General features: G+C 46.9%; 1 protein-coding gene across 1 annotated transcript; it reads right to left on the reverse strand.

Moving 5' to 3' along the window:
* Nucleotides 1–113,258: 113,258 nt before the first annotated feature.
* Nucleotides 113,259–223,017, reverse strand: LOC138581893 (uncharacterized). The gene is made up of 2 exons (XM_069652856.1): nucleotides 222,366–223,017; nucleotides 113,259–113,633 (listed from the first exon to the last, which is right to left on the reverse strand). Exons 1-2 carry the CDS (start codon nucleotides 222,810–222,812, stop codon nucleotides 113,355–113,357), a joined length of 726 nt encoding a protein of 241 aa, XP_069508957.1. The 5' UTR covers nucleotides 222,813–223,017; the 3' UTR covers nucleotides 113,259–113,354.
* Between the last annotated feature and the right edge of the window lie 65,341 nt (nucleotides 223,018–288,358).

Below are 288,358 nucleotides of genomic sequence, written 5' to 3' on the forward strand. Positions count from 1 at the left end.
TGCCCCCAGGGTCCATCCTTGGGCCCTGGAGACTGCATAGGTCCTTTTAAACCCTTTTCTAACCTCAAGAAATATCCTTTTTGAAAGTTGTGTCTTTTAATTACCTTTTCTTCTCCTTCTCATTACCCAGAGCACTGCAACCGGTTTATCTTTACATATTCTGTGTTCCTTCTATAGGTGTGCGTTTGTGCAGTCTTTTCTAGTTAGTTATTGATTGAACATTCTTTTATTTTGGACTGTTATACTTCTCTGTTTTGGCTAAAGCCAAGAGCGTATAAAATAGATTGTTGGGGCACCCTTAGCGAGTTCGCTGTATGTACTGATATCAGAGCTTCTTGTCCTATGACACTTATAAGAAATGTTACATGAGCACCATACCAGTGTTTTGTATTGAGCATTTTCCTCTAAGAGCCCATGCCCTAAGTATAACAGTGGCCGGAAACTAGATGCAACAATAGGAATGGTTACCATAGAAACAGCAAGCCGCCTCTAAAGTAAGAAAATATATTGTGTTCGGCATGCAGCGCGTGCCCGCTGAATGTACTGACATCTATAAGAATCCCTACATGAGCATCCCTGTGGGGCACAATGAGCAGTTTCCTCTAAGAGGGATAGGGGAGAATCCAGCCTGCACCTCCTGTGCGAGGCTGTGCTGACACGTGTGCTTGTGCATTTGTTTTTCATCTGCCGGCCTAATACAAACTCTGCACGGCCTCCCTCTCGATCGTGGCCGCTGCTGTGGCCAGGCACCAGAGTGCCTCCTCAGATCCTCCTACCCACCAATGATTGGCCCTGTGCTCTTACTTGAACCAATTACCTTTTCCTGCAGGCGAACGCTGGCTCCATTCAAGGCCCACGACGAAGGCCCCTTTCTGCTCCCTGTCCACATCAAGTACACTTCACTCCTCCTGGTCGCCTGTGATGCTTTGTGTACCCCTACCCCCGGTCGCTTGTGATGCTGTGTGTACCCCTACCCCTCTGGTCACCTGTGATGCTGTGTGTACCCCTAACCCCCATCTCTCCCGTCGCCTGTGATCCTGTGTGTACCCCTACCCCCGCCCCACCCCTCTGGTTGCCTGTGATGCTGTGTGTACCCCTACCCCCCCTGGTCACCTGTGATGCTGTGTGTACCCCTACCCCCCCGGTCACCTGTGATGCTGTGTGTACCCCTACCCCCCCGGTCGCATGTGATGCTGTGTGTACCCCCAACCCCTACCCCTGGTCAGATGTGATGCTGTGTGTACCCCTACCGCCCCCTGGTCACATGTGATGCTGTGTGTACCCCTACCCCCCCTTGGTGGCCTGTGATGCTGTGTGTACCCTTACCCCCCCAGTCGCGTGTGATGCTGTGTGTACCCCTAACCCCCGGTCACCTGTGATGCTGTGTGTACCCCCACCCCCAACCCACGGTCGCCTGTGATGCGTGTGTACCGCTAACCCCCCACCTGGCCTCCTGTGATGCTGTGTGTACCCTTACCCCTCCTGGTCACCTGTGATGCTCTGTGTACCCCTGTCCCCCCTGGTTACCTGTGATGCTGTGTGTACCCCTACACCCCACAGGTCACCTGTGATGATGTGTGTACCCCTACCCCCTGGTCACCTGTGATGCTGTGTGTACCCCTACCCCCACTCCCGGTCGTCTGTGATGCTGTGTGTACCCCTACCCCTCTGGTCGCCTGTGATGCTGTGTGTACCCCTAACCCCCCTCTCTCCCGTCGCCTGTGATCCTGTGTGTACCCCTACCCCCGCCCCACCCCTCTGGTTGCCTGTGATGCTGTGTGTACTGTAGGGGAGGACAGGCCTTAAGGCCCCCTTCTCCTGCATTATTCTCCCCAGGTGAGGACCATGGCTCGCCGAGCGTCCCCTCATGCCACCCGGGCCCAGGTGGAGGAGGGCTTGCCCGCCGATGACATTGCCCCCACGTATCCATCATACACACACACTAACGTTTAGACAGGCCTAGAAGCCTTCTTGCCCAGCAAAGATGGCGTGAGTTCAGCGCGCTGTAGCGCGGCCCCCACCTTTGGAGGGCTTTCCAAGTATCCCTGCCGCCGTAGCCCTGGTAGATCCGCTGCGAGCGCGTTCCCATGAGAAAGTCGGATATGAGCTAACCCGAGATGCTAACACTGTAACATTTTATCGTTCACAATGTAATACTGCACCCCGCATGACCTGGTCCGCGAGGCCGGGGCGACGGGGAAAAAACTGAAGCATCACTATCTGAAGAAAGTAGAAAATAATTCAAGTATTGGTATTAATGAACTACCTCTGTTTAAACAGATTCTGTAAACTGTGAATCAACCATAAAGATGTAACGTTTATATGATGTCACCCCAGGTCTGGACTAATGCTGCTATAACCACAGAGAAAGATGTCGACGAAACATATAACCTTTATCTGTATAAGTGTTCTTTCAATTTTATGTAGAAACCTGAACTCGTATATGTTTTCTTAATCACCCATAGCGGCGAGTATCAATCTCTGTAGGCCATAACCTAGAACTACCTCATGTAACGTCTAATGTACATAAAATAATCAAACACTGTAGTGAATATAATGTTAGGTAACGAAAAGGTACTCAGACTGAATATATTAACGAAATGTTTAATGAACTCGAAGTATATATGTATGGTATAGTAGTTTAAAGAAGACAAATGATATAAAAGTTTTGTATTCAAAATTAGGCAACACACGAGGAAAATACCTTTTGTGAATATATGCAAGGCCATTCTCCCTCCCACCCTACGAAGCCTGCCAAGTAGAAAAAAGCTAAGGCCTGTGCCGTGCTCCCCCACCTCCCCCCAACCAAGCTGGAACCGCTTCAGAGAGTCAGAGGCCCCAACACAGCATTCAAGGCCACCGGCCGCCACCTGTGTTATTTACAGCACGGTAATAAACTTACGTTTGAATCCACTGATCTACCAGCACCCTCTCGTAAATCCCACAATCCCCCAGACCACCCCAAGAAGTCTGACCCCGCACAAAGACTACCCCCGACAATGGGACAAGACACAGAGCCCCCCTTCATAGTAGCCTCTAACGTAGTAATAAAACATGTACCACCCGGCACAAGCCCCCAGAGCCCAGCCCCTCGACCTGAAATACCAGACGTCAGAACACCGGTAAATCCAATAGATGACCACCAGACCCCTCACAAGGTGCATTCCTCCTGTGTTGTATTGATTGAAAGAGTTACTGTAGAAGTTAGATATGGGGTTTTAAGTAACTGCAATGTGCATGATCTAGGGCACCTAAGTCAGGGAAGGTATTCATCTTTGTCACAGGCTGCCCCAGCGTACCAACACCGCCCGGATGACCTCAAGCCGGCCTGCCAGGCCCAACCCAACCCACGAGGCTGACCAGTGACGTCCTCCCACCCGGACCAACCACGCTGCAGCAACACCTATAGTTAGTCGACGCCACCCAATCCCAATTAACTTGTGCCCCCTATAGTGTGTAGGTTCTGATGACGTTTTTTGTATTAGAAATACGCCTGCCTTTGCGATTGTCAGGCAGAGCGCTCTCGGAGGTTGCAGAGTTCTTTGCATGCCATATTCTTTTGATAAACTCCCACTTACGCTCACCCGCACTCTGTCTTGGCCTTATTCCCATCACGGGAGTGTCCATTATTGTCTCCCATTGCGGGGAGGATCGTGCTAACTTGGGGGCGCTTCCACTCAGTGGTGACCCCGATAGCGTGATATTTCCAAATTTATTTTTCCTGAACTCCTTTTAACGACCCCCTTTTGGCACGAGAATCTCCGGTCAGAAAGGGAAACGCACGGTGGGCCGGCTCCGGGAAGCTACCCGCCAACGGCGACCGGTACGCTTAGAAGTGCGCACTCAAACTAGAAGGGGTACGGGATCCCGGTTGCAAAATCCCCTTTGAGTACCGCTCGCCGGAGCCGGGGCTGACTGTTGAGCAGAAAGGCAACACCGCCTGGACGGACCCAGTTTCGGAGACTATCGGTTCAAGACGGGCACGTGAGTACTGAGTGCGAGCGATCATAAAGGGAGAGGGAGGGGAACTTGTGAACAGGAGAACGTGGGCAGATAGAGGAGAGAATCACGGGTGTCTACTAAAGACAGGTCTTAAAACTTTCTTTATCTTTTCTTTGCATATGGCCATTAGGAGTAAGAAGTAAGTGAAGAGGTAGAAGTGACGGAAACCTAGCTCCGAAAGGGGGTGGAAGGCGGCGCCGCATAGTGCTATCTAAACTAGTACTGGGAATATATGAAGAAGTAAAAAATACGTTATTGGTGTCTGGCAAAGGGAGGCACAGAGAATATTTTTAGTGATTGCTACTCTTTCTATTTCTTTTTTCCATTCCACGGGGCAAGGGGTGAAAGCGAAAATGGTATAAGGTAAATATACTTGTAGAAGAACTATAAACTAGGGAACACATTTGTAGGAGTGGGGATTAAGTAGTGGCACGTACAGACGTGAACACAGTAACCTTAGCAGAAAAACAGGGACAGCTGGCCAGGGAGGAAAGGGAGGAAAAAAGACGAGGTGTGAGTGGGAAAGTATTGTGAGGGGTGCGCGCACCGTGTGAGTATTGGAGACGAACGGTTGACCGCGAGGGGGTGCTAGAGAGTGTTGGCCATAACTAGTAATTGATTGGTTGTAAGTGAAATCACATGAGAGTGTATGGGAATGGGAAGGGGATGAGTTGTGGTGAGTAAGAAAGGATTTGCGCAGTGAATAACTTTGGGTGATATCGTTGAGACGTCCGCTCTTGTCTGTGCCATAAAGATATAGATACATATATCTACACCTAACTAAAAGTAAAGGAGGTGGACACGGTCGTTGCTAGTGATTTAGAATATGGGGGCAGAAACTCCCTTGTCACATATTTGTAAGAGCCTACCGGGGTACGCTGAACGAATAAACAAATATCACGATCAATGGGTAACAGAATTGAAAGGGGAGGGATTGCCCCAGATTTGGCCCGAGGGAGGGTCTTTTGACAAAAGCGTTCTTGATATGGTACGAACATGCATTAGCCTCAAGTATAAGGGAAAACAATGGCAAAACAGGAAGGAGATATTAGACCTCTGGAGACTGTTTGAGGAAGTACCCCCACCCAAAGATCCGGCACCAAATGTCGATCTGCCGTCCACAACAGACAACCCACTCATGATTCCAAGAGGGGAAAAGGACCAGTTAAATACAGAACAACCTACGGAGGTGATTAGCTTGTACCCAATATTGAACAAACCAGCCCCCGCAGCAGGATATAGCGACCCTACTTATGTGCCTCCCCCCACAACTGTTACACCACAAAGACCAACAGCCCCCCCGCCATACGAAAGCACTAGAGAGCGCGCCCAGGAAAGCACACAGAGAGTGGATATAGAAAAGCTAACGAGTGACTTAGAGTCGAGGCTTTCTGTGGCAAGGGATGAACTCTCAAGAATAAAAGACATATGTGAGCGCACAGCGTGCGCCCCTACACAATCAGGACGCACGTCTAGAGCGTCAAGCGAAAGTAGACAAATTGAGGAAGGATGGAAAAAGGGAGAAATACTGTTTAGAATTGAGGAAGAGCCGACACGAATAATAGAGGTAGGAGCAGTAGAAGGGAGCATTGGTGATGTATCACGAGAGAGAGGGATCAGAGAGGACTTGCTATGTGATGTCAGAGGAGGGATGGATGAGAGTGATAGGTTGAGTATGGCAGTAGGAGGGGAAAGCGAGGAGGTGGACGGTGCATGCTCGCTAGGGACTATAGATGATGAATGGATGGGACGACTAAGAAATAGAGTGGGGAAGATGGCGTCATTGGAGTCAGCAGCGACTAAGGTAGGGGAGGGTGCAACTGCAAAAGGGAAGTTACAACTTCCGTTGATACACAGGGGGGGGGGAGACCAAACTATATACCCTGGGCCCAGATGGACAAGGCTAATCTAATGAAATTATTGCCCCCGTTGTCAGGAGGGGCAAGCAAGTGGATATATGCATTTGAGAAACATACCGCCGGCATACCGTTGGCAGTAGGCGATGTGAAAAGCCTACTAGTATCTGCAGTAGGAGATCAAGCGGACAGAGTATGGGCTAAGGCTGGTTTCCCGGGCGTGACGTTGACTTGTGATCGCCATGACGGGGCTTCCTTTAATACAGTGCGAGCAAGGGTGTGGGACGCACTGCGGGAGACGTTCCCAGATACCCCTGATTTACAGTCAGTAATGCAATGTACAATGAATGACGGGGAAGATGCTATGGATTACATTCTCCGGGTGCAGGAGATGTGGAGAGCGGAAACGGGCACGCCCTGGCATCAGTCAACGTCTCTGTTTTACTTTATCATCAAGAGAGGGCTCCCAAAAGAGGTGCAGAAGGCACTCGACAAAATAGCAGGTGTTGAGGCGAAGGGGTGGCCAGAGATCCAAAGCATAATAGTGCACCATTGCAAAAGAATAAAAGAAAGAGAGAGGGAAGTAGCACAGAAAAGGTTGGCAGACGAAGCGAAGTTGGTACAATCAAAGCTAGTGAAGGTTGCAGCAGCGGTAGCCGGACTCCCACTCATGAGGGAGGGAGACGAAGGGGAGGAGGGGCAGATAGCAATACAAGGGAGAATAGCAGCTAATTGGGCCGGACAAGGCCAGCGACAGTGGAACGAACAAGAGCAGAACGGAGGTCTCGCGTGGCAAGAGTGGGCCCCAAGAGGGGGAAGAGGTGGGTACAGGGGCCGAAGAGGAGGACAAGGGTATGGAGGAATGGGAGGAAATGGGTGGCAGGGTCCCAGAGGTCCACAGGGGAGCTGCTGGAATTGTGGGAGATGGGGGCATTACTCAAGGGAGTGCAGAAGCAGACAAAACAACGGGTTCCAGGAGACAGAGCAGTACGGTCACCCCCACCCAGGCAGCCCATTCGGCCTCCCCATGGGACAATACCAACAACCAGAAAATGCAGGACAAAGAAGTAACGCACAACTACACGGACATCAGTACAGAACACAAAACCACCCACAGAATAATGACAATATGCAATACACGCCAGGTAACACTTTCGCCACAGTAGCTAATGGAGCGCCTGCCCCCGCACCTTATAGCGGGGTGTCAGTAGTTTCGGGGAACATTTTTGATCAAGGGGGGGCAATGAGACACCCCGCATAGGACAGCCCACAGAGAGCACTTGCGTGTCCAGTACTATCTACGACCCACAATGCATCAGAGGAACCATTGATAGGAGCGCAGATAGGAGACAAGCAATTCATATTCATGGTGGATTCGGGAGCGGAAAAATCATGTATTAAAGAGGGCCGGTTCCCGTTATCTAATAAAATGTTAGAGACGCAGGGGTTCTCTGGGGCTGTAATTGAAGTTCCTTACACAGAGGCATTGGATGTGACAGTGGGGGGTAAAACAGTGAAAGCACCCTTACTGTACTATGAACGCTCTCCCATTAATTTGCTGGGGAGGGATCTCTTAAGCAAACTAAATATGACAATATCATTCACAGAAAGCGGTATCGTATGTTCAACACCAGGCATATGTCCCCTCCGCATACTAGCAGTAATACACGGCCACACAATCATGCAAGAGATCAGAGGGTTACCAAGAAACGAGGAGATGTTTGTTGAGGGCATGAGAACATTGGCTCTCATAGTACCAGAACTAAAAAGGATGGATTGGAGGATCCCAGCCGAATTCCTTTTCCGCCCCATAGTGAGCCCCGACACTGCTCCCGGGTCAGTGCTATCGTTGGATTTACACGCAGTACACGTGTCAGCGAACGGAATATGTGTGATTGGCGTTGACATGGAAGGATGTGAGTGGCGGACAGTACTGTGTACAAATGCAAATATCCCACTGCGGGAGCTATCGGACGAGGAGCTATTTTCTGACACTGAGACAGATGGCGAAATAGTGATGGAACTAGCAATGCCGTGCGACATTGTAGTTACAGCCAGAAAAACTAAAGTTGAATTAATGGCAGTAGTAGGAGCACCACATACATTTTTTGATGATGACATGAGGTTAGTACCCACTAACATATGGACAAATGGCCCCCACGATGTGGGGTTACTACATAGGGTTCAGCCTGTGGTAATAAAACTGAAACAGGGAGCAATTCTACCCCGGGTAAAACAATATCCATTGTCACGCGAAGCAGAAGAAGGGATCAGAGAGACAATAGATGCACTGCTAGCGCAAGGAATAATAGTGCCCTCAAACTCCTCATGTAACACATGCATTTACCCGATTAAAAAGGCGAAGGGAGGTTCCTGGAGGATGATACAAGATTTACGCCCACTCAATGATGTGATTCAGAAGGAGTTCCCTCTAGTGCCGAACCCGGCGACAATACTATGCAATATTCCAAAAACGGCGTCCCACTTCACGGTCATTGACTTGAAAAATGCATTTTTCTCGATTCCCTTAGCAGAAGAGAGCAGGTACTTAACAGCGTTTACACTAGGGGGGAGGAGGTTCGAACATTGCAGACTACCGCAAGGATATTGCGAGAGCCCAAGCATATTCAACAGGATACTACATGAAGATCTGGGGAATTTGTCTGTAGAAAGCACGGTGATTCAGTACGTTGATGATTTATTGGTTTGTGCACAAACTGAGGAGGAGTGTAGAAAGGATTCAATAACACTCCTGATATTATTGGCCAATAAAGGGTACAAAGTGGACAAGGGTAAGTTACAATACTGCCTGACAGAGGTCCTATATTTGGGACAGCTGATATCAAAGGATGGCAAGCGGATCATACCAGACAGGGCACAGGCGATTAGAGCAGTTGGGGAGCCCAAAACAGTAAAAGAGATGCAGAAATTCCTGGGTATGTGCAACTACTGCCGAGCATGGATATTGGATTATGCAGCATACACAAGGCCCTTATTACAGGCACTAAAAGAAGCCCAGCAGGAAAACAAACACATAGAATGGACAGAAGAAAGGAACACATCATTTAACTCACTGAAAGAGCTGATATCAAGCGCTCCAGTACTGGCAAATCCAGATTATGGGCGCGAATTCTTCTTATTTTCACACTGCAAAGGAACACTGATGACAGCAGTGCTGACACAAAAGACATCGTTAGGGCACAAGCCACTGGCTTACTATAGTGGCACCCTAGACGCAGTAATGCAAGGTCATTTCGCGTGCGAGCAATCACTAGCTGCAGCTGCGTTCGCTATTGAAAAAAGTGCCACGATAGTAATGGGCTGTCCTGTGACACTATTTGTGGAACACTCACTCTTTGCAATATTAGAGCGATCAAAGAGCACATTGACAACACAACGCGCCACAGCATATGAAATAATATTGTCCAGCGCAAACATCCATATAGTAAGATGCAAAACAGTGAACCCGGCCACATTCATCACAGAGGCGTGCACCATAGAAGACATGCAGAACCACAACTGCGCAACGTACACAGGTGACGGAGGTCAGGACCAGGTGGTTTTTGAGAATGCCCTGAACGAGGGAGAGGTGTATTTCGTGGATGGGTCAGCATCAATAGACATGGAGACAGGAGAGAAACATGTGGGTATGGCAGTGGTACGATTAGAGGAAGATGAATACGAGACACTAGTGCAACACCGCCTCCCATCACACTATTCAGCCCAAGCAGCAGAACTAATAGCGCTAATAGAAGCATTGCATGCCGCCAAGGGGTGCGCAGTGACAATCTATACAGACTCAGCATACATGACAACAACAGTACACGGAGGGCTGGCACGGTGGGGGCGGAGAGGGTTTCGACGAGCAGATGGAACACCGGTTCAACATGCAGAATTATTGAAAGAACTGATTGAGGCCCTGCAAGACCCCACGGCAGTGGCCATCGTAAAATGCCAAGCCCACACTACAAATACAGATCTTATATCTTTGGGGAACGCGGCAGCAGACGCCGCTGCCAAAGAAGCTTCATATTTTCAGAAAGGTGAGGTAGGAGAGTACATGTTGCACCACACAACAAGCCAAGAGGTCCCCACAGGATACAACATGATGCCTACACAAGAAATAATAGAGCTGCAAGAGGGAGCAAGTGCAGAAGAGAAATTGCTGTGGAATAAGAGGGGATGCAGCAAATCGCCGACAGATTTATTGTGGCGACAAGAAAGCTCAGGAAAAGCCGTGATGCCAGTTACATTGTTAGAAATAGCATTTCAACAACTACACTTTCCCGCACACAATGCAAAACAACACATAATGGCGGAGATACAAGAAGATTGGTTTGCACCTTGCCTCCAGGAACACATCACAAGGCTGGCTTTGGAATGCACGACATGTCAAATTTACAACTCAGGTATGACATTGCGCACACTGAGAGGTACGATACCAAAACCAAATGGCCCATTCAGAGAGCTCCACATTGATTATGTAGACATGGGAGAAAGATGCAATGGGGCTCGTTACATGATTGTGGTTGTATGTCCCTTTTCGAGGTGGGTGGAGGCAGGTCCCTGTGCGCGCCCAGATGCGAAGGGCGCCGCAAAGTTCCTAGTGCGGGAAGTATTCCCGCGCTGGGGAATTTGCGAAGTCATTCGCTCTGACAACGGCACACATTTTGTTAATGAACTATTCAAAGAAGTGACTACGTTATTGGGAATAAAGCACAAATTATGCTCGATTTATCATCCTCAAAGTAATGGCGTAGTGGAAAAGATGAACGGCCTGTTAAAAAGCAGATTGTCAAAACTGTGTTTTTCCCTTAAAAAGACCTGGATGTACTGCCTGCCTTTGGCCCTGTTTGAATTGCGAAATCAGCCAAGTAAAGACCACCATTTGTCCCCGCATGAGATCCTCACGGGAAGGAGAATGAACACAACACATTCACCTCTCCGTGAACGTTCTGATGCACACAGAAGCGCAGCGGTATTGGGAGAGGAGTTCACAGAGTACTTGAAAAAACTGACACGGGCAGCGCGCATAATAGCGAAGCAACTAGCCCCCCCCTCTACAAGAGAGGAGGGGAATACAACAGAAACAGTGACACTGCCTGACAAACCATTACAGCTAATGCCCGGTGACTTTATATATGTCAGAAGTTTTGTGCGAAGGTGGAATGCGCCACGTTTCCATGGCCCTTATGAGGTAGTGTTTTGCACGCCCACGGCAGTAAAGGTGAAGGGCCTAAGATACTGGGTGCATTTGACAGACGTACGCAGAGCCTATAGCGCCGTGGAAGGTGAGGTGCAGGACGAGGCACAGGCAACAGCGGACAGTGGAGTTGTGCAGAATGAGTGAAGGTGATTTTGTGTATGTGCAGCGATTGACAATGAATGCAACTGATGACATGGCATTCGTACGAAAAAAAAAAAAAAAAATATATATATTTTGCTCTTTTAATTGAATGTTTTTGTTCTCTCATTTTTTGAAATTTTTTCTTTCTTTTGAAGAAGTTTTTTCTATATAATATACAATGATCTAAAAGTATTGATTGTAAATACCCGTGTCTGTGGAAACAAACCCTTCCCCTACCCACGTCCATGCTTTATTAACCAAAAAAAAAAAAAAAAAAAGAGAAGTTAATAACATTGGAAATGCTTACATGTCTGTACTTAATGCACTTTTGTATCTCAAACAGGAATTACCATGGCATCTAATGGGCAGCCTGCAACTAATAGATTTGTTAGGATTAGAGAAGTGTTGATAAATAGACTCGCATATTCATACGAATGTGGATTGTCAATTTGTGTTATTGTGTTTTTTCTATCAATATTTTGCCTGGTGACATATTGGTTTATAGCGTTCATCTCTATCGAGATGAACGAGGGGGGAGGGGGGAGTAACATCACCCGAGCTCCTGGGAGCAATGCAACCACAAGTGTAAATATTAAAGAAGGTGATTTTCTGGTATGGGATGGATCACACTTTGTATGGGGTTACTACACTGAACCACCCACTGTCGCCCTGTCAGATTCAAGAGGTACACAAACAGAAATGGAAAACAACACAATGTCCATACCTGAACTATATAGCAGCCCCAACACCCTCCCCACCCCATCAGAAGAAAGTGACTTGTTGTTTATTGAGGAAGATGGGAATATTATAACTATGAAAGAACATAAGGAAACATATCAGAAATTTGACAAGGGGGGTGGGAAGGAGGAAGGGGGGCCCATTTTTTCATCTATCAAAAACAGCAGACGTAGGAGAAGCAAGGATAGTAGGCGGAGAAGAGAGACAAGCAGGAGGGGGTATGATGAGTACTATGGGTTAGGCTTAGACAAAATGGAAGACCCTCGGCACCCCCACCAAGCAAATAAATGGTATGCTGATATGAGTGCCACAGCCAAACAAACGACAAATGAGAGCTGTTATGTCTGCTCGCTCATTCCCCATGCATCAGGCACACCTAAAGTGTTGTTGCCCAGAGAATTGCCCATTGTAGATGCCCAGTGTCTCCTTCATCTCACGCTATGCCGAATAAAAAACACCTTCCAGGCACACGACGTCACTTTCAAGATTATACAGACTGAAAAAACGTGCTACCCAAAAGCAGCTGGAGTGGTATGTCTCAAAGAACCATTTTTTGCGATACAAGGGACACTATTTTCTGAAAACAAATGGAAAGATGAAGAAGTACTGTGCAAAGCGGAAGCACTGAGAGGTGTCCAACCAGCCAGAATGCGATGGATGGAAGAAACATGCACACCAGTATGGAAGGAGCACATTTCCAAACTGACATGGGTAACAGCAATGGAGAAACCCTTCAAGCTACAAAGTGAGATCAAGAACGAACTATGTTTTAAGGGAGAAGGAAAAGTGGCAATAGGGACGAATAAAAACTGCAACAAAACTCTCACCATCCCAGACATGAGAAAAGGAACAGCCGCATTGATGGACACATACTGGGTATGTGGGAACCAGGCATACTTGCACCTTCCCCAGGCATGGAGCGTCAGCTGCTCGATGGCCACTCTGCACTCGGCCCTAATGGTGATTCCAGAGAGCCACGTTGATGAAAATAAAAGGACGCCAGGGAACATGCACCAGGGTGCGGTTCCTCCCACTGCAAAATCACACCTCTATGTCATGTCCTCCGGAGAGAAGGGAGAAGAGCTATCACGGAACAGACGGGCATCAAATTACATATCTCAAGCTTCGTCCGATTTATTGGCACAGATCCCAGACAGGTACCGACTGTTCAGCTCTGTAGAAACGTTCTTTGCCTCGCTAATTTCAAGTGTCCAAGCAAGGGCAAATGCAAAATGGCTCCAGATAACACGGTGGGAACTGATTCAGTTAGCCAATGACACTGAAGAAGGGTTCAACATAATAAAAGTAGAACTGCGAGCTCTACGCCTGATGACCATGCAGAACAGGTATGTTCTGGACCTACTGACAGCGATGGACGGAGGTGTTTGCCGAAAAATAGGAAGTGCCTGCTGCACTTTCGTACCTTCTGAAGACGCGGAAAATGGTTCCCTATCCCACGTGATCGAAGCAGTACATAATTTGGGAGAGAAGATGAAGATGGAAGGTGGAGCAGAAGCCAGCACGTGGTTCGACAATATCTTCTCCTGGGTTCCCTCCTGGCTTGGAATGACGATGAAATTTCTGGTACCAGCTGTGGTGTTCCTCCTCGTGGCGTTCTGCCTGTGCCAGTTGGGCCTCCGATGTTGTGCAAATGCGGTCCCTAACGGCGCAATGATGATGGTGACAATGGGCAACTCTGGTGGTACAATGAGGGCAACACAAGAAGTACATGTGCAGACAGGAATAGACAACACCCCCCAGTACCGGTTAGTGCCTATGTACCATGACAAGTACATAGTAGACAAGCTATGGCATACCACTATCAAGGAGCCCCGAGACGTGGAATTAGAATGGTACACAGAGGTCTGGGTAGATTTGGAGGAAAGTGGTGACTGTATATATTTAACGTGCACACCAGACGAATATGCTAGAAGAGGAGAGAGCTTAAGGGGGGTGTGTAGGGCATGGATGCCCATCAAGGGAACACCTGCATGGGATGACGCGGTAGTAGAGGAACAAGAGTGCAGAAGGTTGGAAGACCTGAAGAATTCGTTACTTTAGTAACGAAAGGGGGGAAATGTAGGGGAGGACAGGCCTTAAGGCCCCCTTCTCCTGCATTATTCTCCCCAGGTGAGGACCATGGCTCGCCGAGCGTCCCCTCATGCCACCCGGGCCCAGGTGGAGGAGGGCTTGCCCGCCGATGACATTGCCCCCACGTATCCATCATACACACACACTAACGTTTAGACAGGCCTAGAAGCCTTCTTGCCCAGCAAAGATGGCGTGAGTTCAGCGCGCTGTAGCGCGGCCCCCACCTTTGGAGGGCTTTCCAAGTATCCCTGCCGCCGTAGCCCTGGTAGATCCGCTGCGAGCGCGTTCCCATGAGAAAGTCGGGTATGAGCTAACCCGAGATGCTAACACTGTAACATTTTATCGTTCACAATGTAATACTGCACCCCGCATGACCTGGTCCGCGAGGCCGGGGCGACGGGGAAAAAACTGAAGCATCACTATCTGAAGAAAGTAGAAAATAATTCAAGTATTGGTATTAATGAACTACCTCTGTTTAAACAGATTCTGTAAACTGTGAATCAACCATAAAGATGTAACGTTTATATGATGTCACCCCAGGTCTGGACTAATGCTGCTATAACCACAGAGAAAGATGTCGACGAAACATATAACCTTTATCTGTATAAGTGTTCTTTCAATTTTATGTAGAAACCTGAACTCGTATATGTTTTCTTAATCACCCATAGCGGCGAGTATCAATCTCTGTAGGCCATAACCTAGAACTACCTCATGTAACGTCTAATGTACATAAAATAATCAAACACTGTAGTGAATATAATGTTAGGTAACGAAAAGGTACTCAGACTGAATATATTAACGAAATGTTTAATGAACTCGAAGTATATATGTATGGTATAGTAGTTTAAAGAAGACAAATGATATAAAAGTTTTGTATTCAAAATTAGGCAACACACGAGGAAAATACCTTTTGTGAATATATGCAAGGCCATTCTCCCTCCCACCCTACGAAGCCTGCCAAGTAGAAAAAAGCTAAGGCCTGTGCCGTGCTCCCCCACCTCCCCCCAACCAAGCTGGAACCGCTTCAGAGAGTCAGAGGCCCCAACACAGCATTCAAGGCCACCGGCCGCCACCTGTGTTATTTACAGCACGGTAATAAACTTACGTTTGAATCCACTGATCTACCAGCACCCTCTCATAAATCCCACAATCCCCCAGACCACCCCAAGAAGTCTGACCCCGCACAAAGACTACCCCCGACAATGGGACAAGACACAGAGCCCCCCTTCATAGTAGCCTCTAACGTAGTAATAAAACATGTACCACCCGGCACAAGCCCCCAGAGCCCAGCCCCTCGACCTGAAATACCAGACGTCAGAACACCGGTAAATCCAATAGATGACCACCAGACCCCTCACAAGGTGCATTCCTCCTGTGTTGTATTGATTGAAAGAGTTACTGTAGAAGTTAGATATGGGGTTTTAAGTAACTGCAATGTGCATGATCTAGGGCACCTAAGTCAGGGAAGGTATTCATCTTTGTCACAGGCTGCCCCAGCGTACCAACACCGCCCGGATGACCTCAAGCCGGCCTGCCAGGCCCAACCCAACCCACGAGGCTGACCAGTGACGTCCTCCCACCCGGACCAACCACGCTGCAGCAACACCTATAGTTAGTCGACGCCACCCAATCCCAATTAACTTGTGCCCCCTATAGTGTGTAGGTTCTGATGACGTTTTTTGTATTAGAAATACGCCTGCCTTTGCGATTGTCAGGCAGAGCGCTCTCGGAGGTTGCAGAGTTCTTTGCATGCCATATTCTTTTGATAAACTCCCACTTACGCTCACCCGCACTCTGTCTTGGCCTTATTCCCATCACGGGAGTGTCCATTATTGTCTCCCATTGCGGGGAGGATCGTGCTAACTTGGGGGCGCTTCCACTCAGTACCCCTACCCCCCTGGTCACCTGTGATGCTGTGTGTACCCCTACCCCCCCGGTCACCTGTGATGCTGTGTGTACCCCTACCCCCCCGGTCGCATGTGATGCTGTGTGTACCCCCAACCCCTACCCCTGGTCAGATGTGATGCTGTGTGTACCCCTACCGCCCCCTGGTCACATGTGATGCTGTGTGTACCCCTACCCCCCCTTGGTGGCCTGTGATGCTGTGTGTACCCTTACCCCCCCAGTCGCCTGTGATGCTGTGTGTACCCCTAACCCCCGGTCACCTGTGATGCTGTGTGTACCCCCACCCCCAACCCACGGCCGCCTGTGATGCGTGTGTACCGCTAACCCCCCACCTGGCCTCCTGTGATGCTGTGTGTACCCTTACCCCTCCTGGTCACCTGTGATGCTCTGTGTACCCCTGTCCCCCCTGGTTACCTGTGATGCTGTGTGTACCCCTACACCCCACAGGTCACCTGTGATGATGTGTGTACCCCTACCCCCTGGTCACCTGTGATGCTGTGTGTACCCCTACCCCCACTCCCGGTCGTCTGTGATGCTGTGTGTATCCCCGCCCCCCTTCCAGTCGCCTGTGATGCTGTGTGTGCCCCCACCTTGCCCATTGATTGATGTTCGCATTTGTGCTGCTGCCAACCCGAACATGGGGTAGGCACCATGTATTTGCCCATTAATTGACTTTCGCATATTTGTGCTGCTGCCGCCCTGCAACATGGGGTAGGCACCATGTATTTGCCCATTGATTGACTTTCACATCTGTGTGCTGCTGCCGCCCTGCAACATCAGGTAGGTACCATGTATTTGACCATTGATTGTCTTTCGCATCTGTGTGCTCTGGCTGCCCTGCTGCCACCCTGCAACATAGGATAGGCACCATGTATTTGTTCACTGGATGACTTTTGCATCTGTGTGCTACTGCCGCCCTGCAACATGGGGTCAGGCCCAATGGATGTGATCACCATGTACTTCTCCTTTGCACGTGTCGTATGATGTACTTTCCATGATGTAATTCACCTCTTACGCTTCCTTTCCTGTAACCTGAAACACTTACTGTAACTGTATTCTTAAAGTGAAAGCGCCTAGATACCTTTGGGTTTTGTGCGCTATACAAGTGTCAAATAAAATGAAATAAAAAATGAAAAATAAAAAATCAAATAAAGAGCCCATGCATCAAACATAACAGTGGCCGTACATATGACAATATGAGAGGTTACCATAGAAACGGCACACCGACAATGGCAGTAGTAGACTGCACAAATCGTTACACATTTTGAGAACCGCTGATCACAGGAATGAACACACCCTGCCCTGCAATATATAAAAATATATTAATACACATAGATGTGGGCAATCTACAAGTTTGACCAAAGTGAGGCGCTTGGAATCATATACGAATAAGAGAAAAATAAACAATATACATTGAGATCTAACATCTGCCGAACTCAAATCGCATGAAGGAGACCACTCTCAAAGATGCTTTTGCAATATTCTTCAGAGACTTGAAAGAAGCCATGATTATGATACACGGCAGCGATCCGCTGAGGAAGATATGCAGGTCCCCACACGCCTGAGGGATATGGTTACGAATGGGCAACGGGAGCATCGATTTAAGTGGGCGGGGCCAGCCGGGACCCGGCAGTCTCCAAAAGTGGGGCTGAGCCAGGGCCTTGCCAAGGGCCCCGGTCCCACCACAACATTGGCGGGACACATTATCCGGCCGCAGCGGCAACGGGAGATGCGCCCGCCATTAAGTCAGGCAAGCTGTCATCGCACGAGGAAGTTACTGTCCCTTTGTTTCCCCAGGTCGCCAATGCGTCTTTAACCGTCAGCGAACCTGGGGACTCCGTGCTGATTTCGGTGTTTATAAAAGAATAGAAATGTTTAAACAAGATGGCTTGAAAAATACGCAAAACATAAGGTACGCCCACAAATATATAAATGTTATATATTTGTGGGCGTACCTTACTATGGTTTGTGTACTTTTCAAGCCATCTTTTATAAACATAGAAATATGCTACATATTTCTATGTTTATGAAAAATGTTTCACATAGCACACAAACCATAGTAAAGTACGCATACCAATATATAAATGCTTACATGCATTTTTATATTTTACGTACCATATTGTTGTTTGTGTACTTTTTGGGCCACGCCTATCCCGCTAGCCATGCCCCCAAATGAGATCTCTTCCTCGAATTGTTACCCCACTTAAAGCCCTGACTGGGACACACACAGAGCAGACAATTTAATGAAAATAACTTCATTTTGCTGCAACGACCGCCATGAAAATAGTGTACTTTGCAACCCTCCACAAGTAGCCTGAAATAGGAATTTATGATTACATCTAGGGCGAACCAACACTGCTGAGCTCTGAGGCCACCCTGCTCCCCGTTGAACTAGGCATGAGGTGTGCCTGCACATTGGGTAAGCTTATAATTACTGCTAAAAAATAAATAAAAAACCTCTAAAATAATGCAGAGGGTGCCAGGGACCAAACCTAATAACAGATTCTATCTTGTCACCTCCCAACCATTCCCGTCTCTCTCCAGGTAATATACGTACTTGGAGATTGAAAGAATAACAACAATAAAAATATATATAGAAATTGAGATTTTTGGAGCCGACATAGCAACTCTCTTAGATAGAAAAAATTGAGGGTTGTAGGGCCTGAAGAAAGTGGCAACACAGACAAAAACTACGGAAACTGTTGGGCCAGGTATAAGAAAGGATTTTCAAGTAGGAATTGGAAACCCCATCCTAATACCATGGGCCTGATTACGAGTCTGGCGGTAGCCCTGCCAGTAAAACCAGCAGGCTGCCGCCGGACTCGTGCATTTTTCCGGAGCCTGGCTCCACAGAAAAACCGGCGGATTACGACCCTGGTGTTCCTGGAAGTCAGGCGCCAAAAAAATGTAAATCCCCATTCCCATTTGAGTCCCATAGGACTCAATGGCAATGGGGATGAGGGAAGCACCGGCACTGTTAATAATGGTGCCGGTGCTTCTCGGAAAGTCTGCGGGCGGGTGCTGTCCTGCCCGCCTGGTCAGGCCTGGCATGCAGGACGGCAGCCGGCAGCAGTCTTGGAGTGTGCCGGTCCGGTAACAACGGTGCCGGTAGGTTTACCGGCACCGTTGTTTCCGGATCAGCACACTCGTAATGAGGCCCTATGTGTACTGTATTGGTGCCCATTTTTATTATAATTTTTAAACTTTAAGTTCCACAAAGCAAAAACAATAAAGGAAAAGAGTTTTCATTTGAAGTGAAAAGATCTTTTTAAAAAGATCTTTTCACTAAAAGATCGATATAGAAAGACTGCTCTGTGACCGGACGGAGCGGTCTTTCTAAATGGAACTGTCATGCCCCTGCTGCACACGTGTGCGTGCAGGGGCTGACAGGTACATCGGTACCCGGAAGCACAGGACAAGGAGAACAGGTAAATGTGTGGGTGCATGTGTGTTTGTGTGTGTGTGTTGTGTGTATGTATGTGTTTTGGTTTGGGTGGGGGAGGGGCTGGGGCTGAAATCCCGCAGGAGGCGGGGTGGTACAATGGCTGGCTAGGGAGATGAAACCCCCCGATATTAAAAAAAAAAAACACATTTTAAAGGTCTCAAGAGGAAAAGACCTTTACAATGCTTCTTTTACGATCAAAAGAAAATTGGCCATTGTAAATCGGTCTTCTTCTCTTGAGACCTTTAAAATTCACATAAAACCAGTTTTCTTGCTTGAACTTGGAACATATCATTGTGTGTCTTTGTGTTCCTCTTAGATTAGAGTTGACAAATAGGGTCAGCCTCTTCCTGTGCCCTCACCTTAGATAGGCGATACACCACCAACACCTAGGGTCAGAAACAGCACTGAGGGCAGAGTTTGGTTTTGTTGGAGGACCTAATAGGTTATGAAGGGAACAGAATAATTAAATAAACCCAGTAAAATTTACCTGTACATGTTGTGTGTGAAAATGGGTTGTTACTGTACCACATTCACACCCTTCTTGAGAGTATAGCCTTCCCCGGCCCACGTTACAACAAAAGGCAAAGGAGGTATATCTCACAACTCTGCCTGTTTTACTTTTATGATTGTGTTGGCTCTTGGTTTTGTAGAAGTGTGAGGGCTGAGTGGGTGCTTTATCCTCTACTCATCCATGTACTCCTGAAGAGCAGAAGTCAATTCATCACAACCCTGGCGCACGGAACCTCACAATCACCCCGGCCCAGTTCAGCACAAGAACTCCCACTTTTCCAGGTCCCCAGATGGACAAATCTCTTATCCCCCATGACCCACCAGTCACTCCTTCCTCAGCTACCCTGCTGTGGCATGCAGAAGGAAGGAGTCGGACAAAGAGGTGGCATTTTGGCTACAAACATTTATTAAATAATAGGCAAAGATAACCTAACTCTCCCTATTCTAAAAGAGGGTTCCCCACCTAACTGAGGAAACTAAGGTGTTCGTCGTCAGGATGATTGTCCAACACAAATTAACCGCCCTCTGTCCCAAATTCTCCTCCACTCTAGCCCTGACACTAAAACATAACCAACAAAAGTTATCCAGGAGGATGGCACCCCTCCTCCTAGTATCAGCAGTCTTGAGCAGTGCCGATTGTTCCAGACAACAATGGTGGCCTTTCCTCAATTTAGTTACACTCTTGTGATTGAATCGGGAGAATGACTCCCCCTCTCCAGATATCTCAACTTTCACTAATATTGAAGATTCCAAATGATAATGTGTGCTTTCCCGGTTTCACCATGTTGATCTGAGGAATTAGAGTCTTATTTACCAACCAGGAGAATGGCTCCCTTCTCCTGATATTATGAACACTTTGCAAGTTCTTGGGACTTTCCCTAAGAGTTTCTACAACTCCTTCCAAGCTCTTCTCCAAGTACTTGGATTGCCAACCTTAGAGTCACTAGAGCCAAGGAGACTGCCCCCAAGGCTTTGCACACTTTTATTAGTTCTCTCTTAGTCAGTCTTGCTTTTCTGGCAGCCACTGCAATGAGGGAGAGCACCACCGATGCACACATCCTTACAAGCACTTTGATGAGAGAGATTACTCCCTATGCATTTTCCCTTGTAAATACTGTGACAAGTAAAATTACTTTTGATATACTCTTCAGGGTCAGTAGCTTTAGGGTGGGTACTGTGACAAGGGAGATTACCTCTGATGCACTCTTTAGGGTCGATAGCTTTAAAGGTGGCTACTGTGATGAGGGAGATTACTCCTGATGCACTCTTCAGGGTCAGTAGCATAATTGACCTAAAAACATTTGACCTAAAACATTTGACTGACTTTTTTAAACCTTTTTTTCAGTCAAATTTAACTAATATATATATATATATATATATATATATATATATATATATATATATATGGGGTGGGTAAGCGTATAGATTAGGTTGAGGCGAAGTGGAGGGGAGGTAAGGCGGGTCTCCCTCCACATTTTAGACTGAAAAAAAGGTCAAATAAATTTGATCAAATGTGATTAGTTCAAATGTTTTAGGTCAAATAGACCCAAACTACAGGCTTAGGATGACCGCTGTGAGCAGGGAGCTTACTCCCGATGATCTTGTTTTTCCCATTTTAATTTCTGCAATTCTGCATTTTTAAGTTTATCTGTGAGATGAGCAGTGATGGTCGAAAATCTTGGGATAAACCAGCCATAATATTCAACAAGTACCAAAAACACTCTGAGTTCCTTTTTTGTCTTTGAATGAGATGTTTCCTGAACAGCTCTAAACATTTCTAGTTTATGGCATTTCCTAGGATTTGCAGTCAGTCCCACCTTTCTGAGGGCCCTTACTATTTCATATGGAGGAAAAAGGTGTTCCTCACAAGTTTGACTGTGGATTACGATATCATCTAAGTACGTGCCGCTAAACTGACAAAGGGTTGCAGTACTTTTTCCATCAGTCTTTGAAATGTTCCCAAAAGGAATTGGAACAATACTCAAGGAGCAGAGAAAGATGTTTTTTCCTGGTTGGAGGAGTTCAAAGGGAATTGCCAACACCTGTTGGTAGATTGATCGTGCAGATGTATTTAACTGGCCCCACTCTGCCAATTAGATAGTCAACCCTAGGCATAGGATAATTGACAAATTGAGATATAGCATTCAACTTACAAAAATCAATGCAAAATATCCATGACTGGTCCGATTTTGGAACCAGGACTATTGGCGAAGACCAAGGGCTCCCGGATGGCTCAGTACCACCCACCTCCAACATATTCTCTATGTCTTGATCTCGAAAATATGGTAGGCTTTTGAATGTTCCACTTTTCCAGGTGGAGTTTGGATGTGGTGGAAAAACCCTTTTACTCTCCCAGGTTTTTCATTAAAAACATCTGGGAACTGGGATAACACATCCTTAATGCCTTCCCACGGTTGTGATGTTAACTCAGGTGAGACTAAGGTTGACTCTGAGCTATAAGTAGTGTGGGCATAGTTACAAAAGTGTTCTCTATTGAATCTACTCTTCACTCCTTTAGGAGATTTATGTGGTAGCTTGTGTTTTTAATTTCCGACCAGGCTGCGAAATAGGATAATTACATGTCCCTTTTCTTTCCAATACCTCATAAAACCCACACCACCTTGAAAGTATTTTCTACCCGGAAGTTGGTAATCAAACTAGGATTTTCTGTCCTACAGAAAAGGAATGATGGACGGACTTCGGGTCATAGTGGGATTTTTGTTTCTCTTGTACCTGCTTTAGATGTTTCGTAACTATCTCACGGATGACAGTCATAGGTTCCTTGAGGTGCTGAGCTGTCTGTGACATAGGAAGAACTGCCTTCTCTGTGTCCTCCCAAGTCTCATGGAGCATAACTAACATGTCCCTTAGCTTTCTTCCATACAAAAGTACAAACAGGGAAAACCCTAAAGCGGCATGGGGGGAATTTCTTATGGCAAACAAACTTCGGGGAATCATATTGTCCCAGTTAGGTCCATCTGCCTCCACCAGTTTTTTATAATATTCGTGAGGGTTTGGTGAAACTTCTCCACTACGCCATCTGTTTGTTGATGATATACAGAAGCATGGAAGGTCTTAATTTACAAAACATTCTTTATCTCAGCCTTTAGTTTCGACATGAAGGTACTACCTTGATCCGTTAGAATTTCCTGAGGAAACCCAACTCTAGACAAAAACGGGATCTGATGTTTTATGATCTGTCGAGAGGTAGTATTTCTGATGGGAAATGCTTCCTGATATCTGGTTGCATAATGGAGTTTAGCTAGGATACACGTGTTACCTTACTTTGAGGGTTCAAGGGGACATATTATGTCCATCCCGATTCGCGTGAAGGGTACCGCAATACTAGGCAATTGTTGTAATGGCATGGGAGGGACCCTAGTGGAGCTAGTCATTTGCCAAAGGGAGCATGTGGCCACAATATCCTTCACATATATATGGATTCCTGGCCAGTACAACCTTGGGATTACCTACCCCTGAGTCTTCACAACCTCTAGATGTCCTGCCGTAAAATGAGTGGGCCATTTCCAAAACTACTCTCCTATGGCTGCGTGGAATCACAAACTGAGTTCTGGTTATTTCCTCAGGAGATATATGCCAAATGATACATGCCCTCAGTACAGGAGGTCAAGTTTAAAAAAGAAAACAAGTGACCTCCTTGTGCCCTACCTTCAACATCTGGAATAACATTCAGAAAAGCTTCTGCCAGGACCGGGTCATTATGTTGGGCGAACATGATGTCTGGCATAGGCTCCATCTCTCCAGAGGGAGGTTTAACTTTTTTTGTAATCACTAGGTATGCTTCTCCAAAACCTTTATCACCTCTTTTGGTAAGATCATGTTCTTGGACTTCTACTAGTAAGGGAAAGACTGCATTCTCCAAAATCCCATGAGCAATCTTCTTCCCTACCTTAATGTGATAGGCTTGTTTTCCATGATTATGCAATAGCACCTTGATGTTAGCCTGGTAATCTGGGTCTGCTACTCCGGCCATGACTTCAAGGCCATGTTTCCATGCTAGTCCAGATTTGGAAAAAAGGTGAATATAGTTTCCTTCTGGAGGGAACAATATCAAGCCAGGAACTACTTCTCGTTCACCAACCACAATAGTGATCTCCCTACTGCTACAAAGGTCGAATCCAATTGAATGTAGCGTGGCAACTGCAGTATCTGAGGCATTAGCATTAAGTTTACTAAATGTAATTGTCCCCTGATTTTTATCAGTCAGACCTGATCCCCCTCTGACACTATATATGGCGTGCTGGAGCAAGGAGTCTGAGAAATAGGTGGCATTTTGGCTATGAATTTTTATTAAATAATAAGGAAAGACATCCTTACTCTCCCTATTCTAAAAGAGGGGTCTCTACCTAACTAAGGAAACTTGGGTTCTTGCTGTCAGGATGATTGTCCAACACAAAATAACTGTCCTCTATTATACATTCTCCTCCACTCCAGCCGTACCACTTAAACACAACCAACTAGAGTTATCCAGGGGGGTGGCTCCCTCCTCGGTATTAGCAGTCATCAACAGTAATGCCCTTTCTTAGATTTAGTTACAGTCTTGTGATTGAATCTTGAAAATGACTCCCCCTTCTCCAGATATCACAACTTTCACCAATATTGAAGATTCCAAATAACAATGGGTTCATTCCAGGCTTCACCCATTGGTCTGATGAATTAGAGTCTGATTTACCAACCATGAGAATGGCACCCTTCTCCTGGTATTATGAACACTTTATACAGTTCTTGTGACTTTCCCTGAGTCCCTGCAACTTCTTCCAAGCTCTTCGCCAAGTACTTGGATTACCAAAATTAGAGTCACTAGAGCCAGGAAGATTGCTTCCAGGGCTTTCCACACTTGTATTAGTTCTCTCTTGGTCAGTCTTGCTTTTCTGGCAGCAACTGCAATGAGGGAGAGCCTGTCCGATGCACTGTTCCTAATAAGCACTTTGACAAGGGAGATTACTCCTGATGCACATTTCCATGTAAGTACTGTGACGTGGAAGATTATTCTTGGTATACTCTTCTGGGTCAGTAGCTTTAGGGTGGCTACTGTGATGAGGTAGATGACTCCCAATGTGATCTTCAGGGTCAGTAGATTTAGGGTGGCTACTGTGATGAGGGAACTTAGTCCCAATGCACTGTTTAGGGTCAGTAGACTTAGGGTGGCTACTGTGATGAGGGAGATTGCTCCCAATGCACTCTTCAGGGTCAGTAGCTTTAGGGTGGCTGCTGTGAAGCGGGAGATTACTCCTGATGCACTCCTTAATCCACCCCAAACACCTACCGGGGCTACTGTGGACCCTGTTACCTTCGTCTTGGATCAACCATGTTGTTGGTTCTTCCTGAGGTCTTGGACTTGGCCAGTTCTTCTTCCCTGTCCTCCACTCCCGCCGCTCTGCACTGGTCCTGCGGGGTACCTAATATTTCAGTTCTGGTGCAGTTGTTGGACCAAGTGGTCCACTTCAGCGAGGTCACCCCACAGACGACCTTCTTCTAGCTGCTGGTTGCATTGACACTCCTGCCTTCTCCGGAGCGACCCTCCAACCCGGACTCTGTGTCCTCTCCATCGAGGACCTATCTCTGCAGCTTGTCACTCCACTGTCAGGTTTGAACTTCCCAGGGATTCCAGCATCCACGGCAGCTTATCTTCTTCTTTAGTCCTTCCTCTCTCTTTATATTCTGAACCTGATCCCTCCCGAGCGGACTCTCAAAGTCTCTCTCTGGTTCCCATGGTGTGATGTGTCTCTTCGGGGCCTCCTCTTCTCAGTACTATCCAGCTTTGACGAGGGAGTAATCGGCATCACTGCTTCGATGTTCTTCATCTCAGTACTTGAGGAAAAGGTAAGCAAATGCCCTTGTCTTTTCCTAGTCATATTTTGGTCAGTCTCTAAATGAGTACAGGAGCACAATATATCACAATACATGAAAGTAGTACTCGTAAGTTGGTTAGCTGGGGGTTTATGGAGATGTAAAGGCCTAAATCTCAAACGAGTTAGGGAGTTCCATCATGGAACTGGAGCCTACATACCCATGAGGGAAATCCCTGCCTGTGTGGTCTTCACACATTTTACCACCGTTAGAGGGAATAACAGGGAAGGGATACCCCATGCGGGAAAGTGACATGTTCCCATTTTTCATCACACTGCCGGGTGCAAACCCCAGCTCCACAAGGAATGGTCTTTCAGATTAGTTTTCCCTGAATGCTGAGGGCTTGATTCAGGCTGCCATTATGTGAATGTGATCCCCAGAGCTGCACAACCCTCCCCCCCCCACCACAATCATAGGTGGTGATCCTCGACCCACCAGAAGCCATGGGCAACCTCTACCATGGCCCACCAGAGGTCCAATGCGACTCTGCCCAACCCGCACCAAATAAAGGATTCTAAGTAGATCCAAAAAAGTGGAAAATGACCATGCAGATACAAATTTAAAAGTGGAACATCAACACAGTGATATGGGCTGTGTAAAATGAGTTGATGGCAACAGCAACAGGGAGCTTAAGGGGAAATTCTCACCATGGGTTGGAGCACTGCATAGAGCAACCTACCTGTTGGCCGTCAGTTGGCATATATCATGTATGCTTTAAAGTAGCAGTGCTGGAATAAACTGTGGACTGGGCACCATAATCGAAGTGTTTTACAGTGGCAATTCTGGCCTATATTTGGTCACAGGCAACATAAAAAAGGGTTTTATAGGGCAGTGCTAGCATGTGGCATATACTTAGGTCCATGGACATGTGCTTCACAGTGGCAATGCTGATATACATTGTGGGCACAGACATCATTACAATGTTTTCCAATCATCCTTTGTACTGTTTGTGAACAGACATCCAATGATTGGATTTTTCCCAGATCAAACTGCAAATTGCATGGCTTTTTACCCATTTGTTATAAAAATGTGCTCAATAATGATATGATATTTTATTTGTATCGTGCTCATGCACATGTGTTTCAGAGCGCGACGAGGTAAGGGAGGGGAACAAGGGAGGACAAACCAACAATCTTACTAGGCCCAGTGACATTGAGAACGTGCAAGTGCAGGTGGGAAGGAAGGGAGAAAGTGCACGGGAGAGGGGAGGGAAGGAAAGTGCTGGGCAAGGGATAAAAACAACAACAGCTGGTAGTGCAGCCAGTAGGGTGGCAAGTGCAAGGATTAAAGCCCAAAAATGGGATGTCTGATAAGTGCAGGAGCGGGGACTGTAGGGTTGCAGATACAGGCCGAATTGCAGGAGTTGCCGGGAGGCAGTGCAGGTGTGTGGCTGGGTGGGCATGGACCTGGGGCTGAAATCAGAGGGTAGCCAGGTGCACGGATTCGAAGCAGGCAGAAGCAAAGAGGAAGGTCTTGAGGTGCTTCCGGAACCGGAGATGGTTCTCCTCAAGTTTTAGAGTGACAGGGAGGCTGTTCCAGAGGGAGGCCCCAGCCGAGGAAAAAGATCTACCCCCAAATCGTTGCTTGGAGAAGCGACTGACCCTGAGGGAGTTTGAGGTGGAGGAGCAAAGAGCTCGAGTGGGAAGGTATTTACGGAGGGAAAGTTGGAGGCATTTTGGCCACAGGCCACAGAAATCCTTGTAGACAATACAGGGGGTCTTGAATTCAACCCTTGCAACCACTGGGAGCCAATGAAGAGATTTCATGGCTGGAGAAATACGATACCAGGGCTTGAGGCCAGGACAAGTCTCGTAGTCCTGTTCTGGATGAGTTGCAGAGGGCGGATAGTAGAAGCAGGCAGATTTAGAAAGAGGTTGTTGCAGTAGTCAAGCCCAGAGAGAACCAGAGCTCCAGAGACAGTAAGCTTCTGGGGGAAGGAGAGGAAAGGAAGAATACCTCTGAGGAGGTGCAATTGATAGTTTGACTTCTTAGAGACGTCAGAGATGTGAGGAGAGAAGGAGAGTGTGGAGTCGAAGATGACCCTGAGGTTCTTAGCCTTACAGGTGGGAGCAGGAAAAGGGCCAAGGGAGTCTGGCCAGAGAGTGACCGTGAAGGAGGGTAGAGGAGTGCTGATGAGGAGAATCTCTGTCTTACTGGCATTAAGGCAGAGATCCTTTGCGGCACACCATTACTGGATGGCAGAAAGACAGTCAGAGATGAGGGAAGGAGAAAAGGTGGCAGAGGCAAGCCTGAGGACAAGCTGAGTGTCATCCGCATAGCACTGAAAGTTGGAGCAGAGAGAAGCAAACCAGGGGGACGAGGCTCGGCAGGTATTGGTTGAAAACCCAGGGAGAGAGGTTTGACCCCTGGGGAACACCACAAATAGAGAGTGAGATGGAGAAAAGGAAGGACCCTAGTTGGACCTTAGAGGGTCGATCAGAATGGAAAGAGGTCAGCCAGGCCAGGGCCTGATCGGTGATACGCAGGTTATCACAGAGACGGTTGAGCAGGATGGCATGGTTGACCATGTCAAAGGCAGAGGAGAGATCGAGTAGGATGAGGACAGAAGGAATGTTAGGGTCAAGGTTAGAGAGGAGGTCTTCACGGATGTTCAGTAGAGTAGTTTCTGTGCTTCTGGCAGCTCTGGAGCCAGACTGATGGTCATGAAAACAACCAACAGAATCGGTGTGAAGATTAAACTCAGAGAAGGCCAGCTTTTCCAAGAGTTTGCCCAGAAAAAGAGTGATAGAGATCAGGCGATAGTTAGCCGGGCAGGAGGGGTCGGCTGTGGGTGTTTTGAGAAGTGGGTGCACAAGAGAGTGCTTGAGAGGAGAGGGGAAGACTCTAAAGGCGAAGGAATGATTACAGAAGTCAGCCAGAGTTGGGGCAACTGTGTCAATGTGGTCCTTGATGGTTTTGGATGAACAGGGAAGAACTTTTGACAGAGCTGGCCGTGAACCATGTCTCCATGAGACCAAGGCCATCGAGATCAAGTTCTTTCAGGAGGCGGCAGATGTCAGTCGAGTGTTTGACAGCTGAGTGAGAATTGAGAGTGGCAATATGGAGAAGGTTGCCATCCTTGAAGGACTTCCGGGGACGGGTACAAATCAGAGGTACGCCCTGCTGAGGTGTAGAAGGGGCCTGAGGGGGGCATAAGAGGAAGGGGCAGAGGGCAAGGTAGACAAGGAGGAGGCAGAGGGGGGAGGCAACGAAGCAGAAAAAGGGGGAGATGGGACAGCAGGAGAAGAAAGGAAATTGATGAGGCGTGGTAAGCGTCTGTTAAAGAGGAGAAGGTTGGCTTGGGGACCTTGGACCATGACGGTACCATTCAGGTAGACATTATTGATGACCTTAGAGGAGTGGAAGGGGTCCAGGTGTGCCTCCCAACGGGTGCCACCCTTAATGGGTTAGGAAGAGAAAGGAGAGAGCACAGAGACCATATGAAGTGTGAGAGTGAGGTGAGGGTCTGTCTGGAGGAAGCGCTGGAGTAAGTATTAGCGATAGGGAGACCAGAGTTAGGGGCCAAGATATACTTTTTGAATTTCCTCCTGCCAGACTTAGTGAGAAGGGTAGGATAGTCAATGGAGAAACAGTTAGAGAACATGGGAGAGACAGAGAGTCCCATAGGTGTCGAGGAGGAGGGGGAAGAAAGAGAGAGTAGCGAAGTGAGGGTGGGGGTTAGACAGGATGAGGGGAAAAGCAGGACGGGGTATCACAGGGTAGTCACTGGGCAAAGCTATGTTTAAAACAGCAGCAAGTCTTACCAACAGCTAGGTCTAAAGCAGCAGTATGTGTTACCAAAAACTAGCTCTAAGGCAGCAGCACGTGTTATCAACAGCTAGCTTTAAAACAGCAGCAAGTGTTACCAACAGCTAGGTCTAAAGCAGCAGTATGTGTTACCAACAGCTAGGTTTAAAACAGCAGCAAGTGTTACCAACAGCTAGGTCTAAAGCAGCAGTGCGTGTTACCAACAGCTAGGTTTAAAACAGCAGCAAGTGTTACCAACAGCTAAGTTCGAAGCAGTAGCAAATGTTGTAGATGCAGACCAGTCATAGGCCCTGATTGTGGCGAAAAGAGGGAAGTGAGATGGGGTGGGGATGGAAAAAGACAGGAGTAAAATTATGAGATAGGGGTGACTAACCCATGATTGCAGAGGTGACAGTGTCAAGTAAGTTCAGGGGTTCCAGAAAACAGCATGAGCCCCATACTCGAGGTTGCATAGGAAGGGTCCAGGGAGGCCTCACGTACTGAACCGGCAGCGGACAGGGAGCAGACAGGGGCCTTTGTTGCAGGCCTTAGGTGTCTTCTGCCTCCCGGTTGCTGGGATTGGTGGAAGAGCACCAGCCAACCAATTGGGAGGGGGGCCAGGCTCGGCAGCAACAGAGGACTGGTGAAGTCACTATTAAAGTCACGACTAAAGTCGTGGCCATCTTTGCAGGGCCACGAGGCCCGGGCAAAACACAGTGTGCAGGTGGCAAAGGGAGCAAACAGGCCACCTCGGGGCTAAGGCAGCGGTCCACTGAGGCAAAATTTCAAATGATATTTTTTAAAATATGCAATGGGAATCTTGCTCCCTCGCACCAAGATGCGCACAGCAATAGGCACAGCCAGTAAAATGCACACCGCATGTGAGGGGACAAAGGAGATCCCAAGCAGCAAGATGCAGGGGTGGAGAGGGAGCTCCACAGCAGGTCTTCTGTCTGGGCTTCAGGAAGTCCATGGAATACACACCACAGGGCCCCGTTGCAGGCCTTAGGTGTCTCAGGCCGCCTCACGCCTCCGAGTTGCTGGGATTGGTGGAAGAATACCAGCCAACCAATTGGGAGGGGGAGCAGGCTCAGCAGGAATGGAGGACTGGTAAAGTCACTGCAGGGCGGTCATCATTGCAGGGCCACGAGGCCCGGGCAAAACACAGTGTGCAGGTGGCAAATGAAGCAAACAGGCCACCTCAGGGCTAAGGCAGTGGTCCACCGAGGCACAATTTCAATTTCAAATAATATTTTCTTTTAAAAGCAATGGGAATCCTGCTCCCTCGCGCCGAGATACACACAGCACAATACACAGCCAGTAAAATGATCACTGCATGTGAGGGGACAAAGGAGGTCCCAGGCAGCAAGATGCAGGGATGGAGAGGGAGCTCTGCAGCAGGTCTTCTGTCGGGGCAGCAGGAAGTCTGTGGAATGCACAGCACAGGGCCACGGTGCGGCCCTTAGTTGTCTCAGGCCGCCTCCCGATTGCTGGGATTGGTGGAAGAGCACCAGTCAACCAATTGGGAGGTGCAGCAAGCTAAGCAGCAATGGAGGTCTGGTAAAGTCACTGCAGGGCGGCCATCTTTGTAGGGCCACGAGGCCCGGGCAAAGCACAGTGTGCAAGTGGCAAAGGAAGCAAAGAGGCCACCACAGGGCTAAGGCAGCGGACCACGGAGGCAACATTTCAATTTGCGCGAGATGCTTGCAGCTCAATGCACAGCCAGTAAAATGCTCACTGCTTGGGAGGGACAAAGGAGGTCCCAGGCAGCAAGATGCAGGGGTGCAGAGGGAGCTCCTCAACAGGTCTTCTGTCGGTGCTGTAGGAAGTCCCATTTCACCATTTGCAACATTTCAACCCATTTTTAAACACATTTTTCAAGGGGAGACTCTCCCACACCCAAACCCTCAAATAATGGTTTGCGCTCATTTACCATGCTCAATTGCGTTTTCATTAACAGTCCTCTAATACTACAAGTTCCAGCATGTAATGTGCAAAATCAAGACTGACTGCCTGAAAGTGTCATACATGGGGATATTTGGCAGCTATGCACCTTTTTATGCTACATACCTCATTTGAGGACCTCAACCATATGAGCAACGTACTCAAGCAACTGAGAAGCAATAGTAAGCGATTCCTAAACAAGATCTCCTAAACAAGATCTCCTGTGGTTCTCGAGCTGCAGCAAATGTAGAATGTGCAATCATTTCACTTTCTCTGTCATCCATTGGCATCCATTGGCATAGCGGGGCCCCAGTAGCCCCGCAGTGCGGGAGGCCCCGCTGCTACATGTCTGAGGGGGGCCCTTGGACTTAAAAAAATGTATTGTTTCTGTTACAGTTGGGTTTCGTAATGGAAATAATTCAGTTCAGCTGAATCAATAATAAAAAAATAAAAACAAATAAATGGAAATATTTTTTTCAGTCAGAGTGAATTCAAAAAGAAATTATTTCTGTTGTCAGTCCGAGGGGTCCCTCCCTCTCCCCTTACAGGACATGGAGCATCATTTCTGCTGCGTGGAGCAGGGAGCCGGAGGCCTGCCTGCAGAAGAGTTCCACAGAGCAACGGATTCAAAGAAGGAAAGAACATTTATTTTTCATAAATGTGTTTGTGTGCATGCATGCCTGCAAAGGTGTGTGTGTATATGTATACTATGCAATCTGTGTGAATGAGTGAGTGCATGATGTATGGGTGGCTGGTTGTGTGTGTGACTGCATGGTGAATGTGCTTATGTGTAAATGAGCGAGTGAATGTGTGAGTGATTGTGTTTAATGCCTGGATTACTCCTATCCCGACTTTTCCTCGTCACCATACTTACATATGAGGCAAGGTGCATAAGTACTGGTATGAGGAAGATGGACGTGGAGGTAATGCTGCGCCGAGGAGCAGATTTTGGGAGTTGGGGTTGCGGAGTGTTAGGTAGTGGGGTTGAATGGGGAGGGTGGGCTGGATTTGGTGCGCTAAATCGTAAAGGGCCTCCATGAAAAAGCAGGCATGATATGGGTGACTACCTGTCTAGACAGGCATTTGAGTGCAGCCAGTCCAGTTTTTTTCTTACTGTGGCATTGTGTAATTATCTGGGTATCTATGGTAAACTAAGCATGCTAAGTGTTATTACGTGCTGAGACTGGCATTTTGGTGCAACCATCTAGGTATGTCTTACTGTGGCACTGCATGTTTCACTGGGCATCATCAAGGCTAAGGCACACATGATAAGTGCTATCGCGTGTCTAGGATTGCTATGTTGTGCAGCTAGTTTGGACATGTTTTCTTATTGTGGAATGGTATTTTTAATAGCAAAGCATTACATTCATTAAAGCATTAATGCTCCTGTGTACTGTTGGTGACTTGCATGTATTGGATTTTTTTATTGGAGTTACGCTACAAAAACAATTGCAAAGACTCTGGCTTTTCAACCAATTTTTCTCAGAACGCGTGCAGTATAATGCACCATTTTAACCCATTATTCAAACATTTATCCTGGGTGGGGTAATACCCACAAATCCCCTTTGGATGGTTTAGGCTCCTCGCTATGCTCCGCTACTCTAATATATTTGTGGGAAATGTTTATGCCGGTTTATAGTGATAATACCGAATAAAAAAATCTCGAAACCAAAAATCTCGAAAACAAAAGGCCGAAAAAAAAAATATCGAATTGTTTTTTATGATGTTTTTTTCTCGAAATGGGGGGGTTCCCCCCAACCCCCCTTTTTTTCTATTTTTTTTTATTTTAACCCTTTTTTTACTTACCTGACCCCAAAAACACATATAAATAAATAAATAATTCGATATTTTTGTTTTTCGAGATTTTGTATTCGAGATTTTTGCAGTTCGAGATTTTATTTTCGGTATTTTGACCGACCACCATTTATGCCCCTTCAATTAAAACATCCACCAGCCGCCACTGGGTGAATGACTGGTGGGTGAATGGGTATGAATGTGTGCATTCAAGCTTGGGTACTGTGCAAGGGGGATTGGAACATGGATGTTTTCTTACATGATCGGGGTGGGAGGTTTATATCGCAAGGGAGCAGGCAGACTGTACTTAGTGTATTGTGGCATTTTTTACAAACATATGGGGGCAAGACCACTATGATATGTGTTTGTACATGGTGGGTGGAGGCATTTGTTCAGCCAAACAAAGAAATGCTTCCTGTTTTACTGGCATTGAGGGCACAGTCCACTTGAAGAGTATCCTTACATGGTGGTGCAGAGGTTGGGCAGGCATTTGTACAGCCAGCAGTAACATGCGTTCTTCTTGTGGCAGGAGCTTTTTACTGACATTAAGGGCAAAGCCAACAAGAGAATGTTTGTATATGGGGATACTGGCAGACTCAATACAAACATGTTTTCTTATTGTATCATTATGTTGTGTAATATTATTGCCAAAGATAGAGTTGGCTGGTACATTTGGGTGAACGATTTAAGGTTTCATTAAAACACATGTTTATATCTTTCTCTCAGTGCAGTGCGAGGTGTGCCCACGCAGCAGCAACATGATTATTGTGCGGATTGCGCACGCTTGGTGGTCCAGGCCTGCCCCGGAGTGTGGCACAACCCGTGCTTTGTTGTTGAGCTTGTGGGGCTCACAGTGGGTTCCCCACATATTGTGCTACTCCACTGTGGACATCCTTCGATCACTTTCTCCTCTCTATTTATCCAAACCCTCCAGACATGGATTTTGACATTTTGAGGCATGGAATTGGACATTTTGCAGCACACATTTGTGTTTTTTTGCAATAGTTTAATGAAACATTCTTTATTTAATGAAAGGTCTAAGAGTGCCAGGGTGAGAGAGATAGTTAGCTTAGGTACAAGAGAGAGAAAGGTTGCAAGATAGAGAGCCAGCGTCAAGACAGTGGGCCAGGCTGCATGTGTGTGAGAGACAAAGAGAATGTGTGAGAGAGAAGAGTGAGAGAGATGGCGTATGCAAGAGAGCACGGATATAAGGGGATGAGTGATGGTGCAAGGCGGGATGGGAGAGGGTGCAACAGGTAAAAAAGAGAAAGTTGTTTCATGAGAGATAGAGGAAGGGGAATGAGGGAGAGAGAGAGATGCAAGTGGGCAAACTGCTTTGTTAGAGTGTGTGAATGGGTGTGTGTTTGCACGTGTTTCTATGTGGGCATAAAGGTTTTTGTGTGTGAGAGGGAATGTGCATGCAGGAGTGTGTGTGTGGGGGAAACGTGAGTGGGTGAGAGAGTGAATACAAGAGTGGATGAGAAAGTGGTTGAGAATAGGAGAAAGAGCGGGTGACAGTCAGAGAAAGTGGGTCACAGAGAGAGTGGGTGGGTCAGAGAGAGGGTGTCAGCAAGAGAGATTGGGTTAGTGAAAGGAGAGAGCGTGGTACAGAGAGAAAACGTGGCAGAGAGAGAGTGAGTCAGAAAGGGAGAAAGTGGGCCATAGAGAGAGAGAGAGGGAGAGAGTGTGTGAGAGAGAGAGAGAGAGAGAGCATGTGAGTGACAGGGGCCAGAAAGAGTGAGAAGGTCGGAGATATGATATGATATTTGTAACACGCCTACAGAGAGTGCGAGTGGATCACAGAGAGTATGTGGGTGAGGGAGAGCAAGGTGACGGAGTGAGTGGGCTTATGAGGAAATGGGTGTGAGAGTGTGTGAGGGGGCAAGCAAGAAACTGTTGGGCACATGGGGAAGATGTGAGAGGATTCAGTAATGCGAATGGTGAATATATCCACATCAGAGTGGGGTGTAGGAGGCATGGAAGAGTGGGAAGAGGTACAATAGGGAAGAGGTATCATGAGCAAGGTAGACATTCATTTGGATACTGGGTAAATGAGAGGCGCGCCCATTTGTGGATGACTCACTGTGTTAATCAGACCTGTACTCTGCACCTAAGTCAGAGCAAGATCTACAGTTTGAGGCTTGGGGGTCCCTGTTATGTAGATTCATACAGTGTCATTGTATACAACTGCGTAATGTGTGGAATACATATGCAATATGGTTCTGGAGTGTAGCCATTCCAGAAGCATCTGTATCTGAACTTGCCCAGTGGCGTTAGGCTCCGGGGGCTCGTCGGAATAAACTTAATTTCATTAATATATATACTTTGTACATATTTTACTACAATTGGCGACGAGGTGCCTGCTAGTGCATTGAGCCCCCGGAGTTCCGCTTGGCACCACAGCCGAGCACGAAGAGATGCGCATTAGCTGCCAGTGATTCGGAGTTATACTGCGGCCACACCTAAAGGGAACAGTTTGCGTGACAGCCAAGTGTACTGAACTCTGACAGGTCTGAACAAGGAGGACCCACGTGAGCCGCGCACATTTTAGTTGAAAAGTATGCTATAATTATAAACTTGAGCGCCACGTGGGCATGTGGCATTTTTTATGAGTTCATCAATGGCAACCCTTCGTTAGAGGAAAGGACCCAAAGAACGTGATGCCACATGCCAGCCATTTTGCTGACAGCATTGTATCAAGGCAAGTAACGATAGCAACCAATTCACAGAGCATGAAACGGATAGTACACAAACAATCAAGTATCATTTATGTAATTACGCTTTGCAAGCATGCCATATGAATTGTGAAAGTGAAGGAGCATACAACAGCACACGCAATATTTATATTTTGAAACCTCATATGAAAGATGTGTGACTTGTGACCTGCAAATTCCTACAAAAAGAGTTAACCAAACTCAGAGACATCCTACACATATCCGTGAAAGACAATTTGATGAGTTATAAGGAGACATACACAAAATAAAATATCCAGGTTTTGAAGAAGAAAATAATTAAAAATAAACAGGAGAAAACTATGGGAGAGCCAATCTGAAACAAAGGTGCCCCAACTTCGTTTTGGAACAAGCAAATCAACATATTTACCATGCAGCACATCACAGCACCGATGCAATTTCTCCCACTTCCAGGTAATCCCACATGCTCATGGGAACAGTGGGTTGACGGATTCCAAGTCTACTTGAGGGCTGTTGGAGGCAGCAAATATAATGATGATCTAAAAGAGGCCACCTTGCTAAATTGCATCGGAGCAGAAGCCTGAAGGATTTTCAGGGCACTCCCTGATCTTGAGGGTACGGAGGGCGGCTCTGGTGACAACAATCGCAAGTTCGAGAATGCACTAGGAAAACTGGCTAGACATTTTGGTAACAAAACCAATATTGTGCTAAAAAGGTACACATTTTTTTCGAGACGTCAATTGAAAGGTGAATCAGTAGATGCTTATATTGCAGCTCTGAGGGGACTCATGTCCACATGGAAATTCACCGGTATCAATGAGGAGTCCCTCAGGGATCAGTTGGTGTTAAATGTGGCTGACTCACGAATACAACAAAGACTGTGGCAAACCAAAGTTCCTTCATTAGAACAAGCAGTGGATATTGCTAGGGCCATGGAACTTGGTGACCGATGCATGAAAGAAAGGCTTGACAAGATTGAGGATAAGGAAATCAAATTGGTTCAAGAAGAAATGAGGGAATACACAGAGGAATCTTTAGTTTCAATGGTAAGAAGAATGCCCACCAACAATGTGAGAGCCAGCTCCAGGAGAGGTAGAGATACTGGATACAAGAATCAGAGTCAGAACTGATGCCAAAAATGCGGCTGGTATAGGCACAATGACATTGAGAAAGAATGCCCTGCTGCAGCTGTTGAATGCTACAAATGCGGTCACATAGTCCATTTTGCCATTTTGCCAAAGTATGCAGGAATAACCGTGGAAGAGAAGGGAGATTCAGTAGATACTCCTTTAGCAGACCATCAAGAAACACAGTGAGAGCGATGGAAGAGAACCCCGGGCCTGACAACATGCTAACCATTGGCAGTGAGAGTGCACAGCACATACAGATACTCACAGTCACTTCAATAGAAGAAAACAAAGGTCCATGGGTAAACATGCAGATCAATGGAGTATCCTTGCCTATCATGGTAGATACGGGGTCTCCATATACGTTTATGTCAACGCATTTGTCGACGTATTGTCTGGCAACTTACAGAAGATACAATGCAAAGGAGTGAGAGCAACAGGGTATGGTAAAACCCCCATTTATATTATAGGATGTACCTGGGTGAAGTTACGTTTCCGTGAAAGGGAAACATATTGTAAACTGTACGTGGCAAGAAACGCTCGTCTGTAGTAGGATGGGAAGAACAAGCTGCTTGACGTGTCAGAATCCACCCAGGGGAGGAAATTCCCATACTGAGTGTTTTAAAGAACATTAATGACTTTAAAGCTACACTCGCAAGGCAGTTCCCCAAAGTGTTCAATGAGAAAATTGGACTTCTGGAAGGATTCCAACACAAGATAATTCTTAAGAAGGGGGCAATACCCATAGCACATAGAGTAAGAAGTGTTCCCATTGGTACAAAAGAAACACTTAAAAAAGAACTTTCTCGTTTGTGTGAGCAAAATATGGTTGGCCCCTATAGTATCAGTGAAGAAACTGGTTGGAAGCATAAGAATGTGTGTAGATCTGAGAGACCTTAACAAAAACATCTGGATAGACACCCCCTTCTGAATTGTTGACGACCATGAAAACTGGCCAAGTTTTTCAGCACACTAGACCTATCCTCGGCTTACCATCAGATAGCTTTAGAAAAGGATTCCAAGAGTCTAACGTCATTTGTCAGTCCACTTGGTGCATTCATGTTTAGGAGGATGCCTTTTGGCCTTGCCTCGGCCGTGGTGGTCTTTCAAAGATTGATGTCATTCTTGTTCGGGGGTCTTGAAGGCGTATATTGCTTCCGGGATGATATCTGCCGATACAGAAGAGGAACACAACGCGAAACTGATGGGAATGTTACATGTAATTCAAAAAAAGCAGACTCACTTTAAAACTTCATAAATGTAAGATTAAGTGCGATAAAGTGTCGTATTTGGGCCACTCTATTGATGTCAATGGAATCAGTTCCAAAAAGGAATTGATGAACACCATTTTGGGCATCTCCGAGCCAAAAAACAAGGACCAGTTGAGAAGTTTTTTGGGCATGATGGAAAACTATTCTAAGTTTGTAAACGATTACACAAACAAAACTAAAAACATGAGAGGACTCATGAAGAAATCTGATTTTTTTTATGGTCAAATGAATGTAAAAACGAATTTGAACAGATAAAACCACAATAAATGAAACGCCAACACTGGGGATGTTTGACTGCAAGGCCAAAACCATAATCTCAGTTGACGCTGGCAAAATTGGCTTAGGTGGTGTATTAGAACAACTTCAAGACAGAGGATTGATCACAAGTGCATTTGCATCAAGAGTCCTGAGAGGTGCAGAGTTGAATAATTTTAATATAGTGTCACAGTGCTTACCCCCAGACATCAGGAGCGGACCAGCCTGCCCCAGGTGTCGGCATCTATGGCGGCCTTTAAGGCCCCAAAAAGTTGCCTAAAGACTTCCTGGACTCTGCCCTGGCGCCGTTGGTGCCAGGCTCATAATGCTCTTTCAAGTAAGGCAGGTTGCAGGGGATGAGGAATCCCATTCAGCCTAGTCTGAGGCATGCTGGAGGGCTTACTTTATCTGGGACTACTTGTGTAGGGTGTGGTTGGAGGAACTACTTCACTTGGGACTACTTGTATGACGCTATATAAACCACACCCTAAGAACAGAACACGCTTCGCGTTATTCTGCACTCCTGCAGCATAACGCTCACTGTGTCTGTTAGCTTCAGTCAACCCGGTCTTCAACCACGCCCGTCCTGGTCTTCACGAACCATTGCCTGTGGAGAAAGAAAGGAAGACAGAGAGAAAACAAGAACAAGATAGCAGTTAAGTTCTTAGCTGATGCTCCACCTTCAGTCGTTCAGGAGCCGCCGCATCTGCCGAATAGTAAAGAAACATCAGGTTAGCCGCGCAGAGAAAGTGTCCACATTAAAGACATTTTAACGCTACACAGCGCTCACCCGAAAGCTGCTCACTCTTGCGATCCATCGAGACACCATCACGCGATCGCCGTTCCGGAGCTAACGCACCTGCTGAACAGAAAAGAAACATCAGGTTAGCCGCGCAGAGGAAAAAGCCCTCATTAAAGACATTTCAACATTACACAACGCTAATACTCACCCGAAGGCACACAATCTTGCGGCCCCTCGACACACCATCACACGATCGCCGCTCTGGAGTCATCATCACACCTGCAGAACAGAAAAGATCAGCAGGTTAGTCGTGCAGAGGGGACAAATACCGTATTTTAGACATTGTCAGTTCACGCTAGAGTTGAAACTCACCTCTGGAATTCTGCTCATCATTTGTGGAGAGGAGACACTCTTCATCGGGTGCATCGAAAAACGCATCTGCAAAGAAACAAGTACAGTAGTGAGCATTTGGGCAACTTGAACTCTAAGCAACCATACCAAGAATTATTGGCATAAGGACTTAACTACAGAGTCACAGTTGTTAAGGACTCTACAGTAACCCGCAGGATCAGTGAAGTAACTAGATCCTTGAACAGCAACGCACCCCTGCATACAGTCGCAGAATGGAGAGTCTGCCATTCATAACTCTAAGGTGAGACATAGTAGAGGGGTACACAAGGAGGTCACGGGAGGTGGGAGCCGGTCCTCCTCCTTATGGTTAGTTAATATTTTGTTTCAACATTTCAGACAAGTATTCATTTGTGACGGAAGGGTAAAACAGAGAGGGCATGTGCATCCATTCACCACTCCGCTTCGTGTGACGCTGGTGGAGACAGTCACCACCCAGCTTCGCTCGGCACTCCTGTGGAGACCAGGTGAGAATAACAGAACACAAAGCCTTCACACAAACCTCTACCTGGGTGCCATGGAAACCTCAGAGACCGACCAATTAGCCCAGCTTTTGGGGGAACTCAGAGCAGAGGTGCATTCAGCTCTGCAAGAAACCAACGCTCTAAGAAGAGAACTGATTGTGGCCAAGGAGCGGACAGATGACCTAGCCAGACAATTACTCCAATTCCAGGCTGTCCACACACCATTTCCTGGAATAGGGGCATCAGTCCCAACTCAGTCAAGCAACCCAGTGCAGGTGGTCCTTCCAAGAGCTATACCTTTGGCTCCACCAGAGCTCTTTGCGGGAGACCCAAAACGGTTTGCGGTTTTTTGAACCAGTGCCGCCTACACTTACTATACAGGCCTGGAGCCTTTCCGAACGATCAATCAAAAGTGGCCTTTGTACTTTCATACCTCAGTGGTAGTGCCGCGGACTGGTGTACCACTAGTTAATCAAGACGATCCTCTTCTCTGAGATTTCCAGGGGTTCCAGCAGAATAAGGAGAAGTTGTTCGCCCGACATTCCCAAGGCCAAGCTTTAGATAACAAACTTCTGTCCCTACGTCAAGGGAACCAGGATCTGTTAACATATATTGCAATCTTCAATAGACTGGTGGTGGAAACCAGTTGGCCTGAAGATAAAAGAACTATGTTGTTTCATCGTGGGTTGAGAGGCGAGTTAAAAGACGTTTTGGCTCAAGTGGCCAACCAACCAAGAGACTGTGCGGAATACATTGATTTGGTGGTACAGCTGGACCACAGACTACAGAACCGAAAAGTTGACCAAGCTAGATTGGAGAATCAGGTGTTTGTTCGTCCGAGAGACAACACCTCAAAAACCACCGACATGTCCGAACCCATGCAAGTTGGAGGAGTACGGGGACCGCTATCCAAAACAGAAAGGGACAAGAGAAGGCAACAACAATTGTGTTTATTTTGCGGGACAGCCGGCCACTTTCTTCAAGACTGTCCAGTGAAACCACCCAAAAAGGCAGTCGGGCCGTCGACAAGTTTAGCGCTGAACCAGAGCCGGAAAACTACCCCGCCCGACAAGCGTAGAGGTCCACTTGTCGAGCGAGAAGAAGGACTCTCAGACCTCGCACCTAGCCTTGCCAATGATCCTCATTAGTTACCAGCAACCGTCTCGTATGCATGCGGACAGAGTTTACATCGACAACAGAGCCATAGGCAACTACATCGATTGAGAATTGGCTTCAAGGATGAGTCTTCCTCTTTGCGAAAAGGCAGCAACTGATTTGGTCACCACTGTCGACGGAACGGAGATCTCTTCTGGTCCAGTAACACACTCGACGACAGAGATGACACTGTTGTGCCAAGACGGGCAATGAGAAACCATTATATTCCACTTAATCAAGGCTCCAGAATTCCAAATAATTCTGTGAATGCTGTGGTTAGAAACACACAATCCTTGCATAGACTGTCGTGATAAGAGGTTGACCTTCTCAGAATGTGCTCATACTTGTTATCGAGCAGAAGAATCCTAGACCAAAAAAATTGCAACAGTCATGAGTCTGACTAATCTGCTACCTCAGGAATACCAGGATTTCCAGGATGTCTTCCAGAAGGACCAAGCCAATACTTTGGCACCTCATAGACCATACGATTGCCAGATCGATCTTATACCTGGTGCCCAGATTCCATGCAGTTGAATCTACACCCTCACGGAACCCGAGAATCTTCATCTAAAACAATAATTAGATCAATACCTGTCTAACGGCTTCATTCGCCCGTCCAAGTCCCCGGCGGCCTCGCCCTTATTCTTCGTCCCTAAAAAGGAAGGAGATCTAAGAACTTGTATCGACTACCGTGCATTAAACCAAGTGATTGTAAAAAAACGGTACCCCTTGCCTCTAATCCCAGAACTGCTGGACCAAGTGAAGGACGCTCAAATTTACACTAAGTTGGATCTCAGAGGGGCCTACCACCTCGTACGAGTTGAAAAGGGGGACGAATGGAAGACCGCCTTCCGCACCAAGTATGGGCTATTCTATTCGAATATCAGGTGATGCTTTTGGGCTTTGTAACGCCCCAGCAGCGTTTCAATATTTTATGAACGACGTCCTTCGAAAGCTAATTGATGTCTGGGTTGTCGTATATATTGACAATATCCTGGTGTACCCCTCTTCCAAGCAGGACCATGTGAAATACATCCGTGCTGTACTTGAAAAGCTTCGGCAACATAAGCTGTATGCTAAATTTGAAAAATGCTTCTTCCATGTTAATGAGGTCGAGTTTCTTGGGTTTGTGCTGACCCCTCGTGGTGTTCATATGGATTTGCGGAAGGTAGACGCCATCCTCAAGTGGCCCTCTCCAACTTCAATCAAAGGAGTCCAGAGCATGCTTGGATTTGCAAACTTCTATCGCTGATTCATCCCAGGCCTTTCACAATTGGTGCATCCCATCACATCCCTATTACGAAAGAATAAGCGCTTTCAGTTGTCAGATGAAGCAGAAAAGGCCTTCCAAGACCTAACAAAGAAATTCACCTCCGCCCCAGTTCTAAAACATCCTTTCCCAGACCTCCCGTACGTGGTAGAAACTGATGCTTCCAGTCTGGCAATGGGGGGCGGTCCTTTCTTAAAAAGTTCCCTAGACAGGTCAACTTCACCCAGTGGCCTTTTGGTCACGAAAATTCACAGCACCTGCATTGAATTATGCTGTAACAGACAAGGAACTTCTAGCCATCAAGGCAGCATTCAAGGCTTGGCGACATTATCTCCTTGGAGCCAGACACCCCGTTACAGTGATCACTGATCATTGTAACTTACAATACCTAAAGACGGCCAAGGCCCAGTCCTCTCGCCAGCTCTGAGTGTTATTTTTTGCTGAATATGATTTTGTGATTACTTACCGACCTGGTTGCTGAAATGGAAAAGCGGATGCTCTGTCCCGGATGGAAGAAGGGTACTCAAGTCCAGACCCAGCAGCCATAATCCTGGGGGGAAGGATCCTGGGAATTACTACATCACTGACCCTGGATGACATCCACAAAGAAATTTCGTATCTCTTCGACACCAAGACTTTACGAGATTGGTTGACTAAAAGCAAATATCATTCACTCACAGATCATTTGCCTTATTTTCAAGGGCGCCTTTATTTACCTAGTAAAGAACTTCAGGAAAAGATCATCTCAAATTACCATGAGTCATTGGTCGAAGGTCATCCTGGAATTGCAAAAATCAAAGCCAAGGTCAAGAGACATTTCTGGTGGCAAACGTGGCGTAAAGACATCAAACAATTTGTGCTATCATGTGGCATTTGTGCACAGTACAAAGCCCAGAAAGAGAAACCATCCGGTCTACTACAACCACTGAATGTTCCACCTGCACCCTGGCATACACTGTCTCTTGATTTTATCACTGATCTTCCCCCTTGTAATGGCTTTAACACCATTTTAATGGTCGTAGACCTGTTTTCCAAAATGGTCCACTTCATTCCGCTAAAAGGTCTACCCTCAGCTTCGATTCTGGCAAAGGAGTTCCTAGAACAAATTGTCCGGATACGCGGATTTCCCTCCGTTCTAGTTTCAGATCGGGGCAGTCAGTTTATCTCAGAATTTGGGAGAAAATGTTGCCAGTTAGCCCAAATCGATGTAAGGCTTTCCACCAGCCACCACCCTCAAATGGATGGTCAAACCGAGAGAACCAACCAAACACTGGAACAGTACCAGAGATGCATGCTACACCAAACAGAAAGCAGCTGGAAGGACATTTTATGGATAACCAAGTATGCCTATAACAACTCTTTACACTCCAGCACTGTGCAGAGTCCGTTATATAGAATATATGGAATGCATCCACGAACCTCTGAGCTCGATCCACCTCAACATTTAGAAATGCCAGCCGTAAGTAGTTTGCACACTACCATTATACAAGCCTTCAAGAGAGCGACAGAACATTTAAAGCAAGCTAAGGAAAAATACAAGAGATCCGCAGATCAACATAGGAGTGAAGCTCCAAAGTACCAGATTGGAGATGAGGTCTGGCTAGCCTCAAAACACATACATTTAATCCCGGATATTTGGGACCATACACCATTAAGGCCATCATTCATCCAGTGGCAGTAAAATTGGCGTTACCTCCGAACATGCAAGTCCATCCCGTGTTTCACGTCTCTCTTTTGAAACCAACCTGGAACTCGGGTAACGAAACCACCAAAACAAATCTTGGTAGACGGTGAACCAGAATTCGAGTTTAAAGAAAGTCTGGACTCCAAACTTGTCAAATCGAAACTATTCTATCTAATTGACTGGAAAGGCTATGGACCACAAGAAAGAACATTTGAGACAACATTTTAACGCTATGCAGCGCTAATACTCACCGGAAGGCTGCTCACTCTTGCGATCCATCGAGACACCATCACGCGATCACTGCTCCGGAGCTACCGCACCTGCCGAACAGAAAAGAAACATCAGGTTAGCCGCGCAGAGGAAAAGCCCTTATTAAAGACATTTCAACATTACGCAACGCTAATACTCACCCGAAGGCTACACACTCTTTCGGCCCCTCGAGAAACCATCACACGATCGCCGCTCCGGAGTCACCGCACCTGCAGAACAGAAAAAGATCAGCAGGTTAGTCACGCAGAGGGGACAAATACCGTATTTTAGACATTGTCAGTTCACGCTAGAGTTGAAACTCACCTCTGGAATTCTGCTCATCATTTGTGGAGGTTAGACACACTTCATCGGGTGCATCGAAAAACGCATCTGCAAAGAAACAAGTACAGTAGTGAGCATTTGGGCAACTTGACCTCTAAGCAACCATACCAAGAATTATTGGCATAATGACTTACCCACAGAGTCACAGTTGTTCAGGACTCTACAGTAACCCGCAGGATCAGTGAAGTAACTAGATCCTTGAACAACAACGCATCCCTGCATACAGTCGCAGGATGGAGCGTCTGCCATTCATAACTCTACGGTGAGACATAGTAGAGGGGTGCACAAGGAGGTCACGGGAGGTGGGAGCCGGTCCTCCTCCTTATGGTTAGTTAATATTTCATTTCAACATTTCAGACAAGTCTTCATTTGTGACGGAAGGGTAAAACAGAGAGGGCACGTGCAGCCATTCACCACTCCGCTTCGTGTGACGCTGGTGGAGACAGTCGCCGCCCAGCTTCGTTCGGCGCCCCTGTGGAGACCAGGTGAGCGTAACAGATAGAGAGAGAAGCCTTGGGGTAAAGTGGATCTTGGAACACTTTAGGAACTTAGTGTGGGGACTACCCATTTTTACTCAAAATGGACCATAAGCCTCTTGTACATGTGCTACAATCTAAGACACCACATTTGATATCACCAAGAATTAGGTGCTGGATTTTGGACATAATGCAGTACAACATCTGTGTATGCTATACCCCAGTCAAACTAAATTTAGTGGCTGATTGTTTATCCAGGCTGCCATGAGATTGTGAAGATAATATCGCCAAGAATCATAAGGAGTCAGGGGGTGATGACATCTTTGCTACCATAAACCCTGGTGTGACAAAAGAGGAATGGAAGAACATAGCCGATATTGACCAGGAGCAAGCAAATTTCAGAGAAGCTATTGGTAATGACTGGAACAAATATGATCACATTTTGTGAGAGTATGTTCAAATTAACGAAGAGTTGTGGATGGACTCTGAATACCTTTATGGAGGGGATCGTGTCATTCCTCCAACAAAACTGAGAAACAAGATAATTACTTTAGCCCATGAAGAACACTTAGGAAGAAGTTAAACCAAAAGAAGAGTGACAAGTAATTACTGGTGGCCTGTCATGTGGAGGGACATTGAAGAGAGTGTCAGGAACTGCACCGCATGTGCCATAAGTGATAAAGCAAAACATGGGAGGAAAACACTGTTGCAACCTGTAGAGATTCCCAACCGAGTATGGTCTAAATTAGCGATTGACATCATGGGACCATATGAATATCTGGAGGCTGTCAAAATATACATACTAGTCCTGATAGACTACACCTCAAAGTGGGTTGAGTGGGGTGTTGTACAAGGATGCGTCACTACGAAGAAGATTCTGAATTTTCTTAACGAGATTTTCAACAGAGAAGGTGACCCCAAAGAGATAGTGTCAGATAATGGAGCCCAGTTTACTTCACTAGAATTCCAAGTATTTTTGAAAGAGAGAGCGATTGAACATATAACCACATCACTTTACCATCCAATAGCAAATGTACTTGTTGAGAGGATGAACAAGTTTGTAAAGGGTGTGATTCAATTAGCCATAGCCAACTCACTCCCATGGAGAGAAGCTCTCAAAGAGGCTCTTTGCACATATAGAACAACTCCACATTCAACCACTGATGTGGAACCTTTTACTATGATGCGGGGCAGAACTGCATCTAATCGGCTAAGGCCTGCATGGATGTTTATGAACACGGGAAAAGAGCAATTGGACATTGATCAGATTATAAGGAGAGAGAGAGAAACAGGCAAAGTATAAATAATATTATGATCGCAGAAATGGAGTGAAGGAGAAGATGATCAAGGAAGGGTACTGGGTTGTATCAAGGAACCAAAGAAGACATTGAGGGGTGAATCCAGATTCAGAGCACCACAGAGAGTACAGAGCTGTGCTGGCAAATCAGGTGTGTTGGAAGATGGGAAGATGTGGTCCTGTGATGACATTGTAAGGGTACAATAGGATGATAGCAGACCAAGTACCAGCAAACATAACACCCAAAGAGAAAGGGACCATACTGGGGAAATGGACCTTACTGTCTGCGGAACGCAAGATATAGTCCATGACAAAAGAGACAATGTGGTAGGGAGTGGCAATGAGGTTGCTAAGGGTGGGTTAGCCAAAAGAAATCGCAAGATGATCCAGAATTTCAACAGTGACTATGTTTACTACTAATGAGGTTTACTCATCCAGTGAACTTTCATGTATCCTTTGCAATATCCAGTTTTTTTTCTTCTTTTCGCTTCATTCATCCAGTTATCTTGTTGTTTTTTATCCTTTTGTTCTTGTTCCTAATCAGTTCTCTTCTTCCAATATAAGGGAGAGGGATGTTATGTAGATTCATACAGTGTAATTGTATACAACTGCGTAATGTGTGGAATACATATGCAATATGGTTCTGGAATGTAGCCTGATTCCCTCGAAGAGACTCCCCTTTTTGCCCGTTGGCACCAGCGTGTGCAAGTACTTTTGAGCACAAGGCTCCACTCTTCGTAGGGCTTGGACTTCCTTTTAGTTAGGTGCCTCTGAAGGCGGACTGGGTCTAATTATTATTCGCACTGCCTGTTTTCCTCCCCATCTAGGTGGTCTACACATTTTGTGCGTCTAACTCGTTAGACTCGTTTGTATTTGTATATATATTGTATTGGTTTGGTATGTGTTGGTTTACTTGAGTTTTATTGTGATTTCTCGCTACGGTCATTGTTGCAAAGGCCTTGGAATAAATGTGTCTATATTTTTAATATAACACCTGTTTGGAGTAATTTGTAAGTGTCCTTGCTTTGTGTGCTCATTGCAGGCTTTCAGTCACCCTCACCCCTCTTGAGACCTAGTCTTGACTGCCGCGATCGCTACCCTGATTGGTCTGGCTTGTCCAGAGGTTACCCTGTTCCAAGAAACTAGGTTGGCCTTCTGAACCTCTGCTCCTCCCGGACAGAGTTCAGAAATCTGAGAAATCCGTCTTAACAAATTGGTGTACAGCGGTGGGATACGACTGAAGGTATCCAGTGTTGCGCATGAGCGAAGGCATTTCAAGTTATTCCTACCAGGACACGCAGTGAATTGTCGTAGTATAACTTTTAAAAGGCCATAGTCCTAGCTAACAGTATGGAAACAAATACCTTGTAAACTTTAAATGCTTCTAAATCCGAAACATTGAAAAAGATGTGTGCGAAGAGAAGTGTTTCCTCTCAAGGCACCAAATTGGATATGATCCAAAGAATCGTGGCGTGGCAAGAAGCGCAGCTTGACGCTATAACTTCTGAGGACAGTGCGGAAGGAGGTGGGGCTGCTCTCACTGGTAGAACCGACGGTTCTGCCGCTGCACTGGACCACCGCGACCACGAGGTCAGGGAGGATGAGATGTCTAATGTTTCCTCTGCCAGTGTTGATGGGGAGGCCATGCTTGAATTCAAGAAGCAAGAACTGCTGTTTAGGCAGAAAGAGCTTGATTTCAACATGGCCAAACTAAAAATCGAACAGGCCGAAAAACAGAAAGACAGGGATCACCAGTTGGAACTGGCCAAGCTTCAGGTGCAAATGGATCCAGGGGTCTTGGACATGGGTCTGGGGCCTCCTCTCATCCACGGTTTCCGAAAGATCTGCTCAGTGTGTATGAGGAAAGGAATGACATTATGGACCGGCTGAATATGTTTGAGTATGCATGCGAAGTTCAACAAGTTGACAATGCTGATAAGATAGCCTGGTTACTCAGCAGACTGCCCCATTCTGGCTGTAGTGCCATTATATAAATGTCGAAGGCTGAGCGAGCTGATTTTGCAATGTTAAAGCAAACTCTCATTTTAAAGTTTGGAAAGACTCCTGCCCAATATTTAAAATGATTCCGAGACCATAAGAAAAAAGAAGGTGGTACTTGGGTATCTTATGTAACCGAATCCTTAAAAAACTTGACTGGCTGGGTCGAAGGTTATAAGGTTTCTACCTTTGAAGGCATGATAAATCTTGTCATGCTGGAACATATTTTTGCATCTTCTTCCCTGGAGCTTAAGCAGCATTTGGCCGATTCGAAGGAGATAGATCCTAAGAAGCTGGCCATTGCCGCAGATTTATGCGTGTCACATCGAGTGTCCCATAAGGACAAAACCCATCCTGATAAGCAGGAGGAAGGGAGAAAAAGTCCAAGGATAAGGAGGGTGGAGAATCTGATAAATCCTCTTCTCAAAAGGGCCACAAAAAGAAAAATAAGGGTAAGACATAAGAGAACTCACAGGGTAGTGGAGGTCAGCCTCCGAAACAGAACTCTGGTTACAATAAGGCTCCCTGTGTAAACAGACCCAATGGATCTTGTTTTGCTTGTGGAGCAACTGACCACGTGAAGGGGGATCCCTGGTGTAAGGTTAAACCTTTGGGGGCCCACTCCGCGAATCTGGCCTTCTCCTCCTATGAGGAAGAAGAGATTACAGGAGCATCCTTCTCCTCAGACTCCTTCCCCAGCGGCATAGAAGCTGAGGTAGTTTTAGTTTCCCTGGGTTCCTGGGAGCCTAAAGTCACAGAGCCTTATGCTAGGATTCCAGATAATACCAAGCACTACTTTAAAGACAGTCTGCTGATCAATGGAGTAGATACTCCAGCTCTTAGGGATAGTGGGTGCAGTCGAACTGTAGTGGATTCTACCTTGGTAGACTCAGAGGAAGTTGCCAGAGCTACTCTGATGCCCACTAAGTTGGCTGACGGCCCACCTCGCATGTTTCCAGTAATACCTGTAAATCTTACTTTGAATGGTACAGCAGTCAGGATTCCAGTGAGCATTCAGAGAAACGTCCCAGGAAAGGTCTTATTAGGCAATGATCTCAGAGCTTTAGGGCTCGTAGGAGACACTGCCGACAGACCCTGCACACGGTCTCAAACACGGCCAGCATTGGCCAAGACCAATACGCCGGCCCAGCCGAAGGGGAAACCCAAGGCGAAAGGAGTAAGAAAGTCAAGACGAGGGAAAGAGAACATTCCCCCGAGCTCGCCTACCACTGCGGTGGAGGAAGTTGATCAATCGCCCGGGCCTGACGAGGAGGTGGCGATGCCTGAAGTATTTGACCCCAACGACCATCCGGAACTAAAAGACTTGTTAGTAGAAGGTGGTCCTGACAGGGAAGAATTCAGTAAAGGCCAACGTGAGTGCCCATCTCTGGAAGGCCTAAGGAGACAGGCCTGCTCCCAGCTTGAGTGTGAACCTCCTGGGACGCATAGGATTTATTGGGAAGGTGGACTCCTGTATAGTGAGCCCACAGAGTCTACAGAAGGAGACCATAGGAGGTTGGTGGTTCCCCTTGCTGTTAGGCCCTTCCTCCTGCAGTTGGCGCATGAAGTTCCCCTTGCTGGTCACCTTGGTATGAAGAGGACCAAGCAGAGGTTATCCATGCACTTCTACTGGCCCAAGATGGGGGTGCAAGTAGAAAGTCACTGCAGGAGTTGTGCCTCCTGCCAGTTGTCTGGTAAGGTTGGCGCGACAATCCAAGCTCCGTTGGTACCGCTCCCAGTTGTGGGGGTACCATTTGAAAGGGTAGGGATCGACATCGTTGGTCCCCTTGACCCGCAAACATCCTCAGGCAATAGGTTTATCCTGGTGCTGGTCGACCATGCAACCAGATATCCTGAGGCCATCCCATTGAAAACTGTAACTGCCAAGTCAGTTGCAAAAGCTTTACTCGGCATATTTACTAGGGTTGGCTTCCCTAAAGAAGTTGTGTCAGATCGTGGCAGCAACCTTATGTCGAAGTATATGCAGGCTATGTGGAAAGAATGTGGGGTCACCTACAGGTTCTCTTCTGCATACCACCCCCAGACCAATGGTCTGGGGGGGCGTTTTAACAGGACGTTAAAGAGCGTGATTGGGGCTCTGGAGGAGCCTCAGAGAAGAAAATGGGATCTTCTTATTTCATGCTTACTGTTTGCCTACCAAGAGGTACCACAGGAGGGTGTTGGCTTCAGCCCCTTCGAACTTCTGTTCGGTCATCCCGTACGGGGACCCTTAGCCATCATCAAGGAGGGATGGGAGATGCCCACTCCCCCTGTTACTACCAACGTAGTTCATTATGTGCTAGGGCTCAGAAAACGGATGGTACTTCTGATAGGCTTGGCTAGTGATAAATTGAAGGCAGGGCAAGAGCTGGTGAAACATTGGTACGACCAGAAAGCTTCCCTCATCAACTTTACACTTGGTCAGCAAGTCCTGATCATGAATCCCATAAGGCCTCGAGCTTTACAGGACAAATGGTCAGGCCCTTACACAGTGGTGGAGCCCTGGGTGAGGTTAACTATTTAGTGGACCTTGGAAGGCCTGGACAGGCTCCAAAAGTGTTTCACGTGAATAGGCTGAAGGCTTTCTTCCCAAGAGTCGAAATCGCAGCACTGCTACTAGCTTCAGACGTTGAGGAAGAGGAGTCTGAACCTCTCCCCGACCTGTTCCAAAGCGGTCCTTCAGATAGCTCCTTTGAGGGTGTCCGAGTGGCCCCTCACCAGACTTCTGATCAGCAGGCTGAGGTGAAAAGTTTGCTTAGGCAGTTTTCCCCCCTGTTTTCACAGTCGCCTGGTTTGACACCTTGGTGCAAACATAACATAGACACAGGAGACAGTGTACCTACCAAAAGTAGGGGATACAGGATGTCAGACAAAGTACGGTCTTACATTAAGACTGAGGTCAACAAGATGTTAGACCTTGGGGTGATTGAACCCTCTAGTAGTCCTTGGTCTGGCCCTGTGGTTTTGGTTCCAAAGGCAGGCACTTCGGAATTCAGGTTCTGCGTGGATTACAGGGCTCTGAATGCTGTCACCAAGACAGATGCACACCCCTTGTTTCGAACAGATGAGCTGGTGGATACTTTGGGTGCCTCCAAGTACCTCAGCACGTTTGACCTCACTGCTGGCTATTGGCAAATAGCTTTAGCAGAACATGCCAAGGAGAAGACAGCGTTTTCTACTCCAGACGCCCTTTACCAATTCAGGGTAATGCCTTTCGGGTTGAAAAATGCACCTGCCACTTTCCAGAGGCTTGTGAATCATGTGTTGAATGGGTTGGACGAATTCTGTCTTGCATATCTGTTTTCACCAGGATCTAGACTTTGCCAGAGAAGTGCAGCCTTCTGCCGCACTCCTCTGGGCTTTCGCTCCATTCTTACAGGGAAACTGACATGCCCTTAAGACAGTCAGTACCGGGAAACGTTGTTTTCCGTAGTTTCTTTATCATGTTGCAGCTTTCGTGCAACATGACACAAGAGGGCACTGTAAGCTAAGTTACTGCTCTCTTGGGTCTCTAGTCTTCTACAGGCCCTAGATACTCTTTTTGGATTGTTAATGATCGGTGCAAGTGAATCACAGACGGGACTGGTGGCAGCAATCGTTTCTTGTGTTTTTGAGCTCATTTTGGTGTTTTAAGCGCGATTCACGCGCTTAGCCCCAAATGGTGGCCTGGCTCCCAAAGTGGCCAGACCACGAGGGTCTTTGTCCTGTCCGCTGACCGTCTTGCCCCCTTCACCTTCCCCAGGTCGAGCCGACCCGGGGCCTTCCTTATTTGGGCATGTACTTTCCCGCGAAACACAGATGCTTTCGCAGGCTTCTACAGGCCTTGTGTGTGCCTCCAGGATGTGGGCTGGGATGTCTGGTCCCAATACACATCCTGGGTGCCAGAGAGTCTAGTGTGTCGTGAATGCCTGGGACCACCGTGGTCCGTGATAGGTCCACGTATGGTGTGAGTGTTTTGTGAGCAGATCTCCCATTGGGTCCCCTCCGTTTTGGTGCGAAGGCAACCGTGGATAAGAGGGGGCTGGAAACACCACTACCATGTCGATCTCCTGAGTTCTCACGAACAAAGGGATACAGGAGCCAAGTATCCTGCAACCACGAGGCTGAACCGAAGAATCTCTGGTGACCCGCTGAAGGACTGCTCCTCTGCACTGTTGTCGCTTGGTGAAACCCTTTCTACCTCTGATCAAACGAGAAGACCTGTACTGGTACTTCGACCCTTGGAATAGTGGGAACAACTATTCTCAGCATCTTCACCATCTCCTGCACGTAAGCCTTCGGAAGTGTCTCTGGGCCATCCAGCAGACTGACCAGCCTACCCAGGAGTCTTGTTCTGTAACCGCTGTCAGGTTGTGTTGTATTACGAGTCCTTGTCACTCTCACACGATTCGTACACTTGCATTTCCAGGTCTGAAGTGAGCAGTGTACATTTGGCTGAAATACACACGGCCGCTCCGTTGCCCTACTGTGGTAACAAACTGTGCGGGTTCACTGCGTTTGGGACGCCCTCAACTCAACTTCTGCTGCTGCGGAATCTACACGACAACGAGACGCCCCCTGCTCCCATCTGAACCTGCCAGCTCTGAAACTGATGCGGAGAAGTCTGGGTCTGCCTGCATTGGGGACCGGTGAGTAGCATAGCTAGGAACTGGTCGCCCTCCTGCAGTAGCCCATAGCTTTTCCCCGCTGTGTCAAACAGCACGCCTTTCTGTACTCGCGCTCTGCTTCTGCCCACAGTGGAGGCTGCGCTTGAGTCACGGAGCTTTGTTCATCTTCATTTGTTCACCGAACTAAACTGCCTGATTCCCTCAAAGAGACTCCCCTTTTGCCTGTTGGCACCAGCGTGTGCAGGTTCTTTTGAGCACAAGGCTCCACTCTTCGTAGGGCTTGGACTTCCTTTTAGTTAGGTGCCTCTGAAGGCGGACTGGGTCTAATTATTATTCGCACTGCCTGTTTTCCTCCCCATCTAGGTGGTCTACACATTTTGTGCGTCTAACTCGTTAGACTCGTTTGTATTTGTATATATATTGTATTGGTTTGGTATGTGTTGGTTTACTTGAGTTTTGTTGTGATTTCTCGCTACGGTCATTGTTGCAAAGGCCTTGGAATAAATGTGTCTATATTTTTAATATAACACCTGTTTGGAGTAATATGTAAGTGTCCTTGCTTTGTGTGCTCATTGCGGGCTTTCAGTCACCCTCACCCCTCTTGAGACCTAGTCTTGATCGCCGCGATCGCTACCCTGATTGGTCTGGCTTGTCCAGAGGTTACCCTGTTCCAAGAAACTAGGTTGGCCTTCTGAACCTCTGCCCCTCCCGGACAGAGTTCAGAAATCCGTCTTAACAACTCTGCACAGGCAGAGTAAGTGCGTAAAATACATTTAACAGTGAAGACACAGCAAATAGACCTGACAGCGATTCTGCAGATCTACCAGAGCAAATTATGGGGAGAGGACAGGGGAGAACAGAACAGGCGATCTACAGGCAGGTTGCATTTGGATCGAGTAAGTGCATATATGGTAACAAGGGCACCCAGTCGATGGAGACTGGGGTAAGTGCAGAGAGAGCCACTCTCTTGGGTTATTTCTAAGTGCCATGAAGGTGGGTGGGTGTAGGGCCCTGAGGCAAGTGCGATAGAAGACTGGCAGAGGTTTTCTAAGCCACAACTGCAGTGTGTTGTTTACAATGCACCATTCTGCTGTGCTCTTCCTAAAGGACCATGTTGCGGGTGCGCCGTGCAGCTGATCCCTTCTCAATGCACCATACCCTAGAACTATGCCCTGTATAATTGTCAAGACCGGAGGGGGGTCTGCAGTTCCGCTCTCTATATGGTAGAGGGGAGGCACCGAGACCCCTGCCAAGATTCTCTATTGTGGTAACGTAGTCGAGCAATCAAGGCCTAGCTTCTCGGGATGTGATGCGAGCTGGTTCTTAAGTACAGTGTAGTCCCCAAGCACCCACAAAGGAATGTAAAACACAGTCTTTATATAATTAATATTCAAGGTCATATACACGATCACGATAACCCACTTTGTGCTCCGAAAATCAACAATGGTAAATATGTACAGTTCTAAAGTGGTACCACTAACGTTACTCGATCTTATTAAAGTGCATACGGTCAGAATGACACACAGATCAAAATAAAGAGGAAACCAGCAGTAGAGAGAGGAAGGAAAGCAGGATGGTTGAGCAATAGGCAGAATACTGGTAACTACCGTTAAACACAGCTGTGTGTGGAGATCCCCCCACCTGGGCAACCTGTAGAAGAAAGAAACAAGCCCAGTCCATATATTGTTCACCCTTAGACTTCCCAATAGTTCTGCAACCCCAAAGTACCTTGCCGTTGTAGCGTTCCGCGTCGGGGAAATCGACAACCCTTCTTGAGTGTCCTCCCTTTCAGGCAGCAGTCACGGGTTGTCGAACTTCCGACGGGGAACAGGTCAAACTACGACGGTGAAGTGGCCGTGTCGTTCCTAGCGGTGCTCCTTGACGGGGAAGCGTAAACGTCCTGCCAGGAAGAGGCGTGCAGGGTACCTCGGTGTCGATAGTTCTGGACCGAAAAGAGTTGAAGAACTGTGACCCAGCGAGGGCGTCGAGTCGTCGGCGTCTCTGTGGTCTTTGGGTGGCGGGAAACCCATGGGTGGATGCTCCTCGGCACGTCGACGGTCAGGCCTTCTCCAGCAGGATACAGCGGCGACGATGCGGACGAGAGCGTCCTTGGATCAATGAAGTTCTTAGGCAACGGGAGCACGGAGGCTCAGGTCGGCGACGGCGGTCGTCGACAGTGGTGGACAACAGTCCGGGCGCTTCTCCTTGGAGTTCCACAGCAATCCCGGTATCGGGTCGGCAGCCTGTCGAAGGTCTGTCTACCAGGGAGCTTAGGCAAAGATCAGCTGTGCATGATGGTCCCTCGTAGCTCGGGAAGAGGGCGCCTTACCAGGTCCTCTCTGGGTCAGTTCTTGAAGCACAGCAGCTTTCAGATTGCGAAGGAGAGCAACAGCAATTCTTCTCGTCCAGCAGAGCTCAAGGTTAAGCTTCACTCCAGTTACTCGTCATAGTGGACTTCAGGCTTCTGAACACGATTCCTAGCAGTGAGAGGTCCCCAGATATACTGTTGATCTCCCATTCATTCCGCTGGGTCGCACTCAAGCATCCAATCACGACTACGGGCATTCATGCAGGCAGGCAACCAATCAGGTACACAAGGTATTCAGGCCATTCACTTCGCTCCAGACACTCACAACAAGTTATGTGTATTGGGACAAGTACCGAGCCATTCAACACTCCAAGCTGCATTCATACCGGTTTCGGGCAGGGCTGTCTCAACCATTGTGTCAAGCACCAGATACTAGACAGTCACAACATAGAATGTATATTCGTCACACACTCCATTCACCCAGGTCCCACCCACAGGTGTACCCACAACATACAATCGTTGAGAAGGCTCCTGCCAGTCTGGTCGGCACTTCCCCACACTACCACATACGGAACTTCCACCCAACAGCCCTTTAGGGGGAAGGGACAGAGGCAGGGCTTCCCGGGACTTCGGGAAGATCAGGGTAACAGGTGATGGAAGGCAAGAGGCCATGGGGGCCATTTTGTCTCCATCAGGAATCTACCGATTCCAATGACAGGGCCTGGGCATCCCAAAATGGAGGACGATCAGGGCACCAGTCATTTCAGCACGGAGCTGCCACCAGCCCGTACCCTGCTCTGTGGGTCACACACAGGTGCCCAAAAACATACACTAGGGGCACAGGGTTGTGCCCCTACCCATGGGTGCCATAAGGGTATCCCAGGGGTCTGTTCACCAAACCAAAAGAGAGAGAGCTGCACCGCCAGGAGTCCCACATGAACTCCTGCACAGAAAACACGACAGAACAAACGATAAAAAGCAGTAAAGGACAAGGATACGGAGGCCCTGTCCCTCCGATGCATTTCCAGCATCACAATAATGCACTATAGATTTGTGCTGAGTTCAAATGCGCAAGGCTTGAAATGAAGGCTGGCAAGTAGTTTTAGCAGTCTGAAAAATTGATACGTTGCAGATACTTCCAGTTAAAATGGTGCCATCTCTAAGCCTCCAGCACTTGGTATGCATGGGTTGAGCTCTGCGGAAGGTTCAGCCCTGAGTTTTGGGAAGACCTTTCCCTTTACCAGTTCCCCCCCACCCTCAAATCTACCACTCCAAAGTGTTCATTGGTTCCTCTTCCTCCCTGACCCTGCACTTATGAGCCAAACATTTCTAATTGCTCATTCTGCACACGGCTTTGGAATATACTACAGTTTGTAGGTTTACCATTGGGGGATGTGGCAAGACCCTGCTGCCATCAACCAAAGAGGTGGCAAATGAAGCTGCAAGCCTCCAGGGGGAAGTGAATTGCCTCAACAGTGTTTGCCACAGGATATTTTTAGAGGATGACTTTGCCAGTGCTGCCCCTGTTTCCTGTGCCATTTCCAGCTACTGCTAGGTATTTCTTTGCCGTTCAAAGACACATCTTTCTAGTTCTGATTAAAGAGAGGTTTTTCTCTTGCAAATTTAACTTAACGCAGAAAGTCTCACATGGACTCTGCTATCAATAAGCAGAATGTCAGCTCATAAGTTCAATTATTAGTCCACTGAACCTCAGCCGTTTCCCCTGATTGGAGTGAGGAAATGATAGTGTGCGCCTCATCTAGCACACAATTGTGCTTCCAGTGAGGAAGAGCAAGCACCGCTGTAGGAAAGTACATGTCCCTACTTCTTTTGGGCTCGGGATAGGGTTATGTGTGGACAGTGGGGTAAGAAATCGAGGGGGGGGCTCATTTTGGGGCGTGCCTTTCAGGATGGGCGTGTCATGAAAAGTACACAAACCATAGTAAGGTACGCATTTAAAAATATAAATGCTTACATGTATATATTTGCGTGCCTTACTATGGTTTGTGTGCTTCAAGTTGGCTTGAAAAGTACACTAACCACACACATATATAACATTTAAATATTTGTGCGCATACTTATGGTTTCCATACTTTAAGCCACCTTTTTTTTTTAATACTTGTATTTATTGGTTTTTACATAGAATAAACATCAAACATTATAACATCCCCCTCTCCCTCCCCCCTCCCACCCCTCGGGTCGCTTGATATCGTGGTGTCAAGGGTTCCTTTTATGCGTTGAAGATGTCTGATACTTTGATATTATGGAGGCACCATTGTTCCATAAAATCTGACTGAAGGTATTGCAGAGTCCCTTCCCATTCCTTTACAAACTTGTCCTTCGTTCCTTGGATTATGTGGGTGATTTTCTCCATTGTTATATGGGCCCATACCTTCTGTAACCAAGTATAAGTCAGTGGGGTGTTTTTATTCTTCCAGTTCTGGGCTATTGTTGTCCATGCTGCAATGAGAAGTCCCATAAAGCTTCTCCACTGTGATTTATTGTATAGCCTTGTTATGTCATCTCTAATTCCACAACGCCACACCCCTTCTCCAATCAGCCCCACTTCTGGGAACACTTTACCCATCTCACCTTTAACTTCCTCCCAAAAGGGCTTTATGCCTTTACAATCCCACCAGATATGTTTCCACGTTCCCACCTCGGCGCATCCTCGCCAACATTGGTTTGACGTGTTGGGGAACATCAAATGCAGCCTCTCAGGGGTATAGTGCCACTGTGTCATGATTTTGATCCACATCTCTCTGGTCTGTGCCGAGCGAGTCATTTTGGGGATCTGTTTCCATAGATCCTCCCACTGTCTTTTCGTCGGCTCCTCCCTCAGCGTTCTGCCCCACTTGATCCTGTATGACCATTTAGCTTCTTCCCCTTGTGTGTTTATGAATTTATACAGAGTCGATACCCATTTTTTTTGCCCCTGTGTTGGAGATGATGTATGTCTTGAACAATGTAAGATCCCTAGTTGCCGCTTTGGTGATGATCAGGGAATTTAGCCAATGTTTTAACTGCTCGTATCTATATATATCGCCTTTGGGGAGAGTTGAGCTTGCAAAGCAGGATTCTAGTGACCTAATTTCATTGTCCTTGAACATTTCGCCTATTTTCGTTATGCCTGCTTCCTCCCAGTTATCATATGTCCCTTGTTCCATCCCTGGTGGGAATTGCAGATTCCTGCTTATGGGCGTAAAGGGTCCCAGCGTCGTGGTCATTATACCTTTCCGTGTTTGGCTATCCCATGCTTCCAGCGTGGTCCTCATTATTTCACTTATCCCTAAATTCTCGTGTCTGTGTTGCCTCTGTTTCCAGAGAAGCTCTACCAGTGGGGTTCTCGCTACTGCCCTGTCTTGCTTGGCCCAGATCTGTTGCGGATTCTCCCCCAACCACTCCCGCAGGACCTTAAGCTGCGCCACCTGAAAGAATTTCTTAAAGTGGGGAAGCGCCATCCCCCCCTCGCTGGTTGGTGCCGTGAGGACCGTCCTACCTATTCTCGGCGTTTTCCCTTTCCATATGAAGGATGATACCAATTTCGTTAGAGTTTTGAAGAACGTATGTGGGACGCCCACCGGGAGAGCCTGAAAGTAGTATAGTACCCTTGGGAGGATGGTCATCTTAACTGACTGAATCCTGCCCCACCAAGATATCTGTAATGGATTCCATCTGCCTACTTCTCTTCGGATGCTTGTGAGTAGCCGCGGGTAATTTTCCCCATAGAATTGCCCAGTTTTTTCAGGTGCTATTATTCCCAGGTATTTTATACCCTTTTCTACGATCTTAAGATCCAGTAGCTTTGCTTCCCCTTCTATGTTTGCTCCATCACCCGCCAGGATTAGGATTTCTGATTCTTTTCTATTTACCTTCAGACCTGAGATGGCCCCAAAATCTTCTAGTTCCCCAACCGCAGCTGATAAAGTTGATTCGGGATCTTCTAAGACTATTAGCATATCATCGGCATATGCTATCACCTTATGTTGCTTTCCTGCCATATCCATCCCTCTAATGAGTGTCGATTCCCTTATTTTTATTAGTAGAGGTTCTAAAAAGATAGCGTACAGTAATGGGGAAAGGGGGCAGCCTTGTTTTGTCCCTCTTGATATTATCACCTTGTCATTTACCTCTCTGTTAATGGCTATTCTACTGGATGGGGAGTTATAGTTCGCTCTAATTCTCGCAATATATTGTTCCCCAAAACCCATGCACTTTAGAACTCTAAATAACATTGACCATTCCACCCGATCAAAAGCCTTCTCGGCGTCTACCGATAGCAGTATCGCTGGGGTGTGAGTTATGCCTATTTTTTCCACTAGATGAATGAGCCTCCTAATATTGTCAAGGGTTTGCCTGCCAGGAACGAAGCCTGATTGGTCCATATTGATCAGTTTTTGGAGAAGCAGGGATAGTCTTGTTGCCAGAATCTTCATATAGATGTTTGCATCCAGATTTATCAGGGAGATTGGTCTATATGATGCGGGGTATGTTGGATCTTTACCCGTTTTGTGAAAAACTAACACATTCGCTTCATTCATTGTGGGGGTCACATTACCGCTATCTTTAAATGAGTTCAAGAGCCTAGTTAAGACTGGGGTCAATAAGTCTGAGTATTTTTTATAAAATGGAGCCGTAAAACCATCTGGGCCGGGTGCTTTGTTAACTGGGAGTCCATTTATTGCTTTTCTAACTTCCTCTTCACTAATTGGGTTCTCTAGGGACTGTTTATCCTCCTCAGAAATCCGCGGGATCTGTAGGGCTTCTAGATAAGAGTCTTGGGCGTCTGTATTAGGGTGTTCTGTGGAGTAGAGAGTTTGGTAGTATTCCCTCAGTGCTTCCCCCATGTCTTGTGTGCGCGTTTGTATGTCACCTTGGCCGTAATTGTTGTTTTTTTTCTGTTCCGCACGGAGTTGTCTCGCTAAGAGTCTATCTGCTTCTTTCGCTTTTATGTAATATCTCTGTTTCAGATAGAGTCAGTTCATTTCTGCACCTTTTGTGCGTAGCATCTCTAATTGGCCCTGTGTATGTTTCAGCGATTTTTTCAATATCTTAGTGGGGTGTGACAGCATTTTCCGTATGTGTTCGCCACATACGGAACTTCCACCCAACAGCCCTTTAGGGGGAAGGGACAGAGGCAGGGCTTCCCGGGACTTCGGGAAGATCAGGGTAACAGGTGATGGAAGGCAAGAGGCCATGGGGGCCATTTTGTCTCCATCAGGAATCTACCGATTCCAATGACAGGGCCTGGGCATCCCAAAATGGAGGACGCTCAGGGCACCAGTCATTTCAGCACGGAGCTGCCACCAGCCCGTACCCTGCTCTGTGGGTCACACACAGGTGCCCAAAAACATACACTAGGGGCACAGGGTTGTGCCCCTACCCATGGGTGCCATAAGGGTATCCCAGGGGTCTGTTCACCAAACCAAAAGAGAGAGAGCTGCACCGCCAGGAGTCCCACATGAACACCTGCACAGAAAACACGACAGAACAAACGATAAAAAGCAGTAAAGGACAAGGATACGGAGGCCCTGTCCCTCCGATGCATTTCCAGCATCACAATAATGCACTATAGATTTGTGCTGAGTTCAAATGCGCAAGGCTTGAAATGAAGGCTGGCAAGTAGTTTTAGCAGTCTGAAAAATTGATACGTTGCAGATACTTCCAGTTAAAATGGTGCCATCTCTAAGCCTCCAGCACTTGGTATGCATGGGTTGAGCTCTGCGGAAGGTTCAGCCCTGAGTTTTGGGAAGACCTTTCCCTTTACCAGTTCCCCCCCACCCTCAAATCTACCACTCCAAAGTGTTCATTGGTTCCTCTTCCTCCCTGACCCTGCACTTATGAGCCAAACATTTCTAATTGCTCATTCTGCACACGGCTTTGGAATATACTACAGTTTGTAGGTTTACCATTGGGGGATGTGGCAAGACCCTGCTGCCATCAACCAAAGAGGTGGCAAATGAAGCTGCAAGCCTCCAGGGGGAAGTGAATTGCCTCAACAGTGTTTGCCACAGGATATTTTTAGAGGATGACTTTGCCAGTGCTGCCCCTGTTTCCTGTGCCATTTCCAGCTACTGCTAGGTATTTCTTTGCCGTTCAAAGACACATCTTTCTAGTTCTGATTAAAGAGAGGTTTTTCTCTTGCAAATTTAACTTAACGCAGAGAGTCTCACATGGACTCTGCTATCAATAAGCAGAATGTCAGCTCATAAGTTCAATTATTAGTCCACTGAACCTCAGCCGTTTCCCCTGATTGGAGTGAGGAAATGATAGTGTGCGCCTCATCTAGCACACAATTGTGCTTCCAGTGAGGAAGAGCAAGCACCGCTGTAGGAAAGTACATGTCCCTACTTCTTTTGGGCTCGGGATAGGGTTATGTGTGGACAGTGGGGTAAGAAATCGAGGGGGGGGCTCATTTTGGGGCGTGCCTTTCAGGATGGGCGTGTCATGAAAAGTACACAAACCATAGTAAGGTACGCATTTAAAAATATAAATGCTTACATGTATATATTTGCGTGCCTTACTATGGTTTGTGTGCTTCAAGTTGGCTTGAAAAGTACACTAACCACACACATATATAACATTTAAATATTTGTGCGCATACTTATGGTTTCCATACTTTAAGCCACCTTTTTTTTTTAATACTTGTATTTATTGGTTTTTAAATAGAATAAACATCAAACATTATAACATCCCCCTCTCCCTCCCCCCTCCCACCCCTCGGGTCGCTTGATATCGTGGTGTCAAGGGTTCCTTTTATGCGTTGAAGATGTCTGATACTTTGATATTATGGAGGCACCATTGTTCCATAAAATCTGACTGAAGGTATTGCAGAGTCCCTTCCCATTCCTTTACAAACTTGTCCTTCGTTCCTTGGATTATGTGGGTGATTTTCTCCATTGTTATATGGGCCCATACCTTCTGTAACCAAGTATAAGTCAGTGGGGTGTTTTTATTCTTCCAGTTCTGGGCTATTGTTGTCCATGCTGCAATGAGAAGTCCCATAAAGCTTCTCCACTGTGATTTATTGTATAGCCTTGTTATGTCATCTCTAATTCCACAACGCCACACCCCTTCTCCAATCAGCCCCACTTCTGGGAACACTTTACCCATCTCACCTTTAACTTCCTCCCAAAAGGGCTTTATGCCTTTACAATCCCACCAGATATGTTTCCACGTTCCCACCTCGGCGCATCCTCGCCAACATTGGTTTGACGTGTTGGGGAACATCAAATGCAGCCTCTCAGGGGTATAGTGCCACTGTGTCATGATTTTGATCCACATCTCTCTGGTCTGTGCCGAGCGAGTCATTTTGGGGATCTGTTTCCATAGATCCTCCCACTGTCTTTTCGTCGGCTCCTCCCTCAGCGTTCTGCCCCACTTGATCCTGTATGACCATTTAGCTTCTTCCCCTTGTGTGTTTATGAATTTATACAGAGTCGATACCCATTTTTTTTGCCCCTGTGTTGGAGATGATGTATGTCTTGAACAATGTAAGATCCCTAGTTGCCGCTTTGGTGATGATCAGGGAATTTAGCCAATGTTTTAATTGCTCGTATCTATATATATCGCCTTTGGGGAGAGTTGAGCTTGCAAAGCAGGATTCTAGTGACCTAATTTCATTGTCCTTGAACATTTCGCCTATTTTCGTTATGCCTGCTTCCTCCCAGTTATCATATGTCCCTTGTTCCATCCCTGGTGGGAATTGCGGATTCCTGCTTATGGGCGTAAAGGGTCCCAGCGTCGTGGTCATTATACCTTTCCGTGTTTGGCTATCCCATGCTTCCAGCGTGGTCCTCATTATTTCACTTATCCCTAAATTCTCGTGTCTGTGTTGCCTCTGTTTCCAGAGAAGCTCTACCAGTGGGGTTCTCGCTACTGCCCTGTCTTGCTTGGCCCAGATCTGTTGCGGATTCTCCCCCAACCACTCCCGCAGGACCTTAAGCTGCGCCACCTGAAAGAATTTCTTAAAGTGGGGAAGCGCCATCCCCCCCTCGCTGGTTGGTGCCGTGAGGACCGTCCTACCTATTCTCGGCGTTTTCCCTTTCCATATGAAGGATGATACCAATTTCGTTAGAGTTTTGAAGAACGTATGTGGGACGCCCACCGGGAGAGCCTGAAAGTAGTATAGTACCCTTGGGAGGATGGTCATCTTAACTGACTGAATCCTGCCCCACCAAGATATCTGTAATGGATTCCATCTGCCTACTTCTCTTCGGATGCTTGTGAGTAGCCGCGGGTAATTTTCCCCATAGAATTGCCCAGTTTTTTCAGGTGCTATTATTCCCAGGTATTTTATACCCTTTTCTACGATCTTAAGATCCAGTAGCTTTGCTTCCCCTTCTATGTTTGCTCCATCACCCGCCAGGATTAGGATTTCTGATTCTTTTCTATTTACCTTCAGACCTGAGATGGCCCCAAAATCTTCTAGTTCCCCAACCGCAGCTGATAAAGTTGATTCGGGATCTTCTAAGACTATTAGCATATCATCGGCATATGCTATCACCTTATGTTGCTTTCCTGCCATATCCATCCCTCTAATGAGTGTCGATTCCCTTATTTTTATTAGTAGAGGTTCTAAAAAGATAGCGTACAGTAATGGGGAAAGGGGGCAGCCTTGTTTTGTCCCTCTTGATATTATCACCTTGTCATTTACCTCTCTGTTAATGGCTATTCTACTGGATGGGGAGTTATAGTTCGCTCTAATTCTCGCAATATATTGTTCCCCAAAACCCATGCACTTTAGAACTCTAAATAACATTGACCATTCCACCCGATCAAAAGCCTTCTCGGCGTCTACCGATAGCAGTATCGCTGGGGTGTGAGTTATGCCTATTTTTTCCACTAGATGAATGAGCCTCCTAATATTGTCAAGGGTTTGCCTGCCAGGAACGAAGCCTGATTGGTCCATATTGATCAGTTTTTGGAGAAGCAGGGATAGTCTTGTTGCCAGAATCTTCATATAGATGTTTGCATCCAGATTTATCAGGGAGATTGGTCTATATGATGCGGGGTATGTTGGATCTTTACCCGTTTTGTGAAAAACTAACACATTCGCTTCATTCATTGTGGGGGTCACATTACCGCTATCTTTAAATGAGTTCAAGAGCCTAGTTAAGACTGGGGTCAATAAGTCTGAGTATTTTTTATAAAATGGAGCCGTAAAACCATCTGGGCCGGGTGCTTTGTTAACTGGGAGTCCATTTATTGCTTTTCTAACTTCCTCTTCACTAATTGGGTTCTCTAGGGACTGTTTATCCTCCTCAGAAATCCGCGGGATCTGTAGGGCTTCTAGATAAGAGTCTTGGGCGTCTGTATTAGGGTGTTCTGTGGAGTAGAGAGTTTGGTAGTATTCCCTCAGTGCTTCCCCCATGTCTTGTGTGCGCGTTTGTATGTCACCTTTCGCATTACGCATGGCCGTAATTGTTGTTTTTTTTCTGTTCCGCACGGAGTTGTCTCGCTAAGAGTCTATCTGCTTCTTTCGCTTTTATGTAATATCTCTGTTTCAGATAGAGTCAGTTCATTTCTGCACCTTTTGTGCGTAGCATCTCTAATTGGCCCTGTGTATGTTTCAGCGATTTTTTCAATATCTTAGTGGGGTGTGACAGCATTTTCTCTTGGATATCTTCGATTGTTTTTTCCAACTCCTTTTCCCACATATACCTTTGTTTTTCTTTCGTGATTTTCAGCGCCATCATCTTCCCCCGAATAACTGCTTTAAACGCGTCCCAGACTGTGCTCATTGTGACTTCCCCGGTGTCATTCTGTGCGAAGTATTCTTCTATCATTTCCCTTATGGATTCCCCGGTTATTGGGTCCTGGATCAGTTCCAGCGGTAACCTCCACCTCCAGAGCCCATTCTTCTTCCCAGGAAGAGACACATCTAGCCATAGTGGGGCATGGTCCGAGAGCGCTATCGCTCCCTTTTCTAGCCCTTGTATCTTACCCATGAGACCCACCGATACCCAGAAGTAGTCTATCCTAGACATGGAATTGTGAACATGCGAGAAATATGTGGACCCCCTTTTTTCCCCCCTTCAGTTCCCTCCAAACATCATTCAAGGCCATGTGGTCCATCTGTTGTCTAAGATGCTTTGATGGTGCCCCTTGGCCGTGTATGCTCCCCGTTGTTAAGACGGATTTCTGAACTCTGTCCTGGTGGCGCAGAAGTTCAGAAGGCCAACCTAATTACTTGGAACAGGGTAACCTCTGGACGGCCCAGACCAATCAAGGTAGCGATCGCGGCGGTCAAGACTAGGTCTCAAGAGGGGTGAGGGTGACTGAAAGCCCGCAATGAGCACACAAAGCAAGAACACTTACAAACTACTCCAAACAGTTGTTATATTAAAAATATATACACATTTATTTCAAGGCCTTTAAAACAATGACCGTAGCGAGAAAATCACAATATAACGATAGTAAACCAACACATACCATATCAACACAATATATATACAAATACAACAGTCTCAAGCGTTAGATGCACGAAATGGGTAGTCCACCTAAAAGGGAAGGAAGACAGGCAGTGCGAAATAATGCTTAGACCCAGTTCGCCTTCAGAGGCACCTAACTAGATGGAAGTACGAGCCCTGCGAAGAGTGGAGCCTTGTGCTCAAAAGTACCTGCACGCGCTGGTGCCAACGGGCAAAAGGAGAAGCTCTTGGAGGGAAATCAGGCAGTTCAGTTTAGTGCACAAAAGAAGAAGAACACGTTCCGCGACTCAAGCGCAGCCTCCACAGTGGGCAGAAGCAGAGCGCGAGTACGGAAAAGGGTGCTGTTTGACACAGCGGGGAAAAGCAATGGGCTCCTGCAGGAGGGCGACCAGATCCTAGCTATGCTACTCACCGGTCCCCGATGTAAGCAGACCCAGGCTTCTCCGCGTCCGTTTCAGTAGCTGGCAGGTTCAGAAGAGCAGGGAACGCCTCGTCGTCGTGTTGAGTAAAAAGACGTCCCAATCGAAGAAACCCGCACAGTTTGTTACCACAGCAGGGCAACGGAGCGGCCGTGTGTATCTGACCCAAATGTACACTACTCACTTCAGACCTGGGAACGCCAAGTGTACGAAGCGTGTGAGAGTGACAAGGACTCGAAATACTACACAACCTGGTGGCGGTTACAGAGCAAGACTCCCGTGTAAGCTGGTCAGTCAGCTGGATGGCCCAGAGACGCTTCCGAAGGCTTACTGGCAGGAGATGGTGAAGATGCCGAGAATAGCTGTTCCCGCTATTCCAAGGGTCGAAGTACCTGTACAGGCCTTCTGGTTCGATCAAAGGTGAAAAGGGTTTCACAAGGCGACAGCAGTGCAGAGGAGAAGTTCTTCAGCGGGTCACCAGCGATTCCTCGGTCCAGCCTCTTGGTTGCAGGATACTTGGCTCCTGTATTCCTTCGTTTGTGAGAACTCAGGAGATCGACATGGTAGTGGTGTTTCCAGCGCCCTCTTATCCACGGTTCCCTTCGCGCCAAAACGGAGGGGACCCAATGGGAGATCCGCTCATCAACACTCACACCATTCGTGGACCAATCACGGACCACGGTGGTCCCAGGCATTCACACCACCCTAGACTCTCTGGCACCCAGGATGTGTATTGGGACCAGACATCCCAGCCCACATCGTGGAGGCACACACAAGACATGTAGAAGCCCGTGAAAGCATCCGTGTTTCGCGGGAAAGTACATGCCCAAATAAGGAAGGCCCCGGGTCGGCTCGACCTGGGGAAGGTGAAGGGAACAAGAAGGTCAGTGGACATGACAAAGAAGCCTCGTGGTCTGGCCATTTTGGGAGCCAGGCCACCATTTTGGGTTAAGGGCGAGAAACGCGCTTAGAACGCCAAAAGGAGCTCAAAGCACAAGAAACGATCGCTGCCACCATTCCCGTCCCTGAATCTCTTGCACCGATCAGATACAATCCTAAACGAGTATCTGGGGCCTGTAGAAGGCTAGAGACCCAAGAGAGCTGTAACTTAGCTTACAGTGCCCTCTTGTGTCATGTTGCACGAAAGCCGCAACATGATAAAAGAAACTACGGGAAACAGCGTTCCCCGGTACTGACTGTCTTAAGGGCATGTCAGTTTCCCCGTAAGAAAGGAGCGAAAGCCCAGAGGAGTGCGGCAGAAGGCTGCACTTCTCTGGCAAAGTCGAGAACAAGGTGAAAAACAACAGCAAAAAGTTTAGGGGTTGCCACATGGAAGGAAAATTACCTACAATTACGAAATCTTTCCTAACATCCGTACTTCTATCTAAATGTGGGTTCCACGCCATGTTGAGGTCCCCTCCCATGATCACCTCCCCCTACGCAAAGTCTTCTAATTTCCCCAGGACGTCTCTGAGAAAACCATCCTGTCCCTGATTGGGTGCATATATTGAGGCAAGGGTAATGCGATATCCCTCAATCTCCACATTGGCAAAGGCGTATCTTCCCTCTTTGTCTATGACCGTGTCCATCAGTTTAGTGTCTTTCCCTTCTTTCACCGCTATCAGCACCCCTGCTTTTTTTTCCGTTGTCGTTGCTTGTGCCCATATTTTATACCCTTTTATGCGTGGTTTCTGCTTGTCCCTCGTTCTGATATGGGTTTCTTGGAGTAGCAGTATATCTGCTTTTCCCCTTTTAATCTGTTTCTCCAGCTTCACCCGTTTTGTTGGATGATTCATGACCCTGATGTTATAGGTTAAAATGCGTATCATCCCCATTCTGTTATGCAAGTATGCATTGGCTTTGAGTCCCCTTCTGTGCTTGATTCTTTCCGTTGATGCCTCCGACCCCCCCTCGCTTCCCCTGAACTCCCCCCCAACATTGAACTTTAAACCAAACAAACTGTCCCCCGAGTTGGGCGAGAGTTCCTACTGACGCTAGGGTGTTGCGCCCTTCGCTCCCTGCCCTCCATACCCTCGGGGGGTATTTTGTGGGGAATCCTAAACCCCACTGTTCCATCTGTCCTTACCGAGATCCAAACCGATGGGTCCCGACCAGACCGCCGTCTGCGTGTTGTTCGTGCAGCTCCGTTCTCATCCATCCCCCCGATTGGGTCTTTATTTCAGCAGTTACGTGCTAACATCCATAGTGTATTTATTTTCTGGATTTCTCATGGTACTTTTCTCTGGGTCTCTCTTCCTGCGATTGCCTTCTTTTGCTTGCTTGATTCCCAGCCCTCTGGTTTCCTTGTTCATTCTATCCTGAGTGTAGACTCCTCCCGTTTCGTTTCTTCCTCTTGTAGTCCCATTGTACTGAGGCCTTCTTCCCACGTGGTCACTCTTCTTTGTTTTCCTTCCCATGTGAATAGCAACCAAAATATGAGAAGGTCCATTTGTAGCAGATCTGTTTCGCTACTAACGCTTTGACCAGTGTGGCCATTGCTCTCCTTTTTTGGAGGGTCACTAGAGATAAGTCTTGGTACAATTGTATGTCTTGCCCATTCATTTTAATATGCTCTAGTTCCCTGGCCCTCCTCAGAATCTGTTCTTTCTGCGGATAAGAGGAAAGAGCCGCCAGGACATCTCGTGGTCTTTCTCCTGGGGCCCCAGTTCTTCTAGGTCCTACCCTGTGGACTCTGTCGATTCCAATATCTTCTGCTTCTTGAGCTCCCAGGATGTCTCTGAATACCTCTTTCACCGCCCCTTTCAGATCTTTGTCTAGTACTGATTCTGCCATGTTCTTAATACGAATGTTGGAGCGTCTGGAGCGGTTCTCCAAATCTTCACATTGTATTACCAGGTTATGAGTGAGTCTTACCAGATGTTCTTGTGTTTCACTTGTCTGCTTCGTGTCTTCCTCGAGACTCTGCACTGTCCTCTCCACTATGTCTGTTCTCTCTTCTAGGTTGGCTATATCAATTCTCAAGTCCTGCACCGCTTGTTTCATTTTGTTCTTCATGGTTGTGAATTGTTCTTGAACTGTAGACATGAACTTTTCTTGCAAGTCCATAAACCAGGTTTGCATGTCTGCTCTTGTCAGTGGTTGTTGTTGCTGAGAGAGTGTTTCGGTCTCCCCCATGGGCTCTCCCTGGGTCTTCCCTCTCGATTGTAATGTGCCCTCTGCTGACCACATTTGCAATATGTCTGCGCCTTGTTTTGTGGATTGTGGCACCTGTTGGGTGGGGTTGCCCTTCCCTTTAGCTCTTGACATGGTAGAGTGCCTTGTTAGAATGTCGATGGGGCTTCAAAGCCCTCCTGCTGCCCTGCTGTCCGGCCTTCCACCAATTCGATTCCTCGACTAAGCTTTTGTGAGCGGAGTCCCTGTCTTTTCTGGACGTTGATCTTGTGATTCTGTATCTTTCCCGTGGTCTCCCTGTGCCTGTCCGCTTGTGATGGCTAGGGCGCGCCGAGCTCCCCCCTTCGTTGCGTGGAAACTGTGGCTCCCCCCGGTATGCTCTTCTGTGTCCTCTCCGCCGCAATTCCAGGTCCACTGCTCTCGCTTTCGATATTTTGGGAGGGGGGACTCCTTTAGCGCCACAGCCGCACTACTGAGTTCGGGCTGACTGGGAGGGTCCCTGCGTTATGCGGTGTAGCGTTCTTTGGGAGAGGGATGCCCCATCCAATATGTTGCTGTAAATTGCTACCATGCGGTGGATATGCTTTTCATTTCACTCTGTCTTCCCAAATTCCTCTTTTGTTTCCCCTCTCCCCCCCCGGGGTATTGGTCTGTCTTTATATGCGTTCCATATGTGGGGGTTCCCCCGCTGTTCCCCCTAGCTGGGTTCACCTCTTTGCTCCGGGCGAGGTATCTCGGGGCAGCCCCCGCGCCACTTCTCCAACAGCCCGCCCCGATCCCGCCGTCCTCTCCGGCCTCCGCGCCTTTTCAATTCGCTGTCGCGGCGTCCTTGCTTCCTACCGAGCCAGCCGCTTGTCTGTGCGCTGCCGGAGAGGGCGGTTCCTCGCTGCGGTCGCTAGTGGCACCCCAGATCCCGCTCCACGGTGAGGGCCGCCGCACTGCTGTCCTCTTCGTCTGCCGAGATCTTCCTCCCAAGCGCGGGAGGTTCTGATCGGCCTCGATGGGGGAGGGGCCGGTCATTCACTCTCTCCGTTCTCTATCCGTCGTCCGCAGTTCGTCGGCGCTGCGTTCTCCCCCGGGGGGGGGATCTTCAGCTGTCTGGGGGGGCGCAAACCGAGCTGCCTACTGCTTCATATGTGCTTATTTTTCGGCGGCCCGGGCGGAGCGCGGCTTAAATGCGACTCCTCACCCCGGCGGCCATCTTGGATCTGAAGCCACCTTTTTTTAAACATTCTATGTTTATAAAAGATGGCGTGAAAAGTACACAATTCAATCCATCTGTTATCAAGCTTTCAGGACGGGCAAAATCCGAGGTGTCTTTGTCCGTCGGCAAAGCTTTATAAAAGATGGCTTGAATTGTGTACTTTTCAAGCCATCTTTTATAAACGCAGAAATATGGCACTGAGTCCCCAGGTTCTCTGAGGGTCAAAGACACCTTGGTGACCTAGGGAGGGGGAAACAAAAGGACACTATCTTCCTCTTGTGAAGAGGAAGTTACAGCGACTGATAGAAGTGCCAGCCAGCCACAGCTGCGGCTGGCTGGCACTTCTGTCAGCTGGCCTGACTCAGAAATGGGGGGTGCATCTCCCATCGCGGCTGAGGCATGGAAGGATAATGTGTCCCGCCATGGGGTGGTGGGACTGGATACCACGGCAGGGACACGGCTTTGCCCCACTTTTTGGTGACTGCTAGAGCCAGGCCCTGGCTGGGTCCGAGCCACTTGAAGCACTGTCTGCAGGCTCTTTCAGGCTTCTGAGATGGTCATGTTTCCGCAGGCACGCTTCTGTCCTGGTGAGGTGCACCCATCAGTTGTTACTTGATCCCCTTGGTGCAGTGGGAGTGGAAACCATATCTGCAAATGCCAATGCCCAATCATTTCTTTTTTTTTTTTTAAACTCTTTTTATTAGTGGTCACAAAAGATACACAGCATTTATCACATCATTTTCACAGCATACAACAAGTACATGGTATATATCTCGTTTGAGTGTTCATGATTACATAGGGCCTCATTACACGGAAGGCGGTAAGGGTTAACGGTCACCGGTAATGGTACCGGTGACCGTTAACCCTTACCGCCTTACTACGAGGTCCCTTTGCGGGTTGGATACTTTAACACCTGCTTTTTGCAGGCGTTAAAAACCAACCCGCAAAGGTACCAGGGTGCTAATTACGGTACCGCAATTTGCGGCACCGTAATTAGCGCCTTCCCCATTCCCATAGAGCCCTATGGGGCATAAATGGGAATGGGGAAGGGCAATGGGGGATGGGGGAATTACCGCCCCGCCAACCTTGGAATAGGGCGGTAATTCCCCTTTCCTCCAAGGCGGTGCCGGTATTTTACCGGCATGGACCAAGGTGCTAATAGCACCTTGGTCCTCCGCCTACCGTGTAATGAGGGCCATAGTCTCATCTTCCTCCGAAATCATATCACATAAGTACATCCTGCAGGCACCCCAGATGTTTTTGGGCCTGCTCATAGTTGGGCGGATAAGAACGAACTGTTCCTCTGTTTCGTTTACATATGTTAATTCTCGAAGGAACTGTTTCATGTTGGGTGGGGCAGCACTCTTCCAATTTTGCAAAATGCATTTTTTGGCTACAGCACATGAGATGTTAAACAGTCTCCTGATTTTTTCAGAGCATTTGCCTATGTAACTAAATAGGTATTTCTGTGGTTTTAGCACCGAGGGAACCTGTGTGATTTCCTCCAACATCTCCGCCACCTCTCTCCAGAAGTCCGCAACCACCGGACATCCCCAGTACATGTGGAACGCTCCCGCCTGAGGTGCCCCACACTTGGGACATTCACCCAAACCCACCCGTGTGAACTTGGCTATTTTGGCTGGAGTGTAGTCTGTTTAGAATCCTAAATTGGATCAAGCGTAAGCCAGCGTTCAAGGATACTTTTTTGGTAAGTGAGCAGTATCTGTCCCAGGTCTTATCATCCATGGGGGTCTGCAGATCTCTTTCCCATTTGTCTTTGACCTGGTTCGTTGTGGGATAGTGTGCCTGGACCGCTGTATACAGTTTGGAGATCCCCACGTTGCCCCCAGCCGTTATCAGCTGTATACATGGATGTGTGGGGGGCTCTTCCGGGAAGAGTTGCCAGTGCTTCTGAAAAGCCGATCGCATGCGATAGTATTGGAGTGTTTTGAGTGGTCCACCTCCCAGCGCCCTCAGTGTGTCTTGCAGGGTCGCAAATTTCCCGTCAATAAACATATCACCCAGTTTCATTTCCTCATTGGGATCCCAGGCTTCCCGCAGGTTACAGTCGTGTGTTGGAGGTATGCCCGGGTAATTCCAGAGGGAGACCTCTGGGTTACAGGGGGTTTCCACTCCCAGTCTTTTAAATATAGCCTTCCATGCCCCAACCGTACAGCTCACTGGGTTATAATCACATGTGTCTCTATAATGCGTATCAAAAATTACAGACTTTATACTCGTGGGGTGTGTGGTGTATTCTTCTGTCCACGTGTGAGGGGGTCCTTCAGTCTCTCCATACCAGTATCTCGCGAACTGGGCTTGGGCAACGTAATAATACAGTTGAAAATCAGGCGCTGCTATGTCGCCAGAGGAGTATGGTTCAGTCATTTTTTCCCATCCTATCCTTGCAGTCTTACCATTCCACAAAAAAGTTACCACCATGGATCGGAGTCTAGCAAAGAAGGGTCGTCCCGGCCATATAGGGATATTGACAAAAAAATATAGCAGTTTGGGCAAGATTATCATTTTAAGGACTGCGACTCTACCATGCAGTGAGATCGGAAGTCGTCCCCACATCGTCAATTTGATACTTAAGGTGTGTAGTGTGCTCTCATAATTATCTGTGTATAGTGTATGTCTGTCTCTAGAGACCAGTATTCCCAGGTATCTAATGTTTTGTTCAGACCATTTGAGTCCAGCTAGATTCTCTGGACATTTGGTTGCCGGAGTAAGCAGGAATATCTCCGATTTGGTCTTATTTATAGTATATCCGGAGTAAACCGTGAAGTTCTGAATCTCAGCCATTATGGGTGCAATATTGTTTTCTGGTTCACGGACGTACAAGAGCGTATCATCCGCATATAGGGAGATTAATTGGGTAGAGCCTTTCAAATTTATCCCCCTACCTGAGTGTCTCTGCCTAATTGCGACTGCCATTGGTTCTATTGTCAATGCAAATATTATTGGTGAGAATGGGCACCCTTGCCTTGTGCCCCTCCCCAGTAGGAACAGCTCCGAGATGGTTTGGTTAGTCAACACTTGTGCTCCAGGTTCAGTGTATAACAGCTTCACATATCTGATGAAGTTTGGGCCCATCCCAAATATTTCTAGCACTGCTAGCAAATAGGCCCACGACACCGAATCAAAGGCCTTCTCGGCATCTAGGGATATGGCCACTGCGTTCCTCTAAGGGTCAATTTGTGCCATAATACCAAAAAGTCTACGGAGATTAAGGGCTTTGGATCTAGTGGGGATAAACCCGTTTTGGTCGGGATGGACAAGTGTTGGGACTTCCGGTAGGAGCCGGTTCGCCAGCACCCTTGCAAATATTTTGGCATCGGTGTTTATAAGAGAAAGGGGCCTATATGATGATATATTTTGAGGCGGGCGACGGGGTTTAGGGTGTACAGTTATTATGGCTTCTCTCATTGCCGGGGGCAGTATGTTGCTTTGGATTGCTTCCTGCCACACATGCAACAGTAGCGGCACCAGCTTCTCACGGAACTCCTTGTAGAGCTCCGCGCCTAATCCGTCAGACCCTGGAGCTTTACCCGAGGCCAATGCTTTAATCGCCTCAGCGATTTCCTCGGCGGTGACCGGCTGTTCCATTGCCAGTCGGGCTTCCTCAGAGAGTTTGGGCATTGCAAGCGCCTCTAAATAGGATTTGATTTCCGGGCTTGCCCTAGTGTCTTTGTTGCTATATAATTCTTGATAGAACTTGGTGAACTCATTGTTAATATCTTGCTCCCCCAGGAGTACCTCCCCCTGTGATGTTTGTATGCTTGCAATAAGGTTAGTTTGCCTATCTTGTTTGAGCAAGTTGGCCAGTGTCCTCCCGGCTTTATTCCCCTTGCCATATCTACGGGCGCGGACAGGTACCGCCATATATATTGCATCCTCTTGTGGCCAACTTGCCAAATTCATGAAGCCGTGTCTGAATTTCAGCCAGTATTGCCTTATCTTGTGTACAAGTGTAGGTTTCTTCAAGCTCCCCTAGTCTATTTTCAATTTTGGTTAATTCAGCTCGGACCCCTTTCAGGAGCCCCACGGATTTAGATATCAAGGTTCTTCTGACCCAGACCTTAAAGGATTCCCAAACAGTTGAGTATCTGTCGACTGACCGAATATTGTTGGTGAAGAACTCTGTTACTTCTATGTGTAGCTCTTCCACAACCCCAGGGTCGCTCAATATTCCTCCAGGCATTATCCATCTTTTTACGGGTCTGGGGCAGTTGCGCAACTCAACCTCCATGTCAAGCTCTCAGTCTTGCGCGGAGGTAGCACGTACACCTACCTCCCCGTTGGGTCTTGGTGCCTGGCTTGCAGAAAACACAGGCCACCGCGACCCGCCGGGGAAAGAGGGTTAGGGTCCGATGGATTGGATAGGTAAGGGGAATTAGGGTAACCCGGAAAAGGGTTAGGGAGAGATTATGGATATGGAAGGGGTTTTTTGGGGAGGTCCGCCTTGATGTGCCCTGCTGGGGCTCCTGAGATTGAAGGTACACTGCCCTTGCACACGCTCTCACACCCATGCACACTATAGCCTCAATTCTATGACACTGTATCAGTATTTACACATAACACCTTGTGCAGAGCGTTCCTGTCATGCTTTGGTTTAAAACATTTCCTTGACTGGTTTCCTCCCAATCACAACCAAATCATTCTATTGCCCCCAGCACTTATCTCCAAGCTCAATAGTTAGAATAACCAAATAGCACTTAGCTTCGAGTGTTGCTGCCGAGTTCCGTGCAAGGCGGCTGCCCAGTTCTTGCCGTAACACTACGGCGCTGAGGTAAGTTCTTGCTGACAGTACAGCGGTGTGCCGCTACAAGAGAACACAAAACAAATATGAGTTTAGGTCAAAAGCCGTGTTGCTTCACACGGTACTAGAAACATTCACAATCTGCCCCCGAGTTAACAAGATGCCGTGTTACTGCACACGGCGTTAAGGACGCCAGTAAACCATCTGCAACTTGGTCTTTCCACACTACGAGGTGTGCCGAGGCCTTCCCCAGCTGATCGGCGTGTACATCAAGCGCCGGGTCCCAAGTGGTGCCTTCCCCACGAAGGGACAGTACACACTGATGTCAGTAAACATACAGCAAGCGATCCTCAACCGATCGCTTGTTTGTAACACGCACAGTGAAGGAGAAATGCACTTATCTGTCTGGGTGCGCGGGGCCTGCAGTTTTCGCAGGCAGGGTGTGGCCCCGCGGGTCGCAGCCTGCAGGAGCCCTCAGCCGAGACATCTTCTCTGCTCCGTGTTCATTAGCGCAAGCAGGGATTCTTGCGCGCACCGTGCGCATGTGCAGAACGTCGGGCGTTGTCCCGTGAGTAGTTCCTTGGCTCGCGAACACACGAGCATGCTGGGTATTGAAGTCTTTCACCGGTCTGAATGCCGGATAGTGCTTTCTGCTTTCCTGCAATAAGGACACAACAGAGTCCTATAATATGACGGTTTGTGCCACAATAACCCTGTCTTGGGTCCAGGCTGCTGCTTCCCATGCACCAGGTCCACACTGGTTACTGTGGTGGCCCTGACACTCCATCAACACAGGGGAATGATCGGACAGTGTGCGGGATAGTATTTCGCATGTCTGCAATGCAATGTTCGCAGCAGGGGGGACGAACCAGTAATCGATTCTAGACTCAGAGTCATGAACTGAGGAGTAATACGTGTATCCCCTTCTATTCGGGTGGAGCAAACGCCAGGCATCTTCAAGTGAAAGCTGTGGTAGAATGTTTTTCAGAGTACTGGATCTATCTAATCCGGGATCAAGGGCAACATTAAAATCTCCTCCCCACAGTATGGTGGGCACATCTATTGACGCAATCAACTGATATATAGATGTATAAAAGGAAGGGTCATCAATATTGGGACCGTATGTGTTTACCAGTAGTATTTGCTGACCCGTGACCTCACCCCAGACCAGTACATATCTGCCAAGCGGGTCAATCTTTTGGCCCAACAACTTGAACCCCAATCCTGGATGAATAAGCGTAATGACCCCCCTGGACTGGGATGAATAATTGGTATGGAATCTCAATTTGCCCCATTTGGGCAGTATGTGCTCGTTATTCGCATTCATTGTGTGTGTTTCCTGTAACATAACTATCTGAGCATCATGCCTGGCTATATAATTGCCTACTTTCTTAGTTTTCAATTGGTTATTTAGACCCCTTACATTCCATGACAACAGCCCCACTTTTACCCCATCACCAGTGTATCATAGAGAAATGTTCGTTGACACCATGCATCTTAGGAATATACTGTTTGTACAGTGTGGGTAGCGCTAGCATCTGTGCGACCACTGGTTTAACCATTAACAAACATTCTGCTTCTTTCATCCTTACCTCCAGACGGGGCTCCTGAACACGGGTCCCATTTACCGTCTCAAACCGTGAGTCTGTGTAACAACCACAACATAATGTGTACCCTCTAACCAACCCTCCTCCGTCATCATCACCCCCAACTTGACGATGTTCCCATTTCAACTTGTGGAATTTTCCAGGGGTAGTCATGTTGCCTCACATGACCGCCAAATCCGGTTCCCATCTCCCCACCAATCAACGGATCATGAGGCCGTCCTAGGCACCATTTAGCCACGCCCTGGACCAGGAGCCATATGTTTAGAGGAAAAACCGGCAGCCCCAGCACAGCTGAACTTATCTCGTGTTACTAGTCCGCCGGATGGGGTCTGTTGTTCTGTTCTGGCCTGTCCCCTCTGGGAGGAAGGGGTATAGAGGACTCTATATACGCTAAGGCTTCAGTCGGGTTTTCAAAAAAGTGTGCTCTTCCTGCATGTTGAATCCTCATCTTGGCTGGGAACATCAGAGCATCAGAGATCTGGCGTGCTTTCAGAAGTTTCTTAACTGGTTCATAGGATCGTCTGCTTGCCTGAACCGCGGCAGAGAAGTCTGGGTATATATGTATGCGGCCCCCATCATATTGCAGCGTTCCAGCTTCTCTTGCCAGGCATAGGATAGTGTCTCTGTCTCTGAAGTTAAGGAGACGTGCAATTATCGTACGTGGTGGTGCGCCTGGTTTGGGAACCGGTGCAAGCGTGCAGTGTGCTCTCTCCACCAGGAAATGTTCGGAGAATGCCGCAGGCTCGAACAGGGTTTTGAATAGCGTCTCTAATTGTTTCTCCATTTGCCCCTTCCCAAAGGACTCTGCTACGCCCACCACTCGAACATTGTTCCTCCTCGATCTGGATTCAAGATCTTCACATTTATTTTGCAACGTGCGCATTGTTTCTTTGATAAGAGTAATGTCCCGACCGTGATGAGCAATAGGATCTTCATTTACACTTATTCTGTTCTCAGTGTCCCTGATACGTGCACTCTCCTTATCTATTCTGACCCTCATGGAGCCTATAGTGGCCACTAACTCATCTAGTTTCGTGTTTACTGCCAGGAACCCATTCTGCACCAGCATCGCTAGTTTGTCCTCTCTCTCCTCATTTTCTTCGTGATTTAAACTGGGCTCCGGGTGCATCTCAACTGTCACGTTTTGATTTTGGCCACTGGTATTAGTGTCCATTGGTCCCTTTTTCTTGTTTCCAGGGGTCTTGGCTGCCTTGCCTGTTTTATGCGGTTCCCCCATTTTGCTGCAAGGTTGTGCGTCACTCCCAGCTGCACCCCTGTTAGTGTCCAAGACAAGGATGTTTATAAGTGTTTGCTCCTTAGTAGTGCGTTTCGCATGGCCTGCAAGGGATGAAGCTACGGGTATGCCCGTGTTCTTTTTCGAACCTCAGGGCATCAAGGCGTACTTGCCGCGAGTGGACTGTGCTCTCCCCCGTATGTGATGTTCTGATTGTACTATCACACCGTTTTAGTTCAGCTTCCTCCCTTGGGACCCATATGCATTGCAGGTGTCCTCCTTCTCAATATCAATTTAGTTTTGTTGGCTATTGGCCCTGGGTTCTCCCCGGCTCTCAGATTCTGTGTATGAATTTAGTGTTTCAATAGAGTGCCATGTGAACAGTCCTTGCGTGTCTCCATGTGACCAACCAACGCCCCCCTGCCCAGCACCAGTGTGGGGACGTCAGCGCACCCCTGAATTACAGTGTGTCTCCCCGGGTGTCCCGCACTGCACACACAATCTCTTTGAGTACAGGCCGACACGTGTGTGCCCGCCACAGGGGTCCGCGTGTCACTGTTACAAATGTTCAGGGTGATGCAGTCTGCCCCAGGCTAGGATTTTCCGTAGTTTGCAGGGCCCAGGTGTGCAGCGGCTACAAGCAACCAGGGATCACTCCTTTCAAAAGTTGTAGATCTATGTGAACCGCCCTTCCGCTCTGTTTATGTTATCACTGCAGGCTCGGGTGACGCCCGCCCCCAGCCGCCGATGATACGCGTGGCTGCCGCAGCCGCGAGGCCGAGCTCTGGCCTAGGCGGGAGCCGGCAGCAAGCCCCACACCCAGTTGGAGCCACTCTCCCTCGTTCGCTCACCCAGAGTTGCGCGTCCATGCCGCGTCACCCCCGTAGAGCCACAGGGCCGCAGTGGCATTAAAGGATCCGCTGTAGAGTCTCCTTCTGCCGTGGCGTCCGAGAAGGGAGCCAATGCGCCTCTCGCTCTTCGGTATCAGGAGTGTGAGACAGGACTCATTCCTGGATCGAGTCCGCTTGCCAGTGTGGGACGTAGCCGACTTTCAGCTCAGCGTAGCCAGTGCTTGTGTGTCGGGTCGGGCGTGAGCTGCGTCCGAAGGCTCCACCCCCTGCGGCCTTCTGCCACTCCGCAACCTCGGCCAGCGGGTGTTTCTGTCTGGTTCTTTGTACCGGATCGCAGCAGTGCAAGGTATCAGTCAATGTTTCCAAGGCCGTATCTCAGTAGCCATGTGCCGTAGCCGCTCAGGATTTTCTATGCATGTGCTCGGAAGTCCTGGCCAACGGCGGCGCAGTCTTCCAGCCTCCCAGGTGGTCTCCAAAAGGATAGATTGGCGCAGGATATTTCGGTGGAGCGGGAGCTCCGAAATCAGGCGGCCATTTTCCTTGTGCGCAACAGCGCCCCCCCCAATGCCCAATCATTTCTGAAATGGATTGCTCGCTCCTCCCGACCTAGGGTTGCTTGTCCCGTACTGGGGTACATGGCCTCTCATGTTGTGCTGGACTATTTCTTTTGGGGGCGGGGTCAAGGCTGAGTTGTTGATGGTCGCCCCATTCTCTAATAACACAACGCTTTGCATCCATCACTGTCTGATGTATAGAACACGGTCCTCAACATACCTAAAATAGCATTCAAGGCACCTTCTGTAGAGCTCTGCAAGCAACTGTGGTGAACAGGTTCCAGTGACAGCAACAGAGACAGGGCTCAACATGCCTGCTACAGGGGCAGACACATGGCTTAATATGCCTGCTACAGGGACAGAGACAGGGCTTAATATACCTGCTACAGGGATAGAGACAGAGCTTAACATGCCTGCTACAGGGACATAGCCAGGGCTTAATATGCCTGCTACAGGGACAGCGCCAGGGCTTACTATGCCTGCTACAGGGACAGGGCTTAATATGCCTGCTACAGGGACTGAGGCAGGGCTTAATATGCCTACCACAGGGACAGAACCACGGCTTAATAATATGCCTGCTACGTGGACAGAGCCACTGCTTGATATATCTGCTACAGGGACAGAGCCAGGGCTAAAAATGCATGCTACAGGGTCAGAGACAGAGCTTAATAGGCCTGCTACAGGGACAGAGCCAGGACTTAATATCCCTGCTACAGGGACAGAGACCAAGCTTAATATTCCTGCTACAGGATAGGTCAGGAAAGGCCATTCCTCATAAATGCCTTTGTTCCCTTATTTTATGTATTTATGTATTTGCATTTTTAAAGCGCTCACACAGCCCGGGGGCATCGAGGCGCTGTTACAGGTTTGTTTTTGTTGTTGTTGTTGTTGTCTGTTTATAACGCGCTTAAATACCCAGAGGTTTCTAAGCACGGACTCGGAGATCGAACCTGTGTTGCTTTGTGTCTCCTTGCTTCCAAGGCGACCATGTTGCCACTGAGCTATCTCCCAAACGTGAGAAGACCTTAGAAACAGGACACATGTCGCAGTGTGGGCAATATAAAGCTGAATAGGACCACCAACGAGCTGGGGTTGGGATTGCACATGTGCGTGGCTCACCTCATTCCCAGATATGACCTACTGGGTATATTGTCAGCTTCTTCAACAGGCCAAATTATCTAAAGATCTTGGGCAAGTCACTAGATTCCATGTTTCTCAGTTAAGTAAACTGCATTATCCACTGCATATCCTTTTGAAGCAGGTGGAAACCAGCTATAGCTTTGTAAGAAAAGTGTAACCCGAGGCAGTTTGCTGGGCAGACCAATTGCACAGCCGTCCTCACCAAACATGTCACACTTGTAACAAGTATACTATGTACTTTTTCATGACTGCACTTGCAAAATAGTGCACAAAACATATCTTCATGTTTAAAAGACCAATACTTTTCAGTTTATAAAATTCAGCCGTATTGGCTTTGTCAATGCTTGCTACCAGTCTTTCTGCATTTCTAATGTCTGGCAGTGAGCGTGCAGGTGTACTTTCTGATTGTGAAAGAAAGGTGCAGAGATTGTAGCTACATCCACCAGAGCTGTGCATGTTGATAATAATGGGAATGCCTTTTATTTTAGACGGGATTTGTAGCAAGCTTAGCAGGCCGCCTCCAGCTTCTAAGCGCTGGACAGGGAACTGAACCCATGTAGCACAGAATTGCCTTGTTTCTAAGGTGATCACGTTGCCCCTGAGCCATCATCCTGACCAATGGCGATGAAAAAGAGCTGCTGGTAGAATCTTATGACATAATCACCGGATCCACGTCATAAGATGCCAATGACGGAGCTGGCGAAGAGAGCAGTGCAAGAAGTGTTAGTGCTAAGACTCTCATGATTTAGTGGGTTTTAAAAAGTGAACAAAAAGATGTTACCGTTAAGTAAAGGAATGGGCAGTTTATCTTGGCTATGTTGGTATTACTTGCTGTGCTGTTTAATAGTTTCCCAAAATTCAATGCGTGTACATGGTCTCAAGCAGGTAGAGAGCCAGGTGTTGGGCTTTTTCCTGAAGCCCAGGTGTTTGCTAATGGGAGGACAGTGGGATCAAAGTGCTGGCGAAGGTGCCGGGGAGCAGAGGGAAGAAATTACCGCTGCACTCCAGCAGGCCAAGGAGATACAGGCGCTAAGACATCCTTGACATACTGGCAGTCCGTAGTCAGCCTCACATGGGTGGCGTTGGACTCGCTGGAGTCAAAATGTATGCTTAAGGGATCCTTATGGGTTTGCCAGTTTCCCAACGGTAATTCTGGTGGGATACCGGCAAACGGAACGACTGTTACCTGCGTCTGATATCCTGGTATTACTGGGATATTCCAGGTGCCGGCAACGGCGGTCATTCCCCATTCAATAGAGTCACACAGGACTCCATGGGGAGAATTGCCGATATTACCGGCACCAGTGTTTCTTGTGGCGGTAATACAGGCTGTTTGGCGGTGTGAGAAAAGTGGCAGTAATGGAATTTCCACCACTTTTACTGTGTCGACTGAGAGGTGTGAGGTGCGTCTGGCTGCTCAAAGGAGAGTTCCGGGACTTTTTTTTTATTGTCCCTACGGGTCGGCCATGTGTTTGTAAGCATAAATCGGTAGATCGTAGGAAACTTTCCTATGGACCTTACCCGACTTTTCGCCCCTTATCGCACTCGAAATCAGCCTCCATTTTGTGATAATCCTATCATTCCGCCGCATCGACCTGGCTCACCTGCCTTTGCGGCACTAAATCAAATCCCCCGCCCCTGAGCCTGACATCAGCAGACGCGTACTGCCCATTTCAAGCACGTCTCGTGTCAACAATCGCTGCGCCTCAGCTATTGACGTGTTGCCATGGAAATGGCAGGACGCCTCTTTCCCCAATAAGTATAAACAGACCGTTTCACAACATACAGCAGCAGATTTTCGATTCCATTCCTCTCTCTGTGTTACTTTGAGTATTCTGTGACTCGTTTCAGTGCTCTGGTCAGCTACCTTCGCCGCTTGTAGCCCGTGTGAACAGATACCAGTACCACCGCTATAAATTATTTTACTATCTTTACCGCACAATGGCCACAATAATGCCGTATATGTACGAGCCCGAGTACACCGAGGAAGAACTACTGGAAAGGCAAGCACGCGAAAACGATGGGGATTCGGACGGCAGTTGGGAGGACCAGTCAACGGATGAAGAGCCTGGACCATGTCGCATGGACGGCGTCTCCACCTGGTGCACGTGCAATCGGTGCGAGCTAATGCCAACTGAGGAGGAGAACTGCTGCTGCCGTGAAAATTCCGGGTGCTTGGCCTACATTTCGGAAAGCGAGCAAAGTCAGCAGGAAGGCGAGCAAAGTCCGCAATGCATCACCGAGCTGCCAGAGTTCAGGGAAGCCTGCCTCTCACGGACAGTGTTGAGGATGATGATGGTGCTTATGCACGAACTTCGTGGCACTGTTCGTCCGCGTAATCCGAGTAACGAGTAAGTATACTCTGTTTGTGATGTCAGTGATGCCACCACTATTTCATGGTCGTCTCCCACATATAAAATTACATTTACATATCATTGGAACGCATGTAAATTGGTTCCATATAGTGCATTTTCTAGATATAATTTTTTTCTAAGGAAAATGACATGTGTTACCTGAATCGACATTGATAAGAAAGTTTGGTCAGTTTAATACAGTTTGCATCTTTTTTTTTCACAGGTGGTACAGGCTGGTGGCCTATCGTTGCTTCACTTGGTGGCTTCACGGGAGGCTCGGACACCGCGTTCGGAGAGTAATACCTGCCTGTGCGGTACTTGCCATTAGACAACATTTCCCCAGTGACAGTGGACAATACCGCGGATTTTCCCTCGATGTGCTGCAACCTCAACTTTACAATGTGTAATGTTTATTATTTATGTTTAATTAAAATCTAAAATAAAGCCCAACATATATTTTAACAATGGTTGTTTTGATTTTTTAAATGAATCTAGTGTATATTCTCCTGGGAGGGTGAGGTATTTATAAACTCACCCCCCTGCCTTCCATGTAGTAGATCCTGCAGCCATCCTCTTACATTCAGTTAGATGGCCTCTCCTTGGTGAGGCCCTGCGGCAAACGGGTCTTGTCTGCACGACCACCGCCCCGATCCACCCCCCGCCTTATCAAAGGCAGTTCGCACCGGGGTACTTGAGCTGCTGGCAAGTGGAGCTGTCAGGGAGCGATAAAGGCCAAGAGGTGCCAAAGACCATGTACACTTCAAAGTGGTCTATAGAGCATGGGTTTGTTGTTCCCATGTCTACCTCCAGACCCCGTGTCTCCTGCCAAGCATCCCCCTCACGCTGGACGGCCCCCTGCAATCCACATAAGTGTGTCTCCATTCACGAGTCTTCCTGTGTCTTGTCTGCACGACCACCGCCCCGATCCACCCCCCGCCCTATCAAAGGCAGTTCGCACCGGGGTACTTGAGCTGCTGGCAAGTGGAGCTGTCAGGGAGCGATAAAGGCCAAGAGGTGCCAAAGACCATGTACACTTCAAAGTGGTCTATAGAGCATGGGTTTGTTGTTCCCATGTCTACCTCCAGACCCCGTGTCTCCTGCCAAGCATCCCCCTCACGCTGGACGGCCCCCTGCAATCCACATAATGCCACGACATATACACGTCATTCATTCACAAACACACCCCTGGTTCGAATTCTTTATAACCCACTTCATATTTCTAATGAGAACTTCTTTGCGCTTTGCTAGTCAACCCGTGAAGGTGCTGGTTATCTGCTCTTCGTCTCTGTGAACTTCCGTGACCACTTTGAGCAAACTCGTCAGTTTGCAACCTGTGAACTGCTCCCTGTTCTACGACAAGAAACTACTCTGATCCCTGCATCTAACTGTTTGTTCGTCAAGGTAAGTCCATGTACCATAATCATTTTGCGTCCAATTTTTTAATTTATATCTATTTGCTAGTAGTCATCAAATTGCATCCATGTTTTCTTTTCGTTCACGACAGTACATGCAAGGAACTAGTCACATGTTCTGAGTTTAGTCAAATTACTTTTTCTATTTTTTGAAAGTTATTGAAATACTTATCCGCATGTGAATAACGTGTATAGTTCCAAGAACCAAAACGGACCTTGCATTGAACCTTTTATGTGTCATTTACTGTTTTAACACATTGGTATTCATAGAGAATTGTTGATCTTTACTTTTCAGAACTTTCCATAATGCCTGCCTGTTCCATTGGCGGTTGCCCTTCGAAGACCCATAACAAATCTGAAGGTACTATAATGCATGTTTTCCCTAAGACAATAGATCAGATAAGAGAATGGGTCCGATATTGCGGATATCCAGCCTCTGAGCTAGAAAGTAGAGTCCTAGAAGTCTTTGCGGACAAGAGGGGTGATCGATACCGCATCTGCAGCAGGCACTTTAGCCCAGACATGTACTCCACATCATTGCTAATAAAGAAGAAAACACCGCGAGCGAGGCGAAAATTGCTCTCAACCGCTATTCCCACTCTATTCGTCCACATCCCTCCACTGGTGAGTCAAGTTTACGTATTTATCTCTCGGCCTTGCGGTAGTGTGTAGCATTAGCTAACAATAATTTCCCCATTTATGTATCCACTCAATATGAAGGCGGAAGATTCTCCATCCGTGTCGTTATTGCAGTCATCAGCCACTTCAAGCGCCTATCGGGTAATCTTACTTAGCTATTCTGACACTGACTTGTTTTAGGCATGTAAATCAATAGTTTTAATTGATCGTGTAATTATTTTACCTAATGGTACACCCTTGTACTCGTCCTCTAGTCTTTGTTTTCAGTTATAATTATTGTTATCCAAAATAATGCAAGTACTGTCTTTCAGGGAGATGCTGAGGAGTCCAACGCATTGACGACAACCGTAGATGTCACTCAGATGCTCGAGGTACGTTTCCGGACAGTTCCATCGATGGAGATCATCAGATCTTGCATTCTTGTAGCGTGATTGTTACACACAATGTTTCTTTCGTTTTTAGCCATTGATATGTCCTTCTGTCGTCGCCCTCCTATTTGTCTTCTTTTTTCAATATTGTGTTCATTACTAATGAAAGTCCTATGTTTCAGGGAGTCGATGGAGCATTAGTCCAAGTAGAAGGGGGAGCATGCAGTTACGGGTCGGCGCAACAGCTTGCAGAAGTGTGCACCGCAGTTACATCGTCCCTTGATGTTCTTATGCATTTCGAGGTATGGATACTGACAGTTCGATCAAGCGAAATCATATGACGTGATTACATCCGCTATACTTCCTTCTTTATTAACGCAAGTACTATGTTTCAGGGAGATGACGGAGCTTCTTCTACAAGAACATCACCCCTAGTAGTTGATGCAGATCTCTGGGTGGTGACACTTCCAACGATCGAGCAAATCGAATCATATTTACATATCCATTATTTATTTTAGACAACTGATCATTTGTGCAGGTCTATTTAGATGAGCCGTTGACGCCTGCTCAAAGTTTATGTTCTTTTTAACAAAATAGAAAAGCATACTAATGCAATTACTGTGTTTCAGGGAGTTGCTGAAGCGTCATCTTCAATAATATCATCAATGGAAGTCTATGCGGAGCCCGAGGTATGGATCTTGACAGTTCAATCTAACTAGATCAACAATGCGTGAACTATTGTCGTTTGAATGTTCTACACAATGCGTTCATTCGTGTTTTGCTATTGAGATGTACGTATGGGTATTGGTCCCCAAGTACATTTTGTGTTTTCAATATTATTATACATACTAATGAAAGTTCTATGTTTCAGGGAGTCGATGGAGCCTCAGTGAGTGATGGATGTGCTTATCATGAAAATATAGTCGTTGCAGCGCGAGAGGAAGTGGAGACATGCACACACGAGTCGGAGCAACAGCGTCCAGATGTTGAAGTTCGAGGCAAGAAAGTTTCAAAGAAAAGAAAGCAAAAGAAGGTTAGTGTCCTGTTCACTATATTATGTTGTCTTTCACTGTCAATAGTTCAATACTGTAAGTTGTGTTTAAACTGAACATCCCTTTTCTAATCTGTCCTCTAGTTGCGAGTGGGTGTAAGAACTAGATCTACACAGACAGTGAAGCGAACGAGAGATGTTGCTTGTCAAACCTTTTGGCAGGGACTTGAGACTGGAGATGCATCGTGCCAATGGGAAGAATATGAAGTGATTGACAACGGAGCTATACCACCACCAGCCATTGATAGTGAATGTCCTCCTGGTAGTTTGGATGCAGTCGGAGATCAATTCACAGAATCCACACCCGCAAAAAATAAGAGCGCGCGAAAGTTGAAGACATTGTTTTTTTCTCCCATCTCCGGACAAGGAACAGATGTTGCAATGGAAGAGAATGACGTGGACGACAATGAAACACCATCAATATCACTCAGCATAGCGGAAGACGATATCAGAGATTGTACCTTTCATGCGAGTGACATGTCCTCAACGTTACAGGCCGAACCAGCTGGGATGCAGAGTGACAGTATAAGGAAAGAGGCCAAATTCATTGTATTCGATAGCTGTTTGATGGATATTATTATGATGATGAAATGTGGGCATTCGGTTGGTGGGGAAGTATGTGGGGAGCCATTGATTAATGTGACTCGTGCAATTCGAGGCACTAACCTTAAAATACATGCCACCTGTACACAATATCATCCGTTCGCATGGTCTGCACAACCCATGCTGGGGCAACTGCCAGCAGGCAATCTACTTTGTGCAGCGGCCGCACTTTTTAGTGGTTCAAGTTTTAAAAAGTTACAGTATTTCTTTCAGTTTGTGGGAATCCATTTCATTGCGAAAAGTCAGTTCTACAAATACCAAACCGATTATCTATTTCCAGCCATCAGCGAAGCTTGGAGAATGGAAAAAATGTCAATGGAAAGTACATTCGCGGGCAAACGCTTCAGGCTAGCCGGTGATGGACAGTGCGACAGCCCAGGATTTTCAGCCAAGTACTGCACCTACCACTTTCAGGACATGGAAAGTAAGAAAATTGTGAGTTCGGTGGTCGTGCAGGTGTCACAAAGTACATCCTCAGTGGCCATGGAGAAAGTTGGCTTTGTAGCATCATTGCAAGAACTACAATCGCGGGGAATGGTGATCGACCTGATAGCCACGGACAGACACGTTTCAATTGCCAAGACAATGAGAGAAGAGTACAAAAATATAAATCACCAATTTGACGTATGGCATCTTGCAAAAACAATCAATAAAAAATTGTCGGCTGCAGGAAAAAAAAAAGATATGCAAGGTATTTCACAGTGGTCCAAGTCAATCAGCAACCATCTTTGGTGGAGCTCAAAAACATGTGAAGGGTCGTTGGAAATTCTACTGGAAAAATGGCGGTCAGTAATGTTGCACTGTAGCAACGTACATCGATGGTCGACAAATGAGCATTTCCACAAATGTGAACATGGCCATTTGTCCACAGAGGAGGCACGGAAGAAGAAGTGGTTGATTCCTTCATCACCCACTCACAAGGCCATTGAAAAGATTGTATTTGATAAAACTATAACAAGAGATTTGAGGGGACTCACGGAATTCTGCCACACAGGAGATTTGGAGGTGTTCCACAATATGTGCCTAAAGTACAGGCCCAAAAGATTGCATTTTGGCATGGAAGGCATGAAAAATCGGACTCTTCTAGCGGTCTTGGCACATAACCATAATGTTGGCCGTCAACAAAGTAGGACGACCGGAACTTTAGGGACGCTTCGCTACAATAAGGCCTTCACTAAAAGAAGTAAACAATGGGTGATCAAACCAGTGTTTGAGGATATGCAATATGAGTTTATTGAGAGACTTATCGTAGATGTCCTCGATAGGCACATACATGGAGTGGTGAACGAACCTATGCAGGGGACAACTGCATTGCCACCCAACAATGCCTCTGTTCCATGTCCACCTAAAGCAGAGCTCATTGAGAAATACACATCACGGTTTAAATGATTGTAATTTGATTGTCTGTTCTCTCGAGTCTCCTCATGTTGCAGGCCCATTGCAATTAAACCAAACAGTAATATAAATCATTTTTACAAAAATTATAGAATGTTTCCGTATTGCAAAAACATGGCCGACCCATAGGGACAATAAAAAAAAAGGCACGCAGACAAGATGTCCCTAAAACTAACTGCAGCTAACTAGAAATGTGTGCTCGCTCAAAGTGAAGGTCAGCTGCTTTGATGTTTTGCTCGGGTGGCGGAACGGCCCACGACCCAATATAAGGTTCTATTGTGATTTGACCTTGACAGGCCGGGACCATCCTGAAAGACTAAGAAAAGATAATGAATAAAATTTCAGAAACGAAACGATGAGCCACGTTCATTAGAAGAAGTAACGTCGGCAAAGAAGGAGTGGTGTTTCGGGTCTGCCCTACACAGAGACACAATGGAAAATGCAAATATAATGTAAGTAACTTTTGATGAGTTTATACCGCAATTTCATTACTATACAGTGGCTTTAAAGACGGGTTCAGTTGTACTTGTTCGTTCTATGTGGCATATTGTTTTCTACCGCGCACTATCTTGAGGAGAAACATCTGCTTTTACTGAAGCACCTCAAAACCTTCCTCTTTGCTTCTGCTTTCTCTCTCCCTCTCCCCTGCTACAACTGGTCCACTGTCTGCGACCTCAGTCCTGGGCCCTTCCACTCTCCACCTGCACTGCCTCCCTGTCAACCCCTGCACTGGGGGACTGTCTCAGTATCCTACAGCCCCCCCTTCCCAGCACTTGTTCTGCACTTACCTTGCACTTGCCACCAGCTGGCCCTATTTATTTATTATTTTATGCTACTTACCTTGTACTCCACTCCCCCCCCCCCTCCATGCCTCGCCACGCCTTTAAACACTTGTGTACACCCAGTAGCGCTGTCCTCGCTATGAAATGAATAATTTTAATAAGGATCTGATGGTGAGACTAATTTCATTTTTTATGTTTTTAGGTACATCATTCACTACTGTCTGTGTCACGAGTACCAGACACCGGCGGACGGCTTCTACAGCCGCCAGTTGCTTCTCCGCGTGAACAACGTTACCACCCTGACCATTTTATGGGACGATCGCCAAGTACAAGTATGCCCTTATGCGGTACTAACGGTTAGATGCAACATACCTACCGTTGTGGTGGCCTAGTGCCTCGTTGTTGGAACAGCCATGCGATTATCAGTGCGACCGAAGAGCTTATTTTTATCGTAAACCAACACCCTGTGTACTGCACACGAACATCGCTTCCCTCAAGACGAACTAATTTGGATCGAGAGCAAAGAAAAATGCAAATCGCTGAATATTCTCTAAACATTTGATGTCCAATAAACGTACTTTGCCAAATGTACAATCTTGCCGTTTGCTTTTAAACCACGGTTTCACATTCCGAATTGTGGCGCTGTATTGTGAGATGCTCTAAGACCCTGTGTACAGCAAAGGACCATCGCGTTCCTCAATACGAACTTTTTGGAACGTGAGCAAATAAAAATGCAAATCGCTGAATATTCTCTAAACATTTGATGTCCAATAAACGTACTTTGCCAAATGTACAATCTTGCGGTTTGATTTCAAAGTACAGTTTCATATTCCGAATTGTGGCGCGCTGTATTGTGAGCTGATCTGTGTTGATTTCCGGGGTCTGTGTGGAGTCGCGTAGAAGACGCCTGGGCGCGTTTGCCTACGCAGCTCAGTCACGTCACGGATAGAGGCGGGGAATATGAATGTTTTGATAAAGTCTGTTTCAGGGGCGGGGGATTTGATTTAGTGCCGCAAAGGCAGGTGAGCCAGGTCGATGCGGCGGAATGATAGGATTATCACAAAATGGAGGCTGATTTCGAGTGCGATAAGGGGCGAAAAGTCGGGTAAGGTACATAGGAAAGTTTCCTACGATCTACCGATTTATGCTTACAAACACATGGCCGACCCGTAGGGACAATAAAAAAAAAGTCCCGGAACTCTCCTTTAATGGGGAAGCAGTACTCCAGGTGGAAGCCAATGGTAACATAACATTGGCCACATTACCCCGAGGACAGGGAAGAGACAGGGCTGTCCCCACTCGTCACAACTGTTCCTCATCCTTTTGAAGCTTTGCTAGTGCGGGGCGTGGGGCAGCAGAATAGCCCCCGTGCTGTTAGGGTTTGCGGGGCACTGCGGATACAAGGGCAGTGTACACATACATGCGAGAACCTGCTACTGAATAGCAATGCTCCAACATGCAGTGAGGCAACCTCGAGGTCATTCTGGTCTTAAAATGAATTGGCAAAAGTTGTTAAAATGTCCAGTGCAAGAGTGGAATCTGTTTTCTGCTGCTAGTTGCAAAGGACCCCATTCTGCAAAAGTGGCTAATGTTACCGCCAGCGGTAAAGGAGAAATACTACCCCATACAACTCCCAGCCCGGTAAATGAAGGTGCCTTTAAACAGAGAATACCCACCAGAAATTAAAAACGCAGCTGATCTTAAATATTCTCGCAGCTGCTGCAATATAAAGCGAGCATAGTGTGTTAGCACACACCTGTCAATGCATGTTATGTTATGAAATGAGCATAGTGTGTTAGCACACACCTGTCAATGCATGTTATGTTATGAAATGAGCATAGTGTGTTAGCATACACCTGTCAATGCATGTTATGTTATGAAATGAGCATAGTGTGTTAGCACACACCTGTCAATGCATGTTATGTTATGAAATGAGCATAGTGTGTTAGCATACACCTCTCCATGCATGTTATGTTATGAAATGAGCATAGTGTGTTAGCATACACCTGTCAATGCATGTTATGTTATGAAATGAGCATAGTGTGTTAGCATACACCTCTCCATGCATGTTATGTTATGAAATGAGCATAGTGTGTTAGCATACACCTGTCAATGCATGTTATGTTATGAAATGAGCATAGTGTGTTAGCATACACCTCTCCATGCATGTTATGTTATGAAATCCACCTGCTGTCAGGTTCATTGCAAATGCTAAGGTCAAAGGGTCCCTGACACCCTGGGGTGAGCTGTGTGTGTCAGGGACGTCCATCAGGGCATCACAAGCACAGCACAGAGTAGGGCGGCCAAGGTAGGCATGCCTGAGGAGGCTCCTGTACTAAATATGAATCATGTGTATCACATTTCTTCTTTTCCCTTTGTTGTGCCTTATGCCTCTCAACGCCATTTCTTCTTACGCCTCTTGTGTGTATTAGTAATTACTAGTTTCGACAAATAATCGAATTTTTAGTTCAGAAGCAAGGACAGGGCCGAGTAAAGCGAGCCTGCCAGCACAGGGAGTCATCATATATTGGGTGCCTACTCTCCCGGGTAGGATGGGCATGCCTGCCCTATCCAGGAGAAGAGTCACCCTACACTGTATCACACTTCCCTCGCCCTGGCCTCTGCGTGACTTTGCTCAGGACCGGGCGACAGCAAGCAACAGACAGGTCTGCAGTTAGGTATTCTTTTGGGAGGTGCGTGCCTATGTTAGGGTGCAAGGGGTCCCTGCACGTAGGGCATTTGGAGAGCTGAAGCCTGCAGTCTCTGATGCACTCCTGAAGCCTTCCTATCCTCGTCGGATGGACTGGGCTGAAGGGGAGAGGCCCTCTGCCGCCTTGCTGGAACCCTGATGGCTTCCTGATGCTCTGCCTCAACTCTGCGCCATCGTGGGACACTTTGCTTTGTATCCTCTCTTGCCGCTGTTCTTCTTCAAAGGGCCGCTCCTGCTGCATGGCTGATCTCTTTCCCCCTGAGCCGCCTGGTAACCCCACCACCAGTAGGTCTATCATTGCAGTGTATGGAGTATCCAGTGGGTAAGGCTAGGGATAAGCGTAGGTCCAGCGGCAGCATGGAGCCAGATTTCAGTAATGGCTAGAATATCAAGGTTCCTGGTGGTGATAATGTCACAGATGTCGAGTGCATGTGACGGAAGTGATCGGGCGTTGATCAAGACGCAGTTGTGGGCGGAGGGGCGTGAGGAGGTAGCCAGGCTAGTGTTGGGGGCTGCTATGTTTGTCGGGGTCGGGGAGGAACCCTCTGATGGTGTCTGTGTGGGAGGGTGAGAGTCGATGTTGCTTTGTATGGTGGGTTCCGTGCAGGCACATAGCCAAGAGTTTCTGGCATGAAGTGGAGGGGGAAGCAGAAGGGGGTATCGGGTGCATAGGTACAAGAGGCTAATTGCGTGAGTCTTGAGGGGGACATTGGTATTTGGTGGTGCTTTGGATGGGACAGAGAAAGCGTGTATATCTGCAAGAGGCACGGTAGTGGTGTTGGAGGAGGAGGCAAATTGCATGAAAGGAGGGAGGAAGCTAGTGGGAGGTGGCAGGTTTGTGAGTGCAGCACAAGTGGGTGTACATAGGGTTTTGCAGCTGTGCAGAGTTGGCTTACCTGGAAGAGTGCAGCAAGGATGCAGAGATGGCTGGTATGGCTAAGATGGGGTGATCTTGGCCAGTAGGCGAGGACTGGTATGGCCCCTCCATGCCAAGACAGGCCAATACAGTAGCTGGCCTTTGTTGGAGGCCTTCGGTGGTGGCCAGCTTTGCCTGCCCTGTTTGGCTCAGGAAGTAACCATGGTGGATGCTGGCCAGCCAATCTGTGCGGGCGGCGTACGGGACCTCGGGAAGGTCTTCAGGCAACTGACGGGCACTGGGACAGTGGCGGACATCTTGGAATGGAGCAAGATGCTCCAAAATCAATGTGGTGGACCCAGCAGGGCTTTCCTTGCAGCTGGTGGAAGCAGGCTGCTTTGACTCATCGTTCGCGGGGCCGCAGCACAGGCCAAGACAGGAGCTGGCCTTTGTTGTTGGCCTTCGGTGGGGGCCGGCTTCACCTGTCGGCTCCCGGTTAGGCTCAGGAAGCAGCCTTCCTTCTCAGCCATCACTATGTATCCTTTTCATGTAGCAACAGTCCATAGGACTGTTTCATAGGGAAAGCAGACTTTGTGCTGCGGCTTTCTTGCGCGAATGAGCACCATGTCTCCTATGTCCAGTGGGTAATCTCGAAGTGCCCTCCTCTCACTCTCTTTCCGGTTGGCTTGTACTTGTGTTGGGTGTGCTAGGTCCAAGTCAATCCCCTTCCAATTCTGGGATGTGAGCTCCGGTATCAGCGAACGTACCTTGCGATTCAGGAACGCCTCTACTGGGGCCACGCCCATTGTTGTGCGAGGTGTGGCGCGATATGTCATTAGATAGGATGCCAGCGCTGACTCAAGGAACTGGCCCTTCTCATGAGTTATACGGAACACCTAGTTGAGGGTCTGCATTAAGTGCTCGGCTTCCCCAGCAGAGAGTGATGAGCTTGTGTGTGACTCCATAAAACGGACACAAATTCGGTCTACTTGGACACATAATCAGTCTCCTGGACTTGCATACTCTCCCTTTAACCTGAAAGCACCCATCCACAAGGCAGCTCGACATGGGTAGCTAGCAGGGATTTGGTCGCCTCTCCCTACCTTCGTACTGGCTAAAATTCACACAAGCATTTTATACTTCTCTTTCAAATCTTCCATTCCACGGACTTTGGTCCCCAGAGGACGTTCAAGTCCAGCAATTTGAGACCATACCAATGGGAAAAGGCACTTTACAAATGCCACATTACAGTACATTACATCATGGGGATGGCTACCTCTGTGGCTGTGGAAGATACAAACCAGACATCTGGGTATTATGAATAATCATCCAACACTACTAAGAAATGTGTGGTGTGTTGGACTGGTCCAAAGTCCATGATCAATGCCTGCTAGAGTGTGCTCACTCTCTGTGGTGATGATATCCATACAGGGCGCAACCGAGCCACTTGGCACCACAAACAGCTGCTCAGGACCCAGGACCGTGTTCAGCTTTGACTCCTGCTGTGAGAACCACATTTTTTGCTGAAATCAGGCTATAGTTTTGTTGGCTCCCTGATGTCCAACATGGATGAGGTGGATAACCTGGTCATACTGTTCTGAAGTGATTCCCAGCCTAGATCCTCTTAGCAAGACCCCTTCTGCCCCAGCTGTTTCTCTTGGACTCGCTATAGTCTATGAAGGAATGATTGGGCTTCTGATGTTCAGTGTTGATTTTAAGCCAGAAAGGTACTCCAGCGTCCTGACTGTAGCTGAGCCTTGAATTCCTGCATACCGTCATGATGGTTCGTGGTGTCAGCAATTGCCTGCAGTCACATAGATGTGGGAACCACTGCTCTCAAACTAGTATTGACAAGGGCCTCTCCACCTTGGTCAACCTCCGGAGCCACCAGGGAAGTGTTTGAATGATGATGTGAAAAGTAGTCTGAGAGATTGTTAGCACCTGCCTGCAACTATACATCTCTCCAGCCGAATGGGGGGGAAATGTGAATGCCCCTTGCATAATGGAGATCATGGGCTCATGGTCATTCAGGACAGTGTCTGGGTGACTGAAAATGTATAGGTGAAAGTCTTGATAGCTCCAGAGAACATCAAGGGCCTGCAATTCTATTTGGGAATATTGTCTTTCAGTCGGGCTCAGCGCCTTGCTGACGTAAACCACCGCCAACCTTTCACTGAGAGAGTCCACCTGGACTAAGACTGTCCCCAGACCAACAAGACTGGCATCTACCTTCAGTTCAATAGGTTGGGATTGTTCATGAAACAACTTTGTTCTGTCAGTGCAGCCTTTGTGTTTTTGATTTCTGCCTGTTCTCTCACGCTCCAGGTCCAGTTGTAGTCCTTTGTACTAACAAAGGACTACACTAGCATATAGGGGTTCTGTCGTGTGGCAAGGTTTGGGATAACACAGCCACAGAAGTTAACCATCCATAGAAAACTTTGCACCTCTGATGGTGATGTTGGGGGGCAGCCATCTTGATGTCCTCAACGTTGCAGGGATCTGGGGAAAGGCCTTGCTCTTGAAAGACACAACCAAAGAAATCCACCTTGTGCTGTAAGAATCTGTATTTCTTTATGTAGAGTGTTAGGCCTGCCTGCCTAAGTTTTTGTAATACAGTCAACAACCTCTGGAGGTGTTCCTTCTCTGATGGTGCATAGATAAGCACATCATTGCTCACATTGAGAACCCATAGGAGCCCCGCCAGCACCCCTCTGATGGTATGCTGGAACACTTTGGCTGTGGAAGAGACCCCAAAGCTTAGACTCTTAAAGCAGAAGAGTATAACATGTGAGGAGAATGTGGTTATGGCTCTTAACTGCACATAGAGGGGTAACTGGTGATAGTTGGTGTTCATGTCAATGGCTGAGAAGATGGTAGCTCCTTGTAGGTGTGAGTGGTCAGAAATGAGAGACGGACACAACCTTGAAGTTTTCTCAAGGTGTGCCATATTTATTGAAATTTAATAGGGGGGAGATAAATGCCTATCTGTCCCTATCCTAACGAGAATGTTCCTACCTAGCAAACTAAAACTAAAGAAAATATGACCTTGTGTCCAAATGTATCTGACCCTCACAGTAACATACACAACCAAAATACGTAAGGCAAATGTGTCTGCTTTCACTACAACCAACAAATGCAACAGTTCAAACTTAGAATTCCCAAAAAGCAATACTTACATCCAGGGGTCAATTCCTGTCCCCTGAATCAGTTCAGGAAGACTTTTGAAAGAGTTTAGTTTCAACACTGTTCTATTCAATTCAATGAAAAAATGTCTTTCCGTCCAACACGTCTTTCAAATTAATAAAGAAAATGTCTCTTTCACAAAACACTTGTTCAAAAATCACAACAGCTGTTTCTTCCATAAAGTATTCTTCCCTAAGATGTAAAGTGGTTTAGAGGAATATAACAATAATTATTTCTGTGGAATCCTTTTGTCTGGCTAGCACAGCAATTTTTTTTTGTTATGTAAGTTTGTCAGAATGATGAATTCATAGTAAATATTTTCTTTCCACAACACTCTTTAACACAACCAAGTCTCTTACTTTAAAGCAGCTGTAGAGCAAATGTTCCTTTCCTGGTTTACTCGCCTGCCAGGCTTAATTCCTGCTCCACACAACTTTGTTCCTTCTCCTGGTTTATAACACAACCACGCTTCTTTCTTTAAAGGAACTATAAAGCAACTGTTCCTTTCCTGGTTTACTCTCTTACCAGGATTAATTCTTACTTCACACAACTTTGTTCCTTCTGGTTTACTTGCCTGCCAGAATTAACTTCTACTTCACACAACTTTGGTCCTTCTCCTGGTTTACTCGCCTGCTAGGATTTTAAAAATGGTTTCTTCTGCTAGTGCCAATGTTTGTTCCAAGCATCTCCACATCTCATATGAGAAGATTTGTACAATGTTTGCTTGTCGTTATAGTTTCTTGACTGATGGCAATGCGGGTTCCAGGTTTCTCCAAACTGATATAGCAAGAAAGGAGAATTGCGCCCACTTTGCACGTTTTCTGACCTTTATTTACATTTTTTAAAGTTGTTTACAGCAAACCACAAACCTTCATAATCTGAACAACCATTTTTAAATCCCCCCTCCCCCATATTACACAACATCTCATACATTGGTTATAAGAAATACTATCCTGTTTAGGTAGAATTAACAGAGTTGTTCATATGTCCATTTCATACCTTAAAGTCAATCGTGAACTCGCCAAAACCCACCGCCCCAGCACCTCTAGCATGTCCCTGGGGGTTAGGACCCCCACACACATCCGGGTCATCCCCAGTTACTTTTTACCCATCTCCCTCCCCACATGGTCCCCAGTACCTTCCGCCTCCCATATGGCCATCCAACCTCCCTATTCCTCCTGAAATACCCCAACCAATCATTCACTATGGCTGTCAGCTTTTCCATGGTTACCATATCATGACTTTTTTTCCCAGTCTAGTCTCATCAGGATGGAGTCCCGCTTCCATCTCTGAGCCACCGTCACTCGGGCGGCTCTCAACATTGTCTCTAGAGGTCTTGTCAATCTGTATTCTGAACTGGCAGCGGTGGGGAGCCCCAGAAGTATCTGAAGGGGGTCCAGTTTGGAATGTTCCGCAGAAACCTCTTTAATCCAGCCCAGGACCTCTGCCCATAACACCTTGACTCTCAGACATCCCCACCACATGTGTGACAAAGATCCCACCTGGCCACACCTTCTAGGATACTTGGGAGAAGTCTGGGGCAACATATTTGACAATTTGGGCATTCCCTATACCACTCCTGGAGAAGCTTGAAGTTATGTTCCATTGTGGCTGTGAACAAGTTCCTGTGAAAGGCTATCTTATATATCCGATCCCATTCTTCCCCCCCCCATTTCCCTATATGCAAGTTCTCCCCAAAGTTTCTTACATTTCTGCCTCCCCTCTAAGTCCCCCGAAAAGTAACACCTTATATAGTCGTGATACCATCCCTTTCCTACTTGTAGCTGAATTCAGTGCCCTCTCAAGAGGCGTGAGGTCGCTGGATAGTAGCTCCATCCACTTGGGATCCGTGAGTATCCCCTTAAGTCTCAGGTAATCAAAGATCGCGATCCGTACCATCGGCATGTCCTCTCACAATTCCACTATAAACTTGGAGAGACCCCATTTGATAATCTGGCCCACGCGCTCCAACCTGATGTCCGACCATTGCTGTGAGAATGTAAAGTTATGCACATCAAGGCCTATTTGTAGGCCCCAACGGTGAGGGCCATGTAGACAGGGCAGCAGTTGATTTCCCTCTCCGCCATGTTGCCCAAACGGCCCTCAGGGTTGGGTGGTTCCTCAGAGTGGTGGGATTTCTTTCGGTGGGGCCCAGAGATAATCTCTCACTTTCCTAGGGTGCACCTCTAGATCTTCCAAGAATGTCCAGAACGTTTTCTGATCCTCCCTCATGTTTTTAAACATAACCCTCAGTTGTGAAGCCCGGGAATATCCCTGGAGGTCTGGGAAGCCAAATCCACCCCGTCCCCTGGAAGAGTCAGAGCCAACATTTTAAGTCTCGCTTTTTGTTTCCCCAAATGAACCTAGACACTGCTGCATTGAGCTCTTTAAAGAATCCCTCCGAGAGGATAACTGGGAGCGATGTAAATAGATAAAGAAGACGGGGTAAGACATTAATTTTATTGAGGTCATTCGACCATACCACAGCAGGACTGAAGGCTCCGACCATTTCAAATCTGTCTTGATTTTTTCCAACATGGGGGTGTAATTGAACTTGAATAGGCTCGACAGATCTTTAGTCAAGTGTACCCCCAGGTACTTAATGCTTCTCCCCTCCACCTTCCTCCCACATATCCTAGCCTCTGAGTCTAGGCTAGAGTGCCCCTTGCCCGCTGGCCTCACCCTGGATTTGTCCGCATTGATTTTAAGTCCCAAAAATGCTCCAAATCTGGAGATCTGAGAGACCATTTCGGTAGGGAGGTATGTATATCGGACAGGTAAGCTAAAATGTCATCTGCGAAGAGTGATAGTTTAAATTCCATTCCCCCCTTTAATCTTTGGGTTAGCCCTAATGGAAATGGCCAATGGCTCCATGGGCAAGGCGTACAACAATGGGGAGGGGGGGCAGCCCTGGTGGGTGCTCCTAAACAATCGGAACAATTCTGTCAACTTCCTGTTAACCTGTATGCGAGCCGATGCAGCCTCGTACAGGGCGGCCACACATTTTCTAAAGGTTGCTCCAAGTCCCATTTTCTTTAACACCTCCATCATGGACCGCCACTGAACCCGATCAAAGGCGTTCTCAGAGTCAATGGTAACGATGCCCAGCTCACCACTCCATGTTCCACATAATGCATTAGATCTATGGTTTTCCTGATTTTATCCGTGCCTTGCCTTCCCTTAATAAAGCCCACTAGATCCCATTGAATTAGGGTCAGTAACACCCCATCTAATCTATTCCGCAATAGTTTGGCTAGGATTTTCACATCTACATTTAAAAGGGATATTGGTCTATATGATGAGAATCATCCCAGATTCCTGCCTTGCTTGGGGAGAACAACTATAATTGCTCCCATCATTGTCTTCGGAAGGGAGCCACCCACCAGGACTGCGTTAAATACTTTCGCCAGGTGCAGGGCCAAAATGGACCTATACTGTTTATAGAATCAGACTGAGAATCCATCCCTTCCCGGGGTTGTGCCCCTCTTTATTCCCTTGATCGTTCTCACCACCTCATCTTCATCTACTGGGTCCTCTATAGTTATTGCTGTCTCCCCGGGGAGGCTTGGGATGGGCATTTGGCTCAGGAACTCCATTATAGAGGAGCCATCTCCTTGGTATTCCGAGGTGTATAGGGATTTTGAAAAAGCCCTAAACTGCTCCCCAAACCCCTCTGTGTCATAGGTCCTCTGGCCCCCATTGGTCTCTATATTAGTCACCAGTCTACTCTTCCATTCCTCCCATAATTTCCAGGCCAAGATCTTATCAGCTTTATCGCCTTAATCATATTTCTGTTTGAGAAACAGTAATTTTCTTTCATTGTCTTGAACCAATAATGTTTTCAATTTGGCTTCATACCGACTGAGCTTCTTTGCCTCACCTGGGTGTAAACTAGAGCCCCCCACCTTGTGACTGACCGAATTCCCGCTATCTTCTCCCCTAGTTCCTGTTCTTGTCAGGACCGTTCGTTCTTCTTACGTGAGCAAATTTTTATTAGAACCCTCATATAGTGGCTTTGAAACCTTCCCAGAGAGATTGGAACCCTACTTCCCCGTTATCGTTGTATTCAAAGCAGTCCTTGACTTTGGAGAGCGAGGATTGCGCTATTTCATTGTCTTTAAGGAGGAAGTCATTGCACATCCACCTGCCCCTTGGTTTCCCAGCCGTCCAAATTCCCAAGCACCACTTTCACTAGGTTGTGGTCCGACCATGGAACCGGTTCAACCTGCGAGCTCAAGATCAGACCTTTGAGGGTGACGTCAATCAACACTAAATACATTCTTGAATAGGAATTATAAATCAGGGAGAAGTATGTAAACTGTCTTGATCCCCCCCCTCCGTTTCCATCAGGGAGTCAGACAACCCAAGTTCCTCATTCACTCTCCATAATCTTTCTGATACGCCTCCGACCGGATCACCTCCACCATCTCTGATCTAGGGCGATCCTTAACTGGGTCGAGAACCATATTGAAGTCTGTCTGACAACCAAGGAACCCTCCCCAAAGCCCTTCAGCCTATCTTTGAGTCCCTCCCAGATCTGTATTTGCCCCACTTTTGGGCAGTATACCGAACCCATCAGCGAGATACCCGCAAGTGTGCCCTTCAAAAATACATATCTCCCTTCCACGTCAATCATCTGTGCCACCACCTCGAAGTTAAGGTGGCTGGAAAGAACTATCGCCACCCCCTTTTTTTAACAGTGGTTGATGCTCTGTAGACCTTCCCCACAACATTTGCTTTGAAAGCCGGTTCTTCCCCCACTACCCAGTGTGTCTCCTGGATCATCATGATGTCTAACTGGGACCTTCGAAATTCCCTTAGCAAGAGGGATCTCTTTTTCGGTGAGTTGGCTCCCCTTACATCAAGGGAGCTGATGGTTATGTCAGTAGCCATGACTCATCCCTTATGTCCTCTTGCGGTAATCAGTAACTCCCTTCATAAAGCCTCTTTGACAGTGCCTTGTAATTAGTTTTAACAGTCATGTAACCCCATGGTCTCTCCCTCAGTGTACGAGACTTCAGAAAGTAACCCCCTTGAACTTTTAACTCTTCACCCTTCCCACTCCCCACCGGAAGCACCCAGGCTAGTTCAACCTCCGAATGGACCACCCCTCAACAACAACACCTCTCGAACTCTGAGCCCACCCACCTATAACTGAAATCAACACATTTCTATTACCATAACAATTATAGAACAATCACTGTGTTAAGCACTTGACCCTTCCCCTTTTCAAAATTAAACTCAAAGTCAATGTCTCCCCCTTCAAAACCATCCCTTAATCATTAGTATAGCGCTTCACCACTGCCCCATCCCCCACACTCCTCCCCATCCCTCATTGATCTTAGTATTCGGCCTCAGTGAAGAAAGATCATCCTTAGAGCCGCATCATCTTTACTGAAGCCTCCCGCCCACTAGAGCCGGATGACCCCTGAAGATGGGTTGGGCCCTGCTGAGGGGTCACATCCATCCCCTCAGAAAAATCGAGAACCCTGAGCGCTATGAACAACAACCAGTTACAGCAAACCCCCTCAGTGCTCAGAAAGTTCCTTTTGGGGGGGGGAGGGTGTTGAGCTTCCTGACCTTGGATGAGCATGGCATGCGATGCTTGTTGGATTGTTTTATGCACCACTGATCTTCCGTGGTTTGGTTTTCCTTCTCAGTGGGCCTCTTCTCCCCGGGCCCCCACCAATTCCTCTGTAACTCTTTGTATGTCATCTTCAGTGATCAACTGGTACTTATAGCCATACTTCTCAAAGGAAATCAAAATTGGGAAGCCTCATCTGTAGCGTATACCCTTCTCATTGAGCCATTTAGTCAGTGGGCTACACAGCCTGTGCCACATCAGAGTGTACAATGATAAGTCCTGGACGACTGTAATCCTCACTTCTCCCTGGGTCACCGCCCATTTCTGTCGAGCCTTTTCCAGGATTCTCATCTACTCAGGATAGTGGTGAAAGCGCGCCAGCACTGACTTGGGCCCCTGGCTGCACCCCTGGCTCTATGGTTGTTAGGTTTAAAATATATTGCAAACTGTTGTAAAAATTAACAATCTTTCCAAATAAGTGTTTTGGTAGTAAATGATGAGGAGAGCATTGGGTATTCAGAGGAAGAGGAAAATCCAAATGTGGAAAAGATTATGGTTAATGTGATAAATGATGATGATGAAATGGAGTGCGAACATCCATATGCTATTCTGAAATTTAAATGGAGTGATGTTAGGATGATGGCAGATTCAGGATCTAAAATTTCATTGATGTCCAAGAAGGTGTTTGAAGAGGAAATGAATGGTGATGTTAGAAATTTACTCGAGCCAGACATTAATCCTGGGGGGGTACATTGGGGACCGGGTTGAACTTTTAGGATACTTCATCGCAGATTTTGAATTTAAGGGAAGGTATGCCAAAGGAAAGGTTTACATCACTAAAAAGGGGAAAACTTTGTTTGGCTGGAGGGACCAGAAAAGACTAATGGTAAGATTGGATCCCAATCAAAATGAACATGTGATGCAGATAAATACTTCTCAGTGTGTGGAAGATAAGTATGAAAAAGTGTTTAGAAAAGAGATTGGTAAAGTGAGAGGTATTCAGCATCAGATTGTGGTGAAGAAGGGATGTGTTCCCGTGAGAGCAAAGTTGAGATCTGTTACTTTTGCTTTGAGAGAGGAAGTAAAGAAAGAACTGGAGAAAATGACAAAAATGGGTGTGATTGAAAGAGCTGGTGGTGTGGAATGGATTTCTCCACTTGTGATTGTAAAAAAGTCAACTGGAGACTTGAGATTGTGTGTGGATTTGAGGGAGGTAAATAAAGCGATTATGGTTGATAGACATCCATTGGCCAATATGAGCGAAATGTTTTCAGTGGTTTGGCAGGGAAAAATCTTTTCCAAACTTGATATGGCGCCTGCGTACCATCAGGTTGAACCTGAAGAGAAATTCAGAAAGTTAACGGCTTTCATCACTCATGAAGGTGTATTTCAGTACAAGCGTATGCCATTTGGGCAAATATCTGCATCCTCCATTTTTCAGAAAATTATGGATAGGTTGTTTGGCAAAATAAGTGGTGTATTTTGCTTTCAAGATGACATTCCAGTATCTGGAGAGAATGTCGATAGAAACATGATCAGAGGTTAAATGAAGTGTTGAGAATTTTGAGCGAGAGTGGCATAACTCTAAGGAAAGAAAAGTGTGTATTTCGTGATGACAAGGTAGAGTACCTGGGACATGTACTATCTGCCAGGGTATAAAGCCGAAAGACTCAATGGTCATTACTATCAAAGAGGTTGCAGATCCCAAGAACAGAGGGGAATTACGATCTTTGCTTGGAATGTTAGAGTTTTATCAAACATTTATAAAAAAGTATGCAGAAAAGGTCACTGAGATGAGAAAGTTATTGAGGAAAAGTGAAGAGCTTGTGTGGAATGATCGTGCCAGATGGAATTTAAAAAGATTAAGGAGGAAATAAATCTGGCGAACCTTTAAAGAAATCTGACATGAGAAGAAAGTGTGTGCTCACCGTTGATGCGAGCGATGTGGGGTTAGGGGCGGTTTTGTCCCAAATTAAGGCTGAGGGAGGTGAAGAAATTATAGCGCATGCCTCAGAGTGTTGAGAGGTGCGGAATTGAGGTACTCAGTCCTAGAAAAGGAGGCCTTAGGTTGTTTATGGGCGATTGAGAAGTTCAAAGGTTTCGTATGGAGCACACATTTTGTGATTAGAACCGACCACAGGCCATTAAAGTCGATTTTTGAAAACAAAGGATTAGATAAGGTATCCCATAGAGTTGCGGGAGGGGTTACCAGATTACAGTGTCATAGCTTTGAGGTGGCAGTCATATCAGGAAAGGAAAATGTATTTGCAGATTGTTTGTCCAGATTAGCGATGACAGAGAATAAAGAGACTCAAGATGAGGAAATAGAAATGGTTTTTGCCAACACTGATAATGTGGTATGTTAGGAGGAATGGGTGAGAGCAGTAGATAATGATGAATTGTTGTCAAAAGTGAAAATGTATATTCAAAGTTATTGGCCCTGAAAAAGTGAGTTGGGTGTGAAGGAAAGGCATCTTGGGAAGTTAGAGAGGAATTGAGTATTGAAGACGGCATTGTGTTTCGGTGGGGCAAAGCTGTGGTGCCCGAAGAGATCCACAACAGGATGATTGATATAGCCCATAAAGTTCACATAGGGAACAGCACAACAAAAGCAGTTTTGAGGCTGGATTATTGGTAGCCTGGATTTGACAAGGAGGTGGAAAAGAGATTGAAAGATTGTATAGAATGTGCTGATAGCGGTAAAGGTTTGGTAGCGAAGAAACATTCCATAATCTTTAAGGATATCCCGGGAAGAGTGTGGGAGGAGGTGGCGTTTGATGTTTTGGGTCCTGTGGAAATGGGCTATGGGAAAGGAAGGTTCATATTGGTAATGGTTGATGCAGTCTCCCGCTGGTGCGAATATAAGATAGTTAGAGACATAGATGGAGGTAGTATTGTTAAGTTTTTACGCAAGATATTTGGGAGAGAAGGATTTCCCAAGTACATTCTGACGGATAATGCTCTTCAGTTTACGGGAGGATGCTTTAAAGAATATGTGAGGAATTGTGGCATAATATATGAGAAGGCTGCATTGTACTATCCCGAAGGGAATGGGTTGGTTGAAAGAATGAATAGATGTGTTATGGAGGGTGTTCGATTGGAAAAAGCGTGTGGTGTGAGTAGGAATTTGGCAGTAGAAGAAAGAATGGGTGCGTTGAGAATTGTACTGCACAGGAGTTTCACCATTTGAATTGACAAGAGGGTGCAAAGGATAGTCTTTGGTGTGTCCCACTTGGATGGAAAGGGGAGTGGAATCATATTGTGATATTGAAATGTTGAGAAAAAATCTCAGAAATAAGAAAGAGCAGTTTGTTATGAGGGAGAACTGGAGAAGAGGGAATAAGAAACTCAGAGTGGAATGTGGGGATTATGTAAGGATCAGCAAGGTAGTGATCAAGAAGAAGAGAGATTCATTGTATTCGGATCCCAAACGTGTGGTAGCAGTGTTGATGGGTGCTGTGAGGGTGAGTGGAGGACAAGTTTGGAATAAAAAAAGAATCGCTGTGGTGAGAAGATCGTGTGGGTAATAAGAGAGGGAGATATGTTATGAAGTTGTCTCACTGTATGTAAATAGTTATGGCCATGCCTGCTATTCATAGAGAGCAGGGTGTTCATTGTGTATGATGTAGTATAGTTCTATGTGGAATGTCACAGTGAAATATAGTTCTGAGCAGGGTGTCATAGCCTGCCTGTGTCCAGAGAATGTTTACTCTTAGCAGTCTCAGAGACCTGGCTTCATGTCGCCGCAGGCCCATCCCTCATGCTAGCCATCCCAGACTCCTACACCATCATCCGAGCAGACAGAGAAAACGGCAAAGGCGGAGGGGTTGCCTTCATAGCTCGATCCAACTTGGCACTTAGACCTTCAACCACCTTGTCTCTCAAATCATGCGAACTGCTCACAGCTAAAATAACAAGCTCTCACACCAGCACCCTCGCCATCCACCTCATATAGAGGCCTCCTGGACCTCTAGGAGAATTTGAGAAGGACATTATCACACTGCTTTCTGATAACACCAAACCAAAGTCACAAATCTTAATACTTGGCGACTTTAACTTAGGCCTATCTGACCCAAACGACCAGTCTCCTAAATCCCTGGTAGAATCCCTAAGTGAGCTGAACTTCACACAGAGAATTAACCAACCTACCCACACGAAAGGACGAACATTGGATTCGTTGGCAGACCATAACTGTGACACTGTAATTACTGCCATCGAACCACAATCCCTGACTGACCACTCCTTCATCTCTTTCACCATTAATGCTAACCATCCAGCCCCAAAAACCAAGGCCATCGTGCCTCCACTACTTACTAGAAGCGTAACATTACAGCTGAAAAACTAGCCCGCCTGCTGATCCCAATACTAGATGCTAACAATTCTGAAGACCCTGAGGAATAAATAGAGCTCTTCAATAATACCATGACCATGGCCCTAGACACCATCGCTCCTCTGAAACTCAGTAAGAGCAAACCCAAAGATCACCTCAATACCTGGTATACACCACAATTGCGAGGCCACATGGAAAAACTTACCTTCCAAAGAGAATAAAGACATAGTCACAAAATTCTCTGCTCGCTACAAAGCCGAGATCATAAAAACTAAACAGGAAACTTACAACGACAGGATCCAAAATGCCAGCTCCAGTATCAAAGAGCTATTTCGAATCTTAAGGGAATTAGAGTCACCTATAGCTCCGGATGACTCTCACCCGAAAAACAAAGACTGGTGTACCAGCATCCAAAACGCCCTGGCGAATAAAATCACCACCCTCCAAAAGAAAATCGCCTCAAAGAGACTCAACATAAAAGGCACTGACACAGCCCAGAACCAGGACACTACCATGCCTACTAACACTATACCTGAATTCAAATTTGCCCAAGTCACTACCACGCAGGGCGTAAAAATCATTAACTCTCTGAAACTTTCACGCTTACAAGGTGCTATTTGCCCTGCCCAAATTATAAAATACGCAGTTAGAGATTTCACCCTGTTCATCACTTGGCTAATAAACGCCTCCTTTAAATCATGCCAGGTTCCTACCAACCTGAAAGATGCATGGGTATTACCCTTGCTTAAAAAAGCTTCCCTTGACCCTACCATCCCAACTAATTACAGGCCCATAACGACAGTCCCTTTCCTTCTCAAAATTATTGATAAGGCAGCCTACCTCCAAATCCAGTATACCTAGAGATCAACAATCTCCTAGTGGTAAAACAATCCAGATTTAGACCCTGCCATGAGACAGAAACAGCGCTACTAGATCTAAAAACACAAATATACCTAATAAAAGATAACAGACAATGCGCACTACTTTTACTACTAGACCTCTCTGCTGCCTTCGATCTGGTCGACCATAACATGCTTTGCAAGCATATATCATCGGCAGCAAACTTTTCCCCTGAGGCTACAACCTGGATTAAATCCTTCTTAAATAACAGAATGATGAGAGTATTCTCTCCTTCAGACGCAGCTGACCCCATCCCTATCACCTGTGGAGTTCCTCAAGGCTCCTGCGACTCCCCTACACTGTACAATGTGTTTACCAAACCCCTTTGTGACATCCTGGACCGTTTGGGTGTCATCTACACCAACTATGCAGATGACACCCAGATACGAATCCCACCATCTGGCAACTACGACTCGGACAATGACTTACTAAATAAAATCTACCTTGTCTTTCAGGCATGGATGGCCACCCATAGCTTGTGCCTGAATGACGACAAGACGGAAATGTTCATACTAGGTGCCCCTCTTTACCTTAATAAACTCATCCCCAAATACACTTCGTTCAATATAGACGGCAACCTTATCATCACTGCCAAGGAAACTAAAACATTAAGCTTCCATTTCGACTCGGTCTTAAACCTCAAGAAACAAGCTAATGCCACTGCAACAACTACCGCCTATACCTGCAAACTGATTCATGCATGTAAAAACGATCTCTCTGCCAACAGCCGCATGATTCTGGCACGAGCACTAATCTTGTCCAAACTTGACTATTGCAATGCTCTCTATGCTGGTACAAATAAACAAGTACTAAACAAACTCCAAACCCTGCAAAATAAAGCACTAAGAACTGCATTGGGCATCCCAAGAAAGGACCACATCTCTGAAACTAGAAGAAGTCACAAGTGGCTATCTATTCAGGAGAGAATTTACTTTAAACTTGTCTCCATTTCCCACAAGTGTCTTCACAATGCTGCCCCTAAATACCTTATAGACAAAATCACTCTAAAAACATCATCCAGACCCATGAGATCCGATAACTCCTGTGCATCATCTCGCCACGCTTCAATCTAAAAAGAGCTGGAGGCACCAGCTTCCTGGTACAAGCAGCCCTGGCATGGAATGCCCTCCCACTTAACCTACGTACTGACCTCAACCTACACAGCTTTAGGTCTAATACCAAAAAATGGCTCCTCACCAAGGACAATGCACTCAATGCTTGAGCTTATAAACCAGATGTTTATAAACCAGATGTACCCAGGCCCCTTACTGGCCTTTATGCACAACCTCTCTGACATATGTATCTATGCATGCCTAGTTTTCATGCTCCTGTAGCCATTGTATTGTACTGCTATGTTGCTTACATTGCTTGTATTACCTGTCTATATACTACTCTGTGTTAATGTCTTCTCATATGTACTTATTATGTATATATCCTAAGCTGTCTTGCATAGCGCCCAGATACCCCAGGGTGTGGCACGCTGTATAAATAATAAACAAACAAACAAACAAACTCTTAATGGTGCTTCTATTGCTGTTTGCACTAGCCAGCCAGGTGTAAGGTTGAGCTGGGGGTCTGTACTTCATGACCTGTAATGAAGGTTATTTTATCTCACTGGAAACTTTGTGGGACTATTCTTCACATATCATATCTCCTTCCATGTCTAAGGGCAATCCTGTTGAAAGGAAATACGCAACTTTATTTTTTTTTCCAGGCACATACTTCACATCTGAATAATAATCTTGCAATCTCGCCAGTCTGAGTGTTGCCCTGCACATATTTGTACTGATAAAACTTCCACAAGAGGTTTTTGATTGGTACAGACTGTACACTTATTCTGCCACACATACTTCCTGAAATAGTTTATTGCCCAAACACAAGCCAATTATTCTCTCTCAATTACAGAGTATCTACACTCCACTTCAGTCTCTGCTCTAGATGCATGGCAGATGATTCTTTCACTCCCATTTTCCATCACTTGAGATAACACTGCTCCCAATCCAACACCACCTGCATCTACAGTGAGTTTGGTTTTGTTTCCAATCGCAAATTCTCCCAGATTCATTGATTCACATAGACTATTCTTTATGCATTCAGCTGACTTCTTGCATTCTGCATCCCATTCCAATTTAACTTCCTTTTTGTGAAGTCTTCTCATAGGTTCCGTTAAACTTGCAAAATTCTGCACAAACTTGTTATAAAATTCACAAAGTCACAAAAATGATCTGAGTTCCTCTTTACTTGTGGGATCTGGTGCATTTTTAATAGCTCTCATGGCATCAGCCTTGGGTTTATGACCTCCCCCACTGACCATATGGCCCATGTACTCTACTTCAGGCTCTTTGAACTTACATTTGCTCCTTTCCACCGTCAAATCCTTCTCACTCAGTCTAGACAGCACATTCTGCAACTTTTCATCATGCTCACACTCTCCTTTTGCAAACACAATGTTATCATCCTGATACACTAATGTCCCTCTAAGACCTCTCAGCACTTGAGTCATGGCCCTCTGAAATACCGCAGCAGCTTAACCGAAAGTCATTCTTTTATAGCGTACATGCCGAAAGGCTTAATGAAGGAAGTTAAATCTCTGCAATCCTCTGTGAGATTGATCTGATGGTGTGCATTGGACAAATCCAACGTAGTAAATATGTCCGCTTCCTCAATGCAGTTCAACATTTCTGATATTATGGGTAACGGATATTTGTCCACCAACATATTCTTATTTAGATCCCTGAGATCTACACAAATTCTTAACTTCTCATTCTTCTTGACTGTGACAACAATGGGGCTCGCCCATTGAGACAATTCAATCCTCTCAATAATTTCTTCCTTCTCAGGTCTATTCAATTCTTGCTCCACTTTCTCCACCAAGGCAAACGGAATCAGTCTCGCCTTGGTATGCGCAACTGAAATTGCTCCAGGTTTCAAAACTATCTTGTGAGCATAGTTTTTAACAGCCCCAATTCCAACTAAAACACATCACCAGGATTTAAAAAGAAACTGTTTTCTTTACATGGACTGCTGCTCTTTACCAACAGCACAGGCTCATCTTCACATGGATCGAATCTCATATTTAACACAGCCTGATCCCTCCAGCCATGAACATTTACACCCTTCCTTGCAATGTAAACTTTTATTTCCGCTTGACGATCTTTGAACTGTACAATAGTTTTGAACCAGCCTGTGATGTAAATTCTGGATCCTTCGAACCCTCCAGGATTCTTGATGTCTGATGGATGAACTTTTGCTTTCATTCCTTGATATCTCAATTTTTCCCATATCTTGGATGTAATTATGGTGTATGGAGAGCAACTATCCACCATGACTGATCATTCCCAATTCTCTATCAAAATGTCTCATCTGGGGCACTTCAACTCTCCACCAGCTGGTTCACAAACTACTACTACACATTCCTCTTCTGAATCTGTGTCTTCTTGGTCAATTAATATCGTTTTCTTATTCCTACAGACCACTGCAAAATGTCCCCTGATTTTACAAATTGCACATGTATGATTAATAGCTGGACAGTTCCTTGAATTAGCATAATGTCCTGCTTTGCTGCATTTAAAGCATGTGTTATCTCTGTTATCTGTGTTCTCATTCTTGAATCCAGTTTTCTTCATGCCCCTCTTGTTTACTCTACGATCCTGATTTTTCGACCTCGATTGCCTTCCACCTGCTTCATCAGCTTCTTCTTTATCTCTCTTAGTTCTGACAATATTTACCATGGATTGGTCTCCAGACTCTGACAGACAGTTTGAGCTTGTATAACTTCCATTTTCTTATTCCTAATCTCCTTCGAAAAGAGGTGTGTGTGTTCCGCCCTCTTTGCAATTGTCACAGCCTCCGATAATGAGGGATTACCCACCATTCACAACCGATCTTTGGTGTGGATGATAATCTGATCTCTTATTAACTCATCCAGTGTGATGCCTGCACCAAATCGGCAGGTGTGTGATCATTTCTTCAGAGCTGATCCATATTCCTCCACTGTTTCTTCCTCTTTTTGTGACCTAGTGTAGAAGGTGTATCTATTAATTGCGACATTTATCTCTGGGGCATAATACTTATCCAATTGCCTTAAAGCTCGCCCATAATCATCAACGTCACCAGCTTCATCACCAGTCAATTCTGGCAACTCCCTATATTTGCGCTGGCCTTTAAGCCCTAAAGCATGTAACAAGAGTAATTTCTTCTTTTGTGGAGAAATTTCAGTCTGTTCAACAGTTTTAATATAATTCTTCCAATATTCCCGCCATTCTGGCCACAAAACATTTGGTTGACCAGGATTTGGCAAAAGAACTTTCTGGAGGATGCGCTGTTTTCCCTTGCATCTTTGTAATGCAACCTCTATGCTACTGTTGTCTCTCTATGTATAAGGTATTTAACTGAATGCTGTAAACCTTCTGCTAACACTGTGTTACTTGTGGCAAGGTTTTCATGTCTTCAACAAATGATATGTTTTTTGTTCTTCTTTTATAGTACTGTGAAGAAGAAGAACATGAATGCTGATCTACGCCTGGGCCTCGAGTTCACTTTAATGTATTAAAAATGGTGGCACGTTTCCTGACGTTTTGGGTCCTTTACTCTAATCTTTTTCCTCACCACGTCATCGCGGTGCTTCAATATTGATGGAAACTCTTTTATATTTCAATGGCACAAATGTGACTGCTTGCTCAACAGAGACAGCCGCTCTATGTCGCGCCACGCTTTGCCTTACTTGGAAGATCTTCGTGGCCCAGGACTGGCATACAACATGCCCCAGTGGGAGCTTAACTGCAGAACCGGGTATTTTTATTGCACGCGTCCTCGATCGGTCATTGACCAGCTCGTCGCCAAATGTTGTATCTTCGCAACAATGAATTACGGAGTCCTTTAGTAGAAGTAAAGGTTTGTTTATTCAAGGACCAACGACCCGGCGCTCCCTCCGCCATCCACCTTCAACCGTCATTCCACGAGCCTCTCTCACTTCATTCTCTCATGTCACACTCTCCAACATTCCATCCCTCACGCACACTGCATTCTAACATAACATTCACACAGGAGTGGAGCGCAGGTGAATAACATTAGACACTACACCTTGCTCTGCCTTAACTTTTTCCTGCTCCGCATAAACCCTTACCTATCTTTCCTCTTATCCTCAGCCCCTCTCGCTGTTTTCTGTTTTTCTTGTTACAAAATTACCCCATTGTTGCAATGCCCAACATCCTTATCCTCCTGTGCCATCCTCTTTCTGCCTTCTTGCTTTTCCCCAATCTTGCTTCTTCCAAACAACACATTCTTCGCCCACCGGCACTTATCCCCACCGGCATTGCTCCCGATTTTAATATCCCCTCACTCTTTAGCCCTCATAAAAATAATGCAATAAAATGTGGTGAAATGTCCCTTTTTAGAATTGCAGAAAAATGGTTGTGGGAAAAGGGGGGCTACCACAAGTTAGCGCCAATTTCATTCTTCCCCAGCATCAGCGTATGCAGCGGAACAAAATATAACTACCCACATTTAACCTCCCCGTCATTCAATAGTCGAAATTCAAACCCTAGCGGGGGTATGAGTAATATCCCCTTTTCAGGGTTCCATGTGTTAATAGCCCTGCAAAAATAGCGCCATACAAATAAATCGCCATATTTTTGCAGCAATATTAAGGCATGGAACCTGTGAGGGACACCCCCACAACCCCTGTGTTATTTTAAAAGGAGCAGGGGGCACACCCGCAACCCTCGCTCCCAAAAAACCCTAATATTATCCCCACTAAAAATATTGCCTATGGCCGTTCCCGATTACCATATATACGGCGATATTTTTGGTGGGGATAATATTACCTGGTACCCTTTCCAGGTATTCATTGGTATCCCCTAAACCCTTACTCCTCACTGCCTTCATTCTGACTTTCTACTTCTGTCCTGCTATCAAAACCTGCTCAAAGGCAGCAGATCTCTGCACCTTAATTACTCCTTGGATGCGCCCACTTATCAGACTGCATATTGCCACTAGAGCCCCATAGATTCAGCCGCCGCCTGAGCCTGCCATCAGATCTCGGGGTCTATGGGGTACTGGTCGTCCCACATAGGCACCCGCAGCCTGAGCCTGTCATCAGATCAGGGGGCCTATGCGGTACTGCTCCCACACACTTTGTAAATAAATACAAATTCCAAATTCAAACTCTTTCACCTGATTTATTACGCTATCAATCTGTCGAGCAGCACTGCAGATGTTTGTCATTTTCCAATAGCTTGTGCTCTCTTTCACCAATCACTGAACCTGTCTCTGATCATTGGGTAAAGTAGGATCACGTTTGACCTCCAGCCGCGTTTTCTGCCAAGCCACATCTCGAACCACCACCTCCACTTCCTCCGTCACATCCAGCTCGTACCCACCCATGTCCATGCTGGCCAGGCAGCCCTCCTTGGCGTGAGCCTGGCAGCAGCAGCAGAACAGTCGCAAGCCCACCGCCTCCGGAGCATCTGAGCACTTCCAGGTCAGCAGCACCACAAGGATTATTAGCAGAGCGATGGCTGCGATGGCGCTCATCTAAAAAAAAAAAGAAAACAATGAAGATGCATATAAAACGGGCGATGCAAATTGAAGCACGTGATTGTGGCGCTGATGTTAATGGTATTAGAAACCTCAGGGTGCAGCTAACGTATTCCTTTTGCCCCAAACCTTCCCTCTGGCTCGGAACCTTTAGTGACAGCGAGTCAGCCATTTTGATTTTTCTGGCTAAATCTATGACATATCTTTTTCCCCTCAACCACATTTTAATTATGTTTTAATTCAGACATTTGAGCCCTTTAGGTCACCTAGGATACCCGATATATGTGAAAAAGTATGTACACGTGGACGCAGTCTTCAGGGGAAAAACAAAACAATTTTACATGGAACTTTTAAAGATGCCAAGAATGAAATACAGATCAGGGTATTGCTCCAGGGTGGCTACCATCTCTCTTTGCTGTTGCATAGAATTATCGTTGTATATTTATTGTTTCTCCAAGTTTAGGGAACTACTGTACACCTACAAGCATGCACTCTTCTCTATGTTCTGGTGTCTTTCTTCTTTTAGGCAAGGCATGCAATTATCCAAAATATCATGTGCCCTATTGGTCGGAGTGGGCACTGTCCAGCCTAGTGACAATTTGGGCAGGAGTGTTAGATTAGTGTGTTCCTATGAGTAATGACCAGGATATCCCAAGTCTCACTCTGGCTGCAGGCCCCACTCCCCCCCACCCCGTCTCAATATCCAGCAGAGATACTTCAATTGCTTTCAATGAAACCACCATCCCTGCTCACCACAGACCAGAGGTAAGATACACCAAACACCAGATGGGGGACAAGGAAAGTACTTTTGGAGAATGGGAGTTGGAAGGGAGACACGGTCCCCTGCGCAATAGTATTAAACTAGTGGTTGTTTGTGTTTTGGCCTGCAGCCTGCCACATGGTTTGTCAAGGAATCAAGGCCCCCAAGTTCCCGAGGAATTATTAGTTGAGTATGATGACAAACCTGGTTGGATTGTGCTTTCACTTCAATGGGCAGATGTTGCCCGACATTGACACATGTGCATTACTTCATTAAAATTGTTACTGAAGCATAATCAGAAGTCACTTGTCTTTAATTCTGATAAACTCAGAATAGGGAACTGCTCTAGAATTTGAACAAATAAAACTATCCAGCGCCTTAATCCGACAAGGAAAGTACACCGAGACTTCCATCGTACATAACGTCTCTATTACTTACAGCACAGAAGATCTGCCCCTCCCCATTCAGCAGCAGGGCTTGCATATCCTAAATACTGTTATGACCTTAATATATGTAGTGGAAACACCAACTGGAAATGCTCAATAAAAAAAGGTATGTAGCAGGTCGCATACATCTGAAATTGCCCAGGTATAAACCCCTTCATGTGCAAAGAAAACAGCACATTAGGTTGAGAGAGGAAACACACTGCTAAGCAAATAAACACCAAAAGCATAGGTCAAAACATCAAAAATGTCCACCAGCCTTTTTGAAGCCCTGCTCCTGTATTCTGAACTAAAAAGCCTCTTTCCCAATCAGTTCACTGCAGAGAAACACCTGTTTACCCTAGACAATCGAGGGGAAGGCACCAAGGGAGCAAGTGTTCAAATGCAAGTTGGAGAGCTGAAAAAACATAGTCAGGACAAGGAACTCTAGGAAGACTCGGAGCGGCACTGGGGCTGGGGAGACTGCAGATATGGCAGGTCGCCATAACCTCTGCATGTGAGATGGGCACCCTGTCCGAGTGAAGGGAATGAGAGGACGATCTGTCTGCCTGATGAGGGCTATATCTCGGACACCGAGGAAGACCAGAATGCGAGAACTCAGAGAGAGAACCATCCCAGAGAGAGCATTAGAGGGGGAGAATCAGAGCCACAAAAGGAAATCTGAAAGCCTGCTGAGGGTTATATTTCAGACATTAGCAGAAACCAGACACCAGGAAGAAACACCAAGAGCCAGTTGAAAGCTAAAACTTTAGCCCAGGCGAGTGACTTTAGGCTAGTGAGTGGTCGAGAAGAGTGCATAGACAAAGAAAATTACCCTAAGAAAGAGAAAATAAATACTTGCTGGTAGTAGTATGCGAAAGTAATGCCCTAAAGCCAGAGAGGTGAAAACCCTTGCGGGAAGGCTTGAGCCAAGGTTATATTCTAAAGCGAGGGCAGGGTGAACACTTGCTTGTAGGCATGTTAAGAATTGTGCTAGGTGCTATACCAGTGGGACATAGACAACAAGAAACAAGCTTGGCACCATAATCCTGAGACTGTGTTTTAATCCCAAAAGCGAATGTGAAATAAAACACGAGGACTGTGTGTCAGACCAGGAACTTCTGAATGAAAAGAGCAGTGGATTGGGATGCCTCCATTTCCCCACAGCCCTTTCATCGTATTTTGCTGTAGGATATTTCACCATTGTTAGAATGCAATAAAAGGGCTGCAGGTAAATGGTAACATAGGGAGGGTTGGGGCAAGGAGAATGAGGTATGAGTAAAGACAGGGCACATGGGGGCTGACCCCCCATTAGAAACACCACAGAGGTATGCAGTGAAGCAGGACACACCTGTCATAGGTCCTCCCTAGCTAGGTTTGTTTTAACATATTTTTTCTTAGTTGTCATCTAACCTGCTTTGGAAAAAGGTAGTTTTCCTTGGGTACATAGTGCCAAAAACAGGGAATCATAATGCAGAGTCTGTCCTTTAGTTGAGTCCCTACAACACCCCTGGAGTGTCCATCCTGACATTTTTACAATTGTTTTCCCTCTTGAGTTGAGTTAAAAACCCTTGTCCCTACAAGCATTCTCACAAACATTCTTTTGGGTTTAATAATAAAGGTGTTGAATCATACTTTTGTCTTGTTCATTATTTTGATCCTTCCTCACAACCCTGAAGTGTCCACTGACCATGGGCAGTAGTCCCCCCAGCAGCGTGCAGTGTGCACTGACCATGCCCCACGACTCCCAAGCAACTTGTATTGGCACTTGCCATGGGCAGTGGCACTGGTCAGGTGTTAGTTTGCCCCAACAGGCCACCCAACCAGCCCATAGTGGGCACAGATCATGATGTATAGCCACCTAGCACAGGGCATGGCTTTGAGCCATTCCCTTTGTCCCCAGATCCCACCTAAGTGGGCACTAGACATGGAGTGTGAAACTAGCACAGGGCATGGCTTTGAGCCATTCCCTTTGTCCCCAGATCCCATCTAAGTGGGCACTAGACATGGAGTGTGAATGCAGTGCACAGATACTTAACTAAAGCATCATGTGCCAAAGAGAGTCCTTGCTGTGCTTATAAATGGTGTAGTTTTTCCTTTAACCATGAACAGAAAGTGCTCATTAAAACTGTACCAAACTATGCAAACAAGAAATATCAAGCCTGTGAAATGCAGAGCAATACTCCAGATAAATCTACAATAGCACAAATTCCTGCAAATATTGTGCAAATGCAACTGGGTTGTGAGAAACTTTAAATTGCTCGGAAGAATTGCAGAAAGCCCCTTTTCTAAATAAGACTTTCTACATTTACCTGGAAAGTGTTGCCATGCAATTGAATCAAATGAAGCATCACATTGTACAGGGATTTGTTTTAATTTTGCAGTGCATTTCATTCAGAGCATGTGAAATAATGTTAAGTGTAACAATGATGCAGCTATAGAGAGAATATTGTGAAATATATCAAATACATACATGTAGGATTGTTAAATGTATCAAATGTCCATACATCAATGGTTAGATTGTTAGAAGTTATACAGGGAATACACTTCTGTTTAAATCTGCATGACCAGACAGTAGTTCTTATTTTAGCTTGTCCAATGTTTGTTGTGCCACTTCTCCAGTCATTCTGATAAGCTATTCAACCTACATGAAAACACATTCCTGATGGGGGAGGCCTAGAGCCCAATAGGCATTAGCACAGCCATCTGGAAACTAGATCCTTTGATCCAGCACTCAAATGAATGCATTGAGCCCAGAACAACAATAGCATAGTGTGGTTTTGCTTACCAAACATACAAAAAATAGCTTGAACTAAATGTCATTAGCTACAGTCTGAGCTAATGACATGGGGTACAGGCCACATAGTTAATGTTCTTAACATCAGAGGACAGAATGCACTCAAGGGTTCACCAACCATCTGCAGTACTAATGGAAACTCGCACTAAAGGACCTGTCAGAGCCTACTTATAATCATTGGATTCACAAAGGGCCTCTGGAAACTGCTCACATGACTATGCTAGCACAAGATGTCCATGTGCAAATTTCAGCCGATATTAAAATGGTCACTTTGAAATATATTAGAAACACAGAATGTAATTTCGACATATCTCTGCAACAAAATCATTTAGAACATAAATCAAAAAATATCTTGATTCCTCAGGATAGGAGAGTACATACAGGGCCTCATTAGGACTCCGGCGCTAAACCATGGTGCTATTGGCACCATGGTCCATGCCGGAGTCCGCCGTGGCGGAATGGGGAATTACCACCCCATTTCGAGGTTGGTGGGGCGGTAATTCCCCATGCCGCCCTGGCCCTTCCCCATTCCCATTTTTGCCCCATAGGGCTCAATGGGAATGGGGAAGGCGCTAATTACGGTACCGCAAATTGCGGTACCGTAATTAGCACCAAGGTCCCTTTGCGGGTCCCTACTTTAACGGCTGGTAAAACCAGCCGTTAAGGTCGGGTCCCGCAAAGGGACCTCCTAATTAGGCGCTAGGTGTTTAACGGCGCCGCAGCCTTTTACGGCGCCGTTAAACACTTAGCGCCAGGGTCGTAATGAGGCCCACAGTGTTTGTATATTGATCAATAATTAATAAAATGATATCATTTAATAATATCCTACAAAACTATTCCACAAGGTCATGTTGCATGTCCCTGAATGTTTGAGGAAGCTGCTAAACCAGAAATCCATATTTCATTTATGGGAGGGATTCCTGTCAGGAAATATGGGAGAAAGTATGATTATGGACCTCATTATGAGTGTTGTGTAAAGGCAATAACGGCGCCGGTAGTGCTACCGGCGCCGTTGTTACCTCTCCGCAACAATACAAGTTCTGCTTGCCGGTGCCGGACTGCACGTGTGGTCTGACCAGGCGTGCAGACCAGCACCCGCGAGCAGAACTCGTGATTGCACGGGCACTGTTATAAACGGTGCCGGTGCACCATGCTCCTGACCCCCATTCTACCCTATGTGGCAGAATGGGGATCGGGGGGCTGGCCATACCGAAACCCGCGATTGGGCAATTACCGGCCCATTCAACTCGTGATGGGCCGGTAATCACCCATTCATGGAGTGCCGGGGCCGGTAGCGAGTTTGGCGGTAGCCGTGCCCTTAATAAGGGCACGGCTACCGCCAAATTCGTAATGAAGCCCATGACTCCAAATCATTCATAAGACACTCCATGACACATGCTGAAATATTTCTGACCTATTTAAAGAACGGGTGTATGCTCTGGGAGTGGCCACCTGTTAATTAAGAAATTGAAGGTAATTACACCACATGTACTATTGAGGTAACAAGTAGTTTACAGCACTGTTGAACACAGCTCACAAGACCACCTCCAGACTGCAAGGATTTCTCATCTGGTTTTCCATTTGCAGGTTGCAGGGGAGCAATCGTGGACAGAAAAGTAGCTAGATGTGGTGGCTTCTGGGCAGCAGGGAGTGTGAAAGCAATGTCGGCACCAAACGCAAGATAGTGTATTCAAGGATAGAATCCAATGGATCAGTGAGGTCCTAACCCAATGGAAGGCTGGGGACTCAACCGACCCAGGGACCTAACCCACAGATCCACCTGACCACCATATTGATTACACTTGATTCAGAGATAAGGGGCGGCCATCTTAAGCCCTTGAAGGAAAAGGGCTGGTTGATCATGCACTTTATGGAGACCTTTAAGTCAATTAAACAATATAAAAAGAGGCAGAAGGAGGCAGGCATTGAGGGAGTTACGACAGAACCTAAAGTTTTGGTGTGTTTGAATGCAGAGCAGAAAATTGGAAAAAGAGTCATAGGAGGTGCGAGAAAGAGTTTATGAGCAATACATCTCAGTTTGTGAGCTTGCAAGTGAGGTGCATTACACAGAGTGCACTTGGCGCTACAGCCAAGATCCTGGTGGAGACCAAATAACCCTAGAACTAAGATGTAGTGTGTCAGCCTGCTTAGGGGTATAGCCACGACCCTGTTAGAAACTAAGAGCTACCAGAACTAGGAAGGTGTTTGTCAGCCTGCTGGAGAACACATACAAACCTAGACCCTGGGGGACCCAGAATGCAGGAAGAAGAACCCAGAACATGAGAAGGAGAACTAAAGAGCATGTGGTGGGATCACAACTATAGGGAAGAATCCAAAAATCTGTAGTGGGCTTTAACTGGAGAATACAGGAGCCTGTAGCGGAATCCAGGCCGTGAGGGCGACCCTTGGCTCCGGGGGGAAAATACTGCCATCTGGAAAGCACCCTTGCAGGGAGAGAACGGCTTGACAGTTCCTCCCTTACGGCCAGGGGGATTCATGCGTTCTGGCAGATAGGTATTCAGGGATTCTATGACATTAAGGCCCACGAGAGCCATCAGCAATTGAAGGAGAAGCAGCGAAGACCAAGAATGAATTTATTTTTAGGATGCTTTAAATACCCTGAGACTATTCCCCTCATTACAACACCGGCGCTAAACCATGGCGCTATTAGCACCATGGTTGCTGCCGGTATTGTAACGAGTCCGCCATGGTGAAATGGGGAAGTACCACCCCATTCCAAGGTTGGCGGGTGGTACTTCCCCATTTCACCATGGCCCTTCCCCATTCCCATTTTTGCCCCATAGGGCATAATGGGAATGGGGAAGGCGGTAATTACGGTACCGCAAATTGCGGTACCGTAATTTGCACCAAGGTCCCTTTGTGGGTCCATTCCTTAACAGCTGGTAAAACCAGCCGCTAAGGTGGGAACCCGCAAAGGGACCTCGTAATCAGGCACTAAGGGATTACCGGTACCGGTACCCTTACAGGTACCAGTAATCCCTTAGTGCCAGGGTTGTAATGAGGCCCCATGAGTGAAATGAAGAAGGCCACAAGATGAGGCAACCCAAGTGCCTGTGATTTAGAATAGAAAACTGGACTTTAGACTGGAAAATTAACCCCCTCTAGTATGAAATCTTGCACTTGTTTTTGTTATTCCTTCACCCTGGCATTGTACATAATAACTTCTGCATCATGTGTTCTATATATTTCCCTAGTATACCATGTAGAGTTCCTTCAGACTCTACCATTGAATCCCCACAACCAGAGGGAAGGTTAAAACCTGCAGAAGACCGTGGGAATCTTTGCCAGAGAGGGACATCCTAGGTATGGGAGCTTAGGAACTATTTCTCCAAACTATTGTTTTGTTTGTTCCTCTGCTAACACCAATCTCATTAGCCTGCTGAGTTGGCCATACTCAATTGATGTGTGCATCCCTTTGAACAAGTTGCCAACCCATCCTTAAGAAATAACATAATCAGAACTATCACCATAAATGTATGTGTTACACTGCACATGGTCATGCTTTGGACAAGACTCTATAAACCACATATACTGCATCATCATTTGTCAGGCTCTAGATAGATCTATCCCCTAAATGAGGAGCTCACATGCTACAAGAACATAGCCAGGCAACGAAAAGAAGTCCACATGGCCAAAACATCTCTTTGTAGCTTTTGAAACCAGCTTCAAAACTATGCAAATTCAATTCTCTGACGTTCATCCCAGAAGTCATACCAAATTGTGTGAACATTGCAAATACTAGAGCACAAATCAGTTAACTCTACCTTGCCCTAGAAAGGCAGCCTCTCGCTCCCTTACTCTCTATTCTAGCTTGAATAGCTCTTAATGGGGACACAGTTGGCCTTTTGGATAATTATTGGGGCAGTTGAGGCTGCTTCAAGTGCAGTTTAGTGTGATGGTAGATTATTCAACCGCTGAAGTTGCATGCCCAGATAGTAGCCTGCTCCCATACGCCTGCAACTGCTAAGGTTTTTCCAAACAAAGCGTCAGCGAACTGAAACTACAGCTAGGATGGAGACTTGCACACCCTTCAAAATGCCTTGTTATCTCTTGTTTACTATTTATTAGAACATAGCGCTACTCCTGGAAAAGGTCAGAAGAGCAATGAACGACAATTTTTATAGAAGAGAATCATAGTGTACCAGGCTCAAGGCCGTTGGCACTCAGCCTGGACTATTGAAATAACCTAATGTACTGTACTTCATTGTTTCTAGGTCACATTGATTTAAAAAACAATATTTGGAGTATGTATGCTGATCAGTCTGCAAGACAGCGGGCTGTACAAAAGGTGGTAGCAGAATTAACACGCTCAGCCATATACATAGATGAGAACCTAAAAGCATGTCTAGATGCTAACAGTGCTAACCCTCAAGGTTTCCCCACTACTTATAACTGTGCTGTAAAGAAGAATACTGTGATAGTCACTACACCTAGGTCAAAAGAAGACCCTGTAGACAGGGTGATACCGAACACTACTCGTGCATAAGGTTGACTTGGCTGATTCTTCAGAAGAAAGCTGATTGTAAGGAGGTCATAAAGCGTTTGCTGTCCTTATTTGCCATGACAAAACTGACATTGCTCCAAGCTGACAATAGGCCTGCCTTTTCAGGCAAAGCCTTAAGAGAGGGCCTGTCAAGCTTGGGCTGTGCTCTGCATTTTTCTAACCCATGTTGCCCAGAAGCTACTGGTGTCATAGAGAGGGCCAATGGAATAACAAAGCAAGCCAATACTAAATGCATCCTTTCTTCTGGTTGTAATTGGGTGAGTCACATACCTATAGTTCAGAGAGCCTGACCTTCATATTGAGAAAGGTATTGAGATATTGAGGCAGAAGCTTCTATGAGGTTGCCTAGCATGAATTGGTGAGGCAGATGTTAGATTGCCTAGCATGAGCATGATTTGTGAATTTGCCTAGCTTGGCCTGGTGAGGCAGGTGGTTGGTATATTAGGTGTCTATGGTTTCTTGGAGATGGTTGATCCGTCTTAGGCTCTCATTCCAAGTTTGGAGGTAGCCATGGCGCTATTTGCGCCATGGCTGCCTCCAAACCCAGGTTCGTGTCCGGTCTGGGTGAATGAGGACTTACCGGGACATTCCGACCTGTGCGGACCCGGTAAGTCCCCATTCACCCGACCATTCCCCATTCCCCTTTGAGCCCCTATAGGGCTCAATGGGAATGGGGAAGGTGCTAATTACGGGCCTGCATACAGCAGGCCCGTAATTAGCTTCCTGGTCCCTTAGCGGGACCCGTAAAGAATGTGTGGTCCGACCACACGTCCTTTGCGGTTCCCGCTAAGGGACCTCGGAATTGGGCGGTAAGGGATTACCAGCACCGGTCTCCTTACCGGTGCCCGGTATCCCTTACCGCCCAACTCGGAATGAGGGCCTTAGTCTTGATTTTGGGTAGAGGCAATGACAATGATTTCAACTTTTTCATTCATGACTTGTTGCATTTTAAGTGTGTTGTGTATAATGACAATAACAATAGCAATGCTTCTTTGTTACCTATTTCACATAATTAAAATATTTACTTTTTACGCAAAAGTGTAAGAAACATTCATTTAGAGTTCATTTCTGAGTGAGAAGTACTTGAACATGAACCTGAAGAATGCGGCATCTATCTAAATGCATTGTGTAGTGATATTTTCTACATGGTACCTGTCTTTTAACACATATATGAAGGGTTACTGGATGGTCTGAGCAGTGGACTATCAATAACAATATATGTGACATTGGTAAACCCTCCTGTGCCGATGAATGAGTAGCAGCCACCCACTGCAGGGGGTTGATTGCCTGTTCTCACTACTGATGTTCAGTGACAGGTATGTGCTTTTCCCTACATCAGCCCCCACTGGGGGTGGGGGGGTTTGGATCCTCCCCTGGGGGTGGAGGGAAGGCTCTGGATGTAGGGGGACTATTGTTGTACCCCGGTAGGAGGCTAGTGAAGCAAAACTGTTTTCCCCTAAAGGTTATAGCTGTTTATAGATTTATGAATCCAAAGGTTGTGCAAGGAATCCATTACCCAGATCCAATACAGTCTAATATTTGTATCTCTGTGTGTTACTCAGTTGGCCTGAACTATACATGTTCTGTACAGCCTCTGTGCCAGTGTTAGCATTTAAGATTCTAAGGTCTATTACCAATCAATATGAATCATCTGATTTGGAGATTGGACGTAATGCTGTTTTGTAGGGACTTGCCTTTTGTATTAGAACCCCTTGGTCTAATAACTGCTCCACAATTTCTTGAAAATGTGGTGTAGCCTGTGCTTTGATTGGATATTGTCTCTGAGGCTTTGGTGTTGCAAACACAGGCATTGTATGGGGAGGGCAATCTATGTCATGTCCTGCATGATTCTTGTATAACTGTGCTGCACCTAAAGCAGCCCACGAGGCTGCATTGGAGCTCACTACATTTTCCCTACCTTCATCTGAAAAAGCTGTTTTAATTACTTCTTCCTCCCTACGTTTTCCCTAGCATATAGCCTGGGCCAATTATGTTCTGGAAAAAGGCCATCTTTTTTTATATCAAATTTGACAAAAGTAGCACCTCTATCTCCTTTGGAAATTCCCCTTGAATGTGAATTATAACTATATAAACATGATTGTCCTCAACCACTTCTCCTGTGGGAATAATAACCTCTATTTTTTATGAGTAGGAATGTTTTTCAATAGCTTCTTGTGTCTTTCTCTGAATATGGAGACTTGTGTGCCAGAGTCCAAGTGTGCCACTAACCACTCCCTTGGATCTTTAGTCACTGGTATTATCCTGTGAGTCTGGTTTTCAGTTTTTGCCACTGTCCACTCTCAAAGTTGCAGTTTACTTTCTTTCTCCTTCCTTCTCTTCCCTTCTGGTGGGCTTCTGCCCCCCCCCCCACCTCCCGGGGTGCCAAGCCATGTTTCTTCTCTTTCTGTGGAGGAGAAGGATAGTCTTCAACTCTGTATCTTTGGGGAGGCCTAAACTGTGCCCTATCTATGTTTTCTTTTACCACTTCTGCCCTTAAAGGGTCTTCTATCCCGACCAGCTTCTTGTCTGGGATGGGATGGGTTCTATCTCTTTCTCAAGATAGTGTTCTGCTATGAAAGGTCTCCATTTCAGATAGTGTTCTGCTACAAAAGGTATCCATTTGCTCTTTGGCGGGGGGATACTGGAAGCCCTTGCCCTAAAGTATGGCTGCCTGGTTCCTGTCTGGTACCAGTGGTATTAGTACGTGGTGCCCTTTTAGAGTCCTTATTCTCACCCGGTTCCTTCCTTTGCTATTCCCAGTGGGGTCTACCCAGGTGGGCATTGCCTAGGGACCTATAAGTAGCTGTTACTTCTAGACTTAGTGGCCCTCATTCCGAGTTTGGAGGTAAGTTCCGTCCATTACTGGCATGGCGCAAATAGCGTGTCCGAGCTGGCAATAGACCGCTAAAAGCGCACCATTACGAGTTTGCGGGTACGAGCTTTGTGCCATGCCAGTAATGAACGTTGCTGCATGCCGCAAAAGGGCCCAAGAAACCCCCTACTGGCATGAACCGCACCGTAGCGAACACTACCGCCATAGAGCAATGCGGCATTAGCGGTGACTGTAAATAGCGATAGCGGTCACCATTATTTACGGTCACCGGTAAATTGCGGAGCCGGGAATAGCGTTATCGCACAGGAACGGGAAGGAGCAGGGCGGCCATCTTTAAAACACAATCCATTGCCATCCTCACCAGGCAGGACCCCTGGCACACTGTTGACCTACCGGAAAGTAAATACCACTACCGAGGAATGCCCAAAGCGCCAAAGAAGGGAGCTGCTCGCCTCCGAAAAGAGCGGTTCAGCCCAGATGAGCTGCAAATGCTTGTGGATACCCTCCACGAGCATGCTGGCACTGTTTTCAGCAGCATCATGTGGAGGGAGGCGGTGGTGAAGAAAAAAGAAATATGGGCACTAGTGGCCAAGAAGGTGAGCGCTGTGGGCAACACCCCCGCACCACAAAGGATTGCCGCAAAAGGTGGGACGACCTGCGGCTGAGGGTGCGGAGCATCCTCTCTGCGAATCGAAACCAGGCCTTGGAGACTGGAGGAGGCCCAAGTTTGCCTATGAAACTCATGCCGTGGGAGGAGACATGTGTGGCCATGATAGGCTCCGAATCCATTGAAGGGGTCTGAGAAATGTAGTGTGGTGCAACGTCATCCGCTGATGGAGGTGAGTGTCCAAAGTCAATACTGCCAACGCCAATGTTATGAAAGTCACTGCTAAGGTCTGGCCAGGGAGTCACAGCATGGTCAGTCACACCCACCCCCCCTGTAAATCATTCCGAAGCAAGTGAGACCCAAGCTAGTGCCAGGTGCAAGGCCGTAATGTATATGACACATACCACACAAAGTGGCCCATTCCATGAGGCACACAGGGCAGTTGATGTAAACAGTGTGCATGTTAGACAGCACAGTACCCGGCCAACATGAGTGATACAGACATATGCATGCATTTACCACCCAAGTATTGAATGATGTGCCGTTCCCTACCCAAATGCCGATAACCCACAAATATCTGAATGTGCTATTGTAGCCATGTATAAATGCTGGCTCTCAAATCATCACTCATGCTGTCCCTCTCTTCCACCCCCACAGGCAGTGAGCATGACAGTGAGGAGCAGGAGAGCAACCGTCCCAGCACTTCCAGGGGCCAAGGCAGGGGCTGCCGTCTCCCAGCGAGGAAGACAACACCTGGACGTACACCACCAGCTCCAGCAAGGCCCGCGGAGGGTGCACCACCCCCACCCCTCCCTGCACTGGCTGCAGACACATGCCCAATGCCATGGTCTGAGTAGTCGAGTGTGGCTGGGGAGGTGGCAGCCACGGCCCCCCTCGAATTTGTGGACAGCCCCAATTCCATCTGGGGAGCGACTGAGGACGGCACAGTTGAAGTCGTGCACACCCTTGAAGCCTAGTCTAACCCCCAGGTATCCTTTAGTGACTCGGGTGAGACCGACACACTTGAGCAATCTGGCCAATGACCAACACAGGGACATGCCAGTCCTGTGCCCAGTTCCCTTGAGGAAGCGCCGGCAGGACATGTCAGCCCGATCCCCAGCAGGGCCACTACCTCATCTGCCGATGAACAGCGGGATGAACAGCTCACAGCCCTGATCACAGATTTTGTGCAGGACAATCGGCAGGCCAGGGAGGAGTGGTGTGATGAATTGAGGGCACTGGGCCAGGTAATAACGGACAGCACCAACCGGCTCTGTGAGGTGCTCGGCCTCATAGCCGATGCTCTGGAGGCTGCTCATCTTGGCCAACAGCCTCAGCATCAGAACACCCCTTCAATGAGCAACTCCACCCAGACCAGCCCACTCCGTCGGTCGCTCTATGGCCATCGCCGCCGGGACATGCCTCCCCCTGGCTCCGGGAGCGCAGAGTGACTTTACTGCCAGCCACATGTGGGCAACGTGGACCCTATGGGACTAGTGTTGGGGAGTTGTGGGGGGAGTAGGAGGAGGGTGAGGGTGTGTGGGAGAGTTGGGGGGGCTTGAGGGGTAGGGTGTGCGGGGGAGTTGGGGGAGAGAGGGGTGAGGGTGGTGGAGGGTATGCTTTTCACTTAGACATTTTCACTTTTAATACACTGGTTGTGTTGCAAAGAAAAACCAGAGTGGAGATTCATCATTGCGCATGTGTCATTTAATATATAACAGTGCATAGTGTACATGTATCCCCACACCCAGTGCCCTATGTCCTCAAATTATGACACCCTCTGCTGACTTGTGTATCAGAAATATTGTCCAATCAATGACTGGCGCACGGCACGTCCCTCCTGATCATCGGCACCCTGATGATGTCCTGCCACATCTTCCTCCTCCCCTTCATCATCATCTGGTGGTCGCAGTTCCATGTCAGGGGGCAGGGACACGTTCCGACGGATGCACATATTGTGCAGCATTACACATGCCATGGTGATCTTGGACACCTTCTCATGGCTGTAGAGGAGTGCCCCACCCGACCAGCTGAGGCAGCGAAATCGTGCCTTCAACAGGCCAAAGGTCTGCTCAATCACCACACGTGTACGGTTATGGGAACGATTGTAGTCCTCCTTGTGCCTGTTCTGTGGGTTTCGGACAGGGGTCATGAGCCATGGCTTCAAGGGATAGCCACCATCAGCTGCATGAGAGGGGAATGAAGGTAAGTGTTCGTACATTCATGGTGGACAACTGTATTAGTTTCACATGGCAGCAGGTAATTTCTGGCCACACGCACATGTCCCTGGATGCATTTACCCCATTTCTGGCCACGCTATGTGTCCTGTGCAATGGACTGATGGAGTGGGTTGCATTTTCGAGATGGGTCATGGTGTGCACTGACATCCTGTTGCACGCGCATCGTATATACATGCAGCAGTGTTGGAGTAAAATCATTCATGTGTTGTGTCCTGTGAGATTTTGTAGTAGGGAGTGTTGGCTGTAGTCAGTACCATATTCGTCATTCTGCACTGATCAGTTCCATGGTGACTTGCAGCGCTCCTATGGGTGTGCAGAACCAGGGACACACTGTGGTATCCCTGGTTGGCTCAATTCAATGAACTCCCAGGGATGACTGTCATGTGTGGTGATATGCTGGATACAGCAACAAAGTGCAGGATGGCCTTACGGTGTGTGAGGGCCGCCAATGAGTGTTGCATGTGTTGTGGAATGTGGGCTGGTTAACTGTTAGTCATGTAGTGATAGGTGTCGGACTTACTTCATCACTATGGAATTTGGTTGTCATGTGCCGTTTCAGTTGCTTTGGGGCAGTGTTCTGTGATGTGCACATCGTGCACTGACGTCAACATTAATACCCAGGTGGAGTATGCATCCCCCCTTCCCACCCAGGTGGAGTATGCATCCCCCCTTCCCACACAGGTGGAGTATGCACCCCCCCTTCCCACCCAGGTGGAGTATGCAGCCACCCGCCTCACAACCCCGATGCACTGCCATCGGCCAGTCAGGCAAATCACCAAGCAGCCAGGCACGTCGTCCAGCATGTCGCTCCATGAAGCGTGGTAGCGTGGAGTTCCGCAGGACCAATGAGTCATGAGTTGATCCTGGATATCTGGCACAGCAATGTGTGATGATTTTGCTGGCATTGCATACCATCTGCACATCGATGGAGTGGTATTGCTTGCGGTTGCGATACACCACCTCCATGGCATGCGGGACTACTAACTCCACGTGGGTGCAGTCAAGGGCACCTACACAATTTGGCATGCCTGCCAGTGCATGGAAGGCAACTTTTGTATCGAATATCTCCTGGGGAGTCCGTGGTAGGGATATGTAGTCTCTTGTGTGCTTGAGAAGGGCATCCAGCACTTGGTTCAGTATCTTGGAAAATAAGGGTTGTGATATGCCATGCATGTGCCCCACTGTGTGCTGGTAGGTGCCTGTGGCAAGGAAGTGCCGCACAGACACTACCTTCAGTAGAGGGGGGATGGCGGTGCGTATTTCTATGAGGCTCACTATGTCGTTGTGTATCAGGTCCACTACGGTGGTGATGGTGTCACGGTCCAGCCGGTACAGGGTGTGGATCTGCTCAGGTGTTAGGTTGAAGGGGGTAGCTCTAATGCGAGGGATTGGGGGCTGCCGGCGTGGTAACGGTGGCTGCACTGGTGGGGCATGCTGGGCCTGTCTCACCCTCCTTCTCCTCCTGTGTCTCCTCTGTGGTGGGGGTTGTTGTTGTTTTTGAGGCCTTGCAAGCAGGGCCTCCAGCTCCAGTAATGCTACTACTATTGGTATCATCTTGGTGTGGGAGGGGTGTGGTGTGTGGGTGTGCTCCTTTTGTAGTGGCCCTCACTCCATTGCCTCCACCTGTGTTGATTGTGTGGACCTGTGGCACTTCTTAACACTGCTCAGGGTTCTTTACACCTTCTCGGAGATGCCAGTATTTACTACATGCCGGTAAGCTCTTTTTCAGCCTTCAGGAGGCCATTATTTGCATGTGTGCATTACTTGGGATCAGCTCCGGTTTACGGCATGCCGCTAATGCCGGCATGGTGTGTGTCGTGCGCGCGCATAGGCTGCTATTTACGGCATCGTAAAGTACGATGCTGTAAATAGCGGTCTGGTTGGTCAGAATAGCCCGTAGCCGTAAGCGATGCCGGTAATCCTTTGCCAGCATCGTTTTCCCCTTGCCTCCAACCTCGGAATGACCCCCAGTGACTCACCTTGAATTAGGGGCATAGGTACTCCTTCTACTATGGAATAATGCCCCCCAGCTATGCCAGTCCTAAACCCATTGCTGCTTCTGCTCCCTGGGAGTTTAATATCTCTCCCAGGATGGAAGATAGTGCTGTAATTGAAGGAGTCACAATTAAATGAATGTACAACCAACTATACACTGAAACCCAACAACCACAGTGTTCCATAGGTGGATTACAACCTGTTGGCATTATGATTGCTAACACCCTCTACCTCTGCTGAGGATTGACCTAAGGGTAGGTTACCTCTAGCCAGCTCAATTTACTAGAATACCATCTAGAGATGTGCCCCTGCCTTGTGGGGCAAGTGCCCAATAAGGCTTTGAGGGTCTGGAAAAGAAGTGTTCCTTATTCCCCTACCGTTACTGTTCTGGGGGCTTCTGGAGCAGCTCCCAAGGCTCTATATTCTACAGCTTGAGTGCAGGCAATGTCAAAATGTCTCACCAAAATGTCATAGTGCTCCCTGGTGTATGGGTCCCTATTTTGGTGGAAACTAAGGGTGTGTTCTGAGGGTAACCCTTCCATAGAAAAAGGTCCATATCTAGCCCTTGTGGTGGAGTTTGTCAAGCCCCCTTAAAAAAGTTCTGGTGGTCTACATGCTGCAAGGCTACTTCAGGATATGCATAGGGTGTGCACTGTATTGGATCTAGATCCCTCCTAATGTGTAGAGTCTCAAACATGCCTCCTGGCCTGGTACCAGGTGTTATCATATATGTGAACATGGTTCCCCTGGAAATCGACCAGGTCCTGCCACTGCCACTCTATGAAGTTGGTTTCGACATTCCTATCAACATCTCCTCCCTGTAACCACCCTGTTATTGCATGGCGGCAGTTCATGGCTGTAGGGATATCAACATGTGGGTTAGCCATTTCTCTTAGCTAGACAGCTTGCTTGAAAAGACACCCTGCTCTTCACTAGAATGTGCTTTAGCTATTTGTTGGACATCCTGCTCTTCACTAGAGTGTTTAAGCTTTGTTTTACACCCTGCTCTTCACCAGAGTTTATTAATCTCTCTTAGATAGATAGCTATTTAGAGGACCTGCTTGAAAAGCCACCTTGCTCTTCACTAGAGTGCTTTAAGCTTTGCTTTACACCCTGCTCTTCACAATAATGTATTTTCTATTTACACCAGGCCTGTAGCAACCCCCCTGCCTCCTCTTCAGTAGCCAGGTGGGGATAATATTATTAGGGTGTAGAAAAGGCAAGCACTATCCCATCTGGGTTGCCTAAGAGCCGTGATTTGGATCACCTCTACCACCAGAGCCTTCCCTCCGCCCCTGGGGGAGGGTCCAAGATCCCCCAACAGTGGCTGTGATATGAGTATGGGTAGGGAAAAGCATATACCTGTAACTGTGCATCAGTATTTAGAGCTGGCTATCAACCCCCTGCAGTGGGTGGCTGCTACTCATTCATCAGCACAGGAGGGTTTACCAATGTCACCTATGTGCTTATTGATAGTCCACTGCTCACACCATCCACTAACCCTTCATATATGTTTTAAAAGACATGCGTAATGCAATGTTCAAGTACTTCTCACTGAATAATGAACACTTAATGAGTGCTCCTTACACTCTAATGTAAAAACAATTATTTTAATTATGAGAAATATGTAATAAAGAAACATTGCTATTGTTATTATTACTATACAAAACACACTTAAATACAAAAGGTCATTAATGAAAAATCTGAAATCAATGTCATTACCTCTACCTCAAATCAAGACTAAGACTGATCAACCTTCTCCAAGAAACCATAGTCACCTAATAAACCAACTACCTGCCTCACCCGGTCAAGATGGGCAACCTCACAAATCATGCTAGGCAATCTAACATCTGCCTCACCAATTCCTGCCAGGAAACCTCATAGAAGATTCTACCTCAAAACCTCAACACCTTTCCTAATGTGATATCAATGAAGGGCACAAGGCCTCTGATACTCACTAACTGTAGAAGGAAGGGAGTTGAGAGGGCTGCAGAAGACTGGATGCCTAGGATTGTCCACAATTCAAGAAACATTGAAAATAATAAACATTGAAAAATCCCCAAAATGTTATAAAAACACCCATCAATGCACCATCATCTTGTCATTAAAAAGGCATACAAAATATGCTGAAATGCTTCAAAATAATTAACTGTCCATTGGGATAAATGGTGCCAGCATATAGCCAATCCAAAATAAGGTGTCTGCTCTTAGGCGGTGAGCTGATTTGCCTTGGGGGGTAAAGAATAAATGTGTTCCCCAAGCAGCTCAAACAAAAATAGCCAGAATCCAACTTGGTGGCTTTAAAATCCAGTAAAACAAAAAAGAGGGAGTTGGCCCCTCCCAACCGGAAAGCCTCTGTCTTCAGCACTTAGTGCCCCTCATCTAGATCTGTCACCGAACAGCTGTGTGCAGGGCTTGAAGCTGGTCTTATTTATAGTATCTGGGCTTCCTCTGTCCCACGCTTACAATCACTGAAGTTGTCTGCACATAGAGGGCGTAGCCTACTCCCACATGCATACAACCACTGAAGTTGTCTGCCCAGATGGGAGGGGGTAGCCTGCTCCCACACGCCTATAACCACTAAAGTTTTTCCAAACAAAAATGTCAGTGGACTGAAACTCCAGCTAGGATGCAGATTTGTAGTCCCTTCGCAATACCTTGTTATCTCTTATTTAGTATTTATTAGAGCACTTGACGATCCTCCCAGAAATGATCCGAAGAGCAATGAACGGCTATGTTTATAGAAGAGAATCATAGTGTACCAGGCTGAAGGCCACTGGCCCTCGGTCAAGACTATTGAAAAAAAAAAAAACAATGTACTGTACTTCATTATTTCTAGATTAATGCTCTTTGTATTAGCATCAAAGCTGGGCCTATGGCTCACACAACATACATGGCTGACATGGTTAGATATGAAATTACATGCCACACAGAAGGGCTCAACTATCTTGGATCTTGGTGGGGCTTCTGAAACATCCTGTCCCCACTCCACCTCTGGGTATGACATCACCGGGAAAAGGACATTTGTCAAAGCAGCCCTGATTGGAACCCTTACAGAAGACGAAAAGGGAATCAATCAGCTGTGGCGTGTTGCCTAGGGAGACCTTCCTCTTAGTAGATTCATCTTTGGACTCTTAGAAAAATAAGAAAGATTCACTGGCACCTGGGTGAGAGTATAGAATATTCCAGAGTCCTCTGCCAGAGGTGTGAAAACCAGAGACTTTAAAGGAAGAGGTAAGCTCTTCTCCCTCCCTACCCATCCCAAGGGGGCATTTGGAGTGATCAGCTGATTGCGTAGCAAGGACTCTCTGATGCTAATCACTGGAACCAGGATCCTCTTCACTGGAGGTGGAGGGTAACGGCAGGTGCTCTTGACCAACCTTCCTGGAGTGAGCGTGCAAAGAAAATGACTCACCTTGCCCTGAAGACCATGGACTGGGCCTCCTAGCAACCCAGAAGACAATTAACCAATCTGGGCCCTAAATTCTATCTTGAACCGCTTGTGAGCTACACCAACCCAAACATTGGCTACCTGTTCCAAGTTTCCTCGTGCCACGTGCCATTTCTGCTTGTGTGCCGCGCTGTGTGTTGGATACAGGCACCCAGCTCACCACCCCAATGCCGAATTACTGGTCCAGAAAACACTTTGAAGTCTGGCTTGACACTCGTGAGCTGCAAGAACAAGACTGAAAGGTATTTGGAGTGGTCCTGTCCATCTAGCCCGGATTTGATGGCTCTAGTGACACACAAAACCCCACTCTCTACTTTTTTCCCAAGATCTTCTTCATTGAGATCTTCCTGCTGAACTGAGTCCCTGGCTACCCCAGTCTCCTTCCAACAGGGGTGGGGTGTTAGTGGTTGCATTTGTTGCTTGCATTTTTTAGTTTCATTATAGATCACTGTTTTTCTAGAACTTTGTGTTGGACCTCTGTTTATTTGGAGCCATTCTACTACTGCCGTTTGGATTGCTACTGTGCAAGCCTGCATCCCGTTCTGGAGAGGATAGACTGCGCTACCCTAATAGGCATAGGTCCATAGGATGTGTATCAAACACATTATGCCTTCTTCACCTGCATGGTTGGAACATTGCTGGTGTAGCAGTAGTGTGGGACAGGAGGCGCTTTAGCCACTACTCATTCCCTACTCCGTCACAACGAGGCAGTTTTTGACAATTCTGTGCGTGAGCGTTCCTTTTGGGCACATTAACTTTTTCAGAGAACAATGGCGGGGGGTGGTATAGAGGGAGAATGCATTTAGGGAAAGTCGGGGAGCATCAAAGACTCTATCATGTTGAGAGTTGATTGCATATGCTCAGAACTACGAGATGCGATGTGCTGGGTTAACCCCCCACGCCCCCCCAATCAGGCACTGTGTGCTGTTGCCCCTCTGCACCCAAGATCCAAGCAGGGCCCTGTGTGTTTGTATAGCGGCTAGCTTGTCATTGTGTCAAACTGCAAAATGCTCGGAAATGCTGCCTCTCTTGTGGTCAACCTATGTGCCCCGATTGCCAGTGAGAAGCCTTCCCGTGTTTCCGTGCACATGTGTGTATTACGTGCAAGAAGCTTCTCTCCTTCTGTGTTTGCACATGTCTAGAGTGTCAGTCACAGGCACTCCTCTTGCTGTCAGTGTATAGATCCCTCTGATCGGTGAGCTGAACCTCTCCCCACATAGGGCCAATGAAAGCTGCCTACATAGGTATATCATAGCTATATCACGCAGGCCACAATGGATCTGTCTTAAACCAATCATGTCTTAAGCATGTTCTGGTACCTGTGCTGTGTACCAGCCATTTTACAACATGAACACTCATGTTGATTTTTTGTTCAACTATTTGTCAATCATGTCCTCCAAATACGAGCAAATGGGTATAACACATGCATCATGTTCATGCAAGCGTCTGTCATTTGATCGCGGGTTCTTGGCACTTTGGGATCCAAAAGGGGGATTGGTGATAAGGAAACAAGTGAGTAGGGTGAGTAGGAGCCGACGCAGCGAGGTAAGACAGCTTTGCCGCTGTGTGGATCGGTGCAGATCAGAAGGCAATGGCGTGTTTCTAGGTGTGCTGCACTATATCTGGTGCTCTATGTTATGCTATGTTGATTTATACCGCACACCGCTACCACCCAAGGGCAGTCTCCGGGTGCTCGCGTGGCTCTGCAAGAGAAGAGGGCTGGGTGTGTTAGTGAGGACAGGATGATAGGAGAGGGTCAGAACCAGGAGGAACTGGCGTCTGTGAGCGTTGTCTTGCATGTGGGAGCTGGCTCCGGAGACCTATGTGTGTTGGAACCACATGGGTAAGACTCAGTGCTAAGGTCTATGTGTGGCCCAGGTTGGAAGTGCTTAGATGTCTGCGGCATCTGAAATAGAACATCTGCATGCTGTGGAGAGTGCAGTGCTAGACGGGTGCTTCTAATGTGGCTATGTGTGGTGTTGCAGGGAATTAGTCTATGTGCGTACCTGCTGCTTGAGCGCCAGGGTTGTGCATTGAGGTGTGGTGTCGGGTAAGGTGGGAGTTTGGACAATTGGAGGATAGCATTAGCTTAGAGTGAGCTGATACTGCATGGTGTCTTCCAGTTTGGATTTTAACACTGGTGCGATGCTGTTGCTGCCGGAGGTTTTTCTGTGGAAACAGATTTTGGGGGAAGCTGTAAATCACAAACTGCAACAAAGAAACAGTACATTGGATACATCGGGACACGTCTAGGTGGAGGCTGTCTGAACTCACACATAATAACAAACATTGGTTGAAGATATTTCTGTTGGCTTTTGCAAAGTGAAAATATTTTCCAGGCATTGGCTTGTATTGGCAACATATATGCAGCACGTGTCAACTTTTGTCACCATGTATTCTAGTGATACGCTAATTTGCCAGTAATTGGCCTGATACCAGGGCATACGTAGATACTCGCATCCTATGGCAGGTATCGCCATTATAGGCCATGTCTTGCTGTCAAATGACCAATAATGCACATAATATAACCAGGTACTCCAACCACTTGCGAGATGCTGCAGGTATAAGTACTCCCATCATATGCCAGATGTCACCATCATATACCTAGTCACTTACGCCATATGGAAGGTTTCACCATCAAATGCCGAAGCAGCCCAGGCATTCCCATCCTATGCTAGGTATTTCATTTCCATACGTCCATCAGACGCCCAGGAACTCTTTTCGTTTGCCAGGTAATTCCATGTCATTCCTGGGTATGCACATATGGCAGGTAGTCCTAGCATCTTGCATATATTGCCGTTATGTGATAAGATGCTCACATGATTTCCAGACATGTCCATAATGTGCAGAGGTATTCACACCATTAGCCATCTGCTGGCATCATATATCAGACCCCAAAACAAATGCCTGGATTTTCCACTATGCGCCAATATACCCACACTGTGCCCGGTGTTGCCATTAAATACCCAGCACGTCAGACCATGTGCCATCATGTGCCCATTGTACACGGAATATGCAAGCTATCGCCAGCAAGTGCCCAGAAACCTAAGGCATCAGCGAGATGTGCGCATTCTATGGCAAGCTGCTCACACCATATGCCGGCTTTTGCTAGCCAGGTATTCTTATCTTTGGCCAGGTACTTGCATCATTTGCTAGGTATTGCCATCAAAGGCCCGGATACTTACAGCATTTCCCACCTACTGGCATAACATGCCTGGCGGCTCACCCCATCTGCCCTGTGGTCTTGCTTTTGTAAATCCTCTTGTACGTACTTGGTGCTTGTGAAGAGGATAGTTTTGATAAATCTGAGGTCCACTCACTGAAATGAAAGGTCGATCTAGAAAAAATAGTGCAGCCTGTAATGTCTTTGTGGCTGACTTTGACAGGTAAGTGAGCACCTTGACCATCAACTGTCTCTATGTCATGAGCAGGGCTTTAAGTGGGCCGGAGCTAGCCGGGGACAAGCCCTGGCAGTCTCCAGAAAAGGCTGGTGCCCTGCCGGCGGCCCACACCGACTAGCCCCAGCCATGCTGACACCTCAGGCAGCCGTGTAGCCAAAGCACGGCACAGTTTCACGGACTGTCTGCAGGTGTCAGCACTTGGGAAGTACTGACATCTGCAGATAGCCTGTGTAAAGTGGCTTCAGCTACATTGGCTGCCAGATGATTCTGATCTCTGAAACAGAAGGAGGGCTGGAGGGCCCAGTCTCTCCTTTTGTTTCCGAGTAAAGAGTCATCATGCAGCACAAAGCGTTTTAAATGAGACTTCATGATGCGTGATGACTCTTTACTCGGAAACAAAAGGAGAGACTGGGCCCTCCAGCCCTCCTGATTCAAAGTACAGAGTCATCACGCAGCAGGCAGCCCTTTCATTCAAGGAGCCCGTGGTTTTTAACCACGAAGTGCCTTGAATGAAAGGGCTGCCTGCTGCGTGTGAGACCTGGGACACACTGGTGTCACACCTTTGGTGCGCCCAGCCCCAAGGGCCTGTAATATTAATAAGGTAATAATGTCAGTGCGCACCAGCTCCCGTGTGTTCAGCAGCCCCCCTCCCATCCCATTGGCGTGGGGGGTGCTCTCGTTAGGGGGTATGCCCTAAGTAAACACATACTTAGGCTATGACCCCTAATGAGAGCCCCCCCCCTCGATTTAACATCCCACTTAATCCACTGGCCATGAGAGTCCCCTTCAGCCAGTCATCTTTCAGCCAACAGCGTCCTGCATGTTGGGACTTGCCCCGGACGGCCCAGATCAGGACAGAGAGGCAGAGACGCTCCTGCATCCCTCGTGTAGAGAATACGGAAATGTATCACCGCAGTTCCAGACAGCAACGCCAATTAACCAAGCCACTAACAATTTCACCCCTCTGCATACACCCCTCAAACTCTAACTAAACAGAACCACAAACCTACAACACAACAATCTGCACAAACTTCACTACACGGCAAACACAAAACAAACCACACATAGACTCGTACAACAGCACACAAGGACTACAGATCGTAAAATACCCCAAGCACAGCCAACGGACCCGTCGGGCGGAAGCCGCCAACAGCACATCACTGTTCTCTTGCACTTTTCCAGCTTATTCCCACTAGCTCACCCCGTTCCCCTTTCTTTCAGAGCCGCCAGAGCACCGGGGGACCACTACGGTGGTGATAGTGCACAGTACAAATATGCTTTCACATTAACATTAACATTAACTTGCCTATATTAATAATGGGAACATTTAAACTACAAGGCCCAGAATGTGAAGTGTAGTTGGTTAAAAAGCAGTGACTGGCTGATGTGAGGCTCCATGACGTGGATGTTGCAGTCAGTTATGACTTCACAGAGTAGCCCCTCTTAATGGGGTAGCAAGGGGGTGGCAATCCCAAGAGCAAGTGGCCCCTCTTCTACCATGCTATGCATTGTTATACCGTATTGTCTTCTTGAGTATATTTTCAACAGTGGGTGTTGACAGATAAAAACATCATGTTTTATATAGCTTTACATACCAGATTCCTCCTCCTTCTAAGCGCGGTGATAATAGGTTTTACCTGATTTATGAACCACCAAAGAATGAAGGACTGGATAGAGCCTGGCAGAATTTGAGTTGTGAGGTGCAGGTTGACCTCATGTCTGAGGCAAGTGCTTAACTTGTGAGCTATCCTCCCAGACAAATAGTGTTATTCAGTCCATGTGCACACTTAGGGCCTGATTCACAGAGTGTTTTTCAGTGGGATTGCGCCATTATAAAACGCTTCTGTGAATCAGGACCTAAGAGATAGCTGATGATGCAGTAAATATAAGGGTTCTGAGCAAGAAATACATGCTGCCATTGGAGTGAGCATACTTGCAGTGAAACTGGCTGAAACGGAGTATATTAAAGTGCTGCAGCGTCCACACAAGCGGTAACAAGTCGTTCTGGTTTTGCTGCGACGGTCCCGGGAATTGAGCCTTCTGTCCCCAGAGATTTTTTTTTTATTTAAAAACACTTTTCTGCTTTTGGGCAAGGGGGGGGGGGGGGTGACAGTCCTGTTTATTTTAATCGGCAACAATTATAAACTATACATTATTATATTTATTTTGATTTTTCCATATGATGATAGGATCGAACCCCCAGCATTCCAGGAACCATCCATAGGCATGAACTGCTTGCCCCAGACTGTCTGAACCGCAATTAGTGAGGCATGCAATGTCAAAGTGAGTAACAGCTCCGTTGTTAGTTATGCGCTTTTAACAACAGTCAAAGCTCACAATTATTATGCAGATTCTGCGAGATGGGGCGGGGGGAGGTCGGGTTAAGGGGAGCCAGGGGGTGGGTGGGTAGTCCTTTTATGTTATTGCCCGTTGCGGTTTTTTGTCTTGAAAATCGGGCCACCCCAGTAACAGAATACAGTGCACTGTTGCGTAGTGAATACGCGGTATTGCGCATGCGCGGCCCACAACGAGGCTCGCGCATGCGCGCTGTTAATAAAGACGGTCCCACCCGGCAGTTGCGGCCGGGGACCTGAGCAATCAGCATGCGTCCCGTGTGCTCTATACAGTATGCGTGTGTGACTGCGTGTGAGTGCTGGTGCGGGCCTCGGGCGGCCCCCGCCCCTACAACACTGGTGACGAGGACGGCACCGGAGCCCTGAGCCACTGCTCCGAGTGTGTCAGGGAGAGAGGCTCTTCTCCGTGTCGGCACGGACCCACGCACATGGCCGGCGGCCATCTTTGATCTTACGCGGATCGCAGCGGTTGCGGCCCAAGAGGGTGCTCGTGCGCCTTGTGCGATCCCCTGGCTTTGAAGCAAATTTCTGGAACATTCCACAGCCCTGGCAAGCTGAAGGGCTGTGGACTCAACAAAAAAAAAAGAAGAGTGAAAGGGAGGTTCTTCCCTGGCTGTGAAGGAAGACGCCTAGAACTTTCTCCATCCAGTTCCACAGGGAATTCTGTTATCATCCTTTGGTGCTGAACACCTGCACTCCCATCCAGCGACTGGGCTGCTTATACCACCATCGAAGAGTGCCAGGCTGTGAGTACTTTGCCCCGTTGTCATCATGGGTGAGGGAGGAGAAGAAGAGGGTGCCCCTGCACCTGTCCCACGCAGAATGCATAGCACTTTGGCCCCCATGCCCGAATTTGACACTACTGGCCCACCATCCAAGCTGGGGCCAAAATGGCTTCTGTGGGTCAAGAAACTGGAAATGTTTTTCAGGGCTTCAGGGGAAGAGGATGATGACACGAAGATCGCCACCATGGTGTACTGTGCGGGCACAGAGGTCCACAGGATTTATGACTCTCTCCCGGTGGTTATGTACGATGCTGTGAAACAGGCTCTCCAGGACCATTTTCTTCCCATGGCGAATGCCGATTTCGACAGGTTCGTCATGTGTGCGGAGAGGCAGCAGGAAGGGGAGTCGCTGGACCAGTTCTGTGCACGGCTGAGGCACCTAGCTAGCACCTGCAGGTGGGTGAATGAGGAGGAGATGGTACAAAACCAGCTGCTGCAGGGGTGCAGTTCCGGGAAGCTAAGGAGGCAGGTGTTGAGAGAACCAGGCCTTACCCTACAGCAAATACTTGACACAGGGAGAGCTTACAAACTGGCGGAGTCCAGGGGGGCAAAGATGGATGCGGCCATGCACCCTGGCAAATGCGGAGAGGCCTTCGCTATAGGGGGCTCCGCCCCAGGGAGGCCGCGATGGACATCAAGGAGGGTGGATGGTCCTCCTCCGACTGGCGCTACGCAGTCGTGCCCATATTGCGGATATCACCTGCCGCACATGGGGGACTGCCCGGCAGAGACGCAAGTCTGTGGCCGGTGCGGCACCTCGGGACATTACGCGAGGGTATGCAGGGCCTCCACCCCGGTGACGGCATCGAGGGGGCCAGCGAGAATCAGAGGGAGCAACACCCGGAGAGTGAGGGGTGTGTCATCGGTCGAGTAAGGCATGCAGGATCTAGACATAGCGGAGGAGGAAGAGGAGATCTTCTTCATCTCGAGCATCGCTACTGGTCCCAGAGGAAGCCGACAACCGACGTGCACGGTGAACATTGGGGAGGTCCCCACTCCTGTTCTTATAGACATAGGCGTGTCAGTTTGCGTGCTTGCGACTGAACACTATGAAGCTCTTCCGGGCCCTCCCGAGCTGTCTGAGTCCAAGGCGCTGATATACGCTTTTGGGGGAGACACTCTGCTACCAATCCAGGGAGTGTTTGTGGCGCCAGTGTCCCAGGGGCAGAGCAAGATCAAGGCAAGGTTCTTCGTCACAAGTGTAAGCCTGCACTCCCTCCTAAGCTGTGCTGCCTCCGAAGCCCTCAATATAGTGCATTTCACGCTGGCCGTTTATCACACTGATATAGACCGCCTACTACAGCGCTTTGACACCATCCTCCAAGGGGTCGGAAAACTGAAGGGGGAACCCATCAGGCTTCACATCGACGGGTCGGTGAGGCCAACTGCCCTCAAACATCGCCGAATACCGTTTCACCTGAGGGCACAGGTGGAGCAGGAGCTACAATCACTCATTGACTTAGACATTATCGAGAGGGTGGAAGGCCCGACCCCGTGGGTGTCCCCAATTGTTGTCGCCCCAAAGCCCAAACAGCCAGGAGCTGTCCGCATCTGCGTGGACATGAGGTTGCCGAACATGGCGATCAAAAGGGAGTGACACCTCACGCCCACCCTGGATGACATTGTCGGCGAGCTACAGGGAGCGAGAGTTTTCTCCTAGCTGGATCTGAGGTCCGGCTACCATCAACTGGAACTTCACCCGGTGTCAAGATACATTACAACCTTTACGACTCACGAGGGACTGTACCAGTTCAAGAGGCTCAGCTTCGGGGTCTCGTCGGCAGCGGAAGTCTTCCAGAACGCCATCCGGGGGGCACTGGCGGGGCTAAAAGGGGTGATCAACATGTCGGACGACATCCTGGTGTTCGCACAGTCGGAAGCGGAGCATCTGAAGCGCCTGGAGCGGACACTGGAAAGACTCAGAAGCCTGGGACTGACCCTGCACCAGAAGAAGTGTGAGTTTCTGAAGGACCGGATAGAGTTTTTTGGGTTTGTGTTCCATGCCGGGGGCATCTCACCTGATCCGGAGAAGGTACGGGACATTCGAGAGGCGGCTCCACCGGAGTCTCCCGCGGAAATAAGGAGCTTCCTGGGTATGGTCAATTATTGTGGACGATTTATTCGTGACCTGGCCTCGCTGTCGGAACCCTTGAGGGCTCTGACGAGGACTGACGTGGCGTGGGCCTGGACGGAGAAGGAACAAAGGGCGTTCGCTGAAATGAAGAGCGCCCTGTCGGGCAGGAGAGCATGGCGTATTTCAATCCGCACAAGGAGTCGGAAATAGTGGTGGACGCCAGCTCGGTGGGACTGGGGGCAGTCTTCATGCAGGCAGGCCCGCTGGGGACCATGCGGCTCATCGCCTACACCAGCAAGGCGCTCACCAAGCCTGAGAAGTGATATTCGCAAATTGAGCGTGAGGCCCTGGCCATCCTATGGGGCTGCAAGCATTTCCGGATCTACATCCTGGGCAAGCCCGTAGTCATAACAGACCACAAGCCCCTGATTCCGATCATGTCCGGAGCCTCGTTCAAGCCCCCACCGCGCATCGAGAGATGGATGCGCTCGCTCATGGAATATGGAGTCAAGCTGCAGTATTGCCCAGGCACGCACAATCCAGCGGACTATCTGTCCCATCACCTGGGGGCTGGGCGCCCCCGAGACTCTGATGAGGTGGCAGACTGTGTGGAGGTGGTGCAGCTCGTGGTAGAGTCGGCGCTGCCAGTGGCCCTGGCGCGCCAGGAGATAGCGGATGCGTCGAATGTGAACGAGGTGTTCCTGGTAATCAAGGAGGCCATGGCCAGTGGAGAGTGGCGTGAAGTGCTCATGAACAATGCCAGAAGAGACCATGGTGCACAGAAGGATCTCCAGGCGCTATGGAGGGCACGCCACGAGCTGTCAGTCGCCGATGACGGTCTCCTGTTGAGGGGGTGCCAAATCGTCGTTCCACGGGCACTGGTGGGAAAGGTACTGCAGCTTACCCACAAAGGGCACCAGGGGACGGCGAAGACGAAGGCACGCCTGAGGTTGAAGGTGTGGTTCCCGGACCTGGAGAGCAGGGTGGACGAGTTTGTGTGGGCATGCATACCATGTCAGGCGGTCAGTCCAGTGGAAAGAGGGCCGCCCATCCAGGACATGGAACGAAGTGAACAACCGTGGGGGGCGGTGCATGCTGACTTCGGGTCCACGGGCCGAGGAATGTACTTTCTTGCAGTGGTAGACCAGTGGTCGCGATATCCAGAGGTGGAGCTGGTGGAATCCACGGCCAGTGACCACACCATTCTGGCCCTGGAGAAGATGTTTGCCACCCATGGGTTCCCCATCGAGATCTGTTCGGACAACGGCGTACCGTTCCAGGGGCAGCAGTTCCCCCAGTACTGTGAGGAAAGGGGGATCAAGCACCGAAAGGTCACCCCACTCTGGCCCAGAGCAAATGGGAAGGTGGAACGCTTCATGCGGACGCTGAATAAAATCTTCTGAATATCACTGAATGGAGGGGAGGAGCTCCGCCGCAACCTCTTTGAATTTCTGCGCGAATACTGCACGACCCTGCATCAGTCTACCGGGGTCGCGCCTGCTGAGGCCCTTTTCAAACGAGCTCCCAGGGGACTGCTGCCCGAAGTCAAAGGACGCTGCCCGGGAATGATCGACAACAACCGAGTGCGGGCGGAAAGGGCTGTCCAGAATGAGCGGGAAAGCGCCAGGCGGAACCTGCCGGAGAAGGCGATTGCAGTGGGGGACAAAGTGCTGGTGAGGAACCGCAGGCCGGAGGGGAAGCTGTCACTACCGTACAAAGCGCAGCCACTGGGAGTGACCCACGTCCAGGGGTCCATGATCACAGCAGCCAATGCCAGAGGCACGGTCACCAGGAATGTGTAGTTCTTCAAGCGGAACGAGGCGGCGCCTACCCCTGCAATGCACGACGTGCCCGGACCCGGGCCCGGGGCAGGATCTCCACCAAGGGACGATGGACCGCCAGAGGCTCCAGGGACACCAGAGACACCTCCAGAGGAGTCCAGAAGGTACCCAGCCGGGCGGGGCGCAAGCCGCCGCAGAGGTTCCAAGACTTTATCATGAACACTGCCTCGTAACAGGTGGAGGACTGTTCGTGAACTGTTGAACTGTTATTGTTGTGTGCACATGTTATAACTGTTTCTTGTTTGGGGAAAAAGGAGGGATGTTGCGTAGTGAATACACGGTATTGCGCATGCGCGGCCCACAACGAGGCTGGCGCATGCGCTCTGCTAATAAAGACGGTCCCACCCGGCAGTTGCGGCTGGGGACCTGAGCAATCAGCACGCGTCCTGTGTGCTCTATACAGTATGCGTGTGTGACACTGCGTGTGAGTGCTGGCGCGGGCCTCGGGCGGCCCCCGCCCCTACAACATACACAGATGATAATTATAACATAACACATTCAAATCAGAATACTATGCTTCACAGAGGCCCTAGAAGAGGGGGCCCGTAGGAGTGCACCCACGAGCAGTGGTCGTAGCACCCCAGCCTCTATTGCCGCCTTCGGAAGTGTGGGGGTCTGTGCGCTTTTTGAGGAAACCCTCGGCACAGTGGGTGGAGCGCCTGTGCGGACTTCCGTTTGTGCATATTTATTTATTTGTTTTGTTACACACCTGCATCCAAGTACAAGAGCAATTTGCAGCACGTGGGTTTCAAAACATTGTTGATCTGGAAGAAAGACTAAAGCTTTGTCCCGCCGTAGGTGCGCTCAGTATTGTCCCGAATGCTGGCCCAGCTGCGGCCCTCGGCCCACAGCCCTGAAAACAAAGTGACCCATTTCCCTGTACAGCTCGGGAGAATATATCGGCGAACTTGGGTCTCACACGGACCAACAAAATATGAGGTCTTCCTCCCATATATGCAATTTTAGCACCGGGGCTCAACGGGAATTAAAACACAATTAAACACGGAAGAACCCAGGGCACAGTTTGTGAGGTTACAAAGAGAAAACCATGTAAGATGTAATTAAATAGGGAAGACCATTCTAGGAGTCTCCAAATTCAGACAAAGAAAGTTGACTTTATTGTTTTTTTGTATAAAAGGGGAGAAAACACATAAATAATATATAGAAATCAATTGTAAAACGTACAAAATACTTTAAACAACTGCAACAAAAGCTTACAGTGGAACGCAAACATATTGTAATTTGTAATTGGTTATTTATAACGCGCCATTTAGAATACGCAGAGGTTTCTATGAGACGATTGATCAAAATATAACTGGCGTTAAATTCATAAACATCAATACATTACAAGACCTGTGTCAACTGTAGAAAGACAAATATTCACACATCCATCAGACTCTGAACCACAAACACTCATCGTCATGTATTCCTGTAGTATTGTACCTATCTATTTGCACTGGGTGCACACAGTGCTGCTAGTAGAATACAGCTATGTCATATGGAATGTGATGGGACCTGAGGGTTCCAGGAACTACAGTTGGTAACACAGGATGGGAGAACCTTACTGAAAGGATGTCATCTGTTTAGCTCCCTGCCCCTTTCTATATAACTAGCCCTGTAACTCTCTAACTTATAAATAAACTTACTCCTTTTATATATACTGGTCTCCTGTGCCTTACCTGAATCCAGATGTCTTCTTACCATCCCCGATACTACAAATGGCGACGAGGATGGGATTAACAGGCGGTTGCTGGTTCCAGTTGGACTGATATATGTTTGCCTGTTGATCCCAAGATAAAAGGACCCACTGATGAAAATCTGATGACTCCTGGCATCATAAAAATAGTTTGGCAGAGGTCCATGAAGAGCCCACCAGTGGCACAGCCCAGCGCCAGCTTCCATGTGAGATGATTTCATATATCAGCCTACACAAGGTATAAGTCCTGCTATTATTGTATCTATATGGCAGGCAGCCGGCACGCAAAAGACTGTTGTGGAGCATCCATGTCAATTAATGTACTGTGCGGCGTCTTTGTGGATGTTGAGTTACAGGGCTAGGGAAGTATTGAGATTCCCTTTTTATGCAGCCGATGATAAAGTACTGGGAAATTGTGCGCTGCTAAATACTATGATTATTCGGTCATTTTAGCAACTGTCATAATGTGCAGCTATGACCGTACCATTGTTATTATGTGGCCGCGGAGATCCGCACAGCCCGGTGGCTGTATTACAAATGATGACGTTGTGGAACGCTCCCGGGCGTGGGTAACGTTGAGATCTTTGTTATTGGCGTTCTAATTAGTGTGGAGAGCAGAGCATCGTTTGTTTAATCTGTGCCGTATGATCTAGTGAAATCATTAGAGAAGCGGCCCTACTAACGTGGGCAGACGTAATGATGTCTTTCGGAAGAACGCGTCGGAAAGACAAAGTCTTTCAATTGGTGCCCTGTGTCTGTTAAGGAAAACATATCGCATTTAATGTGGCCGCCGTGGTTAGGAACAAATGTAATAACTACAGGTCGTGTTCTGGAGCGAGACACGAGTTTTTCATGAAGTGCCATCACTGATAATAAAGATGTCAAACTAATATCAACGCGGCTGCGGCGTGCTAATTAAATATAAAGGATTGATGTCGTCAGGAACTAAAGCCGATGGAAAGAAGTGTTTTCCTCATCAGCCGCAGCGATCTGAGCCTTTCACGGTGTGATGACTGCGAGAAATAAATAGATGTTGTTTATTATTTGCCCCGGCGTTTGACATAAAGAAATGCATACATGAGGAGCGGTAATGTACAAGGCAGCATGGGGGCACTGACAACGTTTCTGAATTACATGCTGGGTGAACATGAGGCGCAGGTACTGTTTTATTTTCCTCATGTATTTTAATTGCAGTCACAGTCTACGTGCAATTTATGGACTATTATGTGCACACTATCATTTTATTGAGAATGTCAATTGAATATGCTTTGCCCTATTTCTGCTGTAAACTGATGGCTTTGGGAATATATTTGTTTTTGCTACATATATATATATATTTCTTCGTGCAATTCATGGACAATCTGCCGTTTTAATGTGTTATGTTTCTCAATGTTGAAAGGAATTTAATTGCACGTTTATTTCTGAAGCGATGTATTATTATTATTTATGGTTTAAGCTGATGTACTTTATGAAGTGGATTGTGCCATGATTGTATGGAATGGTAAGTCCTAATATTTAAAAGGGTGACAGAGTGCAATAGGTGATTGCATTTACTTTATGAGGGAGAGTGGTTGTGTGGGTTTATGCATAACACTATATCACACCAACAACCTAACCAACAAACAACAAAAAGAAAAAGAAAATGTTTTTTTTCCTGCGTGTAGTGTTTAATAATATTATAGGATTTTCAGGTCTCCAAATGCTGCATTTCATATATATTTGCAATGCATATTGATATTTCATATGTGTTATTTCCAAGTGGAAATATGTTCATTGATAATATATTATCCAAGATGTGGATTGGAATAAGTATAATTTAAGTGGCACAGCATCGTTCTGATGTCATGAAATATATAAGTGAAATTGCTGAGTGATCTCCATGTTAAGGGAGATAGCCCTATGGTTAAATGTGACATGAATGTTGCATGGTATGTATACCATTTTTTGGGCATATTACATATGGCATGCATGTGAAGATGTTACCGGTTTATTTTCCTTGGCCTAACATGTTTTTTAAACCTTGGATGCATTCATTTTTTTGGCTGCATTCAAAACAATTTTGTTTTCAAAGATCTTTTGCACTTGGACTCAGATCTGATCAGTCTCTGTTGCGGTGTTTTCTCTTCTCGCGCTTTTCTTTTCCAGCTGCGTTGTTTTAATGTGATCTTTGTTTTGTGAGTTTTCTTTTCTGCATTTTCCCACTTTTCATTGTTTCTTATGGCAGGGTGTGTATGTGAATATGTGATGGCGCAAACCACAGGTGTTTCGGAGAGGAATGGTGGTGTATGTAGTTATGCAGTTATGGTTGTGAGGCAAATATAATGTTGATAAGGATAAAATATAAGAGGTTCATATGAATGTTAGATAGTTCCTGATGGTTGCGTGAGTACGCGGTTGTGCTGGGTGTGGCAGACCCTTGTCTCCATGTGGCAGGTGGAGTGGGAGGAGATACGCTTTGATGGTTGAGAGTGTGGCAAGGAACGTATGTGCTCGCAAGTGGCAGTTGTGAGGCCCGGTAGTGGCAGTCCCGGGCAGGTGGTGATTTGTGTACTTGATTGTTTTGATTGTTAGTTACGTGAATGTGGATACGCTTTCTGGGTTGTGAATGTTGTAATGGTTTTACGGATTTGCAGTAGTGTGTAATTTTGAGAGCCTCTTTTAATGCTTGGTTTGTGATGCTTTGTTTGGTGTTCAATTGAAGAGAGGGAGATGTGTAGTATTGTACCTATCTATTTGCACTGGGTGCACACAGTGCTGCTAGTAGAATACAGCTATGTCATATGGAATGTGATGGGACCTGAGGGTTCCAGGAACTACAGTTGGTAACACAGGATGGGAGAACCTTACTGAAAGGATGTCATCTGTTTAGCTCCCTGCCCCTTTCTATATAACTAGCCCTGTAACTCTCTAACTTATAAATAAACTTACTCCTTTTATATATACTGGTCTCCTGTGCCTTACCTGAATCCAGATGTCTTCTTACCATCCCAGATACTACAATTCCTCAAACACACTTCATCCGAATTGTTCATAATCAAAAACAAACAACGTACTCATAAATCATTTTATCTGAAGATAAACACATTCACAATTGTCCCGGGAGGATAGCTCAGCGGCAGCGTGCGCGTTTTGGAAGCAAGACGACACGAAGCAACAACAGGTTCGATCCCCGGGTCCGCGCTTTAAAAAAAAAAACCTCTGGGCATTTAAGCGCATTATAAATACGTAACTAAGACAAAAAATAAATAAACAAACACACAATTACGCAACTAAGAAAAACACACAATTCCTGTAGCAGAGCCTCGATGCCTGTGGGCTGTGTGAGCGCTTTATAAATGTAAAATAAATTCAAGGGCTAGTAAATATATCCCAGCTGGTGCCACACTTTTTCTCAGGTTGTGCATCAATACAGATCAACTGGCGTTATACTGAATTGACGCCTATTGACACAATTTCACGTCAAAGTGTATCCAACAGAGATCATCCTTCATATACTACTGCCAAGCCAAGCGGTGTAAGCAGTAAATATAGAGGCACCCGGCCTTCATCAGGGCAGACACAAAACAGTTTGATGGTGGGTGGGACATTCGTATATGCAATAGCAATCTTGCCCACTGTGGAAGTCTCACTCGAAAGTCTGATGGCACAGGAACAAAAGGCAACCTCTCCGCACTCACGCCGCACCAGGGGCAACAATTAACAGTTATACATGTGCCAAGCCTTTGGGTTTGACACAGAGGCGTTGCTAAGGGGGCCCCTGGTCTTTTGGTTGTAGCCCCAGATAGAATCTCAGGAGCTACAGCCAAAAGGCTGGCTAGCCCCCAGTCCCGACAGTTCCGACATCAGCGTAGCCCCGGGTCTTTTCCAGACCTAGCAACACCCCTGGTTTGACACAACCAGGTCAAAACACGGCAATTGATGCTATCTTAATTGAGCTGTCTCTGCAGCCAACAGGCCAGGACGACAACAGCAGGGATAGCCAAGTCTTACTGAATGGACCCGGCAACCTACGGCAGAACACTGTTCACTGCCTTATCCTCGCCAGATCCTGTCAGCGTCCCATGCAACATTCACAAATTGTGCCCTGCGCCCTTCCGTTTTTGATTGGGTTTCAAACGGGAGCACCAGTAGCCTGTGCAAATTACACAGAGCGGGTGTGACATGCTGATGACATAAGGCAGACTGAAGTTTTCCAGAGCACTGCTGGGCACCAGCTCAACGTTCCTTTATAAACATCGAAAACAATGGCGGTTTCACAGGAGTAATCAAGCAACTATGTAAAAATCTTCCAATGCGGTGTAAAAATATACCGTCATATCGATTTATCATATTGTAGAAATAGATCTAAATCGATATAGTATTCCAATGGAAACACATGTTTTACAGAAAGTAAATAAGAAAAGAGGTTTCTTTTTTTATTACCAGAAACATACGAAGGTAGTAGCCCCAAGCAGGCAAATAAATATAAGAACGAAAAAAGAAATCAAAACATATAGCCATATCACCCTAATTAGCAAGACATGTACCGAAAATGAAATTTAAAAGGAAGGGCACACTTAGTTTAGCCTCTGTATACATATAGAATGCACATATTTAAATTGAAATACCTTCATTCCAGTCTGGTTGACATGCAGCATGTTTCGGCACGTGCGCCACAATGATTGTCTGACCATGCCTTCATCGGGGCACAATTTCATTTCATGGGCTCGCAATCCTTTGCATACATTTACAAACGTTATTAATTATGAGATGTGTAAAGCATAAAACGATGGTTTCTAATGACCTAGAATAATGAATCATCTTTTTGTGTTAAACAGTCTTGAATACAAAAATGTACGACATCAGTGCGGTCCAAAACATATGACTGTCCAATGAAAGTAAGCATGTGTGTTCCTTTAAAGGCTACGGTCCAATAGGATGCCAAGATAATGCACATGGTGACAGCGAGGGGTCGCCAGCCAATAATTAAAGGTAACTGGCACTCTTTGACCCTGCCAGAGCCATTTTTCAGACACTACAATCACTATTTCCATCATGCCTGAATTTAGTTTCTACCATTTGCTTCAATACAAGTGGCGACTTTGGTAAAAATGGATGGGCGAGGGTTTCAGGGGCATCCCCGGTCTGCCTGCAATGAAGGCCACAGCCGTGTGCCATCAGCATAACGATGGCACTGCAGATAGTGTTGCATAATGACATTGCCCTGGGGCCTGGTACACACATGGAGCTGATCCCTGCAGGATACCTTAGGGAACCCGGCCAATTGCAGGGACACATGGACCCATGCTCACCTGATGAAAGAGAAGTTTTCACAACTTCGTTTTCAAATTCTTAGATAAGAGAGAGGGGACTGTCAAATGGCCCTTTTGCAAGCTAGGGATTGGAAGCGTTAACTTAATATTTAACTGCCTATGTCCCGACAGAGAACCCTCATTACGAGTTTGGTAGTAAATCGGTAGTAAATGTGACAATTAACTTCAAAACGTGTTTACCGTTACCACTACTCTGTCCTGTAGCATTACCATAGGATTATGAGTGAAGGCAATCAGGGTGAGTGCAGTGTAGGAGCACCAGCGCACCCATTTTCGTTTGAATTGATACGAAATTCGTTTTACTTTGAGCCCATTTCATTAATTGAAAACACACTGCCTGTTTCCCTCTCTGCTCCCCTCCTTTACGCTTCGGTCCCCCTGCCTGCCTCCCTTCCTGCCTTCTGCCCACTGATTGGCCCATGGGCCTCCCCTCTGATCTAGAACACCTCATCGTCAATACTGCCAGGGCAGCCCTCAGCGATTTATCTAGAGGCAAAGGACACGTCCACAGAACCAGCTCCAGATGGTGTCTGCCGGTGTCATCTGGGGTGGCAAGATGCCTGTAGCCATCCACCTGATGTGACTGCTAAAGTAAGTGCCGGGGGTGCAGTAATCACTGCACCCGACTAAACTGACCCACCACTCCAATTACTCTATTGTTCCTATTGCACCACCCCTAAGCACCACAGTGAACAGTTTTGCCTGACCATCTCTCTAGGAAAGTTTCCTTTTCCTTTTTTGTTTTTTACATTGCTGTTTGTGTTCAAATTCTTTCTAGGAAAGTCGAATCTGCATGTTTTTACATTGCTGTTTGTGTTGAAACTAGACCTTTTTCCCTCTTTTAGGGAATTTGAATCTGGGTGTTCTTACAGTGCGCTTCCCCCCTCCCTGTCTTCCGTCCATACTGCTCCTGTGTTCCCCTGTGGTTGTCTACTTGTTGCCTCCTTCCGGCCTCCTTCTGTGTGACTCCTCCAATCTGTTGACTCCGTGGTGCTCGGCTTTGGGCTGTGCTTCTTTCCTCCCTCACATTCCCTTCTTGCCTCCTCCTTCCCTCTATGGTGCTTTCAATCTCTCCCATCTTCTCAAACTGCTACTCTATCTCCTATCCTATCCCTCTCACTAAGTCTGGTAGGAAAAAGTTCAAGAGGGATATCCTGGTCTCCAACCTGGCCTCCCTATCGCTGATAGCCACATCAGCGCTTCCTCCAGACAGACCCTAACCAACATTCTTTTTATCATTCCCTCTCCAGACCTATGGTCCCCTCATATGGTCTTGACTCTGTCTCCTATCTCTCCCTCACCCATTAATGGTGGTACTCGATGGGAGGTCCTCTTGGTCTCCTTCCACTCCTCCAATGCCATCATTAATGTCTATCTGAATGGCACCATCTTGGTCCAGGGCCCTCAGCTCAATCCCCTCTTTTCCGATAGGCGTCTCCCATGCCTTATCAACTTCCTTCCTTCTCCCGCTACTCCTACTAGCACCTCTCTGGTTCCCCTGCCACCTCCTTCTTCCGCCACCTCTCTGGAACCTTCAACCTCCTCTCTGGCTACTATGCAACTTCCTGCTACCACCTCTGCCCACTCTTGGGTGTACCTCAATCCTGTACTCCACCCCAGATGTCTTTCAAATGTGTCAAACTGCTCCATGTCGTTTCTCTCAACTCTTGCTTTTCTGTCGAATACTCCTCTGACATCTGCCACCTTCTCAAACAACTTGACCTGGATGTCCTCTCTCTCACTGAGACATGGTTCACGGCCAGCTCTGTTACGAGTTTTGACACTCTCCTCCTTGATGGCTACAAGATCCTCTCTGAGCCCATAACCAACCAACCTGGAGATGGAGTAGCCCTGATATTTCCGGAGTGGGTCCCTGCTTCTGTCATCCCTACAGAGGCCTACTCCTCCTTTGAATGCCTGGTCTGCAGGTGCTTTATCTCACCTGGCCTCTCTCTGATTGTGGCCACAATCTACAGGCCACCTGACCAGGTTGCCCTCTTTCTCTCAGAGTGGGCTGACCTCTCCTCTTCTCTTCTTGCCTCTACCTCCTAACTTCTCCTCCTCAGAGACCTCAACATCCACCTGGATGCGTCTAACCTCTCCTCTAGGCTCTTCCGCAACCTCTGTGATACTCTCTCTATCTCTCCATTCTACCCTCTGGTCAACACACTCTGCCGGACACACCTTGGATGTTCTCATCTCCTGAGACATCCCCTCTCGAAACCTCTCACCACTCCTCTCTCTTGGACTGCCCGCTTTCTACTTTCCTCTCACCTAAAACTCTCTGTCCCTCAGGCAAAGTCCACCCCAGCACTGCCACCTTCCTTCTCCGCCATTCTGCCCATGAAGCGTGTATCAATGGATGCCTTTGCCTCCACTTCGTCTGCTCCTCCTATGCCTGTGGCTGACTCGCACTCTGACCAAGCCCTCTCTACCAAGTATCTTTCTATCTCCAACACTCTGGACATCCTTGCCCATGTTATGAGAATCTGTCTGAAGTCTACCTCCAAGTGCAACTCTTGGTATGACTCCGACCTCGCCACCCTTAAACGCAAGTGCACGGTGGCTGAGAGGAAGTGGAGGGCTTCGGGTGCATTCTCTGACAAACTGGCCTGCCACCTGCTCCAAAGGCAATACAGACTCTCTGTCCTGTCCAGACTCTCTGTCCTGTCCAAGAATCCACATCCAAGCCTGTGTCTCTGTGGCCTCTAATAACACTGCCGAACTCTGCTAGGAGCTGAACAATCCTTCTGCAGTCTTCAACTCTCCTGTTCCCTTCCAAACCCTCTGTACGACTCTGGCTTCTCACTCCCATCTGATCTCTATCACTCCTTTCCTGGACAAACTCCTGGAAAAGCTGGCCATCTCCCAGCTTACTCTCCACACTGAATCTGTTGGTTGTCTCCATGACCATCAGTCTGGCTTCAGAGCCCCCAGAGGCACAGAAACTGCTCTCCTGAACACTCGTGAAGATCCGCTCTCTAATCTTGAATCCAGCCTTCCTTCTGTACTAATCCTCCTTGACCTTTCCTTTGCTTTTAACACAGTCAATCACACCATCCTGATCAATTGACTCCGTGAGAACCTGGGCATCACATATCAGGACCTGTAGTGGTTGACCTCTTTCCTCCTGGACTAACCCTCCCAGGCCCAACTTGTATCCTTTCTCTCCACCACCTCTCTCTCCACATTTGGTGTTCTCCAAGGCTCTGCACTCTCACCCTGGCTCTTCAATGTCTACTTGGCTCCTTAAGCCCACCTGATCTCTACCTTCTCCTCTAACTTTCAGTGTTATGCAGATGTCAATTAGCTCTCTTTGAGGCTCCCCTCAGCCTCCTCTCCTCTCTTGCTCATTCCTGACTGTCTATCCACGATATAGGATTGGTTAGCCTCCAACGATCTATGCCTTAATGCCAGTAAGACAGAGATCCTTCTCACTGGGACCCCTTCTCCCGCTTTCCTTCTCTCAGTCTGGCTGCTGTCCTTGGGCACTATTCCTTCACCTTCCTGTGAGGCAAAAAACCTTGGTGTCCTCTTCGACTCCACTCTCTCCTTCTCTCCTAACATCACAGACCTTTTCAAGAAGGCCAACTACCAACTGCATCAGAGGTATTCTTCCTTTTCTAACTTTCACCCAGAAGCTCACTATCTCCAGAGCCCTGGTTCTCTCTAGGCTGGAGTACTGCACCAACCTCTTTATCAATCTGCCTTCCTCTTCTCTCCACCCTCTTCAACTAATCCAGAACAGGACTTTGACACTTATCCTTGGCATCAAGCCCAGGGACCGAATCTCTCCCGCCCTGAAATCTCTCCACTGGCTCCTGGTGGCTGCAAGGATCAGGTTCAAGATCCTCTGCATCGTCCACAAGGCTTTCTGGGGCCGGGGCCTGCACTACATCCAACTCACTTTTCCAAAATACCTTCCTTCTCAAGCCCTTCCCTCAGCTACCTCCAACTCTCTGAGGGTTAGAAGCTTGGGGGGTAGATCTCTCTCCTCTGCAGGTGCATCCCTCTGGTATTGCCTCCCTGCCCCTCTCATACTTGAGCTTGACCACCTGAAGTTCCAGAAGCTGCTCAAGACCTTCCTTTACGGAATCATCCAAACAGACTGATGAAAATTGCCTGAATTAGTGATTTGGCCGAATTTCGGGCGTTCGAAAACTCTGAAAGGCTGTAAAAAGTTCGACCGAATCACGCATTCGGTGCTGGGGGTTGCAGGGGTGTCCACTGCAGCCATCCCAAAAAGAAGTATATTGTGAGTGGGGGTTGACCTGTCCCGTAAAATAAAATGAAAAAAAAGGAAAGGACCCTGCGGCGCCGGTTACCGAACACGGAAGTGAAAGGGAACAGGCGTCACAGGGACCAGCGAGTCAAAATCAAGGTAAGTAGGGGGGAGGCGGTGGGGGAGTGCCGGGGTTGTGGGTAGGGGTGTTTTGGGGTGTCGATAGGGGTGCGGGTAGGGGTGTGGGTAAGGGTGTGGACCAAGTCAGAAATGTTCACGGGAGAAAAGACCAAAGGTTATTTAAAAAAAATAATCTACAGTCTTTTCTCCCTCGAACATTTGTAACTCGGCCTTTCAACCACGATCCTCCTTTTCTCCTCTGCTTTCTCTCTCTCCCTCCCCTGCTGACCTACCTGTCTGCTGTGCTGATTGGTTGTTTGGCTACCCTCAGAGTTTCCCAGGGTACCAGGCTCCTCCATGATCTGTCTCCCCAGCACTGCCTCATGGCCTACCGCTCACTTAGGGGCTGTAACTGTAACCTCTACAGTCACCTGCCTCCTTGCACTTACCCAGACTTGTGCTGCCCTGGACTCCATTATTCAGAGCAATGCTGCCCTGATTACACTTCCGCCTCCCTCTTGCTGGCACGTGCCCCTCTCCCTTGCCCATGTCACACTTGCACGATCTGAATGACTGTGACGAATCAACTTCGGGGCACCAGTGGTCCAGGGATAAATATTGGTTTCTAAACCATCAATCAGCCCCACACCTCTAGTACACCAGAAGGGATCCGAACAGATTGGAAACACAAGCGCGTGCCTTACACAGTGAACTGGCTCCACGAGTTGTCGCTGTTTGACCTATCCAGGTTAAAAGGTAAGCTTTCTCCCCATCTACAGCAAAGCTACTTAGGACTGGCCATGCAGTGTGTTGCAGGATGGTTACCACGGTAGACTGTTTTATTTCTCCCACTATCCAGCACTTTACCTGCAGATTCTAAGGTTGGCATTTGTTTAATTATACTGGTGTTAGAATATTTTGGGAGGTGACGGATGGTCTAGTCATTGAGGGAAGGGGCGGCCAGGGATGAAACCGGACCCAGAGAAAGTCGCTGCGAGAATAAAATGCCCCTTCCAACAAATGTCTCAGAGGTGAGATCCTTCCTAGGACTTGCAAGCTATGGTACATGATAAATCAAGGGTTTCGTGACCATCAGCGAGCCTTTAGGGGAGCATACGAAACAACAAACTCCGTATCAGTGGTCGACCAGATGTCAGGAGGCTTTTGAGAGCATATGCCAGAGAATATCGACTGCCGAAAACTGCCTACTTTGACACAACAAGAGAAATGGAGTTGGTGGTGGATGCGAGTCCAGGGGCCATATTGGCAGAAGTGGATGATGAGGCTTCTCACTGATGTCACACAGTGTCATATGCAAGTAGCAGTCTCTCAAAAACAGAACAAGCATACTCCCAAGCTGAAAAAGAAATTATGGCCATAGTGTGGGCCTGTGAACACTTTCAGGCAAGAATGCCCACACAAATTGCACAATGTGGTTTGCGGTTAAAAGACTATGCATTTAACATAATACATCGGCCAGGAAAAAAGAGAACTCAACTGACTTTCTCTCTCGACATCCAATGAAATCAGACATCCCGGAATCATCAGTGGCTGACAAGTACATTTACTATGCAGTTCAACAAGCTGCTCCAAAAGGGCTGGATAATCTACAGGTACTATAAGAGTCGGAACAGGACAGGACCTTCTGAATCAAGGAATGTCTCAAGTCAGGAAGATGGAAGCAGGCCAAGATAGACATGGCCAGGGAACCACAAAATGCCCAGAGTGACATCAAGATATTCCTGCTGGTTAAATAGGAGCTCTCTATGCCAGCAGAAGGTCTTCTTCTCAAAGGAAATAAGCTGGTCATTCCTGCAACACTGCAATACCAGGTGATGGAACTAGCCCACGAAGGACACAGGGGTATTGTATCAACAAAACGACTTCTGAGGCAGAAGGTTTGATTTCGAAGACTTGATGCTCAGGTGGAAGAATTACTAAAAGAGTGCTCCACGTGCTGCATTATATAACACCCACAACCCGTCCAGAAATCCTACAAATGACCTCTGTAACTGATAGGGTCTGGGACAATGTAGCGATTGATTTCTTTGCACCAATAGAATTATATGTATTGGTGGCAGTAGATGAATACTCAAGATTCCCTGGAAGCCCAAGAAATACCATCGACAGCAGCTCAACATGTCATCCCTGCCCTGGACAGGATGTTTATGGCACATGGAATTCCCCAGGTGGTCAAGTCGGACAACTGGCCCCCTTTCCCAGGACAAGGCTTTAAGACATTTGCGTAGCATATGAGATTCAAGGACTAACGAGTGACACTGCTGTGGCCTCAGGCTAACAGGACCGTAGAGAGATTCATGGTGTATCTGAAACATGCATTACAAATAGCCCATCTCACTAGAAAGCCCTTTAAACAGTTATTGTATCAATTGTTGAGGGACCATAGAAGCACGCCACACATTACGATGGGGCGGTGTCCCTCTGAAGTGATGTTTGGGCGTAACATACGAACTCGGATACCCTACATCCCAAAGCCACCTGAGACCTATCAAGAAGACGAGAGCATGCGAAGTAGAGACAGAGAAGCAAAAGAGAAAATTAAGAGATATGCAGAAAATAAAGAACAAGCTAAGGAATCAAGCTTAGAGGTTTGAGATGTGGTGGTGGTGGTGCGGCAACCTTAAACTAGCAAACACTTGACAGCATTCATGAGGACCCTTTGGTAATTATTCAGAAGCAAAGATTGATGATAACGGCTGAAGGAGACCATTGGCAGGTGACCAGAAATTCCTCACACTTCAAGAAGGTACGAGAAGAGTGGAGGAATCAGAGGCAAAAAAACAGTGAAGAGGACACTCATCAGTCGGATTTTCATATCAATGAGATGCTGAGGATTCAGAGAGTGACGAGTTTGCCTCTCCTCAGAGGGAGTGAGTGTGACCACAACGACTATTGAAGAAATGGGATTAGTGGACCATCACTTCAAAACAAGGGGAAGTTTGTAATGTCCCGACCAAGGGTCTATTCATTGAGGGAAGGGGCGGTACCTCTGGAGAGGAGTTTGGGAGGTAGTGACGTGGGGCATGGGGAGTCTTGGCAAGTTGCCAATGAATAAAGAAGGTGAAACCGTCCCTCTCGGTTCTGTGCCCTTCTTATGTCGGAAATGTTGTGTGTGGAAATACAGAGGACCCCGAGGCAGTCCCCGGGGTGCCCTATAACAGGAGAGCTGTTTGGTGGGCCAAACTGTCTATTAAAAGTATTTTGCAAGTTCTAATTGTTTTAGGCTAATAAGATGTGCGTGTCCAGCCTGCAGGAAGTGGGTTCGAATCCCAGCAGGGCATATCCTGGCCTTTCAAGGGTGATATTCTAAGTGGCATCTAATTGGCATATAAATACGTAATATTCTGATTACGTTTCAAACATGCATGTCAGCTCACTCACTGCCTATCTTCGTTTTTTAGTGACTCTGCAGGTTTTAAAGGGGATATACGTGATCATATCAGATTGCAAAAAGCTCGAATTGCAAAATACCGAGGACCACTTTGCCGCCTTTTGCAATTCGAGCTTTTCATTTTTTTTTTTATTTGTCCCCAGCTTTTTTTCCCCTGTATGCGGGGGACACCTGCAACCGCCAAACCCGAAAATATTGAACTAGGGGGGCGGGGGACACCCCCACAACCCCTGCTCACCTAATTCGGTATTTTCAGGGTTAGTCTTTTCTAGCTGTACTGAATGCGGGCAAACCATCTATTCGTTTTTTTTTCTCGATCTTTTGGTACGATTCCCTTTAAAGGAGCTATAGTTTCCTCTGCTCTCATTTGTGTTCGCTTTACATTGAGCCAACGCAAAATCCCATAAATGTTGCAAAAGATATGTTTTGGGTAATTAATAATACATTTGTGATGCTGAATATAACCCATTTCGTGTGCCCGAACACCTATAATGTAGACTGCGAAACTGCATGACCGAAGTAGCCAGGGTTCTGCACCATCTCCGGCCTACAGTCTTGTAAACACATGGCTAGCCAGTGCTTCCTGCCGAGATCTATGTTCACCTTGAAGGTGAAAGGTTCAGGTCCCTGAAAGCCCAATTCACTGTTTCATTCTCCTGCGATTGGTTAATAGAGTAGCATTAAATGTGCCTATAGAAAACCTGTGTCGATAGACAGCATACACTGTGGTGGAAGCCATCATGTGAAAACAACGTACTTCATATTAAGTTATTCAACACCTGGCCCATGCACCACACTGCCTAATGCCATTGTCCGATACGGAGCAGAGGGGTTTGGAGAGAACATTAACCCATTAAAATCCTGATCCATGGCATTTTGTTGAGAGCAGGTTTATTGTGAACACATCAGTTTCCTGCAAGCCACTCTGAAGGACAATTCCAACTGAGCTAATGGTTGTGACAACCTTGTGGTTGCGTAAGGAAGGAGTGGGTCGGTTGAGCCCCCCCCATTCATTCTACTCGAAAGGGACCACTTGCTGTTGCACTTGTGGGGGGACGCCCTCCTTGCCCTTCTGCAGGCATAGGGGACACGCCCGTGGCAATAAGCAGAGGTGGGGCTATTGCAAGACACACTTGGACTCCATTTTGTGTATCCTCGACTCCATCTTTGGACTAGGCCGCAATCTGATACTGTGAAGTCTCCTCTCCCCTCCGCAGCGCTGCGCACACAGCGAGCACTGACAGCCCCCACCTTTTCCCTCCCGGCCCTGTGCCTCCCAAGTCCCTTTCTCACGGGTGCGCTGAGACAAGATGTTGCAAGCAAACAATGTATTCATTTCATTCTTCCTCTCAGATCACTGTCCTGTGTGTGACCGGGCCGAACCATGACTTGTAGTTCATCCATCTCAACAAACCTGGTCCCGCACCTCTCACTCCTGCTGTTGGAAAATGACTGCTTGTTCAACCTTATGCCCCTCCAAAGCTATTCTTTTGATATACCAGAAGTGTGACCCTTCCTTGTTGACCACCCTAGAGTGCCCCCCAATAAAACCAGACCCCTGTCACAGTATATTCTGTCATAAACTGACATGTGTCACACCACCCCCTTCCCGCTCTGATGTGCCAGACCTGACAGCTATCAATCCCGATCCCTACAGGTTACCTCAGGGGCAAGACCCCCACACCCTCCACCTCGCTAGTGACACAAGGTGGGATAGTGCAAACACACGTGTACAATTTGTAGGCCTTGAAGATATACTTTAAAGGTATATTGATGATCATTATTTACTGCATGTCCAGGATAAGTGTCTAGATTAGTTTAGCCAGCACCAGCCGCCTCTACGGACCTGACCCAACCTTCACCTCGCATGGACCGGCCCAGCTGAACCATGTGATGCCCATCCTCCTGCTAAGTCATCAGCCAATCCCGTGGAGCCGGCCCTTACAGAAATATATGTGCACCCCCTCACTAACCAATGGAAATGTAACTTGTAGACTGTATAGAAATCGTCACTGATGACACTGTAACCCTTTAAAACATATTGTTTCTGTATTGTTTGCCAGAGCGCTCTCGAGGCAGCAGAGTTCTCTGGATGCTGAATCTTATATAAACCTTTGAAGAATCTCCATACAAATCTCTTTGTCTCATTCCCTACTGGGATGTGTCCTTTATTCTTTATTATATATATTTGTGTGGTGATGTGGGGAGTGAGCACCTCCAGTTACAATGGTGCACCACTGGAGGACCTAGACTGGCATAACATAGCAACCATGACAATCAAACAACATTGAGGCACAATTAAGCAAAAGGGGTATAAGTATTATTTATCTGTGCCAGATATGTATCTGTGCCAGACCCTCTGATGCCAGAGGTGTTCACAGTGGGATAAATGGAGGGGAACATTGTAGGTGTTTCAGCACTAGGCAGCAGTGTTATTTTGCCCGGGTTATAGGTGCCCCTCATATCTGGAGATATCTTCCTATAAAGCATTTCTGTGTTGAGGTGTCTTATGAAGAGTAAGAACAGGAAGTTCAGGATATACCTCACCTCCATATCAGAGTGTGAAAGAAAGTTCTATTCAAGCACAGTGGTCACTCATCTTGGGCAGAGATAATCTCCATCTGGATTAACACAGCACAGTCGCTGCACAGTCTTGGAAGGGACCTTTCAATGCTGCCTCCTGCTTTTGCCAGGAGGGCTGGTGACATGAAACTGATTGATGTTATCATCTAGGGGAAATGCGCTCAAAAATGTTATTGTCCCGATCGTTCGGGCATGTATTTCTAAGCATACTCTAATCGATATTAAAAATGTTTCCTATGCATCTTACCTTAGTTTTCCTCACTTTTACACATGCGCAGCCATCTTGTGCTAATCTTATCTGTGGGGCCACCGCATTAAATTCAAGGGCGCTTGCAGCAAGAATACAGATCGCCCGCCCCTGAAGCTGACATCACTATTCCAAACTATATGCTGCACCTATTTTCATGACGTTAGTGGCCCGCATAGCCAAACGCGCCCAGGCATCACCCACACCATAACGTCAGTTAACGCAGAACCAGGAAGATAAACACACACATCTCCTCACAGCACGTCCCAAATGGGATTGGAAAACAATCTTTTTAAAGAAAACATCATTAGTCTGTAATGTAGCAAGTGCTTTTATTTATCAAAGAACGCTCCCAAAACCACACTAAGTCCACGAAATGAACTATATGTTTTTTCAGTAAAAGTTATAGCTAGCGAACATTGCATGCTTCAGATTCATCCTCCGCTGGTTGTGATCAATGACCAATTATTGTGTGTCCTTATGTTACACTGGAAAACCTTCTAATGACGCACATGGTGTATCCTTTCATGAGAAGATATGGATTTAGGCACTTTCACTCGCAATGCTTTCGCATCAGCATCTTGCTACAGCGGAAACCATGACAGGTTGCTCCTTGTCGCTGGTACCGCCAAAGGGCAGATCGGTCCCTGTCTGTCATCCCACATGATGGTAATGCAAAAAGCTCTGTTTAGGGGCATCTGCCATTGTTGATTGAAGAATCCATCCGATGGTAGCTGGAAACTATGGCATTCACAGAACGGTATAATATATCTGTGTAGATAACAGAATAAAAATATATTTTAGTAGCCGTTTTTTATTCAAATGTATCCATTTACCCTGTAATTCTGCAACACATGAAACCTAATCATGAACACAAAACACACATAAAGAACACACACATGACAACATGAGGAAGTATTTGAGACCACAATGTGCATGAAAGTTTAGCGCTGTGAAGTAGGTATAGCTCCCAATGGGACGGAGAACCTGATGGATAGTTTAAGCATGTGTGTTCTGTATGGTTTAAACGGGTGAATTCAATAAAAGGAATTTGAGCGTGGAAATGGTAGAACATGGCCAAGTAGTGCCATACTTTGGAGGCTGGCATGATATGCAGATACCCAAACACTATATTGCCTCATTGGATAACTCAAGAGTTAAATGTACAGCGCTTAGAAGCAGTATAAATCTGTCATTAAGCAAATGTAATAAATGCCAAGCAGTGGCATGATATCCATGGTTCAGGGACCATATGGCAGGCACTGCCATAAACATTGCACAGTACATCACCTGTTTTGGGTCCTCATACACAGGACAAAGTGGTTTAGATATCAGTAGCCTGCATACAGGTTGTGGTTGCGGTCGTCGATGAATAATCATCACAAAATGCTACAGGTAACAACCCATAAGTAAGCAATTCCACCCAAACAATCAAACGTTTATTCACTCCTCTTTAAACTATACACAAATAACAAATTATTGCTAGACTTATAAACAAACCGTGAGTTACGCACTTGGTTTTTTAAATATGACGCAGTGTAAATATAATTCAAAATAACAAAGTAGTGTGTCCATTATTTTGGTCAAATGGCACATTCGCATGTCGCTGAATTATTCAATATGCATACAGCACAAATACTGTTGTTTAATCGCAAAAACAATTTGTGGGGTTAAACTTGCATAATGTTCGGCAGTTCCATTCTGTCGGTGTAACGCAGAGTGTTCGCTCGGAACAACAGGTTGCAGAAATTGAAACTAAATGTTCCAATGTCCATGTCAGGGCCAAAGCCAAGACCAAACCAAGACAAGGGGTGCAGAGGGGCATGGTGGGGGCTGTGGTGAGCGTGCAAGTTGGGTCCAGAAAGCTGTATCCATTTAAAAGGCTGCTGTGCCCCTTTTGCAGAAAAGCAGCCTTCAAAAACTACAGCTCCCAGCAGAAGCAGTCTCCTGCCTACAACTCCCAGCATGCTCGGGGGCGCCACGGGCCAATCAGGAGTCCAGCAGGGTGTGGCACATCAACGCGCATGCGCAAGCCCCGAGGCACGGGGCTTGCGCTTGAGACTTCGGAAGGAGAGGACGTGCAAAGCCCAGCTCCTCCAGAAACAATCGCGAGGGGCCCCGCCCCGCCGGAGAAGCAGTTCGGCCCCTCGCTCCCGCAAGATAAGTCTTTAAACCCATCTTGGGGATCAGAGGGATCGGGGAAGAAGCGCAGGGGGCTTTAGCCCACCTATTCCTAGCCCCTGCGCCTACAGGAAAGATAAGTGGGCGTGTCCTAGGCGCGTCGCTAATCCGCGCTAGCATTTGTAGTGAGGAAGTGATCCATACGAAACACTAGTACGTGTGTTCCCGCCTCCTGGAACCAGGGAAAACTCGGCGCACGGGAGGCGAAAACACATGGGCAAAAGTTACCGCGGCGGTCTGAAGGAAGACCCCCTGCGGAAGTTAACATTGGCATTTCTTTCCACATCAGGAATAAGTGGAAAGCCCCGAAGAGTGGCGAACTTTGGCACACTCAAAAGCCCGTGGTTTGAGCCCGGGTGGCAGCTAGAATGTTGTGTGTTTGTGTGTGAAGAATGAATGAGAAGGTTATGGGAATGCGGAGGCAACACCCTAACTTGTGTTATTTCTTTTAGCTTCTTGGACCAGCACTGAACATTACGGACCTGCCACAAGACTTGACGGCTTCATCTTGGACTGGACACTGAAACCCAGAGCTAAGTTTGCATGCTGAAAAAATGTTAACTAGTTGTGGACAGAGTTAGGTGCATGGCTTAGACTTGTGCATCAGATTGAACAGTGAGGGGGCCTAAGTCTGATTATGGGGAGGTGGTGTGCAAATAGCTACTTGGTACCAAGTACAATCTAAAGTGTGCAACAATCAACCCTTCAATTCCCCGTCCTATCCACAACCTCTACCCAACCCTCAATCCGGTTTCCCTAAAATTCCCCAACCTATCCAATCAACGAGACCCTAACCCTCCTTCCCTGCTCTGGTCCGGGTAGCCTGCGTAAGCTTCGACTTGCAGGTTCCACGACCATAGTGGGGGTGGTTGGTACTGCGTCGCTCCTGCGCCTAGGACCTGAGTGCTCTGACAGAAGCGCAAGCCCACGTATTTTCCAGGCGCCTGAGCGGCACAGCCAACCCTCACAACAAGTCATGGAAGAAATTGCTAAAGCCTTGCAGGATTTGCAAGGGGAGTTAGCCGCATCCAGGCAAGATTATGCAACTCTGTCTGTGCAGGTACGGAGTCTAGCTGCCCAAGCATCGCCCTTACCTGGTCAACCGTCTACCCCGGTACAGGTACATGTAACCCCGGAAGCTATAGTTCCCCTTGCACCTCCAGAGCGATATGCAGGGGATCCGCAAAAATTCTCTACATTTTTGACCCAATGTCGTCTCCACTTTCTCACCAAGGCGTCAGCCTTTCGGTCTGCTCAAGCACGTACTGCCTTCGTGATATCGTACCTTACAGGGGATGCCGCCTCTTGGGCGAATCCTTTGGTTCAAAAGGACGATGCCGTCCTGTACGACTGGGATGAGTTCCTAGGGGAATTTGAGAAAATCTTTAATCGACAGGGGCTACCCTCTGTAAGGATCGGGAATTGCTGAGTTTAAGGCAAGGCAATAGGGAACTGGTGACTTATGTCACGCAGTTCAACCGGCTAGTGGCAGAAGCCGAATGGCCCAGAGAAAAGAGGATGTCCCTATTTTATCAGGGGTTAAAAGACGAGTTAAAAGATCTTATAGCTCAGGTTGATCCACAGCCAAGAGAGTGTTCGGATATGATAAACTTAGCCTTGCGTCTTGACCACCGCTTGGCGGAAAGGCGAGGCGATAAGAGAAGAGGAGAATCTCGTCCTGTACCACGGTTAGACCAGTTTAAAGGATCTCGTGGGACGGTGGACAAATCTGAGGGGGATGAGCCGATGCAAATCGGCTCCATCCGGGGCCCCCTAACAAAAGAAGAGAAAGAGCAGAGAAGAAAAGACGGGGTCTGTATGTATTGCGGTAAGGCTGGGCATTTCGTTCGCGAATGCCCCGCCAAACCAAAAACCCAGGGAAACGCCTTGGCTCGTCGGTAGTGGGGGTCACCCGGCCGAGCCTAGTCAGCAGGGCCCCAATTGCAGGCTATTCGAATCATGGCCCCTATATCACTCTGAAGGGTTGCTTAGAGTTCTTGACAAAAAGGAAACAGGTTACACTGCTAATCGACTCGGGTGCGACTGGCAATTTCATCGATGCCCAGTTCGTGGGTACTTTAGGAATTCCGGTGCAATGTAAACCTGCGTCAGAACTGGTACATGCAGTTGACGATACTCCCCTTAGTTCAGGTCCCGTTACCCATAGTACCTGTGTTATGATCCTTCGGTGTGGAGATGGGCATACAGAAAAGATTGCCTTTGATGTTATTGCCGCCCCGCAATTTGGGCTTATCCTGGGTTTGCCATGGTTAAAGAAACATGACCCTCACATTCAATGGACCTCAGGGTCAATAGACCTGAATTCTCCATATTGCAAAGAACATTGCTTAGAAAAGGCTTTGCCAGACATACGCTCCATTTGCATTGCTAGCAGTCAACCAGAGGTACGCCCTGAAGATCTGCCCCAAGAGTATGCCGGCTTTGTGGATGTGTTTAATAAACAGGCTGCTGAGTCTTTACCTCCACACCGGCCCTTTGATTGCCGGATAGACCTGGAGCCAGGAGCGGTATTACCATGTAGCCGCATCTACGCTTTGACCGAGGCTGAAAATGACCACCTCCGGGAATACATAGCATCAAACCTCAAGAGTGGTTTTATTCGGCACTCCAATTCTCCGGTTTCGTCACCTCTGTTCTTCGTACCGAAGAAGTCTGGGGAGCTCCGGACTTGTATCGATTACCGCGGAGTGAACCGGATAACCATTAAGAACCGTTATCCGCTCCCTCTAATCCCAGTACTTCTTGACCAAGTTAGGAATGCGGTCATCTATACCAAGTTGGACCTTCGAGGCGCATACCACTTGGTACGGGTACGTGAAGGAGACGAGTGGAAGACCGCCTTCCGAACCAAGTTCGGATTGTATGAATATCAGGTCATGCCATTCGGCCTCTGTAACGCCCCCGCCGCCTTTCAACATTTCCTGGATGAGGTACTTCGAGAATATTTAGATGTATGTGCCGTTGTGTACATTGACGACATCCTCATCTATTCCAGTAGTCTCCAGGAACATGTCCAACATGTTCGTGCGGTGTTGCAAAAATTGCGAGAACATCATCTCTACGCAAAGCTAGAAAAGTGCGAGTTTCATCGTACCACTGTGGAGTTCTTAGGTTATTTCTTAACCCCAACCGGCGTACAAATGGACACCAAAAAGGTGCAGGCAATTTTAGATTGGGCACCCCCTGCTAATGTGAAGGATATACAATCCTTTCTAGGGTTTGCAAACTTTTACAGACGCTTTGTTAAGAATTTTTCAGCATTGGTTACTCCAATCACGAAGCTTCTTCGTAAGAGTTGCCCATTTGTTTGGGATGCCTCAGCCGAACAGGGTTTTAATCAGCTCAAAAAGGCCTTCACCGACGCTCCGGTACTAAAACACCCAGACTTGTCCAGACCGTTTGTGGTTGAAACGGACGCCTCCAGTTATGCTTTGGGGGCCGTTCTGTCCCAAAGGGATCCCATGACGGGTTTATTACATCCAGTGGCCTATTATTCTAGGAAGCTGCTGCCAGCCGAGGTGAATTACATCATCGCAGATCGAGAACTGCTGGCAATAAAGGCAGCATTTAGTGAATGGCGGCACTATCTGATGGGAGCACGTCATACAATAACAGTAATCACGGACCATCGAAACCTACAATTTATCAAAACCGCCAAGACCCTGAGCCCGCGTCAGCTGCGTTGGGCCATGTATTTCGCAGAATTCGACTTTATCATCACATATAGGCCCGGAAACAGTAACCAGAAAGCTGACATCTTGTCACGCTATCCTGAGCCGACAATTCGAGAGGGGAAACCTACGCCCCAATCAATAATCCCTCCCGCTCATATTGTTGGAGCGACCTCTGATTTCTTTGAAGGAATTCAGAAAGAAATCTCTATGCAAGAACTGCACCATTGGTGCAAACAGGACCCTCGGAACGTAGTTCTTGCAGGGCTTCCCTACCACGCTCATGCTCTGTATTTGCCTACTGCGGCACTCCGGGAAAAGGCCATGTCGTGGTGTCATGATTCATCCCTTGTAGGTCATCCGGGAAGGTCAAAAACACAAGAGCTGGTGGCTAGATATTTCTGGTGGCCAAAGTGGCGACAAGATGTTCAGCAACACATATTGAAGTGTGACACCTGTGCCCGCAATAAGGCCAGTCACCAAAGACCTGCAGGCCTTCTGCGTCCTTTACCAACTCCGGACGTACCATGGCATACTGTAACCATGGACCTCATTGTGGATCTCCCGCCTATACAGGGTTACACGTCAATATTGGTTGTAGTAGATACCTTCTCGAAAATGGCCCATTTTATTCCTTGCAAAGGAGTCCCAACCGCTAGTGCAATTGCAGAACTCTTCCTGCAAAACGTCATTCGCCTACACGGGCTTCCACACCATGTTATCACCGACAGAGGCCCACAATTCATTTCACGATTTTGGCGTGAATTTTGTAGGATCGTTGGGATGGAAGTCCATTTGTCATCCGGGTATCATCCCGAGACGGACGGCCAAACCGAGCGTGTAAATCAAGGGCTCGAGCAATACTTGCGTTGCTTTGCTGCAAGCAGGGAAACCACTTGGGTCCAGCATACTTGGTTAGCTGAACTGGCCTACAATAATGCCTTACACACGTCCACCAAAAAGACTCCCTTTTATTGTCTTTATGGACGACATCCACGTATTCTTCCTGTAGCTGTCCCGTCCTTAGGAGTGGAATTGCCCACACTAGCGGGACAGCGGACTGAAATTGAGCAAGTTTGGAAGGAGGTACAAGGTAATCTCGTTAGAGCAAAAGACTCTTATAAGTATTATGCAGACAAAAATCGCCGTGCCAGTCCTCCCTATCGTGTGGGTGACAAGGTGTGGCTTTCCACCCGCAATATTCGATTGGATGGTCCCAGGAAATTACAGCCCCGTTATTTAGGCCCATTCCCAATTGAACGAATCGTGAATCCAGTTGCAATTCGATTGGAATTACCCTCCCAAATGAAAATTCATCCCACGTTCCACACGTCCCTGCTAAAACCTGCCCCGCATGGAACTCCAGTTAAAAAAACCCCCCCGATAATTGTTCACGGGGAACCTGAATATGAGGTACGTGCAATTTTGAACTCCAAAAAGAGCACTAACGGCCAGTTGTATTATTTAGTGGACTGGGTGGGGTATGGACCTGAAGAGCGCTCGTGGGAGCCCTCACATCACGTTCATGCTCCGAGATTGTTGCGCACTTTCCACAAGAATTATCCAGATAAACCCGGAGGGCCTACCTTCCGTGGGAGGGGGAGTGCTGTCAGGGCCAAAGCCAAGACCAAACCAAGACAAGGGGTGCAGAGGGGCATGGTGGGGGCTGTGGTGAGCGTGCAAGTTGGGTCCAGAAAGCTGTATCCATTTAAAAGGCTGCTGTGCCCCTTTTGCAGAAAAGCAGCCTTCAAAAACTACAGCTCCCAGCAGAAGCAGTCTCCTGCCTACAACTCCCAGCATGCTCGGGGGCGCCACGGGCCAATCAGGAGTCCAGCAGGGTGTGGCACATCAACGCGCATGCGCAAGCCCCGAGGCACGGGGCTTGCGCTTGAGACTTCGGAAGGAGAGGACGTGCAAAGCCCAGCTCCTCCAGAAACAATCGCGAGGGGCCCCGCCCCGCCGGAGAAGCAGTTCGGCCCCTCGCTCCCGCAAGATAAGTCTTTAAACCCATCTTGGGGATCAGAGGGATCGGGGAAGAAGCGCAGGGGGCTTTAGCCCACCTATTCCTAGCCCCTGCGCCTACAGGAAAGATAAGTGGGCGTGTCCTAGGCGCGTCGCTAATCCGCGCTAGCATTTGTAGTGAGGAAGTGATCCATACGAAACACTAGTACGTGTGTTCCCGCCTCCTGGAACCAGGGAAAACTCGGCGCACGGGAGGCGAAAACACATGGGCAAAAGTTACCGCGGCGGTCTGAAGGAAGACCCCCTGCGGAAGTTAACATTGGCATTTCTTTCCACATCAGGAATAAGTGGAAAGCCCCGAAGAGTGGCGAACTTTGGCACACTCAAAAGCCCGTGGTTTGAGCCCGGGTGGCAGCTAGAATGTTGTGTGTTTGTGTGTGCAGAATAATTGAGAAGGTTATGGGAAGGCGGAGGCAACACCCTAACTTGTGTTATTTCTTTTAGCTTCTTGGACCAGCACTGAACATTACGGACCTGCCACAAGACTTGACGGCTTCATCTTGGACTGGACACTGAAACCCAGAGCTAAGTTTGCATGCTGAAAAAATGTTAACTAGTTGTGGACAGAGTTAGGTGCATGGCTTAGACTTGTGCATCAGATTGAACAGTGAGGGGGCCTAAGTCTGATTATGGGGAGGTGGTGTGCAAATAGCTACTTGGTACCAAGTACAATCTAAAGTGTGCAACAATCAACCCTTCAATTCCCCGTCCTATCCACAACCTCTACCCAACCCTCAATCCGGTTTCCCTAAAATTCCCCAACCTATCCAATCAACGAGACCCTAACCCTCCTTCCCTGCTCTGGTCCGGGTAGCCTGCGTAAGCTTCGACTTGCAGGTTCCACGACCATAGTGGGGGTGGTTGGTACTGCGTCGCTCCTGCGCCTAGGACCTGAGTGCTCTGACAGTCCACTTTTAATATACTAAATGTTATCATTTTTGTGGGTATTCAACACCTTGTGCCCTTCTAGCCTATCACTTGCTGACTTTCGCTCAAGGATAAATAAAAAAAGAAGCTTGTTTTCAGCGATTGAAGCCAGAGACGGGTAGGTTTCGATTTTGTGAACGAATGCCAAAATAATAAAACAGACCAGACAAGACATGTCAGTGTGACTTGATTCATTTTTTCCATTCCCACAAGCAACACCGCACAACCTGACCTTCACTCCATGGAGGGATGGATGAGCCCAGCTGACCCACGTAGAATTCGAAATACGCCAGAAAAATAAACGAATTGTAGGATGGAAACCAGCAAGGCAGCACGATCAGGAATACTGTCTTACCGATCACTCGTGCAGGTTATGACCCTATATGTTTATTGGTTTGTTTGTTTGTTTGTTTGTTTATTTATTGTGCGCGCCGGACCCTCAGGCAGCAGGGCGCATGTGACAAGAGGGCTTACAGTTTGGTTACAGAAGTTACAAGTTTACAGAAGTTACAAGTTTACAGAACATGGTAGAACAGTTTTCTTGGCTCCACAGGATGAGGGTTAGGCAATAGGGTACAAGTACAAGCGGTATGCTGACAACAAGTCAGCAGCAGCAGCAGGCTGGCGTAACAAGATAGCAAATCTATATCAGGTACAATACATGCAGTAGGTGCGTGGGGAGAATGAGGGTCACATAGCATTCTCAGTGAGCCATTTTATTGTGTTCTTTCTGAATTTGTTGAACGTTAGTTTGTAGTGCGTGAGGTAGGGAGTTCCACAATTGAGCTGCCCTAACTGGGAAGCTGGACCCTCCAATACTGGACAGTTTAAATCTGGGCACTAGAAGGCAGTTGGGGCTGGTTATTCTTGTTGGTCTAGTAGAATTTTTTCTAGTAAATTGTTTGGTTAAGTAGCTAGGGGCTTTGTTGTTTAAGCATTTGTGGATTAGGGAGGCAGATTTGAGGTTGATTTTTTCTTGGGTCGAGAGCCATTTATGTTTCCGTCTTATTTCAGAAATATGTGCTCTTCTGGGAATACTTAGGGCCGCTCTAAGTGCATTATCTTGGAGCACTTGTATTCTGTTGATGGTTTGTTTAGATGCCCCTATGTAGAGGGAATTACAATAATCTAATTTTGAGAGGATAGGGGCTCTGGATAAAATTAGGCAACTGTCATCTGATAGGAATTGTTTCCCGGCTCGAATTAATTTACATGTATAGGCCGTGCATGAGGCCAAAGAGTTTACCTGTTTGGTAAAGGATAAGGTCGAATCGAGATAGAAACCTAGTGTTTTTACTTCTCTGGCGACCTTGATGGTGTTCCCATCAATGATGAATGCTGAATAATTAGGGTTGAGTTTAGCAATACGAGCTGTGGTACCCAGGATGATGAGCTCTGTTTTATCATTGTTCAGGCATAGGCCATGGTTGGCCATCCATGCCTGAACGATGCTATAGACTCTGTTCACCAAAGCCAGATCTGTGATGTCATTACTGATGTTGTGGCCTCTCAAAAGGCAAAAACATTCATTCTGCGGTCTGAACGTTCTAGAACAGCAGACACCTTAGTTGATATTTTTTTAATTCAGTACAATTAAACCTTGTTAAACCCTGCAAGCTATCTCTTGGCTTCTTTCCAGAGAGGGTTGTATTCCTTCTGTTGTGAGCGTAACAGGGGACAACCTTCAATTGCATGCCGCCTACTATAATTCATGCATGTCTGTTCACACTATCTATCCCATCTGAGGGAGCCCTGTCTACGTTCATGCGAAACAGGTGAAATTGCATGCCCATACCAAGTAAGTTGCATTTATGCTCCGACTAGGCCTTGTGCCAATCGGCCGTCCAAGTGCATACAGTAAGCAAGGATGAGCATTAGACCATTTTTCGGAGTCATTCCCTAACTTTTGAGTGTGGCCCTGAGAAGTGGGTAACCTTGTGCTCAACATTGCAGTAGTGCGTGAAAGTGCCCAATCGCGCCGGTGAACCATAAAGTGGTTCTTCTTGGGAAGGCCAGTGCAAGCCAGAAAGGGGCCTGAGGCGATGAAGAATTGGTTTCCACTATTTGAGTATGATGTGCCCTTGGCGGCAGATCAGTTTTCAAAAGGTTAGACTAACTCGGGAGCCCAGGCTAACACAGCCAACATCGAATTCCTTCATTGGGATATCCGTGCATCAAAGGTATCGGTTGTGCCAGTCTGAATCCGTCAAGTGATGCAAGGTCTTGATCCATGTAGCAAATGGAGCTATGGGGTGGATTTTATGTCCGTGAGGACATGTTTTTACCCCTTTCAATTACCTTTTTCATCACACTTATTGTCGACGTGACACACGACCACCTCGTACATATATAAAACAGATACCTAATTGTAACATCTTATTGCGTCTGCTACGGGGAGGCTGTTTGGACAGTTTCTTTATCGTCTTACTCGAGCTCTTCGCTCCTCCACCCACAACTCCCTCAGTATCAGTCCCTTCACCAAGCAACAAGTTGGTGGTTGATCTTTCTTTGGCTGGGTTCTCCCTCTGGAACAGCCTCCCTGCCTCTATCATATAATTTCAGTAATACCATGTATAGTAGACCCTATCCGTTGTACTGTGCCGCTCAGCAAGAAATCACATAGTGTAAAAGAACTGGACAATACATTTTTCTGATCTTGTGATACTCATATAACAGGCACAGTATAAACCTATAACTTGTAACCTGGATAACAGTCATTCCAGGGGGGTTGGACCTTGGGGTATAATATTCAATTACAGTTGCTTTTCGGTTCACAGAGTAGGGAAAGCAATTACTTCAACTTAGTTTTGGATAACAGTTACACTCAAAAAGAGTCTTAGGTTACACCTGCCTTCCAGTAGCTTGTAGTATCAGGTTACCTATCTTGTGTCTGTCTAAAACAGACAATGTAAAGCAAAACCCAGGGTTACACTGTATGAATGGGCCAAAGTTATGTCGGCAATACCTAAGGCAGGCTTTATCTGCACAGGCTAACAGTTGTACAATTATTCTTACAGGAATAATAAACTCAAACCAAAAACATTACTTTTGTGTAACAGGCACAACCAATTCACAGGCGAACAAAATGTCCTCATATATACTTTCGAGAATAGCATAACGTTTCAAAGGTAACTAAACTAAACTTGAATATACTTAGCAGAAAGGTGGGAGTATGATTTCTTGTGATGCGAGTACAGTTTTAATCCTCTAGTGAAGTCTTGGTGGCCCTTTCACATCATTTGAATTGTTCAACAAATTACTCCCACCTGCCATTAATGGTAAATTTGTCCGTGTAACTTAAATGTTACATTTATTTAAAATGAGAAAGGGGATACTAACTAGCACCAAAAGGAATCAAAGGATACTTTCTAACCTTCGCGAACTGTAGTTCTGTCAAGGTTAGCCATCGAAAGTTACAAGTGGTGCACCTAGGGCAACCTAGCAACAACAGGCACTTATTGCCAAAAAGTAGCCGAAGAGGATACATTTGAAAAGACAATATTGACGCTATGGAGCGCTATGTAGAGCTATGGAGACCCCAAAAAAGCAAACCCATCAAAAGACTAAAATACTCTGTGAGTGTGTAAAAAGGTGCCCACTCACTGAGGTGTAAGAAAAAATATGATACCAATAAAGCAAAATGTTCTGGAAGTTATAGGGTTGACAAAGGTCAGGCGATTTATCATTGCTATTAAAATCTTACCCACCATAGGCCATCAACGCAAGTGCCCTGCACTGCGTGTGTGGATGTGGTTTGGGTCTAGCAGAGAGTTTGACAGACACCAAGCCTCAGTGTACCGTTGACCCCTGGCAAATACCCATTTGCATATCAGTTTTTCTGACACTCAAATGGGTAGTGCAGCACCAATGTGCTAGGGCAATTCTCTTTTGAAATATAGTACCAATAGCAACCACAGACATGTGTCTTATCGATCGAGGACCAATAATATAAATGAAGGGTGTCGACCGTAGATCGTGAAGAACAGTGTTTGCCCTGTGCTGCTGTGTAACGAATTGTTATACGCGTACTCCGCGATCCATAAAAGTTCTCTCCAATTCCCTTCCCCCTGATAGAGCATGCAGCGCAAGGTACTGCTCGAGAGTCTGGTTGGTCCTCTCAGTTTGGCCGTCGGTCTGAGGGTGGTGACTGGTGGACAGACAGATGTCTATCTGGCCAGAGAGCAGCACTTTTTCCAGAAGCTGGATACGAACTGAGTTCCCGATCCGATATTTAGACTGACGGAAATCCGTGCAGGCGCACAACATGTTCTAGGAAGACCTTGGCAAGACCGGAGGCAGTTGGAAGGCCCTTGAAAGGGAAGAAGTGGGCCATTTTGGAGAATAGGTCCACAACCACCAGGATGGTATCAAAGCCTTGACATGGAGGAAGGTCGGTGATGAAATCTAGTGACAACGTGTGCCATGGGGCCGGAGGAATGGCCAACGGCTGAAGGAATCCGGCTGGCCTTTGCTTGCTAGACTTGTTTTGGGCGCAAACACCACATGAAGCCACAAATTCAGTCACATCCTTGCGCCAGGTGGGCCACCAGCAGTTCCTTTTTATTTTGGCTAATGTTTTGTCGATTCCTGGGTGACCTTCCATAAGGGAGTTGTGATGTTCGGAGATGACCTGTCCCTGTAATTCCTTCACCGGAACAAATAACCGGTCCCAGTAATATGGCAGTTGACCCTTGACACTGTAGTGCTTTCCTCTGGAGACCCATTCTTGTAGCTGCTCCTGGGTGAGGACCTGTTGGATTTCGTATAGAAGTTCGCTCTGGGTCATGGTGGTGGTAATACCTAGAACCCTGTTTTCCGGTATGATGGCCACCGGATCTGGCGGCGTGTGCACCAACCCATCTGTGCCCATGCGGGAGAGAGCGTCTGCTTTGCCGTTCTTGACTCCAGGTCGATACGTAATTACAAAGTCATATTCCGCGAAGAAAAGAGCCCAAAGCAACTGCCGTGACGATTGGGCCTTTGCTCCTTTCAAGTACTGGAGGTTCCTGTGGTCCGTTATTACAGTGACAGTGTGTCGGGCCCCCAGCAAGAAGTGGCGCCAAGCCTTGAAAGCCGCCTTAATGGCCAATAGTTCCTTATCGGTGATAGCATAGTTGAGCTCTGCCGGCGTGAACTTCCGCGACCAAAAGGCCACTGGGTGCAGTTGACCTCTTAGCGGGTCCTTTTGGGACAAAAAACCGCTCCCATGGCTAGACTGGAAGCATCAGTTTCCACCATGTAAAGGAGCTCTGGACGTGGGTGCCGCAAAATGGGGGCAGAGGTGAACCTTGTCTTGAGCTCTTGAAAGGCCTTTTCAGCTTCTTCGGTCCACTGAAATGTCTTGTTGCATTTTCTGAGCAAGGAGGTGATCGGGTGCACAACTTGAGAAAAACCTAGGATGAAGCGACGGTAGAAATTCGCAAACCCTAACATGCTTTGGACTCCTTTGATGGAAGTAGGGGCTGGCCAGTTGAGGACTGCGTCCACCTTATGAGCGTCCATTCGTATGCCTTGGGGGGAAAGAACAAAACCCAGAAACTCCACTTCTGCAACATGGAACGAGCACTTTTCTAGTTTTGCGTAAAGATGGTGATCGTGGAGTTTAGCCAAGACAGCCCGCACGTGCCCTATGTGTTCACGCTCGGACATGGAATACACCAGGATGTCGTCGATGTATACAAGATCACAGACATCGATGAGTTCTCGGAGGACGTCATTCATAAAGTACTGAAACGCAGCAGGGGCGTTGCAGAGGTCGAACGGCATTACTTGGTACTCGAACAGGCCGTACTTGGTACGGAAGGCCGTCTTCCACTCGTCCCCTTCTTTGATGCGTACCAGGTGATAGGCCCCTCTCCGGTCCAGTTTTGTATAGATCTGAGCTTCCTTAACTTGGTCCAGTAATTCTGGAATGAAGGGTAGTGGGTAGCGGTTTTTAACCATTATTTGGTTTAATGCATGATAATCGATGCATGTTCTCAGTTCGCCTTCTTTTTTTGGTACGAAGAACAAAGGCGCCACGGCCGATGACTTGGACGGGCGAATGAAACCATTGGCCAGGTACTCTTTCAGGTATGTCTTCAGATGCTGATTTTCAGGCTCAGTGAGTGCGTAAATGCACCCACATGGGATCTGGGCTCCAGGTAGCAGGTCGATTTGGCAGTCATAAGGTCTATGCAGGGGTAGCGTGTTTGCCTGCTCCTTCTGGAAAACAATGTGGAAGTCTTGATAGTGAACAGGCAAGGTCACGACCCCTCCGAGGGTGTGAGCCAATCCTTCCCGTACTGGTGAACTTGCAAGTTTGGCCTTTCGCCCTTTTGGGTAACAGGTATGCGTACAACTATGGGCGAAAACCAGTTCACAAGCTCGCCAGTCGATTCAGGGATTATGCGCAACTAACCAAGGCATTCCCAGGATCAGCCGGAATTGGGGACCCTTGATTAGGTTGAAGGCTATGATTTCGCGGTGCCCATCTTCGCACAGGAGGGTGAGTTCAGTGGTGCACTCTGACACAGGCCTGAAGCAATTTTGGTTACGGTTTCTGTGGTTGACTTGGAGCACAGGACTAGGCCCATCTTTGCTGCAAGGTATTGATCGATATAGTTCCCTACTGCCCCGCTGTCAAGGTAAGCTTCCAACGAATGCATCTCAGATGACTGCTGGTGGGGAATTAAGATCACCGGTAGCGCAAAATGGGAGGTCTGAAGCTGGATTTCTTCACTCGACAATTGGACCCCTACAATTGCCGGGCTTGCTAGTTTCCCGAATCCTCTTCCTGGGTTTCCTTATCTGTGGCACCGACTGCTCGTCTGGGGGGCTTCACCTGGCATTCCTTCAAGAAATGGCCTGCTTTGCCACAATACAGGCACAACTGCATCTCCCTCCTTTTATCTCTTTCAGCCTTGGTTAACGGAGGTCTAACTCCTCCTATCTGCATGGGTTTGCTGGTTCCATCAGGGCCCCGCGGAGAATGTTCTTTGTGGCTTACAAATAATGGGGGTGAATCCGATTTCCCTCGGTCACTCTTCCTATCCTGCAGGCGACGATCCATTTGTACCACCAGACTGATGAATTCAGCACAATCCCAGGGTGGATCCACCACGTGGGCCAAGATGTCCTTGAGCACTCCACGTAGGCCCCGGTGGAATAGAGTAGTCCGTTTATCATCAGGCCAGTCTGCCTCGACCACCAGCTGATTGAAAGTTGCGATGTAAGTTAGCAGGTCCTGACTCCCTTGACGGAGTGACAAGATTTCGTTGTCTAGAGCTTGCCCATGGTGGCGTCGGGCAAAGAGTTTTTCCAGTTCTTGTTGAAACCCATCAAAGTCTCGTAGCAGAGGGTCATCGCGACTGATGAACGGAACTGACCAGTCAGCCGCACTCCCACTAAGGTAAGATAACACGAAGGCTACACGTGTTTGGTCCGTGGGAAACTACACTAAAAGTGGAGGCGACATTGGTTCATGAAGGTGGCATATCGCCGAGGATCCCTGCAAAGTGTTCTGGAGGAGCCCGTGGCACGGCTCCAGGGAGATTGATCTGAACTGGATTGCTTGCGGTAGCTGAGGTGGGCAGACCCATTCTGGGCAACGGGGCTTGTCCTGCTTGTGACTGAAGAAGTTGCCTCCCAAGATCATCTGTCCTCTCTTTGGCAACAATCACTTCCCTTCGTAATGCGTTAGTCTCCTACCGTGCAGAATGGACTTCGGCACTCAACTGTCCCAACAACTGGGCTAGCTTATCTGTTTCTGAGGTTTCCATACTAGACGCCCAGGTGGATAATTTAAGTTAGGGCTTTGCGTTCTGTAACGCTCACCTTATGTTTCCACAGGCGCGCCTCTCGTTGAACCTGGATGCTCTTCGGAACCCTTTGCCTGTCCTGGACTCTGCAATGGGTAGCACTAGAAGACAGGAGGGGCAGCTTAGTTTCGGTTCTTCCTCTGAGACCACCCTCCTCCCGTGTCTCCCCTGCAGTTCCCCCAGGGATGACTCTCACCTTGTTAAATATAAGGGTGCGCTCTCGTCCTGCCGCGACGAGCAGGGGTGCGTTGAGTGTGGCACCGTACCCCCGAGTTACTTCACTGGCGAGGGCCGGAGTTCAGACCGGCTGCAACTCCTTCTTCAGGTAAGTCTTTATTGATGAAAGCAATGTCTCTTTTAGGTGAAAGCAATGTCTTTATAGATGGAAGCTTGTCATTAAGTGAGTTCGTAGATGGTAACCGTCTGCTTCCTTCGCAGGTGATGAAGCTGCGAAGGAAGCTGAAGACAGGTTCAAACAGGTAAGATGAAACGCCAAGCGGCGTTGAGCATCCTTGCAAATGGCTAACCTGTGGTTTTATTTGTCTTGTAGGCCACAGCGACGCGGAGAAGACTGGTTCTCGGAAATCCAAAGGGATGGTGAGCCGTGAAGATGCTGGTCCTCCAGATGACCGGTGAGTGATGTCCTAGATGATTCCTTCCACCACGCCCTATAGGAGCCGGATCCACAGTGGAAAGCTGCAAGGCTCGGATGACTCCGGAGGCAGGGGAATGCTGCCCAGCAGGTAAGGATAAAGCTGGTTCTTGCCTTGGATGATTTCGAAGCCAAAGGATGCAGCGGAGCAGGTAAGGATGGCGATGGTTCTGGCCTTGGATGACGATGAAGCCGGAGGATACTGCAGAACAGGTGAGGATGGCTGGGCAGGACCAGATGAGCGTCACGCTGCAAAGGCAGAATAACGCGAAGCGCGTGCCCTTAGGTGGGCGTGGTTTAAAAAACAAGGCGGTATCCCAGGTGCCTTTGGGGCGGGCCCCACCCTGGAAGCTAGACCGCAGTATGCAGTTCTCCTATATTCCACCTGGGGGTGGCCATGCTGGCCCATTGTCCATTGAAACCCCGTCCCAGCAAGCGTCTCCTATGCCAGCAACACCAGTACTGGCTCCAGGGCATCCGAGAGGAGCCGAATAAGGTCCTTAGGGGCCCGTGACCCCTTGATGGGGATAAGGTCGTGACACAAACATGGACCACGAAAGATTCCATTCTATTACAATGCACAGTGATGCAATGTGCTATTTATCAAGATCAAAATACTTGTAACATTAGACAATGGTGAAGTCTTTGAGAAAAATTAACATTACAATACTGGGTACATTGGGTGGAAATAGATAGAAACTTTGAGATCAGCGATCGATGAATATAGAGAAGTAAATAGGTTACCTACCCTTACCTGGACGAACAAACAAGCCGATTCAGCAAGCAGGGGAGCAAGTAGCCGGGGGAACAGGTAGCACGTCGACGAGATACCTTGTAGATCTCAGAGATGTTCGCCTGTTAAATGTAAAGGTGTTTATAAAGGATTCGAAAAGTGGGTGTGTATGTAAATGTGTGATTTGTTTGTTGCGGGGTCTTGAAGAGGGGAGTCTGGAGACACTGGGTTTGGCCATGAGAACAATGGTCACCGTGCACAAGATCCCTTTTGAAGTGTACTTGGTGTTTGGCACCTTGGCCATTCCCATCCTCACAGCCCCCTTGCAAGCGCATGGCCACAGGTGCAAACTGCCATTGATACTGGAGGGGGGATGGATGGGCATGAGGTGAGCGCAAAAGGCCAGAACACTGCTGAAGGGAGACACACTTATGTGGATTGCGGGGGCAGGGTGTTGAAGAGGGGAGTCTGGAGACACTGGGGCTGGGGAGGCCATGAGAACAATGGTCACCATGCAGAAGATCCCTTTTGAAGTGTACATGGTGTTTGGCACCTTGGCTGTTCCCATCCTCCCAGCCCCCTTGCGAGCGCATGGCCACAGGTGCAAACTGCCATTGATACTGGAGGGGGGATGGATGGGCAGGGGTGTTGCTAGGTCTGGCAAAGATCCGGGGCTACACTAATGTTGGGACTTTTGGGACTCTGAGCTATCTAGCCTTTTGGTTGTAGCCCCTGAGATTCTATCTGGGGCTACAACCAAAAGACCCGGGGCTACAGCCCCCTTAGCTCCCCCTAGCAATGCCTCTGTCGATGGGCATGTGGTGAGCGCAAAAGGCCCGGAACACTGCTAAAAGGAGACACACTTATGTGGATTGCGTAGGCGCGATATTGAAGAGGGGAGCCTGGAGGATCTCTTTGTGTTGTACATGGTGTTTGGCAACTTAGCCGTTCCCACCCACCCAGTACCGGAGTGGAGTATAATGGAGGGGGAAGTACCTGAAGTACGCTGTTGGCTGGGCTGAATGCTGGGCTGAATGCTGCAGTGATCGCCTATGCTGTTTGTGTACTTTTCCCCGCAAGGACATTTCTCCCGCGACGCAGCACAGACGAGGAGAGGGCATCTTTATTGGCAACACGGAAGTTGCCTGATCCAAGTAATTGCATTGAGTGACTGAATTGATAGTCCTCTGCTGCGCAGAGGACATAGAACGAGACGCTGACGCTGTGTGACATAACTAGCCAATACGTGCACGTGCCATAACTCTCTCCCCTTTCCCTTTATTGCAGAAACTGTGTGATTGGCCCGGTGACCAAAGACCCGCCCCCGACCTTTCCTTCAGCAGTTTGAAATACTGAGTGTGCAGCGCACCCGCGCGCGCACCCGGAAGTACCTTAAGTACGCTGTTGGCTGATTGCTGCTTTGTGCAGCGTGCAGTGAGCTATAGCTCTTAATACCATTTGACCCTGGATTATTCATATTTGTTAAGTGAAAGAAATACTAGTCCCGTGTGAGCTACGGTGGTGAAAGCAAATTGTATGGAATTACGGTCACCTGGCAGTGCCCAACAGAGAGTCACTAAACATAATATGAAATCGAAAGTGGAAGCCCCCCAGTTAGAGTCTGGCAATAGACCAAGTAGAGCATGCAAACGGAAAATTATTTCCAAACCAGGTCTACTGACTGACAGTAAGCTGGCCAAAATGACCACCTTTTTTTACAAAATTGATTCGGCGAGTCGGGTAACCCCCACATAGCTGAGTGCCGAAGATAAGGTAAATACTATGAATGAGTTAATTGAATAACTTGCATGTAGCTTACCGTGTATTGGAGCTAAATTGTTTGCTGAAATACTCCAGGAGCCTAATAACTTAGTGCACATGAATAATGAAAAGAGATGTGTGAATGAGCTACAGAGTGATAAAGTGAATGATTGTACAACGATTGCAATTTGCAAAAAGTCTATCTTCTTTGATAAACCTAATCCACAAAATAGACTTGTGGTTGACCCAATCACTGGAATAATTACACATGAAGATGGGCAAATGCTGAGCTATGAGGGCGTGGAAAGTGTACCAGCTAAAGCGACTAATGTGTCTATAATGATCGAAGGGATGACAATCTCCCCATTTAACCTGAGCTTTGTCTTTAAGACCTCTGAGGAAATATTAGAAGCGCTGGAAATTGCTATAACTAATCTGGTCGACAAATGTGAAACCATTGAGCGTAAGCTAGATGGACACTCTGTCCTACTTCATAGGAACGTTAACAGAGCCAAAAAGACGCTAAGAGATATAGGTGTCAATACTGAGTCTGAGATACTGAAGATGCTCCCAATGGCAAATAAAGATGATTTAGCTGCAGTTAGTAAAGAGTCAGGAGGCATCATGACGACAACAGACTATAGTATTCCTGATATGACTAAGGCTGTACATTTTGGACAGGCCGCCAGGAGACTAAAAAAGAGTAGACCACCTAAAAAGAAAGCGATATCCCAAGCTGCTATGTATAGCAGTGAGAAAGAAAGAGCTCTAAAAATGGTTGTATAGTCAAAACAACGATTGGTGTGAGTATTGAGGAGGAGCCTATCCCTTCTCTCCCCATTGCTACTCCCAATGTACCTAATCTACTTAGACCAATTCCATTAACTAAAGAACCCAATTTTGTTGGAGATCACATAGTGTCTGTTCATGAACATTCTGCGAAAGCACAATTAAAACAAAAACAAGGGTTATTCAAAAAAGTGAACTCTAGACAAAACTCACAAGATATAAGCTCTGGACCAGCTAATAGACGCCCAACATTAGATGAATGGTTAGCAACGACCAAAAAGAAGAAATCTATAAAAACTAAAGGAGAGGGTCAGCAGAATATAGCTGATGCAATATTGCTAGACATGCAAAGGCTATTTGTAGAGCCCAATATAGACAAATCAGATAATATGAAATCAAAAATGGGTAAGAAAATCAAGTGGATGCTTCTATTATAGAACTGCCCCAAGCGCAAAAGAAGATAATGTTAGATGATAGCTACTCCATTCATAAAAATGACCCAACTAACTATGTCCGAGCTCTGCAATTCCAGGTGACTGCAAAGTCTGATACAGTTGAGTTACTGAATAGGAGGCGCTTACTAGAACTATGCGCAACCATTGTACCACTACGGATGATATCTTCTAGAGATTTCAAGATAGTGGACCAATTGGTTACTCCAAGTGTGGCTATCACCAATGTGTGGTGTATAGATAATGTCACTTTGGACTACATCCTTATCCACAGTGATTTATTTAGCCAACTGGGGTACTCCTGTAAGGTAACCTACATGCAAAAAGTTAAATATCAGGAGATAATGTCAGGGCCCAAACTTATTAAAAATAGATCTACAAAAGAAGATAATGTGTTAACTAAACCGACACATAAATCTAACAAAAATGGGGGAACAAATGGTGGAATGAATAACCCTGATTCAAATAAAGCTGGGAGTACAACAGATATGAAGGTAAACCGGTCAGACATACATATGAATTCTGCAGAGATCAAGGGATATTGGCAATGGTTACCCATAGCATTCAAATCTCATTTTGAACAACGTCCCTGACGAGATAGGTATAATGCTATCCTGGAACACAAGAGGTAACCATCACTATATAGCTGAAGACGGGCTGCTTGCGAATCTTGATTCTTTTTGTATGATCGCATTACAAGAAACATGGCTGTATAATCCATGTGACATAGATGGTTGATGCACTATACAAAGTCTGGCAGCGAAGGGATCAAGAGGCCGTCCGAAAGGTGGATTGCTTATAGCCATTAGACACCCATGGGTTGGAAAGAACACCAAATGGTCTACTGAAATGGTTCTGGCAGTAGAAATTTGGACCAACATACCTGAGATACCCAAACTACTGTTAGTGAATATATATAATCCTCCAAATGGAGCGTTTAATAAAATCAACCTTGGTACGGTGGCCAATATTCTAAATGATGCTATAGAAGGCTTGCCCTGTATATTAGTTGGCGACCTTAATGCCAAGATAGTGATACCTGACAATGTAATGAATGATGAAGTTTGTTCGGTGCTGATAGACCATGGTTTTTCAAATAGATATGGGAAACCCTGGGCTAATTTATTTCTCAAGTATCACCTGAAAATGTTGAATGGCAATACACGTGGTGATCCTAACTGTAGCGCGACTCGTGTGAGTGGCCGAAGTATATCCACAATTGACTATATAGTGGTGAATGATAGTGCCAATGATTTAGTGTTTGATATGTCAATCGGTGTTAGAGAAGAAAGTGACCATCTTCCACTCTACCTGCTGATGAAATATATTAAAGAAGAGACCTGCTACCGACTTAACGGCAATATTGAGATTAACAACGCAGCCAATCGGATCACACGGAATCCCACTAAATTAAGTAAAGCCAAAGTGATAGCTGAAGCCGAAATTTTACTAATTAATGAACAAATGGCTGAACATGCCGACGCATATACTAATGAAATAATAAGTAAATTTGAACAGATCGTTAATAATATCAAAGAGGTCTCAAATCATAAAAGAAAGAATGTTAGCATGAGTGAAAGATGGAATCTCTCTAATAAAAAAAACACGGTTTTTGATTGGTCAATTCAAAAGGCAAAACAACAACTAAGGCATAGGATCAATGATATATAGAATATCCAACCGAGCGATGCAACTATTTTGATAAAAGCAGCCAGAAAACAACACCGTAGTTGGCTTAGACAATATCGTACACTTAAGGCTAATGAAATTTGGTGCAATATTGCTACACATGCCCGGAATAATAATCATCAGGCATTGTGGGCGGCAATTAATAGTACGAAGAAGAGATTAATTAATGGTGTGCCAGAAAATAGATGGATTATGCATGTTAGAAATACACTTGGATTAGATGGTCCTAATAGTGAAGGATGTGAAATAGCTAAGGCTAGTTGGCATGGCACATTTACGGTTGACAGTTTAACAAAATTGATAGAGCAGCTAAAGATCTCGAGGGCAACAGGCCCAGATGGGACCTGTAATGCCCTTTTACGGATGGCGCCAAAGCTGTGGGCGCAAGCCCTATTTACACTATTTCGCTGGATTGGAAAATATGCAAACATTCCTAATTCATGGCGAGAAAGCATAATCCTTCCGGTCCACAAGAAAGGAGATTGGAAAGAGCTTGCAAACTACCAGATGTTAGCCATGTTAGACATTCCCGCTAAAATATTCGCTAAAGTGCTGCTGAATGAATTGAATGAATGGATTAGTAATAACAATATTTTACAGAGTAATCAATCTGGTTTTAGAGCTCAATCGTCCACTATCCATAATACTGTCAATCTAGTGACTGCAGTAGAATATTCATGGGTGGTCTGGAAATTACCTGTCTATGTTTTATTTATCTATCTAAGTGCAGCATTTGACACTATTTTAAGAGGCAAATTATGGATAAAGTTAAGAAAATGGGGGATACCGCCTGGACTCCTACATATGATCCAATTACTATATTCAGACACCTCTGTACGGATTAGGCTAGATGGAGAAGGTAAACTATCTGAAGTGATACCTACCTGTTGAGGTGTTAAGCAGGGCTGAACCCTGACCGCAACACTGTTTAACCTTTATCTGGCAGATATCCCCGATTCAATTAATGGATTAGGAACAGATGATGTAAAGATTTCCTCATTGCAATTGGGTTGGCTTGGGTATGCAGATGACCTAGTGCTACTAGATTATACCCCTGCAGGACTACAAACTAAATTGAATGCATTGGTTGAATGTCTAGAGAAAAATGGTCTTGTTATAAATATTGGTAAAACAAAGGTGATGGCATTCTTAGGTAACAGCAACTGAGTCGATCCAACAGCTAAAAGTGGTTTGTGAACAAGATTCAGCTTGAACTCTTTGAATGGTATACATACTTAGGAGTCATCATAGACCATAAGCTGTTACGGAATCAACACTGGTCAGAGAAAAAATTGAAATGTAAAAAAATAGCAGGTGCATTGACCCAATTTATCGGCAAACAGGGTGGGTACTTTGTGCAAACGATTGTACTGTTATACTCTGCTAAAATAGTTTCTTGTCTATTGTATGGAGCCGAAGTGTGGGGAAGGAATTTTAAAAATGAGCTTAACAAGTTTGAAGGAAATATTTTAAGACAACTTTTTAGACTGCCAACTAATGCATTGTGTGAATATATTTTACTTGAATGCAATTTTAGATATGCCAGCAACATTGTAGAATACAACGCGGCAATTTTATTTGTGAAACTATATACCCTGAATAATAACACAGTTATGGTATGCCTGATGAAACTATTCAATGTCAGAATTCTTCCTCACAAACTTGACCCCGTAGTGTAGAGGAAGAATTCTTTCGATCAATATACCTCTCTGAATGTACAAAGGAACATCCAGAAAGATTGATTAATTGAAAGACCGGAATCCTTGGAGACCTCGTGGCTGTGAAGAAAGATACGATAATTAATAGGTACTTCAATAGCAAACCCAGAACTATAGATTTCTAGTCGGGAGTCATGGAAATGTCACGTAACAGAAACCACTGCGTGAAAAGAACAGAATAACTGAGAAAATAAATGATATAACCAATACCCTAAGTGCTATGTAAACTAAACAGTTGGTATAGGTAGGAATAACCCTTGGACAGCCAATGTGAGGGAAGGTCCTATCTACTAGTATGGATTGAGGTGACCCACTTCCCTGAACAAAGAAAAAATAAGAATGAAGCACTAGTTACCGTACGTGAAGTTACAATGATCCCGCGGTGCAGCTGAGGCTGAGAACTACAAATCCCACGATGCAGCGGAGGCTGACAGGATCCCGCGGTGCAGCTGAGGCTGAGAACTACTAATCCCACGATGCAGCGGAGGCTGGCAGGATCCCGCGGTGCAGCTGAGGCTGAGAACTTCAAATTCCACGGAAGCGAGTTAGAGAAAGAAAGGAAGTCAAAGCACGGAAAATCCGATATCCAAAAGGCGTAAACAACAAGAGGGTCAAGCACATCAAGCCAAAGTCCAGTCCGAATCGAAAACACAGACGAGCGGTGACAGAATCAGGGGACAGGCAAGTAGCGAATCCAGGGACGAATGCCGTAAGTCGAAAACAAATCAGAAGTTCTAGGTACCAAGGCAGACTAGGGTAATCCAAAAAGCAGGTCCGAACAAAGCGTAAGCAGAATCAACATAGCACGGATCGAAGCAGTAAACCGAAATGCTCAATCAGAAGCACTGAGCATAGGACAGGGCGGAGTTTAAGAAGGGGAAGTCATGTGACTAAGGGTTCCTTCCTGGACGCCGATTCCCTCCCATTGACAACGGCTTCCACCGTTGCCAAGGTAACTTCCAAGCCCTTCTGCGTGAGTTCGGTCGGAAAAGCAGGATTCTTTTGCTGCCCTTCCGTCTTACATCAGATTCAGCGAGACGCTTGGTGAACAGCGGGTTTCTTGAAAACCGCTCCCGTGGCGTGACAGTACCCTCCCCAAAAGGTAGACCCCCTCTCCGGGACGCCCAGAAGTCGGCAATCAAGCGTGGGGCATGGATATGATCCACGGGTTCCCAAGTACGGTCCTCTGGCCCATAACCCTTCCAATCAACGAAATACCATCGAACACCCTTGGAAACCTTAGTAGAGAGGATCTTGTGAACTTCATATTCCTCCTCTCCCTGTATCTGTAGAGGTAGCGGGCGTGAAGGCAGGGAGGTGTTTGGGTAGAAAGGTTTCAGAAGGGACACATGGAATACCGGATGTATCCGCCACTTCAAAGGAAGGCGCAGACGCACCGTCACCGGATTTATTAATGCAGTGATCGAATAAGGACCCACATAACGAGGCAAGAGGGCCCTTCTGCCTGGCAAGTGTAGATTTTTTGTAGATAACCACACCTTCCCACCCACAGAATAGTTAGGGGCTGGAGAACGATGAGCATCAGCATAGTGTTTGGTGCGTACCTGCGCCAGTTCCAAATGACGTCTAACCTGACTACGGATCGACACCAAACGCTCCACACAAGAGGTTGCCGCGGGATGGTTAGAAGGACAAACAGGGGACACCGGCAAAGACCTAGGATGACGTCCAAATAATGCAAAAAAAGGCGAAGACTGAGTAGAAGAGTGCAGAGAATTATTATATGCAAACTCCGCCATGGTAAGGACTGAGAGCCAGTCGTCCTGATATTGATGGGTCAGACATCTTAGGTATTGCTCCATGGTGGATTTCAAACGTTCCGTTTGCCCATCCGTCTGGGGATGATATGAGCTAGAATATCTGTCGTCGATACCAAAAGAGGTAGTTAAGGATTTCCAGAAATGAGAGGTGAATTGTGAACCCCTATCCGAGATGATAATTGAGGGAAGACCAAAGAAACGGAAGACATTCTTTAGAAACAACTCCGCCAACACCGGAGCAGTAGGTATCCCATGACAAGGTACGAACAAGGCTAACTTGGTGAAATAGTCAACGACGACCCAAATGGTATCGAAACCGGACACTGGAGGCAGTTCCACTACGAAGTCCATAGATATCATATACCAGGGCTGGTCTGGTATGGGCATGGATTGAAGCAAACCTACTGGTTTAGCATGGGTGCTCTTACACTGAGCGCAAACATAACAACGATAGATGTATCCAGGGACATCTTTGCCCATGGATGGCCACCAACACCACCGATGTAATAGATCCATGGTTTTCTTAGTACCAGGATGTGCTGCCACCTTAGAATCATGGCACCAACTAACTGCTTTCTTTCGGGTGTTCTCGTCTGGTAAGTATAACAATCCCTTAACATACGGAAGACCCCTGATAACATCAAGACTCAAACGTTTAACTTCGTCTGGACTTTTCTGCACCCAAACCAGTAGTTCAGAACGAAGACTAGGTTTTAGAGTACAAGCGCATACTACCTGATGGGGTAGTAGCAGCTGCTTCTCGGGTCGGTTCGCAGAAGGAACACCATGCATACGTGACAATGCATCAGCTTTGGTATGTAAGGACCCAGGTCTGTATGTTATGGTAAAGTTAAACATTGCAAAGAACTCATGCCACCTTGCATGTCGAGCCGTGGAACATTTAATTGATTGTAGGGCTAGTAAGTTCTTGTGATCTGTGAATACCTGGACGGGTACCGCTGAACCTAATAAGTGATGCCGCCAGGTCATAAATGCATCCCTGATGGCCAACAACTCTTTTTCTGTTATGGTATAGTTGCTTTCATAAGATGTTAGTTTACGTGAATGAAAAGCGACTGGGTGTAACCCGTGTGTATCTGGGCATACTTGAGACAGGATCGCACCCAGGGCTATGTCAGAAGCATCAGCTTCAACCACAAAAGGAAGAGAAGGATCTGGATGTTGAAGAATGGGAGCGGTTGTAAACGCTGTCTTGAGATTAACAAAAGCATTAGTGCAGTCCTCTTCCCATATAAATGACTTTTTACTGCTTGTGAGAGCAGTTAAAGGAGCCGCCACTGTAGAGAAGTCCCTAATGAATCTTCTGTAGAAGTTTGCAAATCCCAAAAAGGATTGGAGAGCTTTAAGTGATTTAGGTATTGGCCAGTCTAACACGGCCTTGACTTTAGATTGACTCATTTGTATTCCCTTGGACGTGATGTCATACCCGAGAAATTCCACTTCCGTGGCATGGAAGATACATTTCTCTAATTTAGCATACAGGCGGTTCTCTCGAAGCCGTTGTAAGACCTGGTTGACATGTTGCACATGAATATCATAGTTAGCTGAGTAAATCAAAATGTCATCCAAGTAGATAACAAGGAATTGATCGATCATATCGTGAAAGACATAATTTATGAAGTACTGAAAGGTAGCCGGGGCATTACAAAGTCCGAATGGCATAACCCTGTATTCAAAAAGGCCATATTTAGTTTTGAATGCAGTCTTCCATTCATCCCCACTACGAATTCTAACCAAATTGTAGGCTCCTCGGAGATCTAATTTGGTAAATATGGCTGAAGAACCCAGCTGGTCAAACAAGACCGAGATTAGAGGAATAGGATATTGATTCCTAATAGTGATTAGATTCAGGGCCCTGTAGTCGATACATGGACGCAGCTCCCCTTCTTTCTTCGGAACAAAAAAGAGGGGAGAAGCCGCGGGAGACCGAGAAGGACAAATGAACCCAGACTTAAGAGACTGGTCAATGTATTCTTTAAGTACTTGGTCCTCCTTGTGTGTCAATGAATAAACCCTCCCAGAAGGTATCTTAGATCCGGGAATAAGATCTATGGGGCAGTCATAAGGTCTATGAGGCGGTAAAACCATGGCACTTCCTTCGTCAAATACGTCTTGGAATTCAACATATTCTTTAGGTAATTCCCCTGTGAGCACTGCTCCGATGGTGGACGTAGCCTCCATCAATGGACGACATGGATTATCTCCTGGTGATCTCGACTGCCAACACTGGTTTTCACAGTGTTCCGACAAGAATTCAATATTATTCGTAAACCAATCAATGGTTGGATTATGTGTTCTAAGCCAGGGTATCCCTAAGATTAGCTTGAGCTGTGGGGCTGAAATGACATCGAATCCAATGGTCTCAGTATGCCCCTGACAAGTTTCCATAACCAGGTCAATGGTCTGATGGGTAACCATACCAGACAACAAGGAAAAACCATCAACAGCATTAACAGCCACCGGTTTGTCTTTCGCAAGAACAGGTAAGGCTAGCTCCTTGGCGTATAGTGAGTCGATATAATTTCCAGTAGCACCCGAATCGAGCACTGCAGTAGCTGGAACCGGTTTCCCAGGAGGGAACAGAAACATAACTTGGATGGTGAAAGGCGTTACCAAGTTGGAGTCCATTAACACAGAAGGACTCGACAAACGGACTCCTCTTATTGTCGAGCTTTCAAGTTTCCCTGTTTCTTCATGGGTTTCTTAGTACACTCTTTCAAGAGATGATCTGAAGCACCACAATAGAAACATAAACGATTCTTTCGTCTATTTTCCCTTTCTTCTGGGGAAAGGGGTCCCCGTGTAGCCGCTCTGATCTGCATGGGCTCAGGACCACCTGCAGTTGGAATGGGGTTAATAGATATTGGAGGAGGTAATCCCCTCTTCTCACCCTTTCTGGCGGCTTTACGGGCATCGATCTGTAGAACCAGTTCCAACAATCCTGGAAATGTGTTTGGAACAACTGGTACCAAAGCAAGAGTGTCTTTCAATGAATCGGATAGCCCCTTGTAAAAGAGCGAGGCCTTCTTATCATCTGGCCACCCTGTCTCAGCAGCCAGTTGATTGAACTTGGCCAAATAAGCCAGAAGAGATGAATCCCCCTGTTGTAAACTTAACAACTCCAACTCCATAACCTGGGCCTTGTACCGTGTATCGAACACTTTACCCATGGCTGCAATTAGTGCATCGCAGTCAAACAGTAGGGGGCTACCCTCTTCCAATAAAGGGTTAGCCCACGCTGCAGCAGTACCCCCAAGGTGGGATAACAGGAAGGCTGCTTTAGTTGCGGAATCAGGGAAAGATCCTGGGCGACATAAGAAGTGTAACCGGCATTGATTCAAAAAGGTCCTGAAATGTTTAGGATCCCCATGAAACCGCTCAGGAGGAGCTAGCGGAAACTGTGAGGTGACGTAAACCGGCCCTGCCTCGGCCTGTGTGGCTGCGGCACCTCCACCCGAAGTGGACGGAGGTGAATGAGTCTGAAGAGAGGAGGGGTGCATGGCCGTTTGAATCTCTAGGATCTGTTGTTGGGTCGTGGCATGTGCATTAGCCATGTCAGTGCGCAAATCTGCCACTAACTGAAACAAATTAGCCAGGGTCTCGTTAGATTCCATTTATGTGGCTTCTGATTTTGTCAGAATTCTTCCTCACAAACTTGACCCCGTAGTGTAGAGGAAGAATTCTTTCGATCAATATACCTCTCTGAATGTACAAAGGAACATCCAGAAAGATTGATTAATTGAAAGACCGGAATCCTTGGAGACCTCGTGGCTGTGAAGAAAGATACGATAATGAATAGGTACTTCAATAGCAAACCCAGAACTATAGATTTCTAGTCGGGAGTCATGGAAATGTCACGTAACAGAAACCACTGCGTGAAAAGAACAGAATAACTGAGAAAATAAATGATATAACCAATACCCTAAGTGCTATGTAAACTAAACAGTTGGTATAGGTAGGAATAACCCTTGGACAGCCAATGTGAGGGAAGGTCCTATCTACTAGTATGGATTGAGGTGACCCACTTCCCTGAACAAAGAAAAAATAAGAATGAAGCACTAGTTACCGTACGTGAAGTTACAATGATCCCGCGGTGCAGCTGAGGCTGAGAACTACAAATCCCACGATGCAGCGGAGGCTGACAGGATCCCGCGGTGCAGCTGAGGCTGAGAACTACTAATCCCACGATGCAGCGGAGGCTGGCAGGATCCCGCGGTGCAGCTGAGGCTGAGAACTTCAAATTCCACGGAAGCGAGTTAGAGAAAGAAAGGAAGTCAAAGCACGGAAAATCCGATATCCAAAAGGCGTAAACAACAAGAGGGTCAAGCACATCAAGCCAAAGTCCAGTCCGAATCGAAAACACAGACGAGCGGTGACAGAACCAGGGGACAGGCAAGTAGCGAATCCAGGGACGAATGCCGTAAGTCGAAAACAAATCAGAAGTTCTAGGTACCAAGGCAGACTAGGGTAATCCAAAAAGCAGGTCCGAACAAAGCGTAAGCAGAATCAACATAGCACGGATCGAAGCAGTAAACCGAAATGCTCAATCAGAAGCACTGAGCATAGGACAGGGCGGAGTTTAAGAAGGGGAAGTCATGTGACTAAGGGTTCCTTCCTGGACGCCGATTCCCTCCCCTTGACAACGGCTTCCACCGTTGCCAAGGTAACTTCCAAGCCCTTCTGCGTGAGTTCGGTCGGAAAAGCAGGATTCTTTGCTGCCCTTCCGTCTTACATCAGATTCAGCGAGACGCTTGGTGAACAGCGGGTTTCTTGAAAACCGCTCCCGTGGCGTGACATTCAATGAGACTGAGAATTTTTGCAAGTTCCAAACTATCTATAACATATGTATGATATATATGAAGTGGGCTAAAGAGAATATCTTAAGATGGATGACTGTACCACATGATAAAGTAAAAAGTCTTCTGAAAATGGCGATATATACTCAAGCAAAAGAGCGAGATATGATACATGTAGCATCTCTAGCTACGGGCGGGTTATTTCTCGAAAATTGGTCAATAGATAGAGGAATACCCAATTATCAAAAAGCGTTTCCCCACCCGATGACAGTGAGACTGTATCTTCTTTTTAAATTTAACAAAGGTGATACTATGGAAGTTCTGGGAGCTAGACTTGGAATTACAAGAATGCTGAGGCTATGTCGATTATGTGGTAATGAAAAGATAGAAACAACTAAACATCTGATGAGTGACTGTGAAAGCCTTAACCAGTTGAGAATTAACTATCTGAAGCGATACGATAACTCATGTAAGATAGAACATTTTGAGACAATATGGCAGAATCTCCTGGATGGTAATGATATTAACCTTATATATCATATGATGAAATTCTATGAATTAAGTTTATCCATTTTAAGAGAATTGTCAGCTGGTATTTTATTCTAAGAGGTGATTTATAAATTGTTTTAGATAGCTTGTGATTTTTAAAGTTGTTTTTTAATGAAAATGTATGTGAATTTCTGTGTAATATGTAAAGCCAGTGATGGCTGGGCACATATTTAATAATAAAATTGAAAATTGAAATAATGGAGGGGGGATGGATTGTTGCAGACGAAGTGAGCGCAAAAGGGCACCAACCATTCTTTCATGTCCCTCATAGACGAGTGAGCGTGTTCTTGATTCACTGAAAAATTGAAACAACTATTTGAATATGCTCATTTGTATTTTATTTAGTTTGATGATGTTGATGGCACAAACAAACTACAAATTGTATACTTGAGGTTGCAGCACAGTGTGTGAAAATCCCCTGTACTGTCCATCGTCATTGGGGAATTTGGAGGGAATGGCTCCAATGACACAGGCGGGTTTTCCTCATCGAACTCACAATCCAAGCCTTCCAAAAAGCCACCATATAAACAAATGGTAGGCCACCAGCCTGTACCACCTATGGAAGAGAAACATACATACTGTAATTGAATGAACCTAAGTGTACCACCCTTACTTGAAAATGCATTCTGAATTTATGGCATAGTTGCCCTTACAAAAGTTACTTCATGGATAAATGAACTTGGGCTTTGAAGTCTCTACACATTATAAAAGTAAACACCCATTCAATCCATAGTGGTTTGGGCCACAGAGAAATATTGTTTCTTAGTTGAAAGTGAAAGACACGTAATCAGACTACATTCATTTGTCAGTGATCGATTAAATTTATGACAATGTAGGAGATAAACATGAAGTGTTAGTTTTCTCGTGGTCAAAATGACATCACATCTAGAGTACACTTACTTGTTACTTGGATTGCGATGGCGAACTGTTGCGCGAAGTTCGTGCATAAGCACCATCATAATCCTCAACATGGACCTTGAGAGGCGGCTGCCTTGCAATCATGCAGCTTGGTAACGCATAGCGGTGGTGTGTCTTCTTCTGATATGTAGGGCAAGCATCCACAGTTTTCTTGGCAGCAGCAGTTCTCCAACTCGGTTGGCATGACCTCGCAACGATTGCAGGTACAACGGGTGGAAATGTCTTCGATGCGACTAGGCTCAGGCTCATGATCCAGTGATTCATTTTCCCAACTGTTGTTCGATTCCCTGCATCTTTCTCTTTCAATTACTTCCGCCTCAGAATACTCAGGCTCATACTGGTTGGGCTCTATTGTTGCCACTATACAACAATTTCTTTTAAAACAACGCAAGTAACGATTGAAATTAATAGTTATGCTAGTATAAGTATCTGTTCACAGGGGCTTCGTACTACGAAGATAGCTGAACAGAGCAGAAACGAGTCACAGGCGATCCAAAAAAAAACAGTGAAACGATTGAAAAAGCAACTCTGATGTTGTCTGATGAGAAGGGGTCTGTTTATACTTATTGAGGAAAGAGGCGTCCAGCCATTTCCATGGAGACACATCAATAGCTTGCGCACATAGAAGGTTGACACGAGACGTGCATTGACGTTGTGAAAGGGGCCGTATGCGTCTAGTGATGTCAGCTTCAGGGGCGGGCGATCTGTATTCTTGCTGTGAGCACCCTTGAAGTTAATGCGATGGCTCAACAAATAAGATTAGCACAAGATGGCCGTGCCCAACCCGTTGTTTTCGCATGTGTAAAAGTGAGGAAAACAAAGGTAAAATGCATAGAAAAAATATGTAAGATTGATTAGAGTATGCTTAAAAATACATGCCTGAACGATCGGGACAATACAATTTTTGAATGCACGTCCCGTTTAAGTGCATCACTGCCCTTTTGATTATGACAATAAAGGGGGCCCCGTGGGTGGGAAGGAACGATCTCGCTCACCGGGACATTGTGGGAGAAAGGGGAGAGGAAATGCATGCTGATTGGTTAGCAGGCCAGAGTTGTGCAAACAAAAGGCAAGGAACTTCCTTTCAGCAAAAGAGAGCAGCGTGGTGGCAGCAATGGTGGGGCAGCAGCTCACTCAGAAGAGGAGATCACAGTTGACATAAATACGGAAAGCTGAAGGTCGAATGGGGGAGGCGGAAGAAGGGGAGGAAGGGGAGAATGGGGAAAGCAAAAAGAAAATGGGGGCAAGGTGTAAAAGAGGGGTAGTGTCAGCAGGGGTTTTAGTAGCCATTTTTGCTACAAGAATGAAGGTAGAGCGGGGTAAGTAAGACAACAAGAATAAATAACATGCCAGATAAAAGGGCCAGGTCCGAGGGAGCACAAGAAATGAAAAATGGGAAGGAGCACAAGGCGGTAGAGTTGAAAGCAGGGAATAAAAAGATAGGAACAAGAAAAAAAGAAAAAGGCGTATGAAGAAAGGGATGTGAGTGAAGGGGAGACAGGTGTAAGAAAAGGTGAAAAAAGGGAAAGCAGGTGAGGAATGGAAGACAGTAGTACAGCGGAAAAAGAGGGAGGAATTTAAGGATACAGGAGTGTAGTGTAAGACCAAGGGCACAATTGGTCACAGAGGTGGGTCCTCAGTGCGGATTGGCCTCGAGCTAGGAGTGTGACAGAGGGTGAAAAGAATAAGACAGAAAAGAATTGGCATGTTTAATCAAGAGGACATCCTGACATTGGGGACAGCGACAGTAGGATAAGGGAGAATGATGGAATGAGAAGGGAGGGTAAAGATAACAGTGCGAAAGTAGGGAAATGGCCTGGGAAGTAATGGAAGAAGGGTGTCAGCATGAAGAAGACACATGTAAAAGAAAGAAGGACTGGTGAGAAAAGGACTGGGAGGTGTCAGAAGAAGGGGGCGTGGCCGCCACCTGTAAAGACAGCACAGAAAGAGGGTGATGAAGAAGGGCAGCCCCCACACAGGAGTGTGCGGAACAGCACAAAGTCTGCGCAGAGTGGAGAAAGTGAGAGGTGAACAAAGCAGAAGACTGGGCACAGTCATGGTGCAGTCCCGGAACAGCAGGTACTAGCAATGTGAACAGAAGCACGGAATGGAGTCTGGGTGAAGGGACTGAGAGTGAAGAGGACGAATGGTCCTGGGATATATTCATGAAAGAAGAAAATCAGAAGGGTGGGGAAAGGAGGAAGAAGAGTAGTGAGGGAAGTACAGATAATGCAAGACGGTGGGAATAGGGACAGTGAAAGACAGAACAGGGAAAGAAGAGGACAGGGAGAAAGACACAAAGAAGGATGTGGAAGAAAAGAAGAAATAAGAAAGATAAGAAAGAAGATGAAAACAAGGGCATTATAGAAGACAGCGAAAGGGGAGTAGAACATTAAGCGATGAGAGATAGTAGGTTGCCTTATATGGGGGTAGCTAAACAATTGGGATCACAGCTAACAATGGTGATGAGGGAAGGAATTTGGAAAGTGGAGTTTGTAGAGATATTTAAGCTACTACATAGAAAGGTGAGGTGCAAAGACTGTTCACAGGAAAATGACCGGGAGTGAGCTCAGAGGTTTAGGGTGCCGGTAACCATCGAGAATTGGACTGTAGCCTTCTTGATATGCATTAGCATATACTTGAAGTGGGAGAATGGGAAACTAAGCTCCCACCAATCTCATCAAGACCATGGCTAGAGAATCACAGCCCAGGCACCCCCCACGGGACGAGTTCGTCCATCTACCAGACGACAAAATACCCTGGTTCAGGAACATAAGAATATGCCCACCAGCTTGTCCTACTCAAGCCGACACCTGCGGCATGGATGAGCTTGACTAAGACAAACAGCCACAAGTGTCCACACCATTAGAGGTGCCATAACGACATAGCCAACTGACAAGAACACACGTGCCACCATGCACACTGGTCGCTCACACACCAACCTACACGAAGAACATACTCAGCGCTATGACGTAGATAACTGACACGCTCACTGACGTGCATCTTTGTTATTTTTCACATAGGTTTCCTTTTATAGTAATGCAGAAACGCAAGACGCCTGAAGAGCTCGTGCATATGCTTGCTGACGCTTCTCCCGCCACCCATGAATATGACAACGTCATCATATAGATCTAATACCGCTTGTGACGCCCTGTCAACACGAGACCCCCATACCCTGGATGATGCACCGCCACTTATGAACTAGGCCCGAGTAGGCCGCAAGCAAGAGTCCCAGGCAGGAGCCTCGCCATGGAAAACCTCTCTGAACACGAGTACAAGTGCTGAACATGCAGAACAAGCCCCCAACAAGAGCTCACAGCCAAGGCCACGATGTTGCAAACTGACATGCCGCGAGCCCAGCGCCAAGGTTACACCTGTTGAACACTAAGCCCACAGAGACAAAATACAAATATAATGCTCATATTTCTGCTGCAGCTACGGTCTCTTGACACGTGACCAAGCCAATCTGACAAGGTGCCAGATCCACAAGACGGCAAGTCGCCTGGGTCCCACGTCTGGGACACAGGTTGCAACAACAAAGCGGCAAGATAGATACCTTCGACGATGGGAACGAACCGCTCACAGAACCAAGAGCAGACATGTCCATTGTCCGCACAAACACATAGTTGCACATTATTGCTAATGACAGGTACACCACGAGCTGGGAACGACGATGGTCCCAGGCTTGGGGGCTCGTGGGAGAACCAATCAGAACACAGGGAGGCTCATCACTGACGCCATTAGTACTAGCCAATCACCAAGAGTTCCCTTGTAACGAATTGTAAGTAACAATTATTAGGGACAACCCAAGTGTACCACCTGATCCATCCTTATCCACTAATATCCTTCTCCATATGTACCCTATACTAACCCTACCACTCGAGGAACCAATCCTGAGTGACAATAGGTTTTTTGCTAACTTTCCCAGGTGACGCAGATAGTGCGCCATACTGTAATAAAAAGGGGCTGCGAGCCCGCTAAGAGTGAGAGGGTCTGGTCGGACACGTACGATCTGAGACTTATCCCTGCCGTTGTTCCAATAAACAGCAGAACCACCTTGCTCCTTGTGTGTGTCTCATACTCATTTGGGGAACATGGGAGGAGTTGGGGCCTCCCAGCCCAGAGGTCCACGGACGGCTCTGCCGGCCCCGGGATAATCACCCCGACAAGTTGGAGGCACTGCTGAGATCTGTTTAAGGTCTACCCTTTTAAATTTTATTTCAAGGGCTCTCGTTTTTGAGGACCACAGGACCATCGTGGAACTGCGAGAAGACCGGACAGCGCAATCTGGATATTGGCCCTCGGGAGCCGGTTGAGAAGTATCCCGCCCGCGGTTGGCGAGTGTCCAGACGTGGTCCAGACGAGGGGAGGTGGCGAGCCGCTTGGAGGGGTGCACGCAGTTGGACGGCCCGCATCAAGAGAACTTGGTGAGTAAGACACAACCTACAAGCAATGTGACATTGTGAGGGTGGGGGGAGGAATTGTAAAAGGGCGGTGGGAGGTGTTATTACAGTGTGTTGCAAGGATTTGATTAATAAATATTGATAAAGGAGTGAGCGGTAACGGGACAGGCACGAAGACCGTCCTCTACCGCGTCACGGAAGCAGGGTAGATGGAGCCAGAAGGCACCACGTGCGGTTGCTCGTAGATACTGATTGGTCCAGATCGTGGGCACCTGTAGAGGGGGTGTATGTGGCTTTCCTACGAATTGGCGTTTTCGATCAATGAGTAGATGAGGATCCCTATTGATCGAGCAATAAAACTCGATAGATAGATGATGTTTTCCTGTAGGAGGTAGCTAGATTGTTGCCAAGTATGGAAGATAATTGGCTGGTTAAGCCCTCCCGGCGAGGGGCGTGTCACACGCTAGGCGACGCAGCGTGCGCAGCCCGATTATAAGAGTGTATTGTTGGTTACCTTGTTCCGGGCGTAACAAGAGGACAGCTGTGGGGTTAACGGGGACAAGAAGTTAAAACTTATTGCGCGCTCTCTTGAAGTATAAAGATCTTACCGGTAGTAGTTGAAAGAGGTTGGTGACGTCACCGTAGGGCATTAATAGGATACCTTCACCACATCGCGCTGTTTGAGGGGTTGTAGGGGAACAAGCAGAGGATAAGGGCGGCATAACGGAGGGGGGAAGTCCACGCACGGAGAACGCCGGCCGACCCCAAATACGGGAAGGGTAATAAGAGGGAAGTGACCGCGCACGGAGAACGCCGGCCACGCTGGGTAAGGTGGAAGGAGGAGAAGAGTGAAAAAGGTGGGGCGGCTGTACAAGCACGTCACACAGGGCATGCAGCCGCAGGGGGCTTTGTGCGCCGTGGCCGCAGGGGGCCGTACTAACTGTATCAAAGAAGGAAAAGAAACAAAGGAAAAGACCGTATACTTGTAACTGTTTTTCTTTCAGCGGACGATCGAAAGTCCCCAAGTTTACGGGACCAGGTAACAAAGGTTGTGCTGAGGGGAGTTAAGAGCAAGTATAACTATGTCATATGGGTCAGGTTCTGAGGGGTGGGGAACACACTGACTACCCCCCTCCAACATATTTGCAAAATGCTGTCACCACACAGGGAAAAACGTATCAAATATAGCATAGAATGGACGCAAGGAACAGACAACAAAATGACGACACCATGGCCGCCTAACGGCAGTTTTGAGCCATACGTCCAACACTCACTGTTGACACACATACACAACACGTACAAAGGAAAGAAGTTGGCACACCACATGGAAGTTTTTCAGTTGTGGAGGATGTTCCAGGGATCTTGACCAGGACCAACGGGGATGTTCACCGTGGGAGGGACAGCAGAAGAGAAGGGGAGCAAGGAGACACAGGAAGGGATGGAGATTAAGGAAGAAGAAAGGTCTGGTAATACACATGAAGTTGAAGTGAAGAAGGAAGGGGCAGAAGACACGCCACTACCGAAGGTAGTAAAGAAGGAGGAAGGTGGATTGTATCCAGTGACGGAGTTGCGAGAAGCAGCAAGGAAGGAACTGACGGCAGCTGAGGGGTACTCAAACCCCGCATACAGCCCCCCACCATATACCGCTACCAGTAGCTACCAGAGGGGGGAGGAGGTGACGAGCACGGTAGGTTCGAGTTACACGCAGGTGAACACAAAGGGAGGAAAGAACAGCGATGAACGCATTTCAAACATAGGACAAAACGAATGGATAGCAGCGCAGGTGCTGTTAAAGCTGCGAGGGACGTTAACTAGAGGAGAAAAAGAAATGGTCAAGAGAATGAATGAGGACGACAAAGGTAGTTTTAGAGGGGAGGATGAGGAGAACGACAAAAGGGAAGGAGAGTTGTTACAGGAAGAAGAGGAACGATTGGCTGAACTAAGGGGTGAGCGGAGTGCATTGATTAAGAAGTTGGAGCAAGAGGAACGAGGACGGAGGAAGGAGAGGAGAGAAAGTAGGGATGAGCTAGAAAGAATGAAGGAGAATAAGGAAGAGAGGAAGAGGGAATTGGAGAAGATGAAGGGAATAGCGGAAAGGGTATCCTGAGCAGCACAGCGTGACATGAAAAGAAGGGAGGAAGAAAAAGAAAAGGAGATGGAACTGTGGAAGAAGAAAATAATATCTGAAAGTAGCAGGAAATATGAAGAAGGTAAAGTAATATAAAGTTTATTAAAAAAGGAAAAAGAGAAGTGGGAGAGGAAGAGAGAGGAAGAAAAGATATTGGAGAAGGTAAGTTGTGAGGTGATGGAGGAATTGAAAAAGAAGAGAGAGGAAATTGGTGGCGAAATTGTGGAAAGGCAAGGAGAGGTGAGCAGAGAAAGGAACATGGAGCGTGGGATTAGAACATACGCGCGTCGGGATGCGGAAGTGGCTACAACATCAACGCAAGGGAAAGGAAAGAGTGGAGGAGAAAAGAAAGGAACAGATCTAATAGATTTAAAAATGGTGATAATAAAGGGGAAAAGGGCAGAGTGGGGGTTGTCGCTCCTAGACGAATTTTGCAGCGAGGAAGAAGAGGGTGTGGGGAGAGAAGAAAAAAGTGGCTTAAGTAAATTATACGTTACACGCGCTGACGGGGAATCACCATGGATATGCAGAAGGAGGGAAGAAGTGAAGAAAAATGAAGAACAGGTAAGAGAAGTGGCAGGAAGAACAGCACACGCAGTAACATCCACACTATCATGACCGACACGCCCACCCACACCCACAGTGGAGCCTCCAAAGAGATTAACACCTGAACATACACCATACATCGGCAGGCTCAGAGATCTCCCAGGGCGCAGGCAAAACGAACGGTTACTGACGCCTGCAGTGGACAGCGAGAGTAATAGGGAAGGAAGGAGGAGCGAAGGAGAAGACGCGTCAAGAAGAGGTAATATAGGTATGGCAACAGATCCATTTGACACAGAGGAAGAGGAGGAGTACGCGGATTCCACCCCAAGACCACGGGGGGAACAAATGGGATACAATTTAATGCCACTATTGGAAAGGGGAGGGGCCAGACCTCAATATGTCCCCTGGAAGCATGTTGATAAGGAGAATATAAAATGCAGGCTCCCATCACTAAGCGGAGGAGCAGGGAAATGGATATACGAGATGGAAAAACACACCGCGGGACAGAAACTAGCAGTGGGAGACGTGAAGGGACTATTAATATCAATATTAGGGGATGCGGCAGATGACATTTGGAAGAGGGCGGGCTTCCCCGGAGTTACAATAACAAAGACGTCACATGACGGGGCGCCATTTGCCAACTGCAGACACACTTTGTGGCAGGCTCTGAGGGTCCAGTACACAGACACATCAGACATAGGAGCGATTACGTCACGGAAGATACGTGAGAATGAAGATCCTGTTGACTATATCCAGGAGATTCAGGAGAAATGGCGCTTAGAAACTAGAGAACAATGGGACAAAACACCAGCCATTTTTTACCACATACTAGTACAAGGACTCCCGGACACAGTACAAAGACAACTGAAGAAGATAGTGGGAATGGAAGCTAAGGCCTGGCCGGAAATACAACTAACTATCGTACACCACTTTAGGATGTGGCAAGAAAAGATGAAACAGAAGGAAAAAGATAGGAAAGGAGAAAAGGCAAAATTAGTGCAGAAAAAACTGATAAAGTATACCATGGAGGGAGCACTAATAACAACACCGGCAGTAATGACACCGACCCCCACACAAGTTGTGGCTGCACAAGATCCCACGCAACAACAGTTAGTACCATTACCACAACCACCGCAACTTATAACGCAACAGATGCCACCACCCCCACCATACACGGCTCCCACGGGGGGTGGGTACATGCCGCCGGGAAATGGATATTACAACAAGTACAGGGGAAGGGGTGGAATGATGAGAGGGAGGGGATATGGCCAACACCCACAGCAACAAGGGGGAGGAGTTCGAAGTTACTACCCCTATGGGCAACAAGGGTACCAAGACAATGCGGGAAGTTTCCCATGGCAGGCCAGAGAACCACCTGTATGTTGGGTTTGTGGAATGGTGGGACACATGTCACGTACATGTAGAGTGAGACCCTACACAACAGCTTGGGGAGAACAGGGACCACATGGGCCTGTGGGGGAGCAACAAGGTTACCAGCAACAACAGGGAACGCAACAGAGCAACATCCAACAGCAAGTATCACCACAACAACTGGTGCAGGCATACACACCACCGCAGCAACAGGTGGTGGCAGTACAACAACACCAAGTGCAACCGGTACAACAGCTCACTGAGATACAGGCCAACAAATTGACCCCCAGTGATGCACCGCTGCAATACACACAGTTAGGGAAGGTGTCCATATTGGGACACAACACTTACACTGGAAGTGGACAGTCACTATACCCACAATAGGACAGCCCACAGATGACTTTGATGTGTCCCATCCTGTTGATAACACCTAATAGTGTGGAGGAACCACGCATTGAGGTTACGATGGGTGACAAAAAATTGTCTTTCCTTGTTGACACAGGGGCAACTAGGTCCTGTATAAGGGAGGGTAAATTTAAAATGTCAGGCAAAGCCATGAACACTCAAGGATTTTCTGGGGCTAGAGGGTTGGTTCACTTTACAGATAGCATCCCCTTATCTATAGGGGATAATGACATGTCTGTCCCACTACTGTATTCAAGGGAAACACCAGTGAACATACTTGGAAGAGACATAATGAGCAGATTAAATATGACGATCTCCTTCACGGAGAACGGCATAATTTGCTCCACACCAGGAATAAACATGCTTACTGCACGACAAATACTACAAGCTTACTGTGGCCAAACAGTGGCTCGAGCTGAGCCAGTGGATAACAAATTGTTCCAATATGGAACAGACATGGCATTTGCATGGATGCCAGGAATAGAAGGAAAGATTTGGAGGAGGCCAGCAGCATATTTGTTCAGGCCTGAGACACCAGCTAGTGAACAAGAGGGGCAGGTGATTTTGGTAAGCATCGAAAGTATCAAAGCAACTGCAGATTACATCGCAGTACATGCCCAAGATAAGGAGGGGAGAGCGTGGAGAGCTGTAATAGCACTGGCTGAAGGATGCAGACTCACGCAGGTGTCCGACGAAGAGCTTTTTTCAGAGGACAAAGAAGGTGGAGAGGTGGTGTTTATGATGAGCATAGACATTTGGTTGAGAGTGACTTACAAGAAGGTAGCACTGAAAATGGCAATGGCACTGGAGGCACCTGCATCTACCCCAGTACCATTTTATGAGGAAGATATGGCTAAAGTTCCAGCATCACTGTGGACCACCAGTCCCTATGACGTGGGCTGCATAAAGAGCATTGGAGGTGTCAAATTTAAGTTGAAGAGGGGTGCAATACTACCTAGAGTGAAGCAGTACCCCCTACCAAAAGAGGCAGATGAGGGCATATACGAAACAATAACAGCACTGATAAATAATGGCATAGTGGTACCATCAGAATCAACATGTAACACGGCCGTGTACCCAGTGCGCAAAGCTAAAGGTGGGTCTTGGCGTTTCATTCAAGATCTCAGGCCCTTGAATTACATTGTAGAGGCAGAATACCCCATAGCAGCAAATCCAGCCACCATATTATGTGGAATACCAGCAGAGGCATCACGATTTACCGTTATTGACCTCAAGAACGCTTTTTTCTCGATACCTCTGCACCCAGATTCATAAGATTTGACAAGCTTCACATACAGAAATACAAAATGGAAACACACCAGGTTACCACAAGGGTACTGCGAGTCACCCTCAATTTTCAATAGAGTAATACAGATGGATCTGGCTAACATTGAAATGGAAAGCACGGTGCTGCAATATGTGGATGACATAATGATCTGCAGCACTACTGAGAAGAGGTGCAGGGATGACTCAATAAAAATGCTGACGGTGCTGGCTGAGAAGGGGTATAAGGTTGACAAGGAAAAGTTACAGTACTGCCAGGAACAGTCTCACATTTCATTGTCTCACATTGCGACTCAGCAGTAATGAAAGCAGTACTGACTCAGAAAACTAGCATGGGACATAAGCCAATAGCTTTCTACAGCGGTCACTTAGACCCTGTTATGTTAGGTCACTTCCGTTGCGAACAAGGACTCGCCGCAGCAGCATTTGCGGTGGAAAAATCATCATCAATAACAATGGGATGCCCCACCACATTATTTGTGGAACATGCACTGTTTGCAATTTTGAACAAGCCTAAGAGCACACTGACCACACAGGGGGCGTCAGGTTATGAAATACTGCTATCTAGACCAGAATTGACAATTGTAAGATGCAGCAATGTAAACCCAGCCAGATTCATAGCAGAAGTTATTGAAGAAGGTGATTATGCCCACGATTGCACACAGGCTATCGATATGTACTCAAATACAAGGAAGGTGGAGCAGGATGCACTTAAAGGGGGAGTGATAATGTACATTGACGGGTCATCAACGATAGATCAGAGCGATGGGATAAGGAGAACAGGGGCAGCAGTGGTTAAAATAATGGAAGACTTGATGTATGTCCCAGTAAAATGCGTGCGATTACCACAGCATTATTCGGCTCAGGCAGCAGAATGGTTGCGCTAATTTTGGCACTAAAGGAAGGTTTCGATAAAAGAGTTACTATATACTCTGACAATGCATATGTAACATCAACGGTGCACTCCGGATTAATAAGATGGCAGAGAAGGGGGTTTAGAAGAGCTGATGACACCCCGGTACAACATACCCTCTTGCTAGCAGAATTGATTGAAGTAATTAACAACCCCCAGGAGGTAGCTTTGGTTAAATGTCAAGCACACACTAATGGAGATGACCCTATCTCGCAAGGTAACGCAACAGCAGACGCACATGCCAAGCATGCTGCATATTTTGGCGAAATGTGGACCCCCCCAGAATTAGAGAAAGGGAGGGGGAGGACAATGGCAAGACAGATGTTGATAAAGGATGGGTATTCTCATCTCCCTGAAACACAGATAATGGAGTTGCAGGCAACTGCACCAATGGCAGAAAAAGAACTGTGGGTAAAGAGAGGGTGTACGATGTCTCCGACAGGCGCACTGTGACGTCAAAACAATGCTGGAAAGGTAGTAATGCCACTGGCACTGTTGAACACCGCCCTGGTCCAGCTTCATCATCCAGCGCATACAGGAAAAGAAGTAATTGCAGCACAAATTAGGGAAGCTTGGTTCTGCCCCGAGTTAAATTCACATGTCACTAATTTTATCAGCAAAGGCCTCACATGCCAACAGTTTACGGCCGGTCACATGCTGCAAGTGATAAAAGGTACTATACCCCGGCCAGTAGGACCCTTCCTACACCTTCACATTGACTACGTTGATATGATCAATGTATGTCAAGGATATAGGTATATGATTGTAGTGGTATGTCCGTTTTCAAGGTGGGTGGAGGCCGGACCCTGCTCACACGCGGATACGTTCAGAGCGGCTAAATTTCTAGTAAGAGAAGTCTTCCCCAGGTGGGGTGTTTGCGAAGTGTTGCGGTCAGACAACGGCCCACACTTTGCAAATGAGATGTTTGAGCACATCACATCTCTGCTGGGTATCAAACATAAATTTGCATGTGCATATCATCCACAGGCCAGCGATGTATGTGAACGCCTGAATGGCCTATTAAAAGAGGAAATAGCAAAAATACAGCAGGCAACTAAAAAGAGCTGGTTATATTGCCTCCCGCTGGCTCTATTTGAACTGAGGAAAAGACCAGGGTCTGATCACCACCTCACTGCCCACGAGGTGGTGACCGGACATCAAATGCGCCTTCCTTTAACGCCAACATCAAGGGCCTTTACAGACCAGAATAACACTGCAAATGTTTTCGGTGATGAAATGTATCAATATGTGTCTTCCTTGATTACTAGTGTTGCCTTTGTATCTCAACAGCACTGAACAAGAAGACACCAACGAAGAACAAGAAAAGAAAGACCTACGCACAGTTGCAGAGGGAGATTACGTGCTCCTCCGCAACTTCAATAGGAAGTGGAACAGCCCACCCTTTACCGGGCCCCACTTGGTTGAGGCAGTGGCTCCCAGAGCAGTAAAACTGAAAGACAAACGCGCCTGGAATCACCTACACGACGTAAAGATCTACAAAGGTCAGACCCACCCTAGCGTTGACGACAGGACCGTTAAAAGTGCAGCAACATCGGCCACAGGCAACAATACAGCTGCCGCAGCAAAAGACAATTGTGTCACTGCCCCTGACCACTGCCCAGTAACAGACTGTGCCATAGACTGTGGACACTTGCCCATAGCCCACCCAATGGTCACAAGATCACAGGATAAAATAAGCACCGCCCCCGCCCCACGAAGCACCGCCCTACATGAATAAAGAACGTTGCAGAAATATGTGAAGAATTACACCACACTGTGTAGACACGTGCATGTTCTCTTCTCTTTTCTCGCACATGCAGGTACCGCATATCGTTGTATTGTTTAAAAGAAGTTGTTACTAACAGCGTGCTCTGCCCAGAAGTAGATGCTGCCCACAGATGATAACAACCCTGAGGTCCTATCACACCAATTTGTATATCATATAAGGAGGCCAAAGTACCTGAAAAAGAGGAGGGTACGCGTATATTACACTGCATTTGTTTTGGCCATAGAACAATCATTTCCCCATCTCCACGAGAACTTGCCGGCTCTAAGAGATAGGTCACTAAGATTAGCGTGGGAACAGCTATTCGCCTGGGCATTCAACGATCATCTGATGGGGAGAGCTTAAATAACACTAACAATAATAACAAGCACCTTAAGAACTTTCAGGCGGGCATCTTTAACGTCGAAAGAATAAGCTGCCCGACCGCAGCAAGGTAAGAGCAAAAATGCCAGTGATGATAGCTCTTGTAATAAAATTGATAGGTGTGTTGGTGATCACTGGTTTATTGGCTGCCTCTGTATGACAGAATAAATATTCTTCAAATTTTATGGCTGCACCATAAACTAACCTACCCCCTCCCACGGCTGCAACAGGTATGACATCAGGTGGTACTAGCAGCACTAAAAGTAAGGAAAGTAGAGTTAAACGCAGCACATATACTGACAATAAAGGTATCGATAACTACAAAACAGATTCAGCACACGTTTCAAACAACCTGCACATGACCCAAATTGGTAAGCAGACAACTGAAGACAACTGCTATGTGTGCTCATTGATCCCATACGCCATGAGCGCATCAAGGACATTTGTTGCCACGGAGATACAGGAAAAAACAGTACGATGTATAATATACCTGGCACTATTTCAAACGAGGGGGCGATTCCAAGGAACGGTGGTGAGACTTCAGTGGAAAACAAGGGACACGTACCCATACGAAAATAATTTCCTCAAGACATATTTGAGCTACCATAAAAGCAGTTCATATGCTGACGCATTCAGATACATGACGGATGGCCCCGAAAAAGGAGAAACGAAGAAAGTAACGCTAGAATATCAGCCGTGTGATTGGTACGCCACTGAAGTTCCTGGTGTACAAGGATGTTGGGAAAGACCACTGATAACAACAACTGGGAAAATATATATGAACAATGAATGGGAAATTGGAGTGGTTGGGAGCAACATGATAACAAGAGAAAATATTACCACTATACAGGAGCACAACGACAGATGTTGGACGACATGGGGTAAATATGTACCCATGCTGACGTGGATGGAGAAAGACGAAGACCCAATTAGCATACTACCACTGACTGCACCTAAATTATGCTACCAACACAAAGGAGATGTGGATGTGGGATACAACACCAACTGTGGAAGTGTATTGCAGCTACCTGAGGGGGGGTGCTGGAACGGCAGTTATAATGGACCACTATTGGGCCTGCGGCGATAAGGCATACCACACTCTGCCTCCATTATGCAATGGAATATGTACCATGGTACACATCAACGTGCCATCACTGGTGGTGCCTCAAAAACATATTAACATGAAAAACTTCCCCAAAATGGACGGGGGGAACAACAGGAGGAAAAGGTATACAGAAAAACATGAAGAAGAAAAGAATAACAACAATAACATTTTGCCAAGAATGAAAAGACAAGGAGAACCCCTGACCGGAAACTACCTATGGGGAAGATCGGAAACAGCACTCACCTCCATTCCACCTGAACACAGATTATTTAGCAGGGCTGCAATGTTCTTCTCATCAATAATACACCCAGGGATACAAGCATATGCAAACGCAAAATGGCTGCAGATCACCCGGTGGGAACTGATGATGACAATTAATTCAACGGTAAATGGATTCAACGCCATAAAAGAAGAACTGCGAGCGGTGAGAATGGTAGCACTACAAAACAGATATGTGCTGGATCTACTCACGGCCATGGAAGGAGGAGTTTGTGCAAAAATTGGACAATCATGCTGCACTTTTATACCGGCCAACGACGCAGATAGTGGGACACTTACTGAAGCAGTATCACAACTGGCCCAGATGCACTCCAAAATGATGGAAGAAAGTAAAGGAGTTAAGAAGGATACTAGTTGGTTTTCATTTCTATGGTCATGGATGCCGTCGTGGCTGTCTGATGGACTAAAGATTGTAGTTGGATGTATACTAGTAGCAACAGCTGTATTGATTGTAACAAGGTTCTGGAAGGCCAGAAAAGCACGCACCACAGACGAAATGCTGGATATAATTGAAATGCACCCCTTGATGCCGACTGACGATGACCAGCACACTGCCCTGATAATAACAGAAAGAGATAGACTGCATAGACAGATCCTTAACAACCACCTGGATCCACCATCCGTGAAAGTGGAGAACCCAAGAAACCCGAGGAGCTATGTCGGAAGATGGGTATACTGCAAACCAGGGGGTAGCTGTGTTTATATGTACTGGTCGTTCGAAGATCATGTCAACCACTATGGACATTTGGCTGGAATAACTAAGGTTTGGAGAGTGAGAGGAGATAAAGAAAAAGATATGTTTGTGGTCGACAAGTCGACCAGAGGGGGGACTGAAGTGGGAGAATGGGAAACTAAGCTCCTCCCAATCTCATCAAGACCATGGCCTAGAGGATCATGGCCCAGGCACCCCCCACGGGACGAGTTCGTCCATCAACCAGACGACAAAATACCCTGGTTCAGGAACATAAGAATATGCCCACCAGCTTGTCCTACTCAAGCCGACACCTGCGGCATGGATGTGCTTGACTAAGACAAACAGCCACAAGTGTCCACACCATTAGAGGTGCCATAACGACATAGCCAACTGACAAGAACACACGTGCCACCATGCACACTGGTCGCTCACACACCAACCTACACGAAGAACATACTCAGCGCTATGACGTAGATAACTGACACGCTCACTGACGTGCATCGTTGTTATTTTTCACATAGGTTTCCTTTTATAGTAATGCAGAAACGCAAGACGCCTGAAGAGCTCGTGCATATGCTTGCTGACGCTTCTCCCGCCACCCATGAATATGATGACGTCATCATATAGATCTAATAACGCTTGTGACGCCCTGTCAACACGAGACCCCCATACCCTGGACGATGCACCGCCACTTATGAAGTAGGCCCGAGTAGGCCGCAAGCAAGAGTCCCAGGCAGGAGCCTCGCCATGGAAAACCTCTCTGAACACGAGTACAAGTGCTGAACATGCAGAACAAGCCCCCAACAAGAGCTCACAGCCAAGGCCACGATGTTGCAAACTGACATGCCGCAAGCCCAGCGCCAAGGTTACACCTGTTGAACACTAAGCCCACAGAGACAAAATACAAATGTAATGCTCATATTTCTGCTCCAGCTACGGTCTCTTGACACGTGACCAAGCCGATCTGACAAGGTGCCAGATCCACAAGACGGCAAGTCGCCTGGGTCCCACGTCTGGGACACAGGTTGCAACAACAAAGCGGCAAGATAGATACCTACGACGATGGGAACGAACTGCTCACAGAACCAAGAGCAGACATGTCCATTGTCCGCACAAACACATAGTTGCACATTGTTGCTAATGACAGGTACACCACGAGCTGGGAAGGATGATGGTCCCAGGCTTGGGGGCTCAAGGGAGAACCAATCAGAACACAGGGAGGCTCATCACTGACGCCATTAGTACTAGCCAGTCACCAAGAGTTCCCTTGCAACGAATTGTAAGTAACAATTATTAGGGACAACCCAAGTGTACCACCTGATCCATCCTTATCCACTAATATCCTTCTCAATATGTACCCTATACTAACCCTACCACTTGAGGAACCAATCCTGAGTGACAATAGGTTTTTTGCTAACTTTCCCAGGTGAAGCAGATAGCGTGTCATACTGTAATAAAAAGGGCCTGTGAGCCCGCTAAGAGTGAGAGGGTCTGGTCGGACGCGTACGATCTGAGACTTATCCCTGCCGTTGTTCCAATAAACAGCAGAACCACCTTGCTCCTTGTGTGTGTCTCATACTCCTTTGGGGAACACGGGAGGAGTTGGGGCCTCCCAGCCCGGAGGTCTACGGACGGCTCTACCGGCCCCGGGATAATCACCCCGACATACTGGAAGAGGTTCCCTGAGCAGATCTTTGCACTTTTTAAGTATATGGATGTCATTAGAACAAGCACAAATTAATTTTGGCGGGTTTGCATGGCTACAAAATGACTAAGAATTCAGGTCACGATTGGCAGACAATGGGGGAGAAGAATTGGGAGAGATTGACACAGAGTTATGACTGCAATGGAAGACCTCCGGTCAGTGGCGGGCATGCATATGGCTACGGGGGCCACCTGTGCTGCTTGTGCCCTCTCAGTCACATCCCATCCAGAGAGGGATGGGCGGTGAACAATGAGGAGGTTTGGAAAATGAAGGAGTATGTTGGGCGTGCAGCAGAGAAGCATATATCCACGCAGCTTGTAAATACAAACACAAATGCACCAAATGCTGTGGCCGGTATCCACTTCAATAAAAGAGCATATGCTCATGATAGAGGAGAAGTTGGGGAAAGAAGTGGGGAAGTGAGGGCGGCGGGTCCATTCCACAGAGTACAAATACCAGACTTAATAATATCACCAAAGGGCACTGAACCAAGAAGGAAAAGGGGACATTTAGAATGATACATCGCCTGTCCTGGCCGGAAGCGGTGTCCATTAATAACGTAATTGACCGCACAGTGTGTGCCACGGCATACTTAAATGTGGTCAATGTAATTGCACTGATTAGAAAGTGCGGGGTTGGGGCAATGATGGCAAATGTGACAAGTTGGTGCCAGTATACCCAGACGATTTCCAGCTTTCTGGGGATTCAGTTTGAAGGAAAAATATACGTTAACAAGGCGCAGCTAATGTGCTATGGCATGCCCTCTCTTTGAGTGCTTCAGCACATTAGCAGATTGGGTTTTCAAGCAGTGCACTGGGTCACAGCAGACAGAGCACTGGGTCACAGCAGGCAGTGCACTGGGTCACAGCAGGCAGTGCACTGGGTCACAGCAGAGAGTGCACTATCAAGATGATTTATTCATGGTAGGCAGGAATGGAGTATATGTGCCGGGCTGCAGATAGAGCTCAAGTGCCTGGTAGTGGACCTGGGCGTCCCACTGGCACTGGACAAAACAGAAGGGCCAGTGTCAGTACCGATGTTCTCGTGCAAAGGACTGGATTCAGAAAAAAAGGAATCCAGGTTGCCAAAGGAAAAAATACGGAAGTTACGAAGATTGATAACAGTAGTGTAAGCAAAGAACAAATGTGAGGTAAACAAATACAGCTGCTACTGGGACATTTGAACATTGCATGTAGGGTAGTGGTGTTGAGCAGGGCTTTCTGTAGATGAATGGCCCTAGTTTACTGGATGCAAAGTGCTCACACCATGGGATCATGGTGACAGCAAAGATAGGAATGGACCTGTACGTGTGGGAGTGTTTTTGTGGACTGTTACAATGAGATTTCAATGTGTCTGGAAGATAAGGTGATACAATGGCATGTAGAGATGTTTTCAGATGCAACAGGAGCACCTGGCGTTGAAGTATACTGGCAAGGGAGTTGGTGTGCAGCTAAGGGGCCAGTAGAGGGGTTGGCAGAGAAGCAGAGCATTGTTCCTGGTGCAGGTGGCACTGGAGCTGTGGGGGTAGAGGTAGCAGAATTACAGGGTATTGTTCAGAGTTGATAATTCATGCATTGTGTCAGTAATAAACAAGCGGTCTGCCAAAGATCAATGGATGTTTAGGTTACTGAGAAGGTTAGCCCTCTTCTGTCTGACAGGTAACATTGTTTTTAGAGCATGACATAGGCCAGGAGGGGATACCTGTATTGCTGATGCACTATCTCGTTCTCAGTGGTCGAGATTCCATGGGCTAGCTCCAACAGAGGACGTGTTGCCAGCGACATTCCCGAAAGAGCTTTGAGGGACCGAAAGAAGGAGATGTTGGAATTATTTGAAAGCTCGCTGGTGGAATACACAAGGGTGTTATATAATTTGGCATGGAAAGAATTTCAGGATGCGAACGGTTGAGAGATGTAAGCGGAATGGGAGAGGAGGGAGGATGTAGTTCAATTTATGATGGGGCTAGTGAAGAGAGGGTTGTCGGCAGTTAAAATTTCAGCTAAACTGTCAAGTTTAGCGTTCTATGGAAAATGGTTTTGAGGATATGAGCCCACATCCAGTGAAATGGGCAGGAGAATGCTGAAAGGATGGGACAGAAAAAGGGGAGTGGGAATAGACAGCCATAGACCGGTTTCAGTGCTTGTGCTGCAAAGATTAATGTTATGTTATTGTGCATTAGCGTCTTATATACCAATGGTATGATCTCAAAGCGCTGTGGGTTGAACGCCCTTGGGGACCGCAGCCCAGGTCAGTGGAGAGAGTAGGGTAGTATATAGTGCTTGGGTGCACTCAGTATGTGTGCAGCCAGTGTGGATTGCAGAGTAAGTGGCTGCATTCTAATGCTACGTGCAGTGCGGTGGCTGTGGGAGATCAGTGGAATTTGTGCAGCAAGGAAATTGGTGTCTGAGTCTGCATTCTGACAGCAGTGGAGCATGTGAAAGAGATTATGTGTGCAGGCCGATTTCTTCGTGGGATATAACTAGGATCTTATGAGTGTTGAGATGTTCATGGAGTAGTGTAGGTATGAGCGGAGCTAGGCCAAAATAGATTGAGGTGTATAACTGCGTTCTATTGTTTGTTGGTGTAAAGGAGAGAGTGAGCATATCGGTATGAGTGAGTGTGCTTAATGGTAAGAGACCCCTGTTCCTGGTTACTTTCCAGAGCCTGCTAAGCTGACCGTGTCTGTCCTGATGGTTCAGTTTAATAGGGCTCTGAGAGAAATTCCCTGAGTAGTGTGGAGTGAGTTGTGATTACCCGGTTTGAGGGTCCTTGTTTCAGAAGCTCGGTTGTAGGTGCGCGAGGGCCCATTTTTCTGGTCCCTGGTCAATTGTGTATAGTGGGTGGACGGGTATTCCTGACACATTTATAGTTTCAGTTGTGGAATTATATTGGGTCAACGTTGCCCCTGTCCCTTTCGAGAGCAGGAGTGCTAGAGAGCTGACTGGTTGGAGGACATAGTGCATGTTCTTGGAGGGTAAGAGCAAGACCAAACCAAGCATAGTTGCTATCGCGCCTTGGTGAGGGATTACATGGCATTATTGCTAGGTAGGCCAGGGTACCCTGACCTGATGAGATACTGCCTTGTGTACCCAATGGGTGAGATGATCCGGCCCAATCATAATGTTTGAACATAAGTGATATTAGGCTCTGCAATAGTGGTTCTGAGTGTTACTTCTGAGACAGGTCAGCTTGACATAGGTTAACAAGAAGAAGCCCAATCGTATTTGACTGGCAGAGGAGCTATTGCGCTCTGGGATTATAGTTATGTACAGTAGCTTGCGGATAAGTTGGTACGACAGTGGTTGGCATCTCCTGGAGTGATAGCGTTGTGCTTACTTAATGATAATGATAATGATGTGTTATTTATATAGCGCCTTAAAAGCGATCCTTAATCATTTACGCTTCTGCAATGTTTTGCTCACATTTCATCCCACTTAGAAAACTTCCCCCAGCCCAGCATCTTTTACTCAGCATGTGGCATGTGTTTGAGAGCCCTCCTGTGTGGTGAGCAATGGGCACTCTTCCTGTTGCTATGCCCACGTGGACTGAGCTGCAGGGAGAGCTGTAGACTGGCCAACAGGCTGGTGGTGCCTCTTTCCTGGGATTCCTTGTGTGGTGTTGTGCGCTTGCTACGCATGCGGCCTGTAGTGTTTACCTTGGGTTCAGCGTTCTTGCGTTTGCTGAATGCGGAGGACTAATCCTATCTCGGGTGTGCACCTTCTGTGTATACCAGGGTTCGAGCATGAAGGACAACTCTATTCAGGCGACTTGTATTACCTGTTGCCTGCAGTACGTGCCCGCCCTGCTCTTTACTCCACGTGCTATGCTCCAACGTGACACTTTCTCTGACTGGTGCAATATATTCAAGCACTAACGGGTCTCTTGAGTGAGCGTTATTCTCCTACACCAGCCCCACGTCCTCTTCTGCTGTGCCTGCTAGCAATAGACAGAGAAATTGATTTGTGTTCAAACATTAAAATAGTTTATAACATCTTTTGTGCGTGGGCCCAGGCCCTGCCATTACTGGCAAATCCAGATGATTATCACAGTCCTTTAAAACAGATTCCTTCTGTGTACCCCTGAGCTAACCATACGAACCAGCACAATAGCCCTTGGCTTCAGTGTTGGAAGGGGGCATGCTAGAATCTGCTTGGGCAAACTGGAATCTGCCGCTGTGCTAAATAGGGTTATCAGATGTATCCCTTGCTGTGCCAAAGTGAGCACTCTTCATTCTATCCTTACTAAGCACACAGGCATTTATTTTGCATTTTTTAAGCGCTCACACAACCCGCGGGCATCGAGGCGCTGTTACAGGAATTGTTTGTTTTTTAGTTGCGTAATTGTTTTTTGTCTTAGTTGCGTATTTATAATGCACCTAAACACCCAGTGGTTTCTAGGCGCGGACCCGGGGGATCGAACCTGTGTTGCTTCATGTCGTCTTGCTTCCAAGGCGAACACATTGCCGCTGAGCTATCCTCCCAGGACATGTACTTAATCTATTTACTTTATCTAAGTAATCTAACTAGCCATACTGGAGTCCCCATTTACTATGCTAACTGGACATGCTGGAGACTGCCCTAACTTTGCAAACTCAAACTACATCTGTAATTATAATTGTTCTTTTATAACGCTCTTAATACCAGCGATAGATTTCTAAATGCAGGATCGGGATTTGAACGTGTGTTGCACTGCAAAGGCGTTGATCCTGAGCTATCCTTCTTCACCGATATATAAGAGTCATGCATCAAGTAAGTTAACTGCTCCAAGCATACATTTCCGAGGCTGGCAACCATCACCCCTTCTTGTGTGCTCACTGCATATACCAGAATGCGCCCTTACTGTGCCACCTGCCTGTACTTTGCTAACTGGACATATGCAATCTAGCTTGACTGCTGGCTGTAAATGTGCATACTGGAATCTCCCATCACTGCGCTAAATGGGCATACTGAACGAGCACCCACTGAGCTATATGGACACCTGGAATCCAACACTTCTGAACTTCTGTACTAGCTAAGCGCGCTAAAATAAGTGGGCACAATGGGAGCCGGCACTGTTGATAGCAAGACCTGCCTATGGGGTGAGCACCTGGGTGTTTCATAAACCCTTTGAAATGTGTGAGTACCTGGGCTTTTACTGGCAATAATGCACCTATTATACCAACACCTGGCATATGATGTGGGTGCCACAGTATATCATGCCAGTATTTGCTGCATTCACTTCCACCTTCATTCCCCCTCACGCCCTACCTCAGATTCTACCTCTGAATCTGCGCTCAGCAACCTCCACCTGTCCAACACCAAAACTCTTGACATTCTTGCCACAGTCATGAGGATACGCCTGAAATCTGCCTCTAACCATAAAACCTGGTACCACTCTGAACTTGCGGCCCTGAAACGAAAGTGCAGGGTGGCAGAACAGAAGTGGTAACCTCATGCTCATTGTTAGGAAAGATTCCCATTTATGTGTAATTTTACCTCCAGTTGTGTACCTCCCAACATTTTGCTGTTGTCTGACAAGCCTAGCCTGACTTTTGCCAGTGGAGCACAGCCTTCTGCTGGACTCCCTTGGCTTTCGCTCACTTTATTATGTGGAAGCTGACATGCCCTTAAAGACAATCAGTACTGGGAGACTTTGTTTCCCTTAGTACTTTCCAATGTTGCAACTTTTCTGCACGTGTTTCTGCAACATGTTACCAGTGCACAATGTACCTTGCAGTACAGTGCGCTGGGGTCTTACTCTCGTTTTCAAAGGCCCTAGACTCCCTCAAAGGATTTTTTGGTAGAAGTGCAGATGTGCTTTGGACAGGGCTGGTGGCATTTATGTTTTCACAAATTTTTAACCTTTTCTTGCCATGCAAACCGCGTTTACCGTGGTTGGCACAGGAAGGTGACATGGTCCAAAATGGCCATGCTGCGAGGTTCTTTGTCCTGTCATTTGGCCATCTTGTCCCTTTGCCTTCCCCAGGTCGAGCAGACCCGGGTCAGTCCTTATTTGGTCATGCATTTTCCCGCGAAACGCCAATCTTTCGCAGGCTTCTGCATGCCTTGTGTGTGTGCCTCCAGGATGTGGGCTGGTCTGTCTAGTTCCAATACACATCCTGGGTGCCAGAGAGTCTGGTGTGCTGGGAATGACTGGGACCATTGTGGTCTGTGATTGGTCCACGTCTGGCATGCCTGTATGTGAGCAGATTTCCCATTGGGTTTGTTTTGGCGTAAAGGGGATTCTGTATAAGAGAAGGCTCCAAACACCAATGCAAGGTTGATCTCCTGAGTTCTCAATGAACATTGGATAGGACCCAAGTCTCCTAAAACTATGAAACAGAGTCAAAGAACTGCTGTGACCCGTTGGAAGGTTTGACACCCTGAGCCTGCAGTTGTCCTGTAGGACCCCTCTCTTTCCGGATCGAACAGAAGGTCTGCAAAGGTGCTTCGACCAATTAGAATAGTGGGATCAACTATTCGCTGTACCTCTAACTTAACCTGAAGGCGAGCCTAGTAGGAAGTGTTCCTGGGCCAACCAGTGAACTGACCAACTTGCACGGGACCATAGCTCTGGAACCGCCGCCATCTTGAACAGACACTTGAGACTCAGCAGATCGCTAGCTCTTTGTTCATGGCACTCCCACACCAAATTTCGTACACTTGGCATTCCCAGGTCTGGAATAAAGAGAGAGCACCAGAACCCGAGTACACACAGTCACTGTGACCCCTTAGCCCGGGTGATAAACTTCGTGGCTGCACTGCTGCTGTGCCCTCCTTTGACCTGAGATGTTCTGCAGTGAACCTGAGACAATCCCTTCAACAGGAGAGGAGAAATTGTCATTGTCCCGCCACAGAATCATCCCTGAGACTCAGCTGCTGAAAGCCGCAGAGCCGCACAATTGTAGCATTTGAACCTGCAACCGAAGTGGACTCGACTGGTGAAGTTTGGTCCAGAGTGCGCCTGGGGTTGGTGAGTACTTGCAACCCTAACCGGTGGCCCCTAGCGCATCCATCCATTTTTATTCATGAGTGACCCCTGAGGGCCACTCTTCCTTTCTCGAGGTAGCCTGTGCTACCATCCTATTCCCATCTCTTGGAACCTGTTCTGCCCTCTTGGGGAGACCCTCCTTGAATAGTGGGGACTTATTCTCTTCACTGCCTCACCCACCCTCCTGAGCTGCTACAGCCCCTGCAAGCGGCGACCCTGTGTTGCCTCTACCGCATGATCGCATGCACCAGTACCAAACTATATTTTTGAGCGCAATGCTCCACTCTGCCTCTCAGTTAGGGATGATAAAGTGAAGGACTAACTAATAGTATTGACACTGTATGATCCCTTTCTTTACAGATTGTGCACCCTTACTGTGTGCCATCTCTTTTAGGACAGGTTACTGTATATATTGTATAATAGTGTTCTGTTGGTTTGGTTGTTACTACTGTGTTTTACTTCTATATTTGATTTAGAAGGCCTCTAATAAATGTGTATGTATTTTTGATATGTACACCTGACTGGGAGCAATTTGTAGTGTCCTTTACTGTGTGTGCTCATTGTGGGTTTTCGGTCACCCTCACCCCTCCTGATACCTAGTCTTGACCACTGCTGATGCTACCTTGATTGGTCTGGCTTGTCCAAAAGGTTACCCTGTTCCAAGAAACTAGGCTGGTCTTCTGAACCTCTGCCCACCAGGTCAGAGTTCAGAGGTCCATCTTTACACTCATCCTCTGACAGACTGGCCTGCCGCCTTCTTCAAAGTCAATACAGACTCTCCATCCGTGTCAAACAAAGATCCCACATACAGGCATGGGTTTCCAGTGCATCCAACAACACGGCTGAACTTTTTTTTCAAGATCTGCAGGGAACTAGCCAACCCTTCTGTAGTCTCCTCCTCCCCTTCTCCTCCCAGACCCTCTGCAATGCACTGGCCACAAACTTCGACATCAAAACTTGGTACATCCTGAACACCATGGCTACCCACCCTCCCAACCCATCCTACACCCCCTTGCCTCCTTTGGCCCCTCACCCTCCTCATTCCTCCTGAAGTTCTCTTCTAAACAGTACAAAATGTAACACAACCACGCTGCGCAATTCGATGTATGATTAGGTGATCAGTGTGGAATGCAGGTCTATCATCTTCTGCTTTTCAGCAAGCGTGAGATGATAGACCTGCATTCCACACTGGCTGTGTTATTTCGAGCATTGAGATGCTTATCGCACAATAGTGGCATGAAGTACACCAATTAGCTTGTAACTCCATTAAGTGGGTTTCACAAGAATATTCACAGCCTGGAAGAAGACGTGTGGTCGAAACACGTGTCGGCTGTATTCATTATATTAAATCTAATCACCTAATCATACATGTAATTGCGCAACGTGGTTGTGTTACTTCTTATACTTTTTCTTGGACGCCTTGGGCAAAGGATCCTACACAACTACCCGCAGCAGCTACACTTTCTTATAATTTTGTCCTGAAATGTATAGATACCTGATTCTTATAAAATATCCATTGCCATGAAAAGCACTTAGGGTTCCAGTCTTTTGCCCCGTAAGGTTTTTCTCTCTTCTAAATAGGTGTCCCTTTGCTCATCCAGGACCATCAAGGATAACATTGTCTCTCTTGCCCCCGCACTTGCGGATTTCTGCAATGACTCTTTTGTCACTGGATCTTTCCCCTCCTGCCTTAAGCACTCCCTTGTGCACCCACTCCTTAAAAAACCTTCAGAAGACTCTATCTCCCCTGCCAACTTCCGCTCTATTTCCATCACCCCCTTCCTGGGGAAGCTGCTGCAGAAGCTGGCATTGCCCCAGCTTAACTCACTCACCAAACTTATTGGTGGTCTCCATGACCATCAATCTGGATTCCAAGCATCCAGAGGCATGGAAACTGCTCTCCTGAACACCCGTGAAGAACTGGTCACATCCCTGGACTCCAACTCCCCAGCTGTCCTCATCCTTCTCGATCTCTCCTCTGCCTTTGACACAGTCGACCATTCCATCCTCATCACAGGATCCACGATACCCTTTGCATCTCAGAATGGGCACTGGACTGGCTGACATCCTTTCTAACTGACCACTCTTCCCAAGTCATCCTGGACACCTTCTCTGCTACTTCCTTCTCCATCTGTGGTGTCCCCAGGGTTCTATCCTCTCTCCTTGGCTCTTTAACATCTATCTTGCTTAGCTTGCACGCCTCATCTCCTCCTTCTCCTCCAACTTCCAGTGTTACACAGATGACACACAGTTCTTTTTCAAACTTCCTGCTGGCCCTCTTGCACCCTCCATCATCCCTGACTGCCTTTCTGCCATCCAGTCCTGGTGCACCGCCAACGATATCTGCCTCAACGCCAGCAAAACTGAGATCCTTCCCATCGAGTCCCCTGCTCCCTCCTTCTTCCCTTCACTCTGGCCTTCCTCCTTGGGCTCTCCCCCTGATCCTTCTTCTGAAGCGAGAAACCTTGGGATCATCTTTGACTCCTCTCTCTCCTCCCTCCCTCACACTCAGGACATCGCCAGGAAGTCCCACTTTCAGCTCTTCCTTTTCAAAGGAATTCTCCCTTTTCTCACTTTCCCCCAGAGGCTCAATGTTACCCGAGCCCTGGTTCTCTCTAGGCTTGACTATTGCAATAGCCTCCTCTTGAATTTACGTTCTTTCACTCTGCGACCACTCCAGCTAATCCAGAATCGGGCAGCGAGACTGATCCTTGGCCTCAAGCCCAGGGACCGCATCTCTCCTGCCCTAAAAAGTCTTCACTGGCTCCCGGTTGCTGCACGCATTAAATTCAAATCCCTCTGCATCAACCACAAGGCTGTCTGGGCCCAGGGACCACACTATCTTCAACAATATCTCACTAAATACCCTCCCTCTAGACCACTATGTTCCTCTGGCACCAACTCTTTGTGTGTGAAGCGTTTTGCTAAACAGGGGGTAGGTGGTTGTTAGCTTTCCTCAGCTGGCTCCCTCCTATGGAACAGCCGCCCCTGCCTCTTTGCCTTAAGCAGGACTTTCTTAAATTCCGGAAGCACTCCAAGACTTTCCCCTACCTCCTCCTTCCCTTCTTCTCTCCTCTGCAAGCCCCACAGTTGCTGTGATTGGTGCCCGGGGCCCTTCTGCATCCACAGGGCCCATGACCTCCCACACCCAATCGGCCCAGCTCCTGTCTACCTTCAGCACTTGCCTTAGCACACCCCTGCCCTAAAGGTTTGCACTTACACCTAATGTGGCTCCAGGCCGTGCAGCACTCATCAACTAGCACTTAATCTGTGGCCCACCGTCGAACTTGGACTCCCCAGCACTTACCCCCTCTGTCCTTCCCTTGCTGCACTTGCATGTTCTGAATACTCACAAGGCATAGTAGGTTCGTCCTTATGTCCTTTTCCCCTCCAGTGCTCTTATTAAATATTGTTTTTGTAATTTATTGTATTCCCGTGTTCCCTCCTCTTGCACTGTGGGTGCTTTAAAACAGTATTTTACTTGCTGTATAAGCGCCTAACAAGCAAACAATAAATAAATAAATTATCTGATACATTATGATTTCCCAGATAATATGATGGCAGCAGCTGTCAAGTGGCATGACTACCGGAGCATATGATGTCAATGCCTGACAAATGCCTATACAATGCGTACACATCAGCCACAATTGTTGTCTTTCTCAGTACTTATAACAAACTGTGGTGCGAAGGTGAATAAGTGGACTGCAACAAAAAAGTAAACCTACACCACCTTTTGAGTGAGGTTTGGAGGGGGTCTCCTGATCCTCCAGGCGCTCCTTCAGGAGTTCAGGGACATTGTTTGGGGTCTGCATAGTGCACATTTACGTTTTACAGATACATATATAGATCAAGAGTTAGTAGAGGATAACAGGATGGTGTTACGTGAGGGATTTGGATTTAGGCTCAGCCTCGGATGCTCTTTACTATCTGGATACAGGTGCAGTAGAGAGATAACAAGATGGAATTAGGGTTAGGGATGGGATTGGAGCATGGGTTTGGACTTGGGTGGTTCTTACATGAATATAGGTGGGGTAGAGGGATAACAAGATGGAATTAGGGTTCGGGATGAGATTGGAGCATGGGTTTGGACTTGGGTGGTCCTTACATGAATATAGGTGTGGTAGATGGATAACAGGGTGGAATGAGGGTTAGGGATGGGATTGGAGCATGGGTTTGGACTTGGGTGGTCCTTACATGAATATAGGTGTGGTTGATGGATAACAGTATGGAATTAGGGTTAGGGATGGGATTGGTGCATGGGTTTGAACTTGGGTGGTCCTTACATGAATATAGGTGTGGTAGAGAGATAACAGGATGGGATTGGGTTTAGGGATGGGTTTGGACTTGGGTGGTCCTTACATAAATATAGGTGTGGTAGAGGGATAACAGGATGGAATTCGGGTTTGGGATGGGATTGGTGCATGGGGTTGGACTTGGGTGGTCCTTACATGAATATAGGTGTGGTAGAGGGATAACAGAATGGGATTGAGGTTATGTGTGGGGTTAGGGCTTGGGTTTGGCCTCTGATTCCCATTATGTGAATATAGGTGTAGAAGAGGCAGAATGGGTTGGGTATATGGAATTGTGTTTCAGGTTTAGGTTCGGCATTCACACTCCTTACCTGTATATATGTGTAGTAAAGGGAGTACTGGCCAACCCCCTGAGCTGTTGCGGTTGTTGTGGTCTGCTCGTTTATCATGGCGTCTATGATACACTCATCGTACCGCCCATCCAGGAGCAGGATGAGGATCCAGACCGCGGGCAGTGTGCAGGCCCTGAGGAAAGGCAGGCAGCAAGTGCTGAAACAGGATGCCCCACAAGAGTGACTGCCAGGCGGGCAGCAGGGCGAGGAGCCAGCAGCTACCCGCAACCCCAGGACAAACCATGCCAAAGCGGGTGCTAGGAAGTACAAGAGCCCGTAGGCTATTCCGAGAGCCTGACCTTGAGGACACTTAAATTCACCTCCCAGTAGGTCCTCCACCTCGAAGAGTGCCATACTCAGCATAGACATAGTCAGGAGGCTCTTGTTGAGTCGGAATGTCCGGTGGATCACGTGCTTCGGAGGCATAGCGATTGTAGGGCAGCACCCATTGAGAAGGACAGAAGCAGTGACTTTGACAATGGCTGGCACATAAATTCCCTCAGAAAATGCACAAGCGCAGAATTGGTGCAGGTCGCAAAGGTGGCAGCTCACACATGGGGACGCAGTGTGTTAGGCTGCTTGCTGGAACCTGGACACCAGACCGTGCCGTGGAGCCTTTCCTGGCTCCTACGAAGGCGCGAGAGTGAGTGCGCTGTCACTGCAGGCGGAGCAGACTACAGATTACCATTCAAAAGCCAACCAACCGCATTCTTCGCCTCTGGGGCCCGTGTTATATGATAGGAAGGTTCAACATCACCTATGACTAAGGACAGTCCAATATCTCGAGTGCAGACTTTCCCACAGAAAGTAACCGCAAATAGCACGTAACATAAGTGATGACACGAACCAAAGCGAACAATAATGGCGCCTGCACGTCGAGGGCAGATGCATGCGAGTGGAAGAGACGCCCGCTATTTAAAGAGGGGCGACCCAGGCAGCAAAAGGAGACGGGGACGGTGTGCACGTTTGTCTAGCCAAGCACCCCAGGCAGGGTCGCAGTAAGAAGTTGTGTCCATGCTCTTTTGAGGCGCTTTGCTAATAAACGCGCTGCAAGGCCCCAGCTTAATATTTATCGCCAGCCAAGAAAACAAATGGTGAATTCAAATAATAAGCTTATCAAACCTGCCTACTCCATTTCCACGATGACTTCGTGGGTAAAAAACACGTTTACCACAGTGACGCCCAGAAGGAATGACAAGGTTTAATCTCGGTGTTTGCTTTCTCTTCACTGGTGTCAACTTCCAATTTGTGTATGGCTGATCTTTCATAAGTAGCAGTTTGATCAGTGAGAGAGAGAAGCGACCCGATTGACTGGGAGGTCCAGTTCCCTTGGTATGATTTTTTGGAGACTGAGATGTTGTTATTGTCAGGAAACAGAAGACTCAGCAGTCAGTGCCGTTAGGCCCCCTCTTCCCGATGCTACCGAAGCACTATATGGGGCGACATGGCATTCAGGGACCTTTGCTTGCACTGAGTTGTGGGGAATGGATTAGACCCTCCTACCTGTACGGACGTATTTATTGCCGAACTCCAGGGACATTGTTACTGTCAGCTTGCAGACGAGCCACTCTGCATTGTATTAAATAAGGAGTCCCACACACGATGACTGACTTCAGTGCCTTCAATCGGGTAACTGACGACTTCCCGTCCTCGCATGTCATTTCCCCAGAACAGCCCCCTTGCTAGCCCTGCCTCTAACATATCTAGGCCAATGCACTACGTGACACCACCCACTTCAATTAGACTCACATGTTTGATCTTGGTTTGGAACGGCTGTCCGTCCCTTTGCCAGATGGAGTTTCTTCTTGGCGAGATAGGCTCCGGCGACCGGCCGGGGTTTGTTCTTGGCGAGATAGTGTCTGGTGCCCGGATGGGGTTTCTTCGTGGTGAGATAGCTCCGGCGCTTCCCACTCTTCTTCTGCTGCCTCACTGTCTCTGTGATAGGGCTCCTCCGAGTCCTCCATCCGCTAAGCCTTTGCAGCCAAGTATCCCACTTCATTCTCCTCCACGCATTCTTCGAAGTGAGATACGTTTCGCGGGATTGTCCTGAACTCTTCATCCTCTGCCGTGATCAGGGTGCCCTTCGTGATGATTGATTGTAACATAATTGGAGGGAAGCTGGGGTGCAGACGAACTCCCTGCACCTGGCTGGCCTTTCTGCATGCTGCTAGACGTAAGTGGAAAAGTATGATTGGGGTTGATGCCAACCGAATCATAGTGGACCATGTACTCTAGGGTCCTATAGTGAGTACAGCCAATGGGATGTCATACTTTAAGTGACGTTCATAGTGGCCATTTTGAAGGGAGGGCTTAGTTGCCCCACCTGACATTGATTGTCCAATCCCCTCTCCCCATTACCACATACAGATATAGTACCTATGATAAAGTTACCTTCCTATAAACAATCACGTTGCATGTTAGGTTTTTAAGATTGCGCGTCAGTGATAATGGGTTTTTGCTGTAAATACTGTGTTTTTTCTGAAATGAAGTTGGAGTTGGAAGAGAGAGAGAAGATCGAGCAGTTGCTGATGTTCATTGTACTACCCGTTTTATGTACTTGTCATTAAACTGACTCCCTTTGTCAAACTATTGAGTTGTCATAGTTATTTGATGTATGAGTACGAATCAGCATCCCAATCTGAAGGGTACTGCTACTCATCTTAAAGGGCTGTTTGGAGATTCCCAGTCAGAGGGCTGGCTGGAGACCCTCCAGTTCACTTGGTAGCAGAGATTGATGGTTCAATTAGATAAGAGACCCATTGGCCGTCGACATAAGTAACTTCGGGTCCTCAGCAATATCACGAGTCCTTTGCCATCCGGCTGATAGAGCGAGAAGCTCCACGTAGATAGTGGTTAGCTTAATTAAAAACCCTGCAGGTTAGGTGTGAAGGGACCTTTGCTTTCCCCCCAAAACCCCTTCCCACTTCTACGAGCAGCTGATCGAACAAGCGGCACAGAAAGGCGGTAACGAAGGCGGTGATCCAGAGCGTTCAGAGAGGAAAAACATGCGAACGGTGAGTGAAAAAGATTGACTGTTTTGGCCAAAGCTTGCATGCCTTGAAAACAAGTAAAGGGAAAGTAACGGAGGGAGGTGGGACAAAAATAACGTTAGAGTAAGAGTATAACGTAAATGTATATATAAGGGGAAAACTTTGACTCAAGTGTGGCCGAGCAATATAAAGAGATATCGTGAGTGTGGCCGCGATAAGTGTATACGCCCAGTGCCTAGGTTTTAAAGAGCACTAGAAGAAGCCTTCATTTAAAGTCCTGATTGATAGGATGACATAAGAGACCAGAACGATTAAAGACGATCTGAAAGAAATGGCCTTAAATTCCACGTCGGAATACAAATAGGGGCAGGATGTATCTGAGGAAGCAGATGACATGACATTTGTGTGGCCGGCCAGAGTCTGTCTGTCTGTTTTATGTGTTTTAGTTAATCTATGACGTCATAAGGTAAAAAACTTTTTTGAAATAGCATGAAAATTGCACGATTGTAGAGACAAAATGTTGCATGGCATGGATTGATGGTTGTTGTTAACAAAAGTAAAAGTAAAATTATTGTTTGTTCATACTGTTGATTTTGTCGGTGAAACGTTAAGTATAATAAAGTGTTATATGAGGAGAGGATAAACAGGTTAAGCATGGAAGACATTACCCCATTGATACACTTGTGCAAATAGTTGCCGAAGCATGCACCTAAGCTTGAACAGTACAGTACAGAATGGGGTAAAGGGACGGCAAACAAAATATTTATGCCATGGCCCCAAGGAGGATCGCTATCTAAAACGGTGCTGCAGCACATGACAACATACTTACATGCCACATATACGGGAAAAAAGTTAGACAAACGCCTGGCTAGTTTAGAACTTTGGAAGATGTACCGAGAAGAAAAGGAGGAGGAGCCACTGTTAGATTAGATATGGAATATATGCACATAAGGGGGTGAAGAGCCTTCTGCTCCACCCGACCCGCCTGAAACAAGAAGCAAAGCTAGTAAAGACGAAGGATTGTACCCGTTGAGCGAACTTAAAGCAGCCACGGGATATAGCAACCCGTCGTATGAGTCGCCCATGCAAAGTAGTGACGAAAGCCTAGAAAAGGAGAGGGAAAGGGATATTACCTCCAAAGTCCAGAGGGACAACGAGAGACGCGAAAAGTAAAAAGGAGATCAAGAACTAGCAAGTACATCTCTAGGTACGGGAAGAGAGGTAAAAAGATGGAAAGGAGATGAGGATAGAACTGATGAGATAGCATTCACACAGAACAAATGTATGGGAGGTCAGATTTTATTGAAACTCAATGGTAAAGGCATTGAGGATATGAGACAAAGGGGAGAACAAGATGAATTAGAAGGGAAAGAGAAGGAAAAGGAAAAACGATTAAGAGACGAAGGGGTTAGGAAAAAAATTAGGCAGAAACGAGAGCAGATATATCATGACAAGCAGGTCAGAAAACAGGAAAAGGCGGAAGAACAAAGAAAACGTGATCATAAGCAGAGAACAGCTGATGATCAGGAAAGAATAGAACAAAGGAGAATAGAAAAAGGAGAAGAAAATATGGGAAAAGAGAATAAAAAGACAAAGAGATGAGGAAATGCAAAGGGCAAATGAACGAAGAGATGCGAGGAAGCAAGAGGAAGATAGGGTCAGAGAGGAAGCGAGGAAGCGTAGAGAATTTGATGACGATGTAGAACGCAAGCAAAGACAGAGGGCACGGGATCTCAAATATCTGGAAAGAGAGGTTAAAAAACCTGATCCAGTAGTAAACTGGGAAGATATAGAAGAATTCATTCCTGAGTACGAGGCAGTACCAAGCACGTCTAGAGTCAGTCTAGAAGATGAATTCGACACCAGAAGCATTGGAGAGACAATCAAAAGAATATATGATGAGATGGGGCTAGAAAAAATACCCCACGGGAAAGGAGAGGATGAGCGTCTTGAGAGCACTCAGTTGTATGACACTGAGGATGCCTCCCGAAGTAGCAGACATAGAGAGCTGTCTTTGGATAAGCTAAATACAAATGAGGAGGATGACAAAAGGGCACAGACAATATCGACGCAGAAAGAGAAGAATGTGAAGAAAGAGAAGATGAGAGAAGTCGCGAAAGACGCTTCTCAAGGGGAAAGGGAATAAGATGGTTGGATTCTACTGGGTCTGCACCTAAGGCATCAGAGTTAGCCATACAATCAGATTGGCATGAAGGAGTGTCACACGGTCAGAGGGGGGTGTCTCCAACGCTCTATGCGAGCAGGTTAAGGACATTGCCAGGTAGAGAGCGATGCGGGAATATTACCCCTGAGGTAGACAGAAAAATGCTTTGAGAGAGGAAAAGGAGTTTAATGTGTCACAGTTCCCCTTATTAAAAAAAGGAGGAACAAGACCACAATATATATCTTGGCCGCAGATGGATAGAGAAAACCTGAAAAATAAGCTCCCAATGTTGACATCTGGAGCCGTAAAATGGATACATGAGTTAGAAAAAATGACAGGAGGGAACACTTTAGCTATAGGGGATTTAAAGGGTCTTTTAATCACCATACTTGGTGATAGAGCTGATAATGTTTGGACACGTGCAGGTTACCATGGCGTGACTCCAGTTAATACTGCGTGTGACAGAGCGCCGTTTAACAATTGCAGAACCGCGGTATGGCAAGCGCTTCGAGTGCTATACCCAGACACCTCTGATATGGGAGCTATAATGACACGCAAGATGAAGGAGGGAGATGATCCATTGCTTTATAGATGCGTGGGTACTGGAAACGCAGGAATCTTGGGGGAAATCTACACCCATGTTTTACCATATATTATGCCAAGGGCTGCCACAGCAGGTACAGAAGCAGCTCAAGAAATTAGTAGGGATTGAGGATAAGCCATGATCTGAAATACAGCTGACCATCGCGCACTATTGCAGGCTGCTGTAAGAAAAAAAATCGCTAAAAGGATGCTGCACGAAAGGGCGAAGAGGCTAGATTAGTGCACAAAAAAATATCAAAATATGCCATTGAGGGGGCAATGATAACTAATACAGATGGATCAAGTATGCAGAAGGCCAATAACCAAAGACAGTTCGATCAAAGCAATAACAGGTTTTACCCAAGAGGAAGAGGCTTCCGAGGAAGAGGATGGCAGAGTAATCAGGGATGTTTTCAGAGTAATCAGGGAGGTTTTCAAAATATGCAAAGCGGAAACCAGAATATGCAAAATGGGCAAGTAATCAGACCACCGCCAACATGTTGGACGTTTGGGATGGCAGGGCATCTAGCACGCATGTGCAGAAGTCAAGGAATGGTGCAAAATGACCAGTTCACAAGGGGAGGGATGGTGAATCCATCTGCGTTCTCGCAGCAGGGTGGAATGGATTTGTGTAGACTCACACGGTACAGCAGCAAGCGGCAGGAGTACAGCAAAGCTTGCAACCACAGCAGAAGCTGACACATTTTCCACAGGGACAGTCACAGCAATCTCTGATGCAACTGTTACAAAAAACAGGTACAGGACAGGTACTGAATTCTGGAATAGGAGATGCCACTGGTGATGGAGGAAATCCATTCACTCAGTGTGGGACAAGATTATATATGGACTAGGACAGCTCACTGGGAGACCTGATGTGTTCTATCCTATCAGTGACACCGAACCCTCACGAGGAACCAAGGGTAGATGTCTTTATAGGGGATAAGGAATATTCTTTCTTAGCTGACAAAGGTGCAACACGCTCGTGTATACGTGAAGGCAAGTTTTCCTTGTCCGGCGACGCCATAATTACTCAGGGCTTCACAGGAGCAACAAGTGATGTTCCTTTTATAAAAGAACTTCCAGTTTCCATAGGAGAATGTGACATGAAAGTGCCACAGCTATATTCGAGGCAGACTCCTGTAAATATATTGGGACGAGATTTGATGACAAAGTTAAACATGACGATCTAGGTTACGGAGAAGGGCATAGTATGTTCAACTCCAGGAATGCATTATTTGAACCTGTAGGAAATAATTAGAGCATAAGCAGGATGAATGGCTATGAGAGCTATTCCATTGGAGCCAGAGATATTCGCGTATGGGCTGCACATATTAATGTTATTGCTGCCAGGCCTTGCAGATAGAACAATGAGAACACCAGATGAGTTTCTGTTCAGACCAAGAATACCTATGCATGAGGAAAAGGGACAAGTGTTTCCCTTAACAATACATACAGCCATAGTGTGAGGAGAAATGGCTTTGCTTGATGGTTGTGATGATGAAGGCAGAGAATGGTGCGCAGTTATCGCCATTGGGCAAGGTTACAGATTGACTGACGTCAATGATGACGATCTATTTGAAGAACAAATAGGTGAAGATGAGATGACATTTGAGGTAAATCTCATTTATTGGGTGAAAATGATTAAAAAAGAGGTGCCCCAGAGAATGATGCTGGCACAAAAACGTTCGGAATATTTTGATGACGACATGTCAAAGGTACCTGTCTCAGTATGGACTACAGGCCCTTATGACGTAGACTTACTGAAAGGAGTTGGAGAAGTGAAGATTAAATTGAAACCAGGAGCAATTTTACCAAAGGCACAACAGTATCCCATGTCTAGGGAGGTAGATGAAGGGATTTTTAAGACAATTTCCGCCATGATGGAGCAGGGCATCCTAGTGACATCAGAGTCGTCATGCAATACTTTGGTTTATCCGATAAAAAAATCAAAGGGAGGGTCTTGGCATTTAATACAAGATCTTTGCCAGATAAAACAGATAGTCGAGGCCGAGTCCCCTCTAGTCCCGAACTCATCCACGATCCTATGTAATATACCCGTTGAAGCACGATATTTCATGGTAATTGCCTTGAAAAATGCATTTCTCTCAATCCCATTCCACAAAGACTCACAAGCTTTGACGTCATTTACGTTCAGACAAGTTCATCTGAAAAGCATAAGGCTGTCTCAAGGGTATTGTGAGTCCCCTTCAATTTTAAACAGGGTCCTGCAGATGGACTTAAGCAATATTGCATTAGAATGTGTTGTCTTGCAATATGTGGATGACATTCTAATTTGCAGCACAACAGAGGAGAAGTGCAGACGCGATTCCATTCAGCTATTGACTTTTCTTGCTGAGAAAGGATATAAAGTTGACAAAGAGAAGTTACAATATTTTCAACAAGAAGTGCTGTACATAGGCCAGCTGATCTCACATGAAGGTAAAAGGGTTACCCCTGAAAGAGCTGAAGCCATTTCAAAAACAGCCAACCCAGACACAATAAAACAAATGCAGAGTTTTCTAGGGTTATGCAATTACGTCAGGGCATGGATCTTTCATTACAGTTCAAATTCTATGCCCTTATTACAAGCCTTAAAGAAAAAACAGGCAACAAAAGACAAAATTATGTGGACTAAGACCATGGAGGAAGGGTTTGATGAACTAAAAAAGGCCATTTGCACAGCACCAGTCTTAGGGATTCCCAATTATGTAGAGGAATTCTACCTGTTTTCACTCATGAATGGCAGTGTTATGACAGCAGTCCTTATGCAGAAAACCACATTGGGGTACAAGCCCCTGGCATATTACAGTGGGAATTTGGACCCAGTAATGAGGGGTCAATTCACCATAGAGAAAGCTACAACCATTGTAATGGGGTGCCCAATTAGGTTATTCGTCGAGCATTATTTGCCATTTTAGAGAAAGCAAAAGGCACATTGACATCTCAGAGAGCTTCTGCTTATGAAGTGATCATATCAAATCTAGCAATCAAAATAGTTTGATGCAAAATAGTGAACCCAGCTATGTTTATAGCAGAGAGAGTCACTGAAGGAGAGCCAATACATGATTGCGTGAACTATGAAGAATTTTATGATGAGATTCCCAGAGTGAAAGGAAATGTATTGGCTGAAGGAGAAATCGTCTTCATTGAGGTTCTTCGAGGATCGATCAAAATGACGGCCAAAGATATACAGGTGCTGCTGTGGTGAAGCAAACAGCAAATGGGGAATTTCGAGAACTTATTAGTGCACAGTTACCCTCACATTATTCAGCACAAGCTGCAGAATTATTGGCGTTAATACTCGCACTCGAGAATCACACAGACCAGGAAGTAACAGTGTACAGTGACTCCGCCTATGTGATGTCGACGGTGCATGAGGGGCTTAGCGCGCTGGAAAAGGAGGGGCTACCTCCGAGCGGACGGCATGCCAGTACAGCACGCCACCTTATTGGACAGGCTCATTAAGGCACTACATCTCCCAGTGGGCATAGCGGTCGTAAAATGCGCCACCCACATGAAAGGGACAGATTTTATCGCACGTGGAAATCAAGCAGCAGAGACTGAAGCCAAGCGCGTGGCGACCGAAGATTAAATAATAATGAATGTGGAAATGTCTGATGTGCATGAGAAAATGATTGTTGCACGAAGTGAGCCGGAAGGCTATAGCAATATGTCAAAAACTCAGTTAATGGAGCTCCAAGGAGAAGCACAACAGGAAAGAAGAACCTATGGAAGCGAAGAGGGTGTTCTTTAAACCCATCTGAGAGCTTGTGGCGACAAGACAGCACTGTTAAACCAGTGATGCCTGTAGCCTTATTGAAGATAGCACTGGAACAACTACACTATCCAGCGCACATAACAAAAGAGAATCTAGCAGCGACAATTGCAGAAGAGTGGTTTATACCGAACTTGGCAGAACACGTTGCATTTTTTATGGTAAACTGCATAATCTGTCAACAGTTCACGGCTGGGCATACACTATGCGTGATTAGAGGAGTCATCCCAAGGCCTAATGGTTTTTATTAGCACTTGCATATCGATTATGTCGATGTGATTCAAGTATGTAACATGTATAGGTATTTAATTGTTGTGGTGTGTCCATTCTCTAGATGGATAGAAGCAGGTCCATGTACACACCCGGACTCTACCTGTGCGGCTAAATTCCTGGTGAGGCAGGTGTTTCCCAGAAGGGCAGTATGTGAAGTTATGTGGTCAGATAATGGTCCTCATTGTGTTAATGCAGTACAGATCAGCTTGCTGCTTGGTATAAAGTACAAGTTTTCATCGGCGTATCAACCTGGTTCTGATTATCATCTCACACCGCACAAAATCGTGACGGGCAGAAGGATGCAAATGCCATTAACAACTCAAACTAGATCTAGATGTGATGCTCAGCCAACAGGAGAAGTGTTAGGATTGTAAATGCAAAACTACTTGAATTGCATGGCATCTTGTTTTTCTGTAATTTCAGGACAGCTGCAGCGACGACAAGAAGGGTGTAGGGCAGTACAGAGTACAGAAGGAGATAAAGTTTCAGAATTACTTGTACCTCAATTATTCCCTGGGGACACAATCTTAGTAAGAAATCACACAAGAAAAAAGTGGAACGAGCCAAGGTTCCACAGCCCATTCATCATAGAGGACGTTACACCTTCTGCAGTCAAGTTACAGGGAAGAAGAGCTTGGATCTTCCTGGGCGACGTCAAGCCATACATCGGAGAAATCCCTCTGTCAGTACCCCAACGCGAAGAGTCTACAGACAATGGGGAAGAACCAAAGCACGTGCTGACAAGATCCATGACGAGGAACAAGGATGCATGACCAGTTAAGCAAAGGACAAGAAACTTGTGTGCCACGTTGTGGCTTAGCTCTGGACATTTCCTTTAAGCATAATAAGGGGAGAAGGACACAAAACAAGAACGCTGTGTGCATCCCAGTGGCAGGGTGAAGGAAGAGAATTGCATTTATAAGCCACAAAATAGCTTGTTGACTTTGAACTTTGGACTGAGGCACTTTGAAGCCTTGATAAGAAAAGCTATGCCAAATTTTGATCGAGGATATATAAACTGGAAGAGAATACAGTATCCTGAGTCCTTCACCACAGAAACCTTGTTTGGACTCACTTATGGTGTCACGCAATAGTGACCTCACCAAAGACATTCTGACCTATTTTCAGTTAGGATTGAGGTCCTACCCGTCGCTGATGCGAAGGCTCATGAACATAACAGAGTTTCTTCAAGATCCTGAAAATGAAAAGACAATAAAGAGGCTGCTCACAGTGATTGCAGAACAGTTTCTTTTACTTCTGGAATACAGCGAGAACAAGACAAATGTCCCTATCACAAGAGAATAACAGACTAGCCAACACTGTATTTTTTCGCTTAATTGAAGACTTTCCAGAACTTGTGGGGAGACATGACAATGTCGACGTCCTCACTTTCATAAGAGATCTAGGAAACACTACACATCTGAGTATGCTCCTGCATAGCATTGTGATTCAGGTCGAACTTTCCAGTCATCATCGAAATCACAGAAGAGTGTAGAAACTTTCCTTCGAGGGACAGATCGTGAAGTTGTTGCCAAGGACTTCACTTTTGTTTATGCTGATAAGAAAACAACATGTCGTCTGGAATGTGCAGATTAGAGGTATGGACTGGTAATTGGTCTACATGAAACATGCAAATTAAGACTTACTGAACATATTGCCTCATTAGAAACATTTGTTAGTGGAAAGAGAACTGTTTCCAGAGACAAGAGACAGTATATCAGTCAGACCAAGAGGATAATCGGTCCTGCACTTCTGAATCTACAAGCAGAGTGTTACGCTCACCTGACTCCCACGGAGCCGCAGGCCTGGTTTGGTGTGCTGTTGCCTCTTCTATGGTGAAGCGCAGGACTCGGAAGATGGACAGGACCGGACCCTCTAATCTGGCTTGTCTGGCTCGCAGAATTATCCTTCTGTGTGTGAAAAGGGAGCATTAACAATCTGCGGGATAATGTGTAAGCCTCCCACTCCCTTCTCACCCTCCACGAAACCCTTCTGCGATTCCCCGTGAAGTCTCACCTTAGGGTCTGAAAGGACGAGCTCTCCACCATGCTTCTGATGCAGGGGCGCGTTGTAATCCAGTTACTTCACTGGATCTTGGATTGTAGAGAGTTCAAGTTTGCTTGACCTTCCCGGTAAAATACTGTGAGAATTCTGTTTATAAGTATGAGCCCGAAATAATAATTGTCCGTTGTCTCTATTTCAGGTGCAGAGCAAAGATTCCGAGATGAGCAATGGAACCGACGAAGGAAACTCAGGTGAGTTGTTTGATGAGAGGTTCCTTTAGTGTCCTTGCATTAATGCACTAATGCTTGTGTCTTTTTTCCCCATAGGGGCCGGGGTTCGGAAATGCCGGAGATATGGCACCGACCCGAAGTGAGAGGTGCAGTTCCAGTAGATATCAGGTAAGTCTTTAATGAGCGTTCAGGTAATGTCTTAGCATTCGCTCACTAACGCTGATGTCTCTTTTTTCCCCTTAGGGCCCGGAAATGCCAGGATGCGGCACCGACCCGAAATGAAGCGGGAATGACCCAAGAGGTAAGTCTTATGATGGCAAATTAAGGTTTTCTTATTCTCTTCCCTAGCTCACCTTTGTTCTTGTCTTTTTCTCCCTAGGCGCAGAAATGTGGCTGCGGATCCAGATAGTCACTGATGAACATGGAGGCGCCTAGTAAAGGTGAGTGGAATGCGGCGCTGCAGCGATCGATGCAATGTGCTTTTAAAATCAATGTCTTCCTTTTCAGGATCGTCGGTGAAATGTCTTCGGGATGCGGATTTAGCAGGTAAGGACTCTTCTTTCTCCTATTCTCTTCTCTTCTCCCTTTGCAGATGTTCCAGGATGCGGGCGTGGCAGAAGTCAGGATACAGGAGCAGACACGGTGAGCGTCCAGCTGCTAGATGCAGAACAACGCGAAGCCTGAGTTGCTGCTTGGGCGTGGCTTAAATAGCCTTCAAAGTAGTTCCAGGTATGTATCCTTCCTCTTAGGTATGTATTCTTCCTTCGGCCACACCCGTGTGGTTAAGTAGTCCCCAAAGATAAAGTAGTCCCATTCAGGCCTCTAGATGGCCTGGATGTTGCAGCATGGTCTGCATCAGGTAAGTTTACACCAAGCACCTTTAAACACAAAGTTATCTTTTATGAGCCTGGCGCCTATGGCGCCAGGACTGTTGTCCAATATGAGCCTGGTGCCAAAGGCGCCAGGACTGAGTCCAAAGGGCCCCTACTTGGGGCTGCTGAGACTTCCCTCGGGGACATGATGTCTGCCTCTGGGGTAGCTGGGCCTGGTCTGGCTCCTTGGAGGTAGGCATCATGACACAGAGACAGCAGAATCCAGATATAGTGACACTGTTTAGCATGCATTCAAAGAATTAGTTTTGCTTCCTTAGATGATCGAGATGGGAAGCAAGAACAGTAGTATAATCCTCCCCCATGACATGAGGAGATACATTCATATTGGCCCAGGAAACAAATGCTGCAAGATTACCTACAAGTGTATAATTTACATATGTATCGTGTTCATTATCATACTGTTGTCATTAACGATTAGAACTGCATTTTTTATAGGTACACAAAGTGTTCATATTCCTGTGCACCCACTTAATGATGTACGAATGAAACCTACAAAGGTGCCCAGACCTTACATAGTCATTCCTAGAAAGAATGATAGCGTGACTGAGCTTGAGATGGATGTGATAAACAATGACACGCACCCAGCACTTGTGTTAACAAATGAATTGCAACGCCGGAGGCAGGGTTGGCAAAGTAAATCAGATGAGGGACTGATGAAAGGTACACCTGCACAGATAAAGGGAACATACACACCTGGTCTAGTGTCAATGGCATCCGAATCACATTCTAGAGAATGGGGAAAGTTTGGACAACCAACGATGAGAAGTTTTACACCAAAAGAAATTGAGAGAAAATTGGAGAAAGCTGAAGGGACAAAGGGCTTTAGAGAATGAGCAAATGGAGACAACACCGGCAAGCACACCTGATCCAACGAGACATGATATCAGGACAGTGCCTGGAAGAAAGACACAAACAGATATCTTGAGATTGAGAGACATTTTCATACCCAGTTGGTATGTTGAAAGGATGAAGCATATTACACTTTCTCCTACTCGAATAATACAAGTGGAAAAGCCCGGATCATTGATGGAGATGCTGGAGAATGCTCTAGCAAGAAGGAGCTATACAGATGTACTGCGTGACATGCTTGTAGAAGCTCATATCGAAAGAATAAGAGCCAGAAGAAGCACACAAGAAGACAATAATGAATTGAATGATTACCTGGACAGCACAGCACACTTGGGAAAAAACATATGGTACCAACACATGAAGGAGGTTGGAAGGCGAACTTCAGATGAAGAATGGTTTGTTTGTGCACTCCTACCGTGCAGCATGGGGAAGTTAAAATTCTTCATAGCTGTTGAGATAGATGTCAAAACAGCACACTGCCTATCACATATAGCAACGTGCACGACCAGAGGCCAGTTTATGGGAAGTGATGCTTCGCTTAAATGGGCGACTGAAGCAACTGATTCAGATGAAGATGATTATGCCCAAGACATAAAGACAAGAAATAATGGCAAAACGAAGAACATCGTGATCAGATATGAGAAACCTGGAGTGAAAGGAGCAGAGATCAGAAGAGAAACAAACAAAAAGCTTAACATCAAAGGAAAATCTACAGAAGACACTTGAAGATGGAAGGACAGAGGTCAAATGCAAATTTGGGGAACAGTGCTTTCTCCAGAATGATGGGATAAAGGAGTGGTGATCTGCAGAGCATGGATGATCATTGGATACTATAAAGAAACAATTGAAAAAGCACAAATGATATGCAAACCATTATGATCGAGGCTTGCAAGACTGCTGACATGGGTCGAAGACAGAGGAGGACCCTTGCAGAGAGTGCCCTTGGATAGTGCCAAACTATGCTTCAGAAACAATGGTACAAGAAAAATGGGAGAGAATCAGAACTGTGGACAAATCTTCGATGCTACAGGAATGATGCATGGAACTGCAGTGATCATGGATCATTATTGGGCGTGTGGATCCAAAGCATATATCAGATTGCCAAAGAATTGGGGAGGCATATGTACATTGATGAATGTCCGTGTTCCAGCATTGGTGATTCCAAGAAGTAATCTAAATATTGACAGTTTTCAAAAAGCAGATGCTCACCTGAGGATGAAGAGATCTGTGGAACTGATAAGCCGAATGAAGAGAGAAAACTACGTCTCTGCCAAATTGATAGAAGCCTTTGATGCTATCCCATACGAACACAGGTTGTTCAGCCTGACCTCATCAGTGTTGACAACAATCCTGATGCCAAGAATTCAGGTTGGAGCAAATACTACATGGTTGCAGATAACCAGATGGGAGTTACTGCAGACCATCAACACAACCATAAAGGGATTTAATGCAATCACAGAAGAGTTAAGAGCAATTCGACTAATGACGCTCTGGAACAGATATGTCCTAGACATGATCACAGCCATGGATGGAGGTGTTTGTGCAAAAATCGGAGAATCATGTTGCACATTTATACTGTCACACGACGACGAAAATGGAACCTTGACAGGGGCCATAGGCATGCTGACAAAACTACAGAATCAGATGATAGATGAAGTTGACGAGGACAGTTGGTTTGGAACACTGTTTTCATGGGTTCCACAATAGATGGCAGATACATTCAAGTTCCTTGGAGCCCTGTTGGTGATGATATTGCTTGGGTTATGTGTAATCAAGCTAATAATCTCTCAGTGCCAGAAAACTGCACAAAAAGGCCATAGGGATGAAAATCATGATTGATGTTGAGTCAGGATGGAAGCCCAAGGACCTGACTCATGAAGAAATAAGAGACTTTGTGAAGGCCAGCATTTATGCACCAGAAGGAACAAAGTTCCTGTATCCTAGAAAACATAGAAAATATGTGGGAAGTTGGATCTATTGCAATACAAGTGGAGAATGTCAACTAATGACATGGAACAAAGATGAGCACGTGAGAGCAGCATGATGCTTGAAGGGAGTCATAAAGATATGGACCCCAAAGAAGCATCTCTTCAGACCCAGACGTCTAGATCCAGAGGATGAAATTAAAGTGGACACAAAGAAGGAAGTGAGAGTGGTCGATGACTCGCCCAGAGGGGGGAGTGAAGAGGAAGTGCCAAGTGTTCTCCACACTCAAGCCACCTCCTTCGTAGTACCCGGTACTTTCACACCAAAGTATGTGACGTATGATGAACAGATAAACCAGCAGAGACCAGCGCTTGGGCTCTGCCCAGTGCCTATCAGAGTAACAGCACCTATTGAAGTACCGACACTTAAGAAAACCTGGACACTAAGGTACCCATTGAGAAAACCATGTCTACAGTCAAGACAAAATGAAGGTTGTCAGAATGGAATACCTGAAGAAGCCAAGAAGATAATAAAGGAAGACGAATGGTGATGTCATAATTAATCGGACGGAAACACACATAGATGATATATGACCAGAGAACACTGACGAAAAATGAAGCCAAAAGGAGATAGTATGGATAAATGACATCTTGAACTCAAGATGAAGAAAGTTATGTCATATACGCAATGAAGATATTCATTTAGTTTAAATGTGTAGAGATGCAAGAAACCGCAGGAAGCAAAGAAATCGTCAAGCTTGCTTATGCTTAGTAGTAAAATAGATTGCGGCAAGCACCAATATATACATATATATAACTCAAAATCACATTATATATTAGTGTAACTCCACTACGCACATGAGCAGAATTGAACAAAGGCTACTAAAGGTCTCGAGAGGAGAGTGTTGCAGCAAACAAATCGAGAATTTAAACGGAGCGAAACTCAGCTGAAGATAACTATGCAAGATGCCACGGTTGTATCTGGTTGGAAAAGGTCGACAGTGGATACAATTAAGGAGACAAGAACAGAGTATCCTGTTCAGAAAGGTCTAAATAAGCCACAGATGGTAGAAGACTGGCAGAAGTAAATCAAATACACAAAAATACATGAAGAAGAGGTTGATTTCACAGTGTCCTAGCCACGTGACAATCCATGCAGGAAAGGATGAGACTTTCACACCTACGCATGGATCGCTGCCATACCCATACTCCTTAAAAAATCTCAGACCAAGAAGCAGACTCGAGGCAAAACTACAAAGCAGTAATCGACACAGGACCACTGAGGTGATGATTGATTGTAACATAATTGGAGGGAAGCTGGGGTGCAGATGACCTCCCTGGACCTGGCTGGTCTTTCTGTATGCTGCTAGATGTAAGTGGAAACATATGAATGAGGTTGATGCCAACCCAATCATAGTGGACCATGTAATATAGGGTCCTATAGTGAGTAGAGCCAATGGGACGTCATACTTTTAGTGACGTTCAAAGTGGCCATTTTGAAGGAAGGGCTTAGTTGCCCCACCTGACATTGATTTTCCAATCCCCTCTCCCCATTACCACATACAGATATAGTACCTATGATAAAGTTACCTTCCTATAACCAATCACATTGCATGTTAAGTTTTCAAGATTGCGTGTCAGTGATGATGAGTTTTTGCCATAAATACTGTGTTTTTCTGAAATTAAGTTGGAGTTGGAAGAGAGAGAGAAGATAGAGCGGTTGCTGATGTTCATTGTACTCCCCGTTTTATGTACTTGTCATTAAACGGACTCCCTTTGCCAAACTATTGAGATGTCATAGTTATTTGATGCATGAGTACGAAACTGCATCCCCATCTATCTCGAGTGTAGTGCTACACATCTTAAATGGCTGTTTGGAGATCCCCAGTCAGGGGCCTGGCCGAAGACCATCCATTTCACTGCCATAATATGGGATTTGTGACACACAGACCGAAAATGGTTGTCCCCCAACAAGCGGTGCATTTTTGCCCTAGCGCCGGGCATGTGCCTTCATGGGGGAATTCGTACCCACACGGGAAACATGTTTTGTTGGTGCTCTTGGCTTTGTTCTGTGATGTCGGCATCAATTACTTGACGGATTCTTGGACTTTGGGCGCTGGGCACAATTTTACCCTGCCCATGTTGACTAGCTGTTGAGAGATGGCTGAGTCTGTCCGTGCCATGGCTAGGATCTCGTGTAGTGACATTTGCTTCTGCAGGCGTTTCTTCCTGAATTCGGGAGATTTGCATCCCACTATGGCCTGGGAGTGTAGTTCCTCGTCATTTGATTAATGATGGAATGCACAGTGTTTTATGCGAATGCAGAGGCACAAAACAAAATTGTACAGTGTTTCACCTCTCTCCTGCATGGTGGTGTGGAATATGTGCCTCTCATAGTCCACATTGGTATGCGTGCCAAAATACGTTGCTAGTGCTTCTTGTATCCCCCAGAATGTGGCCTTTTCTTCATCCACCAGCACATATAGTGCTCCCACTGCCAACGTTAGCATGTTTTTTTATCTCTCATTGTCCATAAGACCCATGGTGCCAATATATACCTTAAAGTCTTTGGCCCAGCGAATCCATTGCAGGCCCAAATTGCTGGTGTCATTAAGGTCAAATGCGAGGGCAGTTGGCAGGGTATGACCTCTCGGTGCGCCATTTGAAATACATCCGATGGACGTGCAGGCACTGTCGCTGGCACATCCTCCTCTGACTTGGTGTGGTGTCTGTGGTTCTTTATCCCCTAAATAATAAGTTCTGTCCTCTGTGGGCGGGTCCCTGCTGCTGACCCTGTACTGGTGAAAGAAGGTATTGATCAGCTCCTCTCCCACCAGTTTAATTATGTATTGGAGGAATCAGCTACCGGAGGCATTGTGTTGTGCAGGTCGTACCTCTTATGGGACATGCACTTCTGTTGTCGTCCACGTGGGGGCCAGTCCCTTGTTTTGCATGTAGATGCATTGAATGATGAGTTTTTATTGCTGGCAGTGCATGCCCCTGTCTTTATCCTGACTGTGGGCTGCCCTTTGCATGGTGAAGATGCCAGCTCCTGCTTGGCGTTGACAGGTATGGATAGTATGACCCCTGGAGCTCAGGACACCCTCCAGGCAACCATCGCTCCAGCGATGACAGCATTGTGGCAACCCTATTGTACTGTTCTGGGCCTGCAGTGCATGAAGTGTTTCTGTCCCTCCAACCTCAGGACGGCTCGTATGCTGCAGCAAAGGATGCCCTTCACAACTATTTTCTGCCTCTGGCAAATGCAGATTATGAACGTTTTCTCATGGTGCGTTCTGCCAGAAGGACGATGAGATGTTGGACACATTCTATGGGAGGCTGCACATGCTCGCAGTGCCCTGTGCCTGGGATAATCCTGATACCATGATTATTAACCAACTGATTCAAGGGTGTGCCTCTGGAAAGCTGCGCCGACAGATCTTGAGAGAACCGGGCATTACACTCCTTTGCATTTTAGAACTGAGGAGCTGTCATGAGGTGTCTGAGCTAAGGGCGTCTCGCATGGAGGCAGGAGTGTGTCCGAACAAGGTGGAGGATGTTTGTGCTCTGGGCTGAGGCAGAGGTTCCAGATACCCGGCAGGCGGACAGCGTGACAGAGGTTCGGGGCCGGTCAACTTGTGCATGAAGTGCGGGTATGACCTCCCGCACCCTGCTGAGTGTCCAGCTGTGGGGAAGTCGTGTGGCTGCTGGGGGGCCGCTGACCAGTACGCCTGCATGTGCAAGGCTCCAAGTCTGCTGGTTGTCCCAAGAGGTCCCGTCCGTGAGGGGTTCTTCCGCCAGGAGCGCCCACCGAATGTGGCCCAGGTCAACCAAGGGGACAAAGGCACTGGTCCAGACGGCGAGGAAGAGGAGGATGAAGAAGAAAATGTGTTCTTTCTGTCAAGTGTGGGTGTATTGCGCTCAAAGTCCTGGCGGCAACCCCGATACGATGTTTATGTCAAAGAAGCGTCCGTTCCGGTGCTTGTGGACACTGGCGCTTCTGTCAACGTCATGGCCAGAGAACATTATGATGCCATGGAGTCTCCGCCCTGCCTCTCCATGCCTAAGGCTCGCATCTTTACCTTTGTTGGGGCACAACCAATCCCGCTTCATGGTGTTTTCGTCACAGACGTGAAGTATGGAGGAGCGAAGATTTGTGCAAGGTTTTATGTCACTCCTGTGAGCAGCAACACTCTGCTCAGCTGCGCGGCGGCGGAGGCCCTCGGCATTGTGACCTTCGCATACTCGGTGTATGTGGAGGATATCCAGATGCTTCTGGACAAACGTTCAGCTCTGTTCGAAGGCATTGGTCGGATGACTGGTGACCCAGTCAGGCTGCATATTGATGACTCCATCCAACCTGTGGCATTGAAACATCGACAGGTGCCATTCCACCTGAGGGTCTTGGTGGATCAGGAGTTAGACAATCTGGTCGGACTTGACATAATTGAGAAGGTGGAGGGCCTCACTCCCTGGGTCTCCCAAATCGTGATCGCACGAAAGCCAAAGCAGCCTGACTCGGTCAGGATATGTGTGGACATGCATCTGCCCAATAAAGCGAACAAGCGGGAAAGACACCTGACGCCCACCATCGATGACATTATCACCGAGCTATAGGGTCCACGCTTCTTCTCTAAACTCAACCTGCGAGCCAGGTACCATCAGGTGGTGCTGCACCCAGACTCCAGATACATCAACACCTTTACCACCCACCAGGGGCTGTACAGGTACAAGAGGCTCAGCTTCGGGGTGTCATCGGCTGCCAAGGTTTTTCAAAATATCATCAGAGGAGCCCTCACAGACCTCAAGGGTGTGCTCAACATCAGTGATGATTTTCTGATGTTCGCCAAGACTGAGACGGAGCATCTACCCAGGTTGGCAAAGACATTTGAGCACCTCCGATCCCTGGGTCTCACCCTGTATCATGACAAGTGTGAATTCCTCAAGACGGCCATTGAGTTCTTCCGGTTCATCTTTAAGGAAGGCGGGGTGTCGCCCGATCCGCGGAAGGTGAGGGACATCCAGGAAGCCCGACCGCCCTAAAACGTATCTGAAGTAAGGAGCTACCTGGGCATGGTCACCTACTGTGGCCGGTTCATCAGGAACCTGGCCTCGCAGTCTGAGCCACTGTGGGCCCTCACCTGGCAGTGGTGGCCATTGGAACAAGCAGCATTTGATGACATCAAGGGAGCTCTCACCGCCGAGGATGCCATGGCCTTCTTTGATCCGGCCCTACAGACGGAGAGTGTGGTCAACGCAAGCCCTTATGGTCTGGGGGCGGTGCTTACCAGGTGGATGCCAATCTGGAGGTCCGGCCGATAGCGTATTCCAGCAAAGCACTATCGGACACTGAACAGTGGTACTCACAGATTGAGCGAGAGGCGCTGGCGGTCTTGTGGGGCTGCAGGAATCTCAGACTGTACGTGTTGGGGAGGCCTGTGATGGTGGTCACAGACCACAAGCCCCTGCTGCCCATCCTGGCAGGTTCCTCTTCTAAGCCACCCGCGAGGATAGAACGCTGGATGCTGGCGCTCCTTGAGTACGGCGTGTCGCTGGTGTATCGGCCAGACAGCAACAATGCTGCAAACTACCTCTCCAGGCATCCCAGAGGAGATGACCGGCAGTCCAGGTGTGCGGAGGAAGAGGATGTACATATCCGGCTGGTGGTCTAGGCTGCAACGCCTACCTGCGTGCTCATCGAGGAATTGGAGCGGGCCTCAGCGACTGACTAATGAACGGCCATGGAGCAGGGAGCATGGAGAACTGTGATGGACTCGCTGGTCCGAAGAATGCAAAAGGCCAAGGTAACCCTGGAGCAGCTGTGCGAGGAGCTGGCATTCACAGAGGCCGGCCTGCTACTTCGAGGGGACCGCATAGTGGTGCCACAGGCACAAGTGCAGCAGATCATCGAGCTGGCACACCAAGGGCAGCCAAAGATGAAGGCACGCCTCCACCAGAAAGTCTAGTTCCTGGAACTGGAGAGGAGAGTGGAAGAGTTTGTGCATCATGTGTGTGCTGCCAGGCGGCGTCACCTGCACTGAGGGAACCGATCATAGAAACCATGCCCAGAGGGGCAAGACCATGGGAGGTAGTGCACACAGACTTTGGCTCCAAAACCAGGGGCACACACTTCCTGGTGGTGGTGGATGAATGGTCCCGGTACCCGGAGGTGGAATTCATGGAGTCTGTCGCATTTGAAATGGTGGTGGTGGCGCTGGAGAAGGTTTTTGATACCCACGGACTGTCCAAAGTGTTGTGCTCGGACAACGAAGCACCCTTTCAGGGCGAGATCTTTGCGGACCTGATGAGAGGATATGGAATACACCACAGCAAAGTCACCTCTTTGTGGCCCAAAGCAAATGGAGAGGCGGACCACATGATGAGAACGTTAAACAAAGTGTTCCCCATTGCTCAGGGCAAGGCGAATGTCTGCAGAGGGTGCTGTATGTCTTTTTGAGAGGATATCGGACCACCCCACACACTTCCACGGGGGTGGCACCTGCAGAGGCCATGTGGGTGAGCGTGAACCCGCCGTCATTAACAATGAGCAGGTTGAAGGGGAGAAAATAGTACGGACAGATCTGGAAAACACCCGAGGGATCTGAGGCCCCCGAGACTTGCCCCGGGGGATGAGGTACTGAGGAAACCGGCACTCGCAAGGAAGGCTCTCCCTCATGTATGAGCTGGGGCCATTGGATGTGGTGGCAGTAAAGGGGTTGATGGTCACGGCGTCGGATGGAACGCCTCTTTCACCGCAATGCCAGCTTCTTTAAGAAACTGGGCGAGTCCAGGGCAGAGGCTATGGCTGACATGGAGGAGGTGCCGGATGATGGCGGCGGCCCCTTTCTGCCAGGTGAAGGAACTCCGACCCGAGAGACTGGTAGGAGGTACCCCCTGAGGACAGGGCGAGGGAAACCTGCCCGTCTTACTGACTATGTGATGGACTAGATAAATTGTTGTTAGGTCCCGGATGCCACGGGGGCCGATGTTCAGCTGGGAACCAGGGTGGATGTCATTAAAGGGGTCTCCGGGGACATGTAGATGCAGTATGCTGTTATGTGTGGTAGTTAGTACTTCCTTTTCATGTGTTTCACTGTTATGAAAAAATGAGGAGTGTGGTGCTGCCCCTTTAAGTGGGCGCACACACAGCGGAGTGACGTTTCACCCCGCTACATGCTGTATAAATAAAACGGGGCATTCCCGGCTGCGGCAGTGCGACCGGGGAGCCCGAACCTAAAGCAGTGTGTCCGTGTGTATCTGTGGACGGGTGGGGAGCTCACAGGATATCCGGCAGGGCGAGGCACTCACACCCCCAGCAACATGTCACTGGCTTCTTTTAGGCTGCACTTGCAACCCGCAGGATCTCCATACCGTCTGCCCCTGTGACACTGTGGGTCCATCTTCGCCAGTGTCAACTTGCAGATGGGACACTTCGCAATGTATTAAATAAGGAGGCCCACACAGGATGATTAACTTCAACTCCTTTAATCAGGTAACTGAGGACTTCCCGTCCTCGCATTTCATTTCCCATGAACAGCCCCCCCACTAGCCCCGCCTCTAACATAACGAAGCCAATGTACAATGTGAAAGTCACCATGAACCTTTCTTAAGTGGAAATGATACATGTTCCCCGTATCACGTATTCAGGCATGTTCTGCATTCAAAGATGCATGGCAGCCATATTGGGCGAGGAAACATTTGGCACTATTCCATTGCTGTGATTTCCCTCACGTGATTCAGAGAACTACCTTCGTTGGACATCAAAGCAATAACTGGCCTTCCCCATAGACCCTCTGCTCCACAACTGCATTCTCCATCCTCTCATGTTTTGTCTCCCGGCAATCTGAACTTGAATATTTTGACTCTCCTCTTTTTGGTTCCCCTTGGCCCTTGGTACTCCCAAGTGGTTAAGACTTTGGACCACAGGCTTCTGGAATTCCCTCGGATATCATTTCGGCTGCATTCTTGGTTCCCCATTTTGTGCTTCCTCTCATTTCCTTCTATGTCCATGAGTCATGGATAGGCTGGGAGCATGGACGCTATGCTGCTTTTCCTGCGTCCACATGCCATTGAGATCCTGGAAGGAATCAGGCTTTTCAGCTCTTCCAGCGATATTGTGCAGCCAGGCTCCTGAAAGGATTCTTCCCTGCTACCTATTACGTACATGGGTCATAGAAGTTAGGCTCTCTGTTCTATCTTGTTCCCGGAAATAATGTAAGGTGTGTGGGTGTTCACACCGATGCTGCCGTGTTATTCTAGGACTCGAGAATCTGAGGGGATTCTACAGAGCCATTGGAAAGCATTGACACTGTTGGTCGGGCCCCGTTTAGAAGAGAGAAATAAATGCACCTGCCTCGCCCCGTGACCCGAGATGATATCTCACTGGCTTGCATCTTGTATCTAAATCCCACACATGCACAGAAGCTTGCTGGCCCAGGGAAATGAAGCTGTGCAAAGTACCACCACCTGTTCCAGCTTCCTCTCTGCCCAACACAAGTGGGAATCGTCCACGCACATGGCTTGTTTCATTTCTCCTAATTTCTCTGCATTTTGATCACTCTCCCCTTATTCGCAGACGCATTTTTTTCTTTTGGGGTAATTAGTCAAGAGAAACTAAGATTCCCCTGGGTCTCCCCAAGTCTATATGTGGTTTCCTGTGAGGCTTGGGTAGAGAAAGTTGCTTTGAATAGGACTCTTATAGAGAAAGCACCATTTTGTGAGAGGCGTGTGGTGTGTCCCTGCCTCCTGACTATGGTATGGTCGGGTTGGCCATGGGTGCCTCCTCACACCGCCCCCGAATCTAGCATCATGGCACCGGTGATGTACCTGACCCCTTTGGGCACCCAAACCATCATCTCAAGGAATAGGCTTTGGACATAGTCACACATTTGGACCCCATCCATTAACCCACTTGGGTTGTTATTGGGATTTCTATAGGCCACCTTCCCAAAGATGGTTGTTTGAGTAGTATGGGGACCTGATGACACAAAACCTGGGGCCATTCCGCAGGTCCTCCTGTACCTCTCCTGTATTTGCCCTCCAACCCACCCTTCACACGTACCCTGCGGTACCTCTCCTTTTCTTGAACATCTCAACTAACATTGACAGAATAACACCCTTTTCTAGCTCCACTGAAACAACTGTCCATATTTTTCTACGTCCCTGCCAAATTTCTTTCTGGTAGGCTGGATATAACTACCGCCTTGGTCTGAGTTGATCTTTCCTCAATAGCAAAAGTCACTGAGGTCACAGAGACCAGCTGATTTGTAATTATGCCGTCTGGGCCGCCAATGTCAGCGCGAAGCTCCCAGAATCTAGTCGGGCCATCACAGAGAGTCCTTCTTGCTTGATGGTGAGTTAATAGCTCTACACAAGCTTTCCATCTGCCAGCATCTTTCTCTCCCCTATCTTCCTGTACATCCTGATATTCTAGGTCCAGCTACCAATCCTCCAGCTATGGGTGCATCTCTTCTGGTGCACAGTAAATTCGATCCTTCTTTTCTGGGAGGCGGGGGGTAGTGGAACACCCTCTCGCACTATGGCCTGGTTTTCCGCACAGCATAGCATTTGATGCACGTATTTTCTGGTATGAGGTGATGGATTTTTTTGCTTTGGACATCATTGATCCCCATAGCAATGTGCAGCGATGGTATCTTCCTTTGACCGGGGTTTCAACAACTCAGCAATGTCTGCCAAAAGATCCAACCAGTTCACTCTTGGGAACTGCCATTGGTGACTACTTAGGAGTTGGCTCTGATAATGTAGGGCACCGCTGGTATCCACATGATCCGAGGATCCACAGAGGGTTCTAGAGCGTGTTGGTCGGGAGTCAGTTGGTGGTGGAGGATGGTGGGGTTTATAGAAGAGACTGCGTTAAGTGCAATAAACCTGAAGACGCAACATTGCCTGCGCATTGTCTTCAATTGCGACATTTCTAAAATTAGAGCTCCCAGGGATGCCTGGTGGAGTTGTTGAACTATGTAATGCAGATGGACTGGCAGAGTTGGCCAGGGGGGTCATTCTACATTGCCCTTGGGCCCATCATGATATCTCTATGGTGGCCCTCGACACCCTTGGCCATCACAACCATCACCCAAAGAACCGGGCAGTGGACTTTGTTACAATAGTCAGGTTTTTAGTGATTTTCTGAAGACCAGGTGTATTTCCTCTGTGTGCAGAGATCTGGGCATTGAATTCCAGAGTGTGACTGATAGAAGGGAGGGTAACCATGCTTTCTGGTATTTGTCCTAGAGGTTTGGCCCCATTACTCCTGCTGTGTTGCTGGATCAAAGTGTTCTCAATGGCTTGTATGGGATGCATTTCCTGGCTGTGGATTCTGGGACCCTGCTCTTTAATGCGCAATGAGCCTTACATAGGGTTTTGCATGTAATCATCTGGTGGATCAGGGGCCAGTGTGATGTCCAGAAGCCTGGAGCAATGTATATGCACCTTTAAAGTCTCTGAAGATAATGACAATAAGAAATCACTGGAGCCTCCTGGGGATCTAGACTGGTCCAGTGTCAGCCAAAGTGCTTCCCTATGCCGATGACAGCCTGGCGCAGATATCAGATCTTTAGACCTCAGCCCTCATCTCTTCAACATGCTGAATGGCTTGGGGAGAACTCATAAGTCAACTTCTCCAAAAGAGATGCCCCCTCCACATTGCCCCACTGCAATGTCATGTAAAAAAAAAAAGGTATTTCTTTTAGACTATGGATGGGCATACCCCTTCACAGACACCTGAGCTCGACAACAATACAAATGCAAGGTGGTGTCTCACGAGACAACATATTATTTCACTGACATATCTGACAAATAAATCATTCATCTAATGGAACATCAAAGAAGAAATCATTGTCTAGTCAGGATAGAAGGATCATATTCAGTCATTAAAATATTTGATGTATTATTCAATAGAAACCATCATTTAAAAGTAAACAATAACAAGAAATGCATGGAACAATTCACTACATGTGCAAACAGAGGCAAGGGACAATACATTACATGTGCAAACGGAGGGCAAAAGGTACCATGCAGATACATTGCTGGCACTCTCCCTGTGCAATTACCATTTTAGTAAAACATATTATTTTACGAATAACACAAGCAAATATTGAATATGTGGACACAACGCTTACACTGATTGTCCACATTCACTTTAGTGCACAGTACATCTAAAAATGGGAATGCTAACAATAGTTGTGCAAAATGATATTTCAACACACGTTTGTGGGATGGGCGAGGGGGGGCTGAAAACCCTTTTGTGCAACACGAACAAACCGGCAGCTAGAGCAGAATTGGAGATTTGGAGGCAAACCAAACTGATTTTTACAATGTGGGGTACAATGTTTGGGTATGTAAAGGACTCTCCTCCCGAAATGTCTTTAACGTGTTCATCGTGATGACCCTTACCTTGGAAAAGAAATACGTTAATACGATGCAGAAAACATGTTCTGTTTTCCTCTGGGATTTCACAAGGTCGCCTGGAGGTCCATGGCGTATCCTCACAGATCTAGGGGAACAGATCTAGGTGAGCGGTTGGATTTCCCCTGGAAGGCACCATCACCAGGCTTTCACACAGTGAGCCCTTCCCGACTGGCACTCCCCGTCACAATAACTCGTTTATTTTGGAAAGAACAACGGCCATCCAGAGATGCCCGAGTCCCTCTTTTCCTCTGACTACAAACTTCAGTTGGCTTGGACCCTCTTGACCCATTGGTTAAAGTATGCTGTCATGTTTTACCCACATGAAAGACAATTATTCACTCTGTAAGAGGATTCAATTCAACACTACAGCTAAGTCAACGCCTAGTCTATAATACTGAATGAAAACCATTATTGATATATCTTTAGGTCCAGTTCATGCGTTCTGGATGACTACCCCTATATAACACCCCTCTCTTGGAATCCCCCTGACCCCACTGAGCCAAGAAGTAGTTCTGTTTTGCAAGTTTAAAAGGTTTATTTGATAATTTACAATATATATTATATCACGCTTTATAATAAATTAATAATTGAATAGCACACTTAATCTGATATGATAAAGATCAACAACGGAGAATCTGGCACTAGCACACTTCTTATAATCACTAATGAGTTGACATGAAATGGATAAGGTAGCACACTGGTAAATAGGAACAAAAGTATAATGTGGTAGAGGATGCTTTATGTAAGCTCAGGTGGATGCAATATTCAATGAATGCAGTACAGAAAATACTCAATATGACTTCAACCAAACAATGTAATCACTTTTCTCTGGCTATTCACTCCCCCCCTCTTTATGCAATGCAAGGAAATGGGAGGAAAACACACAGTTCTCAGAAATGCAATCAATGTAATCAGTTCAATCCCCCCCAAGCTTAGACAACAGAAAACAGATAGGAGTTTTGAAATCACAGGCCCAAATCGCTTTGATATGTGCTGGCAATGAATGAGAAATATGCTGGAAACGCTTTTAATTCCCTTTCAGAGGTTCAGGGTAAGTGGTATCTAGTTAATATTAGTCCAGGCTCACACTAGCAATGATGCAGGGATAATTAGCAGGTTAAAACGAATTTCTGGCAAATGGAAAGCAAACAGCAGCAGTTTTTACATGTGAAGAAATTGCAAATCGCGGTAAAATTCGCGGATGCGTGTTCCGCGATTGCGGTAAAACTATAAGGGGTAGGAATGCGGTTCTTGGTGCGATTTAAAGCTACGATTCTAAGCTATCAGAGGAAAGTTACTGCAAGTCTCTAGCCCAAACGGTCGCGGAGATATGAGCGATTTAATAAAGGTCGTTTTTGGGTTTGCAAATTTCAAAAGCTCAAAATGACAAGTGCAGCTTGCAACTAGAAATGACAGGTGACAGCTTTACAAGTGACAGGTGACAGTTAGGAGACAGTTCTACTTAGATTAAAATAGGATTGAATTATATTATTTTAACTAAGAGATTGGTTCTGCACAGTATTCTAGGTACTCACACTATATTCTTGAGTGAAATGGGCCTCGCCATGGATCTGGTCAGGGTTTTGGACTGGACTCTGGTCTGGTCTGGTCTGGCCTCTGCACTTCACAGTGATCTGGGTCAGCTCTCTCTGCTGGTCTGGGTCTCTCTGGGTACAGCACTGCTTTCTCTCTGGTTCTCTTAGTTCTGGATAGATTGAAGTCTCTAGTTTGGCTTTCTGGAGGTTGATGGAGGTAAGTATGGATTTTTCCGGCAGAGCGTCCCGCTGCAGATGGATTTGGAAAGACCTATCTGTCCTGTCTGTCTGCTTTTATGTGTTTAGAATGTGGGTGTGTTCTAGCATCACTGACCCTACCTCTCTCTCAGCTTCTAATTGGTCAAACTTCCATTTATCATTTGATTGGGGAATGAACTGTGAGTCAGAGTGATGTCATTTTACAGCCTGCAGAAAGTCCACTCCTCCTGTCAACTTACACACAAATCTAGATTTGAAACAAATACATATTTGCAGAGGTACATATTGTTTTAAAATCATATGCACCCATCATGCATTACAGGAGGTATCCCCTGTTCAAACTCTGCTCTTCCTGGGAGCTTGCATTCAGAACTGGCACATATTTCACTTTTTAACTGATTTTGCAATTTCTGACATGGACCCAACTTTACATACATGTGTGCAGGGAGTAGGGACATTAACTGATGAAGTTTCAGATTTTTAACATGCATACATTTAGAGTTATATCCACTTTTCCGCTGACACCCCCCTGAACACTCCACCGGGTCGAAAAACCTCTTAAAATGTGGGCAGAAAAATCACAAGAATTATGGTGTCATTTATAAAATTTTCACATGTCCGCTCTATGAGTTATTCATCTTTTTAAAGTTATGTTCTGGCTCCAAAGGGGTGTGGTTTACCCTCAGCACAAGGTTGAATTTCTGGTTCTTTCCAGTTCTGCCAAGCCAGCTTGCTCTCACAGGCAGTGCTCCTCCCAGCTCCTGCCAAGAGGAAGCTACAATTTACGACTGCGGTAATAAAAACCTTTGCCTGAGTGAAGAGGGCTTTGTTCACTCTCTTGCAGAGCACAGATAATTCAATTTATCAGATAGATGGCATATCCTTAGTGTGGGCAGCAAAAGGAAGGTTGGCCTGGGAACACAGTGGTGACTCAAATTTCACTCCTGATGGGGGTAGTTGCCAGGCAGAATCAGTTCCTTAAGCCGGGTTTCAGATAAAATGTCACTTTTTGTTCCCCAGTTTCTGCATTCAAATAAAACTAAACATTTTTACATATGCAGCTAGAAGGCTGATTCTAAGTTTAAAACTATGACATTTAAACAGTTACAAAGGCATGTGACACCAAACATAGCTCACTCATTTAATCTAAACATTTTCGATTTTAGTGTCTTTAAATCCAGTGCAACTTAAACTGCTGACCCCATAGCAGTTTTGTTATAAGCATTGTTTTGGGCTCTTCATTTCCCAGATTTTGTAGGCACACAACACTCCATTCTACCAAATGTCTGCTGGTGTCCAGTGAGTTTTTAGATGTGTTGCAATGTTTAAAATAGACAGTTTGAGCCTGCCTTCAGAGAAACACAGGGTGGTTTTAAACTGCCGGCTTTTGGATAGTGGTGAGTACTGGTACTGCACCCATTTTTTGGGATTTAAGAAAATGAATTCCCAACAGTTATGGGTTTGCTTTTGGCAATCAGCATTGCCACTCCCAATGGTTTCAGACTACTGTGCGGGTAGTCCAATGGTGGTTTTAAAGCGCTTTGAAGCTAACCGGCGCTACTGTTTTTCCTTTGGCAACCCATTTCCCTCATGGCAACCCAGCCTTTCATTCTCGCACTGGTGGGTGGCAAGTGAGGCAACCATTTTAGTGTGCGCACAAACTGCGCAGCTTTCCTGGATTTCAGCGCACATGTGGGTTTTCCGCCATCTTGAATTTTCTAAGCCCACAGCACCAAATGTTGCAGCATGATAGCTTAAACGTGGGTCAGGACACCCAACAAGCCCCCCCACGCGACTGCACTTTGAATTTGAGTCGATGGGGAGTCGCGTGCCCATGGGTTTTGACCCACGCACCGGTCTGTCCGCATAATCTTCTTCCTCTTCTGTAGATGGCACAGTTCAGCATCTTCTTCTCCATCCGGTACTGATCGATCGGTTCTCCTCGCCAGTCCTGATGGGAGTATTGGGCGGTCCACTGGGCCCATTGGATCTTCGTTCCCGGTCTCCGGATCATCCTCCTTGGCCAGTCTCAAGGTCTTCTTTCTCCTAGGACGACAAAGGAAGAGCGGCAATACCTACTCATAGACGTTTTTCCACCACTGTTGAGATGGTGGGACAGCATATGCATTTCATCATGACGAAACATTACATTCTTACTTTGATAAAAAAAAACAGTATAACTAAGAGACAGTTTCATGCAAATCACAATATTTTAGAGACTAGATGTGGTATGTTTTATGATTGGAACTGAATTAGTCTGAGACAGTACCCGCTAGGATTCCAGAGGATTCCTCCAGTTGTTGCAGAGTGTGCCTGGGATGGCAACATTTCAACTGGTTTATGTGGACCCACTTGTCTTCCCCCTCTGCCGAACCGCCTTTGGGGATGCGGATCTTGTAGGCCACAGGGGAGATCTTATCGACGATCTCAAAGGGTCCTTTCCATGTAGGCAAAAATTTGCGCTGCTTGGCCTGGTTCCTTTGGAAGTTGTATAGATAGACCCGGTCCCCCACCTGATATTCCTTCCTGGAAGTTTTCAGGTCATAGTGGGTCTTCATGCTATCAGCTGATCTTTCTAGATTCCGCTGAGCATAAGCAAAAGCATGTTGGAGGTGTTTCCTTAAATTCTCTACATACTCATGAGTAGTGGAGGCATTTATCAGTGTCTGCTCTTGGGTCCTGTAGAGCAAATGCTGAGGAAGCACCATCTTGCGCCCAGTCATCAACTCAAATGGTGACATTTTGGTTGCAGATGAAGGGGTAGATCTGATAGCCATTAGGACCAGAGGTAATCGGATATCCCAACTTGGCCCAGAATCTGCCACAAACTTCTTTAATATGCTCACAATTGTCCGGTTATATCTCTCTACTGCCCCAGAAGAAGCTGGTCTATAAGCAATATGCAGCTTTCTCTTGACCCCCAGTATCTCCCACATCTTTGTCATTACTTCACTGGTGAAGTGGCTACCTCTGTCTGACTCAATCCTTTGAGGTAGACCAAAACGGGAAAAGATGTGGTTAATCATCAAGGCAGCTGCAGTTTCTGCCTTGCAATTTGGGGCTGGGAGACATTCCACCCACTTGGTAAACAAGCATGTCACAGTCAACATGTAACTATTCCCCCTAGCCGAGCGAATCACAGGGCCTACAAAGTCGATTTGTAAATCTGACCATGGCAGTGTCATTCCCCTCTTTTGTAAAGGCGCCCGGTGTGTGAGGGATGTCGGCTGAAATTGTGCACACACAAGACAACCCTTCAAATATTGGTTGAGGTCCTGGCCCATGTGTGGCCAGTATGCAACCTCTCTTAAGATTTCCAATGTTGTGTGAAACCCCCTATGACCGGCGGTGGCCGCATCATGGGCGTGACTTAACATCAGGCTTCGGAATGAGGTAGGAACCACCCACTGATCGTGGCCAGCTTTGGATTTCCTTACCAGCAAACCGTCTTGGATTCGGAACATTTTTGGACATTTCATCAACACTCTTAGGTCCTCTTTCCCAATGTAATCGGTATCCGTCAGGGGAAAGTTCTCAGGGTCCTCAAGGTGCTGGTAAAATTTACCAATTATTGGATCCCCCTTCTGAGCGGTAATCAAATCAGCATCAGGGGTCTCCTTACTCCATTGTGCAATTGAAAGGTCGTTGTGAGCATTTGTCTGGGACCTAGTGATAGCAGTGACCTGGATTTCCCCCAACAGGGACTCAATCTCAATTTGATCCCCTTGGATGGCCCCGGTTTTGGCCAGCTGATCAGCTAAGTCATTTCCAGTTTTGTCTGGTCCCTCTACTTTGGAATGACCCTTAATCTTCTTCCAATAGATGGTCATCCCATTCGATGTGACCAGATCATCAATGTTTTGGATCAACTTCCCATGTTTCAAGGGTTTGTTGTTAGCACATAACATGCCTCTGGTTTTCCAATTAACCAGGTGCTCCACGAACCCGTTCCGTACATAATCCGAATCTGTGATTATGACCAGTTCGTGGAGTTGATGCTGGACAGCAGTGAGGATGGCCTGATGCACAGCCATCAATTCTGCCACCTGACTACTTCGGGGACCAATTTTGTATCCAGCGGAGGGTTCTGGGGACTCATTCACCCATGCATTCCCTACGCCAGCCACCAGTTCTTTCTCCCCGTCGTTGTCAACATGGTAAGAGCATCCATCCACATAGACAGTGGGCATTCCCTCACACTTGTCTTCTTCAAAGACTTTGTGTGGGGAATTAAGGTATGCCTCCATGTTGTCCTTTATTTTTAGACTTTCGTCCTCGAGACAGTTTTCTCTGGCACAATCATGCAAGTCAGCCAGACCTTGCGCGAGGGGACTCTTCTTGTTTTGGCCATATCTGACCTCCACAGGAAAGCCTTGCATTGACAGAATCCAGGAAGTAATTCGGGAATTACTCACATTTCCGGCCCGGATTCTATCACTTTGGAGATATTGCAGAGGCTGGTGTGGAGTCTCCACTATGATGTGTTCCCCCTGGATAAACGGGCGGTAATTCTTCAATGCCCACACCGTTGCCAGGAGTGCCTTCTCACAATCGTTGAATTTTTCCTCCACAGAGGATAAAGTTTTGCTCGCATAGGAGATTACTTTATTGACCTTGTCATGCTTTTGGTATAATACTGCCGTCAAGCACGTATTAGAGAACCCTGTCTCCAGGAAGAACTCCTTGTTTCTGACAGGGTAAGCTAGGCAAGGCGCTTGTGAGAGGCTTCTCTTGAGTTGTTTTACTGCCTCGGCTTGTTCTGGACCCCATTCCCACTTGACCCCCCCCTTCAGGAGATGAATCAGGGGTCTGGTGATCTCTGCGTAGCCCTCAATGAACTTTCTGCTGTAATTAGTCAGTCCAAGGAGGCTCCTTAGTTCCCTCAGGGTTGTGGGGTCTTTCAGTTTCTGAAGTGCTTCCACTTTCTTTTCCTGGGGACAAAGACCCTGAGGAGTAATCTCATGCCCCAAGAAATTAACACGGGTTCTACACCACTGTGCTTTCTGAAAGGAAAGTTTTGCTCCGGCGGCCCTCAACTGTGTCAGAACATAACGGATCTCCGCTATATGTTCCTCCACAGATGAACTTTTGATGAGGACATCATCTACATAAGCCAGGTTACCCCTCGCACCCAGGTCGGGCATGGCCTTATGTAGGAAAATGTTGAATTCATTGCCGGAGTTGAGGTATCCGAAGGGAGTCCGGGTCCATGTGTACTGCTGGCCCCCAAAGGTAAAAGCCAGTTTGTATTGGTCCTCCCTGCTGACAGGCACGGTCCAGTATCCATTGGTCAGGTCGATTGCGGTGAATACCTGTGACCCCTGGATCTGGGCCAGCCCTTGGTCAATGTAGGGCAGAGGCCATCGGGAAGTATGGACCCGTTTGTTGAGCTCCCTAAGGTCGGCACAGAGTCTCCACTGGCCGTTTGGCTTTAATATTCCCAGCACCGGATTATTGAAGGTGCTGTGGATGGGACGGATTATTCCCCGGGACTCAAGGTTCTTAATTATTTCGGTAAGGGACTCCATGGATGCGAGAGGCAAGCGATATTGCTTCACAAACACAGGAGTCATGCCAGGGTCCGTGGGGATTGTTGTTGTGTGGATGTCAGTGCGACCACAGTCATACGAGTCTACCGCAAAGAGATCTTGGAAATCCAAGAAAACTTGTTTCAACTTTTGCTTTTGTTCCAGAGTCACACAGGCATCAGCTAGGTTGACTCTCTCTTCCACCATCTGCCTGAAGCCTGGAAAGACTTCTGGTTTGGCTATCTCCGCGGCCTCCTCCAGCTGGGTGGAGCAGTCCCTGGTCAGAGTGCTGATTTGGACCGGAGGCTTCAGGTGGGAAAGGCAGCCCTCATGGACTTGGAAAATCACCTCATCCCTCCTGAAGTCACAAGTCACATCTTCCTTACCATAGGGGCAGGAAGTGTACACCAGGAAGTTCCCCCCATGCCGGGTAAAAATCCTGTCTGGTGTTGTATCGTCCTCACTGTCACTGTCAAAACAGTCCTTAGGGATTGGTCCTAACAGTTCATTTAATAAGTCGATGGAAAAATGTCGGTCATCAACCGCCATTCCAATAATGGTGCCTGCGGCTAGAGTAATACTCTTTAAGTCGCTGTTATCCACCTCTATTAGAATGGTGTCATGTTCTATGTTGACTAATGGAGTTGGGTTTACCCCCAACCCTTGCTGTTGGAGAGAAGCATTTAGATGTATGTAAGCATCAGGGTTTTTCAACTCTTGTCCCCTTTTAACTTTCACTTCCAGGGAGAATTGTCGGGTCCTTTCTGGGATGGTGACTTCCTCTTTAACCTGAATTTCAACTGCATAAGGTAGCAATTGAGCTGACCTAAATGCTTTTTCTGGATCATCAAAGCCCATGGGATTATCCGCTAATCGGGACCAAGCTTTGAAGTTTATTAGGTCCAAACTAATGGCAAAGCGATTGAGAATCTCACTGCCTAAGTAAAAGGCGGCAGGGACGTCTCGCACGACCCAACAATTGTGGACTATGCTCTTGTTGCCAATGGAGATTTTGAGCATACACCTGCTTGGCAGGAGATGTTTGGAATTAGGTGCTTCCAGGTCCATTTCCCACTTGTCTATCAGTTTGAAGGTGGGAATGGCTGGATCTTTTGGAAGTTGGCGAAACATGGCTTCGCTGATGAAGCTCTTACCGTTGTTCACACACACTCGAGCGAGAACAGAGTCCTTCCCATCATTTAACTGAAAAGGGATGAACAACTGCTCTCCAATTTGCTGAATCTCAGCCAGGCTCTGAGCTGATTTCACATCTTTCTGGACTATAGGAGTGGGAGTTTCTGATTGTGGATTAGTATAGAATTTCAGAGTGTTTCCTTCCAGCGTGGAATACCACTTTAGACTGGAAGGAAGGTTGATTTTCAGAAATAGAGAGGACCCCCCATCACCAGTCTGTTGTCCTACTGCTATTACTGTCACGTCTGGAATTTGGTTGTTCTGGAAGTGAAATTCTACTTGGTCAGATTTTTGTTCAACCATGTGGCAGGTGCCGTTTAAACTAACATGGTTGACACTCTGTTTTAATTTTATTGGTCGGCTAGTCTGGGTCCAGAGGACCTTGTTTACGCAATCTATTAAGGGTGACAACCTCCTCAGGAGGTCATTCCCTAGTAAACAAGGGGTGCCCTCTGGGGTCACAACTATGACCGGGTGTTTCAACTTATGTCGCCCAATTTTAATGTCCAAGTCTGCAGTCCCCTCGACACGAATTTCCTTCCCGTCAAAGTTCTGGAGTTGCCCAGGAAGAGAGGTGAGAGGAATTTGGTAATTCCCTCCCCTTCCTGCATTCAGTTCGTCAAAGGCCCTTCTTGACAGAAGGGTAGCTTGAGATCCAGTGTCCACCAGTGCCGAGATTGTACCCTGCCCCTGTACTTGTACCGGGGCATAATATCTTCCCTCCTTCTCCTCAAGGGGGCACAGATAATGTACATTTTTGGACAACTGGTGGGCTAACTTTCTGGTTTTGGACATCGCGAGAGAAGAATTTTGGGCAGAATTCTGTGGAGAGCCTTGGGAATCTGAAAGAAAAAGTTGGCAACTGGAGATCAGAGCCATTGTGGGTTCCCCTGGCTCCGGTTCCGGGCCGCCCCCCCCTTTTTGGAGGCAGTCACCAGGATGGGTTTGAACCAGGGGATTTTCTTGCTGTTGGTTCTGGGATGAGATGGTGGGCGGCGGTAGCTCAGTCTCCACATCTCCCCAGTCTGGATTTGCATCCCTAGGGACCCATTTTTCTTTGGGAGGAGTTCCCCCCTCTCTGAAGGAGAAGATCCTTTTCTCAGGATCCTCTGAGGATCCCTCTCCCTCAAATTGGAAGATCTGTACCTCCTCCTCAAACTGAGTCTGTTTGGGTCTTTTGTTTCTCCTACCCCCCCCTCTGCTCCTTAGGAGGCAGACTTTCAGGGGCAAGAGATTTCGTTTCCGGTTCCTGGGTTTCCAGGGGCTGTTTACAAGTGAGGAAGGAAGCTTCCTCCAAGGCTTTACACCCCCCTTCCCTTTGTGCCTCCTCCCTGGGAACCGGTGTGTTATCGGGGTGCTGCCCCCGTCATTGTTCTGGAGCACCAGGTCCAGAGTTGGGTGCGTTCTGCGCCGGCACGCCCATCTGAGGGTTCTGCTGAGCCCTCAGTATGTGACCCAGGCCCCAGCCATGTTTTGAACCTGGCGCTCTAACTGGGAAACCCGCTCAGGCTGATACGGGGCCCTGTTTTCTCCCCTGGGCTGATCCCGGGAAGGGTAGCTGTCCCTCCTCTGGTAATACCCCGGGTTGGGAAGATTTGGGTACCCCTCCACCCTTGGCCTCCCCTCTCCCGGATTCAGTGGTCTGGGCTCAGGGAATTGGGGAAAGAAGGATGGATGGTTTTGGGGCTGAAAGTCGGGTGGATATCTGGGGAAAAAGTTCTGCCCAGGGTTTGGTAAATTTCTGCCCTCCTGTGGGAAGTTTGGAGGGAAGTTCCCTGGGTTAGGTGCTTGTCTGGATCCCCCCCCTTGGGCTGGAGGACTCCACACATAACCCAGGATGGGTCGATTTCCCTTGTAACGGGGACTTACATAATCAGGAGAGCGAGGGACCCCATTTGTGGGGCTGCCTCCCTGGCTCCCTGTCTGTGACTGGCCCGAGGACCTTCTGGGCCTAGCATTATTAGGTGCAGGTAGGTTTTTAGGCCCCCCCATCTCCAAATCCAAAACGGGGGTGACCTTTACCTCTGCCACCTTGGCAGCAGCAGGGGTGCTGTTGGCTTTGGGGTTTTTCTGGGCATTACTTTTGCTATCTACCGGTTTCTGCACCTCATAGATCCGGGTAGCCTGTTCAATGACCCAGTCTAAAGATCTTTTCTCGTGAAAATCCCTCACGAGCTGGGTCATGATATATTTGGGCAAGGCATGGAAAAACGTATTAATAAATTCCCTGCTATCCGTGCGCACCCTTCTTGTGGTCTGTGCAAAAGCACGCTTTAACTCCTGCACAAATTCTTGTGGGGCCTGATCCTCCCCACATTGCAAATTGTAGGCTGCCTTGCGAGCCTCTTGAGGATTTCTGTGAACAGAAAAATGTTTCAGGATGGCCGCCTTATATGTGGACCACCTTAAATGATTTTGGTCCTCCAGCCCCGCAAAGAAACTGGAGTATTCCGGGGAGAATGTCCACTTTACATATTGAATACAGCTTTGGCTGTCCTTCAAATGGAAAGTCTCCATCATTTGTTCAAACAACTCTAAGTGCTCCCAAACAGAATACTTAGCGTTCTTATGGTAAGGCGTGATGACGCTCCTGATCGCCTTAATCTGCTTTAAGGGGTCCTTAAGCAAGGCCCTTTTTGCCTTATTGGCCTTTTTGGTTCGGGTAACCCTTGTCCATTCTTCCTCGGACTCAGAGGCACTGCTCCCAGAGGTTCCCGTCTGTTCTTCCAGGTTTTCCCGGATTCTGCGAGCCTGGGAATGGCTGGCAGAATGTGGGGACCTGGTCTCCTGTGTCCTGCGCAGTTCAGAGGAGTCTTCAGATTCCTCCTTGCTGCCAGGATTTGATGGGTACCCCCTCCACTGACCTAACTGGGCAGAGGTTTTCAGGATGCCCTTAATGGGCCTACTCTCCTGGGGTTCCCCATTGAACTGTACTGTACTTGGGTGCCCATACCCGGATGCCCACCACTCCATTCCTGAGTGGTACTGGCCTATGAGCCCCATACTCTTAGCTGGATAGTAATCTGCCATCCCTGTGGCCCTGTGCTCATGTGCGCCAGGGGACATGGGGGTGGTAGAGTCCAGGGACTGGGGGAGATGAAGGCCCCTGGGGTTAGGGCTCCTGCGGTTATGGTCAGGAGTCTCTCTTTCCCAGCGGACCTCATCTCTATCCGCCCCTGCTCCCTGTTGCAATGCAAGAGCCTGCATCTGTGCTTTCAGTTCCTCTGTTAAGGCCTTACTCGACTCTATCAGTTTCTCCTGCATCCCTACCTGTTGCTGGAGCCTCTCATTGTGCTGGCAGAGAGCCTCATTTTCCCTCTGTGCTTCCTGGTTGGTCCTGGAGAACTGGGCCAGTCTTTGCTGCAGGAGGGTTACCTCCTGAGCTGTGTCCCTATTGGCCTGCTCCTTTCTTGCTAGAGCATCCTCCACCCTCCTGGTGTGCTCTAACAAGTTCTGGTGTTCTTTTTGGAGATCACCCAGTCCCTGGTGGGCCAGGTGATTTTCTTCCATTTTTCTTTTTAAATGGCAGACTTCCTGGCCTAAGGCGTCTCTTTCCTGACTAAGAGCCTGCATTTGTGCCGCCAGGTCGTCCCTTTGCCGTTGAAGGGCACCAGCTTTTTGGCGCTCCTCATCAAACTCTGCCTGGGTATCCAGGTCTTTCAAGATCAGCTTGTTGCTCTCTACCTTCACTCTATCTAGATGACTTTGCAAGGTGGCTACCTGCTCCGTGCATGCCCTGTTAAAGTCTAATTGTTGCTCCAGCTTTTTCTGGCTCTGCAGTAAGGAGTCCAAACTGTCTTGGTGCTCCTTCTGCAGGGCCAGAAATCTGGTATCCTGTTCTGACTTTTCCTTTTGCAGCACATCCATATCCTCCTTCATTTTAGTGATGTACAGTCTGCTGTCATTTTCTGACTCCTGGCTCCTCTGCAGCCTCTGCTCAGAAGAGACCAGGTCAGATTGGACCTTCTGTAATGCCAGCAGTTGCCTACTCGCCAGATCTTGGCCTTCAGCACATTTGTCCTGCACGGCTCCCATATGTAAATATAAATACGCCGCTACCCTGGCAATCTTATTGTGTTCATCTTTGGCTTTAGGAGCCATATATAGTTCACTCAGGGCCACATGTAAGGGACCCTGATCTCTATATATATCTGACCCTGTTTCAGTGACCTGTTGTGTGATGGCCTGCAACCACGCATCCTGGCCCTGTTCGGTCCATTCACCTCTCACAAATAGCTTATGCAAGAGGTGCTCTCTGGCTATTTTCATGTCTACTAAGGTCGTCATTCTAGAGATTGGTCTCTGTCCTGACTTACAGAAGTTTGTATTTTATTTTTGCAGAACAGAACTTTTCTTGGAGTGTCCCTTTTGAGGAATGCTTCACAGCGTAATGCAGCGTGGTGATCCGACCGGATGTATGTATCCCGTCAGTTAGCACACTGTATTAAGCTGCACAAGTGGTAAATCTAACCCAACGTCTCGGCTCGAGCCCCCAATTTGTAAGAGGATTCAATTCAACACTACAGCTAAGTCAACGCCTAGTCTATAATACTGAATGAAAACCCTTATTGATATATCTTTAGGTCCAGTTCATGCGTTCTGGATGACTACCCCTATATAACACCCCTCTCTTGGAATCCCCCTGACCCCACTGAGCCAAGAAGTAGTTCTGTTTTGCAAGTTTAAAAGGTTTATTTGATAATTTACAATATATATTATATCACACTTTATAATAAATTAATAATTGAATAGCACACTTAATCTGATATGATAAAGATCAACAACGGAGAATCTGGCACTAGCACACTTCTTATAATCACTAATGAGTTGACATGAAATGGATAAGGTAGCACACTGGTAAATAGGAACAAAAGTATAATGTGGTAGAGGATGCTTTATGTAAGCTCAGGTGGATGCAATATTCAATGAATGCAGTACAGAAAATACTCAATATGACTTCAACCAAACAATGTAATCACTTTTCTCTGGCTATTCACTCCCCCCCTCTTTATGCAATGCAAGGAAATGGGAGGAAAACACACAGTTCTCAGAAATGCAATCAATGTAATCAGTTCAATCCCCCCCAAGCTTAGACAACAGAAAACAGATAGGAGTTTTGAAATCACAGGCCCAAATTGCTTTGATATGTGCTGGCAATGAATGAGAAATATGCTGGAAACGCTTTTAATTCCCTTTCAGAGGTTCAGGGTAAGTGGTATCTAGTTAATATTAGTCCAGGCTCACACTAGCAATGATGCAGGGATAATTAGCAGGTTAAAACGAATTTCTGGCAAATGGAAAGCAAACAGCAGCAGTTTTTACATGTGAAGAAATTGCAAATCGCGGTAAAATTCACGGATGCGTGTTCCGCGATTGCGGTAAAACTATAAGGGGTGCGATTTAAAGCTACGATTCTAAGCTATCAGAGGAAAGTTACTGCAAGTCTCTAGCCCAAACGGTCGCGGAGATATGAGCGATTTAATAAAGGTCGTTTTTGGGTTTGCAAATTTCAAAAGCTCAAAATGACAAGTGCAGCTTGCAACTAGAAATGACAGGTGGCAGCTTTACAAGTGACAGGTGACAGTTAGGAGACAGTTCTACTTAGATTAAAATAGGATTGAATTATATTATTTTAACTAAGAGATTGGTTCTGCACAGTATTCTAGGTACTCACACTATATTCTTGAGTGAAATGGGCCTCGCCATGGATCTGGTCAGGGTTTTGGACTGGACTCTGGTCTGGTCTGGTCTGGCCTCTGCACTTCACAGTGATCTGGGTCAGCTCTCTCTGCTGGTCTGGGTCTCTCTGGGTACAGCACTGCTTTCTCTCTGGTTCTCTTAGTTCTGGATAGATTGAAGTCTCTAGTTTGGCTTTCTGGAGGTTGATGGAGGTAAGTATGGATTTTTCCGGCAGAGCGTCCCGCTGCAGATGGATTTGGAAAGACCTATCTGTCCTGTCTGTCTGCTTTTATGTGTTTAGAATGTGGGTGTGTTCTAGCATCACTGACCCTACCTCTCTCTCAGCTTCTAATTGGTCAAACTTCCATTTATCATTTGATTGGGGAATGAACTGTGAGTCAGAGTGATGTCATTTTACAGCCTGCAGAAAGTCCACTCCTCCTGTCAACTTACACACAAATCTAGATTTGAAACAAATACATATTTGCAGAGGTACATATTGTTTTAAAATCATATGCACCCATCATGCATTACAGGAGGTATCCCCTGTTCAAACTCTGCTCTTCCTGGGAGCTTGCATTCAGAACTGGCACATATTTCACTTTTTAACTGATTTTGCAATTTCTGACATGGACCCAACTTTACATACATGTGTGCAGGGAGTAGGGACATTAACTGATGAAGTTTCAGATTTTTAACATGCATACATTTAGAGTTATATCCACTTTTCCGCTGACACCCCCCTGAACACGCCACCGGGTCGAAAAACCTCTTAAAATGTGGGCAGAAAAATCACAAGAATTATGGTGTCATTTATAAAATTTTCACATGTCCGCTCTATGAGTTATTCATCTTTTTAAAGTTATGTTCTGGCTCCAAAGGGGTGTGGTTTACCCTCAGCACAAGGTTGAATTTCTGGTTCTTTCCAGTTCTGCCAAGCCAGCTTGCTCTCACAGGCAGTGCTCCTCCCAGCTCCTGCCAAGAGGAAGCTACAATTTACGACTGCGGTAATAAAAACCTTTGCCTGAGTGAAGAGGGCTTTGTTCACTCTCTTGCAGAGCACAGATAATTCAATTCATCAGATAGATGGCATATCCTTAGTGTGGGCAGCAAAAGGAAGGTTGGCCTGGGAACACAGTGGTGACTCAAATTTCACTCCTGATGGGGGTAGTTGCCAGGCAGAATCAGTTCCTTAAGCCGGGTTTCAGATAAAATGTCACTTTTTGTTCCCCAGTTTCTGCATTCAAATAAAACTAAACATTTTTACATATGCAGCTAGAAGGCTGATTCTAAGTTTAAAACTATGACATTTAAACAGTTACAAAGGCATGTGACACCAAACATAGCTCACTCATTTAATCTAAACATTTTCGATTTTAGTGTCTTTAAATCCAGTGCAACTTAAACTGCTGACTCCATAGCAGTTTTGTTATAAGCATTGTTTTGGGCTCTTCATTTCCCAGATTTTGTAGGCACACAACACTCCATTCTACCAAATGTCTGCTGGTGTCCAGTGAGTTTTTAGATGTGTTGCAATGTTTAAAATAGACAGTTTGAGCCTGCCTTCAGAGAAACACAGGGTGGTTTTAAACTGCCGGCTTTTGGATAGTGGTGAGTACTGGTACTGCACCCATTTTTTGGGATTTAAGAAAATGAATTCCCAACAGTTATGGGTTTGCTTTTGGCAATCAGCATTGCCACTCCCAATGGTTTCAGACTACTGTGCGGGTAGTCCAATGGTGGTTTTAAAGCGCTTTGAAGCTAACCGGCGCTACTGTTTTTCCTTTGGCAACCCATTTCCCTCATGGCAACCCAGCCTTTCATTCTCGCACTGGTGGGTGGCAAGTGAGGCAACCATTTTAGTGTGCGCACAAACTGCGCAGCTTTCCTGGATTTCAGCGCACATGTGGGTTTTCCGCCATCTTGAATTTTCTAAGCCCACAGCACCAAATGTTGCAGCATGATAGCTTAAACGTGGGTCAGGACACCCAACAACTCCACTGAGATGCCTCAAACTAGCATCTTATGTTATAAGTATCTGTACAGCGCTCATTTCCCCGAAGGCATCTTGGCGCTAGACCAGAGGAAGAGGGCTGAGAGGGTAGTGATCTCAATTAGAACAAAGAAGTTTTCAATAGACGCCGGAACTGATAATGGTTTCTGGTGCCTCTAAGAGAAGGTGGCAAATTATTCCAGAGCTTAGCAGCAGAGATTAAAAAAGCATGTCCACCGACCCAAACCGGGGGACTTCAATTAGTTGAGCTTCCATGGAACGGAGAAGACGCCTTGGGATATAGGGTGCACAGTTTACCCGTAAATATTCCAGCCCTTGTCTATAAACCATAGCCAAGTATAACCCTTCCATCAAGCGCAAAATGGCAAACTATGGCTACACTGCGGCATTCTACCTTTGATGGAGATGTAGAACAACAGTACCATGGTCTTCATTTAAGTCTTGAATTCAAGTGCAAGCTGGAGGAAAGGGAACGGCCTAGATACAGCTTCCGACAGGAGCTCTTTGGAACCTCCAGCATTGCTGCATCCTGAAACCCCCCTACCTCTGCCCATCCTAATATTGCCTTATTGCCTCAGCTCACCACAGCTGATGCTACACTGAGAGTGGGAAGAGGTGCTTGACAAGGGGATCTTTGATTTCCCAGACGGCAATCTGTGCCGCCCTAATGAGCATGAAGGCGGACCTCGTTTCAAGATTCACGCCACAAAGCATGAACTTTCAATAATATTGGTTGCCAGTCAACATGCAAAGAGCTGGTTTTCCGCGTACAACAATTTGCCTGTCATGTAATAGAAAGGAGGGCTCCATGGCCCATATGGTGTGGTCAGGCTCTAATGTTGTGGCATACTGGTCAGAGGTTATGGCCTAGGTGGATGTGACCATGCCCTTTTATGTCCCATGGACTCGAACAGTGAAAGTGCCAGTATTCCTTGGTCAGAATCTGGTGGTTTCACAAGCATATAGAAAATGACTCTATTAAGGTTTAATGGTTGAAACCAGGCAGGTTCTGGTGCATTGGAAAATCTTAGTGAAACCTACCATGGACCACAGGCTCTTGGAAGTGTCGACCCTGTCAGCCAATGAAAGATTTGTTATTATCTTGGTGGTCTCTGGGACGCTTTTGACCCGGTGCGGTCTAACTTGTGCATATAGCTGGTTGTATCGAGGCTTGTTGGGTAGTATTGGGATGGGTGGATTGCCTTTAGCCGCAGAACTTTCCAAACCTCCTACCTCTAGACCCCCATTGCTACCTACACCTCCCCGCCAACTCAGTTTTCCTCTTCCCTCACCCTCTTGCATAGGGGCACTCCCAAAGCTACTGCTATCTTGTCTGTAAACCCACCCACCCGACTGTATGTTGTTGGTAGTTGCATTCGATATGTTCTAGCTTTCAGGATTTCTTGCTGGCAATACTACACACTCATTGTGTGTATGTCAAGGTGGGTTTGGGTATTGTATGCACTGGATGGGTTTTGCCATCTCAATAAATAGATTTTAAAAAGAGCTTCACATTTAATATCATCAGGCCTAGAAGATGTCTTCATGCTTGTGTCAAAGAATGATTCAAAGCTGGGGACTACATGACAGGCTCTTTAGAAATGTTTCTTTAAGTTGGAATGTGTTCAGAGATATCCAGTGGCCCCTTATAAGTTATTAGCTGTTCTTCAAGCCCTGGCTTGTGAGCTCACAATAATTTACAATCTGGTTTTTGTAACCAAACGTTTATAAAGTGAAAATAACACTACAAGCTCACCACCGGAATTCAAAATGATGTGAGCTAAAAGCGAGGATGTGCAGGACATCGCTTGCAGAATTTGCATATTTATTAAAAATAAGTTCAAATGTTTAAGGAGTGGCCTTAGATTTGAAAAGTAGACCGTGGTCTGTCGACATTACTAATCCTATCACAATTCAGCATTTCCTCCTCAACAGTTACTTTCTATGCTGGTAGCCAATGTGTGTATGGCATCCATCTTGGACATCCTCATTTCTCCTCTGCACACCTCCAACTCAGTTATGTTTCCTACTCGCCAGATTTCCATCTCATGTGCGTAACATTGGTGCATTGAATTCCCTCATCTGGATATATGCTTAAGATTCCTGTATTCGCCATGTATCATATGCCTAAGGTTCCTGTAACAGCGCCACAATGCCCTTGGGCAGATGCACGCTTTATAAATGAATAAAATAAAATAAATACAAATACCATTTATGTTAATTTTAATTGATTGCACTTAGCTCAATTTGTATTTATTGTGAACAATACTTTCCGAGATCACTGTGTGTCCCCTGTCTTGAATTTTGTAGCATTTCTCTGGTTTATATATTGTAATGTGTGATGAGTGAGGAGGGGTGAGATGTTAGGAATGAGAAGGAAGACTAATGATTGAGGCAGCTGATCAAGGAGTGAGACGGTGAAAGGTGGGATAGGAAAGGAGACTGGTGGGGGAGGAGGATGCAAGGACGTCATTTCACCAAAATGCATGGGGTAGTGGAAGTGACATCATATGACCCTTGACCTCTGATGACATCACAGGAAGTGATGTCGTTTGACCCCACCCCAAAGTGACATCACGGGAAGTAATGGAACACAACAGTTTTCCCCCTGACAAAACAGGAAGTGGCATCACATAGCATTGTTTCTAAGTACACTGAAAAATATGGTTACAATATCACGGTAACATGAAATACAATTCATACAAGAATGGATCACCATATTGTTGTGTTGTTAATAGCTCCTGTTGTAGTCAAGAACAGTAGTATGTCATAGTAGAATGTAAAGGGGTTTTGGGAAATCTAGAATGTAGGGGGCCAGTTATGAAATGTAATTAAAAGAGTATGGATTGCATATTACGGGCTCCTGCGTATTAATGCTAAAGATACAAAACAATGGTGACGAGGAAAAACGAAACCTACGAAAAGTAACAACTGTATAGCGTGACGGAAATAAGAAGGTGGAACGGCAGAAATTGAATAAGAAACTGGAGGATTGAAAATAAAATGAAAACGGTAAGACGCATGCTATATGGATTAGCGTCATCATAAATAGGCTGATAAAGGGACATTTATCACTAAAGTGGGACTACAAGCAAAGACAAGCAAAGTTTAGAGGACTGCATCTTTTGAATAGTAAAAAAACGTACTTACTTAAAGTAAAGCGCAAGCACTCGATTCAACCAATAACAAACACGTATAAAGACGCTGCACCTACACTAGAAAAAAGCACCTAGAAAAACGTAAAAAATGAGCCACCATTTTGGATACTGTTAAGTATATTAGAATGTTGTCATAACAACCCGGCACCGTTGAATGACTATTACGAACTGGATCACATAATTCATATAAAGCCAAACAAACAAAAGGAAATGCAAATAAAAGGGGAGCAAGGTAAAACATAACAAAACGAAAGTAAACAAACCAAATCTTTGCGTGACATCAATTGATAAATGAAAGAATATAATACAAATCTGGAACAATAAAACATATAGAGAAAATTTTAAATGTTGTACAAATGAAATTATAAAATATGTCTTCTGAAAATGCAAGCTCATCACAGCCCATATTAGGAACACCGGTCATATCAACAGACCCAACTAATTATCTGCGGAAGCCAAATCCTTTCAATTTAGAGCCACAAGACGATCAAGGACAAAGGTGGCAAGAGTGGCTTGATGAATTTGAAGAATTTCTAAGGGCAGTTGGAAACCAAAATGCTGTCAATAAATTGGACATCTTTATAAACTTGGCGGGAAGAGAAATGAATAGTGTCATTAAGACAATACCAGCAGAAGAAAAAGTGACCTATCAGCTTCTGGTGACAGCAATAAACACAAGGATTATAGTGCCACCAAATCGAGACTATGAGCGTTACATTTTTAATCAATGCACTCAAACCCCACATGAAACCATAGCACACTTTGCTTTACGTCTTCAGCGAAACGCAACATACTGTGATTTCTCACATTTTAATGATGATAAAGCAATCAGATTAAGGATCATCGAAGGTTGCTTGTCATCCCAGTTTAGGAAACACCTACTTAAAAAGTCCCTTCCATTGAAAGAGGTACTGTAGCTGGCAAGAATCTATGAGAGGGTAGACACACAAGCAGCTAACATGGAAAACCCTAAGAGACTGGACACCATTGCCGTCATGAATCAAAATCAGGGTGCACAATGGCAAAGAAGATATTCAAATGAGTCATTGGGGTCAACACCTTATTGGAACAATAATCGCAGAAATCCTGGGGAAAGGCAATGTTACAGGTGTGGATTTGAATTTCCACATAGAGGTCAATGTGCGGCCTTAGGTCATATGTGACTATGATGTGGTCAAGAAAATCACTTTCAGAATATGTGCCGAGAGAAGATACCATGGACGCCTATACAAAAATCAAATGTGCAGATGGTTCCAGGTCGAAGGTATGGCAGTCAAAGAAATTTCAACGAAAGAGCGAGCATGGAGAGGTTGAATGAAAATATAAGACCAAACTCAAATCAACCAGTTTCTCGACCAGGATTTACAAGGACAATGGGTGCTCTGCAAATAGAAGACACAAGACAAACAGAACCTGAACAAGCTCAAGTAAAACAAGTATATCATAATCAAGAACAAGTAAAAGAGTTCTATAGTGATCCGAATGAAAATCCTCCGATATAGGAGAGAAGCATGAATATGGGTATGAGTAATGAATATTTAAAATATGACATGTACAGCAAAGAATATGTAAGATTGATGTATGACATGTCAGATGGAAATACAGCTATAAAAATAACAGTGAGTCTAGGAGATCAGAATATACCAATGTTGGTGGATACCGGTGCTACGGAGAATGTAATGAGCAACAAAGTATATAAAGAGATAGCTCAGCTATACCCATTACAACCATCACAAGCTAATATATTCCAGTGGGGAGCAATGCAACCATTGGTTGTGAAAGGGAAGTTTAAATGTGACTTGGTGCACAAGAATAATCATATACCTATTGAAATGTTTGTCATAGACAGTCCTGTGGAAGGGAGATGTCTTATTATTTGCAGGACTGCAACGAAGCTAAGGCTTATCAATGTAAACTATAACCAGTCGGAAATGATAAAGGGTGTACCACCACAAAGTCATAACATACAAACTATAACAGACGAAAAGATGGATCTAGAGAAACTGAAAGAGACATTTCCTGATTTATTTAAAGGAGTGGGGAAATTGAAAGGAGATGCAATACATCTTCATATTGATCCACAAATTCAGCCGGTTCCTCAACATCCAAGGAGAATAGGATTGCATCTTCAGGAGAAAGTTTCTAAAGAGCTACAACAACTCATCGATAATAATATAATTGAAAATGTGGAGAGTGGTCCCACACCATGGGTGTCTCCATTGGTAGTGGTTCCAAAGGCAGATGGACGTATTCGTTTATGTGTAGATATGAGGATTCCCAATATGGCCATACAGAGAGAAAGGCAACCAGGGCCTAATATTGAGAACATGATCATTAGATTAAATCGAGTGACTAGATTTACAAAGCTTGATTTGAATCAAGGGTATAATCAACTGAAAATCGACCCTGAGTCTAGATACATAACTACAGTCACAACTCATGATGGTCTGTTTAGGTATAAGCGATTAAGTTTTGGAATATCATCCGCAGCGGAAATATTTCAAGAGGCAATAAGAAAAGTCATTGCACCTGTGAAGAATGCATTTAACTATAGCGATGATATACTAGTGTATGGAGTTACTCAAAGATAGCATGATGAAGCGCTAGAGCAAGTGTGTACAGCTTTGCAAAATAGCGGATTGACTTTAAATGGATCCAAATGCGATGTAAACAAACAAAGTTTACGGTTTTTTGGACATGTGTTCTCAGAAAAGGGAATAAGAGCACACTTAGATAAAGTAAATACCGTTCTTAATTTGGAGCCATCAAAGGATGTAACTGAATTAAGATTGTTTCTGGGGATGACAGGATATTGTGCTCGTTATGTACCTGATTTTGCAATGCTGGCGGATCCTCTTCGGCAACTATTGAAGAAGCAGACAGTGTTCACGTGGGACGAGAGATGCAAAGAGAGTTTTGAATTGATCAAGAGGGAACTTGTTAGTGGCCGGCAGTTGGCTTATTTTAACCCAGAATGGGAAGCTGAAGTTACGGTGAATGCCAGTCCTGTGGGGTTGGGGGCGATTCTGGCGCAAATTGAACCAGGAAAGGAAGATGCCAGACACATTGTGATGTATCCCAGTCGTGCATTGAACTAAATTGAACAGGCATATTCGCAAGCGGAAAGAGAGAGTTTAGCTGCTGTATGGGCTTGCAAAAAATGTCATCATTTCGTGATTGGAAGACCATTTACACCTATTACAGACCATCAGCCTTGATCTCACTCTTTGGAAATCCAAGGATTAGAATGCCTCCACGCATTGAGAGGTGGGGAATACGCTTGCAGGTGTATTATTATGTCATTGTACATAAACCAGGGAAAGAAGCTAATCCTGCAGACTATTTATCTCGACATCCAAGGGAAGGATCTGATGATAAAATGCAAACAGAGGCAGAAGACTATGTGTCATATTTATCTTTTAATACTCTACCGCCAACAATATCGAGAGAAGTGTTTGTGGAAAAAAGTAAAAGTGATCCGACAATACAAGCGGCAGTACGTCTGACCATGGCTGACAAATGGAAGTGGTTGGTGAAGGAGCAAAATGCTGAAGGAGGGGTGGACATGAAAGATCTTCAAAGATTAGCAAGGATAAGTGGAGAGTTGACATGAAGAGATACCTGAATGCTGTTGAGAGGAAACAGACTGGTGGCACCAAAGCGCGTAAGCAAAATTCTAGTAATGCTGGCACATGAAGGGCATCGGGGAATAGTAAATACTAAAAAGATATTGAGAAATCAAGTATGGTTCCCGTGTATGGATGTAATAATTGAAGACATGGTTAAAAAAATGATTTGCATGTCAGGTGTCTACCTCTAGTAGCAGTGCTGTCCTTTTCAAATTGTACCATTACCTGATGGACCATGGAGTAGAGTAGCCCTCGATTTTTATGGACCCCCAGAAGAAGGAGGATATTTGTTGGTGGCATTGGATGAATATTCCCGATTTCCGCTGGTAAAACATGTGGTGTCAACTGCTTTCATCATGTAGCTGGTGTTCTGGATGAACTATTCAGTGAGTGGGGTATTCCTAAAATTGTCAAAATGGATAATGGTCCACCATTTCAAGGACATCAGTTTGAGAAACTTGCAGCATACCTAGGATTTAAACATCAAAAGATGACTCCGCTGTGGCCGCAAGAAAATTGTATGGTGGAGAAGTTTATGCTCAATTTGAAAAGAACAAGACAGAAAGCTATTGTGGATAATATGTCAATGACACAAGCAGTGTCACAAATGCTTAGGAGTTATCGGAACACCCCACATGAAATGACTGGGTGTTCGCCGTCAGAACTAATGATACGATATAAACCTCGAACCCGTATCCTGCAGTTAAGTGATTATACTCTGGAAGAAGATGAGGAGATAAGAGAATGGGACAAGATGAAGAGAAGGAAAGTCAAAGAATGGACTGATTATAAAAGGAAGGCTAAAGACAATCAAATTGTGGTGGGGGAGTCTGTGCTAGTACTGCAAAGATTGCTCACAAAGTTGGATTCAAGATACAAACCTGTGGTTCTGAAAGTGAAAAGGGTGAAAGGACCCATGATTACTGCAGTTGATGAGGATAATTATGAAATTACACGGAATGCATCATTCTTTAGGCGGATGTTTCAAGAAGATACTGATGTTGATGCCGAGAATGAAACAGGACCTAATCCTCATGTGGAGATGATTGACAATTCTATGTTGGATAATGTCTCTGTGAGTTCAGAAGAGTTTCCAGCTAATGAAGAAGAGACTGAACTTGTGGGTGGAGGCTCTGGTGGTTTAAGTCCTGTAGTTGATGTTTCACATGCTGGTGAGTTAGGAGGTAGTGGAGAAGTGGATTCAAGAAACATGTCTGTGAGTGGTCGTCATCGAGTGGTGCGTAAGCCAGATCGATTAATTGAACAAATGTAAATGTCAGGTCAACAGTCTGTAAGTACAAAGTTAAATGATTTTCTATATATTCAGATGGTGAAGTTAAGTATTTTTGTGTAGTTATATAAGTCAAATGATAAGCAAGGGGGGTTGTTGTGTTGTTAATAGCTCCTGTTGTAGTCAAGAACAGTAGTATGTCATAGTAGAATGTACAGGGGTTTTGGGAAATCTAGAATCTAGGGGGCCAGTTATGAAATGTAATTAAAAGAGTATGGATTGCATATTACGGGCTCCTGCGTATTAATGCTAAAGATACAAAACACATATGTATTGGTAGAAAAAAACATGCTATAACTGCAACTTGCGAAAAGCAAAATACATCGTCCGAAATGGATGCTTATTCTACTCTAAATGCTTTTTGGAGAATTTTGTTCTGCATTGTGAATTTGAGGTGTTTAAGAACAGACTAAATCAGTGACTTACCCCCTGAAGTGTGCCTGAAATAAACCTTTAATGAGTCTAGCAATTATGGTATGGAATTCCAGAAAGACAACTAGTCAAATAGTTCAAATAGCCACATGGCATGTAAAAAAAAAAACGTGTTTTTTGTAATTTTCTTTTTAGGGGGAGCAAGGGAGACCACAGGGGTAACAAGGGAGGCTTCAGGTGTCGCAAGTGCAACCCCCTGGCGACCCATAAATGACTTCCCTGGGGGGATGGATGTGGATGGAGAGGAACGTCTCTCTCACTCCTCAGCCACCGCCTTCCCCAAGGCATGGGCCGCCAGTGGAGAGACACAGAGGCTTGCGCTCCTGGTAGCTTCATAACCGTTGTCCGCCACCTGACCTGTCATGATTGGATTTCTAGCAAAGTCCAGAATGCGTCTAACTGGGCCTCACAAATGCTTAACAGGGGTTTGCCCAATGTATAATAATCCCACAATACCCTCAAGTATCAAAGACCGATGTCACTCTCTGAGATGTGACTTTCTGTAATGTTCTGGTTATGCCACTTCCAATGATGACAGTGCCCTGCACCTATTTTGCTACACGGGACCTCACAAATACTAGAAAAGCCTTTGCTCCCTGTGTTGAGGCAGCAGCAACCCACTGGCCAGGTTACTCTGATGCAGGTCTACATCATTTAGCTGCGATGATGCATGTGGTGAATGGACTGTTGGCGGCGGCCATGTTGGATTCGGGTCATGCAAACTCGCGAAACACAGGTTGGGCTTACCTCAACCCAAATCTACTATCACTGTGATGTTTTATTATCAGGCCGTGTGACAGGTGCAGAAATAGGAGGACTAATGCGAACTATGCAAGTCCTGTTTTTGCCCCAAATAGAGGATGATCTCATAATAAAGAAGAACTCATGTGTGTATCTGTATGTAATTTTTAACTAAACAACAACGTTTATGGATACCCAGACGGAAATGCATTAAATATGTTGATACTAATTTGCAATCAAGGCGTGAAGTTTTTTTAGATTCCTTCATATTTACGAGTACCCCATTGTTTTAACCTGAGGGTGGGGCCAAGGAAGAGTTTTGTGGCGGAGTTAAACCTATGCCGAGGGTCAGCCGGAATGTCAGGATATTGGGTTTTCAGATGTGTGCAGGTCTGTTACAGAGGAGGCACCCTTAACCGCCAAGCTCTCTTACCGGCAGTGGAATCTTCAAACTAGAGTTTACACAGTTCTGCGCAACAGGCACCCCAGGTTTCACATACGCCAGCCAGCCTGATGTGCAGCATGTGTTGTATAATATCTTCACATAAGACAGGAGGCGTCTTATCTTCTTAGATGCCTTTATTTTCACAGCATGCAATAACTTTGCTTTTACTTGCATTAAAGAATAATGTCAAAGGGCAACAGGCCCTACAAATGTGGCCATAACTAGCACATGCTGCATAAGTCTTTATGTGTGCTCTGGGGCCCGTGCTTGGAAGGAGCACACAGGACACGTCCTGCTCCCGTTGCTGCTCCGTTCCTAATCCCCCTGTAATCCGCGCTCGGAGCATGGAGGTGGCACTTCCTGCCGCGGGCGAGATCTCACGAGACTCACGGGTATCGCAATATCTCTACACACCTCACCCTGATAATGCAAAGGCAGTTCATTGTAAGACATAGTCATTGTATCTCACCGGTCTTCTGTGTTCTCTCCGTGGCCGATCACCTTTCTCAGTGTGTAGCTCCTGCAGCTCCTCCTCTCGTTCTACCGCGGGTGTATCCGCTTCCAGTTCAGTTTCTTCTCTTTGTCTGACATCGGCCGCTGGCTCACTTTCTATCCCTCTCTCATGGTTCATTTCTCCTTCGGCTTCCGATCTTTCGACGGTCTTCTCTCTCTCTTGTCTCTTCTCAAACAAGGCCACTCTTTCCATGTTCCATGTGCGTCCATCTTCGGTGCGGACATGGTTGGATCCTTGGTGAATCACTTTTACGGGTCTGCTGAACCGTGAGCCCGTGAGTTGATCCTTGGTCGGTAGCCGTATTTTGATCCAGTCTCCTTCTTTAACATCTGACCCTTGTTTGGTCCTGCTTCTTCTATCACTCCATGTATTCATGCGTGCTTTGCTGTTTTCTATTCTCCATACCACTTCCGACATGTCTACTTCTTCGTCTTCTCTTACTTTGGCCAGCCATGGTGGCACTAATGTGGAGGCTGCTCTCCTCCCTCTCAACATGCGAAACAGGGAAATTTGGGTGATCCCGTTGGGAGTTAACCTGTGAGCTGCTATGGCCTCCTTTGTGGTTTTGAGAGGGTCCATCCCTGATGCAGTAGCTAATTGGATAGCCCCATTGATAAATCTGTTGGCTCTCTCGACAAGCCCATTGGCTTGGGGATGATATAGTGCTGCTTTCTTTTGGTGTATGTGGTGCTTCTTCAGGAACAATTCCATGTCTCTGGAAATCAGTTGTACACTGTTGTCCGTTACTAACTCATCGGGGAGCCCTTCTCTCTGGAAGATGGCTGTGAGGACCTCAATTACTGTTGCGGTGGTGATGTTGGGAACAAACTCGGCTTCGACCCACTTTGATAAGTAGTCCACTAGCACTATGCCGTACCGATGTTCGGGCGTCATCGCCTCCAATGGCCCTATGAAATCTAGACCTACTTTTGACCACACCGCTTCTGGGACTTCCGTAGGGATCAGGGGCGCCTGTCTGATCTTTAGGCGCTTGTCACTGTTGAGACACTCATGGCATCTCTCGATCATGGTGCGGATCTCTTGATCCGTGGACGGCCACCAGTAGGCTTCTCTCACTCTTCGACGTGTCATGGTGTTTCCCAAGTGGCCCGCATGGGCTCTGTAGAGAATGATTTTTCTCATGCCTATGGGCGGGATTATTTGGTCCGTTTTCATGATTATTCCGTCTGCCTCTGAAATTTCATCTGCTATTTTCCAATAAGGTCTCATTCCTTCTGGAACTGCCCTTTCATTTGGCCACCCGCTCCTGATCCACTCTCTAATTCTCGCCATGGTCGGGTCCTTTCCATCTTCTTCCGCCCAGTGTTTCTCACTGAGTTCTAGGTAGTCTGGTGTCTTGAGATCTGTAATGGATGCTACAATGCATTCTTCTTGCAGGAAGGTAGTGGCCTTATCCTTGTCCTCTGGCAATCTTGACATGCAGTCTGCCTGCGAATTCTTCCATCCTGAGATGTGATGTACTTCGAAAGTGTATTCCTGCAGTTTGGCTGCTATGCGTGCCAATCTGGGCGTTGACACTTTTGTGCCGCCTGGGCTGAGCATGTGGATAAGGGGTTTATTGTCGGTAACTAATTTGAATTTTGTGCCCCACACATATGTTCTGAAATGTTCCACTGCCCGTGCGCACGCTAGCATCTCCTTCTCTATGGTGGAGTAGTTTTGTTCGGCTGATGATAAAGCTTTCGAGGCAAAAGCTACCACACGTTCCGTGTCGCCTTTCTTCTGAGTTAACACAGCTCCTAGTCCATATGCACTGGCATCTGTTGTGATGACCGTACCCCACTCAGGGTTGAACGGTTGCAAGCATGGCGCTTCTACTATATGTTGTTTTATGCTTTCCACCGCTTTCTTCTGGGGTTCTTGCCACATGTACTCCGATCCCTTTTTAAGGAGTTCCCAGAGCGGTGCTGTGGTTTCCGAGAATTTGGGGATGAATTTGGCATAGTATTCCGCCAACCCGAGGAATGATCTTACTTCGTCTTTGTTGGTGGGCTCTGGTGCTTTAGTTATGGCCTGCATCAAATTTTGTTTGGGACTTATGCCTTTCTCTGATATCTTGTACCCCAAATACTCGACTTCTTTCGCCTTGAATACGCATTTTTCATATCTTAATCTCACTCCGGCTTCTTGCAGTTTGGTGAGAACTATCTTCAATGTGGCGTCGTGTGTCTGTTCATCCCCTGCATAGACAAGAATGTCGTCCTGAAAGTAAGCCACATTTCTGACCTTCTGTAGCAGGGCGTCCATCATTCGCTGAAACGCTGAAGCAGCAGATGATAAGCCGAATGACATCTTGGTGAACTGATACGTGCCAAACGGGGTTATGAAAGCGGTGAAAGGTTTGGACTCCTTGTGCAGTTGTATTTGGTGGTACGCGTTCCTCATGTCTAATTTAGAGAATATTTTGTCTTCTTTCATCATGAGGATCAACTCAATAATGCTCGGCAGTGGGTAGCTGTCCGTGATAACTTCTACGTTCAGGCTGCGAAGATCGATACAGACACTTAGCTCTTTTGAGTTCGGTTTCTTAATAAGTACAACTGGGCTGAGCCACTCAGAGGCCTCGATTTCTTCGATGACGGCATCCTTCCTCATTTTGTCTAATTGACATTTGAGTGTGTCTCTCGCAGTTGCAGGTACTGGCCTTACTTTGTGTTTGACTGGAACGGCATTGGCTTTGAGCAATATTTTGTGCACGAAGCCCTTGATGTGCCCTGGCTCCTCTGACAATAGCTTAGGATAATCTCCTTTTAATACTGGCGCACTGCTCCCACTGACCGACAGTACCTGATCTTCCGTGCTGGGGTCCAGTCTGATTTTCAGTTTAGCCTGGTCGTCCCATCCTAATACTGCCGGACCTTCTTGACTGAAGTAGACTTTGGTGGTGGTCTCTCTTCCTTTAAACTCCACTTTTCCATTAATGTATCCCAGTAGGTCTATTGACACCCCGCCAAAAACCGTTGGCCTGTGTCGTGTGGTGAGCACTTGAACCTTTTCTGTCCCCACCATCTCTTTGTACGTACGCAGGGGTATTATGGTGAGATCCGACCCTGAATCAACCATGACTCTTGTTTCTAACCCATTGATCTTGATGGCACAATGGGGTTTTTCTCTTCTGGTCCGTGGGCTGTTCACCATGATAACTGTAGGTCTCCCTTCGTCTTCAGATGACGATTCCCACTCCGTGTTGTGGTCAGTGTTTACGCTCGTGATTTTCTTGTTGCGCCAACGACACACACTCGAGAAATGACCAATTTGTTTGCATACTGAGCACTCTTTGTCTCTGGCCGGGCACTCTCTGTCGAACGCCAGGTGTTTTGTACTTGAGCACCTGTGGCATTTCAGAGGTTCTTTCTTCACCCGTTTCCCTTCTCTCGTGTCAGGTACTTGCCTCTCTTTCCTCGGTCGGAATGCCACAGCTTGTATTTCAGCAGGACTGTGGCTTCCAGCGAGTTCTTTCCTTCTCCCGGCTGTTTCCTCAACTGCTCTCGCTATGTCAATCGCTTTATCCAGTAGTAGTTCCTTCTCCAAAATGAACTTGTCTTGTACTTTCCTGCTATTGGTGTGAACTACCAGCATGTCGCAGATGAGGCTCTCTGCGTTGTTACCAAAGTTGCAAAGCGCCGCCAATTCGCGCAGTTTGGTAACATAATCGTCAACGGGTTCTGAGGCTTCTTGCTTGCGGCTGTAGAACCGTATTCTATGCAGGACCGTATTCTCTCTGCTGGCGAACCTCTTAACAATCCTCCTGACAGCCTCCTTGAAAACATCGTCGTTCTCGGCAGCCACTTGCCCCGGGGTGAGACTTTCAAACACTCTCTGCCCTTCGACGCCCAGGGCATTAAGTAACATTGCTTTGCGTCTCGCCGCCGAGTAGCCCGCACCGCCCAAGGCCTCGACATACGTCATGAACAATGGTTGCCATTGTGGCCACGGAATGGCAGGTCTACCTGGAGTCTGTAGGAAGGGCGGTGGTGGGGTTGCTCCTTGCATGGTCCTGCGCGGGTTTTAGCTGTAATCCTCATCGCCAATTATGTTGTATAATATCTTCACATAAGACAGGCGGCGTCTTATCTTCTTAGATGCCTTTATTTTCACAGCATGCAATAACTTTGCTTTTACTTGCATTAAAGAATAATGTCAAAGGGCAACAGGCCCTACAAATGTGGCCATAACTAGCACATGCTGCATAAGTCTTTATGTGTGCTCTGGGGCCCGTGCTTGGAAGGAGCACACAGGACACGTCCTGCTCCCGTTGCTGCTCCGTTCCTAATCCCCCTGTAATCCGCGCTCGGAGCGCGGAGGCGGCACTTCAGGCCACGGGCGAAATCTCGCGAGACTCACGGGTCTCGCGATATCTCTACAATGTGCTTTAACTTCTGAGCCACACACCTGGAATTTCAACATTTGACTGCAGGTGGCTGCGGATGTATGCCCATTAACCCATGTACCCTTTCTTTCTGGTTTCATTGGAAAAGCCACCGGCAGCAAAACCTGAAAAACGGGCCCAACAATAGCTGGGTTAGAAAGATTAAAGGCACACTTCTTTGACTCCAAAACCGAATAGTTAAGTAAAATATGTTTGAAAACAAGTATTTGACAATGCCAAAAGGTCAGTACCGCCTCCATTATGCTTTGTTCATGGCAAGTAAGTCAGTTAGAAGCTTTCATGTTTGCCATGACGTCATGAGGAGAGGAAGTAAGGGTCAGTTGGTCAGGGTCACGATATGAAGTTAAAAAAGAATGGCCTGTAACAGAGGCTTTCAGAATATAGACAGATGCGAGTTTCGATGTATGGCGTTTCGAGTAAATAAAGAGTGTAGATATTTATTTAAGGAAAACTATGATACCCTGCTCCTATAAATAAAATAAGCATTGAAAACAACAGTAGTTGGGGCTTTTCTACAGTGAAAATGCCCTTTGTTTTAGGGCAGGGGCGCACTGGAAAGAGGTGCAAAGGGGAGAAAGGAACGGACAAAGGGGATAAAGGAAGGGCAGAAAGGATGGAGCACGTGACAGAAGGGGTTACATGTGCAGAAGCATGGGTAGGAGTAGAGAATGGGGGCGGCGGGCTTTCAGCCACGTCCTCAAATGGGCAAAAACTGTCATCATTTGGCTTGGACGAGCTCAAGGCCTTTCAACTTTTTCAAATGAAAGGGGCCTCAGGACTCATGGGCCCCCCTCCATCAACTGCTCGCATGTTGCCAATCAGAAGTCTTATAATAGGCCAATAAATTTATTTCTATATTATTTTCGGTCTGAGGTTTTAAATGTGCACTTTACGGCCCTCACGTTACAAGCTTCATTTGCTAGAGCCCTTCAGGCCGTCACTTGGAAGTGCACATTTATGGTAAAGAAATACACTCAGCCGTTAATATCTGCCGATTATCACGAGAAGGACAGCTTGCAGGGAGCTGAAACACTAAATGCCAATTGAAAAGCTATAACATCTTTGTCAGCAAGGGGCGGAAGTGTAGTAAATGGTGTTAAAAGACTACGAGGTGATAATCAGTGGGCATTTAGTTTTTCAGCTCCCTACTTGTTGGCCGTTTCATGATCATTGGCGGCTATTATTAACCCCTGGCTGTACATGTCTCCATTATAATGTATACACCCCACAGGTGCCCCAGACTGTGTTCCGCTATAAGCAAGGGTGTTAGGGGTACAGGGTAGGGGGAATGGCAAACAAAATGTTAAAATGGGACCTGGCAATATAAAAGTGTAGGAGGGGGTGCACGAGCTTGTGAGAAGGTAAGGCACATAGGGAACAGTGAGAGGAGTATGCCCCAGGCCCCGTACCGTACAAAGTACGGCACGATGGAGGGCCTGGGGGGTTAGGCGCAGGGTGGGGGACGAAACGGTGCGAAAAGCAAGGGGAGGGGCAGCCAGGCGGCACCCCCACCCATGGTGCTGCCAGGAAACAAGAAACACAACAGGGAAAGGTGCGAAAGAAAAGCAACGGGGGGGCCAGGGGAAGCCCGGCCCCCAAAGGGACAACAAAGGAGCAGGGGAGTATAAGTAACCCCACAGAAACCAAGAGAAGGACAAACCAGGAAGGAGCTCACCTCATTCGGGTAGGCTGCTATGGCCTGGAAAAGGGGGAGAAGGAAACATTTTGACGTTTTGCCTCTGCGGGCTTTTCGTGTCTTTTGGTTCTCCCCCACTGCAGACAGAGCGGCGTGAGCAGAGAATCCCAGTGGAGGAGTGGGTCCGAGGATCGTGCAGTTTTCCTCACGGCTGCTCACCTCTGCGGGTAAGCAGAAAGGAGTCATCCAGGAAAGGAATAGAAGCGGGCGCTCACCTCTGCGGGTAAGCGGAAGGAGCTCATTGTGCTAAGGACCAGAGAAGGGGGGAGTCGCGGTTGAAGGCACCGTCCGGACCGACTTTGAGGGAAGAAAAACCTCGGGAAAGGAAAGCAGCTGACGAACCAGACCGTCGCCAGCGATCGGAGGGAACGGCGTGAGGAGCGCGGCACCGTCCAGCAGCAGGGAGACGGAGCACCGCGGGGAGAGGCAGCTGGAGGACCGCGGAAGCAGAGCAGGGAGGCGGAGACAACACACGGCCACAGCGAGCAGCCAGGAAGGAGGGGCTGCACCGCCCACACAATCGAAGGAGGTCTGCAACTTTTGCCCGGGAGGCGTTGCCTGGCAACCAGCACAGCAACAGTGGCTCAACTGGTAAGTGCTTGGTCTTGGAACGCTGGGGACCTGAGTTCTAATCCAATGTCCGGAACCTCCTGGGCATGCTTTTAACTATCGGTTAAAACGAAAGAAGTAATTCGGAAAGGGGGAAAGCAGACACAAGGACACCGTGGCACAACAGTGGCACCACTGACTTCAGATCAGAAGGTTGAGCGTTCAAATCACGCGGGGGCCAATTAAATCTCACATTTTTTCACAAAGAGGAGCCGCAATGGGCGGAAAGAGGAGCTTTACTGGCAGCAGAGTCGAAGCGGACCAAAAAACGACTGGCGAGAAACGGACTGGAAAATTAAGCAAATTCTGCCACTTGCTTTTCAAGGGACGTGGCTACGGACGGACACACGTGATCGGAAGGAGCGGGGACGTGCCGAAAATCTTTAAAGGGACAGCACACAATTAATGCATTGTGGACCAAAACGAAGCAGCACGAAGCCCACACAATAGTTCAAAGGAGAGGCACGAAAAACCAACAATAAAAGACATTCAGTTCATGGGCCAAGGAAGCAGAAAATGAGTATGGAGCACAAGGAGTGCTGGATGTGATGAAGACGGAGGAAAGTGCAAGGGCAATGTCGCCTTTGCTGCTAGAGGATTACAGCGGCAGCGACACCACAAGGCCGGAAAAGGGCGTGAGAGGCGACAAGGAGATTGCAGGACCAGCCGGAGGTGCTTAGGAAAAAGCAAAAGAAAAATGTTCACGAAATGGCAGAAGAAAGGACGAGAAGAGCGCAAGTGTTCATGGGCCAAGGAAGCAGAAAAAGAGTATGGAGCACAATGGGTGCTGGATGTGATGAAGACGGAGAAAAGGGCAAGGGCAAGGTCGCCTTGGCTGCTAGAGGATTCCAGCGGCAGCGACGAGGAGGCTGCGATACCACAAGGCCGGAAAAGGACGTGAGAGGCGACAAGGGGATCGCAGGAGCAGCCAGAGGTGCTTAGGAAAAAGCAAAAGAAAGGAAACAAAAAAGGTACTGTAAAGATTGCTAATAATATTGGGGACAAAATTGTGAAAATGTTGAAAAAATGCATCACGGTTCAGGGTAAGTTGCCCAGAGCCCATGGAGGGAAGGGGAAGAAGCAAAGGGTGGTAACATCTGAAACAGAGAGTAGTGAAGATGAAGAGAGGGGCCACTTGCAGGCATGGGTGAAATGGAAGGAGGTAATGAGTAAAGAGAAACAGAAAAGGGCAAAGGTAGAAAGTGCACAGCAGACAACGGGGTCCCCATACCACAGGGGGTGGCACAAGGGATTCCGTCAGGGTTTATTCCCCAGGGGATGAACCCCAGCTTACCGGTGACCCCCGCAGGGTTCACCCATGTAACAATACAAGGGACAGTCGTAGTCACAGCAGGAAAGGAGGGTGACCCAGTATGGTAGGCCCACGGTTGGTAAGGACACCCAAGACCGGTCCACGAAGGCACAGGCATGGCACATTAAGTAGAAGGTAAAGGTGAAAATAGGGAGAAAAGAGTTCATAGATTTTTTTTGAAGGGCCTGGATAGCTCAGTCGGTAGAGCATCAGACTTTCCCTGCTAGAATGCCAAAAGAGAGGACAGTATGCATCAATAGAGGACATAAACATGCTTAAGGTGAAATGGGACACCAGGGAACAAATTGCAGGAGGATATCATAGAAAGCATTGCTGGCAAAACGAGTAAAGAAGTGATTACAAATAGAATAACAAGGGTCTCAGAACACCCCAAATAATCTGAAATCCACCTTAGAGAACAAAGAGTTAGTGGGAAAGGGGTTTCATCATCCGAAACAGAGAGAAGCGATAATGAGGAAGGGGATCATTGGAAGGCATGGGATAAATGGAAAGGTGTCGTAAACAAGGAGGGGGAGGGGGAGGCAGGGTCGGAACTCAGAGGGACTCCGGCCCCAACACTTCAAGGGGCACCAATAGTGCCAAACTCAGGAGGGGTACCGCAAGGTACCAATCCACAGCCAATAGGACCTTTGGGAGCAACAGCAGTACCAGTGGAAGGGAACCCACCGCAGGGGGTGGCACCAACAGTGGTAGCAGCTGCAGTTAAAGCAGACAAAGAAAGGGGACCCTCATGACTAAATACGGCAGACCAACAATGACCCACAGGGCAGGTCCACGAAGGCAAGGGGATGGTATATAAATGACATGGTAAAGGGGGAAAAATATGGAGAAAAGAGGTGGTTAACATTTATTCTCTGCTAAGAAGAGTGATGAATGGGTCAATAGAAGATATAAAAGAGGACGAGAAAGGCGCATTGAGGAGGGCAACAGTAGTAAAGAGCTTCGACAGCTGGATGACTGCCTTCCAGACAAATGCCCACCATTATGTTACAGAAATTCCCAGAGGACGGGATAGCATTGGTAGCATATCAGAAAAGGCCTTAAAAGTATACAAGGCATGCGGGGGGGGGGGGGATGCATGGAATGAAGAGGACCACGAGTTTAGATGAGAAATGGTTTGCTGTCCGGATATGGGATGGGACTTTTTTAACCTGACATATTTAAACGTATTAAAAGAAGAGTTGAGCAGGAAAAAGGAATCACAGAAATGGCTAGGTATGCAAGGGGAGGAGGAATATTTCAGGGGCAAATGTCTACATATGGGGCATGCCAGCTCATGGCATATGGATAGAGGGGAGGTTCAGTCTGGCAAGGGGCAGTCAGATAAAAGGGAGGAACAAGGCCACCGTGACAGAACTGCAAGCATTAGCTGAAAAACTAAATACGGCGGGAAGGGTCATAGAACAAGGGAAAGTGGTTTTCTAAAGAAGCATTGAGCCAAGGACAAGGGGGCCAGGATGGGGCTCCATATAGGTAGGGTACGAGGAGGTACCAAGGGGAAAAGAGTGTTGCTCACGGGTGCGGCAAGGGAACTTGGCGTCGGTGCAACACTAGGGTGAGAGTGGTGCACAGAGAAATTACCAAAAGCAGGGCAGGAGGCTGCATGAGATAGGAATAACACGCAGGCGGGAATTGTTTCCTAGCTGGGTAGCATTATGTGCAGCGGGGGAGGAGCTGAATAAAAAAGAAATAGTGGTGCAGTCGGATAACATGGCAGTGGTGCACGGGTCGAGGATAGGGGGTGCATCATGCCCAGTGGTATCAAAAGTGTAGCTGTCACTTTGGCGCATTTTTCAGTGGCGAGAGATGCAGGGATCCAAGGCGGGCACCAGAAAGGAGAAAACGCCCACGCCAAAGAAGGCATGGGTCCCATCGGAAGAACGGTTGACTATAAGGTTAACTCAAAAAGTATTACAAAAAAAAAAAAAAAATTAAAAAAATAAATAAATAAATAAATAATTTTTCAGCTGAGAAAAGGTGTGAATGCTTGGTAAGGGCATTGGCCAAAGGGAAAAGGAAAAGTGGAAATGTCCACGAAAAGCTCTGGAATTTTAAGAACGGTTAACTACAAGGTTAACGCAAAAAGGAAAAGGAAGACCGCAGGGGAGTGCAATGGGAGAAGAAAAAAAAAAAACGAATAATAAATTGCGCCGGAAAAAGGGTGTGAAGGTTTGGAAGAGGCATTGGCCAAAAGGAAAAAGAAAAGTCCATTAAAAAACTGGATAGGAAAGTACGGTTGACTACAAAGGTTAACTCAAAAGGGAAAAAGGATACAGGGCGGGTCATAAACAAGCAAGCAACGAACGCCCTAACGTACAAAACAGGTAAGCAGTACGAGAAGCAGGTAATAAATGCAGTGGTGGAAATAGGAGCGCAGGAGGTGGGTGTATTTTCGGCAAAAAGGGGTGAATGTTGGGAAGAGGCATTGGCCAAAGGGAGAAAGAAAAGCTGGGCCGGGCATACCATGGGGCTTTCAGGGCAGGGGAACTAATGGACCGTCACACGATAGATGGGGAGAGCCAGGCAAAAAGCGAGGTTAGTATACCAGTCGGGTAGAGGTGAGAGCAAAATACCTGAACTGCACCGGAGAGAAGGACCACTACCATAGAGGCAGCAGCAGCAGGTATACTGCGTAGCATGGCACGCAATGGGGGGAAAAACGGAAAGCTTCATGTCAGAAATAATAGCATGGAGAACCTGGGGCGCACATGTCTACTAAGGGAAGGGGTGTTTTTGTTATAGCAACATTCTCAGGGCAGATAGGGGCGCTTTTGGGGGGACCTGAGCGGCTGAGGCAACATCCACTCAGGTGTGGCGGCACGTGTCCGGGGTCGGATGCCCAAGGGTAACAAAGACTTGCTGAGAAGAAGGCTGGGCATTTCCTCCAACCCTGGACACCATGTGCCCAAAAGCATCTGGTGTGATGTATTCTGTTATGTTATGTTTTGGTGTTATTTTCGGTAGAAAATAAATAAGCCTACGGCCTATACGTTTTCCACACCCAAGTCTGCTTGTCATATTATTCCAGAGTCGGGGTACAAGGAACAAGAGCGAAGGGGAGGCCCACACTACTCAGCCTATGCCCCAGGCCCCGTACCGTACAAAGTACGGCACGATGGAGGGCCTGGGGGGTTGGGCGCAGGGTGGGGGACGAAACGGCGCAAAAAGCAAGGGGAGGGGCAGCCAGGCGGCGCCCCCACCCATGGTGCTGCCAGGAAACAAGAAACACAACAGGGAAAGGTGCGAAAGAAAAGCAACGGGGGGGCCAGGGGAAGCCCGGCCCCCAAAGGGACAACAAAGGACCAGGGGAGTATAAGTAACCCCACAGAAACCAAGAGAAGGACAAACCAGGAAGGAGCTCACCTCATTCGGGTAGGCTCCTAGGGCCTGGAAAAGGGGGAGAAGGAAACATTTTGCCACCTAACCCACCCTGCAAAAAGGAAGGAAAGGAGGAAGAAGGAGGAACCGGAACGGCGAGTACTTTCTTCGGTACACGGTAGAAGATAGTCGTAGGCAGCGGCACGTGTCCGGGGTCAGATGCCCAAGGGTAACAAAGACTTGCTGAGAAGAAGGCTGGGCATTTCCTCCAACCCTGGACACGATGTGCCCAAAAGCATCTGGTGTGATGTATTCTGTTATGTTATGTTTTGGTGTTATTTTCGGTAGAAAATAAATAAGCCTACGGCCTATACGTTTTCCACACCCAAGTCTGCTTGTCATATTATTCCAGAGTCGGGGTACAAGGAACAAGAGTGAAGGGGGGGCCCACACTACTCAGCCTAAAAGGCAATGAGTACACGGGGGGGCAGGAGTGAGGGGGAGATGCAAGTACCAGGTTTGACTGCCCATGTACTTCCATCACATAACTTGCTGAGTCCTGATGCCCAAGTATAGGCAGGCATCCAAGGCCGAGGTTAGTCGTCATATGGCATGTACTGCCATCTTGGTCCCAGGCTTTGGCATTAAATGCCGAGTTACTCCTACAACATCCAAGGCATTGAGATCAGAATCGAGCCTGCATAAGCGCCTAACAAGCAAACAATAAACATGTCAACTTACACAATGGGATCATTGTACTGTCACATGATGAGGTTCCCTCATTATATGTCACTTATTGCCATAATATCCTTGGACTGCCATTAAAGGCTCAGGCACTCCAACATGCCTTACACTGACATCATGTGACCAGTTCTCACCCGCTGTGCCAGGTAGAGTCATCATATACCCTGCTACAAGGGAATGGGCATGAGGGAGGGGGGCACATGGATGGGAAGCAGCAAAGGAGGGGTGGGGAAAGGGAAAGGGCAGAGTTGAGGAGGCATGGCACTGGGACACAGGGGTGGTACACTGGGCGAGAGCGCTCCTGGGTTTAGAGCAGCCTAGAATGCCAATGTACTAGTAACATTGCATACCTAGATGGGGCCTCATGGGC

The sequence above is a fragment of the Ambystoma mexicanum genome, chromosome 3q (assembly GCF_040938575.1).
Source record: "Ambystoma mexicanum isolate Mex_15411 chromosome 3q, UKY_AmexF1_1, whole genome shotgun sequence".
NCBI lineage: Eukaryota > Metazoa > Chordata > Amphibia > Caudata > Ambystomatidae > Ambystoma > Ambystoma mexicanum.

What these genes read in the sequence shown, in the direction of transcription:
- LOC138581893 (XM_069652856.1), bottom strand. Translation starts at nt 222,812, where the DNA reads ATGCCTCCGAAGCACGTGATCCACCGGACATTCCGACTCAACAAGAGC. An exon ending in TTTACTACACATATATACAG is followed by an intron (nt 113,634 to 222,365) that starts GTAAGGAGTGTG and finishes TTTTTTTTTTAG; the next exon opens with ATGAGCGCCATCGCAGCCAT.